This window comes from Xenopus tropicalis, chromosome 5 (assembly GCF_000004195.4).
Source record: "Xenopus tropicalis strain Nigerian chromosome 5, UCB_Xtro_10.0, whole genome shotgun sequence".
In the NCBI taxonomy this organism is placed as follows: Eukaryota; Metazoa; Chordata; class Amphibia; order Anura; family Pipidae; genus Xenopus; species Xenopus tropicalis.
This window is the reverse complement of record NC_030681.2, coordinates 79,071,297-79,355,442: the sequence shown is the minus strand read 5'-3', so window position 1 is coordinate 79,355,442 and position 284,146 is coordinate 79,071,297. Positions and strand designations below refer to the sequence as shown.

The 284,146-nt window shown below is 39.2% G+C and overlaps 4 protein-coding genes and 1 long non-coding RNA gene across 10 annotated transcripts in view; 3 read left to right on the top strand and 2 right to left on the bottom strand.

The window, feature by feature from the left end:
* The window catches only part of LOC101733526 (neurofilament medium polypeptide-like), a 5,277-nt gene extending 4,085 nt beyond the window's left edge, over positions 1 to 1,192 (top strand). For both annotated transcript variants that reach the window (XM_031902484.1, XM_031902483.1), the window contains one exon: positions 330 to 1,192. In XM_031902484.1, the coding sequence (XP_031758344.1) occupies positions 330 to 741 (412 nt within the window). In that variant the 3' untranslated portion in view covers positions 742 to 1,192. The remainder of the gene's footprint in view (positions 1 to 329) is intronic.
* Positions 1,193 to 40,891: 39,699 nt separating this feature from the next.
* Positions 40,892 to 195,602, top strand: crybg1 (crystallin beta-gamma domain containing 1). Of its 5 annotated transcripts, none has more exons than XM_004914550.4 (22): positions 40,892 to 41,649; positions 86,350 to 86,509; positions 136,543 to 138,317; positions 141,042 to 144,510; positions 154,371 to 154,418; positions 154,520 to 154,638; positions 155,364 to 155,517; positions 159,075 to 159,214; positions 160,988 to 161,114; positions 162,100 to 162,135; positions 163,461 to 163,615; positions 164,446 to 164,572; positions 164,877 to 165,022; positions 170,545 to 170,671; positions 171,246 to 171,278; positions 171,936 to 172,048; positions 173,734 to 173,863; positions 175,190 to 175,329; positions 176,064 to 176,187; positions 177,274 to 177,432; positions 180,365 to 180,527; positions 193,121 to 195,602. In XM_004914550.4, exons 1-22 carry the CDS (start codon positions 41,330 to 41,332, stop codon positions 193,207 to 193,209), a joined length of 7,854 nt encoding a protein of 2,617 aa, XP_004914607.2. In that variant the 5' UTR covers positions 40,892 to 41,329; the 3' UTR covers positions 193,210 to 195,602. The 5 variants fall into 5 exon arrangements, with proteins under 5 accessions (XP_004914607.2, XP_004914608.2, XP_012819005.2 ...); XM_004914551.4 differs by lacking the exon at positions 40,892 to 41,649 and adding an exon at positions 84,007 to 84,443; XM_012963551.3 differs by lacking the exon at positions 40,892 to 41,649 and adding an exon at positions 84,087 to 84,106.
* Positions 195,603 to 212,628: 17,026 nt separating this feature from the next.
* On the bottom strand, positions 212,629 to 222,989 carry rtn4ip1 (reticulon 4 interacting protein 1). The gene is given in 9 exon segments (NM_001016074.2): positions 212,629 to 212,769; positions 214,991 to 215,083; positions 215,625 to 215,808; positions 216,912 to 217,048; positions 218,047 to 218,095; positions 218,704 to 218,828; positions 219,717 to 219,785; positions 219,981 to 220,132; positions 222,432 to 222,989. Coding segments are annotated over 9 exon segments (1,077 nt in total). The 5' UTR covers positions 222,580 to 222,989; the 3' UTR covers positions 212,629 to 212,649.
* A 142-nt stretch (positions 222,990 to 223,131) lies between these two features.
* Positions 223,132 to 244,144, top strand: qrsl1 (QRSL1, glutaminyl-tRNA amidotransferase subunit A). Its single transcript, NM_001079311.1, is given in 11 exon segments — positions 223,132 to 223,204; positions 225,118 to 225,277; positions 226,756 to 226,854; positions 230,916 to 231,012; positions 236,235 to 236,411; positions 237,028 to 237,203; positions 237,288 to 237,400; positions 238,071 to 238,263; positions 241,503 to 241,620; positions 243,063 to 243,268; positions 243,907 to 244,144. Coding segments are annotated over 11 exon segments (1,575 nt in total). The 5' UTR covers positions 223,132 to 223,180; the 3' UTR covers positions 244,119 to 244,144.
* Positions 244,145 to 283,188: 39,044 nt separating this feature from the next.
* The window catches only part of LOC100490489, a 3,752-nt gene continuing 2,794 nt past the window's right edge, over positions 283,189 to 284,146 (bottom strand). Inside the window, exon 2 of the long non-coding RNA XR_001170829.3 lies at positions 283,189 to 284,146. This exon is cut by the window's right edge and continues 1,035 nt beyond it. This is a non-coding gene — a long non-coding RNA (uncharacterized LOC100490489).

Here is a 284,146-nt window from a genome sequence, read left to right as displayed (position 1 = left end):
CACATAAGAGCAATAGGTAGAAGAGATTAAAGATAAATAAAAGCATCTTGAATTTATAATAACATCACTTTTTCCACTAAAATATGTGTTTGATGTATTCATACAATATACCAGAAGCCCCGACTGTAAGTAGGCAGTAGGTATCTTACAAATATTGTAGCTCCCTCCTCAAGGGGAAGCCTATCCCTATAGTAGCAGATGGAACCTACTCAGCTCAGTAACTGCCGTATCAGGGTATATTATGTCTCTAGGGATCGTAACTGCAGCCTTATCACTTTGGAAACAGGTCACAATAGTGATTCATTTTTCATTTCTTTTTTTCCCTTTAGAACCAGCCAACAACAACTCCCTACAGCTCCGGAGACCCCTGCTGCAGAGCTGGAAGCAGCAGAAGAAGAAGATCAGGAGACCCCTGCTGCAGAGCTGGAAGCAGCAGAAGAAGAAGAAGAAGATCAGGAGACCCCTGCTGCAGAGCTGGAAGCAGCAGAAGAAGAAGAAGAAGATCAGGAGACCCCTGCTGCAGAGCTGGAAGCAGCAGAAGAGGAAGATCAGGAGACCCCTGCTGCAGAGCTGGAAGCAGCAGAAGAGGGAGCAGAGGAGACCCCTGCTGCTGCTGTTGTGGTGGAACAACTGGCCCTTACAAAAAGGGTCAGGAAAGCCATCACAAGGCAGTTTCAGAGAATTTGGGTAATTTATTTACTTATTTACAATCTGTTACCAATCTGTAGATGCCACATATAAGCCAGCGCACCTCTGTTTTAATTCCTGCCGTTCCAATCAATTAGGCTGTCTTCCAAGCCCTTGGAACAACAGAAGCAACTATAGCTAGAATGGCCCCTAGTACACTCCTTGCTCCTTCGGCCTGTTGGCTGATCAATCAGAGCGCATACTTGATAGGACAAAGTATGGCCGCCTTTAGGTTGGACAAGGTGGTTGGCTCTGAGTCTAGATCTGGCTGGTGTTACAGACATCACTGCCAATTCTAGGTCAATGAGAAGAGCGAGTTGGTAACTCTCATAAGGGCTGATGTAGCTCAGGCTGAGATATCCACCTTTACAATGGAAACTAAACTGGTGCCAGGTTATCAATACACAAACTAAAGTCGCCATTCCAGATAGAAATGATATATCTATAATTTACTATTTTTTAAAATAATTTCTAACCCTTTTCTTTTCTTTTTTTTTTGCAGCGTTCCACCAGAAGTCTCCTCAGGGGTGGATGCTGCCATCGACCTCACCTTGCTCCCTAGTATGCTTTATTATTGTGGTGAGGGGCTGGCGGGGAAGAGGTGTGGGTGAGGGGCGGGCGGGGAAGAGGTGTGGGTGAGGGGTATGTAGGGGAGTGGGTGAGGGGTATGTAGGGGTGTGGTGTATGTAGGGGAGTGGGTGAGGGGTATGTAGGGGTGTGGGTGAGGTGTATGTATGTATGGGTGTGGGTGGGTGTAGGGGGAGCGGAATAGCCATGATCCAGGGTGTAAAACCGACTGCCATTTGTAGGAGTCAGGAAGGAATTTTTACCCTCAGTGCAGATTGGCCGAGAGCACTGGGGTTTTTTTTTGCCTTCCTCTGGATCATCACATGTATGTGTGTGTGTAGAGAGGGTGGGAGCATGTGTGTGTGTGTGGGTGGGTGTGTGCATGTGTAGAGGGGTGGGGTAAAGGAGTGGATGGATGTGTATGTAGAGGGGTGGGTGCGGTGTGAAAAGGGGTGAGTGCATGTAAAGAGGGGTGGGGGCTGGGTGCCTGGAAAGATGGGTGTATGGGTATGTAGAGGGGGTGGGTGTGTATATAATATATAAAGCCATGATCCAGGGTGTAAAACCGACTGCCGTTTGCAGGAGTCAGGAAGGAATTTTTACCCTCAGTGCAGATTGGCTGAGAGCGCTGGGGTTTTTTGCCTTTCTCTGGATCATCAGCTGTTAGGGATGCCCAACCCCAATTGGCTATAAACTGGAATAAACCCTGTGCCCATCAACAGGTTTTCCCATAAACATGTCTCTGTGTTTTTCTTAAATGCCTGACCAATAGTGTGATGGGGTAATTAATACCGCTTGGGTCTGCTCAAAATGGGCAAGGGTAATGCAGGGTGGGGTAAAACTGATATAAAGGTTTAATCAAAGAACTGGATGGGTTTAGGGGGTTGTTAGAGTGGGTTCTGCTGTGGGAATTATTTGGTTAATATGTACCCGATGGGGCTAAAATTCAAAGGGAACCATAGACACAGATATGAGGGCACCCTACTTACTATATTGTACACATTGAACTACAATATTGCTTCACTCCATAGGCCACGATGCAACAGAATCTCTAAGGCCACTTCCCACCAGCCCATTAATACTATTCCAGACATTTAGTGTATGAAAGTGAATGATATAGGGGAAGGCCTATACTGGATTTGTTTGGAATTTCCACGTTTCACCATTGGTGGATTTTTTTGCTAAACACTGAGCGCCAAAAAGAATTGTCTCTCATGTCAAAAAGAATTGTCTCATATCATTTCGCACGTCAAACTTATTTTTGCACGTGACAAGTTTTTTTGACGCGCAACATTTTCCCCGTTTCGCAAATTTTTTTTTTTAATTACCCCTTATTGGGGGCAGAACAGCCCTATTGGGTTTATTTAATGGTTAAATTATTCCCTTTTCTCTGTAATAATAAAACAGTACCTGTACTTGATCCCAACTAAGATATAATTACCCCTTATTGGGGGCAGAACAACCCTATTGGGTTTATTTAATGGTTAAATGATTCCCTTTTCTCTGTAATAATAAAACAGTACCTGTACTTGATCCCAACTAAGATATAATTACCCCTTATTGGGGGCAGAACAGCCCTATTGGGTTTATTTAATGGTTAAATGATTCCCTTTTCTCTGTAATAATAAAACAGTACCTGTACTTGATCCCAACTAAGATATAATTACCCCTTATTGGGGCAGAACAACCCTATTGGGTTTATTTCATGGTTAAATGAGTCCCTTTTCTCTGTAATAATAAAACAGTACCTGTACTTGATCCCAACTAAGATATAATTAATCCTTATTGGATGCAAAATAATTCTATTGGGTTTAATTCATGTTTTATTGATTTTTTAGTAGACTTAAGGTATGGAGATCCAAATTACGGAAAGACCCCTTATCCAGAATACCTTTGGTCCCGAGCATTCTGGATAACGGGTCCTATACCTGTACTAGAGTAAAGGTCCCCATACACAGGCCGACTATAGCTGGCGATATCGGTCCCTTGGCTCGTTGATGCGGTCCCCGAACCGACTGCCCCATAACCACAAATGTAATCCGATCGTTTGGCCCCAGGGCCAAACGATCAGATTATTTTTTTTTTAAGTTTCTTGCTACCCGATATCGCCCACCCATAGGTGGGGATATCTGGCCTGAAATTGGCCAGAAATTTGTTTCCTGCACGAAACATCAAATGAAATAACATTATGGTCACTATTACCCAGGGGTTCAACCACTTGCACATTTGCTATACGTTCTGGGTCATTAGAGATCACTAGATCTAGTATAGCATGGTTCCTGGTTGGCTCCTCAACAACCTGTGACATAAAGTTGTCATGCAGCAAGTTTATAAACTTGTTCCCATTTACTGTCCTGGCAGTACTATTGCCCCAGTCAATATCAGGGTAATTAAAATCCCCCATTATTATCACTTGCCCCAAACTAGCAGCCTTTTCTATTTGCAACAGGAGCTGGGCCTCCTCCTCTTCACTTACATTAGGGGGTCTATAGCATACCCCTACAATTAGTTTGGTAGATTCTTTACTATCTGTGAGAAGCTCAACCCATAAGGATTCAGCTCCCTCTGTTAACCCCATCACTTCCTCCTTAATATTTGCTTTTAATTCCTGCTTAATGAACAGACACACTCCTCCTCCTTTTTTATTGCCCCTGTCCCTCCGAAACAATGTATACCCCCCAATATTAACTGCCCAGTCATGAGACTCATTCAACCAAGTTTCAGCAACTCCAATCACATCATATTTCCGCTCCAACGCCAGTACCTCCAGCTCTCCCATTTTACCAGTCAGTATGTAAACATACATTTAATACTGGTTCCGTCGTGAGAATGACGTGTAAACAACTTATGGGCCTCCCTGCCATTATCAGTATCCCGAAGCAAGTCTCCTCCCCCATTTTCCCTTACTATGCCCGCTACCTCATCTATCCGGTCTACCACAGAATTTCCCACTGCACCCTCCCCCCCACTCCTAGTTTAAAATCTCCTCCAACCCGCTAGCCATCTTTTCCCCCAAAGCAGCTGCCCCATCATCATTGAGGTGCAGCCCATCCCTGGCAAAGAGCTTGTAGCCGATTGAGAAATCAGCCCAGTTCTGGAGAAACCCAAAGCCCTCCTCCCTGCACCAATCTCTCAGCCACGCATTAATCTCCCTAAGCTCCCGCTGCCTTCTTAATGTTGCTCGTGGCACAGGTAATATCTCTGAGAAAATTACCTTGGAAGTCCTCGCCCTCAACTTCGCACCTAGCTTTTTAAAATCGTTCTTGAGGACTTCCCCCCCTCCTCTAACTTTGTCATTGGTACCTATGTGTACCAAGACCGCCGGGTCTTCCCCAGCCCCTCCCAACAATCTGTCCATGTCCGTGTGTGTCTAGATCTGCAGTTGGATTACCTAGATCTTTTCATCATCCATAATCCAGTGGAGTTCAAGATGAGTCAAATAATGCTACACGATTCCAGTGCCACCATGGAAAGAGCCATCAGAGAATTGTAGCCCCACCGATTGCTTGAGTCACAGACTCCCTGTCCCTCCCTCCGTAGGATGTCATTAGACAGTTCTAGTCCCACCCACTACTTGAGTCTAATAGGTTGCTAGGGTCAGTTTGACTCATGGCAGTTCAGAACCTTTTGTAATAAATTAGCTCTATATTTGGCACAAAAACCCCTTGAAACTGAATTCACTTCTGAGCATTTTTCCCAATTTACATTTATTTTCTAGTTTTCACAATATCAGCAGTTTTTTAAACTGTTTATATAATGAACAACAGCACCACCTGCTGCCCAGTTCTGCCAAATAGCTACAGCCGGCTGAAAATGAATTTCCTGAATAAAATGTCTTGTGAACTGACAAGTGAAACGTCACATGACTCTTCTCTTCTCAGTAACTTGTAGCCCATTGTCTGAAATAACCAGCAGGTGGCATTGTTGTTTGAAATTGATGATATTAATTTAAAAACTGTTACTATCAGGAAAACTAGAAAAATAATGATTTGTTTTCTTACTTATCTTTTTATAGAAGCCCGTGTAGATACTTCTGCAGTAAACAACTTTTTGCTGCTTTTTTTGGGGCACAACTTTTTAAAAATTTACTATGTGTCCAAAGGGGTGCAATCCAAATCTGACAATTCACCAGCTAAAACGGTCAATGGCAAAGGTACTTTCCCTTTCCTTGAAGATGCTTCTTTTTTACTCAGTGAAAATTAGAACTTACCATTTGATATATATGGTTCTAAAAATCCCATTGAATAGAACGTGGGTGAGTTTTTATGTATTAAGCTCTAAACTCACATTTTGATAAATCTGCCCTTAGAGTCTGGCATACAAGACTGAGGGATGAAAAAGGAAACATTACTAACAGGGGAGTAACATTAACAAATCAGATATAAAAATAAAATTGCAATAAAATGTTGCTTTGATGTAAACAAATTGGATAAAATTGAACATTTCCTGCCTATATAATGCATGACAATTTGTTTAGGTGATGAGGTGAAGACAACATTTTAAATGATGGAAGGAGTGAGAAAAAGAGAAATCTAAAACAATTGCAAATTGGGTAGTTATACAACATTATATAATCTAGTAGATTCTTTAAGATGAATACACAAAAGGAATGAATGAATGAATGATTAACCTATAACAATACATGAAGACAAGAAAGATAAAATTATATATATATATATATATATATATATATATATATAGAAGGGTGGTGGGCAGTGGGATCCTCCTGATTAGGTGCTTGTGCATAGACTCGGCATGTAATAAGAGGAATAGGTGGGGAGTCATACTCAACCCTGTGCTTCACCAGCCAGACCATCTGTCTTAGAACAAGTAGTAGCAGGAACATCTGAGTGGTGTTATAACCTGTGTAGGGCTAGAGCAGTGATCCCCAACCAGTGGCTCGTGAGCAACATGTTGCTCCCCAACCCCTTGGATGTTGCTCTCAGTGGCCCCAAACAAGGTAGTTATTTTTGAATTCCTGACTTGGTGGCAAGTTTGATAGTGTGCATAAAGGCTTCCTAAAAGCCAATCTTAGCCCATATTTGGTACCTCCATGAACTTTTATGATGTCTGCGTTGCTCTCTTTTTACATTTGACTGAGAGTTTGACCCCTGTGAGCTGTCCAGCGTGGGGGGCTAACTATGGGGATGCAAGCAGCCCTGTATCCAGTTTTACCAAAAGTGTAAGTGCTAATCACAGAGCGTATTGAATACTATACTAAAGGGTGCCGTTCCCTCAGGCTGTGCGTAATCATCATAACAATGCCAAAATTTGTAATTATGAGCAGTGAAGTTAGAGAATCGTTTTTTAACAGGGGTGAGGAAACTTAAACTAGAAGGAATAGGAGGAGGAGGAGGATGAAGTTGTGATGGAGGGAGAAGATATGAGGAACAAATACAGAAAGGGGAAGAAGAAGGCAAAAGAACTGAGATGGGAATTGTGAGTTGGACAAAGGGTGAGTGTGATCTGTGTGTACTGTGCAGTTATAACAAGCACTTTTATGAGGATGGAGACATAAAGCAGGGGAGGCGCAAGATATGTAGAACATGATACTTCATACCAGAGAGACAATCGGTATGAGCATGGAGTAAAATTGTGGTAGCACATGGAGCAGCCCTAGGCCCGGGCCTTTGTGGCCTTGCCACAAATTCGGGCCTGATAGTTACCCCACTGCTAGGGCTTGCCACAGTCCGCAGAGCAAAATTCTGCAGCTCTCGATTTACATGTATGAGATTTTTAGGGACATATGTATAAATTGTATAGATTGTGAACTTTAAAATTCTTCCTTTGATAAATGTGTCTAAAGCTCCCATTCAGGTAAATAAAGACAGGTGGGATTTCACTCCTGTGAACTGTGTTGAATTCTAGCCTATGGCCCATTATGCCTCATAGTGAGAATACAGTGCAATTTTTGCCTGACAGACAAGAGTGGGGCCGTGTTGCCTAAAGGCAGAATGGAACATTTGTAAAATTTTACCTCTCTGCTACAGTGCATGCCAGAAATTTTCTTACTATTTTTCCTGAAGCCATAATTGATGAAAAATGATTCTACATGTTTATCATGAGAATTAGACAGTGATTCCTATAAATACTTACATTTTGACTTGATTCTCTTGGAAAAAATGTGTTATATACTCTTTCCGCAGGTGACTTTGCATACCTTTAGGAAATTACACATTTCTAAATAAATGTAAACTCTATCTTATGAATGGCAAAGATTGACCAGTTTGTAATTATTATGTATACTTAATGCTGTGTAACTGCTTAAAGTAGCAGTAACATAAAAAAAAATAAAAGTAATTAGAATATAAAGTACTATTGCCCTGCACTGGTAAAGGTTGTGTGTACTACAGGTATGGGGCCTGTTATCCAGAATGCTCGGGACCTAGGGTTTTCTGGATAAGGGACCTTTCCGTAATTTGGATCTCCATAACTAAAGTTATTTAAACATGAAATAAACCCAATAGGCTTGATTTGCCTTCAGTAAGAATTAATTATACCTTAGTTGGGATCAAGTACAATGTTCTTTTTTATTATTACAGAGAAAAGGGAAATCATTTTTAAAAATTAGAATTATTTGCTTATAATGGAGTTGCACTATAGTTTGTATGAATCAGCTGCTGTGTAGCCACAGGAGCAGCCACTGGAGCGAAAAGGGATAAAAGGCACAGGTTGCATAACAGATAAGTTCTGTAGAATACAATGATGTTTTACAGAGCTTATCTGTTATTCCCTATGTAACCTGTGCCATTTAGCTTGATTTCAATTTGAATAGCTACCCAAAGCCTGCACAACAACTTTGTTTATTAAAACTATAGTTATGTTTCGGAAGCAAACACACAACTTTTACCAGTGAAGGGTAATATTTTAATTACTTTGATACACTTTTTTTGGTGTTACTGACCCATCTGCCCCTTACTAGAAGAAACTTTTCCCCATACATACCTTTTATGTAGCTTTTTACCAACTAAGGACAAACCCCTTCCTATTGTTGAGGCAGATTTATCAAAATGTGAGTTTAGAGCTTAATAGATAAAAACTCACCCACATCCTATTCATTCCTATGGAATTTTTAGAAACATATTTATCGATGGGTGAAAGTTAGAATTCACCATTTGATATATGTACCTCTAAAAATCCCATAGTAATGAATAAAATGTGGGTGAGTTTCTACTTTGTATATATTGAACTCTAAACTCACATTTTGATAAATCTGTCCCTAAGTGTAACCCCTTTCTCTACCCACTATTCAGCCTCAGCAAGCTATAAACCCCTGATTACCAGCAGTAGCAGCAGTGGTTTAAACTATAAATAACAAACACATGGATCTTGCCAATAGATATGGCAGGACAGTAAATGCAGTGATTCAATAGGCCACATATACAAAACAATTCACTGTGTACATAATAAGCAATATATATATATATACTGCACCTCTAAGGCGCTTTAGTTTAAAAGGATGGTCAGTAGGTGGTTGATGGCCCCTTCAGACTTTTTCCTCTAAAATTAGCTAGAGATATGCCTTTAATCTTAGTGCTGGTAGGGTCACACTGGCTCAGCATGAAATATACACTTTTTTTCAATAATCCCCTCCATTAAAAAACATTTGGGGACCCATGTGCCCTACCATAAAATATGGTTCAATTATTTTTTTTATTGAGCTATAATTGTAGAAAACCAGCAGAAACAAAAAACTGCAGGCATTCCACTACAGGTAATACAACAATGCATCATAACATCATATAAATTGTTATTTGGTGATATAGCACATATACTAATGTTGGTGAAGCAACAGGATCATAGGCAAATTAAAATGGGAGAAAAAAGAAAAGGGGAATGAGAGAAACACATAGGAGAAACTTTGCAAAATAGTAACAGAAAAGCTTAACTGAATGCAATACAACATTCTGCTCAGTAGAGGGATCAGTCTTATTAGAAATCCTTCAGTAAGTCAATATGGAGCAATAGAAAGTGTGTGGATATCTACATTGACCCATAGGTCCCAGACCTTTAGGAACTGAATTTGTCTGTGAAGGAGAATACTAGTGAGTTTTTTTCATGACCAAAACATTACCAATTCTGATTTTTGCAATAACATGCCAAAAAAAGTTTTGCCTCCTCTTGCCCAGGGAACCTGCCCTGCTCATATGTATCAAAATTAACATGAAATTGAATTTAACAGAATAAATGGCAATACTTTTAGGGCTGATGTAAGGTACCAGTTGGCCCCCCAAAGCTACCCCAAAATATTTGTAAAATGACTGCTACTTATGCCTCTTTCCAAAGATAACTTTCCCCTTACTGTGGGCCTGATCTACTATTCATTACTATTAATGTAAATCAGTGTTTCTGAAACTGAGGTGATGCCCCACTCAGGTGATGATGAACAGTGGACTTGTGTGAATTCAACCTGAAGGCCATTGATTTGCCCTTTTACCAAGTTGAAGCATAAAATACAAACTGATTGGGAGGGTCAGTAGCCCCTGCAACTAGAAAACAAACCAGTTGTTGGACAGTATTACTATTGCTTAATGCTTACAGTACCTGTCTTATCAAGCCATCTCTTACCTATATTTTTTTCTAACAAATGCTTGGTTGCTAAGGGCAGAGTGCCTAGCAATTGGGTATTAAATATTATGCAGAGTAATAATAGTTCTTTTGAAATGGTGGATTTGGTGCATTACTGCTGTGAATAGTGTAGGAAATACTTAGTGCTAAATGGATTATTCCGTGACTGACTTGTCCTTTGGTTTAGCTATAGTGCTCAGTTGTGTTGGAATGTGATTACATAGTTACATAGTTACATAGGGTTGAAAAAAGACCTGTGTCCATCAAGTTCAACCCATCCAAGTAAACCCAGCACACCTAACCCACACCTACCAATCTATACTCACATACATAAACTATAAATACAACCACTAGTACTAACTGTAGATATTAGTATCACAATAGCCTTGGATATTCTGATTGATCAAGAACTCATCCAGGCCCCTCTTAAAGGCATTAACAGAATCTGCCATTACCACATCACTAGGAAGGGCATTCCATAACCTCACTGCCCTCACCGTGAAAAACCACCTACGCTGCTTCAAATGGAAGCTCCGTTCCTCTAATCTAAAGGGGTGACCTCTGGTGCGTTGATTGTTTTTATGGGAAAAAAGAACATCCCCCAACTGCCTATAATCCCCTCTAATGTACTTGTACAGAGTAATCATGTCCCCTCGCAAGCGCCTCTTTTCCAGAGAAAACAACCCCAACCTCGACAGTCTAACCTCATAGTTTAAATCTTCCATCCCCTTAACCAGTTTAGTTGCACGTCTCTGCACTCTCTCCAGCTCATTAATATCCTTCTTAAGGACTGGAGCCCAAAACTGCACTGCATACTCAAGGTGAGGCCTTACCAGGGACCTATAAAGGGGCAAAATTATGTTCTCATCCCTTGAGTCAATGCCCTTTTTTATACAAGACAGCACTTTATTTGCTTTAGTAGCCACAGAATGACACTGCCTGGAATTAGACAACTTGTTATCAACAAAAACCCCTAGATCCTTCTCCATTAAGGAAACCCCCAACACACTACCATTCAGTAGATAGTTTGCGTTTATATTATTTCTACCAAAGTGCATAACTTTGCACTTATCAACATTGAACCTCATTTTCCAGTTTGCTGCCCAGTTATCTAATTTTGTCAAATCGCTCTGCAAAGCGGCAGCATCCTGCATGGAACTTATAGTTTTGCACAATTTAGTGTCATCAGCAAAAATAGAAACAATACTGTCTATGCCCACCTCCAGGTCATTAATAAACAAGTTAAACAGCAAAGGCCCAAGGACTGACCCCTGCGGTACTCCACTAACCACACTGGTCCAATTAGAAAATGTTCCATTTACAACCACTCTTTGTGCTCTAATGCCAAATTTTACCTATTATTTTGGCTTCTGTTTAATTCAGTCTATTAAAGGAGAAGAAAGGCTAATAAAGAGTTAATCTCAAGCTGCAGGCATACCTTCAGTTGTCTCTATAGTCCCTTAAGTCTCCCTATATTGTCCCGTTCAGAAGATCAGAAGCATCATAGGAAAAAAAAACGCTGAGCTCTGTAAAGAAAGTTCCCATAATGCCTCGCTCCTGCATCAAGACCAAGACCGGTGTACATGCTCAGTTTGTAAGACTATGAGGAAGCTTCCTGCTGATTGGCTCAGATCCACATTCCTAAGGGGGGGGAGTAAGTTCTTTGCATTGTTGAGGGAGAGGGGGAGCAGGAGAGGGGAGAGAGCTGTGTGTCTCTGGCAGAGGAAAACAACGAGACAACAAATCTTTTGACAGAGGACTCAGTGCAGCGTTTCTGTGAGTGCTTATGTGCTTTATTTACATAGACCTTTCTGATAAAGCTTACTTAGTTTTTACCTTTCCTTCTCCTTTAATATCTCTTCTGAACTAGTGTTGGGAATAGCCATTGTCTCCTGAAGGATACCACTTGGGGTACCCAGCCTTGTGCCAGTCCCTATATTTGACCCAGGAGTGAATGATATCAGGCTTCTGGTTATTTAACAGAAACCGCCGGACTTCTTTTTAGAGTAAATATTACAAATTTAGTTTATACTTTTATGATTTCTGTTAAAGCAGCACTATCACCATCATTATATTGGGCATTTATTATTGGCTGTAACAATGTTCCATACATATGGTAGAATAAAGATAAAGAAATACTTGTTTCTTTTAACCGAGGCTTCATTTTACCTGATAATATTCAAATTGCAAAATAAAGACTGTAGCATTCATGTTAAATTCTTCATACTTCTATTGCTGTCCCTCATATAATGCTCATTTGTATCACGTCAGTTGTGGTTTCTGACGCATCATGGACCAAATACCAGAGCTGCAGGTAATCCAGCTGTTTTTTTGTAATTCCAAAATACAGAGACATTATATAAAATACACTCTGATCTACACTGGTGTTATTAGTTGCAGCTGCCATGACATTTGGAATAAAATGCACTGGCCCAGCAAAAAAAAAAATCTAACAAGCACTTATCTTTTGACCTGAGCTTGTGCATGGTAGAGTAAAATCTTCTGATTATACTCTACTTCATATATTTGAGTGTAAATCAGTACTAGTAATGCCTAGGAAAGGTAGGTAAAGGCACAAGTACTCCACAGATACACCATCTTGCTTTATTAACTTTCTCCAGTAGTTACAGCCCCTTTCTCTTATATGTCCTGGATCACTCAAGCAAGCATTTTTGTGCAGAAATCCACCTGTCTCTGCTTCATGTGTATCAACCAAAGTCCATGTCAGATGGAGAGGGGTTCTGGTACATGTCATAGTGTCAGGTGCAACCACAGGTGGGTGGCTGGCAGGTAGGAGCCTATGCCCAGTTTAAGGGCATCTCTGCAATGTGTCAACTGGGAAAGGCTTTTCATGGGGTTAGACACAGAAGGAAAATGGAACATCTTTAAAACATTGCTTTGCAGGTATACACAACAGTATATTCCCCTTGTAAGCAAGGAGAGGCATCGCAAAGCAAAACCCTTATGGCTGAATAAAAGAGTTAAGGTCGAGGTTGGTAATAAAAAACGTGCTTTTAAAGCATTCAAGTTAGCTGGGACAGCGGAAACTTTCATCAGGTACAAGGAAGCAAATAAAGCATGCAAAAAAGCTATCAGGCAAGCTAAAATAGAGATGGAAAGGGATATTGCAGCTAGGAGTAAAAAGAATCCAAAATTATTTTTTAATTATGTGAATAGTAAAAAAATGAAGCAAGAAGGGGTGGGAACTTTATTATCACGGGGAGGTACGTTGGTTGATGAGAACGGGGAAAAAGCTGAAATTTTGAACTCTTATTTTTCATCTGTCTATACATCTGAGGAGCCAGATAATGAAGGCTTCCCTTTTAATATACCCAGTGCTAGTAATTTCGCTACTGGCGCATGGGTCACTCAGGAGGAAATTCAAAAGAGACTTGAACATGTAAAGGTAAACAAAGGTCCAGGACCGGATGGGATTCATCCCAGGGTATTAAATGAGCTGAGCGCTGTGATTGCCAAGCCTCTTCACATAATTTTTCAGGATTCGTTGAGGTTTGGCATGGTGCCGAGAGACTGGCGGATTGCTAATGTGGTGCCGTTATTTAAAAAGGGATCTCGTTCTCAGCCTGAAAACTATAGGCCTGTTAGTCTGACATCAGTAGTAGGAAAGCTTCTGGAAGGGGTAATAAGGGATAGGATAGTTGAATACATTGCAGTTCACAATACTATTAGTTTGTGCCAGCATGGTTTTATGCGTAACAGATCTTGCCAGACTAATTTAGTTGCCTTTTATGAGGAGGTGAGCAGGAACCTTGATGCTGGAATGGCAGTTGATGTCATCTACTTAGATTTTGCTAAAGCGTTTGATACAGTACCGCACAGAAGGTTAATGATCAAATTGAGGAATATTGGCCTAGAACATAATATTTGTAATTGGATAGAAAACTGGCTGAAGGATAGAGTACAAAGAGTGGTGGTAAATGGAACATTTTCTAATTGGGCCAGTGTGGTTAGTGGAGTACCGCAGGGGTCAGTCCTTGGTCCTTTGCTTTTTAACTTGTTTATTAATGACCTGGAGGTGGGCATAGAGAGTACTGTTTCTATTTTTGCTGATGACACTAAATTGTGCAAAACTATAAGTTCCATGCAGGATGCTGCCGCTTTGCAGAGCGATTTGACAAAATTGGAAAACTGGGCAGCAAACTGGAAAATGAGGTTCAATGTTGACAAGTGCAAAGTTATGCACTTTGGTAGGAATAATATAAACGCAAACTATCTACTGAATGGTAGTGTGTTGGGGGCATCCTTAATGGAGAAGGATCTAGGGGTTTTTGTAGATCACAAGTTGTCTAATTCCAGGCAGTGTCATTCTGTGGCTACTACAGCAAATAAAGTGCTGTCTTGTATAAAAAAGGGCATTGACTCAAGGGATGAGAACATATTTTTGCCGCTTTATAGGTCCCTGGTAAGGCCTCACCTTGAGTATGCAGTGCAGTTTTGGGCTCCAGTCCTTAAGAAGGATATTAATGAGCTGGAGAGAGTGCAGAGACGTGCAACTAAACTGGTAAAGGGGATGGAAGATTTAAGCTATGAGGTTAGACTGTCGAGGTTGGGGTTGTTTTCTCTGGAAAAGAGGCGCTTGCGAGGGGACATGATTACTCTGTACAAGTACATTAGAGGGGATTATAGGCAGTTGGGGGATGTTCTTTTTTCCCATAAAAACAATCAGCGCACCAGAGGTCACCCCTATAGATTAGAGGAACAGAGCTTCCATTTGAAGCAGCGTAGGTGGTTTTTCACGGTGAGGGCAGTGAGGCTGTGGAATGCCCTTCCTAGTGATGTGGTAATGGCAGACTCTGTTAATGCCTTTAAGAGGGGCCTGGATGAGTTTTTGAACAAGCAGAATATCCAAGGCTATTGTGATACTAATATCTACAGTTAGTATTACTGGTTGTATATATATAGTTTATGTATGTGAGTGTATAGATTGGTTAGTATAGGTTGTGTGCTGGGTTTACTCGGATGGGTTGAACTTGATGGACAATGGTCTTTTTTCAACCCTATGTAACTATGTAACCCAGAACTCCCTTAAAGGGCCAGACAGCCAAGTTAGATGAGTGAAAGAGCTTTAATGAAAAACAAAACAGAATGGAAATAAAAGTACTGTACCAGCCTGTAATAAGATATAGAGTTCGGTAACAGGTGAATCCGGAGGCAGGCAGGGGTCAGTCCAGGCAGAGTTCTAGCAAATCCGAGAATCAGGCAGGGGTCAATCCAGGCAGAGTTCTAGCAAGTCCGAGAATCAGGCAGGGGTCAATCCAGGCAGAGTTCTAGCAAGTCCGATAAGTCAGGCAGAAGTCAATATCGCAAAAACCAAACCGGAACAAGGCAGGGAACACAGGAATCAGGAACCAGGAATCGGAGGTGGCAAGACCAGGCTAAGCGGGAGCGATGATCAAGCACTGGGTGTAGTCTGGAGAGGGTTTATATAGTCCGGTAATTACTAAAGCAGCCACACATGTGACGACCAATAAAGATAGGGAAACTGGTAGAAAGGCAGAAGGGACACAAGGGCATCCGATCCCATATAGCACAAAGAGCCCCCTGTGGCTCAGAAACCATGTGCACCTAGAGTTCCGCATGCAGTCCAGGGTTCAAATCCCTATAGTTCCTGACACATAGCAATCATATCTGGCATGTATGTTCCATAGAAATCCCCAACCCCTTTTCTGTTAATTTTCTCCTGAAAATCAGGCTGAATGTGAGCAGCATTTAGATCCATTTAGAATTGTGCCCCTAAGTCTCTTTTCCTTCACTTACAGGTGCTGTTGTATGTCCTGGAGGACTTCGGCACAGAGAAACCAACGTTCAACTCCTTCTGTACTGTTACTGTAAAACCCTATATTAATCATGAATTCCTTAAGTCATTGTGCTTCTCAGTAGGCTAACAGCCTTTCCCAGAAAACAGAAGACCTTATTTACTATATATCACGCAGTGTGCAAAGTGCAAAAAAACAAAAAAAAGGCTGCAGCCCAGTTCATTTCGAAGAATAGAGGCCTGTGGCTTCCTTCTTGAATGCAAGGCATATTGCTTTAGTCAGCGCAATAAGTTGTCCTCTCTTTTGCCCCTTAGTGCTTTTTCCCTTGCACTCCCAGGGATAATAAATGATCCCAAGAAAGTGTACCTGGCAAAGGCTGTAGTGCTAGTTTATTGTATGTGACTGCCTTTCTCTCTTTTAGCTTAGTGTTTAATGGAACATCTCTATTGAAGGCTATATGGCTGATGCAAAAATCTCTGAAGTAATGATCAGGGCCACCAACAGATATCTTGGAGCCCCATGTAGAAACATATGAACACACTGAGCAGTTGAGCATAGTCACAAACAATACTTTTATTTATAGTACAGGTATCGGACCCCTTATCCAGAAACCCGAAAGTTCCGAATTACGGAATGCCCGTCTCCCATAGACTCCATTTTAATCAAATAATTCAGAATTTTAAAACTGATTTCCTTTTTCTATGTAGAAATAAAACAGAACCTTGTAATTAATTCCAACTAAGATATAATTAATCCTTATTGGATGCAAAACAACCCTATTGGGTTTAATTAAGGTTTTATTGATTTTTTAGTAGACTTAAGGTATGGAGATCCAAATTACGGAAAGACCCCTTATCTGGAATACCCTTGGTCCCGAGCATTCTGGATAATGGGTCCTATACCTGTACATATAGAGATATTACTGAACTTCCTAGGCAAAATGCTTTTAGACCCCTTCCCTTAAACCTTGGTAAAGATGCTCACACTAAAACTGTCTAGTGTCTACTGATATTTTAACATCATGATCTACTACCTGTTGTTGATTCAGTAGCAAATAACAAATACTGCACTGGGATAAAATACATGCATGTACTGTATCTGTAAATTAATGCCACTAATTCCTTAAACAATTTTTTTAATATCAGAATAAGGGAAAGCACTCAGCCAGGTGATTTAATGGATCTGTTATTATTGTGATTGACTGGTAAATCATAAATGTGTAAATTTATTTCAGTTATAATTTAGGTACAGTCCTATTAGATGCCTTATGGGCACGCATCACAAACCTTTTACTCACAATGTTTGGGAGCATTGCTGATGGCTTCTTTCTTGAAGTGTCACTAGAAATAATTATTCTTTTTAAAGTATGTAGAATACTGTTCATTTGAGTTGACAATTACATAAAATATGTATTTTTAACCCCCACAAAAACTTGCTAAATCACTTTAACACTCTTCACATTTCCAGTACTGTATATAAGCAAGGTCATTTGCGAAGCATGTTAGATCCTGGATGTACACTGCCTTGCCTTAGGCGCCAACGCCTGTTAACTGTAAATTGTGATATATGACACAAACTTGTCTTCTTCAAAAATGAAGAAACAGAACCAGTCTAACATCTACCGTCACAGCATTTTTTTCATCTGTTGCATTTGAATATTAATGACGTTGGTGCTTTTGATAAAGCCTTCTCTAGAAGCAGGCTCAAGTACATCCATCTTCATTATGTTACCCCTCAAGAACGAGGTAAGAGTACAGGGATAGGGCTAATTTTTTTTAACACAACCTTTTTTTGTGAAAGTGAAATTAAAGAAAACCAAGGACACCAGCACATCACTCCTAGATATCATACTGTTACAAAACAGCACTGATGCAGATGCACCAACCCAGTGGCTTTAGTGGGGGCCTAGCTTAAATGGAGAGTCCCCACAACTATTATTTCTGCGTCAGATGTAAAGCAAAGTGTAGCATACTACATTTTTTAGTTGGTGAACCAAAATAGTGGACTTTCTATTGTAATTTGTTTTTTTTCCGCTGCGTTTTTTCTCTGCGTTTTTTCTCAGCCTAAAAACGCCGCACAAGCCACACATGGCGTTTTTCAGCCTAGTACTGGTGTAAGCAAATCCCGTTTCCATGGTGCTAATAGTGCGAAATAGCAAAAAGCGCTGCATATTTCCGCTAGGTCTGCCAGCTGCCTTTGTGGTTTTACGCAACGCTGTGTCAACAAAGTATTTTTCAGATAAATTTTTGCCCTTGATCCCCCTCCTGCATGCCACTGTCCAGGTCGTGGCACCCTTTAAACAACTTTAAAATCAGTTTTCTGGCCAGAAATGGCTTTTCTAGGTTTTAAAGTTCGCCTTCCCATTGAAGTCTATGGGGTTCGCAAAGTTCGCGAATATTCACGCTTTTTAGCGTAAGTTCGCGAACGCGTCAAATTGTCGTTGACAGATTTATGTGATTCTGAAATAGTACTCATACAAAGTGGTGGCTACAATGCCCCAAAAAGTACAAAAGCATATTATTTATAACAAAAAATGCCTCAAAATGAGAACAATAGACTGGCACTAAAAAACTGGACCAATCAGTTAATAACTGGTGCAGTCAAAACTCAAAGTTCATTTTTTATTCAACGAAAAAGCATCTCAAACAATAAATAGCCTGGCGTGTTTCGTGACTAAAATTGGCACTTAATCATAGGCTAAAGAATCTTTTGAAACAACAGTATTTAAAGTTACAACAACCAATCACATTGGGGAATTAAATAACCAATAGCAGAACCTGATTTATCTACCAATCTGATAACAGTTCTCAAAAAGGTGAACGGGTACATGTTACATATTTATTCAATTGTTTGAGAAATTGCTTTTAAAAATGATTACACGTTTTCAAATAAGTAAATAAAGACAGTGTCAAAGCACAAAAAAGTAAGTTCTCAAACCTAACTTGCATATAAAGGTAAATACCTCTTTAAAGAACAATGAAAGGTTAATATAAATTAAAAGTAAGTCTAAAGGCATTCTTTTTAAGTACTTACTACATATCTAAATTCCCAGATCCCTGCTTGCTTCTCTGAGATATGATGCTGGCAGCCTACAGCAGTGTGAAGACTACAGTGACATCACTGAAATCTCTCTCCCCTTCCTGTAGGTGCCAGCGGCAGCCTTCCTATTCTCTGAGCATGTGTGTAACTTGATCCTGTCTGCTGTTCTGAGCTACACATGCCCACCAGCCAATCAGAAGCTGATCTGGCAGAGGGGAGGGGGGGGAGGGAATGAAACACGTGCAGTATGAAGCAAGGAGGGAAAGGAAGGGAGAATACCTTTTTAGAGATGGCATTATATTCAAAATTCATGCCCAAAGCTAATCTTGTTCCTAGGCGAAAAATCCAAAGAGCTTAATTTTTAAGTAATTTATTTAGTGTATTCCCACCTCTATTACCTGTCCTGACTCTTTCTATACCCGTCACTGTTGAGAAATCTAAGGATCTATTTGTACAATCCGCAAAGTGTCTAGCTACTGTAGTTTCAGATCTACTATTATTTATATTGAGTATATGCTCTCTAATTCTTTCTTTTGAAGGACAACTAGTTTGACCAACGTATTGTTTAAGACATTTTTTACATGTGATTCAATAAATCACATTTTTCAAATAGCAATAAATATGTTATTTAATGGTATATATTTTACCTGAAACTGAAGAGGTAAATGTTTTTGTAACTGAAATAAAACTAAAAGTGATACATCTAGTTCACATATGTCAAACTCAAGGCCCGGGGGCCAAATCCGGCCCACCTGGCTGTTTTATGTGGCCCTTGGTGAGTGTGTCTGACCATCCAGCCTGATCAATTTCCATTTTCCTCACATAGTAACTAAGACTAAGGGGTATATTTATCATGCTGTGTAAAAAGTGGAGTGAAGCATTACCAGTAATGTTGCCCAGGGCAACCAATCAGTAATCAGATTTCAACAGTAGCAAAGCATCTATTGGCTGCTAAAAGTAACATCACCAGTAATGTCTTACTCCACTTTTTACACATTGTGATAAATATACCCCTTAGTATCTTACTAAGTATATTAATAAAAAATCTGTGTTTTAGATTTCGGCCCCCTTATGTGATTGAGTTTGACACCCCTGATCTAGTTGAATCACATTTAAACATTCGCTGCAAATCCATACCTGGCGAAGATATCCGCTCATTACTATACAGGATACGTCTCAGATCTATCTTTCCATTTTTTTAAAGGCCAATAAATCCTTATAAGGAGACAAAGGGCTTTTAAGAGAATGATCAAATTCATCACTGACACTATATTTCCTGAATAAACACTCTCTCCATCTTTAAATTTTGAAAATGATATCCCATTTTTAATAGACAATGTCTTAATTGACAAGATTTTGAAAAGGATTAAGTGCCCATTTTAGGCACAAAACGTGTCAAGCTGTTTCTTGTTTGAGATGTTTTTTCTTTGAATAAAAAAATGAACTTGTTTTAACTGCACCACTTATTGACTGATTGGTCCAGTTTTTTAGTGTCAACCTATTGTTCTCATTTTGAGGCATTTTTTAAGTTCTCCTTTGAGCTGAAGGTAAGAGAGGCACCCCTAGATTAAGAACTGAATATATCTTTACACTATCCCATTTGGAATTTTTCCTCTTTTTTTATCTTATTAATAAACCAGGAATGAGGCATTTTTGAATGCATTTGTTTAATAATCTTTCTTATTCCAGTTTTCCTTTACTCCACCAAATAACCTTCTTAATCTGTCAGTAAATAGTTGTGACTACAGCCTCTGCCTCTACTTTCCACTAATCCAGACTAATTTGGCAATTGCCCAATTAACGTATGATCCCCATGGTCATTGAGTTTACTTGGTGATTTACCCCTTCTTTCTACCCCCACTTTCATAAGTAAATAATCCACTAAGACTGATTTCCTTTACTTCCTCTGTAAAGCAGGAGAGTGTAAGATTGTTACAGTGGTGGCACAATTCACTCATTTCATGTATTTACTTTGGTTTACAGTGAGCTTTATATTACTGCTCCTATTCCTGAAGAAAGGTTACAAATAAAAAAAGATTCATTGCATAGAGGTAATGCTAAGAATTTGAAAACTCCTTTAAAATGTATATGCCATGTTAGCACTTTTAGCTATTTGCTCATTACGGTAATTAATATGATAAATGTGCCTCTAAATCATGGCATTGACTACAAGCAGCACAGCGCATAAAAGGCTGAATGCCTCTTTCTTTTTAATCCGAGGTAATTGCCAGTGCCTGCCCTGACATGAAGATGTGCTATGTTTTACTATTATGTATGTTTTATATAAATCTTCCATATATCATATTGATATTGTCTTGGTCTCTGTCAGCTCTGATCCCTGCATCTCATCTGTGCCTCCTGTGCATGTCCAAAATAGAAGGAAAAGACCAAGTCACACATTGCACACTAAGAACCAAACCATAAAAAGAATGATGATGAGTCCAGCTGGGAAAAGTTGTTTATTTTAAGTCACAGTGTCTCCTGCCTTGTCAGTCAGTCCCTGAACTGTTACCTTAATCCCATTGCTGTAAATAGACACTGGGGCAGCTTTGATAAATTTCCAAAAGGGGCATTTGTCCTGGGCCCACAGATAAAAAAAGGTAGGGGTGATCCTGTTCCTGGGGCCATATATAGGGGGATTCAACATCAGTTTTTAAACCACAGTTTGAAAACAGCTTTCATCCCTCCACCACAAATAAAGCCCTGAAACCAAATCTGTTTGGTGTTCTGTGGCCAATTTGCCCAGTGTAAGTAACATATGCTTGCTCATATAGCGTATGCTACTTATTTAATAGTACTGCAGTGAAGTCCATCCCCATTGTTAAACCAGCCGAGGCAGAGCTGGAACTCCCTCCCTTGTTTTTTTTAACACAGCACCTGTATTTCAAGTTAATATATTAGTCCTAGAAAATATACACATAAGGCATTTCATGGGTGGATTAAAGGAAATATGTATAATTAGTTAACACTAATATAATTAGTGTTAATTTAAAATGCTCCTCTGTGCACTTTTTGTAATTTACATTAATTTTCCTGCTTTAAGTGGTTTGTGGGACATTGTAGTTGTAGCAATTTTAGACTGCAAATGCCAGGCATTCTGCACAACTCAATTTTAAATCAGTTGTCAGTCACCTTAGGGTTAACAGACTATGCAAGAAAGTGTATAGTCACTATCACCAATACTTTAAAACCACTAAAACAAAATAATAGGGGATCTAAATTAAAAAATTGAATACATATATATGGACTTACTCAGGCTACTTCTCCAAGCACTCTTGAAATTTACAGTCATATTTTTTTAGTGGTTTCTGAAATATAAGCAGTTTTAGACAGCCTATAACAGGGTTTTGATTGCCATACCTTACATCTACTAAAATCATTTAAACATTAATAAACTCAATAGGATTGTTTTGCCGCCAGTATAGATTCATGCAACTTAGTTACCCTTAATTACAAGGTAATGATAAAAATACAAGAGTTGTTTGCATATAACAGAAATATGGTGTTGTCATATTTTGGATCTTAGATCTATTCTACAAGATATTGTAACTATGGCCCTACATCATTATTTCATTAATTTTGGAAATGAATTAGACAACACTTTGAATTGGATAGACAAGTGTAATACTGTATGCTCATTATGCAGGCAACACCTTGCCCACAAGGCGACAAAAGATTAAAGCCAAGTGGAACCCATATTTTCAATAATGAATAAACTAGATCTCATCTCGAGTTGCCAAAATCTGCAGTATCTGTACATTCCAGTTATACAAGTGTAGTGCTCTGGGTAGCTGCTGTGGATGGGTGGGTGACTATATTTTTTATTTTTGTGCTAAAGACTACCAGTTTATTGTGTGAGTGATACACTAGACCCAGGGCCAGAACTAGGGGTAGGCAGAAGGAGGCACCTGCCTAGGGTGCAACAGTGAGGAGGTCCTAGGCAGGTTCCTCTGTTGCCAACCCCTAGTCCGGGATCTCTTACCCCCACAGATGATTTCCCGGCGCTCCCTCCCTGCACAGTGTCTATGCGCCCCCCCTCCTGGCATGTGCGTGTGTTTGTGCACATGCAGGGGTGTCTAGAGGGGGAAGCGGTGGGGGCTAGGTGGCCGGCCGGGTTGCCTAGGGCGCCCGCCCGACTTGGCCCGCCTCTGACTAGAACACAGACAAGCCAGGAATTCTCTGTCAGTTAACATATTCCACAGCACCTTAGAGCGATTATACACTATTCACATCATAACCTGCCAAATGAGAATTGTCAGTTAGTGTAAGTGATAAGTGACTGCAATATGTGGTATTTTCCACAGCTGTTTCCCACTGAGGAATGGAATGGAATCACATGCAAGGATGGAACTAGGGGTAGGCAGGGTAGACAAACTGTCATGGGTGCAAATTGGTGGGGTGGCAACCTGGAAAGGGCAAACTACCAAACAGCAAGGGAAGGATGTGAGTGACTAGCAGTTGGGGAGGGGTGGGGAGATATGGGTTAAACTAGCACTGTGCCTTGGGCACCAATATAGCTTGGGGAATAGTTCTGCACCTTTAATCCACACCAGAGCACCTATGTGCCATTTAGCCACTTCCAGCATGCATACTTACTATCTCCTGCAATGTAGCTTTGTATATTAAGGCGAAATCACACAGGGCAATTAGTCGCCGTGACTTTAAGACAGTAGCGGCGACTAATCGTGGCGACTTTTCGCCCATAGACTATAATGGGCATCTTAGCGAGTGTTCAAAAATTCACCATGACTAATCGCCCCGTGTGTCTTCTCCCTAAAAGTTTAAGATTTATTTGACCAATGCTGGTTTAAAATGGGCAAACAATTTCATCATTGCTTATTAGTCGAGCAACTACCTAGCATACCAGAATTAATAATTTTGCTCCAGAAATATTGATGGGCTCTTAAGTGAACTCTGTTCATGCATAATTAAATAAAATGTAATTTTTAGTAACTTGGCCATGAGCTGTTTAAAAACATTTTGGATGAAGGCCACTTAAGCATCTTGGGCTGCCATACTTTTTTAATCAGGTTTGCCATTCTCCATTTGCCATTTTCTTTTAATTTAATGGCTTGTCGTTGGTCTGTTGCCATTGCCATCTTAAACTGACCCACCCTGCATTCCCTGTGCCTTCTAAGATAGATTGCTGTAGCTCCAAATCTGCAGCATCAAATGCAATAGAGATGACATATTGGTAACATTAATATATAGATTGACTTAGAAGTGCTCTTCTCTACATAATTACACTTCTGTGAGTAGTTTTTTACTAAGAAATTGCCATATGGAAATATCAGGGGCTTCACTGTACAGTTATTTCCTCATTTTGCTGCTTTTGTCTTTGTAATTGGACTTAATTTTTATTTTCTATTGGTTTTAAATTATTTAGCTTTTTGTTCAGCAGCACTACAGTTTGGAAGTTCAGCAACTATCTGGTTTCTAGGGCTTGATTTACCCTAGCAACCAGGCAGTGGTTTAAATGAGAGATTAGAATTTGAACAGAAAAGGTCCTGAGTTGAAATAGAACTTTAAATAGAACTTTAGCCTCACAGAGCAATAGTTTTTGACTTCTGGGGTCAGTGACCCTCCCCCATTAGAAAGCTAGAAAGAGGCAGAAAATAAATAAATAATATCCAAAAACTATAAAAAATCAGTTAAAAAGTTGGTATAATATGACATTATTAATTGGGGCCTGGTGACATGGAAAAAGCTGAAGATTAAAGTCTCCAGTCTTCATATTAGTAAGTAAAATGGCCAAACATAAAATCGTGTTGATGCAGGAGAACCCTTTTACTTGGAATAATTATTAATTATTATATTATAATTAAACTGTAATAACTGCAAAAGAAAACACTGCTTTCAGCTTATGAGCAGACTTTCACTGTGCTGTTTACAAATTTCTTTCACAAAAATGACCTTCAACTGTATAACATTAGACTTGGCAATGGGCCCAGTGTGTCCCGCAAGCTGCCACCCGATGTTCGAGTCAATAAATCATTGTTTTACTTTCTCACCAGCCTTTGTTCTGCTGCAAATTTTTCTTTGATTCATGAATTTGGCCCCTGGCAGTGGGCAATTCTTTTGTTGCACCTGATACCTTCATGCAAGTACATTAAATTTAACCCTGTAGCCCCAGGAGATATGTTATTTAGTTAGCAACTTTTACTGTAGAGGAAAATCCTGTTACTGACTAAAGTGTAAGCTTCACCTATTATAAGTAAGATCTGTAACTTTGCTTTCTTCTGCACACAGCTTATTCATGTATGTATGTGTCAAACATAAAGCTTCCCACATCTGCATCTGCTTTTTCAATAAACACATTATGTAGAATCCCCTAAGGCCCTTGTATTCATTGCAGGCAAAATTATGTTATTGGATGGCTTGGTACTGTAGGTTGGGCAGGAAGACGTTACTGTTTAGATACATTCATTGGTGATACCAGGCTTTTCACAAGAGCCATAGTCAGAGAATATGCACGTGGGCACAGAGTTCATGCTGTAAGCTAATACCATCCTCCTGAGCAGACATAAATATACTTGTTACAGATAAACATGTTGGTGTTTGCCTTGTACTTTGTGTAATCTGAAGCCATCTGCATTATGAGTGAAATCAATATGAGTCACAAAATATAAATCCTAGTCTGGTTTAAAATGTGCAATCACAGCCTTACTGCTGAGATTCTTATAAGTGCAAGCTGTAATACAGGCCGAAGGTAACTGTGTATAGTTCCTACCAAGGATTTTACTGAATGCGCATGTTTTGGAAAGTATGTCAAATAGTGCAGTTTGGGTAAGGCTCTGTAATCAAATACAACAAATATTGGTCACAGTAAATACATCACAAACATTAGCATCAAATACAAGGGGCATAAAACATACAGCATTAATCAATTATAATAATTTAAATTACTTACACAATGTCCTAAAAGTAATTGCCTGCATAACACCAAACAAATTTTGCCTCTCTTCAACACTGTGAAATCTCTCAGAGGTCAATAAGATATCCCAAAGGTACCAATGCTACTATATAGGTTTGCACAAATCTTTAAAGGGTGATCCATGCCACCATCATTCTTCTAACTCAGTGCTGTCCAACTTTCGTGGTACAGAGGGCCAATAATGGAAGACAGTTTTGATCACTCCCTTTTTATTAAACCACACCCACTTCAGACCACACCTGTGTTATCATAAGAGCTTTTAAGACCATACCCACATTAATGGTGATAGCACACAAAAGAAAAACCAAATAATTGGTGCTCACTGCAGGGATATCCCCCATCAATCATGTAAAAGAGGATTAATATGTCATATTAAGACATACCCTTAAATCCATGTGGCTCCTCCTCCCCTTTGGATAGCACAGCAACCCCCAGCACATAATTAAACACCCTAGGGACCCCCTTAAAACTATTTCCAAATGTTAACAAACTCCCAAAACAAACCCTGAATCACCTTCAACGGGCAGCATAGGGCAGGCAGAATATGTAACACACAGGCAGCATAGATAAGGCAGAGTATGGCACACACAGGCAGTGTAGGGAAGGCAAACATTGCACACACACAGGCAGCATAGGGCAGGCAGAGTATGACACACACAGGCAGCTTAGAGCAGGGCAGTAGGAAAGGACAGTGAGGTGTTAACAGGTGAATAATGTGTGAGCCTAGAGTCTGAAGTCTTCCATGTGTGGACAACACAGGGATTTACATGTGTGAATGATACAGGAACTTACAGGTGTGAAAAACACAGGGCTTTACATGTGTGACTAATACAGGGCCCTATAGCCTAAATCTACCTCAGATTCAGTGAATAATGCAGGCCCAGTTAATCTCTGCACTGATACCATTTAAGGCATCCCGACAGATGGAGGGCCACACAAGAGGGGCTGTGGGCTGCCAGTTGGACAGCACTGTTCTACCTGAAACACAATGGTTTCATAAACTAGACATGACTGAGTGTCATTCAATATCAGTGTGTCTGAGGAAGTTAGTCTGTACCCAGCCAAGCCCAGGCAAGGTTGCTGGGAGTTCAGTGTAAGGAACAATGTGATTTTTTAAAGTAGTTTGAGGCAGCAAGGATATAGCCATTTTAGTGAAAAGGTGGATAAAGGGATGTAGAAAAAAAGGACCCCCCCCCTTTTTTTGTTGGTATCCCAATCACCAGAATTAGGGCATCATTTTTGGTTTGTGCTTTTTAAATTTGGATCTTTTAAAAAGTTACTTATATTCATGTCCTGAGGAAGACACCCTTCTAAGGGGTCAGTTTAGATTGACATAATAAAGATAATGTTTTTACAATTTTGATACAAAAATCCTGAGTGCATCAGAATATTTTTTGGACTATGGTAATGCAGGGGGAGTACTTAGATTCCCCATTTGATTTGCACCTGGTGAAAAGCTTTGGCCAAGGAGTGTAGGACTGTTCTTCAAAAGTGACTTATATTGATGGAAATGAGTTCAGTCATGGTTTCAAAAAACTGTAAAAGCATGGAAATCTGAATGTTGATAAATGAGTCTCCCCATGTGCAGAAGAAAGTGAAGACTAGCCAGTATGAGACTTAAAGGAACAGTAACACCAAAAAATTAAAGTGTATAAAAATAATTAATATATTATGCACTATTGCCCTGCACTGGTAAAAGTTGTGTGTTTGCTTCATAAACACTACTACAGTTTATATAAATACTCTGCTGTGTAGCCATGGGGCAGCCATTTAAATTGAAAAAAGGAGAAAAGGCACAGGTTACTAAGCAGATAACAGATAAGTAGCAGATTCCCATTGTATTCTACACAGTTTATCTGTTATCTTCTTATGTAACCTGTGCCTTTTCTCCTTTTTTCAATTTAAATGGCTGCCCCCATGGCTACACAACAGCTATTTCTATTAACTACAGTAGTCTTTCTGAAGCAAACACACAACTTTTACCAGTGCAGGGCTACAGTACATTATATTTTAATTATTTTAAAACATTTTTATGTTTTAGTGTTACTGTTCCTTTAAAAGGTTAAGCAGAGATAGTTACAACTGAGTAGGTTAAGAACTTGAGTTCTTAAATCACCAGTAATGTGATTGGCGGAATATCTTGTAAGAGCTGGCAAAGGGGTTCAAGCATATCACATGGTTATGCTCTTTATCACTATTGCATTTCTTTTTCCTTGGTTGTTTTTCAAACCATGTAAGCAAATTAAACACAATTGATGCAAAAACACAATCATGATGAAGAAGACTGCAACATACCTAATGCATGTAGTCAAATCATGTATAAACTTTTTTGTGTGCGAGCATTGCAAGCCATACCTGTGAGAGTAACCTATTAGTGCTATTATACAACTTCAGCAAAAACTGCTTAGAAAATGATGTAGCTTGCCTAGAAACTTAAGTATCTTATGCATCAAGCAAAAAACAATGTAGGGAAGCTTTGCAGGGACAGACTTAACTGACCACCAATAAATTAAAAAACTTAAGGTAAATTCCACGGCCCGCAATGAACTGACTGACTTATTTGCACATTAATTATTCATTCTGACTATTTATATGAACTGCTTATTATAGAGTAACTTCAGCTGTTTATATTGTGATCTATTTACTATTCTACATGAACTTTGCAGCAGGGGAATGACTGGTTAGTGGGCCCCTAAGCTTACACAATTTATGTAACTTATACAAAAACTTACCTTATTTTCAAAGAAGCTTACATAACTTACATGCATGCTCCACTGAACCCCCAATTAAAATACTGACTTATTAGCACATAAATATTGTTAGTATTTTTATGAACTACTACTGACTAGTTTTTGGGCCCCACAGCAACATCATTGGGCCCCTATGCTTACGAAATTTACATAACTTGTGCAAAAACTTACGTTACTTTCAAAGAAATGTAACTTATGTATAAACTCCACTGACACCCCAATTAAAATACTAACTTATTAGCCCATTAATTAATTTTACAATTTTTATGAACTACTACTGACTAGTTCTTGGGCCCCTGAACATACACAGCTAACGTAACTCGCAAAAACTTACGTAAATTCCAAATTAAAATATAACAGCACAGAGCTTTTTTATCTGCTTATTATAGAGGAGCATAAGCTACTCTATAAAATAAAGATATCTACAGCCCTCTTTTGATGACTAGGGGTGATCGTACTTTGTTCTTTTATTTTTTCTTTTCTTAGATTTTTATATAATTTAAAAATACAATCAATACCCTGTATTCCAGCTCAACTTTCAATAAAAGAGATGTAACCCTATTTTGGCTACGGTTGTACTTTTAACACGCAATCACCTGCGTGTGGCGCTACAGGAGCCCTGAGCCCCCGCTTATTATGGGGGACAGGTGTAATATAAATGAATGGCGTGCCTCCACCCAGGGTAGGTATAGGTAGAACTATATGTATCCTCCCTGGGAAAACTCTATGAGGTCCTCCTTGGACCCGGACTCCCAGCAACTCCCGGTACCTTGCCCCTCCCTTGGGGTAGCTGCTTACCAGGCAGTTGAGGATCCTCAGTATATGAACCACCAAGACACTGGTTAAAATGGTGAACCAGATGAACTTGTTTATTGATGCAGGCAGAACACTTCAGAGGATGTCACACAGACGGCTCAAGTCACACACTCTCTTTGGGCTACCCCCGGTACTCCCGCCGGATGCTTCCACCTAGGAACTCACCCCGGTCCACGCGTAGGGCCCCTTCACTGGGAACACTCTCAGGTGCTGACTTGGCTCCTCTTACTACACACTACAGGCCCTTAACTCCAGCCATGAGTGCTGGGGGGTCTTAACCCCTCTCTCTCCTGTCGGGGCTATCACTGCCCGTTCTCTCTAGCCTGCCTGTCACTCCTAGAGTGACCTGTTACAGTACCTCCTGTACTAGAACACAAGCCTGTTATACGCTTCTTTACAAGAAGCAGTCCCAGGACGAAGACCTGCTGAAACTGGGAGTCATTCCCTTTTATACTTTTAGCACAGCGACATCTAGTGGTGGCTGTTAACTTGCAGGGAAACTCCCTTTTCACACATAAACACCCAGGACCACCTTTAGGTGTCCAAATCTCATAAGGCCACCCTCATGGTGCCTGTCTAAAGGGGAACTAATCCTGGAGGGGCCCAATTCTTTGGGATCCCTACAGAGATATTTAAAAAAACACCTTACTGCTGCACAAAAAGTATAAACAAAGACCCAGAAGAAGTTTTACACAATGCTGGCATCCTGTGGTTTTAATATTAGATGTATTAAGTAATTCATTTCAACTACTCTACATATCCTGCCACAATTTAGAATCCTTGGAGATTATCTACTTCTGTGCCTCCTCTATATCCTAATCTTCAGGCCTGATCTCTCAGTATATTCTTCAATTAAAAACTGATTTTGTTTTTTTAACTTACTCAGGGGGAATTCACACACAAGTGTTACTTCACTTAAAGTGGTTGTTGAATATTGTAAAAGTGACATCACTATGATAAATTCACTGCAGGTATCTCATAGTTTAGTAGTTTTGCTGGAATTCCATCAGATTACTGACTCTGCGTGTTACTGCCCAGTGTCATGCTTTATTGACACAGTCAGAAGATTTTTTAATCAGATTTTCTACAAGAAACATGGATTGCTTTGTGGCTGTGTTTGGCTGCGTAACTTGTTGAAGCGATATACATTATGATTTTGATACATGGCAATATTTATCCCTACAGAGACCATCCAATGGTTTCTGTAGATAACCTCTGATTAAAAACATAATTGTTATATACCTCCTATTGTAGATATACTGCACTGCTCCACAAATACACCTGTGGGCATCTGTTGTTTTGAAGAAGACATGCAGTTATCTGACTTTGGGAGGAGGATAACAACACAGCCCTGATCCACCCAGGTGTAGCAGAACTCCACCCTGGCTCTGAACTTCCCCAGTCCTTCCTATATAGCAAACCTTATAGTTAAATTCCTTCTTTATTTTATAGAGTTTATTAGCAAGTAGTAATTTCTAATAGGTATTGTAGGTGCTGATGTTGATGCTCATTCTTTTTTTAGGGCACATAATGTCCTTGGCAGTTTGTAAGTAGATGTTGATTTTTAGGGCTCTGGCACTCGGGGAGATTAGTTGCCTCGCAAGGCATTTTCGGCAAATTTGCCGAAATCGCCTACGCAGTGTGTGCCATCCCACCAGCGACTTACATTTTCGTCGGTGGGATGGTAGTTCGGGGAGATTAGTTGCCCGTGACAAGGGAGATTTGTCGCGGGCGACTAATCTCCCCGTGTGCCAGAGCCCTTACAGTGTGCTCTCAGTTTTATAACGGAGACAGTTTTGTTATCTTTAGGGCTCTGGCACACAGGGAGATTAGTCGCCCGCGAAAAATCTCCCTTGTCACGGCGCCTAATCTCCCCGAACTACCATCCCACTGGCGAAAATGCTATCTCCAGGTCTTCGATAGGTAACAAAGGGTTCTCAAATGGAAGTACATTAACATATTAGAGAATGTATTCAATTTCAAAAGCAAAATATATCAGATCAACATTCTATTAAAACCTTCTAATCCACCAGACACATCAGTGTTATAGATACATTAACAAAAACACTCCTTTATTAAACCTGCAACTACAACAAAACTGAATAAACATAGACATCTGGCAGCCATATCTCTCTGATAAATGATACCCCTAACTTTTTTAGAGCTTATTTTGAGCTGCTGAGTGTGGATTTTGCAACACAAAGAAACACAAAGATTAATTGAATTGATACTTCAGTTCTTACTGCTGGGAATTGGGGCTCAGCTCTACCACTCTGCAGTGCTGGCCAGTTGATTCCACTAAAAAATGGATGGCAGTAGATGGAATCATTAGAACCCAGGAGCTGCTAAGGATCTTTACAGAGAAGCTAAATAAATAAAATTTAAGAATAAATGATATACTGTCTATGTGTGTGTATATATATATATATATATATATAGGATGATCTATTGAGTGTAGCTTTTGTGTACCATGGGGGCATGCTTTTTGGGACACTCACCATACTTGGTATGCAAGGTGTATATCCTGTTCTGTGGTGTTCTAAGGATCCTCCTTCACCACTTATGACCAGGGGAGACCAAACAATATGAATGACTTATTCCTTATCATACGTGTTTTGGCTATAAAACTTTATACCCCTCTTACTGCCTTCTATGATTCACTTATAGGCTCATAAAGGGCTAATTTTGAGCAGTAAGAAATGGCATATCTCCTGGACCCAAAAGTAGTGAAAAAAAATGACCTTAGTATTATTGTAATAGATTAATTAAATGTTCAGCCAGCATCCCTTTGAGTGACGGAGAGGTAGATATGTACTTGCATTATAAAATCTGCATCTGAATCTGAGCCAATGATAGAGCACATACAATAGATTCCTACATATAGGGTAATGAAATAAAAGTCATAAAGCTTTCAAAATGTGTAGTAACCCATAGCAAGCAATCAGCAGCTAGCATTTCTCAGTCACCTCATTTAAAGGCAAACATCTGCTTTGTTGCTCTGAACAAATATTATTTATTTCATTAAAGGGATGGTTCACCTTTATTACAGTTTGAAAATATAAATAGATACATTCATTTAAATCATAATTGCAATTTGCTTTAATTGAAAAAATGAATCGTTTTTAAAATAGCTACTTGTGATGTGAGTGCCCTGGCTGACAGAGCTAAAAAACTTTCTGCAGAAGAACCTTTGAAGATAGCTATTTTGAAAACGATCAATTTTTTTTTAATTAAACCAAATTGCAGTTCTGATTTAAATGACTGCATCTATTTATATTTACAAACTGTAATAAAGATGAACCACCCCTCTAAATTGTATTCTTCCGTACAATTATTTAACTTCCATACACACCTGTGTGATAAGGTCCTTGGTGTTACAACTTATCCACTCTGGGAACCATGGGTTATAATGCAAAACAAATTTCACAATCTCCAATTCTCTTTCAATACAATTTGATAGCTCCTTTACTTCCTCTGTATAGAATGAGTGGGTTCCAGTGGCCATCCTGTAGTGTAAAGGATAACCCCCAATGCCCACCATTTAGCTCAAAGAGTTGTATGGCTTATGTTTGTGCATCTGCCAACATTGATTTTAAATTCATTAAAGTTATTCAGGTGGGGTTATGAGAATGGTTGTCAAACCAGTGGATCTTAGCCTGATTTGACCACCGACACGCTGGGCCAAATTGGGCTGATCCAATCACTGTCCTGGGTGTTAAAGATCAGATCATATGGTGGGACTTTGGGAGATTGGTCAGATGAGGACTACATGTATACACCTATGTAGTCCTTGACAAACTGCAGTTTTAAACATGACCATGTTATTTGGCCAGATATTGGTCCGGCAGGCTAACTGGTGGGCTCCATACACAGGCCAATAAGCTTCTGTCTTGCTCTGGGCAGACAGGGTCACCATCCTCACTTGTTAGGTGTAATGCTATAAATGCTTGTGCATTAAATACTAAACATACATATACAAAAAGGATTTGGGTCATTCTTCCCTATTTTGAAGTAAATGAACATTCAATATTCTCACCTCAGGCACAACATAAAGCATGGTTTGGCAATATTCTGTAGCTGTTTTGTCTCTGAATATAATCAGCAGGTAGAGTCCAAAATCTGTGATTTGAACATCACATTGACTGTCCAGAAGGATGTTTTCTGGCTTTAAGTAACTACTGTATAAAGAGGAAACTGTGGATATTATGAACGATGGATAAGTTCTAAAGTGTGACAGAAAAATATTTATATCGATGTTGGTTATTGGTGGGACATTGGTACTTACTAATGAACTATGCCCCTTTCATGCAGAATTTTAGCCCCCAAAAATTCGCAGCTGCACAGAATCTGATAAATAATAGAAGAAGATGATTTAGTACATGGTACACAATAAATTATTAGAAACAGTCACCAAATTACCAGAAAGAACATGGATCATATATGTTTAAGGTGCAGGATGCAACATCCTATATCTTACAGAATCCACTGACAAGGTATAAAGTACAGGGATCCGTTTGTATATTGCACACGTGTTGCTGACAGCAATTTATAGCAGGCAGGAGTAATATTAGTTAATGAGTCCCTACAATGGGAAACTCATGTACAACATTAATAGAAACTAGTAGAGTAGGATACATACTCCAACTTTTTGCTAGGGATACATTATATTCAGTCTTTTTTTTTTTTTTTATCTAAATTATTTTTCAGCTCTTACAATATGCTGCTGTGTTGCAGAAGCTGGGTCATTACCATGCATTGTTCTAAGGTGCCTCCACTTGTATATACTGTATGACAAAGAAAAGATGTTCCTGTTAAGAAATCAAACATGGAGGCACAAAGTTTGCAATACTGGCACTGAACTTGCTAAGCATAGTGTCTGTGTCATACAGACTGCATGAGTTAAGGTCCCCATACACGGGCAGATGTTGCCAAGTGAGCGGATCTTCTCCCGATATCCCCACCTAATGCGTGGTCGATATCGGGAGAATCCAGGATAATACAATAGTTTGGCCCTGGGGCCAAACGATTGAATTATAACGACGGGCATTGGAAAAGTCGCTTCGGGGACCGCATCAACGAGCCGAAGCGGTCCCCAACCCAACAAGATTTTCTAACCTGCCTGATCGAGATCTGGCTGATTTCAGGCCAGATATCGGTCAGGCAGGCCCGTCTGTAGTGCCCATACACGGGCTGATTAGCTGCCGAATCGGTCTAAGGGACAGTGTAAGTAAAACAATGTAAAACAATGTAAGTAAATTGACATACCGTAAATATCATGAACTTTTCTTGTATAACTAACATGAATACCAGCCTCTCCCTAAGCTGGAAACTATAGGTGGCTATACATCTGGGTCATAGCTAAATGTATGTATTTGGTTATTAGTGAGAATGAGGATAATGTTTTCCCTTTTTTTTTTTCTTTAGTGAAAATGAAATACTGTGTAGGCAAGAAAATAGACTTGAGCTTTCACTTGTAAAGTTGCATGCCGGGTTCCAAATAAATTAATCTCCATATGACGCTGCTAATAACAAAGCAACAGCAGTTTGAATAGTTTGAATGGCTTGGTCATCTTCACATTTACAGGGAATACTCTTACTCATCCTTATGAAATGTCAACAGATCACACAAAAAGCAGTAAATAATACAGGCATTATCAATGTTCAAGCAAACACCACCCAAGCTCTGCCTTTTAGCAGCTTTTATTTACCTAAAACCTAATTTTTTTGTGTGGGACAATATTCAGTTACTAAATATAGCCAGTTTTTATAAATGTGCATTGTTTTAAAACTGCTAAGGGTGTTGTCTCCCTTGACTTTATCTTAATCACAATTAATTCAGGTTCAAAATTCTGCACAGGTATAAACAATGAGTTTCAGGTAGAAAGTCAAACCACCGAGGTCTAAAAAGGAATCTCAGCAAGCATGAAATAATGGTTATAGAACTCTGTGCCAGTGACTTCTAATGTTTAACAGTAGGGGGTGCACTACTATATATAGATGTACAGTACAGAGAGAGAGATGTTAAAAAGTTTATCAGTCACACTAAAGGTCAGATTTAATATTTTGTGTATTAATGCTTTAAGCAATCATATTTGTGTCACAGTGATTCTTGCACTTCTGTTCTCTTTTTACATAGTGTTCAATGGCCAGATATTAGGTACAATATTACAATAGGTATAATATTAGCAGGCAGCAGTGCTACTAACAGCCACACCCCAAAAGCTTGGCTTGTGGGGAGCTTTGCTCACAGACATAAAGTGTAATTGCAAGGCAGTGCCTTCAAAATAAAGGCGGCTGACTCAAATGTGGCAGGGGGCTAGGAGTTTAAAGGGTATGGATATCAACTGGAGGGCAAGGGAATTACACACTCCGTCAGATTGCCCTAGGTTCCCATAATGGTGCTTAAGCATCTAACTGCAATGTCAGTTGCTTAAAAATAGCGAGAGGTGACTCAGTATGAAGGGCATAGGCAGGCACAGGTGGGCAAGGACATCAGTTTCCTATAATGGTGTTTGAGAATCTAATGGCAATGGCACACAAAGCATTTTGCACCAACATGATTTTTTTTCGTGTGGGTGAGCAATAAAATCCCCAGAAGTACCCCTCCACAGACTAACCTTATAATCATTTTGGCCAAGCTAGTGTAATCGCACAGCGTCAGGGTCATTTATAAAGAATGGGAAAATTTGCACCTGGACAGTAACCTGCAGTGACCAATCAGTGATTAGCCTTTATCATGCAGCTGCAGGTTGAGTAGTGAAAGCAAATACCTGATTAGTTGCCATGGGTTACTGCCTAGGTGCAAATTTACCCCGTTTGCCATTGTCCTAAAGCTGATGCCTTCTTCCTTGACTGCACTTGGAACCAATGCATTGGTCTGGGTGCAGGCACACATGGCAGATATCAGTTCTAAAATGCAAGCACCTGCTTTTCACCAGCTTGGTACTTGCTACTTCTTGCAGGCTGAGCCAAAGCCTGGTCACATGATGCTTTGTGAGAAAAAAAGATGCGGTTCATCCGGGCAATTTTTCACGTGGGCAGTATTTAATAACAAAAAGTCAGAGTACGTTTTTCAGCCAACTGCAGGGAGAACAATGAAAGCACTATTATGATTGGCTGTAGGTAACTGCCCAGGTGCCAGTTTGTCCAGTGTTCATCAAACAACAATGGTTCTGCTTCAATATTGGTGACAGTGACGCTTATTTCTGTATGTGTTATTTTGTTTGCATGCAGGAGAGACTGAGTATAAGACGTGAGTGTGCATTTTTGTGCACAAAGTGGAAGCATGGCTACTGGTGGCTGCAGTGCCACCAGTGGCACTTACCAAATAACAGCCTGAGCTCACCTCTATCTATATTGGTAAAAGAATGTAGGTTTTATTGTGTGTATATCACTTCTCATAAAGTCTTTTTTGTTTAACTGCAGCCCTACCCACTGATTGGCAGTTCTTTTGCGGTTTGCTAGTCCTGCTTTTAAAGCATCCCAATACGTCTTTCAATACAAAACATTTATTAACCATTTATTATATATAATGGAGTGACTGGCCAGCTTTCTACAAAAAAGCCAATATAACCATCACAGCTCAGCCTCAGATGGCTTTTATATTTGTATATATTATAAAATGTTACATTTTTGGGTGTACAATGTACTTATGTTGAACTGGGGGCTCTCTGGGTATATGTGTATTTTGGTGAAACTGTTGTAGCTTCATATTCATATTGGTTCAATCCATAACTATTAGTTCCGCTCTGTATGCTACTTCGGCATGTGATTATGGTTCCAAGAAAGGGAAATCTTTGGAAGCAGAGGAGGATTGTACTTCCCCAGTCTGACCTTCACCCATCCCCAACCTTCAATGGTCATCCAAATTCCACCTGCACCTGCAATGAAACCCTTCCATCCTGCAGTAAATCACCAGGGCCAGAACTAGGGCTAGGCAGAAGAGGCCTCTCCTTTCACTTACGCCCCCGTACGCACGGGGCACAACCATATAAAATGTGCAGATGCAGCGGGGAGCCGGGCACAGATCTAGAGGACGCAGCCGGGAAGCAGGCCCGGATTTGTGGAAAGGCCACAAAGGCCCGGGCCTAGGGCGGCACATTTTTGGGTGTACAATGTACTTATGTTGAACTGGGGGCTCTCTGGGTATATGTGTATTTTGGTGAAACTGTTGTAGCAGTGGGGGGGGGGGCAGCCTCGGGGCGCCGCAAAGTTAAATCCGGCCCTGCCGGGAAGCGGTGGGGGGAGGAGCTAGAGGATGCCAGAGGAACCCACAGTGAGTCGCTGGGGGGGAGCTGGAGGAAGCCACAGGAAGTCGATGGGGGGAGATGGAGGATGCTGGGGGGGAGCCGCAGGAGGATTCTGGGGGGGAGCTGTGCAGATGCAGGGGGGAGCAGGGGCACATATCAAGAGGGGGGAGCCGCAGGATGTTGTTTGTCATTTATTTTACAAAACTTTTTAAACCATTTTTTTGGCTTATATTGTATTACACAGCATAATAAATAGGCCCCTAAAGGGGCCAATTAATCGAAATTCGAGTTTATGTTTTTTATTAAAAAAAACCGAATGTGACTATACTCAAGAATATTCTTAAGAATCACGAATAGTCATTATTTATTAAAAAAATCCTCGAAAAGTTGGCTGAAAAACCTGCCGAGGTTCAATAGAACTCAGTAAGAATTGTCTCTAACACCTTGTTTATTTATTTTCCCTGCCGGGAAGCGGTGGGGGGAGGAGCCGGAGGATGCCAGAGGAACCCGCAGTAAGTCGCTGGGGGGGGGAGCTGGAGGAAGCCACAGGAAGTCGATGGGAGGGAGATGGAGGATGCTGGGGGGGAGCCGTAGGAGGATTCTGGGGAGGAGCTGTGCAGATGCAGGGGGGAGCAGGGGCACATATCAAGAGGGGGGAGCCGCAGGATGTTGCTGGGTGGGAGCTGTGCAGATGCAGGGGGGAGCCGGGGCACATATAAAGAGGGGGGAGCCACAGGAAGTCACTGGGGGGGGGAGCTGTGCAGATGCAGGGGGAGAAAATTTTGTTGTGAAGGGCCCCTTGATTTCTGATGGCAGCCCTGTAAAAACGTCTTCATTTTTTCCATGTTTTTCTTAGAGAGACTTTATGGCATTAAATCTGGCATTTAGATGGCATAAAATAAAACACACCTTGATTAATTTTTTCATTTATTTTACAAAACTTTTTAAACCATTTTTTTTTGGCTTATTTTGTATTACACAGCATAATAAATAGGCCCCTAGAGGGGCCAATTAATCGAAAGTCGAGTTTATGTTTTTTATTAAAAAAACCGAATGTGACTATACTCAAGAATATTCATAAGAATCACGAATAGTCATTATTTATTAAAAAAAAATCCTCGAAAAGTTGGCTGAAAAACCTGCCGAGGTTCAACAGAACTCAGTAAGAATTGTCTCTAACACCTTTGTTAATTTATTTTCCTAGTTATTTAGTCCTTCAAGGTTGTTTTTTTTTTTTTTTTAATATATCTTTATTGGTATTTTTATGCAGGTTATACAAAGGGTCAATAGTAAGAACACAGTAATACAATCAAGTAGTTTAACCGAGTTGACCATATCTCAAGGTACAGGGCGAGCCTGTTTATTAAAATTGATCATATTGGATAAATATTCTTGGAGTAAAAATAAAAATGTTTTACTTAATTTTATTGATTCCTATGGAAGGCTTCCAAAAATATGCACAGAAGGTTCAAAGTCAGAAAGTTTTTCGCGCCTCTTACAATTGTAATTTCAGCTCGTACCACAATATTTTCGTACGACCACGATGCGATCCGAAATTTTCGTATCTAATACGATTTTTTCCCACTCGTAATTTTTGAAGTCCTAAATTCAGACTTTGATATATCAGTCCCTAAATGTTGCAGCTACCAATAATAGAGGAAAAGAAAATATAAGTCCCTTGGGAGGAAAATGATGTGTCATGGTTATAGATCAAGTAGAAAGTGAAGCTTGTGTAGAATATATTCTATGTCCTAATATTAACTATGTAGTAATCCCATCTAGACCAGACCTTCTCCCATTGGTTGTGGCGGTTGTGGATATTAGCCATCATGTTCTCCCTCATATCTCTCACCCTTGAAAGTATATCCGCAAGCTTAGGAGGTAGAGGATTATTGCACTTTTTAGTAATTGTAAGTCTAGTAGCTGTTAAAATAAAGTTTGTGAGTCTCTGTTTCGCAGCTGTATTGTCCACAATTTGCCTACCCACTAGAGTAGCGTAGATATCCAGCTGGATGTCTTCAAACATGATGTGGGATAACGGGTCCTCCCATTTCCTTCCATAGCGGTGATATCATGGGACAGTGCCACATTATAAGCTGAAGAGTCCCCCCCCTTTGAACACAGTTTCTCCAACATAGTGGGGAGTTGCCTGGGAATATACTGCTAAGTTTTACAGGTGTGTCGTACCAGAAGAACATGGTTTTGTATATATGTTCCCTTTGCCTGACACATGTCACTGTTCTCCTTGCATTGTCCCAGATATCTACCCATTCATCCAAGGGGAGGGTCATGGAAGTGATCTCTTCCCATTTTAGCATGTAGGAGTGTTTGGGAAAAGGATCAACATTCAAGTTTTTTAACCTCATTGAAAATGAATGAAACAATGTGATTCTCGCCAGTGTGTGGCTAACTCGTGCGGGAATATTCTGTACACTTTTTTATTAAGTAAGCTATCATTCGAGAAGAAAAGTCACACGAGTTTGGTTGCAGTTCTTTTTTCACATCTGGGGGGTTTTTTTTACACAAACTTGAATTTTGATAAATCTGTAGTGAGAGCCTGTAGCACTTGCTCTTGCCCTGTTGTGGGCACTGTTCCCCTTGTTGACTCCTATAGAGAAGTATAAGGGTATATTCAGGCAGCTGGAAAGTGACCCGTAGCAGGGCGTAGGGAGGCAGGGGCATGACAGCGAAGTAACGGTTGTAAGCCACTCCCAGCTAGTTTGGGATTGGTGGGTTCAAAATGGCTGAGAGTAAAGGGTATATAAAGGGGGCTGTGCTTTCCCGCTTCCAGTTCCATTTTAGGCAGTATAGGTAAACGCCCACCCTCCCTCCCCAAGAAGGTTAGTTGGTATTATAGTTTAGCTGGCGGGGTGGTTGAGTCCGGGAACCAATGGTTGCATGGTTATTGGTGGTTGGCACGCCTGGCACCTCAGGGGTAAGGAGGTGTATCAGGAAGTGAGCTTGTTGAGGAGTAGGTGGTCCCGGGCTAGGATGGCAGCTGGCAGCGCTAGTGGCGTTGCGCAGTTATTGGTTTGTTGCGGTTGTTTGTTATACAAACATTCAAGTTATCAGATGTTCATGATATGTTTATCATATTTTCATCCTATGTTTGATATGTTTATTATATGTTTACGTTATGCTATTTGTTTATAGTATGTTTTAAATTAAACTTCAGTTGTTAATAAATGTTCTGCGGCCCTTTTAATCCAAAGCTGGTGTCCGTGTATTTCTTCTGGAATTGGAGGGGGAGAAGGGTTGGTGTTAGATTGTAAAAGGGGTGGAGCAAGTCCCAACGATGCGCCTGTCAAGATAGATTGAGCCTCTGCTATTCTGCAGGTCCCTAGGTGTTTCTGTAACTCAGAGATGATCACGCTGCCTCCTCCCATGTGCAGGCCCCAGGGAATGGAGGTAACCTGAGCTCGGCTGGAGTGCCCCACCCCCTTGTGAGCAGCTGATCCCACACGCTTTGTGTATGCTGCCAGCACTGGGAACTGAGTTAAGAGCTTGCGGATCCTGTCCGGTGCACATCTCTCTGGGGTGTCGGGAAAACTTTTATTTTTTTAGGCACAACAAACTGTAGTAGAAGGAAAACTTAAGAGACAGTTGCTGGCATAGTTGTGGGCCGGTACATAATGGGAGCTGCCACAACGTCAATACTGTGTGGCATATTGGCTTTAGGATGGTAGAAGTATTTCATCACTGACACCCTCCTTATGGGATTAATTGTTTCTCAATATACCAGTATGCTAAAGGGCATCCATGTGGTATAAGAGCTAACCCTTGTCTATTTGTAATTATTACTGCCTTAGTAGAGGATATATTTTTGGTAATGTTTGTAAAAGCACAACTTTGTCGGTTTTGCACTGCTGCTCTACACAGTGTCTATTACAGTGCTTAAAAGGATAGCCATATATTTCTTTACTACTGGAACTAGCTGTCGCTATGGAGAAGGGAAAGAAGAGCGGCCTGCGCAAACTGAGCTGGTTATTCTCTAAAACTCGTTCTGGGGATGTATATAATGAGGTTACTATGGACACATCGCATGATAGCAGGAGTCGCTCAGTGGATGATCTGGAAGAGGTGATAGAGATACCCTCAAACGAGCTTTGTTCCCCTAAAGATTTAGAGGAACCATCCTCACCAGCAGAAACCAAGAAAAAATCATTTGGGAGCTGGAAACTGAAGAAGAGCAAGAGAAAAACTTGGAACCATATATCTACATCTCCACCTTCTTCTCCAGGCCTTTCTGAGAAAAGCAACAGGTAAAGTCACTTCTTTTTTTACTATCAGTAGAGCTGTCCTGTCCCTGGTTTATTTGCTAGCAAAATGTCACTGGAACATACCATTTAGAGTTTATAATTATGTATATTGTTTTAATTGCTATTGTGCATTGCTGGTTGAAATTTTCTTTTATTACTAACGCTAAACAACAGGGTGACCCATCTTTGGGCCCTGACACTAGTTAAAAGCTCTTGCTAACAGCACAACTTATTGCCACAACAAAATGCCAGAAAATACCCTGCCATAGACAATTCTGAGAATTGTCTCTGCTAAAACACACATAGAGACATTTAACAGTATTGTTTATTTTGTAGCTGCAACAAGTAGCTCTGTGTCATTGCCCAAAACCCAATCCAAAGATGTTTTACAGTCCCCAAATTAAATACACTCAGCATGGGAATGCAGAGATGCAATATTGAGAAGAGATTGGGTTTTTCCTCGTTTAAAAACCTCTTGCAGGTAATTGAGTGCAGTATATAAAATTCTGTATAGTGAAACTAAATGAATGTATCAGAGGGAGGAGAGGTGAAACAGGTGCACAGGGCCTAGTTACATGCTGACTGTACAAATACCTGTATATGATTTATAGTGCTCTAGGGAGTCAATACATACTTGCACTCTATAATTCCTGGTACCAGCACTTGGGTAATAGGAGGTGAGGTGGGGGCTTGTATCATTCAACACCACTGACTTAAATAGAATCTCCTCTTCTTTTATATCAGCACTTCCATAAATACTTGTGACCTGCTGTCATCAATGTAAGGAATGCTTTTGTTTTCATTAATGCTCTCAGATAAGGAATTTAGTTGACCTGTTATGCACAGTGCTAGAGATTATTTGAGTAGAGAGTCACTGGATGTTGGAGAAACAGAATGTTGTAAACACCAAAGTTGAGTCAGAAAGCAACACTGTATTGAGCTTTTTTTTAACAATGTTGTTAGTACAGGCAGGTCCGGACTGGGATTCAAAATAGGCTCCAGCATATCAGGTACACAGAGGCTCAAACAGTCCCTGTAGGCCCAATAAATAGTAACTGTCTATTTACTGGCATCTTATAGCAGCCCCTCTGGTATTTATCAGAATCCACAGGTATAGGTTCAATTACCCAGAAAATACTAAAATACAAGAAGGTACTTTCCCCTGGAATCTCCAAGCCAGCAATTCTTATTTTTTCAAATTATTTACTTTTTCTTGGTAATAATATACCAGCACCTTGTACTTTAGGGTAACTAAACTGCAAAATCCATGTTAATAGTTTATTTAATGTTTAAAGATAATAGATCCTATGCCTGTAGTGTTTTTTTGTTTTGCACTAGATATTTACAAAAAAATAAATATAAAATACACACACATAACATTAATTTCTAAGTTTTAAAGAATTTCTCTATACACGGGCAGCATATCTGCCCATGTATGGGCACCCATGACAGGCCTACCTGACTGATATCTGGCCTAAAATTGGCCAGATCTCGATCAGGCAGGTTTGATTTTCCCATATGATCAGGGACCGCATTGAATCGTTTATATGGTCCTCGGTCCGACAGCGCCTATGCCCACCATTTTATCATTTGGCATCTCTGTGCAGGTCTGTCACACTGGGCAGCAGTCACCCATAGATTAATGTACCATTTACATTTGTACCGCATCCTGTCATAGCATTACATCACTCCCAGGCCAGGCCAGTAAAACTGACAGATGCAGAACTGCATTAAAAGAGTGTCACATGCATAGAACATTGCTAGGCTGCCTTTTATTGGGATATTACATAAGTCCTACCTTTTAGATTGTGAGCTTTATTGAGCAGGGCCTTCTTCACCTCCAGTCAATATATGTATGTAAACAGTATGTTCTATGTCTACACCCATCTATAGGGTTGTGGAATGTGTCAGCACTTTATAAATATGTGTTAATCAAAATAATAGTAATTGATAGGTATGTGTCAAGATCACTCAAAATTACCCTTATTAATCTACACATTTGTATACATTAATAGGGTATAAGTAGAAACAACCACAATGCTTTCTCCCAGAGGTATAATAAAATATAATGTATGGCTCAAGTCAAACAATGCAGCTATTTGTCTGATTATCAAGAGTAATGGTACATATTTTGGGGTAAAGTCAGGAGTACCTGCTCTTCAAGTAGTCAGTGAGAACTGGTTCCTGGCAAAGTATTTTGAGTAGTGGTAATCAAAACTCTGCTTTGACAAGAATGTCGGAAGTTTAGTTTCACTTCATATTGCATAGTTGGTCAGTTTAATGTGCAAATGTGTGTGGACAGTGAACATGAAAAAAGTGTCATATTATACATTAAAATATTTAATCTAACAACATTTGTTACAGTTTCTATTGGCTTTACAATTTCTGGGAATAATCAAATATTACAGTAGCATTAATAATAACAAATAATAACATAATACAGAATGTAAGGAAATTTTTTTGTGCTTTGTGTGGCAGTGCTACTTGGCCAGGCTCTGCAGTGGCACATTCACTTTACAACAATGGTCTGCAAGTGAGGGTGAAAATGAGGTTGTCACTTGGAAACGCAGACTTCCACATTTCTGGACAGTTGCATGACAAGCAAACTGAACCCTTGTCGATGGTGACTTACATAGGGATTTGGGTACAGTTTTTGGCATTTGGTCTCCTGAGCGGATAACAGATGGTAGATTAAAGCTCCCATCAAACTTCCCTATACCCCCTTATACCCTTAAATATATTGGTCAGATTGATTGGTTCTATGGACAGGGGGAGCAATGTTTTATGAATAAAAAGAAGTAATTGACCTCTTGGTTGAGAAAATAGTCCCTTAAATATATGATCACATTTGGTCATACCGTGTATTAAAGCATAAAAAGGGGACTACATTCTTAAACAATTCAGGGGGTTTACAGCCTGAATCTGAGGTGTGAACCATGCCGCGGGCCAGTACTGATACCATTTAAAGTTTACACAAAGGTAAGTTATCAAAGCAGCCAGACAGGTGGGGGGCCACCAGTTGGACAGCACCGCCCTAATTAATTAACCACTAAGCATAAAACCCATGCATACAACCAAATGTCACACAAGTAGGAACCTAGAATCTATGGCACATAGGGTTAATAGAAATACTTTAAAAAACTGCAGAAAGAAACACTGAGCAGCATTTAACAAGAAGTCGTGAATGCCAGGTTCATGTGAGCATTCTCAGGGAAACAAAAACAAATCCTCCCATTTGACACTATGCCACCTTGGTAGCCAGTCCTTCTGTTTGGCAAAGGCAGTGACACAAAGGTAAACAGAGCATAGTTCATAAATAAAGTCAACTTTTTATTAAATTAAGGTCTAAATATGTGATCCTCCTCCAAAAAAACTATTCAAAATGACCAGTATGTATGGCAAGAATTCATGTTATCTCATCTCATATTTCATCCAGTCCTCATAATCTCAAATGTAGTGTAATCAAATTGTTTATTTTAACTTGAACTTACTGTTTCAATTTTAGTAACATTTGCAGACAGTGCTAATCTAAATCTTTTTGCAGTTGTAAAGCTTCATTATTATTATGTTATTATTTATGTTGAATCTTATTCAGTCTTTTTTTTATTCTTTTAATGATATGTTCAAACCACATCCTGGTTGTTAATAAATAAAAGAGGACCTTTATGAATTTAATGGATACCTTGAATATTTAAAACAGTTCAGCAGTTAATTTTTAAAGGCACCCAACCCAACATCCTGTTTCTAGCTAGGGTGTGCTTTAGTTAATCCTTTTGCCTAATTCTCTAAATTCAGGGGATCTAACTAACTGCTTCCTTACCATGTCCGGTGGTAAACTGAACAGGCAGGAATATATTTATTCATAAGATGCAACTGACATTCTGTATGTATACCACTGCTGTATCTACACATACACTAGCCACTTGCAGTAGGTTTTGCCCTCCAGTTCCTCTGCTTGCAGTCCCCCTGCTACTCTTACCCACATATGTACAAATAGAATATAAACACACATAAGAGAACTCCTACTGTATAGTGCTGATGTGGATGCAAAATCACACTACTACTGGGGCAGATTTATCAGGGTGAAATTACAATTTAGTAACTTGAAAACTCACTCACTTTCAATTTATTCTTGATATTTTTAAAAGTTTATTTATCAATTGGTAAAAGAGTTCACCATTTTATAAATACGTTTTAAAAATTACCATAGAAAGTGGGTGATTTTTTCTGTAGTGAGCTTTTATTTCGCACTTTGACAAATCTGTCCCTATGTGAGATAGACACTGGATTTTTGGTCCCTTGACATAAATGACAGGTTCATGTGCAGCTTTTGAAGCCTACTGACATGCACATTTTGGCTCTCTTTTGCTTGTTCCTTAGAGCACAGTGGAAGAGAATCCTGTGGTAGGTTTGCCATGTAATATGTATGTAATATAACTGTCCAGTACTGAAGGCATGATCTATATAAAATTTACATAAGACAAAACAGAGATTTTTGTGTTACCTGGTGACTGTATAGGGTTAATGTTGGATTATATAACCCTATACTAGTGGTACCTAAATAGTGACTGGAAAAGAAGATTTTTTGCAGTCCTGCGTATTACTGGAAGCCAAGCTTGAAGGTCAGTTCTAGAGAGATTTGGGGTGAACACTAATTTACTGTCCTAGATTATGTCCAGCACTTCTTCCATATATGTAACCTTGATATAGAGGTTACTGACCAATTATTGGAGAGCACGGGGGTTTTGATATCTTGAGCCAAAGAAGTCCAAAGAACATTGCCTTATCAAATCAAATTTAACATCTATCCTGTGCTGGTAAGGGTTCCATCCCTCCAGTTCTTAGCACAGTGCAGAAATTAGCAGACAGATCAGCTTATATTAATAATGGCTTCATACTGCAGAAGTAACCTGCACATCTTGCCAAGAGGAACTCTGAAACACCCACTATTGCTCTTTGACACAGTTTTGTGGTTGAACTATAAAGCGGCAGCATAAAAAATTCAGAATATTAGAGAAACAGCAAGAGATGTTTTTGTGCCTTGTTATCACTTTCATTAATGCTAAAAAGCATTTAAAATGTTTACAAATGTATTTCTTGTAAGAAATAAATGATCTTTCTACTAGTTAAGAAAAAGGAAAAAAAATTGTTTAATGTACAATAGTGTATAAATGGTGATTTATTTTGCAGTCAGTTATTCTCAGTACTTAATGGTGTTAAACTTTAACAAACCCAAAAGGAATATGTTAACACCAATATGGATTCATGCAGTTTACTTAGGAACAAGTACAATGTACTTTTTTTATTTACAGAGGAAAAAAGTTGAAAAATTTGCTTAAAATGGGAGATGGCTTTCCTGTAATTCAAAGTTTTCTGGGTAACAGTTTTTCAGATAAGGGATCCTATACCTGTATATTCAACCTAATCACTCAGATGACAAGATGAAAATAAAATATAAGCCAGCTACAAGTAATGTCATTACAAGTAACATCCGTTTGCCAAATGTCATGTGAGACATGCAGTTTGAACCTGAATGGTATGCTGAACCAAGGGTTTGCTTGCAAAAGAATTTTGTATGAGCTTCAACACGTTTATATTGTAAACAACCGTGTTGTTGAAAAAGGCAGTGTTTGATTGTCATAAGCCAAAGTGGTTTTCCAGTTTTTAGCATTTTATTTCTTTTTAAAGGGAAACTTAAACACTGAACAAAAACCCCTTATATACCCATCGATGTAATCCATGCCTTCAAAAAGTAGGAATAAGTGTAAGTGTAATAAGTGTAAGGTTGCTGGCAGGTAGGGCAACCGGAAAAGCTCAGCCCGAACTCGCCCACAACCCGAAGGTGATGTGCCAAGGTCGGCCCAAACCCGCCCGACCCATGGGTCCCGTGGGTATCGGGCCAGCCCGCACATCACTAGAGGAGGGGCTAAAACATTAATGTTACACATTGTAACAATGCATTGCACTGTGGTGTTCCTTTCCTTATTGATGTGTGCTGGGAATTGTGGGATTTTGAGGATGCAGGCTGAAGGCAGGTTTAGGACAGTCAACTACTGTTACATTTTTTTGAGCCTCAAAGTAGTCAGCCAGATCAGCAGGATCTGCAGGATGTGCAAATTTTTCATGAGAAATGGAGTCACTGGGAAATTCCGCATTTTGCCATTGGTGAATTATTTAGTGAAACTGCAGTGAAAATTTGCTGAGAAAAAATGGCCATTGACTTCATTATATTTGGAGCGAGGCTAGGGGAGGTAAACAGTGTATGTGGGACCAGGAGTACATTTTCCAGGTTCTTGTGAAAGCTAATAAGCTGCTGGGACACATGATTTCTTGTTTTGTTAGGGCAGCTGAAATTGATTGCTTGACTGAGCTGATAGTATTGATGACAGACAATTTGTGTGATATTTGGTTTTACCCGAGAATCAAATTGTGTGATACTCCCAATTCTGTACTGCCATTTTATGTTTTTCTTTGTAAACAACATCTAATCAAACTTTATAAATCACTGTATTTATGTAACATTTTGGATATATTATTACTAAGCAAATATTGACATTCTTCAACATAAGTTCAATGAAAACAGCTTGTGCTTGTAGTTTTTTATATTTCTTGAGCTAAACAGGACAAACAATGAAACTGAAGCTACTCCATGTTTGCTCCTTGTGAGATAAGAATTACATTCCCAATACACATTTAAGGCCCCCATACACGGGCCGATAGAAGCTGCCGATATCGGTCCCTTGGACCGATTCGGCAGCTAATCGGCCCGTGTATGGGCAGAAACGAGCGGCCTGGCCGACCGATATCTGGCCTGAAATTGGCCAGATATCGATCGGCCAGGTTAGAAAATCCGACAAGCCGATGCGGTCCCCGAACCGACTGCCCATGGCCGCAAATATAATCCGATCGTTTGGCCTCAGGGCCAAACGATCGGATTATTTTTTTTTTAAAGCAACTTCCTACCTGATATCGCCCACCCGTAGGTGGGGATATCGGGTAAAGATCCGCTCGCTTGGCGACATCGCCAAGCGAGCGGATCTTATAGTGTATGGGGACCTTTACTTTCCATGCATGTACTCCTGCTAACTAATCAGTCAAACAATAAGGGAAGGGAGATGGTTGTATACATGTAATCTAATAATCTACCTTGCAAGGACCAAACATGGAGTAGCTTTAGTCTCCTTGTTTGCCCTGTTGTGCATAAACTCTGCTCTATGAACTTATGTTGAATGAGGGGTTATACTGCCCCTTCAATTTTGTTGTGTGTTTATATGGGCTGTATGATTTAACTAGATTTGCATATACTTAAAAAAGCAATAAGGCTAATACCTCACTGGGTTGATCCTCGGCCTGCAGGGAAACACAGGCTAAAAATCAGCCCCTACGCAGGCACCAACCACCTTTTTTGCCTGCATTCAGATATATTAAATTGGCTTGTGTGCAGGCACACGTGGCGGATATCGGCTTTGAAATGTAACTCTGGTTTTTCACTAAATGTGCCTACACCCAGCCCAACACAATGGTTCCGGGTGCAGGCAAGGAAGAAGGCTGATGCAAGTGGTGGAACTAATTTCTGCAGGCACAGAATCAGCCCTGTATAGCATCAGCCTAAGGCAGAGGTTAATCCCTTTAAAAATGTACTTTTAAATGCAGGCCAATTCCCTTTTATGCAGCTTAACCTATGCTGCTAAACCTACGGCCAATTAAGAGATTCCCCTAAGGCTATTAGCATACTAAATCTTTGTTACCATCACTTTTCCTGAGACAGATCATGGTGACAGAAAGCCAAATGTACCATAAACTTAACAAAATCAGAAGCCATGTTACCAGAGCTTTGCTTAAAAGTAGGGAGGACCAAGGCAATCCCTCACATTCCCCACCCATGATCACCATGAAGTATACACACTATACATGCATAAATATATATCTGTAGAACAGAAGGGAAACTAGAAAGGGAAGTTTGAGAACAAACTTCATGTTGGTTTGAAAAACGTGGAGTCACTGGATGATAGCTGTTTTTGGCTCTACCTAGTTTTTCTAACCTTGGACCACAGTTATATAGTAAAAACCACTTTGCAAAGTTTGGGGACCCTGGTTTTAATAGTGTCTGAATGGCAGCAATTTAAATTTCCCCACTGAAAGTCAATGAGTGACATCTGATTGGTGCTCGATGGCTCAGCCAACTTTTTCTAACCTGGAACTGCAGTTACCCAGTGACGAACTCTGCAAATTTCAGGGACCCTAGGATTAATAGTTAAAGAATGGAAGCAGTTTAAATTTAAACCAATAAAAGTCAATAAGTGAATTGGGATTGGTTGTTGATGGGTGTGCCCACTTTTTCTAACCTTGAGTTGAGTGACTGTTTGGGTACCCTGGCATAAATAGTGTGAGAATGACAGCATTTTAAATTTAAACCAATGAAATTTAATGGATAAAATTCCCAGTGACCAACTCTGCAAAGTTTGTGGGACAGAATTTGACATTTCACCATTGAAAGTAAATAGGTGAAATGTGATTGGTCGTTGGTGGCTCCACCCACTTTGAACCACAAATACCCAGTGACTAACTTTCCAAAGTTTAACAACCCTGGAATTTATTCTTAAATAATGGCATCAGTTTAAATATAAATCAATGATATTTAATGGGTGGCTGTTCATGGTTCCATTCACTTTTCCTAACCTTTAACCTTAGTCCTCCAGTGACACACTGTGAAAAGTTTGGGGACTCTGACATTAAAGTGTGAGAATAGCAGCAGTTAAAATTTCCCCACTGAAATCAATTAAAGAAATGTGATTGGCTGTTGGTGGCCCCGCCCACTTTGTCACCCAGTGACTGACTGTACAAAGTTTGGGAACCCTGACATAAATAGTGTGAGAAAGGCAGCAGTATAAATATAAACCAATGAAATTCAAATGGTGAAATCTGATTGGCTGTGGTGGCTCTACCAACTTTTTCTAGCCTTTAACCTTAGTCATCCCAGTGGCCAACTGTGAAAAGTTTGGGGACACTGGTGTTAAATGTGTGCGAATGGTAGCACTTTAAATTTTCCAATTAAAATCAATAAAATAAATCTGATTGGCTGTCTGTTGCTCCGCCCACTTTTTCCAAACCTTGAATTATTGTCACCCACTACCTCTGCAAAGTTTGGGGACCCTGGCGTAAATAGTATAAGAATGGAAGCATTTTAAATTTAAACCAAAAAAAAATAGATGAAATCTGATTGGCTGTTGGTGGCTTCACCCACTTTTTCTAATCTTGAACTGCACTTACCTGGCCACTAACTCTGTGAGAATGGCAGCAGGTTGACTTTCCTCCACTGAAAGTCAATAGGTAAAATCTGAATGGCTGTTCGTAGCTCCACCCACTTTTGGGCATTGAACAAATATCATATTTTCATTGAGGCTGACCCCGTGACTATGTGATTCAAGTTTAGTGAGTGTAGCCTCAAAGCTGTAAGGTTGGCAGCAGTTTAAATTTCCCCATTAAAGTCAATTTAAATTGATTGGCTGTTGTTGGCCCCTCCCACTCTGGGTCATCCAACAAATGTCGATGTTTCATTTGGAGTGAGCCGAATGGGGGTGTAGCTTCAAAGCTGTAAGTGTGGCAGCAGTTTGAAAATATTTACTGTCAAAGTCAATGGAAACATTTTAGTTTTGGGAGTGGCGTCACAAAAAGACGGGGGGCGGGATCGCTTAGAAAAGCACAAGCAACCTGCTCTGCTATAGGGCAAAGAAGTGTGTAGAGTTTGGGTGTTGTACCCCTAAAACTGTAGGAGGAGTAGCGTTTAGAAAATGGGAGGCGCCAAGAAGAAGAAGAAAAAGCGGAGGAATAAGTTGAAGTCGAAGAACAGTATGTTGGGTTTTTCAGACCTACATAAACTATAGAACACTGCAGCAATACTATAGTAGTGTGCTATATTTTCACTAATAAAATGTATAATTCATTTCATATAACAGCAGCAGCTCTATTAAATTGTTTACATTCATTTTTAACAAATATTTTGCCCCCAGCAAATTGAAAACTGAAGATGAAAATGCACCTGTACTTTACTCATACTGCAGAGTATATTTCCTTAGGGAAATACCATTTATGCAAAGGTATGTAATATTTCATGTATAGCACAATCAGACCCCTAGGGCAATGACACACTGTGTGTTCTCTCTTCCAGCAGAAAGTTCCTTAGGATCCTGAGAATCACCTCTGCTAAAACACTTTATTTATGTAAACACTCAAAAATGCTTTTGTACACATTTTTTAACAATAACATGATTAGATTGTTTTAGCAGATGTAGTTTCCTTTAAGCCAATGTGAATTTTAAATGAAAAGTACACTCTATTTACAAGTATTAATTAATATTTTATATACAGTATACAACGAGGAAAGGTTAATATAACTGAGAATGATGTGCTCCGTGGTCCTGGCAACAAAGCAGTATCAAGACTTAATCCTAATGTTCATGCAGTCTTCTTTAATTGTGGGTAGGAAAATGTTGCACAGTTAGTGACAGTTGTGTTGCCTGGCAGAATCCTGGCAGTATTGTATATTTTCCCATGGGCAGGAGAATATGAACAGCCATAAAAGGGGGCAGAGAATCTTCTCACATGGATTTTGCCAAACCAGTTTAGAAGCAAGGGAACTGTATGAAAAATATTTGTAGTTTGGTATTTTATGCTGAAAAACCTGTTTGACCCATGGTGAAATTACCAGGATGTCAACTTTCTTTAATTATATGATTATATGGAGCTATCTGTGGTGTAAAACTTGCTTTGCTTGTAGGCAGAAACAAACAAATTATTGGCTAATACAGGGGTGCCCAAAAGGTAGATCGCAGTCTACCAGTAGATCCCTTTAAGGTTTCGGGTAGACCTCAAGATGGAATGCAGTGGGATGACATCCCGCCACTTCTTTTTTCCCCCCAGCATACTGGAGCTTTCGAGTGCGGCTACTCAAGCAATCCGTCTTTCCCAGTATAGAAGATTGTCCCCACTGGGCCACTGTATATATTTTTTCTACTTTATATATGTTTCTCTGTAGAGAATAAAAAGTGGCCCATGAAGAAGGGAAGTAAAAACTACTACATTCCTTTCAAATTAAACTTGAAGTTGGCACTTGAATAATGTTATGTGGGAATTAAATGTGAATTTGGCACTACATTTATATTCAGTATTGCTGTGTGTATAGTATCGATTGATACTTTTTCTTGCTTACTGCGCCAAATGATAGACGTCGCACAATTTTAACTGTGGTAGGGTTAATGACAGAGGCCAGATGGCAAAATCATAGGGTGACAAAGTCTGGGCTCCCCAGGCTAGTGTATATATGGAACATACATGACATTCACTTTAAGTAAAAAGTAAAGTGCTTGACTGCAAAATGTGAACAGTTTTTAAAAATAGCTACAAAAGGACTGTTTTATTATATATCCTTGGGGCCGTCTGAATTTTACAGTGTGTTTTGGCCTTCCAAATCTCTATTATTTTTTGTGCCCTGTAAGTGCTTTTTTGTACTGCCAGGTTTGGGTATGAAATCATAAAACTCATAAAACTTAATTCCTGGTTCATCAAATTATATGAGGGAGGAGATTCTTTTTCCCAGCAATTTCATACATGGTGAATTTATATGCCTACAGCTGTTCTAAGGAAAATGTTGGGAGTTGTTTTCCATTATTATTTTCCATTATAATCAATAGGAATGTGCTAATTGCAACTATGTGTCAAAGTTGCAGGAGCTTTATATTGTATTATGAAGGAGCTTTACATTGTATTATGAAGGAGTTTTACATTATATTATGAAGGAGTTTTTGATGTTTCTAGAGAAAAGAGGCAGAGATAAAATACCAGCAGATTGCTACATGCCCTAAAGGTGGCTATACACAGGCATATTTATTCTGCTGATGCGGGCCCTTCAGATTGATTTGGCAGCTTTGGGGCCCACTGACTGGCCTACCCAACCGATATGTGACTGAAAATGGTTAAGATGTTGATCGGGCAGGTTTGATTTTCCTGTCAAATCAAGGACATTGTTGACTCATTGATGCAGCCCTCGCTTAAACGTCTTGTATTCCCAATGCTGTAATCCGATAGTTTGGACCTATATCACCCACTTTAGGTGGACATATCAGGGGAAAGATCTGCTTGTTTGGTGACATTGCCAAATGAGCAGATCTTATACTATATGAGCAACTTTAGATGTATGTCACAATTTAAAATTATTGCCTACTTCATGTTTCATGTGACATTTCTGAACAGCTACAAGTATCAGCAAATAATCTCCTTGTAGATTACAGATTCCTAATTCTGCTAATTCTAGGTAGGGTAACAAAGCCTTAATCCTTTTGCATAGTGCAATCCAAATTCATTATAATAATAAGGGAAATCAAGAATTCTAAACACAGATGTGGGTTCTGGGTGAACTATCATATCATGCTAAATTCTTGCATGCATATTATGAGGCCCACCTAGTATTTTCGTTACCATAGTTAGAGGGTCTAAAGACAGTAGAAGTCCTGTAAGTTAAAGGGCAACTATTGCAAAAATGAAAATTTTTTATAAACTCCATCTCATGGAAATAAGAATCTTTGTAACTATAAACAATTAAAAATGTTCAAGTTACATTCATTACTTCAGTAATCTGTCTCTCTTCATACAGGAGTCAGGTCAGATTTGATTGACAGGTAAGTCTAATACATCTTTTAAAGCTCCCTTCATTGCAGATGTTTTGGAGCTAAAAAAAAATAGCTGACTCCAGCACAAACCAAATCTAATAAATTAACTGCTTCTGGCCTACATGCAGGGAAAATATTTCTGGTAATTTGGAAAGAGCAATTTATACATCTAGGCCAGGGGTGGGCAAACTTTTTGGCTCACGGGCCACATTTACTTACCCCCGGGCCAGACCGGGCCAGGGCGGGCAGGGCCAGGCCAGCGTTATGCCCCCTTAGTCTGTTTAATTCCGGCCCGCCAATGACACCAAGGGGCACATTTACTAACCCACGAACTGGCCGAATGCGTCCGATTGCGTTTTTTTTCGTAATGATCGGTATTTTGCGATTTTTTCGGAAAATTTTCGCGACTTTTTCGTTACCAATACGATTTGTGCGAAAAAAGCCATTCCGAAAGTTGCGCAAAATCTTGCGATTTTTCGTAGCATTAAAACTTGCGCGAAAAGTCGTGATTTTTTCGTAGTGTTAAAACTTGCGCGAAACATCGCGCCTTATAAGTTTTAACGCTACGGAAAAGGCGCAAGATTTTACGCAACTTTCGGAATGGCTACGAAAAACTCGTGTTTTTTTGCGCAAATCGTATTGGTAACGAAAAAGTCGCGATAATTTCCGAAAAGTCGTCGAAAAAATCGCAAAAAATACGAAAAAGTTGCAAAATGTTCGTTTTCCAATCGGAATTTTTCCAATTCGGATTCGAATTCGTGTCTTAGTAAATCAGCCCCCAAGTCTCGCGTGATGAGACTTGGCGTCGTTGGCGGGCGGATTAAAAAGGCCAAGGGGCCGGATGTGGCCCGCGGGCTGTAGTTTGCCCACCCCTGATCTAGGCAAATGGAGTTACTCCAAAGGATGAATTAGATCTAACTGGCAATCCAAATTTGACCCAACTCCTGTGTGAAGAGAGACAGATGCTGAGAGGGGGTTAATGAAGAGAAACTTGGTTATTTCAGAAACAGTACAACATTTTTGATTGAAAGTTTCCTATTTCAGTGAGATGAAGCATGATATCTTCAGTTGCCAGGGGACCTCCCATACCTGAATAACAATGTCTCAATGATACACAGTATGCAAAGTGCAAAAAGGCCATAGTCAGCCACATTTTTGTACTTTGCACAATGAGTTCTGCAATTTCAGAATGGCCACAGGCTCTATTTTGGGCACAGAGGCCTATGGCTGTCATCTTGAATAGAGCAGTGCCTGTGGCAACACTATCTAAGAGGGGCAGACGGGGGAGGTTGGTGATGCACACAGACCCACTAAGGACAGGGTTTGAGTGCACCTCCTGATTCTGCACTCTGCTTCACACAGAGTACAGCCTTTCCTGGGCAAGTGCTTGTTAAATGAGTACTAAGAGGTGAGCTCTTGCACTCCTTAGCACTCTAGCACTTACATCCTGTGAATATTAAAATTACCCAGATGGTGTTTTCTATTGCGCTAAATGGAAAGTAGCAGAGACATAATTAAAGGAGTGGAGTGGAAGGATGTTCTTCCTACTTTAAAATATGAGGATATTAAAATACACCTTGGACTTCCATGACCTATATAGATTCACTTTGCCTGTAGTCTCCTTTATATGGGGACAGAAATCCTCAATATCCTTATATTTCTTAATATAATTATTCATCTCTATACTTTATATATTTTTTGATATGTATTTTTAAAATACGTTTTTGATTTTCAGTGCGTGTATGGCAGATCGACAAGATGACAATATCGCAAAAGCTTTGGATATTGCCCGTCTCGTCGATTGGGCAGGACAAAAGATTTTGAATGGCGCCGTTGAAGGCACCTGAGCAAAATCTGCATTTTGGCCTGAATAGGCAGGGGGAGGTAAAATCCCTATTGTTTCTCCCTCCATATCTAATGATATGGCTGCAGGAAAGATCATAATTGGTATGTGTATGGCCACCTTTACTACAGTTAAAATCAAATATTTACAGGATAAATAATTGAAATGTACTGTATATCTGCACAGTGTATTAAAGGGGTTTTCCACCTTGAGTTAACTTTTAGTATGATTTAGTAGAGAGTAATGTTCTGAGACAATTTGCAATTGGTCTTCATTTCTTATTATTTGTAATTTTTTCATTTTCAGTTCGGGAGCTCTCCAGCTCTCCTTGTTCATATGTGATACAAGCCCTAAATCTTGTTCATATATTCTATAAGGACTCTGTATTGGCTTTTTACTATCCATGGTAACATGCCACACCCTGCTGCCTGAAGAAGGATTTTATTTTGCCTCATGGTAGGCACTCTTGTCATATTGGGTAAGGTTGGCCGGCCCTCTGCAGAATTCCTACAATGTATACATTTCTTTCTTTGTAGTTGTTGGTTTACAGGCATAAACATGCATATTTAATAGCGTTAGGGTTGAAAATAGATAGATAGATAGATAGATAGATACATCTAGTCAACGGTGCAACACAGGTAATTGAAGGCAACTGCCTGGGTGCTTGGAGACTAATTCATACAGAACCACAAAAAAATCCAGCACTCACAGGACATCACAAGTCCTGTGTGTGCTGGAATTTTTTGTGGTTCTAGATATAGAAATATATAGACACTTAGGGGCCCATTTACTTACTCACAAACGGGCCGAATGCGTCCGATTGCGTTTTTTTCGTAATGATCGGTATTTTGCGATTTTTTCGGAAAATTATCGCGACTTTTTCGTTACCAATACGATTTTTGCGGAAAAACACACGTTTTTCGTAGCCATTCCGAAAGTTGCGATTTTTTCGTAGCGTTAAAACTTGCGCAAAAAGTTGCGATTTTTTCGTAGTGTTAAAACTTGCACAAAACGTCGCGCCTTTTAAGTTTTAACGCTACGAAAAAAGCGCAACTTTTCGCGCAAGTTTTAACGCTACGATAAAAGCGCAACTTTCGGAATGGTACGAAAAACTCGCGTTTTTTTGCGCAAATCGTATTCGTAACGAAAAAGTCGCGATAATTTCCGAAAAGTCGTAAAGGCGCCGAAAAAAACGCAAAAAATACGAAAAAGTCGCAAAATGTTCGTTTTCCAATCGGAATTTTTCCAATTCGGATTCGAATTCGTGGGTTAGTAAATCAGCCCCTTAGAGGTACACACAACATATTTATTTAAAGCTCTGTAGGAGCTATTCCATTAGTGTAACACGAGTGTAAATGCCTGGTTGATCGCTATGAAAATATTGCACTGAGCTAATTTCTCTTGAAAAGAGAAACAGTTATTATTACTATCTGTTAACTATTACTTTTTTTGGCAATATTACAAAAGTATGGTGCGTATCCGGCCGTATTTGGCATTCAAAACTCACATTCCTAGTAATCTATTAACTTGGGTCTGTCATAACATGCATTATGGATCAATTAGTTGGGCGTAGGAAACATAAATTTGGAATTAATAAATTGTGTTCATTGACAAGTAGGAACACTCTACCTAAATCACATGTACTGCAGTTGTTCTCATCTGCTGCCTTTTGCTTATGTTGTCTGTTCTACAGAAACATCCTTCTAAAGTAAACTGCTCTTGTGAAATATGGTTTGTTCATGTATTAACAGCAGGTGAAAAACCAAAGAAATTATATTTCTTAACCTTTCCTGTCTTGTGTGCCAGTGAGGTGGAGATGCTCAAAAAAAAAAGCTTAAAAAGAACATTTAATAACAAGATGGTTCATGTATCATTCACACATTATGACATATTGAGAACCATGGTTTTTATATAATAGGTCTGCTTCCCAATGGTGTTTTAGATTTAACCAGTGATCCCACACTTGTAAATGGGGCTTATATATTAAACAGTGGGCATCTTTGCACCTGGGCAGTAACTCATAGAAACCAACCAGCTACAGGTTGAACATTAAAAGCAATCATCTGATTGGATACTGCCCATGCGCACATTTGCCCAGTGTTTCTAAATGATCAACACTGACTAAATGGAAGGGTATGAAATGCTTTACATGGGCTTTGCACAGTAAAATTGTATTGCTGCAGCAAAGGAATAGCGCAAGCTGGGTACCCCTGTAGCTGGAAGAGACAAGCTGTTTTTACCATAATGTAGGGGTTTACCAAATCTGGGCCTTAGGATAGAGACCCCTGTGCGCAGACCCCTGGGTGGTGCTGGTCATGAGATAGTGGGTAGAGCTGGTATAGTTATAGTTAACAGGGAGGGTCCCTGCAGTTTTGGGTAATGGCCACAGGGTGGTGCCTAGGCCCATATAAGGGGAATGCAGCCATGTGCTGCAGGCCAGAGTTAAGGGAGAGCCTCTGAGAGCAGAGGTATTCTTCCCAAAGGTAGATTAGTAGGTTTCTTGTGTCAGGTCACTCTAGGAGTGCTATGTAGTAAGGGCACAGTTAGAATGGGCAGAAATAGCCCCTCCAGGAGTGGTAGAGGGAGTAGGCTCCCCCAGCAGTACATCAGCTGGAGTGCAGGGACTCAAGAGTCTAGGTAGGTGGTTAGGCTGCCGCTAGATGTGGTACTGCTCTGAGGGTACTTAGTCGTGAGTACCGGGGATGAGTCCTGGAGGTGGTCCGTCTTGGCGAGAGTACCGGGGAGAGCCCTTAGAGAGGGTCTCTTGGCGTAGAGTACCGGGGAGGACATCTATAAGGGATCATCCTGGCGGGAGTACCGATAAGTTACCCAACAGGGGTAGGTACTCTGAAGGAGTAAGGAAGGAGAGTGTCCCCTGCACTGTATTTGTATTGCCACTCCTGGAGAGGTCCTGCCTAATAAACTATCAACTGTTTCATCACAACTGTGCGTTCATCGTGTTTGCCTCAAGGAGCACCTACATACCAGTAAGTGGATACCCCAGGGAGGGGATTCCCTTTGGGGGTTGTGTGAGGTCTCAGGCAGCACTACACCAAGTATCAAGTCCCAGGGAGGGAGTTGTAGTTCTCCCATAACAGAGCCCTGGGTGGAGGCACGCCAATTATCAGAGAAATCCCTGCTTCCCCCATAGTCAGTGGGGCTCAGGACTCCTGGAAGCGCCAAGACAGATTAATTCAGCAGGTAGTGCCACATCAAGTTAATAGGTGGGCTACAATAGCAACAGACATGTAATGTAATATAGCTCATTTACTTATAATATATACCTATAGCAACTAGTCAGATCTGGAGTTGCAGTAAACTGATCAAACTTTTGCTGTTTGGTTGCAAGTGGATGAGGGTAAAATTTATGTTTGTGGAGGCAACCAATAGAAGGCTTTCCAATGAAGAACCAGTTGGTCATCTCCATAAATCATCAATAGTCTGCACTTATGCTGGTTGTTATAGGTAACAACACTGAGGCATGTTATCTGTTGAGTCACCTGAGTTTAGAGTGTACCAAGAAGACCTAGAGTGTACCTACAAGACTTTTGGGGAAATGATAATACAGATAATTTATTTGGCTGCTAGGGGCCATTTTAAAGCTAGAAAGAGTCAGAAAAAGAAAGCAAATAATTAAAAAAACTATAAAAAAATGAAGAACAATTGAAAAGTTGCTTAGTACAGGTATGGAATCCGTTATTTGGAAACCCTTTATACAGGAAGTTCTGAATTACGGAAAGGCCATGTCCCACAGACTCCATTTTAAGAAAATAATTCTAATTTTTAAATCGGATTTCCTTTTTCCCTGTACTTAATCCCAACTAAGATATAAAGAATCCTTATTAGAGGGAAATAATTCTATTGGCTTTAATTAAAGCCAACTTTTCTTTTATTATATTATCTCAACACTAAGCCCACTGTAACCTCCATGTTGTAAGGTATGAAGGTGATAACTAACTGAATACAGATTTTATAGGAATCGAACCAACATTATTTGCCCTCAGATTGTGATAAATTTGGAGACAATGATATTGCTTTTACAAGAGTTAAACAAAATAAATGTTTTACTGTGTTAAAGAGCAGTATTTGAAGAGCCTCTGTGGTTGCAATGACATGTTTGTATTTTTGCCTGGCAGTGAAAACCTTGTGCAATAATAAGTAAAGCAATGCAGTGTGAAACAGCCAATGGTCAGGCAGCCATGATATAAAAATACCTTTCCTTTCAAGCTGAAGCACGCCAGTAAGTTAGACCTTAGCTTTCCCAAAAAAATTAAAAAATGTATTAAAAAAATCACAATGGTTAAGGTATGTATAGTTAGGTCTACTAGATTTTTTAAAAAAGCAAAAGGCCCAAGGACATCCCATACCATTACTAATAAAATCCCTAAGCTAATAGGAGATATAATGGCCTGCAGATATACACTGTCACCCTTAAGAGAGTGGTCATCCTAACTGAGCCATAAATGGAACACTCAAGACAGGCACAGGGAGTAACGTTATAAAAGGTGCAAAGTTTGCATCATTTTCTGGGTACCTGATTGGATGCTATGCTATATCTGGAATATTTGGTTGGTCACTTGAAAAAAACTAATTAATAATAATTATTTAAAAAAATGTCCCCACTCCAGCCAAGGATTCCCAATGCTGTTTAAATGAATGAATTATCTCTTCAACTCCACTTCAATTTAAGGCCATAGGTCCTCCATCGGGAATCAAGGGGCTTAATATTACTTAATTTGCATAAATATCCACATGAATATTTATAAATCACATGAATTACACGAACCCAATATCACTAAAATCAATAGAAACAATCCAAATTTAATGGTTTTTTTTCCCTTAAGAATCCCAGATTGTATTGTGAAGATCCAAAAGACTTCCTCATAGCTCAAAAGTTTGTCACCATATCCAACCAAATGACATTCTCTGTGAATGTAGCAAAATGCCTTCCTACCAGAGTGCATTACATTCATTTATAGCTAGAACATGTTCCCTCACACAATCTTTCAGCCTACAAACAGTTCTACCTACATATTGCTACATTGGCATTTTGTATACCCTATTTTATAAATAGCTAAAATTGTGTTAAATTTATAATGACCTCTGAAATCCTAAGCCCTCCAATGACCTAAAATTACAGCTACTATTTAAACATCTGGCAACATAGGCATTGCCTGGCGCCGCACGTAAATGAGCCAATTGTTTCCCACATTGAATCCATGACACTGTTTTATTATCACCACCACACATGATGGGTGATAACAGACCACCCTATGTAGGGGCTTAACGTGATACACATTTAACATCTGTATTGGCAAGAATCTGTTTCATTCTTAAATCCCCATAAAGAATTGGGAGATATATAAAAAGAATACTTCGGACAGCTGTAAATTCTTCGCCATACTTAGTAGAAAAATAGATAGTGTCACATTCAAGAGAAAGCCTCAGCACAGATGGATACACATATGCATATTACAAAAAATTCTCCCCCCTCCTGACCCCATACCTAGTAAAGCTCTTTAACGCCTTCATGACCGACAATACCATCCCACATACAATGCTACAATCCTACATCACACTATTACACAAAGAAGGCAAGGACCCAAACCTATGTGGGAGTTACAGACCAATTGCCCTGTTAAATTCAGATCTTAAAATATTCACCAAATTTTTAGCCAACAGACTAGGCCCGCTCATGCCCCAACTCATCAACCTAGACCAAGTGGGATTTATTTATGGCAGACAGGCAGGGGATAACACACGTAGGGCCATAGACCTTATCAACGCACTAAATAAAACACAGACCCCAGGCCCAACTACTTAGCTTAGATGCCGAAAAGGCATTTGACCGCCGCAATTGGGATTTTATGTTTGAACTCCTTAAACAAACTGGCATCAAAGGCCCGTTCCTCAGAGCAATTCAGCAACTATATTCTTACCCCATGGCCACTCTCAAGCTCCCTGAAACATCCCGGTGCCAGATTCCCATCCGCAACAGCACGAGACAAGGATCCCCCTTGTCCCCCCTTCTCTATGCACTTGGCATCGAACCATTAGCCTCAGCCATTCGGAAACACAGAGACATAACTGGTCCCAAGATCCAAGAACAGGAATTTGTCATCTCTTTATTTGCAGATGATATTCTCTTAACATTGACAAACCCCATAATCTCCCTACCCAACCTACATGCCCTACTAACACAATATAGGAAGCATTCAGGATATAAATTAAACATTGACAAGACAGAAGCCCTGCTGCTCAATCTCCCAAGCCAAATTAAGGAAGGCCTAAACACAAATTTCCACAATAAAGGGAAAACACATTTCCTCAAATACTTAGGCATCCAGCTAACCAAAACATTCAACCAGCTATACCAATTCAATTTCCCTCCACTCATACAAGAAATCAAATTACTCCTACACAAATGGAGCGCTCTCACAATTTCCTGGCTAGGACGTATCACGGTAATTAAAATGGCAATACTCCCTAAGCTCCTATACCTGCTTGAGACCCTCCCTGTTATAGTACCTAGAACGATTCTCAAAGACCTACAAGCAGCTATCTTCAAATTTATATGGGGCAAACGTAGACATAGAATAGCAAGAACAGGAATGATGGCTAGCAAATCCCAAGGGGGTCCCCCACTTACAAACCTACTACGAAGCCACTCACCTATGCCAGATACTGGGCTGGACCACCTTCGCTCCCTCTAGCAAATGGGCCTGCATCGAATCCCCACCCAAATTCACTACTTTGGGATGATAGGTCACTTCAGACCTCCTCTAACCAATGCACTTTACTCTTACCTTATGGGTAAAGCATGCAAAGGCAAGTACCATCTAGCAAAACAGCCCTCACTAGTGAAACCCCTCCTGGCCAATCCCTCTTTTACCCCAGGGATGTCCGAGAGATTTATAAGCTACTGGGGTACAATAGGGCTATCCAGGATCCACGGACATTGAAACAGCGGTCGTTCGCTGAAATCCAAAACAAATACCAGGTTCCCTCCTTGCGATTCTTTGAATACATGCAAATCAACCATTTTATTCAGACCAATCTCCCAAAAGACCCACAACCTCTGTCTCTCACCCCTTTTGAAAGACTCTGCATTACAGGACTACCTCGGAGAGCCCTGATTTCCATCCTGTATAGATCCCTGACTAGCCTACCCAAAGACCCTTCCCTAAGCATTCATACATGCTAAAGTGGGAAGAGATCACCTCCATGACTCTCCCTAGATGAATGAGCGGATATCTGGGAAAATGCCAGGAAAATGGTGACATATGTCAGGCAAAAAGAAAATATATATAAAACCATGCTCTTCTGGTACGACACACCTGAAAAGCTCAGCCGCATATTCCCAGGTACCTCCCCACTATGCTGGAGAAACTGTGGCAAACGGGGGACACTCCAACATATCATGTGGCATTGCCCCATGATATCAGCACTATGGAAGGAAATAGAGGGCCTGTTATTATGTTAAATCTATATCTACACTGCCCTAGTGGGTAGACCAATCCTAAAAAATACAGCTGCAGAACAAAGGTTAACAAACTTTATCTTAACAGCTACTAGACTCGCGATCACTAATCAGTGGAAGAACCCCCTACCCTCCAAGCTTGGAGATGTCCTCTCGAGGGTGAGAGACATGAGGGAAATGGAATATATGACGGCCAACATTCGTGACCGATGCAAACAATGGGAGAAGGTCTGGTCTAGATGGGACTACTATATAACCAACATAAGGGCACAGAGCAGGTTATACCCCATACAAGATTAACCCTTTTACCTGACTCACAACCATGACCAGCTCTTCTCCCCCCCCCCCCAAGGGACCCAAATTCCCCTCCATGTTTCTTCCCCCCCCCCCCATTTATTTGTTCTTTTACTATGACTGCCAATTACAACTGTTATTTCTAAACATTACTACCAACTCAAGATAACCTAGACCACCTGATAAATGAGAAATGTTGATAAACAGACCTGTTATGTACCCTGAGATAAGGTCAATTCAATTGAATCATTTGATTATACTGTAACATTGTTACTACTGACCTTTTGAATGCCTGTTACAACCATTGTGTATAAAAAACAATAAAAAATTTAAGTTACAAAAAAAAAAGTTTATCTCTGTCTGTATCACAAACCTTATACGCTGTCTATGTTCTGAATAGGAGGTTTTTTTTGTTGTGTTGCATTCATGTATAGTTGGCAAGGCGGAGACGTTGCAAGTTTAGCTACACAAGTGTTCATACTGTTACTGGGCTGTTACTGGATGGAAAAACTACATGCTGCTTATACTTGATTTGTAAGAATGCCAGAAGGAGAATAAACCCCCTGTGGTATAGGTTTTATGGAGCATTTGAAAATAAAGGTATGGAAACCCTCTGGTTACAAAACACTTTGTTTTGGTTGAATATCCCACAGAAATGCATGAATGCAACTTAATTTTTAGCCATCAGCATGATTTAACATGTTAATGAAAAAGTACATAAAAGCTTTCCAGCAAAGTTGTAAAAGGATCAAGATAACTGAAAATCCACTACATTGTGGCTGGGATCAAACTTTTTCTTGATTTATTTGTGTTTTCTGAAGGGCTTCCTTTAGTGTTTGCTACATCTTTTTTTAAGTGTCCATGGTTGCTTTATTTGAGTTACAGTGAATACTGGATGATAAGGAAGTTGAAAAAACATCAGTGAATATATAAACCTCGCCCATTGTTCGTATACCACCTGCTTTTACTTTACACAACTTACCTGTTATTATATTTCTTTCACATCTGTCAGTGTTCTCTACATGAATAATCCATAAGAAAAACAAAAGGCCTTCTCTTGGGACAAAAAGATTTGTAGCCCGAAGTGAACAAATTATACAGGGTTTTGAAAAAGCTTCTGGTAATCTGTTATGCTCAGCCTCTTATTCCTTCTGCTTTTTATTTAATATAAAGGAGGGTGAATAGTCTTTTATATGGATATAAATACAATATACTGTTACCCTGTATTGGAAAAAATGATGTGTTGGCTTCAGAAATGCCACTACAATTTAAAGAAATAAACTACTGTTTAGCTATAGGGGTAGCTATTCAACTTGCATTGGGCAATATGGCATATGTTTACATAAAAGCTTTCATAGCAAAGCAGCTTCATATTAACAACTTAGCCATAATAAAGATCACTCACACCAGGGCATGACACTTCTCAACTCACAGTGCAAATTCAGGGGTCTTTAGCACCCCACTAAAAGAAAAAAGCTACTTATAAAGGCTTAGGGTCCCACATGGGCAAATCTCCTCTCCCATGAATGACAAAGTGCCCAAAAATACCTTTGCACCGGCTTTAATGTAAATCACCACAGGTAAAAAGTATTATGCAAATTTGCTTTCAAAGTCAGCCTTGCAAAATTATGCAACTGATATGTTTTAAACCCCATATTTCATTTGGGGTCACACAGATTGTTACTTCCATATCTATATAACTTAGCTACACAGTTTTGCTTCATTCAGGTGTGACCCCAATACTACTTGGCTCTACCAATGGGATCTCTTAAAGACATCTTCCATTGCAGACCTGCTAAAGCTTCCTCAGTATTGATAACCCCATGAAAGGCTTAGACTCAAGCCCATGCCTTGTACTTATTTAAGCAACTATTGCTGTCCCCAATCTTACCCCTGTGGACAAACTCTTTCCTCACAGAATTCTATTGCTTCTCAGACTTCTTATCGTGGTCCCTAAAGGGCAACAAACATTCATAACACATACTTCGTGACTCATATAACAAAAGACCCTGCCTTTCCTGTTCTTTAGGTATAAAGACAGGTATTTATAGCCCAATTTAATTTCACGAACATAACTATGGACAATCCAATTTTGAATCAGTCCCCTGGTCCTCTTCACAAACAAATCTACCCTTCACTTTATATAAACAGCTACTCAACCACCCGGTCTCCATTCCAATCATGATGAGGACTGGAATAAAGCAACAGGCAGAGCATACCTGCGTATAGAAAACAAGCCTGTACAATTCAGATGGTTGCATTCAATTACACTCTTCAACCAGATGTCTATGTGACACAAGCCAGAAGCCAGGTATCGCAGATGTGGGCCCGCAGGGGCAAACTTCTTGCACTTGGCTTGGCACTGCCTACCAGTGGCACAGTTCTGGTCTGCAGTTTCCTCCTTCATAGCGAAAAGACTTGCTCTACCTAATATCTCCAGATCAGCATATTTGGAGAGACTATTTGGAGAGATTATCTCATTATACCAAATCATGAAACTGGTTATCAGTGGTCAACCACACACTTATTAGTCTTAGGGCTCTGGCACACGGGGAGATTAGTCGCCCGTGACAAATCTCCCTTGTCACGGGTGACTAATCTTCCCGAACTACCATCCCACCAGCGAAAATGTAAGTCGCCGGTGGGATGGAACACGCTGCGCAGTCGATTTCGGCAAATCGGCGAAGTTGCCTTGCGAGTGTGTTTTTCCTAACTTCAAAAAGACAGTTCACAATATTGGTCTAACTGATTATTTCTCTCAGGTTATTGGCCTATTTGGCCAGCATTCATTTTGAACTTACAGAGTTAAGTAGCTATAATTTGTCTTCTGCATTGCAGAATGTATTTCAGTCATCTGATCTGCAATTTCCAGCACCCACTTGCTCCAGTCTAATAGGGGTTATCACATGGGAGGAAGAGATAGAGAGACTAATAGACAAACCATTGGAATATGACTGGAAATATTTTCTGGAATGGGTCTGTCAAAAATCAAAATTATGTGATTGGTAAATCTCTTAATGTGGCTTATAAAACCATAGGCATCAAATGTAATATGTCTACTGCAGTCACATACTAGTGCCACAGTTGCCACAGGCCTGTTCATCTATACATAAAGCAAATAGGTGCATACTGGGTGTCTTGCCTCCAGTGCAGATTCTGTGCCAAAATTGGACTGGCCCACCAACAAAAATCCTGATGGGCCCTCCGAGGGTTTGCCCATCAAAATAGTCTGCTGACTAGTGCACTTCCGGTATTTTCCTCCCCACACATAGCCATTGTCACCAGAGCCTGAGCCAATGGCAGCAGTCTTGGGTATATTGTTAGTCAGGGCACAGTTCTGTTCAAATGTATGTGCTCAGACAGTGGGACAATGGCTTTCCCTATGAGTACAATCAGCCTGCTCTGCATGTGACATGACAGCGACATTGCCTAGCACCCTCCCCTGCTGTCTTAGTAAGATGAGCACTGCATGTGTGAGCCTGGTGGAAGAGGACCAATGCCACAGGCAGGTAGCACCATTGGCAATGTGGGAAAAGCTAGAAAAGTGATTGGCATTCAGATTACTAACTGGCATATTTGGGTGGGGGGAGGAAAATAGTTTACAGGAGCAAAAAATGAAACATAAGGAAGGACCGGAGAGATAAGAGATAGAAAAATGTAGGTTAGGATTTTAAAAAATGCTGGGCCTAGGTGCTAGGGAGAGCACCCAAGCCAACACTGGCGGATGGCACCGATTCACCTCAGTTTGAGGGGAGTGCACTTATGTATATGGTGGGCTCTTTAGGTGAGGCTTTCTTGTGGACCTCAAGTTCTTAGTCCAACATAGCTCTGTGCCCCCATTAGAACAGAGCAATGAGCATCAGAGCACTTACTTCATTTTGTCCTCACCAGGAGGCCAGCACAGGTTAACCACATAGTAAAGTGTAAGTGCTATCATGGGGGCATATCACTGTATCATGAGTGGTGCAAAGATCCTGTATTAAAACCCCTTTCACTAACACCTTGCCAAAGTGTAGGTCTTTCTGAGCCTGTTACTGTTTGTACATACTACTATTCTGAACTCTTGGTGTTATTCTGAATAATTGCAACCTATTACCGGTTTACTGATTTGCTGACACATATTTAGACTGCAGATTAGTATTAAAAGATTTGAATTATGTTTTTGGTTTTGACTACAGGATCAGGTCACACCACATATTTCAGAAACTATAAACATATTGATGTCATAGATAGCTCTTCCCTTAGTACATAGCGCTTTAGGGCTAAAGGAAGGTAGTGAGCATTTGTGTTCCCTATTCATTATGCATGTATGTTACATGCACCTAGGGTATCAGATGTGTGCATTTTTTTATTCTAATCTGTTGTTTTTTTGCATAATGTTTATGAGCTTTTGTAAAAAAATGTTTGTATTTGTAAATGTAATTGCTATTAAAAGCAGTATCTGTCTGGCCGTTGATATTTTCTGCACTTTTGGTCCTGATTCCTAAAACAATGTCCCAGAAGCCAACTGTTTAGCAGGTCCCAATGAGATATTTCCCACTGTTTTGGGTTCTTACTTTCCTAACAATGTAATATAAGTATATTACATTGTTTGAAAAAAATAACAAAAGAACAGAAAGGGATTTACAAATATTAATTTCAGTTGCCCAAGGGATTCCCAGCTAAGGGTTTACAGCTATTTACATGTAAATGAATTGACAACCATTGTGTATCCAATGTCCATTTGGCTTCTAATAGGAAAAGTCTGCATAATTTCTTCCCACTGTTTTAGGTTCTTTTATGGGTTTTTTCAGCATAAGTTTAAGAGATCCTTGGCTGTAATAACCAGGTACCACAGTAGTAGGGGCAGTATTCTCTCAAAATGAATGCAATACATAGGGCTTATGCTTAACATAATTTTTATTTTAGTTCCCCCTAAATGTTTCTTTTGTTATTTCTTAAGCTAAATAGGTCAGATGGGGAGACTGAAGCTTCTCCTTATTTGGCTGTTGCCAAGTAGATTATTAGATTACCAGTATACAAAACTCTCCCTTTTCCCTGTGTTGTGACTGTTTTGTTAGCAGGTGTTCATTAGGTAGCAAGAGTATCTGAAATAACAAAAAAAATCTATATAGGTTTTTCATGATTAAAACAATAGGCAAAAAGTATGTCCAGTAAAAGCCTTATTTATTGCACTTGTGATGTATGGGGGGGGGATTATACTGCCACTGAAAGTAAGCATAGCACCTCATTCCTCAACAGTGTAGCATTTAAGCAATCCCACCAGATAAATGAGCCTTGAGGCTTCTCTCATTTTTCTACACATGCACTAAGCTCATTTACTAACCGCTGAAAAATTGCAATAGTACAAGCCTTTGTGTTTAAAAAGGGGGGAGTGTAATAACATCTTAGTCATTAATAGAAAAATGTGCACAATGCAAAACATTAATCCTTTATGTGAATAATTAACAAATATAGCATTTGTGAACCTTGAAACTCCATACACCAGTCTTTGGGTTAACTGAATATGCAGGCAGAATCTCAAATAAGTTGCCAGTCTGCATCTCACTCCCTAACTCAATGAAGGAGCTGTGCTGACAGCCAAAGGGAAGGGCCTACTTCCCACCAGCACAGCTTCCTAAGTCTATTACTTGCTATTTATCAGAACTAATTTTGCTGCCAGATAAGTGACAATATTGGGTCCATGCCAGATGATTGCAAGTAATTGGATAGCAATTTGAAAGCTGTACCCAAGGTATAAATCTTCACAGCAGGTAAGCGGAGCTTACAGGTCCTACAATCACTATCTGGAGTGTCATGAGTTAGGGCTCTGGCACACGGGGGAGATTAGTCGCCCGCTTCCTTCACAGGAAGCTGCTGATATCGGTCGACTCGCCGATCGGGCCAGTTAAAAGATTTTGATCGGGCGCCATAGAAGGCGCCTGACCAAAATCTGCCTTCAGCGCTGAATCGGTAGAAGGAGGTAGAAATCCTATTGTTTCTACCTCCTTATCTGCCGTTTCAGCCCTGAATGGTTTGTGGCTGATTGTACGATCTTTCGTCCAATGGTCGCACGAAAGATCGCAAATCGCGACGTGTGTGGTCACCTTTATGTGCAGCTAGAAAAATTAAAGTATCTACATTTTTTTTTTATTTTAAGCTCTTTCAGTCAGTCACAGATGTGTGCATGCTAAAAGTTGATTGGCTGGAGATGGAAAATGATTTTGGAAATTAGGTTCTTGCTGTATGCCAGTGAGTCAAATTTCAGACCTTCAGAAGCAGGCCCCTCCTCCCAGGGCTGCTTTAATGTACCTGGCCAGGGCAAAGATCTCATTGGTGGGCCCCCACAGCTACTCTAACCCTGCCAAAACACACAAAAACATAAATATACATACAACACAATACTCCAGTGAAGATGCTGATTACCAGCACTATTCTTTTCGTCTTACATACAGAGATTACAGCGTAATTTTTCCATCATTATATTGGACTGTGAGCAAACATTGGGTAGGAGGACACACACATTCTGTGTTAGAAAAACTGAGTGACTGAGACAATATAACAGTATCTAGATCCCCTTTAGTTTATATTCTATCATTTTGGCTTTGCCTGTGGTCTGCCTCTCTTCCTTTTTGCCCAGTCTAGGCTGACAGAGGAGACACCTGGACTTGTCAACTACACCCGCACTTTTTATCTTTATATGTGTCTAATGAAAATATGAAGAGGTGAATAATTATTCATTGCCTATTATTTTTTTTATCAGTTACTTCTATTAAGGCACTACTGATTCAGATTGTAGCTGCCTGGCCTTGCCAATTGTTTTTTCTAAAGGACACTATTACTAGACAGTCTGGGATAAGAGACAGAGGGTGAGGTGGCCTGATGTTCTGGGACCAAAAGATATAACCTGATGTTATTGGACTAGTCGACAAATATGCCCAACAGGAAGCCACTTTGACTGTGAAGATTTTCATTCATCCAGGTCATGGTATATCTAGTATAAATAAATCTAAAGCAACTGGACTTGTTAAATAATCATTGAAGACGTTTCACTACTCATCCGAGCAGCTTCTTCAGTTCAACTGACTGGTATGGGAAGTCCTCAGCATGTATACTCTTCCACTAATCCAATCACAATGGCACTTTGTAACTCTTCAGAAAGGTGACATCTGAAACTCACAGAGGTGTGAATGCTGTGGAGTTACTTTGAAAAGTAGTGATTACTTGACAAGTCCAGTTGCTTTAGGAAGCCACTTTGTTTTCAGTTGCAGACCAAATACCATACAATCTACCACAAAGCTATTTTCTGAAACCAGAATTGATTTGATGGAGTGCACAGAAATGTCTGTATGTGCAGATATGCTGCTCACATAGAATAAAAGCAGTGAATAGAAACGTGAGTGACTAATGCCAGGTGATTGCCAAAGTCAGAGTCACAAAGCTGGATGCATTTCAACATACCATGTACATGTCTGAGCAGCTTTTCTATGAATGCACTTTTGATGAGTGTGCATTTATAATTTGGCATTATTTATAATTTTTCTGATTGCTGAATAATTGCATTGCATTGTTTTGATAACCAGAGATACGAATCTCTGTGAGACAAATCATTAATTTATGCTATAGTAATGTTGCCATGGGGTAGATATTGGATCTGAATCCTCCCAAATACTGTGTTTTGCTTCACAATACTCTTTAGAAAAGTAATATGTACTGTGCATTAAAATAGCCTCTTTTCATATCAGCCTAATAAATAGGATTCTGCTGGGGTAAGGACAGATATGAATGAAATATATGATATAAGTGACTTGCCATAAGTAGGAATCCAGATACTAAAGTGCATAGTGGGCTTTAGTATGTAAGAGTAGTGTCCACTTTAATAAGTTTTTTGGTGCGAGTATAGGTCAGATATATTTTGTTATAAATCTGTTTCTAGCCATGATATGATATGAGATTGTGGAACTGCACCTCCCACACCATAAATACTGCAGAAGAACAAAAATTGGTGTGTAACTTGGAGTTAATTAGAGCTAAAATGAGAGTCAACCCTGCACCAACCAACCCCCAACCCCCCCCCCACATATAGTGGGGAGAGGACGCACTAAAGTTTCTGCGTGTCCGGTCCCCATTGTTCCGTATGGGAGGAAAATGTCAGTGCGGCTGTGTGGTATGCTGCCCCTAAATCTGTGCTGGCCTAGGCCCGGGCCTTTGTGGCCTTGCCACAAATCTGGGCCTGGTCCAAACACAAGAGAAGGTGTGATCAGATATTAACAGAAGCTCCACAATGAGGTTGCATGCACCTTCCCAAACCTTGTCAGGCAAGGCTCTTTGAACATAGAATTAAAATTAACCTTTAATGAATGCACTTAAAATAGATTCCTAGCCAAAACCCCTATATTAAAATTAGCACAAACTTGAATGTTCCACGTAGAAACAACTCTCAATTATAGTAACTTGCTGGGACTGAAAAGAGTACATTTCTCTCACCACCTCTTTAATGTAGTGGAATGAAAACTCACCCTGCCTGACTTTGGTGATGCTCAGTGCCTCTCATTCCCGCTAATAGAACTGCTTGCCCTGCCTTTTTAATGGATGCTCAGCGCCTTTCTGTCCCTTCAACATATGATTCATCTCACCATCATCCCATAACAAATATTCCTGCATCCTTGTTTACAACCTACAGTATGTGTGGAAGTCGAGTTGTGGTTTATAATAAAAGTAAACCCCCAGTAGTTATTGTAGACATGCAGCACCAGTCTTTAGGAGTGGTTTTCACAATAAAATGTTTTCTTATTTTTTTCTGACATTCTTTGAATTCCAACAGCATAAATAATGTCATCTTCTGGGCAGATAAATGATCAGAAGTACCATGTGTACTTAGTCTTGAATATATACTATTTGAATAACAGCATTTTTTGTTTAGTAACAGTGTATATGACTTATGAATAAATATTTTTGTCTGTTTCATATTCACTCTGGCCGATGCTAAATGAATTTAGTTTGCTACAAATTTATCCATATGTAGTCATGATTTATACATATGTGCTACTAATTCACTCACTAGTGCAACATATCCAAACAATGCACAGTCCGATAATGGCTGCCCTTCTTGACAGAGTTTGACAGTATTTAATAATATCTTTAGTCCCAGTATGCCATTTCAAATTTAATGCAAAATTTATTTTTGAGTGGAGACTGTTGGTGCTAACAATACTGTCAGGGCAGTGATTAGATGGCCGGCATTTGAGCAGGAGTCATTTCCAGTCCTGAAGTGATTTTCAGGCTTCTAATTACAGGGAGACCAGAATCTCAGGTTATGCTTCTCATTGCCAACTGTATACTGTACAGGTATGGTATTTATTCTCTGACGAACCCATTATCTCAGAAAGTGCTACAATGCTAGTTCTATTTAAACAGTTCCTCATTGAATGATTTGCTTTTTCTCTGGAATAATTAGTACATGGCATTTACTAGTCTATAAAAAATGTTGCTAGAACACTCCTATCCTTTTTTTTTTAAAGTTTTATAGTCGTTAGTTGCCTTAAGGCATGCTACTTTATTTTATGTAAAGGTCCCTTTTCCAGATAACCCCCAGTCCCTAGCATTACTGATTAATTTCATACCTATATATATGTGCATGTGAATTAGATATCTGCTATAAGAAAAATGAATAAAGCAGAACCCAGTGGTTCTTCTAGGTTTGTAGCCCTAATGCAGCACCTACTCTTTACTTAGCTTGTCTCGGAGAGTGTCACAGAGGGAGCACTACAGTACTGTGCTCCCTGCACTTGAAGAGTCAAATTTTCCATTTTGCCACCCTGGTAATCTTTCCTCCTAAACAGATTAAACATTTATCTTTGATGTGCTTGTTATAGTGTCTTGGGTTAGTGATACACTAATTGTTATTTATGTACACATTTTTTATTCTGGCTGCCTGCAATGTGTAATTGGGGTAAAAATGATGCTAATAAGTAGAAATAAGAGATGCTAGCTCTGTTTCCTTTAGTTTTAGCATTCACTTTGAACCCAATGGGTACACAGCAAACCCTCTGTGTTAAAGATTCCATTTAGAAAAGTATAAGACTACTAAAAAATAATTTCAACATTCAATTAACCTAATAGCATTGTTTTGCCTCCAATAAGGATTAATTAAATCTTAGCTGGGATTAAATACAAGGTACTGTTTTATTTTTACATAGAAAAAGGAAATCATGTTAAAAGATTTAAATTATTAAATTAAAATGGAGTCTATGGGAGATAGCCTTCCCATAATTCGGAGCTTTCTGGATAATGGGTTTGCGAATGGATCCCATCCCTGTATAGAATTTAAGAGTGTTAAGCCTATTGACCCTTCTGGCCTTATATATAGTTACAGGACAGAGTTATATGTTGTTACAAATTATAAATAATTTTCAGTAATTACAACTTTGCTTGTGTCTGTAAATTTGTTGTTATGAGTACAGGTATGGGATCCATTACCTGGAAACCTTTTATCCAGAAACCTTGGAATTACAGGAATGCCATATCCTATAGACTCCATTTTAATCAATTAATTCAAAATTTGAAAACATATTTCCTTTTTCTCTGTAATAATAAACCAGTACTTGTACTTGATCATAACTAAGATATAAAGTTTTCATTATTTCCTCTATCCTCACATAGCCTTGTTTGCTCCTGACAGAATGCTGAAAACAGCAGAGTTTTATAACTGCAATAAATGAACATTTCTTCATATCATCCTAAGCCGATAATTAATTGCTCATTTAGGTCAGTGCTATAGTGTATTCCCTAATTCAATTTTTTTAATTATTAGCAAGCTAAAACCTGCCTTTGCATTGCCTGATATTTGTATTTCTTTACCTTTCACTAGCACCAGTGTGAATCATATCTGCACAGAGGAAAACCAGTCCTGCTAGTTTGTCACTGGTTTGAGGACTGTGCCAAAGGCAGTTTAGAAAATTCTCCTTATCTCTTGCTTATGTCTCATACCTTTATCAGTGAGTAATTAGTAAGACCTGCAGAGTTCATAAAGTCGCTTGGTAAACTCGGGTTGGTTCCCACCTTTTCTGGGAAATAAGTGCAAGGATGCAGTATCTTTACCATAGTGTGTCCCTGTTTCATTGGTCCCCAAGTGAGTTAATTGGGGTGGGGGTAATTGCACAACTGCTCTGAATCTTCTCATGTAACCTAGTGTTCCAAAAAGGACCATAAGACACCCACCCGCCTGTTCATTTTTTAGGGCAGGCAGCCAGGCAGGGGAGCATGGGCTCCCAGGGAAAGGGAAAACTATACCTACTGTTTTGACATAGCTGATTCAGTTGGGATATTGTAAAAAAATGTTCAAAACTTAAGAACATTTTTACACAAACATAGCTGATTTAACAGATTGAAAGGAAACCATGGTAGTATGCCTGTATGCTTGCCAGGACCCGTTCTCCATCCAACCTGTAGGGTAGTCAACTAGCCGGTAAAAATGGCATTTGATGACAACGTTAATAGGAAAGAATGATAAAAATATACAGTAGGAAGGTCAATGGTTTTCCCCAGAAAAGGTGGAAACCCTACTGCCCTGAAGCTTTAGGAGCATATTTATTATAGCTTGTAAGCCAACATCACCAGTGATCTTGCCCATAGCAGCCAATCAGATCTTTGCTTTTGTTTTCTAACTTGCAGAAAACCATTCAAATCTAATTGCTGATTGGTTGCTATGGGCAACATCACCAGTGATGTTGGCTTACACACTATAATAAATATGCCCCTAATTACAGTGTAATGCAACCCCTCCCTCACCGTGTTGCATTGTAAAGTGATGGATTTAAAATGAGCATAACTGTTCATGCACGTAACAAGTCAGATGCAAGTTGTGGCAAAACAAATTCATCACTCAACATCATCAATGTTAAATTTATGTTTATGTGTATTTTGGTGATGTTGATCAAATTGGTGTTTATGGGTTTTTTTAGAGCAAGTAAAAAAATATCACATCCAGGGTTCCACAGCATCTAAAGGCCCACTTGCACATTATTCAGCAGAAGAGGCAGGACAGATATAATGTTACTTGGCCCAGCTATACGGAAGTGCAAGGGGAATGTTGGGCCCAAGTGCCTTCAATGACTAGTCATTAAATGCAAAATTTGTGTCCATTTTATCAGAACTGCACTTGTGACTGAATTTGTAAATGAGCCCTTGCGTAGCCTGAGACCTTAGACCAGTGATCCCCGAGCAACATGTTGCTCACCAACCCCTTGGATGTTGCTCTCAGTGCCCCCAAACCAGGTAGTTATTTTTGAATTCCTGACTTGGTGGCAAGTTTTGGTTGAATTAAAAACAAGATTTACTACCAAATAAAGCCTCCCACCGGCGAACATGTAAGTCGCCGGCGGGATGGCACACGCGGCGGCGCGATTTCCCGAAATCGCTGATACTCGCGAGCGGCGACTTACATGTTTGCCGGTGGGATGGCGGGTCATGGCAACTCGGAGAGATTAGTCGCCCATGAACAGGGAGTTTTGTCGCGGGCAACTAATCTCCCCGTGTGCCAGAGCCCTAATAGTGTGCATAGAGGCTACCTAATAGCCAATCTTATCCCTTATTTGGCACCACAATGAACTTTTATGATGCTTGTGTTGCTCTCCAAGTCATTATACATTTGACTGTGGCTCATGAGTAAGAAAGGTTGGGGATCCAACCCTTGGAAATTAACAGTGTTATTTTTTTGAAGTGGCCTCTTTATTTTATTTGTCAAGCAAACACATTCTTTCACTGTGTACATAAATGTTCTGTTTCAAAGAACCAGCTTTACTGCAGTCTTTGAATGACTGATATATTAAGCACATTTGTGATAAAGAAAATTGCTCAAGCCTGTGCTATACTAAAGCCTGTTATTAGAACACTGCGTACATTACTAATAATGGGTTCACTATATTCCGCTCAGTGGTATGGTTTGTATTAGGTTGTGCAAAATATTTCTCTGCCTGTTACATCATGCTCGTGACCGAGAATAAAAACTGCTACAAATGCGTTGGTTACCAAGAGAATGGGGCGGGTATATGAGAGAGAATGTAACTGAAATATATTGGCTGCCCTCACTGACTATTTTATCCAATTGCTCTACCTACACGCTACCTGGGTTCTCTACACATTCCTCCACTCAACACTGTTAGTTGGGCAAGTTAGATGTGATTCGCATGGGGTACGAGGGTGGGCTCCTGTCCCTCTCACCTGTGGGCCGCACTCACTCTGTACTGCAGCCCGGGTGTCCCGGCTCTGGCTATCAACTACATCCCCGGAGCGCACATCTAGCAGCATGGCTTTCACAGAACTGGTGCCTACATCAATCCCCAGCACCAAGCGGGAGCCGCCGTCAGCCTCCATGTGTCACTGTCAAAGTCCACAAACAGGGAGGCGGGACTTGAAAAGAACCCCGCCCCCCCGCTACGGAGACAGGGATAAACTTACTTCCGGATAGCGTGACGTGAGGGAGGCGGCAAGGCAAGTGTGGCAGAAGCACGGAAATGAGAGGCTGGCAAAGTGTGGAGGGGCGGACCAGGAGCGGCACACCAGGCAACATCTCAACGGAACGGGGTTGAAAAACGCTGACCTAAGACATTAAATAAAAACATACCTATGTCATTTGCAGTGCCCAATTTCCCAGGTGATGATACATTTTTTTTGTCCACAACCCAACACTGCAACTTGATTTAGGGCTCTAACATACATATCTTTTGCCCCGAGTTCAGCGCTTGCATACGTCTGAATGAGTATAAACAGATCCAGAAGAACGGGCTGTGTTTCTTCCTGCATTCCCCTGTGGTGGAGTGCAGGAGAGACCCAGTGCAGGAGAACGCATGGCAAATGCCCCTGTGTAAAAGCACTTACTCACCTGTGTCTATGCCTGAAAGTTCAGGATGAGCATGGGCATTACATTTAATATTAGTATGCCATCCCATTTTGTTATTTATATATTGGTCTGGGATGTAGGGATGTAAACCCAAAAATACATATTTACCTAATGAAAAGAAACTTCATTCAAATTAATCTTTCAATATACATAAATTACAGGTTGTAAGTGATTTTAAAATTATTTGTTAAAAATTGTGAATGTAATTGTTTGTCCCATGTCATTCTTTGGACTGACTACTGAAACAATGTAGCAGAAGTTAGCTTTCCTCCAGCCAGGATGCTAATTCCAGCATTGACTTGCATGCTTCATCACAGGTCTGTTAATCAGCTGGCTTCTTCAACAGATATATTATTTAAACACCCATTTTGTTTTATTTAATATAGTGAAACAAATTACACGCTTATGCCCTTTTTTATTACTGTCTGAAACCACTGCATCAACTTCCTAAACACAGGTATAGTGCCTATTATTAAGTGCTTAGCAGCACAAAACGCGTTAGGCTTTTTTTCATGGGCATGTAAATACTTTATATAGATATATTAATTATTTTATATGACCTGTCAACATTAGATTGTGTGCCTTTCCTTCTTTGTGTGTATGGTGCTAGCTTACTCAAATACATTTAAAAAACATAAGTTTGAAATGTTATAGAGGACAGGTGGATCCTAAATAGGCCAAGTTTTTCTTTGTTTTACAGTTGTTTTGCTTTCATGTTTAATATATCTTTACAGAAGGACAGTACTATGCAGTGGCAACAGTATTTTTATTTGTTGTATAACCTCTCTTTCAGCTCAATAGCTGCCTTCCCAGACTAGTACCAGTAGACCATGGGTTACACTCTCACCCAGAATGGGCCTTCACTAAGTGGAAGAGGAAGGTGAGGGTGTTGTGCAACTGCTATACAGAAAAATTAAAAACAGAGGGCACCAGAGGTTCTTGCAAACAACAAAATAACAAGTGTTTATTGAACATACACAGGGTTTACACAATACAGCTTCCCTGAGGCATGTGGTAGAGGCAACATCACATGCAGAGTGTTATACAGGCTGACACTCCCCTGAGGACACACTTGGCAGGAATCTCACTTCACCTCTGCAACACCCCATAGTGGATAACCTCAGGGAATTCTCTATCCCAGTGCTGTCCAGCTGGCGATGTGGCCCGCGACCCCCTCTGTGTGGCCCCCCACCTGTCTGGTTGCTTTGATGGCTTACCTTTGTGTAAACTTTAAATAGTATCAGTACTGTGATTAACTGGCCCCCTGCATGGTTCACACTTTAGATTCAGGCTGTAATCCCCCTGTATTGTTTAAAAATGTAATCCCCTGTGTTGTTCACACCTTTTTTAATCCTTGCATTGTTCACCCCCTGCAGTGTTCACACCTCAGGCTCAGGCTGTAATCACCCCCATTGTTCTCCTGTTCACACCTCAGTATTTGTATTTACTGCCTGGACTATGCTGTCTGTGTGTATGGCACATTGGAGCATAGGGCAGGGAGGGTATGGCACACATAGGCAGGGTAGGGCAGGCAGAGTACGGCACACACAGACAGGGTAGGGAAGGCAGAGTATGGCACACACAGGCAGCATAGGGCAGGCAGAATATGGCACATGCAGGCAGCATAGGGCAGGCAGAGTATGGCACACACAGGCAGCATAGAGCAGGGAGGGTATGGCACACACAGGCAGGGTAAGGCAGGCAGAGCATGACACACAGGCAGCATAGGGCAGGCAGAGTATGGCACACACAGGCAGGGTAGGGCAGGTAGAGTATGGCACACACAGGCAGCATAGGGCAGGCAGAATATGGAACACACAGGCAGCATAGGGCAGGCAGAATATGGCACACACAGGCAGGGTAGGGCAGGTAGAGTATGGCACACACAGGCAGCATAGGACAGGCAAAGTACGGCACACACTGGCAGCATAGGGCAGGCAGAGTATGGCACACACAGGCAGCATAGGGCAGGCAGAGTATGGCACACACAGGCAGGGAAGGGCAGGCAGAGTATGGTGCATAGGACAGGCAGAGTATGGCACACACAGGCAGCATAGGACAGGCAAAGTATGGCACACACTGGCAGCATAGGGCAGGCAGAGTATGGCACACACAGGCAGGGAAGGGCAGGCAGAGTATGGCACACACTGGCAGCATAGGGCAGGCAGAGTACTGCCTGTGTGTGCCATACTCTGCCTGCCTTATGCTGCCTTTGGGAGGTGAACCTGGCAGGGGTTTGTTCTGTGAGTTTATTAGCAGTCGGAAATAGCCAATAAATGGTCCCTAAGGTGTGTAATTATGTGCTGGGGGTTACTGTGCTTTACACAGGGGAGGAGGAGGCATATGGATTTAAGGGTATGTCTTAATATGACATAATATAATTCTTTCACAAATGAATGACGGTTGATATCCCTGCAGTGAGGACCATGCATTTGGGTTTTTGCTGCACTACCACCATTGTGATAAAATGGGTATGGTTTGAATTAGGCGTGGTTTAAAAGGGGAGTGGTCAAAACTGGCTTCCATTAGCGGCCCTCCACCATGTATGCGAGAGAAATTCTGGCCCTCGGTACCACAGAAGTTGGACAGCACTGCTCTATCCTGATTCCCTATCCACTGGGATCCCTAAACTACAGGCAATGTGGCCTGGGAGAGATACCTCCAAAACTACCAGTCCTATGTAGGAGCTCAGAACTGCTCTTTTTAGCTCGACCCTAACTGCGTTACACTCCTAGAGTGTACTATAAATTGAGCTACTCCTACCACTATCTAATGCCTCATTCATGGTGCCCTGTTTCCCGACCTTAACTAGGCCTGTGAACTGAGCATGAAGGGATTTAAAGCCAAAGGGGCCTTTTAACCCTATGGGTCCCTACAGTTGCATATGAAAGTTCTGTTTAAACATGGGCAGAGTAGCCCATAGTTAGCTTTTACTGTACTAAAAAAGGGAAAGTTGTGCTATCACAGTTAGGTAGGGATGTAATGAGGTTATGACCACAAAATACATATAGACAGAAACAAGAGATCTGCTCATCCATTGTCAATTTATATAGGACAGTAAGACATTCTGTGCATTAAGCTACCAAGAAATGCCCTCCCCTTTAAGCAAAACAGGGTTTGATTGTCCATTCAAGCTGGCCAACTATGTCAAAGTCATACCCGGTCTGGCCAGTTCTACACTCACTTTGATCTAATTCACTAAGAATTATACTGCTTCATTACACATTTTACAAAGGGACTGAGTTTTACCTGCAACTTGCTTGCTTTCTAGGTTCAAACCCACAAATGGTTGGCCTTTTATTGGCTCCACTGGGATCACCTGACTGGGAGTTACAACATTAAAAACTATGGCAAGAAATGGGAAGTCATCCTCATCCACTAAATTTTAAACCATTAGGTGGGTGCATTGAGGCTGTGACCACAAAATTCCTATATTCATTTTACTGTGCCAATGGAATTACAGTAATATGAATAAAAATACAATTGGATTCTGTGGGTCACTGAACCAGGAAAGGAAGTACATATGCCTCAAGATTAACTGCACTTTTATGTAAATGGTACATTTGTGCTGTTATAGTTTTACAAGCAATAAAAGTAACACCTAAAGCTGAGTTATAAATGTAATAAAATGTCTTCATTACAAAATGTAATTATCCTAATTTACACAGTCAATGTTTAATTTGTTAGTTAAGTTAATTAATACACCTGCAATCTTACAGGCAACATAACAACATACCAAAACCTTACTGCTAGGGTGGCACCACCCCCGCTGCTCTGTCTCTCCAGAAACTCACTCACTTCCCTCACTGCTGGCTTGTTCACCTTACTACCTTACCATACCGCTGCAAGTGGAATTGCCCCTACCCCACTCTCTGCTTACCCCTAGTTCTGGCTCTGTTCTTGGGTTTTGCTCTCCTTAAGGGCTTATTTTGGGGCAAAAAATGCAGTGTGCATATGTTTCCCCCACACAGAGTTGGTGGTATCTCCATGGTGCTATTAATGAATGGTGTATATTCACACAATGACTGCGACTAAAAGTGGCCATACATGGGCAGATTTCAGCTGCTGACCAATTCAGCAGCTTAACTGCCCGTGTATGGGCACCTCCAACAGGCCTACCTGATCAACATCTGGCCTAAAATTGGGCAAATCTTGGTAGGGCAGGTATGATTTTCCTGTCGGAGCGGGGTCCTTGGTCTGACGGCCCATATACCTGCTGTAGTCTAACTTCCAGAGCAATTATGGAGTTAAAGCAAAATCCATTACCTGTTTCTTCCAATTTTCTGTGACACAAATGTTGGTACTAGGGTTGCCACTGGTAACTGGCTAAGAAAGTCAAAATAAGGCTTGTAGTTAATAAGGAAGAAACATCCAAATGTACTGATTTTTTTTGCTGAAAAGGTGCCAATCTTAGGTACCTAAGCACAATAAAAATTGTTCTGCAATGTGTAGGGGTGGGAGGGCACGAGCAAGCTTTGGCAAAGACCATACAGAGAAAAACAGGAAGTTTGCTAATGCAGCTGGCATGTTTGGAGGCTCCAGGTCCCTATCAGAAAATCAGTTTGCTGAAAAATCAGTCGGCCCAGATTTGAAAATGATTTTCTTCCCTCCTAGCCTGATAGGCTGCTGTAAAAGGGAAGTAACATGTTCAGGTAACTAAAGTACTATATAGTCATCCCTAAGGTATAAATATGTTTAATCTGCCACCTAGTGTCCTATATGAGTATATAATAATGCCAATGTATATATTTTATTCATTTAGCAAATATGTTTCCTGCTTCTGACTTTTGGATCTGTTTACTATAGTGTAACTGTAAATTCATTGTTTATAAATCATTACCCATTGACACAGTACTTTTTCTGCAACAAGGTTATCGCCACATACATCTTTTAAATGTGATTCAATAGTATGAAGAATTGGCCCCAGCATAAGAGTTTATGTCAGCATTTATTTTGAGATTTGTTTGTAAGCAGTTCAATGCAAGTCTCTAGTCTCTATAACTATTGCTAAATATTTTTGCACAAATTTGCAGCAAATATAATTCGGAAAACAACATACATTTAAAATCTAAAATAAATGTTTTAAAGGTAAACTAAGTATAATTTATTGAACCGTTTTAATGTAGGAATACAGAACAGTAGTAGAAACAACAATCGTATGTGAAAGCTGATAAATAATTGTAGTACTTCATAAACATCATAAAAGTATTTTTTGTGTTTGGTAATGTTTAGGAAGGCAGATAATTTCACTTTCCATTCACCACTTCCTAGATGTAACTGCACTCCTCACATTCTCTCCTTATTGTCTATAGTTGTGCAGCCTGTGTATGGGTCCCCCATTCTGACACATAAACAATAAGTTTGGATGATGTAGGGCCAGATCTAGGGGTAGGCAGGCAAGGCCCCTCTATAAGGTGCAGTCATTGAGGGGTGCAGTCATACCTCCCAACATTTCATTAAGAGAAAGAGGGACAAAAATATGTGACGCGGGTAGTGTGGCAAAAATGTTTTGGCCACACCTGCTTTGTGACCACGCCCCACATGCCACACCCACTTTACATGCCCCAGATGTGCCAGTATAATCACTAAATAAAAAGAATAAACATATTAACTTCAAACATGCCAGTATGACTACATTAAATTCATAAAGGGCATATTAACCCCAGACATGCCAGTAAAATTACCAATCAACTTCAGACATGCCAAAAGTTCTGTGCATTTTCCAAAGTTATAAATAGGGCCAATTCCAGTGGTACATAAATCTATGTGATTTCTTTCCATTCTTAATCAGTTGAAAGCAAAACAATATTAATGTACTACTAGAATTTTAACAACATATTAACAAGGCCAGCTTAAGGTTCCCAAGCTTATAAGGGCCCCTTTTAAATGTCAGAGATTCCCAGAAGTGATTCCCAGATATATGTTAGGGGTGGAAAGGTGAAACTGTCCAGCACACAAATAAAGGCAGCAGCCTCTTCTGCCTGATAAAAGACAGAGTGCACCCTCAGCCCCTGACCTGGAGAGCAGTAGCAAGGAGAGGAATGTGACCCAATGCAGATAGTTGACCCTTGCCTGTCACAAATGCTCCACCCAGGACAATTAAACATCAAGGTAAACCTGTGAGCTTGAAGTAGCAGGGGAGATTCAAGAGTTAAGGGGGCGGGCTATATTCCCCAGAGCAGAGCAGGCACAGCAATCAATTAAATGGCAATGCTAAGAAGCGGGACATCTAACAGTGAATCCGGGACAGCGGGCAGTGCTATAAATATCGGGACTGTCCCGCTTGGGACGGTTGGGAGGTATGGGTGCAGTCCTCCATAAAATTGCAAGCAGACAAGTCAGGAAGAGTATTAATTGACAGCTTGGAAGTGTTGGAGTGAGTGACAGCTCTGGGGGGATGGGGAAAGTAGGGCTAGTGGAGGTGGTACAACTGGGAATGGAACGAGTAGCAGGTTTTTGCAAGTGTGCCGGCCCATGCCACTGAACCAGATAGTATTGCCTGGGGTGGCAATACTACTTGACCCAGCTCTGTGATGAAGTAAAGTTTGCCTTAATAACTGTGTTTGCAAAAGAGCACTCGCCTATGTGCTCTAATTATAGATTCCAAAAGAACAAGACTTAAATAATTTATATAGTGTAAGTAAAGTTTCTATCACTTTTACATACTGCCCTGGGATCATTTTATCAGAAGCCAACTAACCTGAGTGTATACTTCTGGAGCATGGGAGGAAACCGGAGTATCCAGAGGCAAACCCCTTGCACACACTCCTTGCAGCAGAGCGTGGAATTTGTGTTTCTTTTCATGTTGGGTAAAATGAGTAGTTGAGTAGTATCGCTTTATTACATTTATTGCTTCGTAAACATATATTTAACTATTTAACATCAGTGCTTGTAGTTTTGTTATTTTTATATTGCAACATATATGCCAATATTTGAAAATAGTTTCCAGGTCTTACATAATACTTATAACCTTACATAATTCTTGCTATTAACTGGGGAACAGAATACCACTCATTGCATGCTATATTTGTTTTGGGACACGGAGAACTGACAGGACTTGGAAAAATTGGTATTATTCACTGGAGATGGTCAGTTTTAAAACACCTGAGGGCTGAAACACTAAGGTGCGTTAAAACGAGCGCTATTTATAGCATGCGTTAAAAATTTTATTGCATCTAATTTTTTGCGATTTTTTACGATTCACTAGAAGGATACTTGTGTTAATTTAGACGCGATGTTGTTTGCGTTATTTAAGTCGCGAAGACTATTTTCGTGCGGTACTTGACGCAACATGCTCTATTTAACGCAGCACGCTACTTGTCGCGTGCACTAATTAACACACGTGCGCTACTTATCGCGTGCACGCCATATTAGCCATACACACCATTACGTTCGTACGTTTTGAAAATGACCATTTCCCTGCAAACTGGAGGATGCATCACTCTAGGGCCAACACATACTTGAATAAATCACACTGCAAAGTCCATATTGTGTTGCCAAAAGTTCATGAACTTTATTTTTCTATAATTACCGCCTGCCCCAAGTAGGTGTTAATTTTCGCACAGACTAATATTTAGCGCGTCTAAGTGTTTGTAAATCATTCGTTAGTATTATTTCTGCATGCTAATTAACGCAATGCGGTAAAATTATCGCATTCGGTTGCACGCTATTTAACGCAAGCAATATGCGACTTAACGCATGTGATAATACTTTAGCGAATCGCGCTTTTTTTGTGCGTCAATTTTAACACAAAAAACATGCGATAAGCATTATCAACCCTCTGGTGTCCTACCATAATTTACCAAGGCAGCAACAATCTGATGTCCATAAAAAGACATTTTTATTGTTGACTTTATAAAACATAACACAGCTTATGCTGTAATCATTTAATTCATACTTTGACCTGAGGTTTGCCACAGCCATTTATATTGCTCCCTAGAGGAGTTAAAAATAATAAATACGCTAATAAAACCTTGCACAACAAGGCAGATTTACTAGTGCTGTGTAGCTGTGTGAGGATTAACACTGCATTTTGTAGTATTTGTCTATTTGCAGTATTTAAGTTGATTACTTAGTTGATTACTTAGTTGGTTTCCAGGAAAGTTCAAAGAAGGACATTTTCTTTACCATTTACATTTTACATTAACCAAGGAAAGCTACATATGATCATGTCAGCCAAGGGCCAGTATATAAATGCATTGAAAGCTTATGTGCAGGCCCGGATTTGTGGAGAGGCCACAAAGGCCCGGGCCTAGGGCGGCAGAAGCTTAGGGGCGGCATGCCGCCCCACCGAAAGAAAATTTTTAAGTTTGGCTCCCATACGGAGCAGTCGGGACCTCTCCCCACTGCTCCGTATGGGAGTTTAAAGGAGCGCATGCGCACTCGCGGCTGCGTTCGCGCATGCGCACTGGGGGCGAGCGTTTGCGCATGGGTGGGGGACCAACAGGGGCGGCCTCGGGGCGCCCAGAAGAGAAATCCGGCCCTGCTTATGTGTCATATTTTATTCTTTGTTACATAAACACTTTTTTCTTTTCTCCTAAAGGTCCTATGAAAGCCAAGATAGTGAAGAAGTCCAGTCCTCTTCAATGGCTTCATCCTCTCAAGAAGGGACTGAGGGGACTTCATTTTGCCAGAGGGAGCTACCTCTGCCTTTAGAAGAAAATGTAGAACACCTGCAAGGATCTGTGACACAAACCCATGAGGTAAAAGACCATTAATGTGGTATTTCCAGTATTAGATGATTGGTTGCACTCACAGGTAGCAACAACAAAAAAAAATTACATTTTTACCAAATAACTTTGTAATAACAGCAAGTGTACTCATTACTCAGAAATGCTTACTGATACATTTCTGGGCATTTTGTCATCCACCATCCCAGGGTTAAACTCCAGGTTCATCAAGATAAGGTTCTTTCAAGAACTAAAAATTGACTCAGCTACATAGTCTTGCATTATATTACCACAAGATGGAGCTGTGATGTTATTTAAGACCTTGTGCAGTCAGCTTCATTTTTGTATGTAGTTATATTTTTACGTATAATGCTACTAGTGTAAGCAACATTGTGTTAGCAGAAAAATACATTAATAATAAAGCAAGGGTCAATACAATAATAAATACAAAGTAAAGTTAAATTCAAGATTAAGTGGTGTTAGAAATCGCAAGGAGGTCCCTTTAAGTTTACATGTGGTTGAGTAATTTACAGGCACAAATAGTAAAATACTAAGTGCTACATTTTACAGCAATTGCCACTTTATCATAAGTGCCAGGACTGGGTCAGATATTATGCAAGTGCATTTAGGGTTGTTTTTGTTCCTGTGTCTGTTCTTTGTAGATTTTCAGTTTATATTTAAACATTGGCAGGAATAAATGCAATGGGCTGCATTACAAGTTTATTATTTTTAAGCATTAAACAAATGCAGCTCTAAGAAGGAGCCATTAAAAAAGTATGCAGCAATAGTAACTGCCAGATTGCAAGGGCCGGGGTTTTCATACATGTGTTCAATGAGATTCTCGAGCACGATAAGGCTTGGCAAGGCAGGGTTGATGAACAATGTGTTATCAGACACATTCCACCTGGGTGACAGGAAAACTATTCAGAATATAAAAGAAGACCATATAATATTAATTTAATCATGAAAAAAAATGTTATACAGGTATGGGGGCCTGTTATGCACAATGCTTGGGACCTGGGGTTTTCCCGCATAAGGGATCTTTTTGTAATAGGTATCACCATACTTTACGTCTACTAAAAAATAATTTAATCATTACAATTACCCAAAATTATGATTTGCCTCCAATAAGGATTAATTAAATCTTAGTTTTGAGTAAATACAAGGAACTGTTTTATTATTACAGAGAAAATCACTTTACAATTATTTACTTATAATGGAGTCTGTGGGAGATGGCCTTCTTGTAATTTGGAACTTTTTGGATAACAGGTCTCTGGATAACAGATCCCATATCTGGACAGTGTTAGATAGTAAAAGAAAACCTAAAGGTATAAAATGACACTATTAGAAATGTCACCTCTTACAACAGCTAACCTGTGACCAGGGTCTAGCTTGTACTTACAAAACTACAAAAATGTTAGTCTGGAAATCAGATATTTAATGTGGCAGACACATTGGTGCAATTTCCTGCCACCCTGCTGCTGCCTGTATGTGGTAGACAGAAATAATTGTTACAGAAGTGGTTCTGAATGGGGTTGCCACTATTATATACCAGCCAGTAATCTAGTGGGACAGGGGTGGTAATGCCATGGAAGAAGTGATGTGGGGGACTGTACAGATCAGGGGTTGGAACTGGGTGGGTCATGGGTGGGGACTGGGACATGACTAATGCAGCAGGAGAGGGGACTGGGGTGGATGGAGACCATAAATTGGGGAGTGGGTCAAGGCACTAATAGTGCAGGGAGTTGGAGGGAACAACAAGGAATTATAAATGTATTAGCAGCAAATACTAGCCTTGGCTGATGATTTAACTACCTCCCTGACCCTGCACAACAGCTATAATGCCTAGTTTCCACGCTCAGGTAAGGGTGTGTTATAAATAATGATACAGAAGATGGACAAACAATCACAAATAAGTTTCTTCCTTCTGTCTTGTTCTTAGTTGCCAATGGTCACTTTGATGTGATGTTAGGGGATTAGTTTTTCTTCTTTTAATTAGCCTAAGGTGTGTTTAATCCCACAATTTCTAATGCTTGAAAATATACTACTTTTTTATTTTGCCTCAGAGCTGTACGTCCTACAGGGGATATACAAGGAAAGAGTGATGTATATATAGTAACATAGTAACATAGTAAGTTGGGTTGAAAAAAGACATAGGTCCATCAAGTTCAACCATAATGCATAGCTCTATATCATATCTTATATACTAAACATATTTTTCATGACATATGGGGCCTGATTCACTAAAGGGCGATAAAAATTATCGCACGCTTTTTTGCGTTAAAAAACGCAAAATAAGCGCGCGATTCACCAAAGTATTATCGCGTGCGAAAAATCGCCATTTTTGCATGGGTTATTTCTCACACTAGTTTTACCGTTTTGCGTTAATTTCCGCGCTGAAAAGAATACGATCGCATGATTCACTATAACTTTTGCGCGCTAAATATCGCATTCGGCTATGCGAAAATTAACACCTACTACAGGCAGGCGAAAAATTATACAAAAGTACAGTAAATGATTTTTTGCAATAAAATATGGACTTACAGTGTTATTTATTCAAGTATGTGTTTCCCCTAGAGTGACGCAGCCGCCAGTTTGCAGCGAAATGTTCATTTTTAATACAGTAATTTTCTGCAAGTATTGGAGTGTATGGCTAACATGGCGTGCGTTCATTTGCGCGACTATTTCTATTTGGCTACAAGTGATGAAATGTTTCGCCAGGCATGGATTTGCAGCGAATTTTTGGACGTGCGTTGAATTTTTTTCGCGGCGGATTTTTTCATGCGTTTCTCAAAACATTCCGCCAATGGCAAAACGCATGAAAAAATTTGCCGCGTCAAAAAATAATAGTCACAGCAACAATTTTTTTGCCCGCACAATATTTTTGCCGTTTCGTGGATCTTTCGAAAGATTTCCTAATTTTTCACTAAAGATAACCAGAACACATTTGCTCATCACTAGTGGCTACTATTTATAAGCATCTACTATTTATATGATACCATTTATATGTGGCTAATATTTATATACATCATTTATATGCGGCAACAATTTTTATACACTATTTCTATGCTACCATTCATATGCGGCGATTATTCGCGTAATTTAGCGCATGTACCGGCAAATACCGCATTGAAATAGTCTTTTCGCGAGTTAAATAACGCATGCAATATCGCGCGTAAAAAAGCGCGAGTATGCTTATAGTGAATCGTGCGAAAAATCGCCAAAATTAAGACGCGGTAAAAATTTTAAGCGCACAATAAAAATAGCGCACGTTTTATCGCCCTTTAGTGAATCAGGCCCATGGTCTGTTATGCTGTTTAGGATTTACTTATAAATATTTATATTTAGATATGTATTAATAGTAACATGGCTAGTTTGTGAATTTAATGCTCATATAGTAATTGGAATCCAGATTCCCTAACTAGTAATTAGACCCTAACTAATTTAATGTTTTATTAATTGCTAATGAGCAGAAAGGAACAGTAAACAATTAACACAACCAGGTACTACAGTTATTAGGGTGTTACATGAGTTGGTTCAAAGTATGGCTACATCAATGATGGCGATATGAAAAAGACTTGGCAGGCTCACAATGGGCACTTGTTCTGACAGTTCAGTAGGTTATTCATAATTTTCCCTATCCTTAAACAATGATGTCATTAACAATTTCCACATCTTATAACAAGCGTTTGTTCTGACACAGCATTAAGTTATGAATCACTTTCCTGTTCACAAAGAGAAGACGTGATTTCATGATGATTTTTCTTTTATTAATTAATGACAAAGTTTTACATAAGAGCATTCAGACAGTCAGTAGGGTAATATATAACTTAGCAGGTTGGCTCCCAATTCTAGGCCTTTAGGTATACAGGGAAAGTGGCAACAAATATTGAGCCTGCTGGATTTGATAAAATGATATACTGTAAAGCTGTTTTGTGGCCTTTGTTCTGAGTAGCTTAACTAGGTACCAAAAAGCTTTAGTGCAGAATTTGGTCCCTCTCATTGTTGTATTGAAGTAACTTTGTCCCTTATGCTATCAGCCTCCTAATTCCATCCATTGTACCATCCATCAACTCCAGCATTTATGGTTATGTTGGCTATATAACACATTTTTTTTCCTTCGGAATGTGGTCTTTGGTACTGTCTTCAGTCAAGGCCAATGTATATGTTTTGTCAATGTATATGTGCCTGTCATTTAAATTAATACAAAACACATATATTGAAAACTTTTATAAATTGACCATCCTTATAAAATTGCTTTATTTAACAGAAGTTTATTTGTAACTGAGGTGTTGGTTTTCGCCTTTCCTAGTTACTTAGGTTTAAATTTCTGAGCATAATTTATAGCAGCCCTTCCTAGTTATTATGCACATAACATGGGGCATTTTAATTACAGCTATTTGGTGTGGCAATCAAACTTTTACTACTCATCTTGAATTGCTTACCATTCAGGATACCATGTTTCCCTTCCTATTCAACTGAATTGTGGCATTTTGATTGCAGCCACAAGTAGCAGCAATCAAAATGTCATGTTTGCTTTATCTCATATGCCGATGGCACATGGGGCTGTTTTTCAGCTAGCTGAATTCACTTAATGGCAAATGCATACCCTTTTCAGTCTGACAGTCTCACCAGCATATTTTCCTAGTACTGGCACTTTCAGGCATTTCCTAATCAAGTCACTGGGAAACACAGGGTCATATTGTCTATATGAACCCAGGGGTTCATTGTCTGGGGCAGCAGCTTCAGTTGGGCAGCCCACTAGTGTCTATATATAAAAAAAACCCAGCCAGCCATTGGAGGCAAGAAAGGGAGCACACCCAGATTTAGGTTGGAGTAATTCAATTTGATGAGAAAATCCTGTCTCCTAATTCAGTTCCAGATTTTCCCATAGAGCCAGATGTAATTCAGTAAGAAAAACTTATTTTGCTGTTTATCACATGACAACTCTCGTGAAGTCTATAGGAAAACACTGAACCTGATTAAAGAGAAAAGTTTTTTGGTCTAATGTGTTTTTGGGTGCCAGTACAGAAATTAGGTGCTCATTGCAAGGATATAAACCGGAAATATCCATAAATATGCAAGTCATTTATACAAGGCAGGGCACTCAAATGTTAATCAAATGCTCCTCATTACCTGCTATGGCAATTGTCTGAATGTGTTTGTGCAATACTTGCTAGGCAAGCTGTTTTTTTTTTTATCCTTCCTTACCTACTTTTCCTTCTTATGAAATGGCTCAGAGATATATACTAAGTGAATACGATCTCTACAATAAATTCAAAGAATACACATCAACTGTATTACAGTTTGCATGTAATCATGCAAACTGTAATAGTGCAAAGTACTGATTTTTAAATGTTAAAATACAATGCAAAAACCTATATAGTTCAGATGTTTTTGTTAAGTGTTTTTCATTTTGGCAGATTAAGGAAGGTATATAGATAAAATAGATAGGCCTTTACCACCTCCCTAAATATTTAGTAAAATAGATAGTAAAATCTGTAACTGATGTACCACAAAAAGCCTTATAAAGCAAGTAATTCAGTTTTAGCCTGATTGAACCCTTAAAATCCCCCTGTTGGGGATTTCAAGCCATGGAGAAATGCCAGATACATCCAATCATGTAGACTAACGACAGCCACTGTTGATAGGCATTTATGAGCCCCAAACGGTTCAAATGTGCATTTCCTATCAAAAACTCCAATAACAAACCATGATGTGTGGTTTTCATTCATCTAAATGACAGGTGGCACAGAGATGTATCTGTTTTTTCTCATTCCCTTTTTTAATATGTCAGCAGTTAAATGCTATGTGTACCTTATAAAAGATAAATATGTAGGCCATGTATTAAATTATATCTATAGTAATCTGTTAAATCACTACCCTCTATTCCCTTTGTGAAGATCTCAGCTTATAGTAAATGGTTAGCTGTTTCTCTAATTAAAGTGGCTTAGTGTGTACCTCCTATCCATGTATGATATCATTTTGTCAGGGTGCACTTTGCTAACTCACAATTTTGCCCTTTGGCCAGGGTTTAACCTCATATTTTATAAATACAGTTCCTAGTCACTCAGTCTAGCACATTTTATTGCTACAATGCTCATAAAATCCCGAGCTATGGTAACAGGCTGCTCTGGAAGAAGTTTTATACAAATTATAACTGTTGCGTGTATGTATATAGGTAATGTGTTCAGACAAGCTAAAAAGGTTTTTCTCTTCAGCAACAATGCAAGCTTGACTCTGAGCCTTCTTATCCAGGGTACTGATCGAGCTGGGAGGAAGTTACCTATATGTATAGGTAAGGAAATATAAGAGAGCCATCAATGCAGCCATATGTAACATCAGATATTACTGAAGTTACTGAAATTGTCCCACTCGTAGGGACCCATGCTAAGGTCTGCTCATTAGGCCTGTTAGCTGTATAAGTAATTTGGGCACTTGCCAGATTTTGTTATTTTGGAGATTGGTTGGCATGCATAGGCTTTGGTGGGAAGTGGGACTGTGGACCCTAAGTTTTTATTTATCTACTTTTACTTTTTCTCTATTCCAAGCTCTATCATTATCGTTGCTTGGTGTTTTCTATTAAATTATTTCATGTTTAGAGCTTAATCTGCTCTGCTATTTTTCTCAGTGGGTGCAAGTGACCTGACTGACAGGCTTTGACTCTCTTTGAAACAGACATGCTATGGGGTTGAAGTGGTTGCTGTAAACCCCACATTATGCTACATGTACATTTATTTATCAGAACTCTAGGAAGTGCACCCCTTTTCCTTTCATAGTAGATTATAGCCTCCAGACAAAATTATGTCTCCCTAGAGTGATCCAAAATTCCTGCTCCACCCTATATCAGAACTTGTAAAACATAAATACTTATAAGTTACTGTTTTTAAGTAATGTCCTTATAACTGATGTTTCCTTTTTAGGCGCAATAAATCAGCTCTGTGCTGTTGCATATAAATCTCTTGTGTAGTCAAATTATTACATAGCAAAGCATGATTTGGTTTTATGTAACTTTGTTTAAACTTTAAACTATTAAATAACAACTAAATGTATTTTTATTCTATTAATAGTAAGGCACAAGGCTGCTGCCCTGCTTCTGACAGACAGCAGCCAGAAATGCTTTGTGACCTCTAAATGAGCATTTTTCTAGTTAAATACACTCTTGTACAACATGAGTTTAGTGAATAGGACTTGCTCTGAACCCATATCTGAATCCCATAATCCCTAAATTTAACTTCTCAACAGCACTCATAACACTCTGAGCATGTACAGTGTCTCTGACCCTCAAAAGATGGGGGAGAGCTGCTTAAGCATGAGACATTACTGTTTAAGGGCTGCTAAATCTTTGGTCAAACACATTTTCCTCCAGATTTCTTAATGACTAAAATGTAAATTTGCCCAACACTACAAAGGTTATATTTTGATGATAGTGTCTCTAATAACCAATAATTAAAAGTAATAATATTTGTTAACAAGAGGTGTGGTGGGGAATGGAGGGAGTAGTGACAGCGGTGTGAGGAAGGGATTAGAGGTAGGTGTGGGGCATCATAATAAATAGTGCATTTGGTGACAATGAAAATAATGAGAGGTGTGTGGAGGAAGAGTGACAAGATGATGGTCAGCAATATATTTGGGTGAGGAAGGGGATAATGGGGATATGGGGCACAAATGAAAATGGCATAATCAGCAAACTGTTATCAGAAGGCCCAACAGAGTTTCTAAAGAGATAACTGAGATGTATACGGATTACATTTGAAACATAAATACAAACCCATGCAATATATATATATATACATAGGAGGAAAAAAGAGGGGGGATTAATGGTTGGAATTGGAAAATGCATAGTAGTATTCTAGATAACAGTTGCTGGAGACTCCACCCATGGGTCCATACCTTCTCAAACTTTTGTGGGCATCCTCAATGGCTAAATAGGTTAACCTGTAAAGTTCAAGTTGAGAGTTTATCAACTTTATCCATTTACTTAAAGTAGGGGATGAGGGACCCATTCAGTGTAAGGCCACAGTTTTTTTTTTAATGGAACAAAAGAGCCCTCATAAGTGATCTGGAGGCTGTCTTGGGTAGTAGGGAGTCCACCAGGCCCAATCGGCATGTGATTTGGTTTAGAACTTGGGGTAAAGAGAATTTGTCTGCTAAGAAACGCATCACTTGTTGCCAAAATCTCTGGATGTCTGGGCAGTTCCAAAGTAAGTGGATGAAATCAGCACCAGGTTTTTTGCAGTAAAGGCATTTGGAGTGCTCCAAGCTACCCATCTGGTGTAATTTCTTAGGTGTTAAAGAATTTTGTTGTATAATTTTAAATTGAATTAATATGTGCTTATTAATGGGGAATATATATTATCTGACACCTCCTCCCAGTCATCCAGGTCTAGGCAGAGACCACTTGTTTTCCCACTTGTTTCCCACTTGAGTATATTTATACATACATTAGTTGGGTTCACCACAGTCATTGTATGATAATGAATAGAAATAGAATAAATCACAGGAAGGAAACCATGCACCACTTTTAAGGGCTGTGGCACACGCGGAGATTAGTCGCCTGCGACAAATCTCCCTTGTCACGAGTGACTAACCTCCCCGATATGACATCCCACCGGTGAGAATGTAAATTGCCGGTGGGATGGCATACGCGGCACCGGCGATTTGCCGAAATCATTGCGGCGCCGCGTATGCCATCCCCCTGGCAATTTACATACTCGCGGGTGGGATGGTATTTCGGGGAGATTAGTCACCCGCAACAAGGGAGATTTGTCGCGGGCAACTAGTCTCCCCGTCTGCCACAGCCCTAAAACAGAAATTCATGTTCTCTGTAATTATAAAACAGTAGCTGGTAACCGCATGAATCCATATTGGTGGCAAAACAACCGTATTGGTTTAATTTCATGTTTAAGTAATTTTTAGTAAAGAGATCCTACTTATGCGTGTATGTTTAGCAGAAGGAATACTGTTTCACTCCTAAAATATAAATATTCACGGAATACCCCAAGTTTCATTTTGTTTCATAGCGGTGTGGGAGCAGTTGCTGGTAATTGGGCTAATATGGGTTATAGGGTATTTCATAAAAATTGTAATAATTCTTTCACAGGATTTCTTTTGCTTTGCATACAAAGGTAGAAAGTAGATGCTTTTTCTGTGAATAATAACAGAAATAGGTCTGTGGTTGTTCTCTATAAAAATGCAAGAAGAAGATTTGAAAAGAGACAGAAAAAAAGTTTGTAGAGGTGGATTTTGCCATCAGGGCTTTGTTATATTAGAGTTTACTTTGTAAACAGGGAATATATTAAAAATAACCAAATGTCCTTTTTACATAGTGTTGTTAATAAGCTACACCCTCATGCTGCCCTGCAGGGCTCAGTATGTAAACAGAACAGGCCTGTATTGTCTGTTTGAAGTGCATGACACTACTGTTAAATTGTGGCACACAACAATTAACGTATAGGAAAAGAAAGCTTCACAAAGCGAACGTCTCAACAAAAGATTTTCCTCCTGCGTAGTAAACTGTTTACAAAACAGTCACAATACAGAGTAAAGGGAGAGTTTTACATACTGGTAATCAAATTAGCTAGCTTGCAAGACCCAAGTATTGAGTTGCTTCACCATTGTAATATTGTTAGTTGAGAGGAAGTGTACTTTGCAGGCAGTGAAGCTGTATGGCAGATAGTATGATTGTGATGTTTATGCCAGCCTATGCCTGACAGTTATTTCAATAAGTAAATGGGAAGCAGAGCACACAACAAAAGCTCTTTTTCTTGTCTCAATACCTGATTGCTAATAGATGTAAAAAAACTAATCAATAGGGCTAGCGGGTTGGATACATTGAAGATATGATCAGGTATAACAAGGTGTGATCACTATATCATCACTTATTGCCTTGTGGTATCATCCTCTATGATTTCTATAGTCTGTTCAGCATATTTTTTGCGGAAAAGCTCTAATTATTGAACTAAAGCTGCCACCTGTCTGGTTTTGAACGAAACAGCCTTTTTTTTCAAAGGTCTGTTCAGTTTAAAACCTCCTTTCTGGTTTCCAGGGTTGTAAAACTGGCAAAATTCCATCCAATTCTGGGATGAGTGACATCATAGCCCCCCATATCACTATCCCACCCATGAACAACACCATCCTACCCCCTGATTTCACCTTTCCAACCGCCGGCCCACCCCAGATGTCATTGCTCCACCCCCTTTTGCTGCCAGCAACTCTACATTCAACCAATAAAACTGGGGCCTGGATCACACTTTCTTACACCTATGAGTTTCAGCCAACACCTAACTGAATAAGTTCAATGGAATCATTGTGATTGGATGTCTGTGTCTGTACTACCCTTAAGGGTTTAAATAATGGGAAATTCCCTACCAGTTAGTTGAACTGAAGAAGCCACCGGAATGAGCGGTGAAACATTTTCAAGAAAACTGAGAAAGTCCAGTTGCTTTAGACTTAATTCTACTAGATTTGCATTTGCATCTCTTATATTCTTTATTAGGACTGGCACATACAGTGGCTTGCAAAAGTATTCGGCCCCCTTGAACTTTTACACATTTTGTCACATTACAGCCACAAACATGAATCAATTTTATTGGAATTCCACGTGAAAGACCAATACAAAGTGGTGTACACGTGAGAAGTGGAACGAAAATCATACATGATTCCAAACATTTTTTACAAATAAATAACTGCAAAGTGGGGTGTGCGTAATTATTCAGCCCCCTGAGTCAATACTTTGTAGAACCACCTTTTGCTGCAATTACGGCTGCCAGTCTTTTAGGGTATGTCTCTACCAGCTTTGCACATCTACAGACTGAAATCCTTGCCCATTCTTCTTTGCAAAACAGCTCCAGCTCAGTCAGATTAGATGGACAGCGTTTGTGAACAGCAGTTTTCAGATCTTGCCACAGATTCTTGGTTGGATTTAGATCTGGACTTTGACTGGGCCATTCTAACACATGGATATGTTTTGTTTTAAACCAATCCATTGTTGCCCTGGCTTTATGTTTAGGGTCGTTGTCCTGCTGGAAGGTGAACCTCTGCCCCAGTCTCAAGTCTTTTGCAGACTCCAAGAGGTTTTCTTCCAAGATTGCCCTGTATTTGGCTCCATCCATCTTCCCATCAACTCTGACCAGCTTCCCTGTCCCTGCTGAAGAGAAGCACCCCCAGAGCATGATGCTGCCACCACCATATTTGACAGTGGGGATGGTGTGTTCAGAGTGATGTGCAGTGTTAGTTTTCCGCCACACATAGCGTTTTGCATTTTGGCCAAAAAGTTCCATTTTGGTCTCATCTGACCAGAGCACCTTCTTCCACATGTTTGCTGTGTCTCCCACAATGGCTTTCTTCTTGCCACTCTTCCATAAAGGCCAACTTTGTGCAGTGCACGACTAATAGTTGTCCTATGGACAGATTCCCCCACCTGAGCTGTAGATCTCTGCAGCTCATCCAGAGTCACCATGGGCCTCTTGGCTGCATTTCTGATCAGCGTTCTCCTTGTTCGGCCTGTGAGTTTAGGTGGACTGCCTTGTCTTGGTAGGTTTATAGTTGTGCCATACTCCTTCCATTTCTGAATGATCGCTTGAACAGTGCTCCGTGGGATGTTCAAGGCTTTGGAAATCTTTTTGTAGCCTAAGCCTGCTTTAAATTTCTCAATAACTTTATCCCTGACCTGTGTGGTGTGTTCTTTGGACTTCATGGTGTTGTTGCTCCCAATATTCTCTTAGACAACCTCTGAGGCCGTCACAGCGCAGCTGTATTTGTACTGACATTAGATTACACACAGGTGCACTCTATTTAGTCATTAGCACTCATCAGGCAATGTCTATGGGCAACTAACTGCACTCAGACCAAAGGGGGCTGAATAATTATGCACACCACACTTTGCAGTTATTTATTTGTAAAAAATGTTTGGAATCATGTATGATTTTCGTTCCACTTCTCACATGTACACCACTTTGTATTGGTCTTTCACGTGGAATTCCAATAAAATTGATTCATGTTTGTGGCTGTAATGTGACAAAATGTGTAAAAGTTCAAGGGGGCCGAATACTTTTGCAAGCCACTGTATAAATGAACATATTGCATTCCTTTTTTATTTTAATGATCTTTAAAGATACAAATACATTTTCATAAAACAAATGATCTAGTGTGATCTGCTCATTATTTTATTATGTCCCAAACTTTGTATCAGCTGCAAAATCTTTTTTAATTGTTCTTTAAGCTGGCTTTTGGAACCCTGCAGTTCCTCATTGTGTTATGGGCTAGTTCATTATTGTATTGGAAGATACTCATCAGCACAGCCCAGCTTTTCTTGTAATTTCTTCTGGGTGCTAGGTACTTGATGAGGAATTGTCAGTTCATTATTGTGCATATACTCACTGCTATGCAGAAAATATATGTATATTATTCAAGTCAATGTGTAAAATATACCAAATCATCATAGGCAGGGAGCCTCCCAGCCTAAATTTTGGTGAAAAAAATAAATAAAATTGACCACCTGTCCTAATAGATAACAGGAGTAAGAAAGCCCTAGAAAGTGAAGGTCACCACCTTAAAAAAAAAAAAATACATTAATCATAAATAGAAATACACAATATTGCTATAAAATCACACACTGTATTGGGCTTGCCTACCACACATTAAATGTGTAATGTGTAGATTCATAAATATACAGTATACAGTACAGAAAATCATACAATGATAACTATTACTATTACTATTTCTCACTGAAAGAAACCTGAATGAAACAGCTACAGATAATTATGACAAACCACAAAACCCCCAATGTCGTAAGCCAACTAGTGAAATGCCCAATGTATCCTACCCATCATTTCTAAAAAAGTAATTTTCTTTTTGGACAACTGCAGCATGAGCTCCAAATCCATTTTTATCAATATTATAAGCTACCTCTGGAACACCCTGCTAAGACTGGTCTCACCTCAATGCAATACCAGCATGTGAGGAGGAGACACAATCTTAATCAGCCTGACCAGCTCAAGCAACATTTGATATCAGATCTCCCCCCTTCTCCCAGACCAATGTGTAACCACTTGCTCTACTGAGAACCACAAATGTGGGCCTATGCAACTGTACCATAGTCTTGTAGACATAGAAGTCTCCAATAACACACTGAACTAGCCTGTAAAATTCTTTGTAACATTCAAAACTCCTAGGAGCTTAAACACAAAGGAATGGGTGACAAATCCTGCCCCATAGAATCTCACTACACAACAACCACAGGAGAACTTCAAGCCGGAATGCATCATTCACCACTATACCCTCCAACTCACACAGCAAATTCTATTCCTTTCATTCTTTGTTATACACCATTCTTGTGGCTGTTGCTAGGGACCCAATTGTGACCAACCTTAACAGTGATGCTTATTCCACAAGTGCATAGGGCAACGCCAGCCTGACTCTTTGGCTTTGGTGGCTTCCTGCCTGATTTAGTCCCACTGAAAACAAACATTGCACCAACTATCACATTCTAGCAAAATTATATCTGTGCTGCCTTAAAACAGATGTTAAGCCAAAGACAATGCAGAACTAAACACAGCAAAGGTAAGAGGGCAGCAAAGAATTAGGCAAGTTATTAATTTAATGTACCACTACCTATATTATCTGAATGAAACTGCACTCCGTGGTCTGCAACTTCCACAATATGGAACAGCTCAAGAACATAGCCAAAGTTCAAATTCCGGCCCTATATGTGCCAAAACCGCATTCCATTAAAGTGATCCAAGAATTAACCCCACACTTTCAAATCCTCCCACATGGCTGGAAAACAAAATATGACAATGAGGGTTAGTATCCCCACCTATAGCCAGGGATAGTAGCTGGCTTAAAAGGGTTGTTCACCTTTAATGTCCAAATCTTATTGAACCACCAACAATGCCCTCAGCATGTTAGGAAAAAAAGTAAAAAGGCCACTGTAAATGCTACTTTTTATACCTGTTAAATCAGTCATTCTTCTGTCTCTCTGATCAGTTTTCTGAAGGGAAGGGAGTGGCCTATTTTGAAACTGAAGAAAGATGATGAGTATAATGCGAGCGCAGCTTAGCCCCTGCGGGTTTATTCAAAGTGTAGCTGCAACGTTTCGGGAGCGTACCCCTTCGTCTCACAATTAATTACCATAATTAATTACACAATTAACATATTCATTATATAAATTCATTATGAAATTCCATAGTGACACAGTGAGAGGCAGTGGGTACTAATGCCAGATATTCAGGCCCTGGCACTATAACACTGGCACTGATACACAACATTGGCCCCACTGTAACTAACTAGAAATGAACAAAACAATGACAAAAGTAAAAAAAAAAAAAAAATAGTAAGTGCAAAAAACAACAACAACAAATATATAAAAGCACAATGAGCTTTTTCAGGGGGAAAGAGTTAACTTACCGTCTGTTAGGATAGGTGATAGAGATATTATAGATGTCAGGTCAGGCAAAAAACAATTTAATTTCAGCTAGTGATTCAGCCTTTAGAACTGTATAGTACCTGTGTATAGCACCTGTGTATAGTATCTGTGGGAGTGGAATTAAATCTGCAGCAAAAGTTGAGAGTTGGTTCTCAGGTAAAGTTTATAGTCTGCAGATTCTTCTTTTCAGTCTTCATTTCTGCACTGCCTTCAGTTAGTAATATCTCCCGAGCCCTGTCTGCATCTGTGCTTTGATTGGTCAATTTTACTGTCTGTCAAGAAAGCTGTGCTCTGATTGGAGAATCCACAAGAAGAAAGCTCCAATCAGAGCACAGCAGAACCGGCTTGCAGGAACAGAAGATTTCCAGGACATTGCAGAAAGGGAGTAAGTTTTTTTTTTTTTTTGTTTTGTTTTGGTTTTTTTAATGTGCCAAGCAGGTTTGGGGAGGCTTGGCCTCCCCTAGCCTTATTGAAAATCCGCCTATGATTATTATGCACCTACATGGCACACTTTTATTTCCACTCTTCAACCAGCCAATGACGTTATGGTGCTCAGAATTTAATAAACATAATATATGAGAACTGAATCAATGACTCTTGTTGACTTTTCATTATTTCTGCAAATACATGTCATGCTCTTTTTTATCTCACACAGTAAATTGTAATTAGGTTTGGCATTTTTTTGTCTCCTGCCAAGTGACGACTCAGTACTTGTTGCTGGAGCTTTGTCAGGAAAATTGTTGCCACACCCACTCAGGGGCACACCTTGTTAACTCTTCCCACATAGTGCACAAACACGGTGTCCCTGAGAAACTGCAAAACCCAGATACCATCAGTGTCATTTGACTCCTTCACATTCCCATGGATACTCTGAAAGGGTAGAAATAAATGTCAGCTGCCTTCTCTGTAGAAAAGCAACTGTTAAGGAAAACTAAGAAAAAAGAAGAAAAAGAAGTGGCAGTTTTCATGTTATATTTGTATTTTTTTTCTTTTATCTTCCTTCAATAATTTTTTTATGCTGGATCTATTGTGTAACCGATTTGAGAGGAGCCTGTCTTGTAGCCATGGTAAGTGAGTATTATTCTATTTACACTGAATAGTGTTGAAGTCAGAGTGCCTTCTGTGTGAGCTGGGTATATAAGAATACAGTGTGAGAGAAACTTTTAACCCCTGTGTGTTAAAAACAGGATACAGAGGGTACCATTGATATACAGCCAGTATCTATTTGCCTTACACAAACATGATTTTGAGAGGATAATGTGAAATATGCTGTATTTCAAGACAAGCTGAGAGCAGTCTACAGTATTGTGAGATCCACCAGATATTTTAATTACATTTCTTAGACATGTTAATAAAATAACAGAAGCATATATTTTTAAGAAAAATTATACTTGTGTAGAAAAATATACAGTGTAGCAAAATAAAACTTGCAAAGGCTTGACAAAAAAAAAATCTTCCCTATGGCACCAGTTCTGCATAGGGCAGAATTAAAGGGAAAATATACCCAAGAAGTATTTAACCTAAAGATCTTTTTCTTTATCTAGAAAGCATGGGCAGGACCACACCGGTAAATGTTGCATGTGCCTATGCCCCCCCAGAAATGGTATCCCTCATTTTAATTAGACATTAACTTTTTCAGTTATTTTTTTAATTGTTTTTAGATTAACTTTTAAACTGAGAGCATAATGACGTAATTTTAAATCTTATACCTACATTTCCCATGTAGTGCTGTTATGGGATGGCCATTATTTTTAAAAATGGAGAATTTTTAGAAGTACAGCTACATTTCCAGGCCCAGGTTCCTGACTGCACATTTGCTGCAGTCAGATACTACATATTTCTAGAAAATACACAGAAGGTTCCGTGTAGATGGATCAACAACAAATGCATTCAAACATGTATATGTTAATTAGGTGTAGGCAGGGTGCATGCAGGGGCCACATAAAAGGATCTAGATTGGCCAAGGACATCATAGACATTTTTGTATTGTAATACAATCAGTGATGCTTTTAATATAATCAGAGCATGTTACATGGCCTATAACAGGTTGAATATCACTTTATTGAGAATTGTTTCACTGCATATTTACATTAATACATAAGAATAGGGACTGGCATATTAATCCACACATAGGCCTGATCCATAAGTAGCTCAGCTTCCCTTAATACTTATGCTGCTTATGCTGTTGTAGATGGAGATGTGCCATGAACAGATTGGACTGCCCATCTGACCGCTAGGTTATTCTTAAGCACAAGGGAGTGCAAAGGAAGCCTAATACAGGGCACACCGTACAGAATCCTGTGAAAATGGTTGTTAACTGTGTTGGTTATCACTCTGTCTATTATATATGTCTCCAGCCAAGTGCAGGGTATTGTTACTCAGTGCTAAACAAATTGTGGTCACTATGCACATAGCAAACAGTGCCATTACTATTATTTGCAAACCAGTGACAGAATTCTGTGGAAATACTGCAGAAGGATATTCAAAATTGTATCTGTTGTACTTTGAAAAGAATATAATTATTGCAGAGTCACAAGATTGTTTAAAACCATTCTGAATTATAATATCAGGCAAGCTTCCTTTTAAAAGTTTAAAAAATGTGATTATATCCTACTCCCAAGATTTCTAGTAGTGAAGGCTTTTAGCCATACAGAAACATTTCCCCCCCCCCCCCAAAAAAAGATCAATCTCCCATGTAGTCACACCATAGATAAATGGTAAGGTTGGAAATGGGAAAAAAAGATCAGGAACTGCAGGGGCCAGAGTCACCCATATGTTCTCTTTTGGGTTCATTCATAGATGATGTCAGCAATCCAAGGGGCATATTTATTATAGTGTGTAAGACATCACCGGTGATGTGGCCCATAGCAAGAAATCAGATCTTAGCTTTTATTTTCGAACTTGTTGGTGACTGCTCAAATCTATCTGCTGATTGGTTGCTATGGGCAACATCGCCGCTGACGTTGGCTTACATACTGTAATAAATATGACCCCAAGTGTACCTCCAGATTGCACTAATATCTATTGTGCCATCATCAGAGTGACCCAACTGATAATTAGATTTCAGAAATCATATTGCAGATGCAATGCAAGTCCAGATTGCACCAATATCCAGCCAGATGTTCCATGGCTTAATTGCAGACCTTAATTTAAATATAAGATAATAAAAGTGCAGTGAATAAAAATAATACGTGTGTTAGAAATAATAATTCACTTTGCTGAAAAATGAGTAAAACCATAAATTTTCACTGAAATGTGTTGGAGTCAATGGGAAGGCAAAATTTTGTTGTCGTTAAGGTGTTTTTGTCAGCCAGTCCGGATGGTGTGCTGGGTTTAGGGCAGCCTTTATGCTTCCTTCAATTGACACTTGACAGATGCAACAAAATGCACATGAACTGATCTTAATGCAGGGATGTCAGGCCAATGGGGAATCAATATTGATGTAGGGATGTGACAGGGAAGTCAGTCTTGAAACAGGGATGGCAGGCAAGTCAACCTTGATGTAGGAATCTTGATGCTGGCGGAACTACGAGTTTTGCTGCAAATATGTACCAAGCTCATTAAAATGGATATGTGTGATATTTTCACCTCAAAATAAGATCACTTATTGTTTGAATAGATTTCTATGTAAACTGTAAGGCGTTGACATTTATATTGATTCATATGGAGCACAAGGTATCGCATTTGTTAAGCAGCAAACATGATTGTTTGTGGGTGGATAGTCTTTTATTTTTTTTTTTCCCCTTGGTTATATACTCCATATGTCACTTGAGTACCTGTTATTGGCAAAACATTTTAGCAAACTGAATAGACTACAGGGTTGTTTGACAATGAACACTTTTACATAAGGTAGCAGAAATAAAATCTTAATATATGTTTTCTGCATATGATGCAGATTATTTTTCTGCTATCCCATATATTTGAACTATTTATAAAGTTGCACATAATAAAATATTCTACTCCAGGAAACTGCTTGAATTCAAGTATCTGCCATAAACACATAACAAAGTACTAATGGCTGGGGTGCAAAATCTCTACCTGGCACTCTGCCACACATCCATCTATCCTCTTTCTTCAGTGGGTCCTATAGGGGGCAATTGCACCGACCAATTTTGAGCCGGTGCCAATATTACCACAATTTTAGGTGCACTTTTCTGCAAATCATGTGTTTAATATTTTTGAAGTCTGTCTGGCATAATTTCCAGTCTTTATCATTTGGTGCAACTGCAGCAATAGACAAAGGGTGCTGTGGGAACCATAGAGCTACTTCCTGGCCAGGGGGCAGTAGCTCTAGGGTTTCCTACAAAAAGGCACAGCAGCATTCAATTTGGAAGGAGGGCAGGAAGGACTGAGCGGTGTTGAGCACAACTACGGAAGTGCGAAGTGTGCATTTCGAGTAACTTTAATGAAACGGTTTATGTGCAACTCACTGTAGGGGAAAAGTGCAAGTTGCCCACTGTGCTTGTAGTCGTAAATGAGCCCTAAAACCAATTATAGAATTGTCTGCAGTGTAATCCATATAACCTTTGTTAATATGCTTGCATTTAAATGTTTTCAGTTTAGACAATTATTCTATGCTCCTTTTTTTGCATCTGATGCACATTAACAGTGCAGTAGCACTGTATACGGGTGCATGTCTGACGCTAATATATGTATGTGGAATTCCATTTGAAGTGAACTGTGTTTAACTTTCCCATACTTAGCAGCTATACACTAGGGCTCAATTAAGTCTGTAAGTGCAGTGGGTAACTTGTGCTTTTCAGCAAAGTGAGTTGCGCGTGATCTTGTGTCAAAATGTGCTCCTTGCACTTACATATGGTAGTACTTGACACTGAGGAAGTCCTTCCTACCTTCTGTTCTTAAAATGACCACCAATTGCACTTTTGCTCACTGCACTTGAAGATATAAATGAGCCTTAATATCTAAACAAATTCAAGTGCTTTTGAACACAGTATGTGTGTAAAGGTATGCCAACCTTATCTGAGCACACTGGTAAATGCTTATATTTGTAAGTATAATTATGCATTTCATTTGCCTAGTGTCAACAATTTCAAACAGTCTTGTGTACATAGATTTAGTGTGCAACAGTCTTTATTTCCAGCTATTACAAGTTAGTGTTAGACTGCATTTTGCTGCGGACTGCCAGCTAGGTAGGACTGACTATTTTCGGGAGAATCAGTCTTATGGCATCCAGTTTATTATTTGCCACGACCCACTATGAACCAATTTATTGCCGTAAATTAGGCAGTTGCATGTTGGAATATAATAAAATAGTTAAACTCCTTTCAGTCTCTCCTACAAAGTAGCAATTTTGTCATAGTCAGTTTCAGTTGGAGAAAGATACTGTGACATAGATTACCCTAAACCCCTCAGCCATTGTTAAGACAGAGTATGTTTAGCAAGTGCCATTGCTATATTCTACAGTATGCTGCCTGCATTTTATAGATTTCCTATTGATGAATGCCTTCCTGCTTTTATCTAGATAAATGCTTAGCTACAGTAGTAAACAATCAAGAGTGCAGTGATTTATGGTGTTGAAGGGAAGAACTGCTCTGCCTAGGCCTGCAGTATTTTCTGGAATTCGCATACAAATGTACAACCAGAGGCTATACAGTGCTCTTGAATTGTTAGGAGTGCAGGTATTTCAGTAAGATGACACTACATAGCAAAAATAATAAACTGCATTTTTTTTCTAATAACGCTTCAAAAATCGATGTTGGTATAATTTACTAAGTATTTATAACATTTTCACATTTTTATTTATGCAAAATATTACTAACCAAAGGTGACAAAAGTGGGTCACATCAGCATTGTACAGTCTTCCACCAGCATGTATGTCTTCCCCTTTTGGCCATAGGAAAGTAGCATAAATATGGCACCCCTGCTTGTTTCTCCCCAAAAAGTATTGGTAATCAGCAGTAATACCCTATTTCAAAATGTTGGTCTAAATATGACAAATAACACATTGGACAGTAGCATATGAAATAAAAATTGTATTTAGGGAGTATGGTGTAATAAAAGGGGTGTGGGCTGACATCAGTGGAACTTTAACAAGAACTGAAGTAGTGGTCCATATGTATGTATGTATGTATATTTATAAAGTGCTACAAGGATATGCAGCGCTGTACAATCTTACATTGTATACAATTACACACAGGGAGGGCAAGTTTCACAATAAATACAATACATAAGTATAAATACAGAGAGGTTAAAGGAGAAAGAAAAGTAAAAACTAAGTAAGCTTTATCAGAAAGGTCTATGTAAATACAGCCATAAGCACTCACAGAAACGCTGCACTGACTTCTCTGTGAAAAGATTTCTTGTGTCTAATTCATGTGCCAAAGACACGCAGCTCTCTGCTGTCTCCTCTCTCCAGCTCCCCCCTCCCTCAAGAATGCTAAGAACTCACTCCCCCCCCTTAGGAATGTGGATCTGAGCCAATCAGCAGGAAGCTGACTCTTGGGGGCTGATTTACTAATCCACGAATCCGAATGGGAAAAATTTGGATTGGAAAACGAACATTTTGCGACTTTTTCGTATTTTTGCGACTTTTTCGTAGCCGTTACGACTTGCGTGAATTGTCGCGACTTTTTCATAGCCATTATGACTTTCGTGAATTGTCGCAACTTTTTTATAGCCATTATGACTATTACTTTTTCGTATTGAGCGCTCGAAAAAATCGCAAAATACCGATCGTTACGAAAAAAAACGCATTCGGACGCTTTTCGGACGTTCGTGGATTAGTAAATGTGCCCCATAGTCTAACTAACTGAGCATGTTCACTTGGTCTGGGTGTCTGTGCAGGAGTGAGGCATTATGGGAACTTTCTTTACACAGCTCAGCGTTTTTTCTTCCTGTTTGGCTTCTGATCATCTGAACGGGAGAAATATGGGGAGACTTAAGGGCACTACTGAGACAACTGAAGGTATGCCTGCAGCTTTATTAGCCTTTCCTTCTTCTTTACGTGCCCTGTGGTATGAGATACAGTGGGAAGGAGGTCCCTTACCCATAGAGCTTACAATCTAACTTATAAGAAAGTCACACAATTGTACTTACTTTTTGTTGATAAAATGTAAAATCATATATGTATTTCCATTGTTCCAAGAACATTTTGGGGTTAGCAAGCCTTTAAAGAAAGTCTGCAAAAGAAACAAGGAAGTACGGCGTTAGTTCCTTCTGTAATCTCTTGAAATTGGGATATCACAGTCTTTGCCTAAATCAAATAAAAACAGTTATTTGTTTTTAAGAAGTATTTATGATTGGATTTGTTTTCTTTCTCTGGAAATTATACAAGTGTTCCCTCACTCTTGTACCAATGGCCCTATTAGTTCTCCCTTTCAAATTGCAACTGCATATCAAAGCATATATTGCATAAATGGTTTTGCAGTTACAAAAAGCTGTTGGTGGGGGTATGTTAAAATTGCTTAAGGGAAATTCTTTGGTGCTACAAAATTACAAGAACCACACTTTTTACCATGGCACTTAAACGTGCCTTTTATTTGTCCTAACCTGTTTTTTTCGTATCTTATTTTCATTTTTAAAACTATCAGAAGGGGCCAGCATGTTTTTAATGAAAGCATTTCTCCTCTAATATATTTATATATATATATATATGTCTATGAAGATTCTCATTCATCCAGGTCATGATATACAGTATCTAGTAGAATTAAGTCTTGAAAATGTTTCACCACTCATCCGAGTGGCTTCTTCAGTTCAAATTACTGGTAGGTAATTCCACAGCATTTAAACCCTTGAGAGTAGTACAGTCACAGACAATCACAATGGTTCCATTGAACTTATTCAGTTGTTGGCTAAAACTCACAGGTTCTTACACCTGTGAGTTTCAGCCAACAACTGAATAAATTGAAGTATTATCCAGTCACAATGGTACCATGATTCTCATTGATGCAGGTGTTAATCCTTCAAAGTACATGAGTGTGAACTGTTGTGGAACCGCCGGGGTAAGGATGTCAAAGTGGCATTGTATGTTGATGACAAGCGGTGCCACAGTTTTTCCAGGCTGGCATAAATTGCCTCTTTCACACCATCTCTTGGTCCAAAATATGCACTTTACTGTCCTCAAAAGAGTGTCATTTTTCCTTGAGGTGTAGATAAACTGCTGAGTCTTGTCCTGAGGAGTTAGCCCTCCTACATTGGGCCATTCTCTTACAGAGAGGTTGTTTTGTCTCCCCAGTTTATAAATCAGAGCACTCTTCACTACGCTGGACAGCCTAAACCACATTACTTTTCATGTGCTTTGGTGTAGGGTCTTTAGGGTGCACCAGCTTTTGTCTCAGAGTGTTGCTGAGTTTGAAAAACACAGGAATGCGATGTTTGTTGAAAATTCTAAAGTTTTTCTGATGTTCCAGCAACATATGGGATGGCTTTGTTGCTTCGCCTGCTGTGTTCCTCACTTCTGTTTGTTGGTCTGGTCTTTTTGTTTGTCTTTGATTTAGTTTTGATAAAAGCCCAGTCTGGGTACTCAGAGCTCCTTTTAGATGTTTGTATTCCTTCTCTTTAGCCTCTGCATTGGATGCCACAGTTTCAGCCCAATGATGCAGAGTCCTGATGACACCCAGTTTATGTTCCAAAGGGTGGTGGGAACCAATGTTTCCTTATAATCTGTCTTATAGTGTCCAATTTGGAGTTGTACCTCTTAATAAATGGAACATCAATTTGTGTGATATCTTTTTTCTTTCTTCCTGTATATCAGTTGTTCTCTTGACACTTCTTTTGCTCTATCGATTGCTCCCTAGAATATTCTACTGTCATATCTCTTGTCCAATAGTGGGTCTCTTATGTAAATTTCTTTTGGCTCTTAAAACCTGATCAAAGGGAATATTTGTAATTTCATATCATGCCCACTTTGTGCATCTAGCAATGCATTACGGTTTGTCTGTTTCCTATATAGTTTTGTATGGATAGTATCATTTATGCCTATCAGGGAGAAATATTAAATCATTTATGTAGCAAATAAATAAAATCATTTGCTGTGTGTAATGATCTGAGCCCCAAATAAAGGCGTCTTCCCAATCTGCCATGTATAGATTTGCATACAACGGTGCAAATTTAGTTCCCCTAGCGGTTCCATTGTACATACATTTTGTCATCCATAGTGAAATAATTATGTCTTAAGATGAAGTGGAAGCTGTCAAGAGTAAAGTTAATTTGTTTATCAGGTAATATCCCTTAATTTGTTAAAAGTTTTCTAATGGACTGCATGCCTTTATCATGTGGTATGCATGTACATAGTGATGCTACATCACATGTTTTCATCTTGTTATTATGCTAGTAATTACAAATCAATCTTAACCCGATATCTCACCCTAACTGGATTTTGGCCTGACCTTACCTAACTAGCACTAAATCCACTTATTAGCAAACTCTGCTGTAGTAACTGGTGTTGGATCTATAATGATGCGGTTTATGATAGAGGTTCCAGATAATACAGTGAATGATTTTATGTTTCTAATTAAATCTTTTGGCAAGATGGTGGGACTTTATATAGGTTTATAAGATTTTTCAGCAATATAGTGAAGGCAAACTAAGCCAATGACCCATAGAAGCTACAGAAATTAGGAAATAGCGCTGAAAATGTAGCACAAAGGATTTTCCATAACCCATTTCTGTTGGGGCAATCACAAAATATTGTTATTCATGTGCAAAGAATTAAGATCACTCACTGTAGAAACCATGTGTTGTCAAATTCTTCTGGACAAGCAGTAATTTATATTATAGCGTGTATCTTACGCAATTCAGTAAATAGCCTGCACTGAATGATCCAGGAATGGGAGAATTTTCTCGCATAGGGGTAATTTCTCTCACCTAGTAGCCACTGGTGCTAGCAATAACTCTGCAAATGAAATCAGTGAATCAAAGCAAATGAATTATGGGCATTGAACAATTAATATACTTAACCATTCACAAGGCTTTAGAGGGGTTGTTCACCTTCCAAACACTTTATTTTTAGTTGGTTTAAGATTTCAGATTGTACACCAGAAATAAAGACTTTTTTAATTGCTATTTCTTTAACCATTTTTTAATATTAATGTTTAAAACTTTATTTTTACCATTTCACCTCTCCCTGTATTAACTGAGGGAGGGGGTCACCTATGTGGTGGCCTAATTATACCTCATACAGCATATTGGTGTCGTATATAGTAAAGTCTATGGAGCCTATGAACAGACTGGGGGCCATATAAACTTGTGGGCCTCTAGTTGGATGGTCCTGAATTACTTCAAAGTCATTTATTAGAACTGTTAAAATATTTGCTAACTAATGTATCAAATTGTAGTTCAGAATCTGCACTAAAATCACTGAACTGCCAGAGTGAAATACCAGAGAGACGAACATTAGACTTAAAGCTTTCATTTTAGAAAAATGTTAAACATATAAAGGAAAGTCTTAATTTCTGGTGTACTGTATCTGATCACAACTGAACTGGAAAAAAAACAGTTTGGAAGGCGATTAACCCCATTACAGTAAATGCCAGATAAGAGAAATGAAACTGAAACTCCACTGGTTCATACCAACAATATAGGAAAACTTGGTACTGTATATTCATGGTACTATGTATGAGAAAATCTATAGACAAAAAACATAAAATACCCTTTTGTCATTGAAAATCCCAGAATACTCTATAAGTCTTATTTCTTATCTGAGATGCCACAGTTTTCAAAACTGGTAGGGAATTAGCTTCCTGCTCCCAATTTAGAACAGTTGGTGTTGCTATTTGCTAGTTGCTATTTCTTCATAGAGTGTGTATTACAAACATTCTGGTTGTGACATTTTCTACAGAAGAAATTTTTGCAGACAACTGTAATGCTAATTACCATTTCAGCAGTGGTGTAAGACTTGAAAAGCACATGATTTAGAACACTATTTAGATGAAAGAAAAGAGTGCCCTGTTACAAAATATTTTAAATAGAGATATGTAGCATAAAACGGCATATTATCACCTAAGGGTTATATAAATCAAATAAATATATTAACAGTATGTTCAGCAATTTTAATGTATTCCGTTAGAGTACAAAAAAAGCAATAAATATATCTTGATTTTAAGCTGAAAACCTCATAAAGAGCAGTGTCACTTGTTTTCTATTGAAGGCAATAGGAAGCGGCAGGAGCTGTTCCAAATGCTTCTCTGCCGGCTACACCATGGGCACTGGGCTCTGAACACTGAGTTACAATTTAAAGTCCACTATAAATATATAAGATCATAAAGGGTTTGTAAGGAGTTAAAGGCCAAATAAAGTCTTGTTTAATTTTTAATTTAAATGCAAATGTCAAATTTAATTAAGTATTAGCTCTAAAATGAAATCAAATGAAGCAAGGTTCTATAAATTTTAATACTTATTGTGTAGACTTGTAGTTCCTTGGGAACCTTAATATTAAAATAGAAGCCTAAAAATGTAAGTAAATGTCTTCAGCTGAGGATCTGCAGAGACAGAATACTATAGAGGTGGGGGCACATAGGCACAAGGTGTAGACTTAAGTCAGACCCATGGCAGAAGTGCTCTCCACATGAGTAATAATGGTTGCACTCTTCATAAATAACCCCTATCTCGCTATAACCCCTACCATAGTGGTGTTAAACAATGTGTCCTTTACTAATTGTCAGGCATTTTACACTTACAATTAGTAAAGGACTTGTGGAGCTCTGTGATTTGCTGCAAAGCTAATGGGTCCAGTTTTAAGGCCTTTATACATGGAGGTTTCTTCCTGTGTCGCTGATTGCCTGTGATTCAATGAGTACAGCACTATTTGAAAGATGGGTCAGCATTTCTTTTTGCATTCCCCTGCGATGGAATGCATAAAAGATTCACCACAGGGAGAGACAGGAAGAAACACCTGTGTATAAGAACCCTTAATGCTGTTCTAAATACAGTGGCCATAGGACTGGACTAAAACATTCTGTACACCTGAAACCACTAATAAGTATCTAATCACTGTATTAAAAGTCCTGCATTCCCACTCACTATTATTTATTTCTATAGTGCTTACATATTCTGCATCACTTTACAGAGATTATACATCATTCACATCGGTCACTGCTCTAGCTACGTTTACCATTAACCTACAGTAAGGGACCAGGATTATTCTGTAGGTGAGAGTTATCCCCTTGCCACAAATTTCCTTCACCTTTACCAGTGTACCAATACCATAGAATTTTGGATGGAGTGACTTTAAGACAATTGTTTTCCCCAACCGGAATGTTGGCCCTACTAGCCAGCACCTCTGGTAGGGGAAAAATTAGAAGGTGATAGGTGCTCTCAAAAGGGCAAATTTATTTTGCCTTAGACATCTATATGAGAAATATCTTCATATAGATCAATACAAAATGTATAGCCTGCCTAATAGTATTAAAGATATTGTAATAAAATGGCTGGGTTAGTTGTAGATGGACGATATGTTTCTCCCAGGGTTTTGCATAGTTGGTACCCTGGAACATGGAATAATTAATCACAAACCCAGCCCTTTAATACAGACCTTAGCAGCAAGGTGATTGCTGCAGCTGAGAGCCTTTTAAAAAGACTCCAGTGTGGGGAGGGAGAGTCTCTTCCCCACTACACAGGTAGCAGGAGCTGCGCTGCATGGGAAAGGTACTTATGGTTTCTGATTTTGTTCGCTTCTACTAAGTTGGAGTTGGAAAAGCCACCCGACTGTAGTTAGGCTGCCAATTGTGTTTAGTCAGCGCTCTGGTGCAAGGGTTTATTTTCCTGTTTCTTATTTTGTGTTTGTTACTGAAGTTTTGTAACAAAATAAACTGCTGGCATTACCTTTAAGAGAGCAACCTCTGTGACTGCTATGTTTACCCTAAAAGACTGTGGGAAGCGGCCCTAAGACACTGAACCAGATCCCCCTGTAGGTTCAAGTGTCACAATATATATTCTACTCATAGGAAACACTATGGTAGTCTCATTAAGGATTCTTAAATTAGATTTTTGTGCTTTCTACCTTGTAGGATACAAGCTAACACACAGGAGCACAAATACTGACAGACGTGTGTAGGAGCCCATTAGGAAGAAAAAGAGTGTTTCTGCTTCTCTTGGTGTTGGGCAGGATTCATTGTTTCTGCATCAGTGAATCTAAATTTTGATTGTTAACTCCATGAGGCTCCTCTGCCTAAAAACTTTTATAGTTTATAGGACATAAATAACCTGTATAATTTATATATATATATATATATATATATATATATATATATAATGTATATATATATATATATATATATATATATATATAATGTATAGAGAGAGAGGTACTTGTATATGTACAGTATATACCTAACACTCTTTTGGGTTAGGTACCATCTTAACAGGACTTTAAATGAGGCCTCCAGTAAAATTGTGTTAATGGAGCTTACTTTAGTTAACAACCAAATAGCTGACCAGTCTTTAGGATCAATAGACAGATTATGGAGGTGATCCAGAGGACATTAAATTAAAATATTCATTATTAGGCAGATCGATCTTGAAGGTACAATAGGGTCACATGGCCTCTCACTGGGAAAAATATTGTGGTCTTAACCAATTTTTTATCTAGCCACCATTTAAAAGCCATCAAATTTTGACCTGCAGAAAATGAAGGGTTCTGGAATATAGGAGCTGCAGGGGGCTATGAGGTCATTAAACAAGACAATTACTTAATTCTGTCCCAAATTTTCAATGTTGTTTCCAAACATGGGCTAGATTTGTAAATGTGAGGTACTTCAAGAGACCATATTAATGCTTCTGCAATGTAACGATCGCAAACATGGTTCTCAAGCACTACCCATTGAGGGCCCTGTGACCTAGATGCAATATAGGTATGAGCAGCATAGCAATAATGTACAAGATTTGGGAGCCCTTGGCCTCCCTGGTTTCTGGATACAAAGATGGTTTTTCTGTTTCTGTTTGAGAAGGATTGTCATTTTTATTGCATTCATTTTACCTTTTCAGGATATCTGTTATCTGTTCCATTCTTCCATTAACTTAAGCAGAGAAGAATATAATTTGGGGTAATTGTCTCTTGAAAGGTGTGTGTAGTTGCCGAAAACATTAACACCCAATATTAAAACATAATTGGCACACCATTTAAATTCAAAATTAAGTTTCAGTAGTTTCACTGTTTCAGGAGGGAGGTAGAGATTGAGTCTGGAGATGGAACTGAATTTATCTAATAAATTATAAAAAAAAATTTTTTTAGTTTTTTTTGTTTGTTTGTTTTTTAATAATCCCTACTAAGTCCCAGAATCAACCGATTCTTTTATGTGTTTAATACAAAAACTTACACTTATGATAATGATAATAGGAACAATATTTACCTTTCGGCAAACTTTTTATTAAAGGAAGGTAGAATGTTTATCATTAAGGTGCCTGGCTATTACCATCATTTAAACAAAACAACAAAGGTAAGTGATGGCAAACTGCAGCATGGCCTCCTGTCATAATGCTAATTAAAAAAGGAGGTATAACAATCGATTTGCACAAGGTGGCAGCATTGGATTTTAGGACACCAGGTATATATTGTTATATTTTTATAGTTGTAATATATATTTGAGGGAAAGAGATTTGAAATGTAACCAGAGTTGGACTGGGGGGTGCAGGGCCCACCGGGACTTCTGCCTCAGGAGCCCCTGCACCCCCCAATGGCCCCCGCCACTTAACCCCCCCCTGCAGAGGCCGAGCACTCCTAGGGGGAGCGGATCTGGGCCATGTAACGCAGTATACATGGAGAATACAATAGTGAAATGCTCTTCCGCTGACCTGTATAGCAGCCATTCCTTCAGAATATAAATACTACCAGAGCCGGGCTAAGTTGTATTTGCGCCAACACAACTTGACCCGGCACTCCCCACCACACTCACACAGGCCCAGTGGGAACTTATAAACTCACTCACCCCCCTTCCCCCCCCCCCCCCCCCCTCCACACCAATAATTTGAAAAGTTTTTTTTTTTGTTCCCACTTTTGGAATTGCACACCCATCCCTCTTGCACCCTAGGCAGCTGCCTCTGCTGCCTAACCCTAGTTTTGGTCCTAAATACTACTTGTGTTTTGTTGTCTTTACCAGATGACCTGCCTCTTCTTCATTTTTGGAATAACATTTAAAAAGGTTACTTACAGTGCTGTTTCTCGTAAGCTTGCTTAATATTTTAAGTCTCTGCCTCCACCCTTCCTGACTATGTAACACCCATCCTACTCAACTACACATATGTTCTATTGCGTCACTAATTATTATATTATGCCTGACTATCCCTTATACTTGCAAGGCCCTGTAAAAGGGGTTGCCTGAACACAATTTGTAAGCAAATTGCCACATCTTCAACAGACATGAGATTATCCAGAACTCTAAGAACCTGGCGACTTGCAGAACAAAAGCACCATTCCTTAAGGCAGGGGTGTCAAACTCAATCACTGCCGAAATCTAAAACCCAGGCTAAATCGCGGGCCAAATTTTTTATTAATATACTTAGTAAGATACTAAGGGGTATATTTATCACAATGTGTAAAATGTGGAGTAAGACATTACCGGTGATGTTGATTATAGCAGCCAATAGAGGCTTTGCTACTGTTGAGATCTGATTACTGATTGTATGCCTTGGGCAACATTACTGGTAATGCTTCACTCCACTTTTTACACAGCATGATAAATATACCCCTTACTCTTAGTTACTATGTGAGGAAAATGGAAATTGATCAGGCTGGATGGTCAGACACACTCACCAAGGGCCACATAAAACAGCCAGGTGGGCCGGATTTGGCTCCCGGGCCTTGTGTTTGACATATATGTGCCTTAAGGTTACTAAAAAACATTTAATCTATAATTAAAACCCTTAAACATACATTTATGTATATTTGCTTAGCTACTATCAATTTAGTTTATACATAAGTTATGCAGTTTACATAAGTTAGCATTATGCCTGCCTCTGATTTGACCAGGCCCAGGGCAACAGTCCCATTTTCCCCCCCAGCAGAACTTGCCGGACAGTATTCAGTGAATAAAAAGATAATTCACTACTACTGCTGTATATTCAGGGGCAAAGTTGCCATTCTTGTCTAAATTTTAATCTTTTGTTGGCCTCTCTTTGTCCAATGAAACTATTTGACTGATACCAGCCATTGCCAGAAGCGTTCACTAATCAAAAGAATTTATTGAACCTGTGCAAGCTCTGTGCTGGAATGTGAAAAATGTACAGTTAATATTTTCTGAAGGAGCTGTAGATACTTTATAAAACTTGGGTGTGGTAAAAGATAGGAAGAAAAAGAAGTGTGAAGCAAATAATACAGTAAAAATAAATGCAATAGTCCTAAAAATCCTGCAAATTTAATTGGATAATTAAATGTAAAAAAAGTTTGTAACAGGTTAAGTAACCCAAAATAATCAGATATTTGCTATTAAATAGGTGATTGGCTGCTTGGGGTTACTGCACTTAGTGCAAATTTGTGTGCCTTATATTATGTTCATTTAAATTATTAATAACAAGTATGTGGATTTTAAGTTGACACCAGAAAACCATCAGCTAGGTAGAGCATAGCTGTGGGTCCATGGCTGTGGGTGAAATGGGATCCCAATAAGAAATTCACATGGGGGAGGGTGTCCCAGGACTTATTTTTCTACTGGTGACCTAGTGTGGTTGTTACTTCCCCTGAAGCTGGTGTCATCTGGGAATGAATTCTTAATGTTATTCTATCTGCAAGTATGATATTTTGACAGCGAGCACCTGCAACAAAGGCTTTGACATCTTGTCCTACTTCAAATTAATCTTTCAAAAGCTACATTTTTTACATAGGTTAGTACACCTAAAGAAATGTCTGTACTACTCGTTCCATGAATTCCCAGTATAAACGAATTCTTCAGCAGGCTGCAAAACACCTAGGGCTTCATTCAAATTCAGATTGGATACATTAATTTCTGAAGATCGCAAATATCACAAAAATGCTTACGAAAAAATCGTATAAGTCATAATAATATTGTATTGGCAATCCGAAATTTAAGTACCGAACGATTGTAAACAGCGGGAAAACCTTTCCGACTTTGATCCTTCTGTGCACGATTTTGGAAGCCTCCCATAGGAATCAATGGCACTCTGCAGCTCCAACCTGGCCCAAGGAAAGTCATGATAACGAAGCTTGAATGAATCCGAAACTTTCGAACTTGGCGCAACAGTACGATTTTGTCGCACAAGTTTTGTCGCAAGGTACGAAATTTTCACAAGCTACAAAATTGTTGAGCAAAATACGCTTGGAGCGTTCAAACGAATGCTCGGAGCATTCGTGGATTAATAAATGTGGCCCCTAGAGAGGTATACAAGGTTCATTAGCCCATTGAAGGACACAACGTGTGAATACGGTGAACATATGTCCTATATTTTATAAATGCACAAACGGGCCCCTTCGCTCAGGACTTAGCTCAGTCCTGAGCGAAACGCCCCGTTTGTTCATTTATCTACCTTGAAATTTTGGAGGACTGCACCCAGGAATCGGATGATGAACTGTGCACAACTTTGCATTTTTTGTTATAAATTTAGGTGATATTTGCCTTCCTTATCTTGTGCCAAGAAGTATGTGGACATGACAGGCACTCATCCGTGTTATAACAACTCCCCAGTTTACCCCCTCAGGCAGTACTGTTATGGAAGGGGGAGGAGGGCACCTGTGGAATGAGCCAGAGGCAGTCTGCACCTCCCTTTTTAATCCTCCTCACTAGACATATTTGTGTTCTGTGGTATGTTGCCTCTTAATATTAATTCATCTCTAAAGTCTTTTATTGGATATTCTTGAAGTCAGAAAATGCACAGGTTACAAAGACAGTAATTCATGTGCTGCCTTGGATAATATAGAAAGAAAAAAACATCTTTCATTGTAATCCAATAGTTTTGTTTTATTCTGTGTATCATCAACTGTCATATCAATGTCAGGTTTAATCCCTTTAGCATTTTGCGATATTTAATTTTTTTTAGGATGCTTCTTTAAATTTCTTTTGTGTGCTACCATGTAACTTGTGTGGTTGACTGCATATGCTATTTGTATGTACTATAGTCAAATGGTTGTTTTGAGAACACATGAGTCAGCCAGTAATTTTCCAGAAGCAGATTAAAGCATGAGTCAGAAATAAGGCTGAAAAAGTTGGGTTGCATTTAGCTGCACACTTCCATAATTTGCACCTGTAAATTCTTTTTTATTGTACAGGTATAGGACCCCTTATCCGGAAACCTGTTATCCAAAAAGTTCCGAATTACAGGAAGGCCATCTCCCATAGACTCCATTTTAAACAAAAAATTCTTATTTTTGGAAATGATTTCCTTTTTCTCTGTAATAATAAAACTTGTAATTGGTCCCACCTAAGATATAATTAATCCTTATTGGAGGCAAAACAATCCTATTGGGTGTATGGTGATCCAAATTACGGGAAGACCCCAGGTCCCAAGGATTCTGGATAACAGATCCCATACCTGTACAGGTATGGTATCAGTTATCTGGAAACCCATTATCCAGAATACTCCTAATTACATAAAGGCTGTCTTTCATACACCACATTTTAAACAAATAATTAAAATTTTTAAAAATAATTTCCTTTTTCTCTGAAATAATAAAACACATGCATGTGATAGTAACTAAGCTGCAATATTGATATATTGGTGGCAAAACAATCCTATTGGGTTTAAAGGTATGGTGATCCAAATAATGGAAATAACTCTTATCTGAAAAACCTCAAAGTCTCAAGCATTCTGGATAATAGATCCTATACCTATATTTATGAAATTCAATTAATGATACCATCACATTTACCATTTTTTAAGCTTACATCCACCCCAAGTTTAGCTAAATGAAAATGCTATTTTTTAATTATATTTTTTTTACATTGCAGAACTGCAGCTTTTCTTACTTAGAAGTTAAAAGGGTAGTTTACCTTTATATTAAGTTGTGGTATTGTGTAGACAGTGATATTATAAGAAATTCTGCATATAATCTTAATTTTTTGTGTTTTTAAATTAGTTTGCTTTTTTTTGTTCAGCAGCTTTCCGACTTGTAATTTAAGCAACCTAGCAACCAGGCAGTGGTTTTAATGAGTAACTGGAAGATGAGTAGAAGAGGGCTTGAATGGCTGTTGGAATCAGTGATATATCTATTTAAAAGCTAGAAAGAGGCAGCAGAGGAAGAAAAAAAAAGGATCCATTACTCAATTATTTCAATGGTATCTCTGTAGAATTGGGCTGGAGAGCTGAAACTTCAAATTGATTTCAATTTATCATATCATAAATATAAATCTGGAATATGCTCCAGATCCCAAGTAATCATCCACTTATTTAGATAAGCCCATGAATTGTGGGGGGTCTCAAAAGGTTAACCCAACTGACTGGAATTTAAAATATATACTTTTAAAGCAGTTTGTCTTCTCAGAATTTAAAAAAAAATGTTGTAAGGTCCCATTATGTTCTAGTTAAGCCACTACAATTTATGCAGCAGGGTCCCCTTAAAGGAAAACGATACCTCTGAACAATGTATTACAATATCTGGCATAAAACAGCTCATATTTAAAACACTGCTTTATCTAATTAAACCATGTTCCTAAAAATATACTTTTTTGGTAGTATGTGCCATTGGGTAATCATAAATAGAAAATTGCCATTTAAAGAAGAACAAAATCCGGGGGGCAAAAAAACCCCCCTCAACTATCATTGTCTAGACCCCCCTCGTCTCGCTTAGTTTTTAAGTTTACACTCTGTCCCTACCGCTAACTTCTAGCTAAAAATAAGGACACGGAACTGGAGCTTGGAACCAGCGAGAACAAGAATAGACACAGGAACAGGGAACACGAAGGCAGGGTCACGAGAAACAATTAATGACCAAGCAAGGGGCAATGGTCAGGGAAAGGCTTATAAAGGGTGAAGATTAGGAGATGGGAAACACATGAGGTTAATGAGGTGGGTGGAGGAAAGGGTGCAGACAGAAAGTAGGAGACAAGAGAAGAAACAGACAGAGCCCAAATGCCTCCAGTGGCTATAGAAGCAAATGCATGCCGACAGGAACACCCCAAGTGGTGTTCGAATCCCGCTGATCCTGACAGTTTTCAGTCATATTAAATATTTGTTGCAAATAACATACATTTGGTCAACAAAGACGTTGAAATTTCAGACTTTAGCACCCTAGAAACATTACTTACGCAGGTAGATTGGTTCTGTAAAAATACAGAACAGAAATGGTTGTCATTTAATGTAATCATTACTGTCCTTAATGTATTTCCTTAATGGAGAAGGAAAGGTAAAATCACTTTGGGTGACAAAATTTTAGACTTTATATTTGTGCTCCTGTTAGGAGAAAACCGCACCAGCCCAGGGTAGCTGCAAACAAGCAATGCTTTTCCTCCTGTCTTATCCCGGGGCCGGCGCATGGACAGTAGAGTGAAAAAAAAAAACACTTTTTTGTTAAAGTTCAGCTTTTCACTCTATTACTCATGCGCAAAGACAGAAGAAGGAAGAGGATTGCTCTCAGGAGCACCAGCCTAGGGAATATGGTAAGCAATGACAATCACTGGGGGGTTCTGGGAGGTACTGCTATGGGGGGAAAGGGCCCAGAACTAGAGGTAGGTGAAAGAAGAGGTACCTGCCGGGCGCCCCCCCCCCCCCCCCCCCCCACCCTAGGCAGGTGCCTCTTCTGCCTACCCCTAGTTACGGCCCTACTCTTAAGGTGTTTATGGCTTAACTCACAAAAGTTGTCAGTGGCTGACAGAGGATATGATACTTAAATGTTTATATTAAATGTTTTTATTAGTAGTAAAAAGAAGTGGGTCCAGAGTGTGGCTCCATTCAAAAAATGAGATATTTCAGTTATAAGGGGCAAATGTGTGTAATCAGATATTTTTGTTACATAATTTAGGAGTCAGATATGGGATGCCTTATCCTGAAACCTGTTATCCAGAAAGCGCCAAATTACTGGCTGGACTTGATCCTAGCTAAGCTGCCTGAATCAATATTGGTGCCAATACAAACATATTGGGTTTATTTAATGTTTAAATGGTAGCAGACGTATTTTGACTCAAATTACAAAAAAATCCCTATAGATAATAGATCCTATACCTGTACAATTTAGGAGTCAGAGTTTCAGGACCAGCTCTGTTAAGGAGCTCATGGCTCAGCACTGTTTTGTATGTGACTGGAAAAATGGCTTAAAGAATAAGTAAACCTTTTTTTTTTTTTTTAATTACTAAAATTACTCTGTACATCCCCCAGAATAACATACCTTTCTCTCTGCATGAAGATATATTTAATTTCTCTACTACAAGCAGCTGAACAGCAGCTCTTTCAGTTACTTCCTTGTCAAGGGTGAGCTCATGCCATTTTACTTTTTGTGCACTCCTATTTTCGACTACGATGGCCTCAAAAATGTGCCTACTGCATGCCTGATTTTTTTAATCGGAGAAGAGGCAATGAGCATGCCCAATAGGAACCTCTTTCAGTTTTATATTTGGGGAGAGAAGCGCTCCTAAAGAAAAAGGGGCGGAGCTTTATGAGATACAAGGAAGTGAGTGCATGCAGCCAGAAAGTATGATATTCTGGGTGCTTTATGGCAAAATATTAAGGGATTTTTAAAATAAACGGCTTACTATACCCCCAGAATGAATACTTAACCAACAGATAGTTTATATTATGTTAAGAGACCTATTAAATAATTTCGCAAAACTACAATATATATTACTCATTTGGGTCAACTAGCACCTAGACCAGTTTTACTTATGCAAATAGGTTGAACTTGATGGACGTATATCTTTTTTTAACCTTATCAGATATATTACTGTTAGTCATCTCCAGCTCAACACAATTTTATGGCGGTCTTAAACTGTGAGAAAACTTTCTGTCCAGGGAACACACACAAAAAAATCACCTCATGGGCACCTAGGGTTAATGAACAAATCCTGGAATTTTTTTTATCCAAATTCCTCTGACTGACTGCAAACATGAATAAGTTCTGACAAATTCCCAGAGTGGCTAATTTGCACCCTAATCGCATGGAGTTATTTGACAGGGACCCAGCTACAAATCGACCCAGGAAATTATTTTCAAAGGTTGCAAATATATAGTATGTCTCCTGCTAAAACTTTATATGGTACAAATAGCGCTGCCAGAGAATCGTTTGTTCCTGTATTTTGCATTGGTGACTGGCAGGGTACGTGTGGACTTAGTAATGACTAACTAGGCTTGTATGTATTCAGAGCCCTCTCCCCTACACATATTTGCTGCCTGCAGCACCCTTAGTGGTACAGCCCTGACAGTGACTGCGGAGACTTGTTCCCTCCCTTCCAACCTTCTCACCCCAATATAAACACATGACACAAGAAAAACACACTGATACCAATTTTTTTATGGGTGGGGTTCGGCCACAGCTTTATTAAAGAATACGACTTCAGAAATAGTCCTTGCCATGTATTCCAACTTTCCCAACTTCACAACAAACTTTTTTGTTATTATAACGGATGCCGGCCACTGCAAACGCAGTGGGCATGTGGAAACCACCAAACAAACCGACATTAAAATGGCCAAGGACTATCCCTGCCAGAAGGAGTTCATGTATCCCTACTTGAACTCCGACCCCCACCCACCAAGAGCCCTAGCGCCCTCTCAATGCCGTCTTGCAAACCAGACAAGAAAATATCGTGCCCTATGTCATTAAGGTGTACTCCGTCCTGTCTCCTGAATCTTTGTGTCACCCTCGAGGTGGTTGTGCCGCCCATCCCTTACTCCTGACAAAGCGGGATATTCTCATGTTAAGGAGCCTGCGCGCACGATCAATCGCAGCTAAGTCCTTAGCCCCTCTCCATGTTAGTCTGGGGACGATTTCCGACCACAAAATGATCGGGTTAGTAAACAGTGAGGCGCAGCGTTCTAAGTCAGACTTGATTAGTGTTATGAGCTTGGCTACCTTAACCACGCCCAGGTCGTTGCCCCCTGCGTGAATGACCAGTACCATGGGGCCGTTATACACTCTACTGAAGGCGAACACTTCTGGTAGGACTTTTAGCCACCACAAGCCGCTAATTCCCTTCCAAACCATGTCAACCCCGTGGAAACCGAGGTTCCTGCCGCCTGGACGAATAGCCGCCCGCTTCTCTGCCCAACCAAAAGAACTACTGGCGTATTGGAACCTGGGTGGGGGAGAGAACTAATTAACTATCAGGTTGGGACAGATATATGCAGCGAAACAGTTTGACTTCCACTTTCCCACTGATTTTACTGCCGATTTGCTGAGGCCTTGCAAACATGCTTCAGTCGCAGCGCCAATCCTGTGCGTACCGAACTCCTTTTTATCCAGCCCCAGGTGCTCCAAGCATCTGTTGAACAGGCGGCTAAACAGATAGCGTGTAAGAGGGGAGCCATCCTTGTGGCCGAGGAAATTTAAGCCTGCACTTTGCCGCGCCGCAAAGGTGCTAATCAAGTGTACTGGGCACGCACGGCCTTGTATGGCGGAGATGGTCACCCAGCAGCCCCTCCCCAGGACGTCGGTTTTTGACCTGCCTATTCGGAACCTTATAAAGTCTTTGTTTACTATCATGTCACCTTGCTTCAGACCGCCCGGCTTTTTGGCGCTCGGGCGGACGAGCTCGCTAATGCGCAGGGCCCGAAAAAGGCAAGGCTGAACGCTGCCCGGAATAGCGCGGTCTCATATGGAGACTTGCAAATTTTCTGAAGTGGGGCCAGCAAACCCTGTAGCAGCTGGAAATCCACCGGCCTGCGCGTGTCTCCCTTCTTCCCTTCCCTTCTCGCCTCCAGCCCTTGAGGGCCTGTGTAATTATAAAATGCTTAGTGACATCCTGCCAACCTAACAGCTTGAAGAAAAAGGCCAGTAAGTATTCAATAGTGCTGTCGCATAGCTGGCGATTATCCTCAGGGCAAGGATGGCTCCGAAACCTGTGGAGCCGGCGGCATCCGTGAACAAACTCAGTTCCTCGTTAGACACTTCCGTGTCCATGAGACAAGTGTGCCCGTTGTAATGTTCTAGAAAGGTTTGCCAGACCTTCATGTCTTCCCGTAACTGTTTTGTTATCCTAATGAAGTGATGGGGCTGCTTAATGCCCCGCGTGGATAGGGATAGCCTACATGAGAAGACCCGTGCTATGGGCATAATGCGGCAAGCAAAAACCAGCAGACCCAGTAAGGACTGCATGCTGCGGAGTGTTACCTTTTTTCTGCTGTGATTTCAGCTACTGTGTTTTTTAATTTTTGCAGTTTGTCTTCGGGGAGGCGGAAAACTAGCGCTACCGTGTCGATTTCGATGCCCAGAAAGGATAAAACGGTGATGGGACCTTCCGTTTTTTCCTTTGACAAGGGCACTCCAAATCTGGCCATTAAAAATTGGAATGTGCTCAGCAGTAGTTGGCATACGTTGGTATTTGGGGGGCCTATGAAGAGGAGATCGTCCAAGTAGTGGATGACAGAATTATACCCGGTTTCTTGCCTTACTACCCATTCTAAGAACGTGCTGAAGCACTCAAAGTAGCGACATGATATTGAGCAGCCCATGGGAAGGCACATATCGTAGTAGAACTGGCCTTCGAACTGGCAACCCAATTGATGATAGCAGTCGCTGTGGATAGGAAGAAGGCGGAAGGCAGACTCAATATCTGACTTAGCTAACAGTGCACCCTTCCCTGCCTGTCGCACCAGGGATACAGCCCGATCGAAGGACACGTATGAAACTGCCGCAGCTTCCTTGCTGATCCCGTCATTTACCGGTTTGCCCTTCGGGTGGGAGAGGTGGTGGATGAGCCGGAATTTTCCCGGCTCCTTTTTTGGTACTACACCCAAAGGGGAAACACGTAAATTTGGGAAAGGATGGGAAAGGGCCAGCCATACGGCCCAGTGCTACCTCGTTCTGTAGTTTTGTTGCCACTATTTCCCAATTTTCTGGGACTGATTTCAGATTTTCTGCAAAAGTTGGTTGGGAATTTGGTGTGAAGGGTATAAAGAAACCGTAGGTAAAACCATCCCTAATTAATGCGGCCTCCCCCTTCCTGTGGTACCGGTCTAGCCATGGCGACATCTTTCAGACGTTCACCGGCGTCCTCGCCGCGAATATTTGTTGGAGTTTTTGGTGGCACTCTGGTCTTTTTAAAGCATCGCAGGGCCAAATGGGCCCCGCCACAGAAATTACATTCGTGCTTGAATTTGCAGTTCCCGAAGAATCTGCAGTGCCCTTCGTTGAAGAGCCAGCAGACTCCGGGACATCTTGCCGCCGCTGCGCCTTGGGGCCCGGTAGAGGAGGTCGCAGCGGCACTATACTGAAAGGGCGGTTTTGGGGTCATCATGATCCTGAGCCATGCATCGGTAGCTTTCATATCCCACCCCAATTCTGGCTTGAGAGCCAGTCTGCGTCTGAATTCCCCATCGTAGCGCCACCATGAGGCGCCCCCGTGTGTCCTATAGGCCCCAAAAATGGAATTTAAGTAGACTAATAGTTCTGAGCATTTAGATGGATACTTTTGACCTATGGTGCAGGCCAGGACCGAAAATGCCTGCAGCCAGTTGCCAAAAGTTTTGGCCACCTTTGGCTTTTTGTCGTCTGATCTGCCAAATCTCCTTTCCTTGTCCACTGTGGGCTGCTCGGGAGAGACGAGGGACCAGATGTCAACATACTGGTTCCGCCAAATTTTTTCCCTGGTATCCCCGGACAGATGACAGCCTAGGGGGGATACCCCACAGAAATATGTATCCTTCAGTGGACAAGGAGCTGAGATATTAGCATTTGGAGTGGAGGGGCCTATCTTATCCATAATGACTTGCAAGGCAGCCAAAATTTCTGTGCCACTACTCGCTTGTTGGCCCCATGCCCAAACGCATGAAAACTCACCTGCTGGGTTCCGGTCGTGCTCGGGTAGGTTATGGTTAGCTGGAACAGGGCATGCAGGTGCTGCTACTGACTGAGATCTCGGGTTATACCCAGATGTATCACATAGCCTAGGTCTGCCATGGTTGTAGCCAGTGTCAGCTGGGTTGGGACTGCCGTAATGAAGGGGTGCTCCTGGTGAGGTGGATTGTGTGGAGGCAGCCCTCCGAACGACCGTACTCCTGGCCAGGGCGGTGGCAGGTTGGAGGCTGTCCGACACCCCGCTGGTCGCGCCGGTGGAATGGTGGCGCCGGTGGAGCCCTTGGTGCGGTTGCGCCCGCCAGTTGCCGGGTGCGATTGGAGTTTGTCTGTGCCGGGGGTTGGGTGTAAGAGACTTGAGGAAAAGGCTCGGAGATGTATGATTCAGGTGGGGAAGGGGGGGGGGTGGGCTGTGTGGAGAAAAAGTGGTCTAGGGATAAGCTGGGTGATTTTAATAAAGCCTCCTCCAGTAGGATTTCCCCTTCCTCAAACTCCTGTAAACTATGGGCCGTGTGCCACCTGTCTACAGGAGACCCAGTGCTGCAGCAGGATCTTGACCAACTGGCAATCTGGGCAGCTAAGTGGCAGATGAGATTTAATGTGGATAAATGTAAGGTCATGCACCTGGGATGTAAAAATATGCAAGCCCCGTATACCCTTAATGGGACTGCACTAGGCAAATCCATAATGGAGAAGGACCTTGGAGTCCTTGTAGATAATAAACTTGGCTGTAGCAAGCAATGCCAGGCAGCAGCTGCAAGGGCAAACAAGGTTTTGAGCTGTATTAAAAGGGGTATAGATTCACGGGAGGAGGGGGTTATTCTTCCCCTTTACAGAGCACTGGTAAGGCCCCATCTAGAATATGCTGTTCAGTTTTGGTCTCCAGTGCTCAAACGGGACATTATTGAGTTAGAGAGGGTCCAGAGAAGGGCAACTAAGCTGGTAAAGGGTATGGAAAGTCTCAGTTATGAAGAAAGACTGGCCAAGTTGGGTCTGTTTACACTGGAGAAGAGGCGCTTAAGAGGTGACATGATAACTATGTATAAATATATAAGGGGATCATATAATAACCTCTCTAATGTTTTATTTACCAGTAGGTCCTTCCAACGGACACGAGGGCACCCACTCCGTTTAGAAGAAGGGAGGTTCCATTTAAATATTCGGAAAGGATTTTTTACAGTGAGAGCTGTGAAGTTGTGGAATTCCCTCCCCGAATCAGTCGTACTGGCTGATACATTATATAGCTTTAAGAAGGGGCTGGATGGATTCTTAGCAAGTGAGGGAATACACGGTTATGGGAGATAGCTCTTAGTACAAGTTGATCCAGGGACTGGTCCGATTGCCATCTTGGAGTCAGGAAGGAATTTTTTCCCCTCTGAGGCAAATTAGAGAGGTTTCAGATGGGGTTTTTTGCCTTCCTCTGGATCAACTTGTAGTTAGGCAGGTTAGGTATAGGCATTATGGTTGAACTTGATGGACGTATGTCTTTTTTCAACCCAACTTACTATGTTACTATGTTACTATGCTGCAGTGGGGGGTGGGGGTGGTAAAAGGGGGTGCTTGGCTGGCAGGTAAAATGGGTTGAGGGGCTGACTCTGTGATAGCTGGGCTATTTGGTGCAGGGGGTGCTTGAGGGGGCCTGCGTGCAGCCCTCTTCGCCTTATTAGCACCGGCGGAGGGCTTTTGTGTGTGGGACGCATTGGTGGCAGTGGTCCTAACCTCCCCGTGCCGCCTTGCCGACACAGCAGTCTGGGGTTGGGAGGCGGCGGCGGAGGTTGTGCGTCGGGTTGCTCGTGGGGGACTGGGGCTCAGGCGGGAGCGGCGAGGCGGTCGCCTACTGGCGCCGCTCGCCGTTTGTACCCCCTGCTCCTGCAAGCCAGTGGAGCCGAGTAGCTGGTGCAGCCAGTCGGCTCCCTCGGCTGCGAGTCTGGACCGCACCTGCTGTATGAGCTCGTCGCTCATGGCGGTGAGAGCAGCTGAAAGGCAGATGTTGAGGGCAGCTGAAGGCAGAGGTTGAGGGCAGCTCAGGGTCGGACTGGGGTGTGGATTGCCCACCGGGGCGCCCATAGCGTACCCCCCCGAGGGCCCCCCAACCCCCCTCGCAGGCCCCCCCACCCGACGACCTTCCCCGAGCGCGTAAATATAACGCGTCGGGGCAGGAGAGTTTGGGCAGGGGGAGCGCCGCAAAGGGTCGAGTCTGGCCCACCAGGATTTTTCCTGCTGGCCCAGTCCGACCCTGGGGCAGCTGAAGGCAGAGGTTGAAGATGATGCTCTGTGCTGCTGCTGAGGTGAGACACTGCAGAGTGAGCTGGCAGGCAAAGGGGAGGTGGGGTGAGCAGTGACTCTTTTCCCGCCCAGTAACCTGAGCAGTTAACTCTTTGTGAACTGGAGGGAAATAGGCCCTGGCTAGCTCCACAGTCCCTCAGCACTTTCCTGATTTACTTCGGCGCTGTCTAGCAAGTCGGTTCCAGTAATACAATATTTATGAAGTCTGGCAGAGAGCCAGACATTGCTAACCTGTGGCGATCAGAAGAGAGCAAGTCAGGATAGCTCTTCCTGTAACAGAGAAACGTGAAGTATATTGGTAGCTATGTGTGTCATTTTGCCTACTGAACAGCGGTAGCAAATACCCTAACACCTGAGTTACACAACTGCCATGCTTTCCCACTAAGGGAAGTGAGCGCATACCGACGCTGTAATCTGGAACCAGGTGGTCAGAAGTCAGACCCACCTGTAGCTTGTCCCACCTCTCTCCCGGCCAAGTGTGCGCCTTGAATTTCCTTGTTTATCGGCGGGAGAGCAGCGGCCAGTGAGTATAAGCCGGGGGTTTGCGGGGGAATAGTTGGTATGTCTGTGGTATCATGCAAAAATGCCAGTAACGCTCATTTGTATTGCATTTTAACCCTTGCTCTCTCCAGCCCTGTGTATATAGCATTGCCATCAGCTTTCAAACATTAGTGTTCGTCTGTTGGTTTGACCTTTTATGCCTGGGGCTTTGTACCCCATGCCCACAAAAAACACTTCACTGATTTGAAATTGCTGGAGTGGTAAAATATTATAAACCAAATTTACTTCCATAACAACTATACAGTATATGCATACTAAACCAATATGGTCATCCTATGGCTGGCTGCTTAGTGTTGGAATGATCAACATGAAGTGATCTGCCTGAATGTTGCTGAACTACATCTCACCTCCATTCATCCTTGGGGCTTTGGGGGCCAGTGTTGTGGTTAAGCAGCCCCTGTCAGGCTTCAGGTTGCATAACAGCACTGAATTCTACAGTGGCAGGTGCTTACTTTGATGCTAATATGATAATAACTTCCATATCTTTCACACTATCGGAAAAGCATGACAACATTATTTGCTATGGTTTTGAGCCTGAAGCAGTGTCCCTCCAGCTTGCACTTCCCCTTTAAATTGTAATTCAGCAACTGCTGAGGGGCAGCAGAGAAGCCATCCCAGCAACTGGTTGCCGGAGAGAAATGGGACTTGTGTGTTATTTGTCCCTGGGCTAATTCTCACACAGATAATTTTTGTATCGGCACAAATGATATATAATTTTATGCGTTTCTTGCATTTTTGTATGGGTGTTATCGTTATGGAATGAAACATGCATAATTCCCTAGATAATGTACATATAACTTATTAAAAAAACAAATTATAATATATCTGTGTAACATTTTGAAGAAAGAACCAGCTAGAAAGAATTTAGTGCTTTGTCTAAATTGTTAAAACTTAACATTTAATAAATATAATTAAAAACATATGTAGTAATAAATATATTCCAATAAATAGATTACCCGTTTCATTAAATCAGTCTTGGTACTACAGCTGATTTATCCACAATCAGTTTGTACTTGTAAGCTTTTACCATTTGCTCAGTATGCACTAATTGAGAAGTTTTAACTGTTAGGGCTCTGGTACACGGGGAGATTAGTCGCCCGCGGCAAAACTCCCTGCTCGCGGGCGACTAATCTCCCCGAGTTGCCTTCCCCCTGCCATCCCACCGGCGAACATGTAAGTTGCCGGCGGGATGGCAGACGCGGCGGGGCGATTTCGGGAAATCGCCGAAAAAGCCTCACGAGTCTTTTTCGGCGATTTGCGCAGAATCGCGCCGCCGCGTCTGCCATCCCGCCGGCGACTTACATGTTCGCCGGTGGGATGGCAGGGGGAAGGCAACTCGGGGAGATTAGTCGCCCGCGAGCAGGGAGTTTTGCCGCGGGCGACTAATCTCCCCGTGTACCAGAGCCCTTATGTGCCACTAATAGGCTAATCATCAGATAAAGTCAGTATAAGTTAGGGGGGGGGGGGGGTTTAGCTGTACTGAAAGCCAGCCCTGCGTAGTAAAACAATTAGAGTCTCTTAGAGGGTTGCGTGCTCAATCATTTACTAGTGTTAAGGGGAGGGGGGGGAAAAGGGGGAGGAAATCAAGGTAAAAATAACAATAAGAATGGAAATAAATATAGAAATAAACGGGGTAATTTACTGAGTCCTACAAGTTTCTCCGATGCGCACCAAGCGCTCAGTATTTGGCTCACCAGCAGACCCCATTTCGCACACTCCCAACTCCAACCACCATCCCCCACCATTTTGAAGCACTTTATCCTGCTTTGTCTACTTTTGTTTTGCTTTCACACCTTCTGGTTTGTTAAAAGGAATTATGATGCAAAATAAAGCAAAATACAAACACAGGTATATATAACCTACTTTTTAAGCAAGGTACACTGTATTTCCAAAAATAGACACCTGTCTGTGAAACATCTTATTCCCCCACCAAAAGGTATTGATATAATGTTGGTCTTTGTGGAAAAGCTTGTGGGCGCAACCTTATAAAAGGGCCAGGGACCGCCGGAGAAGGAGCCACATGAGAGAAGCAGCACAAGGAGTCGGAGCGCTCATCCCGCTGTCACGGATCCTTCTATGAATGTCCCGCATTTCCGTAATCTATTACGAAAATGCGGGACATTCAGGGAACTATCCGGGACAGCGGGATGAGCTATAGAAAGCGGGACTGTCCTGCTTAAAGCGGGACAGTTGGGGGGTATGAGTTGGGCACTGATGTTGGAAATCAGGCCTGGTCATTGTCAGCCTTCCAGTTCATGCCACAAGTGTTTATTTGGGTTGAGGGCAGGGGTTTGTACAGACCTTGCCCCAGAGTCTACTGGTGGTGACCCTTACACTACAGCCTGACCTTGCACATAGTGAAGTTAGATTTGTTTTCCTCTGATCCCAAATATAAAACATAAACATGCATAGTTTTTGAGCTGACATTGTTAGTCCTAGAGCAATTTCTTACTCAGCAGTTAGTAATCCAACTAAGGACCTAATTTTAGATAGTTTACGGATACTTTTGCCAATATGTTGTAAATTTCTCTTCTGATTTTACTTGCTTTACTTATTTGCAAAATAATTTTAGGGCTTATATTCATATCATACTTCGGTCTGTTGCTGCCCATTGCACTGGTAGTGTAAAGAGTGCAGTTCTACCCTACTTTTAAAAAAATCTTACAATTTTAAATTGTTATGGTGGTCATACAGGCTGAGATTGCCAAACAAGCTGATCTTCTAGCGATATGTCCACCTAAAGTGCTATGGGGCTAAATCGATTGTTTGGCTTTAGAACCAAATGATCAAATTACAACAGTGGGCATAGGCGCTTGTTGGACTTTGGACCGCATCAGTGACCCATTTCAGTCCCCAATCCGACAGGAAAATCAAACCTGCCTGATCTACACCTGAACGATTTTCTCCCAGATATCCATGGGGGAACCCCTTATATGGGCAGATAAGCTGCCAAATCGGTCTAAAGGACTTGAATCTGCAACTTAAATCTGACTGTGTATGGTCTCCTTTAGATAATTAGATTACCAGTATATAACCCATTCCAACACCCCTTTGTTGTGACAGTTTTGTTAGCATGAGTCTATTGTGCAGGGGGATTATCTTTGGGCTGGTAATCTAATTATCTACCTCAAAAGGACCAAATAGTCAAAAAAGTATATTCAACACAAGCCCTATTCATTGATATGTTGAAGAAGGTGGTATATTTCCCCTTTAAGGGGTCTGGCACACGGGGAAATTAGCCTCGCAAGGCAACTTTGGCAATTTGCCGAAATCGCGCCGCCGCGTGTGCCATCCCACCGGCGACTTACATTTTCGCCGGTGGGATGGCAGGTGAAGGCAACTCGGGGAGATTAGTCGCCCGCGAACAGGGAGATTTGTCGCGGGCGACTAATCTCCCCGTGTGCCAGAGCCCTAAGTTAACATTTTAGAATGTCCTATTCTTCAACAAGGATTGCTGATCTGCTTCTAAGAGACATGGCAGAGTAAACAGAACATTTATTTTTAAAATGTATATTTTTAGAGTGTAAATACTATGTACTGTTTAGATATAATAGGGCTTATTTACTTACCGAAGTGCATTGTGCAATTTCAGAGGCAATTTATCATGTTTTTACTTACAGTACTGCATTTTAGCATAATTCCAGCATCATTACATCCACTAGGGAAAGTTGCGCTTGCCACAGCTGCATCCAGTGCAGCAATATTCATGCAACTGCACTGGCATTTTGATGCAAATTAGATGCAGTTGTGTAAAAAATGTGATGTCATTTCCAGTGTTGGGTGTTAGAATGATCTTTCCGTAATTTGGATCTCCATAACTTAAGTCTGCTACAAATCATTTAACTATTAAATAAACCCAATAGGCTTGTTTTGCCTCCAATAAGGATTAATTATATCTTAGTTGGGATCAAGTACAAGGTACTGTTTTATTATTACAGAGAAAAAGGAAATCTTTTTTTAAATATTAGAATTATCCGAATATTAGAATTACGGCCTTTTCCGTAATTCGGAACTTTCTGGATAACGAGTTTCGGGATAAGGGATCCCAAACCTGTAATGCCTTTAGTTGGATACAAATCTAACACCTAGGGGCTGATTTACTAAGACACGAATTCGAATCCGAAAAATTCCGATTGGAAAACGAACATTTTGCGACTTTTTTGTATTTTTTGCGATTTTTTCGGCGACTTTACGACTTTTCGGAAATTATCGCGACTTTTTCATTACCAATACGATTTGCGCGAAAAAACGCGAGTTTCGTAGCCATTCCGAAAGTTGCGCAAAATCTGGCGATTTTTCCGTAGCGTTAAAACTTGCGTGAAAAGTCGCGCCGTTTTCCGTAGTGTTAACTTAAAAGGCGACTTTTCGCGCAAGTTTTAACGCTATGAAAAAATCGCCAGATTTTGCGCAACTTTCGGAATGGCTACGAAAACCTCGCGTTTTTTCGCGCAGATCGTATTGGTAACGAAAAAGTCACGACAATTTTCCGAAAAAATCGCAAAATACCGATAATTACGAAAAAAATGCAATCGGACGCATTCGGCCCGTTCGTGGGTTAGTAAATGTGCCCCCTAGTTTAGGCCAGCTGGCATTGTAGCAGATATACATCCCACTTGCATAACCAGATCTAGTTCTGGGGGCCTTCTTAAGTTCATATTCATTTTACAACTATTACAAACAATCTTAATTGCAGAAAGTAGGAGCTAGGGCTTCTCTCCACCTGCAAAATATATGAACTTGCAGACAGTGCATCCACAGATGACATTTTTAGTTTGAACAGGTCAACTGTCATCAATCCTAACTGCCCAAAGGGAAGTAATGTGTGGACCAAATCTGGACATCTATAGCCAGTTTTGGCCTGCTTTGATGGGGCAGATCTCGCTAAGACTACCTCGGTCACACCACAGCATTAAATAGTTGTAGTATGGGCTTACCGTTCATCCTCACAAGGGGCCAACAAGTTAAAAAACCCACACCAGCAAAGACGAGAAATGAAGGCTTGAAAAAGCATTTTAAATTGCATTTTTAAAAATATATCCTGTTAGAAATGATTCATACATTTCTAAAATGATGATTCTCACATTTGGCACTCCACGATATTTGACTCTCAAGAAGAGCAACAGGAAAAGGACCCTTTCCTGGCTGTAGAAACTTCTCATTCAAATGAATGGAAAACAAACTACCTATAGTAGATGCTAGTCTGTGAAACAGGGAAAGCTTGGAAAAGCCAGCCCTTAAGTCTGACAGGACCAGTGTTTGCCTTGGTTCATTTTCCATACAATTCAATGCAACATTTGAGAGGAAAGAGATGCTGTGGTTCTTTTTGAGAGCACTATGGTGGTCAAAGCATATTGTGTGCCATAGGCCTTAAATATGATCTGCAAACATATTTAGAGCATTTTAAGTTCTGGGGGTTATTGACTCTGTAAACATCCTTCCTTTCATTGCTACCTATGTAAATTGAACTTGTGCTGTCCTGTTATTACTAGTCTAAAGCAAATATATATCTGGGTTGTTGAGTTTTACTTTCAGCTGATCCACTGGAGTGTCACTGTTTATATATAATTGTCTGTTTACTGTTTTTGGAGTTTCTCGTGACCCTTCTCTTTGTCTATATATTTGGCTGTTCCAAACCAGTTTCATATTCTTTTGTAACCCTAAATTTGTGCAAACACTCCCTATAAATGACTTTCCTTCATCCACCACCTGTTATTGTTTAGTTCTGTTTTTCCTTTTGCTAATCTCCAATTTTTTTTGAGTGACAGGTGTTTATTTTTGCAATTGTCATGAGGATACTTAGATTCATATGCTTTTAAATGCTGTAAACTTGTATATTTGATCTGGAAGCTGATTTTATTATGTGTATGCCCAAATGTACATTCAATAATACTGGCTTTGATTTCAAAATAATCTAATTGTGACATATAGTATTTTTTATTTATATATATATATATATATATATATATATATATATATATATAATATATAATAGATTGATAGAAAGCACTCACGGCATGTAGAGATAAAACAAAAGTTTTGGGATCGAAAACGCGTTGATGCGATGAGCTAATAAAACAAAAAACTTTTGTTTTATCTCTACATGCCGTGAGTGCTTTCTATCAATCTATTGTCTACATTTTTTTTGGTTAGCACCCGGCTAGTGCTCGTGTAATGGTGAGTGCCGATTTCCTTTGGATTATATATATATATATATATATATATATATATATATATATATATAATTATACATAGAGATCATAATGGTGCACGCCACTAACAAAAAATACAACCTGGGTGCAAGAGCCATATAAACTAAAATATTGCAGGAGTAATGCCAGCACACACAGGGTTTCATACAAATGTATATGAAATTATATTTATTGAGAAAAAAGGAGCAAAATAAAGATAGCAAGCCTCAATGTTTCATAGTTAATAGTGCTGTGAAACAGCTATGCTCTTAATACATTTATTAACACAAAAGACACGCAGGCCATGACAAGTAATAACTTCTCTTAAATATCTTTGTTGGTGCACCCAGTCCCCCCAGCAACCGGGTTAATTGCAAATCATATATTGAGCAAAGAAAAGGGAATCTGGGCCACATAAACAGGGCAGGTGCAAAGCATTGAAACACATTTATTCAGTTAACTACATTTCGAGCAGTTATATATTTTGAGGTAAATAGGTGAAAGTACAAGTGACTAAAATTTGAAAAATATATACTACTTAACCCCATGTGTCCACACCCACAACTCATTGCTCACAACTGCTATCTATAGGCCAGTGTTGCAGATGGAACAGATGAGGGAGAGCTTGCACTGTGATAGTTCAGGAACAAGTGCTTTAGGTATGTAATAAGGAAGGCAACTCCCTTTGTGTAAATGCAGGATGCTGCTTCATAAAACTAAGCATATGTTTTTCTAATGCATTTTTTCTTTTATTTTGTTTTAGTCTAGGGCACAGCCAACCGAGTCTCCTAAGAAAGACGGCACTAAAAAACCTGTTCTTGGAAAGATTGGAAATCTCTTCAATTCCAACAGAAAGAGGCAAGGCAAATCCATTCCAGACTCTCCCACAAGCCCTACTAATGAAAAGACTGGAACTACTACCAGGACCACAGAACGTAAAAGAGCTTCAGGGACTGTCGGAACGAAAGCCCCGAATCAAGAAAACACAACCTCCCCTACAGAAGCTGTATTAGGTAATATTTCACGGCAGCTTTTCCAGGAGGGAGACAGTCCAAGTGTTAGTCCGAGTGGGAATCCGATTACTAACGGTAACTTTGACAATGGATTGTCTAATCTGCAGCAGATTAGTGAAAATAACCCACCTGGAGTAGAAAGTAAGGCGAGTGTCTCATCAACTGAAAGCCCTGTTAATGCATCTTTAGACAAAAATAAAAGCCATTCAGCTAGACCTGAAAAGCAAAGTAGCGCTGAAAGGAGTGGAAGAACTTTCTCTAATCTTGCTGTCAGGCGACAGTCTTCTTCTGACAGTGAATCAACTAAAAACAGCTGTAGAAAGCACCAAAGTTTTTTACAGGAAAGCAGTGTTAATAAAGAAGAGTCACCTAGAGCACAACCAAAGAAAAATACCAAATTATCCAGCAAAGCAACAGACTCAAAACCAGAGAAACCGGTTCCAGCAGTGGATAGTGTAGAAGCGCCTCAAACTGCAAAGTTGTCTGTGGGCACTGCCTTAAAGAATAATATAAAAGATGGGGAGAGACTGCAGCCACAAGAGGCATCAGATGACAGTAACCGTTTAAACAAGACAGTAAATGTTGTTTCTGCTGCACCCCATCAAGCTTCATCAGATCAGGAATATTACCCCATATCTCAGACTGAGAATCTGAATGGTCAAAAATTGGATGAGAGCAAGTGTGGCGCAAAAGTATTAGCTTTTGATATTTATCTGGCAAAAGTAACTGAAACAAACTCTCCAACACAACCAGAGAACTGTAGTAACGGAGAGACAATGGAAAAAAGCCCAAACAATAGAAAAACAAGCAGAAAGAGAAGGTCTCTAAAGAGTCAGAGTAGTCAGAATGGTGAGAAAAAGACTGAAAACACCATGCTAGATGAACAGAACACCGACCTTACTTTTAATTTTGAAGCAGTGACAGAAGATGTGATAATATCTGAGAGTAAAGGTAAACCTGTTCCTCTGTCACCTGATACCAATGAACCTTTATCAGCCAACCAAGATGTCAGGGCAGGGGCTAATCACAAATTATCACCCAAGGGTGAATCAGACAAATGTAAACAGCAACACCCAGCCTCCAGTCCTATGAGAAAAAAAAAAGAAAAGGAAAATCAGTCTGGCTCCATTCCTGCTTCTCCAACTGCTCGCAAAGCTCACGGTTCCCTTTTTAAAAGTCAGCCAGGGACACCTGCCAAAGCGACTGAAGGTAACTATTCTGTTCTTGTTTCCACAACAAAAGCCGCCTACGTGGAAAAAGCATCTGTGCCTGGATCCTCTGCTGGAAGTAGTGGGGAAGATTGTATGACTGTGTCATGTGAGAATGCTGGGGCGTTTACATCACAGACTGCAGGTGCTCTGTCTGAAGACAGAAGGACACTGAGTGATAATACTGATGGGGAACAGACTCCCCTTCCACTGGACGGCTCAACTCCGCCATCATCTGAATTCAACAATATAAACCTCACAACCTCCTTATCCTCTCCAGACATCTCAAAACCCACCATAACCACAAAGCTTAATATGTAAGTACACATGCTTATTGCTAAGGCTAGTAATCCTTATAGATATTATTTTTCCTAATATTCCCTTTTTTGCATTAAGTACCATACTGGGTTTCAGTTTTTAACTTTGGTTAAAAATTACAACTGTGTGAAACAATAAGACAACAATTATTAATTATTATTAAAAAGGGAGGTAGACCTCATCTACAAGTTCATTGTTTTACAACAAATTTGTAGCCAGATAAGAGCCTGTTTTGTGCTCAGCAGTTATAACAAGAAGTCTTATTGCAGGATAAATGTAATGTTACCAGTCATAGCATATGCCAAGCAATAGTTTTGCCATAGAAAATCTTTAGAAAGAGTGTGAAGTCATAAAAACTGGTATATTTGTCAGTAATAATAAAACATTTATGTTAAAGATTTCTAAAACGATACACCTCTTATAATTGGTAATATGCTATCAGCATTTCAAAATAATTAATCCAATATTTCCAGAGGTGCATGTTATAAAGCCATATTGTCATGGCAGAATTTGCAGTTGTTTGCATTGTTCTACAAACTGAGATATAAGTAAGCGCAACCTTGTTAGTTAAAAATTAACAGGCATAACTCAAAGTCGAACTGTACCTGCCTTTTTACAGCAATTTTTTTTTTAAATATATCCTGTAAATTTAATATAATTTATTAATAATAATGAATTAAATAACAAAAAATGTAACAAGTTATTGAATGATTCAGTCATTTCATTGTCAGGCAATGTAATACAGTCATAGATTAAACACCCCTTTAACAAGCTAATTGTGTTTAGAATTGTTGCTTTGGAAATTGTGTGTATCTTTGCTATTTGTTTAATCCAAAATAATAATAAAAAATTGTCGCAAGCGTAATTTTTCACGTTTTGCAAAGTTTCTCAAATTTTTTAATGAAGCGAAACAGGACAGATTCCCAGCGTCACTATTGCTGACCTGTGAACATGCAAACTATAATTCATACACAAAGCATCCAGTCATTCCAAACCTCTTAGAATGTCATTGCTTCAGGCAAAGGCTTTAAGGCAGTAATTGCTGGCTTGCAAATACACTGCAGTTCTATTTAACTATGAGGATATAGAGAGAAAGGTACAAAACCCAAAACTTTTTGATCCTTGATTTGTTGAAGCACCTTTTGATTTTATTACAGCACTCAGTCTTTTTGGGTATGAGTCTATCAGCATGGCACATTTTGACTTTGTAAGATTTGCCCACTCTTCTCCAAATCTGTCAGATTGCAAGGGCATCTCCTGTGCACAGCCCTCTTCAGATCACCCCGCAGATTTTCAATTGGATTCAGGTCTGGGCTCTGGCTGGGCCATTCCAAAACTGTAATCTTCTTCCAGTGAAGCCATTCCTTTGTTGATTTGGATGTATGCTTTGGGTCGTTGTCATGCTGAAAGATGAAGTTCCTCCTCATGTTCAGCTTTCTAGTAGAAGTGTGAAGGTTTTGTGCCAATATTGGCTGGTATTTGGAACTGTTCATAATTCCCTCTATCTTAACTAAGGCCCCAGTTCCAGCTGAAGAAAAACAGCACCAAAGCATGATGCTGCCACCACCATGCTTCACTGTGGGTATGGTGTTCTTTTGGTGATGCGCAGTATTGTTTTTGCGCCAAACATGTTTTTTGGAATTATGGCCAAAAAGTTAAACCTTGGTTTCATCAGACCATAACACCTTTTCCCACATGCTTTTGGGAGACTTCAGATGTTTTTTTAGCAAAATGTAGCCTGGCTTGGATGTTTTTCTTTGTAAGAAAAGGCTTTTGTCTTGCCACTCTACCCCATAGCCCAGACATATGAAGAATACGGGAGATTGTTGTCACATGTACCACACAGCCAGTACAGCCAGTACAGCCAGATATTCCTGCAGCTCCTTTAATGTTGCTGTAGGCCTCTTGGTAGCCTCCCTGACCAGTTTTCTTCTCGCCTTTTCATCAATTTTGGAGGGACATCCAGTTCTTGGTAATGTCGCTGTTGTGCCATATTTTCTCCACTTGATGATGACTGTCTTCACTGTGTTCCATGGTATATCTAATGCCAATGCCTTGGAAGTTCTTTTGTACCCTTTTTCTGACTGATATATTTTAACATATACATGGACAATGCATTTATGAAGGATTTCAGTTTGTTTTTCAATTGAGTGGTACAGTTTATAGGTCACACTAAAGGTGGAAAAAGTTCTGAAATGATTTATCTTTATCTCATTTTTGTACAGCACAGAAACCTGACATTTTACCAGGGGTGTGTAGACTTTTTATATCCACTGTATAAAATCATAGGTCAGTGCCAACTTTATGTTTGGAAGAAAAAAAAAGTTACTTTTCTTGAACAAAAAAAAAATCTGCAAAATTAGCTGGAAGTGTGGAAAGACATATTAGTTTTATTAAAAATAAACTTTTAGTGGGATGGTACTGTCAAGGTTTGCAAGAAAGTTATAATCAGATGAATAATTGACTTGCCCGTAGTTATATTTTAGAAGCTATTAAAATAAAGACTGCATAGAACAAAACTACAAATCAGTATTTTAAAATATGCAGTTAGTTGTGCTTAACTTGGGCTACACGTGTACAGTATGTTACAATTGATAATAATAGGCCACTGTTGATTGTAATTATTTTAGCACATTTTTTTTTCTTCATCAGTTGTATAGTCATGAGTATTTTACATCGAAGATATTGTATTAATATGTTGTTGTTTTTATTTGATGTTTCAGTGCTCCTAAACCAAAGAATGTGGAATTGCCTATTAAATCTAAGCTTTCCAGCAGCGCCGAAAATTTAAAAGAACCTACAAATGGACAAGCCATTTATAAAGGAAACACGGCTACCAAGATTTGTTTGTTTGAGAACAAAAAAACAAGCCAAAAGCAAATAGATTTTTATGCAACAAAGAGCATCTCTCAGCCAAAGAAATATGTTGAAAGAGCCAAACTAAACTTTGGTAAAACTCCCAAGGGAAAAGATACCCTTTTGGCTGGCAAACAGGTTACAGAATTGAAAAGTCCTGATGCTAAGAAGATAGAGAACATTCTAACAGAAATAAAGGCCAAAAAAGAAGCAGTTCGACCAGATTATGGCAATAATAAGTTAGAACATAAAGGTAACACTGAAAACAATTTGCTGGAGCAAATGTTGATGGATGATAGCAAAAAGGACCTAGATACATCCAAATTCTCAGATGCATCTGAAGCAGAAAGTGATGGGAAACTAAGACATATTTCAGATAGTAGTTTGGTCTCTGTAAATGAAGATACTTTAGATTGCTCTGTTCATTTTAATGAGGCTACAGCTCAGCTGCCTACCAAAGCAAATTTAGGTTCAAGCCATTTGGATTCTGGTCTAGAAGAAAAGTATAAAACCGGTATGGGAAATTCCAATACAAACATTACAGCTCAAACAAATTTAGAGGAAACAGAACAAAAAAGCAGCTCTTTCTTGGAAAAATATAGCACTCCCTTATTAGAAAATGTAAACTTTCCAGCTTCCCAGACAGAGAAAGTTCAAATCAATGACAACAAAGAAGGGAAAGATGTTTCAAAAAAACTACCACCAGCGGACTCTGTTAAGGTTAATACAAAGTCCAAGACACACTTGTCTGAAAACAGGAAGAAAGCTGAGGAAATTAAAACTGTAAGTGTTAACAGTCAAAATAATGCACCGATTTGTACAGAACAAAATAATTTAGAGAAACATAATGAGCTTGTTAAGAAAAATGACCTTGTCAATCAAACAAACCAGTTAATATTTGTCTCCAGTGACTCTAAATTACAACCTTCCATTAATGATGTACAGGTTTCTCACCCGGAAAGCAAGAGTTTATTGAATACTGAATTATTAGACATAACTTCACATAAGCAGGTAGAGAAGCAAACTGAAAACTCTTTGCTTGGTGAAGACATAGTTGCTGACGCCCTGTGCCAAACACAGGAAGAAAATCAGAATTCATCAGAACTGAGTGAAACTAATAATGAAATTCTGCAGACAAACACAACTGGTATGCCACAGGATAAAAATCTAAATACAGATTTACAGAAAGAGGCCAATATTCCTGAATTCCAAACTGGAACAGATTGGAAGAATTATGAAGCTGACTTATCTGCTAAAGGTGACAATGTCAGCCAAACAGGTTGTACTACAGGCACACCACATAAACCACAGGAACAAAATGTTAGTACAGACTTAGAGAAAGAAGTCTCTGTTTTACACACAGAAACAGCCAAGGCCTTCTATGAAGACAACTCTGCTATTGAAATTATCAGCCAAACAATTTGCGAACCACATATGACACATACAGTGCAGGAGGGGACAGTAAGTATTGTTTCACATGAGGAAAGCCCAATGTCTGTTGTTCACCCACAATCAACTGAGAATATCCATGAAGATAAGTCTGTCACTGGTAATAATGATGGGCATATAAATAACATATCAGACACATCACATACACAACATGAGGAAAATCAATGTGCAGTTTTGCAGAAAGAGACTAATGGTCAGATTTTAGACCCAGAAATACCTGAGAAGGTGTGTGAAGATGACATGAGTGTCCTTGGTGATAATGCCAGCCAAATAAATTCTACAACAGGCACTGCACGTGCAACACAGGTGGAAAATCTAAGCACAGTTTCACAGAAGGAAACAAAACTTCCTGTTTTGCATCCAGTCCCAACTGAGGAAGTTCATGAAAATGTATCTCACAAGTCAACTATGGCTAATAATGACGAATATAACACCGATACACAGGAAACACCTCATACACCACAGGAAGTAAAACAGAATATAGTTTTACCGAAAGAAAATAATGTTGTTAATTTGTACCCTGAAACAGCTATGGAAATAATGCCTAAATTTGTCAAGAATGAAGGTGATTTATTAGTGCAAAGTGGTCTAGATTTCAGGAAGCAACAGAAAGATACAACCCATGGAGTGACAGTGCTTTCCATAAAAGATGATGTTGCCTATGAGCATAATGCTTTTGCGAATGTTAGTCAGTTGTCAGAAAATGTTGCTAACACTGAAGTTGCAAAAAAACATTCTGTAGATTCTGCAAACTCTGAGAAAGTAGAAGTCATTAAAGAACTGCATCCAGCCAACGAAATTGACAAAAAAATGTCTGAGAAAGCAGTGGATCCTTCTGTTCCCATCTCCTATCAAAATGGCTGTGTGGGTGGAACAGAATCTCTTAGTAATGTCGCTCTGCAATGTGCAACGGGTACTGAAGAACAATTTAAAACGTTCCAAATAAGTCCAGAAAGAAGTGACGATGGCATCTTAGATTCATCTTCAGATATGGAACAGTTTGCAGAAACAATTAGAAAGCTGGAGAGTCCAATAACTATGCCTCAAAAAAGAAAAAAAACTAGAGCTCCAAAGTCTCCAAGCCCATACTATGGTTTGCCCCCCATCCATGAGGACTTTTTAGAGAAGATACTGGATTCTGAAACCTTCTCATTTGGCTTAGGAAGAAAAGAGAAGAACATTGCACCGCTGTCCCTGTTTAAACTGCAAAGCAAAGAGACTGCTGAAATATTAAGACCAAAGCGGGCATCTACTGAGCAAAGCTTGCTTTTGAAATCTCTGAAACCAACTAGAGAAACTGTTTTAAAACCACAGGAAACATGTGACAAGGAAAATGCAGATGTTACAGACTTTGCAGTCAAACGATCTCGCATAGAATCAATGTACACTGGGTCAAAAGCAAGTGTTTCCAGATCAGAAGAAAATATATTTTCCCCTACCGTGACCACAGTCAGCAGTATTACTACCTCATTTGCAACAGATAACAAAGATTGTGCTTCTATGGAGAATAGCACTGATTTCAGAACTACAGACTCTTTAAATACTTCTCAAGCATCTGAAAAAGGAAGTAAATGGAACAGTGAAATAAGTGAATCTTTAGGGTTGGAAAGTGAAGATAAACTGCATGGTGGTTTTTTGCCGTTATCATTCCCAGACATCATGGAAAATAATTTGCAAACCAGCGCTGCTTTACAACTTTCTCATCATTCAGAAGTACAGCTGCCTGCAGCTATAAATCCTTCTTCATCCATTGAGAATGTATTTCCTAAAACCCTTCTTGAAAACACTGATTCTTTGAACAGTGATAGTTCTGCCAAAAACATATCCGATGTGTTTTATTTTAAGGGCGTGGCTCCTGACCCTGTCTTCCCTAATACTGGCTCACTGGTAAGTTATTATATGTGAATATTTTCTTAATTGTGAGGGCTGATGTGATTTTTCCTGGTATCTGCCAATTTTTAATTATGCAGTGGAATTCATGCATGCTATAGTTTGTGATGTTTTGTGGAAAACTTAAGGGACAAATGAATGTCCCTTCATATCATGATATTAATTTTTTGGGTTAATGTAGAAATGTAATTCCACAGATTGAAAGGAAAGCATGTTGCTTTGACAAACAATTTTGCAACATTTTTTAGGATGAGAGTGTAATGCAACTTCTCCTTTGCCTCACCTTGTTCCATTAAGTGAGGGATTCTGGGACTTAGTGGATGGTGCACAGATTCTGTGGAACGCAGAACCTGGGCACCAGGTCCCAGATTCCATTACTTTATAATGAAGCAATGTGAGGGATTGGATGGATCACTCTGGAAGACTGAAGGGGGTAAGGAGATGGTCCCTGCATAACCGGCAAGACTATCTTGGTTTCATTTCATCTGCTTTTGGAATTTCAGGTTATGCAACTTTTCTACATAAGCCCAACTTAATAAGCTTATTTCAAAATGGGGGGATATACAGTAGAATGCCCGATTTTGAGGCCCCGGATTTTACATTTTCCCTGAATTTATACCACTTTGACACTGTCCCCTAGGACATATAAATTTGTTCTAATGTGTTTTTCTTTACTTAAAAGAATCGGTCAACCTGTGGACTTTTATTCACTGAATCAGCCAGTCCATCTTGCCTAAATAAAGTTGGCTGAAACCCAGACATTCGTAGTGACAGTTGCTAAAGGGTAGTTTAACTTTTAAATATTGTTTTAAGTTCATTGTTTTTAAGTTGTAAATTAAACTGTTTTCTAAGCTTCAGGTTTTATTTTTTTACCACCTTATGTCTCAGCTCAGTAAAGGGGAATGCAGCTCTCTATCAACTGTTTTTATTTCTTAAAGGGGCTGTACAATCCAAAAAATGAATGTATTTAAACATAGACAGTTTGGCCTAACACTGTGGGCCTTTAAATATTGGTGTTGAGCTAAAAGCCTGCCTAGCAGTATAAAACTGCTAATATCTCATAAACATAGAAAATTAATGTAAAGTGTTCAGAGAACTTGCTCTCTGGGTAAGTTTACATAATTTTTCTTTTGTTTAGATCCCCTGTAACTTTAGCCCTACTGGTCAATGGTTGATACATCAGTTGCTTGACATTCCTCTCCTGCTAAGCAGCATATCAAACAATGTAGCAATTGAAACAGCTTATCGTGTCAGAGACTTACTAAGTTGCTACTGAAATACACAAGAGGGAGAAAATATTAATTTGATCCTTAAATCTTAGACTCAAAAAAAATTTAAAAATGGAAATGAAATGTTTTGTAATGAAAAACAACTGAACTGAAAGCTTGTTTTATAGTTAAACTACCCCTTTAAAGAAAACATAAGTCTTTCTGTTTAGCACTGCACTTCCAGCATATTGCAGTATTTCAACAAGAGTTTTGCAACATTAGGATTCTTAAAGAGACTCTTACATTGTGGAGATGGTTATGATATACTTGTATGCTATGCATATTCTGTATTTTGTGATGGTTTGTTATTGGTTTATCACCTTATACGTTTCTATTAGGCTAGACAATATAATTTAGATGTGTGCTGCAGGTTGCACTGGATTCTATACAGCATGTATACACTTAAAGGGATAGTTAATTTTTAAATTCACTTTTAATATGATGTAGACATTGATATTCTGAGACAATTTGCAATTGGTCTTCATTCTTTATGGTTTTTCAGTTACTAAGCTTTTTGTTGAGCAGCTCTCCATTTCGTATTTTAGCAGCTATGTGGTTGCTAGGGTTTTAGTTACCCTAGCAACCAGGCAGTGGTTTAAACAAGACATGGGAATATGAATAGTAGATAAGTAATAATAATAATAATAATAATAATTGTAGCCTTACAGAGCAATAGTTTTTTTTTACCCCCATTTGAAAGCTGGATTGCTCAAAAGAGAAAGGCAAATAATTCAAAAACTATAAAAAATAAACCAACTGCAAAGTTACTAGGAATAGGGCGTTCTGTAACATACTAAAAATGAACCACCTCTTCAATATGGAACTTAAAATGATAGTATTATCTCTGGAGGGTAGGGTGCCAGTGATTATAATCGCTTACCTGATACTCTGGGCCAGTGCTCCTGTTAGAAATCTACAATGGGGTATTGCTGTAGAAGATCATTTACCACAATCTTCTTCCTTATCTGTCTTCTTTTCTCTGGGCCCTGATGTGCCTGCCCTGAGAGAAGGAAAGACAGAAGAAGCTGAATAAGATGGCAACAAAGAGCATTTACAGGAATACCTTGACCTGTTGCAGTTTTCTGCAAACAGAAACACTGGCCTAGGGAATCAGGTAATTGATTTTTTACTGTGGGGTGTCTAATATTTTGGCACCCTCATTTATTATTCCTTTTATTCACTTTTAAAAGGCTGGAAATTTATAAACTCCATCTAATAGAGGACTGCATAGTTTTTTTTTTTTGCAGATTCAGTATGGCCCTGCTTTGTGTATTAATCCTATCTTTGAATGTTGGGAGCACTGTAAAATACACTAGTAAAGTTTCTACCATTTGGGCTTAAAGGACAAGGAAAGTCAAAATCTATTAAGCACACTATTCAATAGTACTACTATTGCTATGTAAAAACACTATATTTCTGGCTTTCCTAATGAAAGATTTACAGAGATACACTAACTACATACTCGTTTCAGTGAACAGCGCCGCTATCTTTAATAAGGGATGCCCACTTCTTTTCCCTCACCGTCTCTACTGTGCATGGGTCCCCAACATCCTCCACCATCCTCCCTGTGGCCCCTGCTCCCCCCAGCACTCGCCTGCTGCATCCTTATGTGTCTCCCCGCTCCCCCCAGCACCCGCCTGCTGCATCCTTATGTGTCTCCCTGCTCCCCCCAGCACCGGCCTGCTGCGTCCTTCTGTGTCCGGCTGCATCTAAAAAAAAATTAACCCTGTGCTAAGAACTATATAAGGCTCTTAATTTTTTTTACAGTGCTTGTTGATTACCTTTAAAAAACAACAATAAACAATGTAGCGCAATGCTGAAATGTAGCGCATGGTTTGCTAAACATGGTTTAATGTTACTTTATTTATTAATAATGTAGCGCAGTGCTATGCTGGTATCTTACCTTTCCCAGTTATCCTTAGTGCAGACTTAAACTCAAGTGCTGTAAATTTTAAAGATTTTACTGAACTGCACGTGTGGAGTTTAAGAATCTGGCAAACCTGTTATTATGCATACAAACTAGCATTCTGTTGTGTAAAGGAAAAGTAGAAACGTAGAAAATTGCCCCAAAGATCCTGATACTTCACATCTCAGCAGGGCAAGAATTTACTAATTCTTTCAATAATTATATATACACAGTAATCTCACTACTCAGGAGTGTATCTGCAGATCTTTGGGGCAATTTTGAAAAATAATTATGTAAAAATTATATTTATATACATAAAATTAATCCGTACTCATAATTTATTGTTTTTAATAAATCATTGATTTTTTCTTGTTAATGGTGGATCCTAATTTTAATGCTTAGTATAAAAGAATGATTATCTTTTTAAATTAATGAAATTAAAAGTTATATCTTAATTGCTAAAGGCACCGAATGAATTTGTTGTGTACTAATAGTTCAGATAAAAACAAGAGGTCCTGGCCTCTCACCCATTATTTTTTTTTAATTTTGAATAAGAGGGGAGAATGAGAGGGGAGAAAAGTAAGGGAGGCAGAGGTGAATGCAGAAGTGAGCCAGGAGAGCTACATCAGCACAGCAGCGTGTACAGACATTAGGTTAAGGACATCTGTGTCATAGTATAGCTTGGATAAACAGTATGGGATGAAGGAGTCTCTGTTGAAGAATTTAATTTGTATATTCCTCTAACTGAAATGGTAAGTTCAAGGACAAGGCTCAGAGTGTCCTTCCACATGTCATCTGTCAGCTATGGAATGTCTCACTGCCAGCTTTGCTGAACTAGGGTTCGGGGCTGAATTGCCAGGATATGGAGGTAGAAACAATGGGAATACTACCCCTATCTGACGATTCATTCCTAAATGTATGCCTTTGCTCAGGTACCTTCAATGGCGCCCGAACAAAATTTTTTGTCCCGACCCGATTAACAAGGCGATATCGGTCCCTTGTCAATCCATCATACAAGCACCAGGTTTCGGACAATGATATTGGTGTGTGTATCGACAATTTAGGGACTGGGGTTAGCTTGAAGCAGTGTTGTGTAGCATAAGGATACTGGCTTGCATAGAACAGGTTTCTCTAGGGTTGATTCAACCATTTCAACTGTAGGAAATTTAGATTAAAATGCATGTCACAGTTGTCTTTGCAGCATTTTTACCCCAGCCTCAGGCTAATAACTTATTCTTGATAGGATCTAGAAGTGTTGTAGCTTGTTATTGCCCCACAGTGGGGTCCACACAGACCAAGCCATTTGCAAGGACTGAACAGACTTAAGGTCCCCATACACTATAAGATCCGCTCGCTTGGCGATGTTGCCAAGCAAGCGGATCTTCACCCGATATCCCCACCTACGGGTGGGCGATATCGGGTAGCAAGTAGCTAAAAAAAAATAATCCGATCGTTTGGCCCTGGGGCCAAACGATCGAATTACATTTGCGGCCATGGGGAAGTCGGTTCGGGGACCGCATCAACGAGCCGATGCTGTCCCCGATCGGACTGGATTTTCTAACCTGGCCGATCGATATCTGCCCAATTTCAGGCCAGATATCGGTCGGGCAGGCCGCTTGGTTCTGCCCATACACGGCCCGATTAGCTGCTGAATCGGTCCAAGGGACCGATATTGGCAGCTACTATCGGCTCGTGTATGGGGACCTTTACTCAATATCAATGTATTTATATGGTACATTAAGTTATTTTGTGCATTAAGCAACAAGGAAATTCCCTCCCCTTTTGTCAGTCTTTCTCGGTCTGGTTAGTCTTATACTCGCTTTCATTTAATTCATGAAGAATTCTACTGCTTCATTCTACAATTTTCACATTTTTTCCTGCAACCAATACTCTCTCTAAGCTGTGCGCTACACAAATTTTGAGGCCAGCACACATAACAAATTGTGGGGTGCACAAAAATTTTTGTTTCAAAACAAATTTTGACTTTATTCTGACCTGAGCACACAGTTTTTAAAAATGCGCACACAAATTCTTTTTTGTGCGCACAGCTGAAAAGAATTAGAGGCAGTATGCTTTCCAGATAAAACTTGGGCCCTCTGAAAAATGTATAAAGAAGCAGTAGGACTGGCTAGACAAGCGGGGACTTTGACGTAGCATTATATGGACAAACAATCCCTGTATTGTGTTATGTATATTGATAATTGGTGAGTGCAGAGGAACTCTTGTCTTTGAATGAATTTTGTGGTCACTCTTTGTGCCCTCACCTAATACTGTAAAACTTGTGGTAAGTACAACCACCCCTTTTTGTGCTGTTGTCTTGTAGGTAGTTCTAGGTGGTTGTCTATTAACTACTTCTACATTTTCCAGTCTGCTTATAAGTCTGCAGAGCAGCATTGTCTGTGAGAGAAGCTTATAGAAGTTGAGTCTAGTTGGCACACAGAAGCAAGCTGGCATTAAGCCCAGTTTATGGAGAAATCAATGCAGGTTTTCTTGCAACCTGTGTCATTCCTTGCACGTTGGGCAAATACCTGCATTTTAGTGTGCTGGACAGGCTCAGACTGTGATTCAAAATAGGGCATGGCATTTAATGTACACAGAGGCTTCAAACAGCCCCCATGATGGCTGTGTATTCCATGATTATTCATTTTCTGTAGTAATTATACCAGCACATATATTTTGGTAAAATAGGTGTGGTATTTAGGGGTGTAGTCACAAATGACATGTGGTCAAAAAATATGGCAACTCTGCGCATGGCATATTTTCATGGTCTATACTCTTTACTTAACCCCCCTCCCCCCGTTATACAGTTAGAAAATATAAGTTGTTTTTGCTTGATGGCTTTGCTCCCCCTTAAAAATGTCCTGCAGACACCCATGCCTTCTTTAGTGGAATCTCAGTTAAGGTAAAAAAAAAAAAAAAAAGCAGTGCTGGAATCCTCATAATTAGCAAAATACTACACTAACAGTAAATTGTAAGGGCCCTACTTTGTACTAGACAAAGAAAAGTAACTATAAATAGTAATCGCTTTTTCTGTGTTCATGAAGCATTATTGATCCAGATGCTTACAAAGGTCTTCAGGCAATATTAATACCTATGAGTCACGCTCTGTTTCCTTTTGTTTGTTGTGGGACTTTTCAAAGAGAAGTCAAGAAGGCAAATAGTTATGTGTGAAATTAACTGGAGTTGAATTACAATTCTTGGATTTTAAAAAATGTTGACTTATGCGGGGGTGCTCCAGATCTTGAGGGGCCCCTCTACAGCTGGATTTGAGGGTACCTAACAGTGCCTCCCCACCTGCCAGCCAATACTACTTACATTTTTCTGGTCAGATGGAATAAATCAAAGATAACCATGCATGGAATACATGACTATCTTTTGATTTTTTTTCTTTTTTTACTGAAGTTTCAGATTGGCAGAGAGGCAAGCAGCATTGGGAAAGAAGAACATTTTTTGGTATTCTGCTTAGGTGAAGTTATGCTTTTAATCTGTCCGTTTATGCAGTGCTGTTACTGGCATGTTTTGGGTTATGAAATGGTGGGGGACTCTTTGTCTGTCTTCTGGTGCACTTTGTACTTCTGATGTTGTCATTCCAAACATGAAAAAGTTTATGTCTTTGTAAAATGTTCATCGTACTTTGGGGTGTGGTCAAATTATTTCTCTTTTTCTGTTTTGTGTAAGGGCGAGGTCAGATGAAGAATATCTCCGCTTCTCTCAGCCCTGCGCTTTTGTGCCTGGCTGAGAGAAGCGGATTCGCCTCGGTACGCTGCTCTGAGTGTGTGCACTAAAACCTATGGCAACAGCACAACTGTGTTCACACAGAGCGGTGTGGATCGAAGGTCGGCCGGGACAATGCCAAAGCAAATGTTTCCCAGGCTGACCCCGAATTTGCAGTAAATCCACTTCTCACAGCCAGGCAGAAAAGCTCAGGGCTGAGAGAAGTGGAGATATGCTTCGTCTGACCTCACTTATAAGTGTTAGGAGGTATACATCTGCCAGGCAAGAGTACGCTTCATTAGTCCTGTGTGTGGGAGGGAGGGTACCCCATGTTTGTCTGCAAGGGGTCCCCCAAACTTTAGCTACGCCACTGACTGGTATTTAGTTATCACCTTCTTTCAAATTGTATTCATGCATGCTGGTATTTATAGTTGGAGAACAACTGGCTACCCAAGAACAAAAAACACTACTCTGGTGAATAGAGAGGTGGCTTTTTTTAGTTTATTTATAGAAATTATAACATGGTTGGTACTTAACTTAATCTTGCATTATTCAAATCTCCAAGTGCATTAGGCACAGATAAAGAAGTTTTAGTCCATTTACCATGCACCAACTGGCATCCCCATATAAAGAATAGTGGGGTGCACTTGTGAAAACTTTTGTATGTATAGAGCCTAATTGAACTGATTTTTCAGCTTTAAGCATCCTGATTTCTACCTTAGATTAAAGGAACAGTAACACCAAAAAATGAAAGGGTTTTAATGTATTAAAATATAATGTACTGTTGCCCTGCCCTGGCAAAACTTGTGTATTTGCTTCAGAAACACCTCCTTAGTTTTTATAAATAAGCTTCTGTGTAGCTAAAGCGGCAAAAGGTGGGAAAAGGCTCAGGTCACATTGCAGATAACCTATGTAGAATATAATGTATGTATCTATGTATAACTTTATTTATAAAGCGCTACTTATGTACACAGCGCTGTACAGTAGAATACATTAATACAAAGTATTACAATAAGCACAAATAAATACAAGCTACAGTTGCAATAAGTTAAGAGTCAAATACACAAGAGGATGGATGTCCCTGCCCCGTAGAGTTTACAATCTATATGGGAGGGGTAACTTACAGACACAAATAGGCAAATATAAGTGCTGTAGGTCACAGTGGGTGACATTACAATATAAGTGCTAGTTCCCTGGTCAGGTGCTGGGTGAGCCAAAAGGTTGTCTTTTAGTTTGGTTTTAAAAAGACTGAGGGAGGATTCTCTTCGGAGGAAATCAGGGAGGGCATTCCAAATGTAAGGGGCAGCATGGCAGAAAGGTTTAAGGCGGGAAACCGCAGTATTAGTGGGGGGAGCAACCAAACGATTGCTCTGTGAGGAACGAAGGAGTCGGCCAGGAACATACGGAGACACAAGGGAAGAGATGTAGTGAGGAGCAGAGGAATGGAGGGCTTTGAAGGTTAAGAGAAGGAGTTTGTAAAATATTCTTTGTTTAATAGGAAGCTACGATAAGGACTTTAGCAGGGGAAGGGCCATCTCCTGGATGAGAGGAGGAGAATTCTGGCAGCAGTATTTAATATAGACTGTAGGGGGGAAAGATGGGAGTTAATGGAGTTCTATCATTGCTACACAGCAGCTTGTTTGTATTAAGTTTAGTAGATCGGAACCAGTGCAGGGCTACAGCATACTGTATATTTTAATAACTTTAAAACTTTAATTTTTTGGTGTTACTGTTCCTTGAATTGAGAATCATCCCGTGCACTTATATCTCTGTTATGGTACTAGAGTTTATACACTTATCTTTCTGTCTATAAAACAAATAAAAAAACAAAATAATTTTTTTAATCTGAGTTATTATTATTATTTAGCTAGACTAAAGATTAATTTCATATTCTTAAGTATTTTATGTAATGTTCCCTCTAATTTCTTCTTGGCTGTGCTTTAAAAAAATTTCTTTTGTGAGCTCTAACACTATGTAGGCAGTTTATAAAAAATTTGTGCGTGCATATCAGAAGAGGGAAAATGATTATATAGTAAATAGCAATGTGTTCTGTAATGACAAATGCTACTGCTGCAAAATGCTTCCCCCCCCTGCAGTGACAGAAGATCGCCTGAGAAAGCAAATGCAGGTGATTATTCTAAAGACTGCTTTGTCGAACAGGCGTGTATTTCTTGTTTGGCAAAGAATTTTCTAGATAAGTACGATGACTACTTTGATAGGCTTCCTCGCATATATATCAGTTTTCAAGGAGTGTTAAAGGCCTGCAGGGCAGTGGGAGAGTCCTACAGGGAGGAGCAAGGCTTTTCTAAGTGAAGTTGAAAACTTCAGTCTTTTGCATGCAGTGATGAGAGAGGTGAAGTCAAATAATATAATGGTGGAGGTGCAGGACAAGGACCAGGACCCAGCAGGGGCACATCTGAGAATGGCAGAGATTATGGTAAGACTAGGGGGTACAGACTAATGCTTAACATGCATGATTAGTTGCTTTATATTGTATCTAGATATGAATGAATGGAGTTGCAGTGGAGGTAATTCAAGGGCAAACAGAATTTGGTGGAAAGACATGTAAATATTATGGTGTAAATATTCTGTACATCTTTGTATAATATGACCTTTTATTTTGTGCAAAACCTTTCATGTTTGTGGGTATTTACTGTAAGCGTGTGAATTGTGTGTCATGCAGTAATGTTTTGTGAATGACTTAATTTTACATTTAACTGAATAATTCAGACACTGAATAAATAAGTTATAGTAAATAACATCACGTGAGAAACTGGCGTCTTGAGTAGTCTGGGGTCTATATATATATATATATATATCTCCCTTGGAGTGCCGCATTGGCCTTCTGTTGGATATTGCCTTATTTTATTGGTAGCACACAAGATTATTTGTATTCGTAATTTACTAAGTGCCTGTGATTTATTTTCATTCATTAGTAGAGGTAACTGTACCTATTTTTTATTTTCCAGGCTTTTTCTGGAAAAGGTGTGGAGAAAATTAACCCTAGACCAGGAAAGGTAACAATAAAGAACAATACTTGCACCGTTTATTTATTTTTTCAGTTCTAAATATTCACTTGCACCACACTAATACTTGTGCCAACCTCTGACTTTTACAGATAGTGATATTTAGTGAACCAAACTGTGAAGGTACAATTTTTGAAATCTTCTCAGATGTTGCAGATTGTTCCTCCTGGGAGCTGTCACCTACCATTGGTATCAAGACCATAAGAGGATGGTAAGCAGCTTTCATTTACACATTCTGCACAGTGGAGTTCTTTTTGTATACTGTCAGCTTGGAACATATGCCGAAAAGTATAGAATGATATACACAAATGTGTAAAATAAATATACCTTGCTGTAAAGAATGTGGTTGTAGAAAAGGGTTATATTGTACAGCATTTAAGATACTACTTTATAAACATAGGTGGGAAATGTATAGCAGTTGCTAATAGCAACTAAAATAGGTTTTTGGTGTGTTTCACACTATGAGCAATTTTAATGCCTAGCATTTTGTTTTGCCTTCATTTCAGACATAAGTTGTTAAATGAGCAGTGCAAAATCAAACTGATCAGACTGTACAAGATACGATTTTTACATGCATACCTAGCTGCAGTTTTTGCAGACCAACTAAATTTGTGAAAGTTGGGCCTACGCAGAGAGAGGGAGAGAAACAACAAGAAAGCAGGTGGAGCAGCAGGTTTTAATTTCCATTGAAACATTCCTACCCCTCGCATACCTCTGCAGTTCACATGTTGTAATAGCTGCCCTGCAGAAAGATAGATTTATTGTAGGGCGGGAAAAATCAACATAGCATTACAGTCCAGAGTTTGCAGATAGTCTGCAAACAACATTTTGTACTGTAACCAACCAGCTTTTCCTTGTTCATTTTCTGTAATATCCTGTTCATCTGTAATATCATTAAATGTAGCTGTAAAATTGATTTTTCCTCATTTTCCATAGCTGGATACTATATGAGCAACCAAATTTTGAAGGGCGATCCATTGCTTTGGAAGAGGGTGATTTAGAACTTTCTAACCCATGGGGAGAAGAAGATTCTGAGGCAGAGGAAAACCTTACACCCACTGTAATTGGATCACTAAGACTTGTAGTCAAGGTAAATATATTGAAATCCTCTGTGGTACAATATTTTTGAAACATATAGTTGCTAAGATTGTGCATGACAGACCTAGTTTCCTGTGCCACTTCCTTTTATTTTATATTCTGAGAGTTGTATTTTTTCTCAATACAGCATTAAGAGGGACGGGGTGATTTATCAACGGTCAAATTTACATTTTTTCACAGTTTGAGTGCTAAAATTCAAGTTATGGCTCAAAAACTTGAATGTCTGTTATTTATTAAGTGCAACAAAACCTGAAAACTGAAATGTAAAAATGTGGCAGCAAAAAGCTTGCAAGTTCATGCAGAAATCAATGGGAGTTGTACTAGGCAAAGTCAAGCCATATTTTCAGTTCAAGATATTTGAGTTTTATTCGAGTTCATAAACTTGAAAATTTGAGGTATTCCAGTGCATTTATTCTGAAGAATGCGACTTTATTCAAATTAGAAAAACTCTCAAATTCACAAAATAATAAATAAGCCCATTGGTAAAGTCTTTTGATGTGTATAAGGGCCGCCATCAGAATCACGGGGCCCCCCCTCCCACCAGTACAAAGGACTCACAGACATTTGTAGCCAGCAGGGCCCCCTAATACATGGTAGCCAGCAGGGCCCCCCTAATGCATTGGTAGCCAGCTGTACCCCTCTAGTACATTGGTAGCCAGCTGTGCCCCCCTAGTACATTGGTAGCCAGCTGTGCCCCCCTAGTACATTGGTAGCCAGCTGTTCCCCCCTAGTACATTGGTAGCCAGCTGTGCCCCCCTAGTACATTGGTAGCCAGCTGTGCCCCCCCCAGTACATTGGTAGCGAGCAGTGCCCCCCTAGTACATAGGTAGCGAGCAGTGCCTCCCCTAGTACATTGGTAGCCAGCAGTGCCCCCCCTATTACATTGGTAGCCAGCAGTGCCCCCCCTATTACATTGGTAGCCAGCAGTGCCCCCCCTATTACATTGGTAGCCAGAAGTGCCCCCCCCCTATTACATTGGTTGCCAGCAGTGCCCCACCATTACATTGGTAGCCAGCAGTGCCCCCCCTATTACATTGGTAGCTATCAGTGCCCCCCTAGTACATTGGTAGCCAGCAGTGACCCCCCCAGTACATTGGTAGCCAGCAGTGCCCCCCCCCCCAGTACATTGGTAGCCATCAGTACCCCCCCAGTACATTGGTAGCCAGCAGTGCCCCCCCAGTACATTGGTAGCCAGCAGTGCCCCCCCCCAGTACATTGGTTGCCAGCAGTGCCCCCCCTATTACATTGGTAGCCAGCAGTGCCCCCCCAGTACATTGGTAGCCAGCAGTGCCCCCCCTATTACATTGGTAGCCAGCAGTGCCCCCCCTATTACATTGGTAGCCAGCAGTGCCCCCTGTATTACATTGGTAGCCAGCAGTGCCCCCCCTATTACATTGGTAGCCAGCAGTGCCCCCCCTATTACATTGGTAGCCAGAAGTGCCCCCCCCTATTACATTGGTTGCCAGCAGTGCCCCACCATTACATTGGTAGCCAGCAGTGCCCCCCCTATTACATTGGTAGCTATCAGTGCCCCCCTAGTACATTAGTAGCCAGCAGTGACCCCCCCAGTACATTGGTAGCCAGCAGTGCCCCCCCCCAGTACATTGGTAGCCATCAGTACCCCCCCAGTACATTGGTAGCCAGCAGTGCCCCCCTAGTACATTGGTAGCCAGCAGTGACCCCCCAGTACATTGGTAGCCAGCAATGCCCCCCCCAGTACATTGGTAGCCAGCAATGCCCCCCCAGTACATTGGTAGCCAGCAGTGCCCCCCTATTACATTGGTAGCCAGCAGTGCCCCCCCTATTACATTGGTAGCCAGCAGTGCCCCCCCCCCCACCCCAGTACATTGGTAGCCAGCACAGCACAACCCCCCGGCGTCTTCAGCGGCGGCTGCTCCGCGGTAGCTTCGGACTCCTCCGGCGAGGTCCTTCCTGGACGACACCTCTGCACTTCTGAGTGCCGAAAGAAGACAGGCCCTTTTATAAGGTTGCGCCCCGTGCGTACTGACGTGCATGTACGCACAGGGCGCGACCAATAGGATCACCCGCTGACCACCAATGACAGGGCCCGAAATTGATTAAAGGGGGCCCGAGCTTCTAAGAAAAATTTAGCACGGCTGGGCCCCTTTTAAAGTTAAAATCATCCGGGCCCAGGACGACTGTCCCCCCTGATGGCGGCCCTGATGTGTATAAATAAATATCATGGATGTTAATTTTATGTTTGCTCTCACTGCATATCCACATAATGATCTTAAATGTTAATAGTGAAAACATGAAATGAGCATTACTTACTAGGGTAGTTTCCTTGGGACTTGGATATACAAGCAGTTGTAGGTATAGTTTATTCCACCGTGCATGTTGGATAAATAGGATATGATATTGCTAAATTATAATGCCTTTACCGCTTCTGCAAAAAATCAGAGCACGGGATTCCAAACAGTACTGGACTTGGTGCCACCAAAAAATTAAAGTGTTTTTAAAAAAATAAAATATAATGTTGCCCTGCACTGGTGAAACTGGTGTGTTTGCTTCAGAAACACTACTGTGGTTTATTTAAATAAGCTGCTGTGTAGCCGTAGGGGCAGCCATTAAAAAAAAAGGCTCAGGTTACATAGCAGATAAGCTATAGAATATAGAAGCTGTAGAATATAATAATGTTCAACAGAGCTTATCTGCCATTTAACCTGTGCCATTTAGCCCTATTTCAATTATCTCCATTTCTGCACAGCAGCTTTTTTATATAGATTATAGTAGATCAGTTCTTTAAAGCAATGGTACATTAAATCTTTTTTTTATTATATATTATTTAGGGTCGTGGTAGATGGGGGAGATTAGTCGTCCGTGACAAATCTCCCTTGTCGCGGGGGACTAATCTCCCTGATATGCCATCCCACTGGTTTGAATGCATATTGCTGGTGGGATGGGATCGTGGGCAACTAATCTCCCTGTCTACCACGGCCCTTAAGCAAATTTAGAATGGCAAAGATCAAGCTTTAGCTCCAGGGTTGTGAGCATCTCTAAAATGAAGTCTCTTTGGTCTTTGTGGTGTACATTTGTATGCTGTAGTTGGATATAGTAATCATTCATAAAGAAATATGCACCACCAGTTTTATGGTTCTGGGTCACAAAGGGGTGGGGTTTGCAGATAGTGATTGAGGATTGTGTGGCAATGGGTCATGGCCAGGGGAGATCAGGGGCATGTCCATGAGTGCAACTTAGTTGGGCACTTTTTTTTTTCTACTAAGTTGGTAAGGCCCACCTCTCAGGAGGCCCAAAGGACGGGTGGATCCCCCTGGGGTATGGCCCTACTAACTAAGTAGTATAGAACCCCATGATTTGTGCTTGTGGCTGTATCTGTAACTGACCTAGCATGCTGTGTAATAGTTGAAGCATGGGGATAATGTGGGTATCTATATCTTCAATATCACCAGAGGCACTTGTTTACAATTTTAGTTATGTCTTTCTGGATATCTAATAGGTTTTCTATGCCATTTGTTTATTTTTGTATTACCATATAATCACAAAATCAAAAACAATTTCTCTTATCAGGACTACAGAGTTTGTCAGATTGATCTGTTTACAGAGCCAGATGGTTTAGGAAGCATGACATCTTATATGGATGATGCTGAAGAACTACAGGTTTATGGGAGATTACAGAGGACTTGTTCCATTAAAGTGCACTGGGGAGTGTAAGTATACTAGCCTTTTTATAATTAGAAAGTTCTAGCTGGTACTAGCAGTTTCTGGTGCAAAGCATAACTAACATTGCTTGTTATTTGGGCTTTCAATAATTCAGCATTACAGGCTCAGTTCTAAAAGTCTAGATATAATCTCTACATGTGGTCCCTTGGACCGATTCGGCAGCTAATCGGCCCGTGTATGGGGAGAGCAGAGCGGCCTGGCCGACCGATATCTGGCCTGAAATTGGCCAGATCTCGATCGGCCAGGTTAGAAAATCCGGTCGGATCAGGGACCGCATCGGCTCGTTGATGCGGTCCCCGATCCGACTGCCCCATTGCAGCCCACATAATCCGATCGGATTATTTTTTTTTTATACCTAAATGCTCCCCGATATCGCCCACGCTCTCGCTTGGCGACATCGCCAAGCGAGCGGATCTGCTCGTGTATGGCCACCTTAAGGCATAGAGGCGGGGCAGGCAATATATGATTGACAGCTGGGATTTTTAAATACCTTTATAATGAGTATGGATGTGTTAATATAAAAATTATTTGGGTTTCTTGTTTATTTTGAAAAGGGCTTTTATTATACAGCTTATTATGTCTGGGTGACAGGTCCACTTTAAGTCTGCTAAAAATCATTTACATTTTGAATAAACCCAATACAATCTTAGTTCAAATACAAGGTACTGTTTTATAATTACAGAGAAAAATAAAATAATTTTCAAAAATTAGGATTATTTGCTTATAATGGAGTCTAAGGGAGACGGTCTTTCCGTAATTTGGTACTTTCTGGATAACGGGTTTCCAGATAACGGATCCCATACCTGTACCTCGCAAGGACCAAACATGGAGTCAATTTAATTTTTCCTGTTGTGAAATAACCACATGAGTAAACAATAATATATACGGGGGCTCTCAGTCCTTTCCGTTGCAGCCACAAAAGAGAAGCAAATATGGTAGGCTCGGGTGCTTATGCCCCGAACCCCTCGCTCAGTGTGTTAGTAGCATGGTTACACAATGCAAGATGTTTAACTCACCGCCACATTTGGATGGCCCGGGTGCCATGCCCCAGACCCGCAACAAGGGGAAAACCAACTTCCAAACCAAAAACAAATAGCATGCACTCGTCAGACTCCAATGAAGCGGCACACGTGCCTATGAATACATGTGCAAACACACGAAATGCGTTAGGCCTTGACCACCAATAAAGTTTTCGTATTTTTTACCCGCGTCATTGAAGTCTGACGAGTGCATGCTGTTTGTTTTCGGTTTGGAAATGAGTAAACAATTAGGCAAAAAGTATGTTCAGCCCATGTCCTAATTATGGAACTCATGTTGAATAAGGAGGCATACTGCCTCTTTTAGGCAAGCCATATTTTATTTAGGAAAGTGATGTTTAGGGCACACATCAAACTATGCCTTCTATAAAACAACAGACTGATGACAATATTTAAAAGTAGGTGTGGATTTGCCTTTCCTGAAGAAGGACCAACTGGTTTGCACATGTTGTGGGTCACTTCATCTTCCTTTATTCATTGAGTGTCCATACTGTCCGAATTACTGTATATAGTGTATTACTGAGCAGTTTTACATGTTCAAAAATGATTGTCATAATATTGTTTATTAAATATGTAAAGTCTACTTTCTCTCTGACAAATAAGATTAAGCTAGTTTTGGAACACAACAATACATTCTAGATCCAGTTTTTTTCTTGCTTTCATTATGGTTTTATTGCTGGGTACCTGTACATAACATTCAGTTCTGTTTTTTTGTGTTTAAAGGTGGTTGGTTTATGAAGAACCTGGTTTTCAGGGCATACCCTTTATCATAGAACCTGGAGAGTATCCTAATCTATCATTTTGGAATACGATGGAAGCCTACATAGGATCACTAAGACCTTTAAAAATGGTATAATAATTATCCCAAAAGTATAAGAATAGAATACAGGTTAAAACCTTATAATTTGCTTTAGTATGAGCCCAACATATTAACCTAGAATAAATTAAGTACTACGTATGAAGAATAAGAACAATAAATATTATCCTGTTTAAGAACAATTATACAAATACTAATAATAAGCATTAAGAATCAATCACTCACAGTAGGAATAATGATTTTTAAACTGGGGCTGTATTGTTTATTGTTCTTAATATTTATGTATTTACATGATTTATTCCTACTGTAAGAATGTGAGTACAGGTATGGGATATTCAGGACCTGGGGGTTATCCGTATAAGGGATCTTTCTGTAATTTGGATCCCCATACCTTAAGTCTACATAAAAAAATATTTAAAAACGAATTAACCCCAATAGGATTGTTTTGCTTCCAATAAGGATTAATTATAGTTGGGATCCAGTACAAGCTACTGTTTTGTTATTGCAGAGAAAAAGGAAATTATTGTTAAATGTTGGAATTATTTGCTTATAATGGAATCTATGGGAAATGGCCTTCCTGTAATTCATAACTTTCTGGATAATGGGTTTCTGGATAATGGATCCCATACCTTTATTATTGTTTTATGTAAATTCATTTAAAGGTTTATGACCCTTAAAATAAATGTTGTTCTTGGGTTGCCCCTTAGCTAATGTTTACTGTGATGATCTCTGCAAAGACTATAGTGCCTATGTGAATATAAAGGAACTCTCCAATTTACATAAACATTAGTAGTTTTAAAGTTATTTTTTAAATGTGCTTGCTGTTTGAAGCACTGTTTGTGTTTACATTCTTTGCACTGGAATATTATGAAGAATTAACATGTTCTATAAATATGCAGAGAAAGGGTGGCAATCACCTTTAAATAATATGAAATCTACTTATTACAGTATGTAAATTCTCTACATTTTAGCAGTACATTGCTTTTCATGCTAACAATACAATGTGTTTTTTACACAGGGATGCCGCAAAGTTGAAATCCCATATGAACCAAAGGTAAGAGATATGTGTTTGTACTGATTATTTATTGTTGTAATATGAATGTTTACCTTTTGCAAATCCTACCCTGTGTCACTCATTTGCTATTAGTACTAATGACCGGCCATAGGATTAATGCTAAAGTGAATAGAGGACAGACATTACCATAAGCTCTAGCGCTTCATCGGCTGGAAGGAAATTTCTCCCATGGGCGATGAAATGTCCAGCAGTACCTGCCCCTTCATGTTAGTTGGAATTGCCGCATGAGGGAGAGGAAGTTTCCCCCCAGCCAATAAAGCGCCCTTTGTGTCAGCACCCTTAAAGTGTATATTTTGCAAAGTCTTAATACTTTGATAGGACCTAGCAAAAGGTGAACATCCCCTTTAATAGTTTAATTTTCTAACTGATCCCTCTTTCAGTTTTTAGACTTATATCATCTTTGTTTGGTCACTGCCTTCCTATCGCCTTCCATAGTCCTCCTGTTGTGTGTATTCCCCTTAGGGCAGTGACAAGTGGGGAGATTAGTCACGCCGCGACAAATCTCTCTTGTCTAGAATGTAAATCACTGGTGGGATGGTCCGCAGTCGGCCGAAGTTGTCTTCAGAGGAAACTTCGGGCGACTGCGGGACATCGCAGTGACACGTATGCCATCCCACCAGGGATTTACATTCGAGCCGGCGCAACTAATCTCCCCGTGTGCCACTGCCCTTACAAAAGAACAGGTGGCAATGGACGCTGTAAGTTGTCTTTATTACATTTCAATAAAGATGTACAGTTTTAACTCAAGCTTTGAAGTGTAGAGACCCTGCTTTTTTTTTTTTTTTTGCCTAATCTGGATTTTAATTTAGATCAAACAGGAAAAAACTACTACACAGAATTTAGACATTCCAGGTCTTTGATATCTTTTAGTTAAATATTTTGTGAATTTCAATTTAGTGCCTCTCTCCTCCTCTGTAAGGAAATTGCCAATGGCAATACATTTTGTATGAAACCTGCTGACTCTCCAGACCAAGTCGGCAGCTAAATGGTCTGTGTATGGGGTCCTTCCGACGCCTGCGTGACAGGTCAGGTATCTGATGTGCAGGTTTAAAAATCCTTGCTCATTGGCACAGTCCTCTCCTGACAGGTCACAGTAGGCCCCATTACATCCAAACAACCAGATCATTTCACATTGGCTCACCATGTTGGTGGCTAAATCAGCTTAAGATCTGCTCATCTGGCAACCTTGCTAGTGGAGTGAATCTCAAAGTGTGTGTCCAGCTTTATCTGACATTTTGGATGGGTGTCTGTCTTAGAAGTAATAGTTCTCATCAAGTGCCTATACTTTTTGTTATGCATTCCAGATTATTATTTATGAAAAGCCTCTGTTTGAAGGAAGGCAAATTGAGCTTGAGAAAGAAGTACTGAAACTAACTGATCTAGAGAATGTAGAAGGCGATGAAGAGCAAGAAGTAGCACCATTTACTACTGCTGGGTCACTGAAAGTGATCAGTGGCTTGTGAGTAAAGAATTTTCCCATATTTAAACTATCTGGCAGAATTTTTAACAACTTGCTGTAACTGCACAATTTAAATTAAATGTTCATATGGAAAGTCATTTTATTTTATAGGTAAAGTCTTGTTTCTCCTTCACTGATATTGTAATCAACACAAATGCATTAAAGCAAGTTGCTTTTTGCAAGTCTATAATTGTTAATGATTCCAATGAAAGTAATGATTTTAACTCTGTGGTTCTTTGGTTGATGACAGCAATAGCTGGAGTGGCACAAGTTCATGTTCTTAGGAACAACATTTTACTGCAAGTAAGATGTTTGTTTTGGAACAGGTGACCAGTAAGTGTTGATTGGGTTATTATAACAAACTTTTCAGCTTTTAATGCATTACTTTTGTGCCTAATTAAAGTGGTGCAGTTCCATGCCTATTGTCCCATTTATTCCTAGGTTTCTGATCTTGGTAACTCAGAAATGCTAAAGGATTTTTGACAGAGGTATGCCTGTCACTGCTACATGTTCTTCAGGCTCCACTTTTCTGTCGCAAGTGGCGACAGGCACAAAAGAACTTTTGACCACCACTGTTTTGCTTCTAATGGCATCAGTGGTCAAAACGTCCCATTTGGCATTAGCCTTATATCCTGTTAAATTTATCTAAATTTAAATGCATAAATACCTCCACAAGCATGGCTATTTAACTCATACTATAATATTTGGTGCCGCGTGATTCACCTCATAAATATAAATCTGAGAAAACCATTGTTACAGTGTATTATTAGCACATCCTACTATATTTTTTACATAAGCATTCATTACTGAAGTACATATTATGTTTCCAGGTGGGTTGGTTATGAGAAGCCAGGATTTGAAGGCCATCAGTATTTGTTTGAAGAAGGTGATTATGAAGAGTGGAGTCAGTGGGGTGGCTTTGATGGACTTCTACAGTCATTACGGCCAATATTATCAGTAAGTATATGCCCATAAAGGTTTGCATTAACTAGTGGACACTTGTCTAATATATATATGATGTTATGATTTGGAATATGAAATCTCTAGTGACATGTAATGTGTATACAGGTATTGCCATTAAACAACGCTGCATTGTATTGCTCTTTGATATGGCAAAATGGTATATGTAAACCTATGTGCTTTTCACAGTATTAATGACTGGCGAATGTGTATCATTGACTGCAAGCATTCCACATGCTGTTACACTTTATGTAATGCAGTATGTTTTACTTGTATCATTTTGCTTTTTTTCACCAACTAGGACTTTTCAACTCCTCATATGACAATGTACAGTGAGAAGGACTTTGATGAAAAAGCACCTAATATCAATGTTTTGGGAATTATTTCAAACATGGATGAGACAGGATTTGGAGTAAACACACAGTCCATTCATGTTCGGAGTGGAGTGTAAGTTAACTTTGTGTTTTGATAAATTCAAGGTTTTGAATTCCACTGCCTTTTTATTATTGGGATTCACATAAGGTTTTCTTGATTAGACTGAAATATAAATAGTTTAAAAGAGAACACCAAATTTTATTTGTCATAATGTAAATTTTCAAGGGTTTTTCCTGAAGTTTATGGCAAACCATGCAAAGGTTTTTCTACACATTGCACAAAAATCACTAACTGATCCTAACCTGCAAAATGTTGCCATTTTAGGACCTGCATTCAGCCCATACCCACATCTTTATGCTCTGTATACTATTTCTTTTAGCGCCTTAGATTCCAAGACAGGGAAACTTTAGGAGCAGAGGAAGAGTGTACTTCCCTTGTCTAACTCCCACCCAAATTTCAATCAACCAATTGAACCAACAATTTTTTTTAGTTGTAATATTGGTGTGTTGGCAGCCATCTTAGTGTAGTGTGCCTGAGTCTGAACCTCTTGTTTCTCCTACTCAGTGTAACTGGAAGAGTTCCAAGCCAGACTTGGATTTTTTACTTTTGAGTGCTATTCTGATATCTACCACTTTTAGCAATACGGGTATAAGCTAGCTGCTACTACCTTCCACCTTCCCATTTTTCTACTGATTGGCTGTGGGGGGGGGGGGGGTGATATCACAAGTCAAATGGCTGAGGCACCCTGGGAAATGAAGAACATGGCTCTGCTGGAGGAGATCTATTAACTAGGCATTTTGAAAAAAAACACGTTTTCCCATGACACTATTCCTTTAACTTATGCTTAAACATATTTAAGTGATAGTTCTACAAACTACTGTAGTTGTCAGCCTTTTGCTATTTAGCATGAAAAGGCAGAGATATCTTAAAGGAGAACTAAACCCTAAAAACAAAAATGTATATTTTATATACTTAATTTACTGCACCATCTTAAAGTTTCAGAATCTCTTTGAAAGTATTTATTTAGGCCTTCAAAGTTGTGAACACTGGGTGACCATCCTGGAATCTGTTATAAGTGTCAGTGGCACTTACATGCACATTGTGCCATAAGCAGCTGGTGAGAAGCTAAGCTTAGGGGTTGATGCAAATCATCAAACAGAAAATGAGGTTCACCTATCATATAAGCTGATGCTACAGGGCAGTATTAAATACTATTCAGCCCTGTATTGTGACTTTTTATTACAGTTTTTATGATATATGACTATGCGGCCTGTCAGGTAAATAAGTCACATGATTTTGTGCGAATGTGGCCACCTTAGCTTTGTTGTTGTTATAAGTACAGGGCAGGCATTGGAGTTTGACTGCCAAAATACCTATTCACAAACATGAGCTCTGACAAATAAACCAAAAAATACTGCTTTATTACCCAAATTGGACCATGTGTCAGCAGATTAAGGCTTGGGTGTTGGGTAACAAAGACTTTAACATTCCCAGGGTTCAACTTCTTATTTGCACACAATCACTGCACTGTTCTATCTGGGCACATAAAACCACTTGAAAGGTTTTCCTTGTCGCCGTTTCTAATAACTCTTTCAGTTATGTCTGTGGCATCCTTTTACAATTAATTCTCTGTCCCCAGTTCATTTAACATGGATATATGAGTTTCTATGAATCTGGCAAAGCTGTATATTTGTAAGGGAGTGGCAAGCAGCAGCTCCTGCCAGTGCCAGCATGTTGAGGAAAATGGAAATGTGAATACTTTGCCTCTTAATCTAATACAGTAAATCATTTGGACAGTTAATCTCAGCACATAGAGCAACCTGTTTGCTAGCAGTTTAAAGCTTCCATCTGGAGGGCATGCTGGCAAGCATACATATTATGCTACCTTCTGTGGCACGCTTTTTATTAGGCGTTATCACATGAATACTTTTGGCAGTGAATACATTTATAATCACTGTATGCTAGATTCGCTGAGTTAACAATTACTGGACACAGTAGCTACAAAGGTATAAGTTCCATAGTTTGTGATACTGCACTAAGAACCATGATTATAATATGTTTATAACATATAATCTTATACGTTTGTTTATAATTCCTTTTCAGCTAAAAACAAAATCCTCTTTTCTCTGTCATGTTTTTTTTTTAATTAGATAAAAATTAGATGAGAATACACCCAATTCAGTAAAATGTGTATATATATAATATATAGTGTGCTAACACAGTTTAATTAGACAATTTATAAAAGAGATCAGAGTTAAAGACAAAAATCTTTACCTAAAATAGGTATTGACCTGGGTGTAAATACCCCAGGTCCCTCGCCAAATATTTCAAATGTTAGTACACAAGCAGTGAAGATCACATAAATATACACACACTCACCGATGCCGAAATTTGGTTCGGGTGCTTGGAGCCCCGAACCCGTAGCCCAAGGGAGCAAACTCAAATCTCTGAAGAAAACGGCTCGCAAAGCACCATGGTCAGCCAGAGAATGGATAAAACTCGAACTTTATTTACATTCTTAAAAACCCAGAACGCCTTAGGTGTTCTGGGTTTTTAAGAATGTAAATAAAGTTCGAGTTTTATCCCTTCTCTGGCTGACCATGGTGCTTTGCGAGCCGTTTTCTTCAGAGAAAAATTAGATGAGAGCAGAAGCTTGAAGCCTTATCACTTACAAACATTTCATAGTCACTTACGGATTTAACTACTTATAGTTACATAGTTACATAGTTACATAGGGTTGAAAAAAGACCATTGTCCATCAAGTTCAACCCATCCGAGTAAACCCAGCACACAACCTATACTAACCAATCTATACACTCACATACATAAACTATATATATACAACCAGTAATACTAACTGTAGATATTAGTATCACAATAGCCTTGGATATTCTGCTTGTTCAAAAACTCATCCAGGCCCCTCTTAAAGGCATTAACAGAGTCTGCCATTACCACATCACTAGGAAGGGCATTCCACAGCCTCACTGCCCTCACCGTGAAAAACCACCTACGCTGCTTCAAATGGAAGCTCTGTTCCTCTAATCTATAGGGGTGACCTCTGGTGCGCTGATTGTTTTTATGGGAAAAAAGAACATCCCCCAACTGCCTATAATCCCCTCTAATGTACTTGTACAGAGTAATCATGTCCCCTCGCAAGCGCCTCTTTTCCAGAGAAAACAACCCCAACCTCGACAGTCTAACCTCATAGCTTAAATCTTCCATCCCCTTTACCAGTTTAGTTGCACGTCTCTGCACTCTCTCCAGCTCATTAATATCCTTCTTAAGGACTGGAGCCCAAAACTGCACTGCATACTCAAGGTGAGGCCTTACCAGGGACCTATAAAGCGGCAAAAATATGTTCTCATCCCTTGAGTCAATGCCCTTTTTTATACAAGACAGCACTTTATTTGCTGTAGTAGCCACAGAATGACACTGCCTGGAATTAGACAACTTGTGATCTACAAAAACCCCTAGATCCTTCTCCATTAAGGATGCCCCCAACACACTACCATTCAGTAGATAGTTTGCGTTTATATTATTCCTACCAAAGTGCATAACTTTGCACTTGTCAACATTGAACCTCATTTTCCAGTTTGCTGCCCAGTTTTCCAATTTTGTCAAATCGCTCTGCAAAGCGGCAGCATCCTGCATGGAACTTATAGTTTTGCACAATTTAGTGTCATCAGCAAAAATAGAAACAGTACTCTCTATGCCCACCTCCAGGTCATTAATAAACAAGTTAAAAAGCAAAGGACCAAGGACTGACCCCTGCGGTACTCCACTAACCACACTGGCCCAATTAGAAAATGTTCCATTTACCACCACTCTTTGTACTCTATCCTTCAGCCAGTTTTCTATCCAATTACAAATATTATGTTCTAGGCCAATATTCCTCAATTTGATCATTAACCTTCTGTGCGGTACTGTATCAAACGCTTTAGCAAAATCTAAGTAGATGACATCAACTGCCATTCCAGCATCAAGGTTCCTGCTCACCTCCTCATAAAAGGCAACTAAATTAGTCTGGCAAGATCTGTTACGCATAAAACCATGCTGGCACAAACTAATAGTATTGTGAACTGCAATGTATTCAACTATCCTATCCCTTATTACCCCTTCCAGAAGCTTTCCTACTACTGATGTCAGACTAACAGGCCTATAGTTTTCAGGCTGAGAACGAGATCCCTTTTTAAATAACGGCACCACATTAGCAATCCGCCAGTCTCTCGGCACCATGCCAAACCTCAACGAATCCTGCTACTACTGTCTGTGATCTTAAAGGAATACTGTCATGGGAAACCATGTTTTTTTCAAAACACATTAGTTAATAGAGCTTCTCCAGCAGAATCCTGCACTGAAATCCATTTTTCAAAACCACAAACAGATTTTTTTATATTTCATTTTGAAATTTCACATGGGGATAGCCATATTCTTCCTTTCCCAGGGTACCATGGTCATATGACCTGTGCTCTGATACACTTCAGTAACACTTTACTGCTGAGCTGCAAGTTCCCAGCAGCCAATCAGCAGAACAATGGGAAGGTAGCAAGCTAGCAGCTCCAAGTAGATATTCGAACAGCACTCAATATCAAGAAATCCAAGTCCCACTTGTGACTCCTCCAATTACATGTGAGTAGGAGAAACAATAGGTTACCTGAAAGCATCTCTAAAGCTCAGACTGTCATGATTTTTTTTCCAATAAAATTCATGACAGTATCCATTTAAAATATATATATATATATATGTCATAAGCTAAATGTAGCTAGTTATATCAGCATATAAATAACATACCTAAACTCTGTAGAACCCCCAGTAAAATGTTCTGTATTTTGAATAGTTAATATAAGTTATGCTAATTATTAAGTAGTTTTTTTTTTTGTTTATAATAAGATGCGCTGTAGCTGTAGTTAAGTAGTGATTCCATACTGTTTAGGCAAGGAAGCACCAAAGATATTGCCAAAAGCAAATTTAGTTAATGCACCATACATTTTATTATTATTATTTAATATCTGCATGATTTGGAACCAGAATTATCTGAATAAGGTTTCTATTGGGGGCAACATCCTTTTAGGATATTTAAAAAAAAAAAACATTCATACATTAAAAAAAAAAAAAAAAAAAACAGCACAAATTTGGTCAGGTAGTTTGCTGATTTTGACCATGATACCCAAACATCTCAGCAGGTATGGGCAGTTTCATCATTTGCCCAAAAGAGTGCAGCTCTTCTTGACTTCCTGCTGTGCCAACAATTAAAAGGTGCTGCGTTATTATTACAAACAATAGGCAATCTATCAAAATATTTTTTGTTTTATTAAATAGGTCACAATGGAAAAATAACACTGAACTATTTCAGAGCTTTCTGGATAGCAGGTTTCCAGATAATAGTGTAAGAAAATCATCACAAACCTTTAAGATTTTTTTCCTTTAGTAACCCCTACACAATTAAGTTTTCAGCTGAGATGTATATTTTACTGTTTACAGCAGTGTCTTATCTGTCAGTGTCTTATCAGCAACATAGTAAAGGATATTCATTATGATTAGTTTAGTAGCTTCTACAGTTTCTAAATCATGTTCTCTTATTCCCTTTGTTATAGATGGGTAGCATATGAAACCCCTGATTTTACAGGGGAGCAGTACATACTGGAGAAAGGAATGTACTCTCACTTTGGTGCTTGGGGTGCCAAGGATTTCAGGATATCTTCTGTCCAGCCAATTGTAATGGTAAGGATTCTTGTTCTGTTCTCGATCACAGACAACCAGACTATATTTTTTAGCTTCTGTATTTTTCCTCTCTGTGGGGTCTGATAACAACTGCATTAATGGAGATTCAAATAATAGCCAAATAGAGTCTGATATGGTAGATGGAAGAGCCATTGTTATCTTTGCTGTCCATGCTAAACAAAAAAGCTGATACTCTGTCTTCCACTGCTTCCTAAAAGTGCACCTCCAGGCATGGCACAACCTGTGCAGAAAAACAAATGCAGAGATATGGAGCAGATTTTAAAACAGAAATTTATGCATAGATCAAACAATGTTGCAGACCACCAAATACGTTATATTTATATTGTCCTTATTTAAAGCCACACTTGCATGAGTCCAGGAGTGTTAACTTCCTGGGAATTAAATTTACAATTAAAAAGGATTAAAAAATAAACTGTAAGAAAGACACGCACATAAACACAAGGGAATTATAGTTGTTTATCTCTCTTTATTTCACTTAGTTGCATTAGTGAATCCCCTATCATAATGTATGTTAATACTTTCTTTTTTTTTGTTTTTTTTTCATATCAACAAGGATGCAGTTGAAAACTCAAGAGGTGGGTTTAAGGTAAGAATTCCACCATTTTAAATGATAAGGAGGATAAAACAGTAGTAGTTTGTCAATATAACAAGTGCTTTAGGTAACCTCAAATGCATTATACAGTTTTATTAAAATGTCTATGCTTCCATTTGTAAAATTTCAAATTCCTTGCTAACATCCATGTACACTGTACATTGTATTTCCCATAACACTTAGGGATACATCACATATAAGTAAAAAACTGGGAATTAAAATGTTATATTTAGGACCGGTAGCAACAAAAAAAACAGAATTCATCTTGTGAGCAATGATCATATAGTGTCATATATTCCAGAAAGATTCAGTAATGGACGTGTTATTTCTACAGTCAAGATCCAAATCATCATGATTACCTTGCTAGTAGAGTGCCTTTTATAGCAGGCTGTGGGAAAATGAGGGGAGCGAGTGTGGAGTGGATTAGATAGTGCTGTATAAAGTATCAGTATAAAGCCTTTATTAGAAGCCTGTATGTTTCCTAGACTTTCCTTGTCCTTTATTAAATGTTTGAAAGCCTTTGGTTCTACTGAAACAGTCTCCATAAAAATGTTAAATTTCTTAATAAAATATTTTGTTTTCAGAGGTCATATAAAAGGTTTGTTGTTAATGAGCAGAATGTAACAGTTATCCTTTTCTCCTTTCTTTAAGGTTCAGCTGTTTTCAGAGCCAGACTTTAAAGGCAGCACTCATATATTCGAGGGAGATGTAAATAGTATTGAGGATTTGTTCACAACAAAATCTTGCAAGGTTTTTTCAGGCCGGTAAGTATTTTGTTTCTGAATTGGAGTATTTTTTACACCCAGATTTTTTTTCAGTACTTTACAGTTTATAATGCTATTTTGTGGGATTATTAGAACCCGTTATTGCTTTTTTATGTTTGAGTAAACAACTTTAAGGTCGGCTTTAAGGTCGGAAGGGTTATAATCAATCAGACCTTTACAAATCAGAAGTTAAAGGGGTAGTTGACCTTTAAGTTAACTTTTAGTATGTTTTTTAGTAGTAAAGTCAATTTGTCTTCATTGTTTATCTGTTATACCGTTTGAATTATTTGCTGTCTTTTTCTAAATTCTTGCAGCTTTCAAATGGGGGTCACTGACCCCAGCAGCCAGAAAACTATTGTTGTGTGAAGCTACAGTTTTATTGTTATTTTTCATAACTTTTTTCTATTCAAGTCCTAGTCTGTATATATATCGGTCTCTCATTTAAACCACTCCCTGGTGACTAAGGTAATTTGGACCCTAGCAACCAGATAGCTGCCTGAAACTCCCAACTGGAAACTACAAATTAAAAATAAAGACCAATTGCAAACTGTCTCTGAATAGCACTCTATATCATACTAAAAGTTAACTCATAGGTGAACAACCCCTTTAAAATTACACTATACTTCTTTGTCAGCATTAGTTAAATGAGTAGGGTTTCTGCTGAACATACTTTTAGCTGTCAATTTTAACTAAAAATATCTATGCTTTTTAGTTATAGCACATTCTACTTCATGTTTATACCAGCATAGATAAAAACACTAGCAGTCCACTGAGAAGCTCTCTGAATAATGACCTGCTCCATAAACTAAAGCCTAACTAAAGAAAATCTGCTTATTTCAAAGGTCACCAAGTGAGCAGATCTTCTTCTGGTGGGTGATATCAGGCTAATACGATGGTTTGGCCCTAAGGCCACAGATCTAATTAAAACTTGGGCATTGACGCCATTGGATTGAGGACCGCATCAACGAGTCGGTGTGGTCCCTGATCCGATGAAAAATCAAACCTGCCAAATGTCGGTCGGTTAGGCCCATCAGGGGTGCCCATACACAGGCAGATAACCTGCCACATTGGTTTGGAGGACCCAAATTGGCAGCTGAAATCTTCAGCTGCCGATTGCCATGTATAACCACCTCAAAAAAAAAAAGTACCCAGTAGTTTCTCTGCTGTACTGGTAAAGTGGAAAGTGAGCAGCAGTTGGTGATGTTAATTTATAGGAGAAGGAAAGGTGAGATTACTAGGGGTGCCAAATATTAGGCCAAATTATAAAAATTTACACTGACACCTTGGGCCAGAGCTGCTGTTAGCAGAAAATTGCACCGGCCCAGGGTACTTCTGAGTGAGAACCATGGAGCATTCTTTGTCCTGCTTCTTCCTTCTTTGCATTGGGTGAGCATGCAAAGTAGAGTAAAAAGACAAACTTTAGGCAAAAAGCATGCGCCAAGCCCAGGGCCATTGAAGAAGCAGAAGAAGGCGATTGATCAGTGGTGATTGCTCAGAAGTACCCCGGGCCAGTACAGTTTTCTGCTAACGAGGAGCACTGGCCCAGGTATCAGGTAATTGATTATAATCACTGGATTGAACTATACAGATCTATTTTTATTTGATTCTTTTTCTGGATTGTATGTATGTGGACAACAGCTATATTAAATAATTTGATTGCACTTTTGTTTTTTTCTCATTACTAGATGGGCTGCATATGACAAGGTAGAATTTTCAGGAAATCTCTGGGTATTAGAGGAAGGCAGCTATCCTAGTTTATGTGCAATGGGATGTCAGCAGGATACAGCTATACTCTCTTTACAGATGATAAACTATGTAAGTCCTTTCACTTAGATCGTTTTGGTCTTCAGTCTTAGATGTATAATGCACATAAAATGTTAAAGAAGTGAAAATGTTATTTATGGATAAAAGGAAATCTTCTTGTGAATGTACATTTTGCAAGGTGCCAAGTGAATGGCAAAATGCTAGTCAGTAATCTTTAGGGCAGTGGCACAGAGGGCTATTTCTCTCATTTATCCTTTGTTAGTTTTTGCATGGCATAATCGCTTGTAAACTTTTGGAGAAACAACTTAATCACCACTAAAAAATGTAAAAAAAAATACTGCCAACCCACAGTTCTTGGCAGTAAGTCGCCTGGGTCAGCAGTGCCCATTGAGTTTTTTCCGCTTGTCTCCCCACCCCAGTCAGAATCAGTAATAATGATCATGATTTTTGACATAATGGCTACATGCCCTTGGTGATACCAATAGTGCTCAGTTTCCCATTTTGTTGGTGGACATTGCATTTTGTATACCAGGGTATGTTTGTGGATTATGAAAGATTATTTATGTTTTTATTGACACTGTTTATTCTGTTACAATTTTAATAGGCGCCTTTTACATTCCTAAAATTTATATATATACAAGAAGGTAAAAAAAGGTATTTAATAAAACCAACTCTTTAATCAACATTCCTTTAGTTGGGTTTGACATAGGAAGCGAGCAATCTAAATAGGTGTGTATGTAATCAGGCAACACATTTGTAGTACATTTTAAAAAACAAGTTGCCATCTGTAAATAGGATTTGCCCTCAAGGACATTATAGAATGTCCTTGAGGGCAAATCCTATTTACAGATGGCAACTTGTTTTTTAAAATGTACTACAAATTTATATTTGTGTTTTATTTAAACCTATATTTAAAATAGGTTTATAAGCAAGTGTATTATATTGGGTGGGGTACAACAAAGGGACAAATAATACAAACACAGTGTCAGAAGAGAAAAAAGCAGAGGGCTTTTTGCTGGCATTTAGATATACTAGCCTCTAGAAAGTTACTGCTGATGTACTAGACCAGCAATTGACTACATCAGTTTTACTTGTGTATTCCTCGGTTATTGACAGATCTCCTGCCTATGATGTTATCTAGCTTGCATAGAGGGACATTTTGTTCAGTTTTTATTGGGCACAAATGCATCCCACCATAAACGAAGCTTGTACTAAGGCACAGACAAAAGGAAACTTGGCATACTGTTAGTGGAGAATTCACAACTAGTGCTTTTTGGGGTGTTTTCGGGGAGTGTTGTGTTTTTCTTTTAAGTGCAAAAAAATTAAGTTACATTTTTCTTATGTTAGTACTTACTTAAACATTTCCAACCTCAACAGGAGTTTTCAGAACCAAGCATATTCCTTTATGGAAAACAAAATTTCCAAGGAAGAAAAGTAAAACTTAGCACAGAAACAACAAATCTTCAGGCCATGGGGTACTCACCAGATTTGCTGTCTGCTGAAGTACTCGGAGGCATGTAAGTAACTTTATTATGCAATTTCTTTCCACTGGATATATATATATATATATATATCTGCCATAAAGTGCAATGGAAGACATTTTTGTGACACTTGGCATACTAAAATACATGGCATTCAAAATAAAAAATATAAAGAATTGTTCCACTTGCCATTATCCTGGTTTGGGGGGGAGGTGAAAGAACAAGAACAATGTCAGTCTAGGGTTAATGGCACATGAGGCAGTTTTAAACATTTTTAATTTGTTCAAAACCACCCCCATTTTGCATTTAATCACTTGTAAGTGCTTGTGCTACAGGCAATTATGAGCTTTTACTAGCAACATTGTTAAAATAAAAAACAAAAAGCACATAAGTTTTTTTTGGCAATCGTCAAGTGGACAGGTGGCCCACAGAGCTACTGCATAACATAACAATGTAACAAAACATAAAATAAGGACAAAGTGCTTAAAATTGCCCTTGTGGCTTTCTTAACACTGCAGAATGACGGTAAAACTGGCCACACAGAATATCATCACATTATTATATAATGGAGTCATTTCCTAGTAAACTGTGTGATTGTCCAATCATGATTTTCTCAGCTTGAACAGGACCCAATCTGATGGGTTTTACAGGTTATTAGCCAGCTACATAAACTTGGTTTAGCCAGCTTGCTGGAAACTTGGTTTACTAATACTGCTGACTTTTTCTTCTTTAGTGGCCTTGTTAATTCTCAGCTATACCATATCTTTCAGATGGGTTCTTTATGAATATAGCAACTACAGAGGTCGTCAGATAATTCTTTCACCAAGCAAGATTGCAGATTGGCGTACCTTTAGTAAATGGAATATGATAGGATCTTTACGCCCACTTCAACAGGTTAGTATAAATATGAACAGGTCTTGTGTGTAGATCTTATGAAGATTTTTACATTAAAGGAACAGTAACACCAAAAAATGAAAGTGTATAAAAGTAACTAAAATATAATGTGCTGCTGCCCTGCACTGGTAAAAGTTGTGTGTTTACTTCAGAAAGTCTACTATAATTTATATAAATAAGCTGCTATGTAGCCATGGAGGCAGCCATTCAAAGGAGAAAAGGCACAGGCACATAGCAGATAACAGATAAAACACTATTGTATTCTACAGAACTTATCTGTTATCTGCTATGTAACCTGTGCCTTTTCTCCTTTTTTCCAGCTTGAATGGCTGCCCCTGGGGCTACACAGCAGCTTATTATATAAATTATAGTAGTGTTACTGTAGCAAACACACCAGTTTTACCAGTGCAGGGCAACAGTGCATTATATTTTTATTACTTTAAAACTCTTTCATTTTTTAGTGTGACTGTTCCTTTAAGGTCTATCGAACAAGGGATGCTTTGAATACTCTTTAGAAGATCAGCAGCGATCATAATGCTCCTTCTTGCTTACAGCACCTTCTATTAACATGAATTGGAGATGCTCTGTGTGTGGCACTCTCTTTTAGAAGATGGAAGATTTGTCACTCAGTGTTCCCAAGCAAAATATTTCAGACAATTGTGTGACAGGCTGTACTACAAATTCAAGTGTCTCTCAGTGGCAATGGATGCTTTGAATATCATGAAACACAAAGAAATTTTTAGCGATTTGAATAACCCTGTAGTTTTGACCAGCCATTAGAGGAGCACCCATATACAAAACCTTCATTTTGGAGTTGATCAGCTGCTAGAAACAATAAAAAGCCATTACTTGCTCACAAAGTAAAACTGATTGGCAGCACACAGTTTCAGCTCTTATAAATAATTGATACAAAAATTGAGGTTGTCAGTGTAGGGAGTGTGTGTGGGGGGGTCATGCATTTATAGTATATCTGGTAATATTGGGAATGTTGTTTGCAAATGTAATACAAGGTGTAATAATTATATCATTATACATTCTTCTCTGAATATTTTACATTCGTGTAATGACAATTTAATATTGCAACAGAAACGCATTTACTTCAAGCTCCGAAATAAAGATAATGGAATGTTTCTCTCTACAAATGGAAATTTAACTGACATAAAGCTCTTGAGGATACAGGTTATGGAAGACACAGGAGCTGAAGATCAGATCTGGGCTTATCAGGATGGAATAATTCGTTGTCGGGTAAGGCCTGTGTATTATAATTTTTTTTTTATATCCTTTTTTCATATAGCACTAGTATTTTCTGCAATGCTTTACAGAGATTATGTACATCAGTATATATCAGTCCCTACCGCAGTGGAATTTGTAATACACAGACACACATATTATGGTCTGTACAGGTCATTCTCAAAAAATTAGCATATTGTGTTAAAGTTCATTATTTTCTGTAATGTACTGATAAACATTAGACCTTCATATATTTTAGATTCATCACACACAACTGAAGTAGTCCAAGCCTTTTAGTGTTTTAATATTGATGACTTTGGCATACAGCTCATGAAAACCCAAACAGCATATTTCATCCGACCAATAAAAGAAAAGTGTTTTTAATACAAAAAAATCAACCTTCAAATAATTATGTTCAGTTATGCACTCAATACTTGGTCGGGAATCCTTTTGCAGAAATGACTGCTTCAATGCGGCGTGGCATGGAGGCAATCAGCCTGTGGCACTGCTCAGGTGTTATGGAGGCCCAGGATGCTTTGATAGCGGCCTTAAGCTCATCCAGAGTGTTGGGTCTTGTGTCTCTCAACTTCCTCTTCACAATATCCCACAGATTCTCTATGGGGTTCAGGTCAGGAGAGTTGGCAGGCAATTGAGCACAGTAATACCATCGTCAGTAAACCATTTACCAGTGGTTTTGGCACTGTGAGCAGGTGCCAGGTCGTGCTGAAAAATGAAATCTTCATCTCCATAAAGCTTTTCAGCAGATGGAAGCATGAAGTGCTCCAAAATCTCCTGATAGCTAGCTGCATTGACCCTGCCCTTGATAAAACACAGTGGACCAACACCAGCAGCTGACATGGCACCCCAGACCATCACTGACTGTGGGTACTTGACACTGGACTTCAGGCATTTTGGCATTTCCCTCTCCCCAGTCTTCCTCCAGACTCTGGCACCTTGATTTCCGAATGACATGCAAAAGTTGCTTTCATCCGAAAAAAGTACTTTGGACCACTGAGCAACAGTCCAGTGCTGCTTCTCTGTAGCCCAGGTCAGGCGCTTCTGCCGCTGTTTCTGGTTCAAAAGTGGCTTAACCTGGGGAATGCGGCACCTGTAGCCCATTTCCTGCACACGCCTGTACACGGTGGCTCTGGATGTTTCTACTCCAGACTCCAGTCCACTGGTTCCGCAGGTCCCCCAAGGTCTGGAATCGGTCCTTCTCCACAATCTTCCTCAGGGTCCGGTCACCTCTTCTTGTTGTACAGCGTTTTCTGCCACACTTTTTCCTTCCCACAGACTTCCCACTGAGGTGCCTTGATACATGCTAATTTTTTGAGATAGGAGTTTTGGGTTTTCATGAGCTGTATGCCAAAATCATCAATATTAAAACACTAAAAGGCTTGAACTACTTCAATTGTGTGTGATGAATCTAAAATATATGAAGGTCTAATGTTTATCAGTACATTACAGAAAATAATGAACTTTAACACAATATGCTAATTTTTTGAGAAGGACCTGTATGTTCTGGAAATTTTGAAAGAGTACCGGGTTACAAAAGGAGTACCCAGATGAAACAAACATTGACATGTGGAAAACATATTTTTGAGGAGACCTGATAGTGTACCAGTTTTCATTATGTAAAACTTTCCAATGTCTCCAGTTATAATAGATTTTCCACCACATTTGCATGCGATATGTTGTCAGTCTTCGTTTATATGTGTTAGCATAAAAGGTTAGTGATTTACTTTACAAAATTGCAGCACTAGTAAAATATTAGGATCAAAAATTTTGTAAATCTATGACAGTGTCGCATTTTCCAAATTTTCCCAATAATCTCATACACCTGCTTAACAAGCTCCCATGTATCTTTCAAAGAGTGTTTTCATGCTTGCTTAAAGAAAAACTATATCCCCAAACAATGTGTAGTTCTCTATAGAAATATATTACATAAACATGCTGAAACGTAAAACCCTGCTTCATCTAAATCAACCATTTTCATAAAAAATTTTAGTAGTATGTGCTATTGGGTACTCCTGAATAGAATATTGCAATTTTAAGAATTAAGGGCCATTGGGATCATAGGATTCACAGTGCACACAAACAAGCCAAGGCACACATACATGCTAGGCCACATCAGCCAAAATAATGGACAGAGTTCTTCTGCCTTTTGTTTCCACACTACTTCCTGTTGTAGTTAGAGCTGCATTATTTCCTTTCATGTGATCTCTGAGGGAGCACACAGCCCATCACTAAATGGTGGCTCAAGGGAAAGGATGTAAAAGGGCAATATTTACTGATACATATATTCCAGTTTGGCGAGATTCTTTAATAGGTAACTTAAAGGAACAGTAACACCAAAAAATGAAAGAGCTTTAAAGTAATAAAAATATAATGCACTGTTGCCCTGCACTGGTAAAACTGGTGTGTTTGCTACAGTAACACTACTATAATTTATATAATAAGCTGCTGTGTAGCCATGGGGGCAGCCATTCAAGCTGTAAAAAAGGAGAAAAGGCACAGGTTACATAGCAGATAACAGATAAGTTCTGTAGAATACAATAGTGTTTTATCTGTTATCTGCTATGTGCCTGTGCCTTTTCTCCTTTGAATGGCTGCCTCCATGGCTACATAGCAGCTTATTTATATAAATTATAGTAGACTTTCTGAAGTAAACACACAACTTTTACCAGTGCAGGGAAGCAGCACATTATATTTTAGTTACTTTTATACACATTCATTTTTTGGTGTTACTGTTCCTTTAATATAGTTTATGCGTGAGACAGTTAGCCTTGGACTGATACTGAAATTTCAACTAGATGTTGGCTTTTATTATATGGTCACAAATGAACCCTTTTATAAACTGATTTTAGCTTTACCTAAGATATTCACACAAAATTAAGCCATTTTAATCTTATGCCAGTGTATTTATTCACTTTTGTTCTACTTATAGATTGCTGAAGACTGCACCTTTGCGACAGCCGGCAGCCTGATAAGCGCAGGCAACAAACTTGGTCTCACTTTGGAACAGGCAGGAGCGAGCATGCACTGGAATATCAGCTCTGATGGCAGGATATACCACCGCTCCAAGCCAAACCTTGTATTAGATATCAAAGGTAACATTAATATTAATTGCCTGGGAATATTAATTAAATTAAATATGAGAAATTCTTGAAGACATTGGCTTAATGCCGGTGTCTACATCACACTAAAAGTAAATCTTTATTTACAACAATAGGCTACATAATTAAAGCTTATATAATATAATAGTATATAAGTTGACTTATATAAAGTTGACTTTACTATCCTAACTGTGCAGGATTTAAAAAATGAATCTTACCTGGGATTGCATTTAACAGTAGTTTTAGTACTGACTTAACTGCAAAGTACCCTTTGCACATTGAGAGGTGTTATTTCATTATAGGCTGTTGGTGATGGCACTTGTAAAACATTATACTGGCTAATGTCAAATGATTATTTTTGTAAATTTTGGCTACAGTTTGATATCTACATTCTGTTTAGAAAATGAATATCAATGTATTGTAACGTATGCAATTACCAATGCAAAATGACAAGATCACCATTTCGTTATCCTTCTTTACATGTTATATCCTGCTTCTGACATGAAAGTAAGTCATAAATCACAGGCAATTTTTTTAGTATAAATTAAATTGTATCCTGAAAGAACATCCCCTTTTGAGGTCCCATAAGGATGCAAGGAAACAACAATGAATGCAAGAGAAAGCTGTTTAAGTTCAAGGAACAATAAGTGGGTTATTGGGAGAGTTAGTGGCTGTTCGGAAAGAAAGGGGCCAACTGCATCCACCTTAGGATTTTGCTGGGATACAGAATGCTCTCAGCCAGTTAAGAAAGATCTTAGGGCTCCTCCTGTAACACTTATTTACCTCCTCCTCCTTTTTTTAGCTGTATGTGCTGTCGCAGACCCATTCGAACTCTGGTGCAATACCACTAACTTCCATCCCACTATTGGGGCTGTAGCCATTTTAGACCCCCTCTTTACTTCCTAACCTTGGCAACTAATGTTGCCCTGTGCCTCAACAGTTCCAATGTTTTATAGAGCTGCTGTACTGAACATCCTGGACCACCAACTTCTTCCTTTTCCCCTGTTTCACTGTGCTGTCCAGGTATTATGTGTGTGGTTCCCGTGGAGGGTCATTTTTTTCATGCTACCCAATTTTGTGACTGGACAGGACATCCTAGTGGAAGTGGTTTGCTTATATAGTGGACTTCTTGGTGAACTGATGATGTGTTACTTTTAATTTCAAATTTTGCCATGGTTTGACCTACAAATAACAAAAGCCATACATATTGTTTGTCAAGTTATTTTTGCATTCAGGTAAAATAGTTTTACATCATTAATATGCTTCTATGCACAGAATATAAATATATGTACAGTACTGGGGTCACTGTGTGTAGTGTACCCAACAAGGACCCTAGCCATAGCTATGCTTTTTTATTCCGCTAAGTAGAGTATCATCTGAAAATCAAGTAGAGGCTATTCCAGTTCATCCAGACACTATCAAAACAAATCAGCAGTACACCTAGAAGCCTCTGAAAAGCTAGAGAGAGTTAAGGTTTTGTTTATACAGAGGGCTTCTCAGTGGATTGCTGATGTTACTTTTAATTCCAGATTCCATACTTTTTCAATTTCAGAAATAACTATACCAAAGATATTTCCTAATTAAAACAATATGCAAAAAGTATTTCCAATGCAAACCCTATTTATTGAACGTGTTATTAAAAGAGGGGCATTCTAGCCCTGGAGGATGCAATCATATTAATTAAACCTCTCTTCACGCTAATGCACAAATGCCGATGCAGGCTTCCCCAATTACCGGCCACCACCCCCCATATGACCAGTTACCACCTCCAATTGCGGCTATCAGGAGCCCCTGAAGAAGTCAGTTAGCGTGACGAAACGCATAGGGCATTGCATGTAGGGTTCTAGGGGGAGGCCAATGATACAGACTATGGGACAGGACTGATCTGTCCGAGTTTGGGGTGCGGCTCCTGATAGCCCCAATTGGAGTTGGTGACTGGTCGTACGGGTGGTGGTCGGTAATTGGGCAGGCCTGTATCTGCATTTGTGCATTAGCGTGGCTGTTGATAGCCTGCGAGTATTGAGATGACTAGTGCCGCTGGTATTCCTTTGAGTGAGTTGCACTCAGTAGCGCGGCTCTTGATAGCCGCAAGTGTTGAGATTGTCAGCGGTTGCCGCACTTTTTTAGGAGATTTACATGCAGCGTTGGTACCTGCACAATCACATAGTTCTTGATAGCCGCCATTGTTGATACTGCCAGTGCCATCCGTACTCCCCTGGGAGACCTGTATGCAACCTTTGAATGTTGCTGTGAATATATCCCTTGCGAAGGTTAGCGGGGGAGTTTAGAACACGGGGTTAAGAGTACAACACAGTAGTACCATGAGTTTTTGGCTTCTTTAGCCTACTTTTCTTCCTGTGAATGATTATAAAATAATGTGTATTGCTCACAAAACTCACCAGCTATAACCCTATACCCACTAAGAATGTTTTGCAAATGTGGAGGGAATAGAATGTACTGTATGTGCCTCTCACCACCCAAAGGACACAACCTGTGGGTGGCTTATTTAGCTGTGTTCAGCGAATGGGCTTATGGATATTAAACCACAAAAGAGGTACCAGTATCACCTCCCCTGAACTTTTCCACATTTTGTCACATTACAGCCACAAACATGAATCAATTTTATTGGAATTCCACGTGAAAGACCAATACAAAGTGGTGTACACGTGAGAAGTGAAACGAAAATCATACATGATTCCAAACATTTTTTACAAATAAATAACTGCAAAGTGGGGTGTGCGTAATTATTCAGCCCCGAGTCAATACTTTGTAGAACCACCTTTTGCTGCAATTACAGCTGCCAGTCTTTTAGGGTATGTCTCTCCCAGCTTTGCACATCTACAGACTGAAATCCTTGCCCATTCTTCTTTGCAAAACAGCTCCAGCTCAGTCAGATTAGATGGACAGCGTTTGTGAACAGCAGTTTTCAGATCTTGCCACAGATTCTCGATTGGATTTAGATCTGGACTTTGACTGGGCCATTCTAACACATGGATATGTTTTGTTTTAAAGCCATTCCATTGTTGCCCTGGCTTTATGTTTAGGGTCGTTGTCCTGCTGGAAGGTGAACCTCCGCCCCAGTCTCAAGTCTTTTGCAGACTCCAAGAGGAGACTGCCAATAAAGGTTAAGTTTTAAGGCACAGCACAAAACTCTTTCTTCTGTATATTATCCTATAATATCCTTAGCACCTGCTGGGGTCTAAATGCAGTACCTCCTCAAGTATTCTTAGAAAAAACAGATAATTTTGCATGTCCTCTCCCAAGGAAGCCCAGGAAACCCCCCCCCCCCTTTTGTTTCATTCAATGCCAAGAGTAGATTCATCCAGATACTTATCCTACACCAGGCATATATTACCCCTGTTTTTATGTGTAAAGCCAACATGTGGTCTAATGATAACTGTCCTAAATGCCAATCACCAGGTGCAAATTTCTTACACCTTATGTGGAGCCGTCCCACAGTTGTTCAATTCTGGAGTAAGGTGTGCAGATTGTTATCCGTGTCTACTACAATCCTAGTCCAGGTATCTCCCAAAATATGTTTACTTGGGGTTGTAACACACCTTACTAAATCTCATTATATACAGGTATCGGACCCGTTATCCAGAATGCTCGGGACCAAGGGTATTCTGGATAAGGGGTCTTTCCGTAATTTGGATCTCCATACCTTAAGTCTACTAAAAGATCAATAAAACATTGTTTAAACCCAATAGAATTATTTTGCATCCAATGAGGATTATTTATTTCTTAGTTGGGAACAATTACAAGGTACTGTTTTATTATTACAGAGATAAAGGAAATCAGTTTTAAAATTCTCAATTATTTGATTATAATGGAGTCTATGGGAGACAGGCTTTCCGTAATTCGGAGCTTTCTGGATAACGGGTTTCCGGATAAGGGATCCCATACCTGTACTAACATCAATAAGAGAATCACTATTCTTACCTCATAAATGTGCTTCTCTTAAATGGCTTTTAGGTGACCCCCTTTTGCGGGAGCATCTCACCTTGGCACATTTGGTATAGGTTTAGCAACGTCGGCTAGACTCTTCAGATTTGGAGGACACCCCAGATTAAGACCAATATTTTATCGTTGTGTATTATTACAATGGTATTCTTCATTGTGCCTTCTATTGATAACATGTAAAACCAAAAAAGCAATGAACTGTGCATATAGTTTTTGTTAATGTTTGTATTAAAAGCAATAAAAAAGATTATTAAAAAGGGGGTATTCTACCATTTTAAAAATATGGTTAATATAGGTCCCTTATAAATAATATCTATATAATAGATATTATATAATAATAATACTGCTAGATCATTCATATGTAGATATAAATGAACACGTTTGAAAACATTGTATTGCTTTTTTATTTTTATTGATCTTTAAAGATATAAAAATACATTTTAATCAAACAAACAATATCTAGTGTGATTTACTCATATTTTGTTATGTCTCAAACTTCTGTCAGCTACAAAAAAACTTTTTTTATTGTTCTTTAAGCTGGCTTTAGTACCCTGCAATTCCATATTGTGTTATGGGTTAGTTCTTCATTGTGCGTATACTCACTGCTATGCAGGAATACAGCAAACACTGCAACAAACTAAATTAGTAGGACGTTGTAACTTCTTTTTCTGAAAACGTTATCCACGTATTTCTCATTTTCCTTATTTTTATTTGTTAAAGGATAAGCAGTTAGACTTTCCATTCTACAAATGTTAGGCATAGATTTTGCATCTCCCTCTGAATGTTCTTTATAAGGACTAAGACTTCCTTGCATTGGAAAACACTAAAGTACTGTAAAGTACTGAACTCAGGCATAAGCTTGGCCAGAATTTCTAGTATAGGGTACTTGGTTGCAATTTTACAAGGGGAGTTTTGTAGGGTTATTATTTCTGCATTTAGTTCAGCAGATTCCCTTTTTAAAGTTTCTATTTCCTCAATAATGTTCTTCATAAACACCATGTCTTCTTCAAGATCCTTCTCGTATTCTGTAATACTGTCCCAAATTTCCATCATCAGTTGCACAATGATTTTCTTTTGTTCATTTTGTTGATTTCTAGAACCCTGTAATTCCTCGTTGTGGTCATGGGCTCAGTTTATTTTTGTGCACATCCTCACTGCCATGTAGGAAAGTAGTAAGACCTGCTACAAGTAAAATGAATATAACAATGAATCTTTTTGGTATATAGATGTTATCCATCTTATAATTCCAACTTGATTTTCTTGGGTTTAAAAAAAAAAACATCAAGTTCAATCCTTCCAAGTGAAACCAGCACACACAAACCTAAACTGGCCTATCAATACACTCACACACATCAACTATATATACCAACATCAATTTAATAGTAGATTTTAGTATCACATCAATAGCCTTGGATATTATGCTTGCTCAAGAAATTATCCAAGCCTCTCTTAAAGCATAAGTCAACCGAAATGAAAATATGATGATTGTTGGATGCCCAATAGTGGGCAGAGCTGTGAACAGCCAATCAGATTTTACCTATTGAAATCCAACCTGCTGCCATTCTCACAGTATTAACACCAGGGTCCCCAAACTTTTCACAGTTGGTCACTAGGGGACTGCAGTTTTAGTTTTGAAAATGGGTGGAGTAACCAACAGGCAATCAAATTTCACCTATTGATTCTTATTTGTTTGATGCCAGAGTTCAAAAACTTTGCACAGTCAGCCGCTGGGTGACTACATATTCAGGGTTCGAACAAGTGAGAGGAGCCACCAACAGGCAATCCATTTCCACTCATTAAATTTAATTGGTTTATATTTCATTATTTAAGTATTAATTCTAGGATTGTTAAACATTCCAAAGTTAGTCACTGGGTATTTGCCGTTCAAAATGAGAAAAAAGTGGATGGAGCCACCAACAGCCAATCACATTTCACCTATTTACTTCCAATGGTGAAGTGTAAAATGCTGTCAGTCTCACAATTTTTATGCCAATCAGATTTCATGCATTGAATTTTATTGGTTTAAATTTAAAATGTTGTCATTCTCACACTATGCCAGGGTGCCCACTGTTTGTCACTGGGTGACTTCAACCCAAGGTCAGAAAAAGTGGGCGCACCCACCAACCACCAATCGTAATTTACCTATTGACTTTTATTGGTTTAAATTTAAATTGCTGCCGTTCTTTAACTATTAATCCTAGGGTCCCTAAACTTTGCAGAGTTAGTCAATGGGTAACTGCAGTTCCAAGTTAGAAAAAGGGGATGGAGCCACCAACCGCCAATCATATGTCACTTTCATTGACTTTCAGTGGGGAAATTTAAATTGCTGCCATTCAGACACTATTAAAACCAGGGTCCCCAAACTTTGCACAGTTGTTTTTACTATATAACTGTGGTCCAAGATTAGAAAAAGTGGGCGGAGCCAACAACAGATCAGATTTCATTCAGTGACTTCACATTTTTCAACCCAACATGAAGTTCACAAATACCCTTCTAATTACAGATAGTAATGTATAGTATTCAAGTCAGTGTGTACAATATACCAAATCATCATAGGTAGGGAGCCTCCCAGCCTATATTTTGGTGGAAAAAAAAATTTGACCACCTATCCGAATAGAAAACAAGAATAAGAAAACCCTAAAAAGTGGCGCTCCATTAACCATAAATGGAGAAACACAATACTGCAATACTGGGAATGCCTACCACTCATTATATGGTGTAATGTGTAGATTCATAAATATACAGTACACAAAAGTGCACAAGGATCACTAATACTATTTCTTATCATTTTAATACAAAAATAAATCATGTATGGAAAAACAAAACACTGCAATAAAAACACATTTTCTCAGCTAGCCTACTGCACATTATCAAAATTTGAGATTAGAGCTTGTCACAGAAAATGTACCCACTTTCCAGCCCCCTGCCCACCTTGCAAGCATTCTCCCTGCTATATCCTGACTGCAGCATTTCCTTTAAGTCAGACAGGCTCCCCCGTGCTTCAAGCCTGAATGCATTATTTACTACACCAAATTCTATTCCCTCCATACTTTGCTATACACCGCCACTGTCACTGCTGCTAGGGACCCAATTATGACCAACCTTAACAGTGAGCCTTGTTCCATAAGTGTGTAGGGCAGGGGTTACCTGTGAGCCACGCTCTTGGGGAGCAACACAAACATGAAAAATGTTCCCGGGGGCCAAATAAGGGCTGTGATTGGCTATTTGGTAGCTCCTATGTGGACTGGCAGCCTAAAATTCCTTTTAGTACATTACAGGGTGAGGAAAAATGCAGTAGATACAGCTGTGTAGTAATTCAAATAAAAACACCATCTGTCTTGTCTGAAGCTATTACAAAACCGTCTGTCAGAATCCTGTCTGTTCTTGCAGTAGCGTTGTACCCTGAGTCACAGCTTTAATCTGTTCTGTGGAGGGTTGAATGCTTCCCAGGTTTTCAACATGTGGGCAGGCCAGGATGCCCATAAACATGACAAATGGCTGTGACAAGTCTGGGGGGATTGTGTTGTTTGTTCTTATAGTTTGTATGTGTTATAGGTGTGATATTATTTTTAGGCTACTTAGGAAAACCAAAACTGTCAGTCAGATCTGCTGCTAATTGTGTTTTGTTTTTATCCTTTATTTTATACAACACCAACATTTTTTTTGCAGCACAGGGAATGTTTACTCTCAGTCCAAGCCCTGTCAGTATTGCGGTTTTATGTCACCAACACACATTTATACTCACACACACTTACAGGTCAATTTAATCTTAAACACTAAACCTGCTTGATTGTGTGGAGGAAATCTGTGTGATTACAGGGAGAGTATAAGTAAATATATATTTTATACTATTTCACATGCATGGTCTTTACAGTGCTCTGGTAGCCAAGGTTGGGGATATAGATCAGATAACCTACAAGGATAGATTGGAATATAGATTATTGGACTGTAAAGACAGGAGTGAAAGGCCACAAAGACAATAAATGGAAGCAATGACACGAGATATAATAAGATGAAATAACCATTTTTTTAATGGTATCATGCTCCACAGCTAAAAAAAAACAAACAAAAATAAACACCTGATGCAAAATGCATCGCAAACCTGGGCAGTTTAGATACAGGAGACTCTGTTATACTGCCACCTTCTGGCTGCAAATAGAATACTACAGTATACACAGCCATTTAGATAAATACATGAACTCATGAGTCTTTAATACATGTGATTTTAGCAAGAAATTTTAAAGTAATGCATGTAAACAGTGTGTTTGAGAAGAAAGTACTGCATTTGCTCATAAAATCCTAATTGTACCAAAACCACTTGGATGCAAAACTTAAAAACAGATGGTGCTGTTGGCATTGCTGGTCCTCAGTTAAAAAAAACAAGGTGGCCCTGTACTAGAAGTAGCTTCCATGAATTGTCTGCAATTCTCTTGATTAAAGTTACACTGGATAATGGGGACATCCTTTGGAACTGTCATTTATTTTGTAATTATGTAATGTGTTTTTCTACAGTTTAGGAGTTATGGTTTTATCTGATTGCTTCTGTCCCCAACATTTAGGCAGTGGTTTGAATAGAAAAATGATGAATAGGAGAGGGCCTGGCTAGAGAAAGAAGAACAAAGAAGAATCTAGCCAGAGAATAATATTGGTTGCCGAGTACTGCTGACCCTGGCAATCAGACAGCTTTTTAAATTTAGGTAAAAAAGGAATAGAATAGAAAGGGAAATAATTTTCTATATTAATTTAACATACTCCTTTGTTATAAGGTGAGATGCACCTTACAACAAGGTACTAATGAAAACAGACATAACTACTGGCTTCCAGAGTTTAGTTGAGTTCAACGGCAATGGCACATTTCAGGAATTTCAGGTGCATTAAGCACAGTGGTTTAAAGTAGCCCAATCATGCTGCATGAAGGGTTAACATGTGCATGCACAATTCTAAGAAGGTCTGTATATGCCTTGCAGAAAACAGGAATTCATTAAAGTAGCTGCTGAAGCTTATTTTATTTTACCCTTCACTGCACAAAAGTCCACCAAAACCATCTCCATTCATTTGCATGAGAATTGCTGTGAGCTAAACTCTGTAAGAACTTGTGAGTGCATTCCCTAGACTAGAGCATTGTTCACATTAACTTTACAGAACTGTTTACATAGGATATCCTGTGCCAGGCATTGACAACTTGTTTGATCCAACCTCTCTCTACTGCTATAGAATGGTACCTGTTTGTTTTTATTAGAAATAAGGCTGCCTTAAGCTTTGCTGCTCAGGAGCCCAAAACCTTTCCATGTCACGTTGCTCTTAGCAAGGCCACTTTCTGGGTTTCTCACATAATATCATATGGTTTAGTACCAGTTGACTGAAGTACAGCAGGTAATTACATTATTTACAAGGGAACTTAACCTAGCAATGAGATGCCTTTAAGATTGGCATCTATTGTGGGCAAGTTATTTAAAAACTTGTTAAAGTGATACTGACACCAAAATAATTATTTTCAAAAAAATGATTCTACTTCCAAACATACCTATAAGTCATGTGGACCGTTTTTTTTTCCAGAAAGCCCTTGTTGTCTAAATAAAAACATCATAAGATTACTCAAAAGAGCATGTCTGGCAGAATGGCATTATGAGTACTAATCAGCATGGCTTCATGAAAAGCAGAGCTTGTCAAACTAATGTCCAACTAATTGACCTATTAGTCAGGAAATTGGCCATTGATGATGTTTTAATTATATTGTGCCAAGGCTTTTGATACAGTGTCACGCTGATGTGTAATTGTAAACTATGGTCTAATGGTATTAGTGGTGATATTTCTTTGTTTTCTTTCCATAAAGATATTGTGTACAGAGTGTAGTTTTACAATAAAAGCTGTGAAGTGGAATTCTCTCTCTGAATCAGTTGTACTGGCAGATACATTAGAAAGCTTCAAGAAGGGGTTGGGTGGCTTTTTAGCAACTGAGGAAAGACGGGTTACTGAAATGAACTCCTATTACAAAGTTAATCAAGGGGCTGATCCAATCCCCTTTCTTCATCAGGAAAGAATTTTCCCCTTGATTTATGCTGGAGATGGCTGTGCACATGTTATTTTTACATTCCTCTCAGTAAGCTGGAAGTTAGGCCGGTTTTGCTTGAACAAAAGGTTATGCTTGATTGACACTTGTCACTTGGCAACCAAATATTTACAGTAAAAGTCATTTTGCCCTGGAATTGGTTCCGAGTGAGTTTGTGTTGGCTTGTCCCCTTCTATCTGAGGTGCAATTTACCCCAGTGCCTGAAATGATCATCTAGGTAAGGAAATCTATGAACAAACAGGAAGTGTAAGAAGTTTTAGAAGTTAAATCTAAGATACCAATTTATTAATGAACAGTAAATCAGTTAAACATGTATTTACCAAACTGGGAACAATGTGCAAATACTTGGGTGGGTATTAGTTGTACTGCTAAACTGCCCTTAGCCCATATGTTCCACTGCTCAAGCAATCACATGAGAGATAAATATGTCAATTTCTCATCACTTTCCTGGCTGTAAGAATGTATTGCTTGGCATTCATTTAACAAATGGGGAAAACAGGCTGACCAGTGGAAAATACTTCAGGCTCCCAGTTTCAATCTTTACTAAATCTGGCCCTTAATTTAACTTATAAATTGATTGGCAAGGACACTTTGCCAGCCTTATTTCTTAGTTTTAAGGAAATAGCTCACAAGCTTTATTTCACCAAACATGGGTGCAACCAATAGTATTGGTGAGTAAAAATAGTATTAGTATTAATAACATGTACAGTGGAGGAAATAATTATTTGACCCCTCACTGATTTTGTAAGTTTGTCCAATGACAAAGAAATGAAAAGTCTCAGAACAGTATCATTTCAATGGTAGGTTTATTTTAACAGTGGCAGATAGCACATCAAAAGGAAAATCGAAAAAATAACTTTAAATAAAAGATAGCAACTGATTTGCATTTCATTGAGTGAAATAAGTTTTTGAACCCCTACCAACCATTAAGAGTTCTGGCTCCCACAGAGTGGTTAGACACTTCTACTCAATTAGTCAACCTCATTAAGGACACCTGTCTTAACTAGTCACCTGTATAAAAGACACCTGTCCACAGAATCAATCAATCAAGCAGACTCCAAACTCTCCAACATGGGAAAGACCAAAGAGCTGTCCAAGGATGTCAGAGACAAAATTGTAGACCTGCACAAGGCTGGAATGGGCTACAAAACCATTAGCAAGAAGCTGGGAGAGAAGGTGACAACTGTTGGTGCGATTGTTCGAAAATGGAAGGAGCACAAAATGACCATCAATCGACCTCGCTCTGGGGCTCCACGCAAGATCTCACCTCGTGGGCTGTCAATGATTCTGAGAAAGGTGAAAAAGCATCCTAGAACTACACGGGAGGAGTTAGTTAAAGACCTCAAATTAGCAGGGACCACAGTCACCAAGAAAACCATTGGAAACACATTACACCGCAATGGATTAAAATCCTGCAGGGCTCGCAAGGTCCCCCTGCTCAAGAAGGCACATGTGCAGGCCCGTCTGAAGTTTGCCAATGAACACCTGAATGATTCTGTGAGTGACTGGGAGAAGGTGCTGTGGTCTGATGAGACCAAAATAGAGCTCTTTGGCATTAACTCAACTCGCTGTGTTTGGAGGAAGAAAAATGCTGCCTATGACCCCCAAAACACCGTCCCCACCGTCAAGCATGGGGGTGGAAACATTTTGCTTTGGGGGTGTTTTTCTGCTAAGGGCACAGGACAACTTATTCGCATTAACGGGAAAATGGACGGAGCCATGTATCGTGAAATCCTGAACGACAACCTCCTTCCCTCTGCCAGGAAACTGAAAATGGGTCGTGGATGGGTGTTCCAGCACGACAATGACCCAAAACATACAGCAAAGGCAACAAAGGAGTGGCTCAAGAAGAAGCACATTAAGGTCATGGAGTGGCCTAGTCAGTCTCCGGACCTTAATCCAATAGAAAACCTATGGAGGGAGCTCAAGCTCAGAGTTGCACAGAGACAGCCTCGAAACCTTAGGGATTTAGAGATGATCTGCAAAGAGGAGTGGGACCAACATTCCTCCTAAAATGTGCGCAAACTTGGTCATCAATTACAAGAAACGTTTGACCTCTGTGCTTGCAAACAAGGGTTTTTCCACTAAGTATTAAGTCTTTTTTTGTTAGAGGGTTCAAAAACTTATTTCACTCAATGAAATGCAAATCAGTTGCTATCTTTTATTTAAAGTTATTTTTTCGATTTTCCTTTTGATGTGCTATCTGCCACTGTTAAAATAAACCTACCATTGAAATGATACTGTTCTGAGACTTTTCATTTCTTTGTCATTGGACAAACTTACAAAATCAGTGAGGGGTCAAATAATTATTTCCTCCACTGTATTTATAAAGTGCCACCATATTCTGCAGTGCTGTGAATAGGTGTAAACATTGAACATACATAATACATACAAAAATACAACCAATAGCCGATATGAGTCAAATATAGCCCTATCAATAGAGCTTACACTCTAAAATGTGAATGTTTATGTGTACAAATATATGATATATTGACGTTTATTTGCCACTGTGCTGCATGACAGCTGATCTCATTTAGTGTGTTTTTGTTTCCAGGAGGAAGTCAGTATGACCAGCAGCACATTATATTGAATCCTTTCACAGAGGGTAAACTGACACAGTTGTGGGAAGTGTGCGTTCTGTAAGGAGAGTCACTGTGGATCTGAGGAACAAGCAAGACTGCTTTTGGTCTGACCTGCACTGTATGTATGCACTGCTGCTAAGAGAAGAAACTCCAACAGATTCCTCAACAAACCAATGCCTGTGGAAATCTGCAAGTCAACCCTGACCAGCCCAGTGCCATAATGGACCTTTTCATTAAGGATGTTACTTTATATATTGTTTCAAACTGTAGGTGATCTTTCCTATAAGTTGAATTTGGACTGATCTCCCCTGAACATGGCAACAATTAAATTCATCGAATCATGTGCCAGGAGTGAACAGGACTGCCTTATCATACCAGTTTTCCTGCAGCTGTAAATATATTTTTGTCAGATATGCAAAAAAAGAAATGCACATTTTATTTTGGCACAGACACTGCTTACAATCCTGAAACAAAAATGTAATTTTACAAATACACCACCATTTTGTACCAACTTGATTTGCAATCAAAACTTGTTTACCATGTGGGATTCTGCAACTTTGGTGTTTGAAGCCCCTTAAATTAAGGGATATGTCAAAACCTAGAGAGTGTTTCACCCACAGGCCTGTCCCTTTGCTGGGATGTTCAGATGTCAGATTTCTGTTGGGTTGTATTATATCAGAATATGTATGCAACATAGGGCTACAATAATTTCCCTTTAAAGACACTAAAATGATTGCAACACTATGGAGATTTAAGCCATCCATGGTGCATTCTTTTTAATATCTTCTTTTATGATGTTATTGTGACCTATGGCTACTACTCTTTATTGGGTCTCCTAGTCAAGGGGGTGTAAAGAAATGTAACTAAGCAAAACACAAATAACATGTTAGTTGAAACAAAGTCCATGACCATTGGATCACAAGCCCCTAAAACTTGCAATTTCCTTTTTGCTTTTTCCTTGCCCAGCCATGTCCCTTAATATTTACATTTTGGAATGTTGGCCACTGTACTAAAATATTGGCATGGGTGCCATTACGGCCTCTACACCCCCTGTAGTTTTGACAGTGCATAAAACTAAAAGGACCCTCTGGACCATAAAAAAGGGGCCTAAGACCCTCCAAAAACCTATGAATCCTTTCCTAGAGCATTCCACATCATCAGTTAAGTGAAAGTAATGTTTATTAGGAATCAACGCTTTGCACCGTTTGTAGTGAAGTGCATTATTTTATCACAGAGGTAATGGATTCACAGATATGAATTCCTGTCTGCATCTTAAAAGGTTTAGCTCACTGTGTACACAGCACATTCCTTCTTTGCCTAGACACTTGTACTAATGAGTGGAAGTATATCCTGTAAGGGAACCTCAATAGGGTTTTAAATAGGGTTTTCTCATCCTATAAATACCAGCACTCAGTGAATAAATCCTCTGTGCACTTAATGCCTCTCCTCGTTCAAGTACAAGAAAATAAAACCACTACTTTGAAACAGGGCACTGCCACACCAACTTTAACTTTTCAAATCTGCTGACAAATATATTTTTATAACCAGTGCCATTATATTTGATATTGTTCCTAACTACATGGTTATTTTTGATAATGGGAACTTCGCAACAACCAATCGCTTCTGAAGCAGCTATACATGTTGAGTGTGATTAATACCAATTTATTGAGAAATCTTCTATCAAGATTGGCAGCAAGTGTCCATGTGGGTTACTTGCCTGAAATAAATTATATCAGTGTGCCGTTGTGTTGGAGACAAAAAGAAGGGTTGGTGAAAGAGTGATCTGATTTGCTCTGAAGCCTGACTTAGATCCTACCCCCAGCTAATAACTAACATGTAGATGAGCTGCATTTTCTTTTAACTCTCTCTTGGCATCAGATTTTATTGCATGGGGGGGGTTAAATGTACAAGTACAAGCATAATTACAGAGGTGCACAGGCTGCCTGGATGGAATGTACAGTGTGTGTCACTTCTGGTACACATAGGGCTCTATGTTCACACTGAGGAGGGCCATTTCTGGCTTGTAGCAGTCAAACCAGTTTTATAACACTAGCTTTACATGGTCGGGTTGATATAGAATATTATATCAATCCGACCATGTTAAGCTAGTGTTATAAGACTGGTTGGACTGCTGTCAAAATCATCACACTAGCTGCAAAGTCTGTAGGTAGACCAAAGATATAGTTAAGATATAAGGTGTATACTGTGCTTATATACTGTATAAGATATAGCAACAAGGTAACAGTGGCAATGGCCACTGTCAGTGGAACTGCACCATAATGCTAACGTGAAATAAACACTGGAAGTTTACTACTTTATTATAGTCATTTGTTACAGATTTGGTTAAAAAAATTTTTTTGTGTTTATCCTTGTGTCTATGAAACTTGTGGATATTTTTCTATACACTCAACAGTTTTAAAACCTGCTTTTTGAAAATAAACATCTGTAAGATAACTTTAATGTGCTATGGATTTTTTTAAAGGTGAACACATTTTCTGCCAAGTGTGCTAAATGTTACACCATTGTGTTGCACATTCACATAGAGATGCAGTCAGGACATGGGTTTTAAATAGGCCCTGGCATTTTCAGCACACAGAGGCCCAAACAGACCCCCACCAGCCCACTAAATAGTGACTGTATGTGGCATCTATCAGCAGCCCCTCTGGTATTTGTCAGAACTCACAGATTCACATATGCACTATGGCTTACTCATTAGTTCAGCTGTAAGTATCAATGAAGTCCTTATTCCATTAGCAGTGGCATAAATAGAAGTCACTAGCAAAATCTTTTCAGGGTGCCCCAAACCTTGTGGAAGATGACACCGTTGCTAACATATGGTGAAACCTCATGTCAATCAGAACCCTAAAGGGCCCCAGTAGTTTCTCTGTTTTATTTACCTGTTATTATTCTCCTGCACGTTGGATAGTGACCAAATGAGAACAGGCGTGCTTCCATAAAATATACCATAACTATTCATAAAATTGATTAAATGTTAGTTATAAAAAGGTATTTCATTGACCAGTATAAAGCTTAATCAACTCACAAAGAAACTGTTTGGCCACAAGTTTAGAACTGTTGTAACTTTCGTGTGCTTGGGACCCCAGAGATAGCTATGACTGCAAGGCAACATACTGCAGGGTTATGGGATAAAATGACCAGCGCCCGCTTGATCTGTTCCATCACTTGCATTTTTTGTTTTGAAAATGTTCTCCTTTTAAGCACCAACTCTCTAGCTTAAAGGGGAAAAAATTACACTACATTCCAGGGGGAAGAGGGGCACCTTTAGGAGTGTAGGTGATGCAGTTGAGGAGAGTGGCCTGTGCAGGGGCCCCATTGTTTTAAAGGTTTATTTTTCCCTTCATCATACAGTGGAGGAAATAATTATTTGACCCCTCACTGATTTTGTAAGTTTGTCCAATGACAAAGAAATGAAAAGTCTCAGAACAGTATCATTTCAATGGTAGGTTTATTTTAACAGTGGCAGATAGCACATCAAAAGGAAAATCGAAAAAATAACTTTAAATAAAAGATAGCAACTGATTTGCATTTCATTGAGTGAAATAAGTTTTTGAACCCTCTAACAAAAAAAGACTTAATACTTAGTGGAAAAACCCTTGTTTGCAAGCACAGAGGTCAAACGTTTCTTGTAATTGATGACCAAGTTTGCGCACATTTTAGGAGGAATGTTGGTCCACTCCTCTTTGCAGATCATCTCTAAATCCCTAAGGTTTCGAGGCTGTCTCTGTGCAACTCTGAGCTTGAGCTCCCTCCATAGGTTTTCTATTGGATTAAGGTCCGGAGACTGACTAGGCCACTCCATGACCTTAATGTGCTTCTTCTTGAGCCACTCCTTTGTTGCCTTTGCTGTATGTTTTGGGCCATTGTCGTGCTGGAACACCCATCCACGACCCATTTTCAGTTTCAGGGAAGGAGGTTGTCGTTCAGGATTTCACGATACATGGCTCCGTCCATTTTCCCGTTAATGCGAATAAGTTGTCCTGTGCCCTTAGCAGAAAAACACCCCCAAAGCAAAATGTTCCCACCCCCATGCTTGACGGTGGGGACGGTATTTTGGGGGTCATAGGCAGCATTTTTCTTCCTCCAAACACAGCGAGTTGAGTTAATGCCAAAGAGCTCTATTTTGGTCTCATCAGACCACAGCACCTTCTCCCAGTCACTCACAGAATCATTCAGGTGTTCATTGGCAAACTTCAGACGGGCCTGCACATGTGCCTTCTTGAGCAGGGGGACCTTGCGAGCCCTGCAGGATTTTAATCCATTGCGGTGTAATGTGTTTCCAATGGTTTTCTTGGTGACTGTGGTCCCTGCTAATTTGAGGTCATTAACTAACTCCTCCCGTGTAGTTCTAGGATGCTTTTTCACCTTTCTCAGAATCATTGACACCCCACGAGGTGAGATCTTGCGTGGAGCCCCAGAGCGAGGTCGATTGATGGTCATTTTGTGCTCCTTCCATTTTCGAACAATCGCACCAACAGTTGTCACCTTCTCTCCCAGCTTCTTGCTAATGGTTTTGTAGCCCATTCCAGCCTTGTGCAGGTCTACAATTTTGTTTCTGACATCCTTGGACAGCTCTTTGGTCTTTCCCATGTTGGAGAGTTTGGAGTCTGCTTGATTGATTGATTCTGTGGACAGGTGTCTTTTATACAGGTGACTAGTTAAGACAGGTGTCCTTAACCAGGTGTCTAACCACTCTGTGGGAGCCAGAACTCTTAATGGGTTGGTAGGGGTTCAAAAACTTATTTCACTCAATGAAATGCAAATCAGTTGCTATCTTTTATTTAAAGTTATTTTTTCGATTTTCCTTTTGATGTGCTATCTGCCACTGTTAAAATAAACCTACTATTGAAATGATACTGTTCTGAGACTTTTCATTTCTTTGTCATTGGACAAACTTACAAAATCAGTGAGGGGTCAAATAATTATTTCCTCCACTGTATATGAATATATCCTGGACATAAAGGGTTACTATATAGCATTGTACTTACTGGGAAATACCTACAGTGGCTTGCAAAAGTATTTGGCCCCCTTGAACTTTTCCACATTTTGTCACATTACAGCCACAAACATGAATCAATTTTATTGGAATTCCACGTGAAAGACCAATACAAAGTGGTGTACACGTGAGAAGTGGAAAGAAAATCATACATGATTCCAAACATTTTTTACAAATAAATAACTGCAAAGTGGGGTGTGCTTAATTATTCAGCCCCCTGAGTCAATACTTTGTAGAACCACCTTTTGCTGCAATTACAGCTGCCAGTCTTTTAGGGTATGTCTCTACCAGCTTTGCACATCTACAGACTGAAATCCTTGCCCATTCTTCTTTGCAAAACAGCTCCAGCTCAGTCAGATTAGATGGGAACAGCAGTTTTCAGATCTTGTTACAGATTCTCGATGGGATTTAGATCTGGACTTTGACTGGGCCATTCTAACACATGGATATGTTTTGTTTTAAACCATTCCATTGTTGCCCTGGCTTTATGTTTAGGGTTGTTGTCCTGCTGGAAGGTGAACCTCTGCCCCAGTCTCAAGTCTTTTGCAGACTCCAAGAGGTTTTCTTCCAAGATTGCCCTGTATTTGGCTCCATCCATCTTCCCATCAACTCTGACCAGCTTCCCTGTCCCTGCTGAAAAGAAGCACCCCCAGAGCATGATGCTGCCACCACCATATTTGACAGTGGGGATGGTGGGTTCAGAGTGATGTGCAGTGTTAGTTTTCCGTCACACATAGCGTTTTGCATTTTGGCCAAAAAGTTCCATTTTGGTCTCATCTGACCAGAGCACCTTCTTCCACATGTTTGCTGTGTCCCCCACATGGCTTGTGGCAAACTGCAAACGGGACTTCTTATGGTTTTCTGTTAACAATGGCTTTCTTCTTGCCACTCTTCCATAAAGGCCAACTTTGTGCAGTGCACGACTAATAGTTGTCCTATGGACAGATTCCCCCATCTGAGCTGTAGATCTCTGCAGCTCGTCCAGAGTCACCATGGGCCTCTTGGCTGCATTTCTGATCAGCGCTCTCCTTGTTTGGCCTGTGAGTTTAGGTGGACGGCCTTGTCTTGGTAGGTTTACAGTTGTGCCATACTCCTTCCATTTCTGAATGATCGCTTGAACAGTGCTCCGTGGGATGTTCAAGGCTTTGAAAATCTTTTTGTAGCCTAAGCCTGCTTTAAATTTCTCAGTAACTTTATCCCTGACCTGTCTGGTGTGTTCTTTGGACTTCATGATGTTGTTGCTCCCAATATTCTTTTAGACAACCTCTGAGGCCGTCACAGAGCAGCTGTATTTGTACTGACATTAGATTACACACAGGTGCACTCTATTTAGTCATTAGCACTCATCAGGCAATGTCTATGGGCAACTGACTGCACTCAGACCAAAGGGGGCTGAATAATTACGCACACCCCACTTTGCAGTTATTTATTTGTAAAAAATGTTTGGAATCATGTATGATTTTCGTTCCACTTCTCACGTGTACACCACTTTGTATTGGTCTTTCACGTGGAATTCCAATAAAATTGATTCATGTTTGTGGCTGTAATGTGACAAAATGTGGAAAAGTTCAAGGGGGCCGAATACTTTTGCAAGCCACTGTATGCTGGCATAATTCCCTGGTACATGTGCACAGGCTTTGAGTGCACCTAGGGAGTTGCCCCTGCTAAGGAAAGTTGCAGTAAGTTTGGATAGGTGCACTAATATCATGACACCTCTCTCCCCACACACACAATCTTACCACAACAATACACAGCCCAACTGACACCTTGGAAATATATATGCTTTTGTCATATGTACTGCAGACACCAATAATTGCACAATATATTTGGATATGATCTGTCCATGCCAGTGACTAGTTTTTGTAGCTTATGGTGGTACCCAGAGAAATGTCATTTAACCAGAGCTGGGGGTTTTTGACCAGTATGTGCCAGTGACTATACGTCATATGCCCTATAAAGCTATTGTGAGGTGCAAGATAAGTCACACTGGGGTCTTCTGATTTGTTCAGGGCCAATGACTGCAAACAGTGTGGGACTGGGGTGTGCAAGGCCCACTACCCCAGGTGCTCCCCAATCCCCCTCAGGGGCTCTTGCTGGCCTGCTCACCCACCACCAGCCCCTGATCCTTTTTATATTTATATCTTAATATTTATATATTATATTTAAATCTTAACTTCACCACTAGTCCCTTTAAAATAATAACACTCTCTTAAATAAGTCAGCAGTGACTTCTTATGGCCCTGCCAAAAAGTGTATACTATTATGAACTATAAAATTACAGACTGTACTAACTGCTTTATTTCAGTGTATCATAAGGCAATACACACAACAGAAATTAGCAACTAGGCAATAGCATGAAATCAATTAACACAACTCATGTTATAGCATCTCTAAGCAAGGGAAGGGGAACTGGATTGGTTGGTTTGAGAAGAAAATGCTGAGAAATTGTAATATTTAAATCACTAGGATTTGAACATTCTTGTTATCTGGAGCACAAAAGGACAAGATCAGCATGAAGAAGGATTATTAAGGGTGAACTTGGGCTCTATTTTCACCTTCAGTTAATGTGTATTGGATTTTAAGTAAGATATACAGGAAGGGAAGTGAGCTGATAACAGGCAGGGAATTATCTATGTCAGATAAGAAATTATGCTTGTACCAACATTGTATGTGCTCCTTATCAACATACTCATTCTACCTGTTTGTCCAATTTACAATTTATGGATGATCATAGTTACATAGGGTTGAAAAAAGACCAGAGTCCATCAAGTTCAACCCATCCAAGTAAACCCAGCACACACAACCCACACCTACCAATCCATACACCCACATACACAAACCACACATACAACCACCAACACTAACTGTAGATATTAGTATCACAATAGCCTTGGATATTCTGATTGTTCAAGACTCATCCAGGCCCCTCTTAAAGGCATTAACAGAATCTGCCATTACCACATCTCTAGGAAGGGCATTCCACAACCTCACTGCCCTCACCGTGAAAAACCACCTACGCTGCTTCAAATGGAAGCTCCGTTCCTCTAATCTAAAGGGGTGACCTCTGGTGCGTTGATTGTTTTTATGGGAAAAAAGAACATCCCCCTACTGCCTATAATCCCCTCTAATGTACTTGTACAGAGTAATCATGTCCCCTCGCAAGCGCCTCTTTTCCAGAGAAAACAACCCCAACCTCGACAGTCTAACCTCATAGTTTAAATCTTCCATCCCCTTTACCAGTTTAGTTGCACGTCTCTGCACTCTCTCCAGCTCATTAATATCCTTCTTAAGGACTGGAGCCCAAAACTGCACTGCATACTCAAGGTGAGGCCTTACCAGGGACCTATAAAGGGGCAAAATTATGTTCTCATCCCTTGAGTCAATGCCCTTTTTTATACAAGACAGCACTTTATTTGCTTTAGGAGCCACAGAATGACACTGCCTGGAATTAGACAACTTGTTATCTACAAAAACCCCTAGATCCTTCTCCATTAAGGAAACCCCCAACACACTACCATTCAGTAGATAGTTCGCATTTATATTATTTCTACCAAAATGCATAACTTTGCACTTATCAACATTGAACCTCATTTTCCAGTTTGCTGCCCAGTTTTCCAGTTTTGTCAAATCGCTCTGCAAAGCGGCAGCATCCTGCATGGAACTTATATTTTTGCATCAGCAAAAATAGAAACAGTACTGTCTATGCCCTCCTCCAGGTCATTAATAAACAAGTTAAAAAGCAAAGGACCAAGGACTGACCCCTGCGGTACTCCACTAACCACACTGGTCCAATTAGAAAATGTTCCATTTACCACCACTCTTTGTAATCTATCCTTCAGCCAGTTCTCTATCCAATTACAAATATTATGTTCAAGGCCAATATTCCTCAATTTGATCATTAACCTTCTGTGAGGTACTGTATCAAACGCTTTAGCAAAGTCCAAGTAGATGACATCAACTGCCATTCCAGCATCGAGGTTTCTACTCACCTCCTCATAAAAGGTGACTAAATTAGTCTGGCAAGATCTGTTACACATAAAACCATGCTGGCACAAACTAATAGTATTGTGAACTGCAATGTATTCAAGTACCCTATCCCTTATTACCCCTTCCAAAAATTTTCCTACTACTGATGTCAGACTAACAGGCCTATAGTTCAGGCTGAGAACGGGATCCCTTTTTAAATAACGGCACCACATTAGCAATCCGCCAATCCGCGGATCATGGGAAACAAACCTATGTTCCATGGGCATCAAGAAGGGACCCCTAATATAAGAGCAAACCCCCTAGCCCACTGCCTATAGAAAACAGTAAAATTCAAGGCCTGACATTTAACATAGGTCCTGGACACCCCTAGCACTTGATCCCAGCACACTAATTCATTTTAACCCTTTAAGTGCCAGCCGAATTCGTCATTTCGGTTCCCCCCAGTGCCAGACGTTTTTTAAGCATTTTGTACTCATTCACTTTAACAATGTTTTTTGGTAGGAAAACCTCCACGAAACTAGGGAAATTATATATCGTTTTTTTCGTCACTAATTGGGCTTCGACATACATACCAAATTTTATAACTTTTCTGGAGATATGATGTGTATTTTGGGTGAAATATGTAAAAAAAAAATAAAATTATGAAAAATTTCTGTATATTTTGAGGTTTTTTTCCATAGAAAAGTTAATTTTACTCACTTTTTTTTATTGTTTGTAAAAGCCCTGATACTCCCAATTCCAACGATACCAAATATGTGGTGGTACCCCACAGTTCCTGTCCAGAAGTAACCCCCAAACTAAGGCAATACTTAGTACAATATCACACCAGAACAAAGCAGAAAAGCGCTTGTAACAGTTAATGCAGCATAACTTATATGTAAATCTAAAATATCCCCTCATGTTTGGTATCTTTAGAAACTACAGACCTTCAGGTTTCTAGGTGCAATGTAGTTTTCACTCAAAAGCCAAATACCTTTTGTCAGTGCATTGTGAAATTTGGAACTTTTTATGACATTTTTTTTTTTTTTCTAAAACGTAAACTTGGACGCATGATCAAATGTGGATTTGACAAAAAAAAATCTCATAAAAATTTTCTAACAAAGGCATATTTGAAAGACAAACTTCTCCTGAATAAAATGATGCCCCATATGTATGGGTGCACATAAAGACATGGGCACCAAACACTCCAAAGCAGGGGCAATGCACAAGGGCAATTACAGCTAAAAATGTGGGGGCTGCGCTCTATGTGCACTTCCTGCAGTTTTTCAGTGTTAACCCCCCCTACCTGTGAAATAACCCCCACAAACTATATATTTCTGAAAAGTGCACACCTTCAGCTATTCAGAGACACCACTCTTCTCTTTCTACATGGAAAATTGTGGCCGCAGTCCCTTGCAGAAGTCAGCGCTTTGGTCAGAAATCAAGGAAAAACCAGATAAAAACCTAGATTTCTCCCCAAAATCTCCATGGCAACTACCAAAAACTTACTAACCATCAATCTGCAAGTTCCCCTGAATAAAACGATACCCCATATGTATGGGTGCACATAAAGACGTGGCCACCAAATGCCCCAAAACAGGGGCAATGCATAAGGGCAATTTCAGTTGAAATTTTGGGGGCTGCGCTCTATGTGCACTACCTGCAGTTTTTCAGTGTTAACCCCCCCTACCTGTGAGATAACCCCCACAATCTATATATTTACGAAAAGTGCAAACCTTCAGCTATTCAGAGACACCACTCTTCTCTTTCTACATGGAAAATTGTGGCCGCAGTCCCTTGCAGAAGTCAGCGCTTTGGTCAGAAATCAAGGAAAAACTAGATACAAACCTAGATTTCTCCCCAAAATCTCCATGGCAACTACCAAAAACTTACTAACCATCAATCTGCAAGTTCCCCTGAATAAAACGATACCCCATATGTATGGGTGCACATAAAGACGTGGCCACCAAATGCCCCAAAACAGGGGCAATGCATAAGGGCAATTTCAGTTGAAATTTTGGGGGCTGCGCTCTATGTGCACTACCTGCAGTTTTTCAGTGTTAACCCCCCCTACCTGTGAAATAACCCCCGCAAACTATATATTTCTGAAAAGTGCACACCTTCAGCTATTCAGAGACGCCACTCTCCTCTTTCTACATGGAAAATTGTGGCCGCAGTCCCTTGCAGAAGTTAGCGCTTTGGTCAGAAATCAAGGAAAAACCAGATACAAACCTAGATTTCTCCCCAAAATCTCCATGGCAACTACCAAAAACTTACTAACCATCAATCTGCAAGTTCCCCTGAATAAAACGATACCCCATATGTATGGGTGCACATAAAGACGTGGCCACCAAATGCCCCAAAACAGGGGCAATGCATAAGGGGAATTTCAGTTGAAATTTTGGGGGCTGCGCTCTATGTGCACTACCTGCAGTTTTTCAGTGATAACCCCCCCTACCTGTGAGATACCCCCACAATCTATATATTTACGAAAAGTGCACACCTTCAGCTATTCAGAGACACCACTCTTCTCTTTCTACATGGAAAATTGTGGCCGCAGTCCCTTGCAGAAGTCAGCGCTTTGGTCAGAAATCAAGGAAAAACCAGATACAACACTAGATTTTGGTCAGAAATCAAGGAAAAACCAGATAAAAAACCTAGATTTCTCCCCAAAATCTCCATGGCAACTACCAAAAACTTACTAACCATCAATCTGCAAGTTCCCCTGAATAAAACGATACCCCATATGTATGGGTGCACATAAAGACGTGGCCACCAAATGCCCCAAAACAGGGGCAATGCATAAGGGCAATTTCAGTTGAAATTTTGGGGGCTGCGCTCTATGTGCACTACCTGCAGTTTTTCAGTGTTAACCCCCCCTACCTGTGAGATAACCCCCACAATCTATATATTTACGAAAAGTGCAAACCTTCAGCTATTCAGAGACACCACTCTTCTCTTTCTACATGGAAAATTGTGGCCGCAGTCCCTTGCAGAAGTCAGCGCTTTGGTCAGAAATCAAGGAAAAACTAGATACAAACCTAGATTTCTCCCCAAAATCTCCATGGCAACTACCAAAAACTTACTAACCATCAATCTGCAAGTTCCCCTGAATAAAACGATACCCCATATGTATGGGTGCACATAAAGACGTGGCCACCAAATGCCCCAAAACAGGGGCAATGCATAAGGGCAATTTCAGTTGAAATTTTGGGGGCTGTGCTCTATGTGCACTACCTGCAGTTTTTCAGTGATAACCCCCCCTACCTGTGAGATACCCCCACAATCTATATATTTACGAAAAGTGCACACCTTCAGCTATTCAGAGACACCACTCTTCTCTTTCTACATGGAAAATTGTGGCCGCAGTCCCTTGCAGAAGTCAGCGCTTTGGTCAGAAATCAAGGAAAAACCAGATACAACCCTAGATTTTGGTCAGAAATCAAGGAAAAACCAGATAAAAACCTAGATTTCTCCCCAAAATCTCCATGGCAACTACCAAAAACTTACTAAACCTCAATTTGCAAGTTCCCCTGAATAAAACGATACCCCATATGTATGGGTGCACATAAAGACGTGGCCACCAAATGCCCCCAAACAGGGGCAATGCATAAGGGGGGGCTGTGCTCTATCTGCAGTTATTTAGTCTAAACACCCCCATACCTGTGAAATAACCCCCGCAAACTATATATTTCTGAAAAGTGCACACCTTCAGCTATTCAGAGACGCCACTCTCCTCTTTCTACATGGAAAATTGTGGCCGCAGTCCCTTGCAGAAGTTAGCGCTTTGGTCAGAAATCAAGGAAAAACCAGATACAAACCTAGATTTCTCCCCAAAATCTCCATGGCAACTACCAAAAACTTACTAACCATCAATCTGCAAGTTCCCCTGAATAAAACGATACCCCATATGTATGGGTGCACATAAAGACGTGGCCACCAAATGCCCCCAAACAGGGGCAATGCATAAGGGCAATTTCAGTTGAAATTTTGGGGGCTGCGCTCTATGTGCACTACCTGCAGTTTTTCAGTGTTAACCCCCCCTACCTGTGAGATAACCCCCACAATCTATATATTTACGAAAAGTGCACACCTTCAGCTATTCAGAGACGCCACTCTTCTCTTTCTACATGGAAAATTGTGGCCGTAGTCCCTTGCAGAAGTCAGTGCTTTGGTCAGAAATCAAGGAAAAACCAGATACAAACCTAGATTTTGGTCAGAAATCAAGGAAAAACCAGATAAAAAACCTAGATTTCTCCCCAAAATCTCCATGGCAACTACCAAAAACTTACTAACCATCAATCTGCAAGTTCCCCTGAATAAAACGATACCTATGTCTGGTTGCACATAAGTACATGGCCGCCAAACCTGAAAATGCATAATATTGGGGCTGCACTCTATGCACCCCTTTTTTTTGCCTGCACCCGAATGAATGGGATACGCTCGGGTGCAGGCACATGTAGCCGATATACGCATGAAAACGCGTGAGAATGCAAAGTCTCGCGTTTTCATGCGTATATCGGCTACACGTGCCTGCACCCGAGCGTATCCCATTCATTCGGGTGCAGGAACAAGTAGCAGGCGTAGGGCTGAATTTTCGGCAAGCGTTTTTCCACTTGCTGAAAAAATCAGCCCTACGCCTCGTGTGGCATCAGCCTAACCCTTGGCAATAGAAACTACCAGAACAATCTTAGCACCTCTGGACCTTTCTAGAACAACTGAAATCAAATGGAATAAAACCACTAAAAGCAATCAAAGAACAATAGTTGCAATGAAATCGGTAAGAGCCCTGGATCCACCAATGTCACTGCAAAAGCAACCTTTTTGGGGGCACTAAACACACAATAAAGAACAATGCAAAGATAAAACACCGTAAAATCCAATAAAACCACCTAAACCAACAGAAGAACAATAATTGCAATGAAATCGGTGGTCAGAGCCCTGGATCCACCAACGTCACTGCAAATTCAGCACCCAATAGCAATACAAAAAGTTACAGTGCAATAGAATAATTCAAAAACAGAAATCAATTATGAAAATGCCAAAAAAACACTAAAATGCAACCAAATAAATCAGATAATTATAGAGCAAGATCAGAAATAAAGTTTTAGTAAAAAAAAAGACTGCCAAAGAAAGCAAAGACAGAAAGAAAAGAAAAGAAAGAAAAAAAAAAAAAAAAAAAAAAAAAAAAGTGTAAGTGTAAGTGTGTGTGTAAGTGTCTGTGTGTGCTTGGGAAAGTTGTAAATCAGTGTGTATGTGTACAAAAGTGTAATAATGACAAAGATAGAAGAAAAAATGCAAAAAAAAAAAAAAAATTTTTTAGACAGTTGAGATAGAAATAAGCAAAATAAACAGTGGTAGAGAGTTGTAGTTCAGCTTACCCAAGGCAGGCAGACGATCAGGGGCGATCAGGGGCGATCAATCCAGCAGGAAGGCAGCAGGGGAGCTCCATCTCGTCCGAAGTGCGCAGCAGGAGTGAGGGAGCCGACAGTAGGCGGCGCTATTTAAAGGGACAGCAGTGGACACGTCATCAACGCGTGTCCACTGCTGTCATTGGCTGGCGACGCGATCGGTGCGGCTCGGGGACCCGGATCGGTGAGTATGTCTATGTTTGCTCGTTGCCTAGGGGGATCTGAGGGGTTTACAAGCGCTGCGCTGCTTTAAAAGCGAGCGCAGCGCTTGTAAACCCGACAGTGCCATTGGACGTAGATTCTACGTCCCATGGCACTTTGGTCCCTTGGTACCTGGGACGTAGAATCTACGTCCCTTGGCACTTAAAGGGTTAAAGAACAGAATAAAAATGAATTGCCTCACAGCCTACAAAGTAATTTAGAAATAGAAAAGTTGGAAGGTGAACACTAGTCTTACCAGTAATAACACAATAAAATGAAGATAGAAACACACTCCACTATATATATATATATATATATATATATATATATATATATATATAGTATATATAATACAAGTCATAGATATGCTTTATATAACACTCAGTTAAAACAATAATAAGTCTAAATAAAAGATAAAAGAATCAGCCAACACAGAGCAGACAGATACGCTGCAATGGAAAAGAGGACTTTGGCTTTGAGGAAAACACTTTACATATCTGCCTTGGAGCTAGAAATGATTTACTTTTATGTTTTTAGTTATATTGTTACTGCAATGAAAGGTATTAAAAAAAATACTGTGAGAAGTTAAATACAATTGCAAGCAACATATTTCAGGTTTATCTTTTTCTAAATATCATGAAGATGTAGACAGATAAATGCAATAAGAATAAACAGCATGCCACTGCGTGGCGACATGTCTCACAAACATCAAGTACGCAGAAATAATTTTTAGCATTTGTCAGATTTTCTGCAATGTTTTTATGGAGACGGTTTGTTTTATGTCAATGACTGCTGGATTCCCTTGCAGCAAACCCTATTAAAGAAGCAGTACCCCCTTGTTCAACATGAGTGCAATGAATAGGGCTTGCCTGTTTTTATAATCATGAAATCTATGGTTTCGTTTGTTCTTGAGCTAAACAGGACAAACAGTGAAACTGAAGCAACTCTATGTATGCACTCTTGCTAACACAACAAAGAGAGCAGGAAGGGGAATCTAATTATCTACCGTGCAAGGAGCAAACATGGAGTAGTTTCAGTGTCCCTGAATCGCAAACTGAGCAGAAATTCAGAAGGCATTTTTGCACCATTATGAGGTTCACATATTTTCCTATTGTGATTCACAAGGATTATAATTGCATGGTATTTTTGTACAGTTTGTCAAACGTGCTGGAGATGATATAGAGCAAGCAAAAAAATATTCCACCTGTTCTTGCCTTAAAATGGGGTGCCTAAAGAGAGATGTTTTGTGGCTGTGATCTCTTCTGTGACAAGTCAGCCACAGGCAAGACCTGCCTTACAAAAGTCTATTAATAGGAGACAGTTTTCCCAGCACTCTGGTAAACATGGCATTATATTGAAGCAAACAGGTTATATAGCATATTGTAAACCACACTTGTAATGTAATGTAGTAGACTTGATGGTGATCCAGATATGGTGGTCCAAACTATGAACAGAGCTCTTATCCAGAAAACCCCAGTTCCCAAGCATTCTGTATTACAGATCCTATACCAGTATACAAATTGCAAACATTTCCTTCTTGATTCTCCAGATGTGTTAATCCTGGCTACCACTAGGTGTCAGCACAGAACTACCCGAAAGAATGGAATGCAACTTGTTTTGCTCTAAAAAAAAAAGACAATATAGGAAATGATTGTGATCTTTACAAACAGTAATACAAAGTATATTTTAAACAGCAGAAGTTATCCAAACCATTTTTGCTAAGTAAAACAAGGAAACTATCAAGCCTGAAATATAATTGCGTTGAAATATGCTACTGGTACTGCTGATAATTTGCCCTTCGCACACAAAAGTAAAGGCAGGATTCTTATATAAATGCTATATTCACCCAATAATAAAGTTCTAGTTTAACAGCTGAGATACAGTTAACAGGCAGGTACTTGCATTCCAAGCCTTTCCAGCTACTAAAATTCCTTTGCCTTTCTGCTCTAAGTATAAGGCTGATGCCACACGTGGCGTTTTTCTGCTGCGTTTTTTCTCAGCCTAAAAACGCCGTACAAGCCACACAGCCCGAGACTATGGAGTTTTTCAGCCTAGTACTGGTGACGTAAGCAAATCCTGTTTCCATGCTGCTAATATGCTAATAAATGTGAAATAGCAAAAAATGCTGCGTATTTCCGCTAGGTCTGGCAGCTGCCTTTGCGTATACATAGGAATAGCTTGCTTTGCAAATACTGGCGTATTTCGGCCTACATGCTAAGGCATTTTCTAGCGTATTTCTGCATTGTGTGGTTTGCTTCGAGTCTTTTCAAGCTATTTCTATGGATGATGATATCAGGCATTTTTCAGCCGCCGAGAGAATAAGAAAATACGCAGCGGAAAAACGCCACATGTGGCATCAGCCTTATAGAAGATTTTTCTCTCGACTAAGGGACTGGGGCCCTGCACTGTTTCCCTGACAGAGCAGCTATGATGAAGGCCATGATATAAGTATACCCCTCCCAGTCTGTGGATAAAAAGCAGCACACAGTAGACTTAAGGAGAAACTGAACAGTGTGTGCTGCAGATTTGTGCTTCTGAGCTGGGAAACAAATCAGACAAAATGCAAAAAGTGAGGTAGTGGCATAACTACTCTCCTTTAATGCCAAGATTCATTATAAGTGTCTCTGCCAAGTCTATTTAGGGAGATTTAAAGAATAAGTTAACCTCTTTTTGAAAAAAACTATAAAAAAAAAAGCTCTGTAACTGACAGCCGCACAGAGCATGTACAGGGAATAAGCAGAAAAGAAGATGGGGAGCTTTACTGGGGGCATCTTCAGATGCACAGATCTTCCCTGCTCAGGGGCAGTGGTTGCCTTGGGCTGGTACAAAATCTCAAAACATAATGTGCAATATTTTTTAGCTTTAGTTCTCCTTTAATTACATTTTCTTGTTTCTAGGATGAATCAGTGAAATGAATCATACCCATGACTGCAAGCTACATATAAGTGCACTAAGGAGGAGTTTCATAAATTTCAAGTACATTAGCATCTGTGTCATATGAGCATGATGCTTATTCTTTGATCAATTACACCCAATATACAAACCGGATTCCAAAAAAGTTGGGACACTAAACAAATGTGAATAAAAACTGAACGCAATGATGTGGAGGTGCCAACTTCTAATATTTTATTCAGAATAGAACATAAATCACGGAACAAAAGTTTAAACTGAGAAAATGTACCATTTTAAGGGAAAAATATGTTGATTCAGAATTTCATGGTGTCAACAAATCCCAAAAAAGTTGGGACAAGTAGCAGTAATGGGCTCAGATTGGGCTCAGGAATACTTCCAGAAACCATTGTCAGTGAACACAATCCACCGTGCCATCCGCCGTTGCCAGCTGAAACTCTACAGTGCAAAGAAGCCATTTCTAAGCAAGATCCACAAGCTCAGGCGTTTTCACTGGGCCAGAGATCATTTAAAATGGAGTGTGGCAAAAGAAGACTGTTCTGTGGTCAGACGAGTCACGATTCGAAGTTCTTTTTGGAAATCTGGGACGCCATGTCATCTGGACCAAAGAGGACAAGGACAACCCAAGTTGTTATCAACGCTCAGTTCAGAAGCCTGCATCTCTGATGGTATGGGGTTGCATGAGTGCGTGTGGCATGGGCAGCTTGCATGTCTGGAAAGGCAGCATCAATGCAGAAAAATATATTCAGGTTCTAGAACAACATATGCTCCCATCCAGATGTCATCTCTTTCAGGGAAGACCCTGCATTTTACAATAAGATAATGCCAGACCACATTCTGCATCAATCACAACATCATGGCTGCGTAGGAGAAGGATCCAGGTACTGAAATGGCCAGTCTGCAGTCCAGATCTTTCACCTATAGAGAACATTTGGCGCATCATAAAGAGGAAGGTGCGACAAAGAAGGCTCAAGATGATTGAACAGTTAGACAAGAATGGGAGAGCATTCCTATTCCTAAACTTGAGAAACTGGTCTCCTCGGTCCCCAGACGTCTGTTGAGTGTTATAAGAAGAAGGGGAGATGCCACACAGTGGTGAAAATGGCCTTGTCCCAACTTTTTTGGGATTTGTTGACGCCATGAAATTCTGAATCAACATATTTTTCCCTTAAAATGGTACATTTTCTCAGTTTAAACTTTTGTTCTGTGATTTATGTTCTATTCTGAATAAAATATTAGAAGTTGGCACCTCCACATCATTGCATTCAGTTTTTATTCACAATTTGTTTAGTGTCCCAACTTTTTTGGAATCCGGTTTGTAATAAATGAACGCCTCATACAATTTTACAAACCCAAACCCCAATAAACAAACTTCAGTTATGCCTACAATATGTAGTTATTGGACCTACTCAGCCTTATACCCCCTACTCACCCACACGGCCGATCTGAGCTGCTCTATGCAACTAACTCTCTAAAGCTGCTACCAAACTATAATAATCTGGTCTCAATGAAAGCTCAGACAAGCATCTCCTATGATTTATCCTCAGCTGGATGAGCTGCAGATTTGGGTGGCTGAGAAAAGGCAAAGTCAATCAGTGAGGAACTGGACAAATCAATCGCCTGAATTCTGAACACAGCACTCATTTTGGATACAAAGAGAATACTTGTGGGCCGGGAGTTGAGTACCCAAGGCATACTGGAGAAGACTGTGAGAGGTGATTGTAGTCTCATCCCTTTTGTTTACAATTATTTTTCAATGTTCAACATTTTGCCTTTAAAGCAATAATACGTCATTAAAGGTTTGTAAACACCACCGGGGCTTCACTTGTACAGCTGCAGCTAAATGTCACCATGGGTCCTTTCATATGTAAGTTTTTTGAGGAGAGCATTCGTCAATGACCACAATACTGAAGTAATGAGCCCGGTACAAACAAACAGCAAGGAAGCTTAATCACAGTACAAATAAGAGAAAACCACCAGTGGTACAAATATGCTAAATTTATTTATTGCTTTCTGTAACCTTAATGACAGTTTTGCCTCTCGCATGTCCTTTCTCCACTTTACTGAATGCATTAGGAACATCAGAAAATGAAAAGATTTCATCAATCACAGGACGAATCTGCAATGAAAATCAGACAAGTCATGAAAAGAATAAAATGGCCTTATGAGAAGAACATCCATTCTACCATACATACCAAAGATGCCAATTTAAAAGGTATTAGGGGTAATTTAGGAAGATGAGTGCAGTGTGCAAAGTGCATAAAAAAGCTGCAAATTAAAGTAGAAGGTAAGGTAAAAACTAAGTAAGCTTTATTAGAAAGGTTTATGTCAGGAGTGGCCAGACCTTTGCGTATGTATGCGACACAGCATTCACGCAGCATTTCCGCATCCTCGGCTTCATCGCGGTCCACCAGAAATCCACGGGGGATTGACTGGTGGACCACGATCGACGTATTGGCCACTCCTGCTCTATGTAAATACAGCCATAAGCACTGCACTGACTTCTCTGTCAAAAGAGAACTGAAGGTATGCCTGCAGTTTGAGATTAACTCTTTATTAGCCTTTCCTTCTCCTTTAACTATTTCTTTTTAACTTTTTATACTGCTGGCTTTGGAAAGAGCAGAGATCTTCAATAAAATGTTGCCTGCATTAGGCAGTGCTCTATCCAAAGGGGTTGCAGATGGAGGCACGAATGTATCACCCCTTATACCATCTAACTTGTGCATAATTCAAACACACACATTAGGGAGTAGTAGGGGGTGCAGGCTGCAACAAGGTCCTGTGCTAGAGTGCTAAGAACCACTTTTGTTCCCTCTACCACTTGTACACCGGGGAATGATAAATGACCCCTAATGTGTTTTAAAGACATGCAATTTTTTGCAATTTGGGTTTACTATCCCCTCAATAAATGTTATCTATATTTTACTTTTTTATATAAAATATATATTTTATTTAAACACATTATATCTGTGTGTGTACATGTGTGTTTGTGAGTTACAACATTCATTGATTTTGGCAGCAATACTATAGAGTTGAAGTAGATTAAGAGGCAGTATACAATGCAGTGAATCACAACAAGGCTGACCTGTAACTGCTCATCAGATGTATTGTGGAAGTAACCCTGGCCTAGCCAAAGGCATAAGGCATGGATTCAAAAATGATGATAACCACAATCTAAAGCATTAGTAAATTCTCATCTGTATTCACTGGCTGCTTTGTCTGCTTAATCCACAAAAGGCTGACCATTCAACATGGTCCCATAAACTCCTGTCACTGTCGAAAACAACTAACTCAAATAAAAAGGCTTCCGGTATTAGGGCTGTAAAGGTGGCAGGGGGCTGTAGCAGGCTGAATGGGTTATGATTAGTGAAGATTAAGGGAATAATGAGAACACAACCTATTTACAGCAGAGAATCAAACTCCTAGTACAGGATACTTTTGTTTGTTCTGGGAAGGGGGATTAACGCTAAACTCTGCAGAGAGTGCACAGATAATAGGAACTGGTATACATCTGTTTCTGCTAAAACACTATCTGTGTGCAAAGGTTTCATAGTTATTCACACTGATAGCTTTCTGCTATATAAAACAACAGTGCTACTGCTGCTTGAAGCTGGTTTTTGGCTATGGAAGCAGAAAAATAAGAAGTTTACTGTAACTTAAAGTTTTTTTTATTGTTTACAGCTAATTCCCAATATCCCTTCCAGTTCCTGTAGCAAACACTCAATAATTCTATCATGGATCTTTTTTTTTTGTTCTTCATTCTTTAATGCATTTGTATAAAGTCAGTGTTTGACCGTATGCAAGGTGTGAAAGAAAGCAACAGTGAAAAAACTACATACACTGCATAGTACTTGTAAGTCCAAGAAATTTCTGTTTGATTAACCATTCCCCCCCCCCCCCCCCAAATAAAAATGACTATACTGTACTGGATATAAGAAGCTACTTTAAAGGGCACATTTATCAAAGTACGATTGGATCCGAATAGGAAAAATTAGTATTTTAGAATTGTGCATATTCTCTGCGATTGTTTTGTTAATTTCCGCAACTTTTTCATACTTTGCGGCATTTGTGGGACAAAATCGGATTTGTCGCCATGAGTACGAAAGTTTCGGAATTCATTCAAGCTTCGGTATCATGACTTTCCTCGGGCCGGGTTGGAACTGCAGAGTGCCATTGAGTCCTATGGGAGGCTTCCAAAATCATGCAATGAAGGATCAAAGTCAGAACGTTTTGTGCGCGGTTTACTATTGCTAGGATACGCAAATTTCGGAACTTCAGAAATTATCGGATTTAATCCGAATTTTTTCTATTATGTCTCTAAATGTCATGTTATGATATACCTTTCCATCCTTAACAAGTTCTCCAATCTCATCCAGATACGGTCCACTAGGGGAGAAAAACACCCAACGATAATGGACTCCTTTGCAGAGATGCTGAAAGAAGGAAACCAAACATGACAACTTTCCTACATTTACTTAGAAACATGAGCAGTATGATTTAATGCTGATATAAATTAGTACAAGTGGGGGTTTATGGAAACTACAGGTATAGGATATATTATCCAGATTGCTTGGGAACTGCATTTTCCGAATAAGGGATCTTTCTGTAATTTGGATCATTACACCTTAAGTCTGCTAAAAATCAAGCAAACGTTAAATATCAATGTAAACATTAAATAAATAATTTGAAAACATTTCATTTAGCTTAGAATTGAGTTTGTAAGAGATGGTATTCACATAATTTGGCACTTTATGGATACTGGGTTTCTGAATAAGAGAACCCATATCTTTATTATCAAGTGGAAAATCACATCATTGGAGCGTTCCAGTGTATTGTCCACATGCTCCAACATCCTGTTGCCTTCTAGCTGTACCCGATGAGACAGGAGCAGTTAATTGGCAATTTATGGGATCCATTCTGCTCATAGTGGACCCCCACTATGACATAAATAATGAGATGAGCAGTAAAGGTTACCTTTACTACTTTGGAACTGAGAGTAACTCCGGTGCGCATCATGCCATCTGCTATGCCCAGTCGATCGTTGTTATAAAGAAATGGAGTTACTAGTGTTGCATAGGTGGCTCCTGACCATGGCTTAAGAAACTGAAATGCCAGTTTTTCAGTTTCTCCTCCAACATTGTCCAAAATTACATCAAACCTAGAAATGAAAGTATATACCACATGTCTTTGTTAGCAAGTAATAGAAATCAGTTTCATGGTTTGAAAGATTTTAAGACATTAAGTAATATTTAATAGTAACAAAATAATAATAACATTGTGTTTGTGCCTTGTTTGCAGTAGATGCAAATTAAAGGGGGACCTTAAATGGGTTCACCTTTTTAAAGAATACCACTATGCTGTCTATATTGCCACCTGGGGCTGCACAGTGGCTATTGTAAAACGTATACCACACTTTTTAGTTGAGAATTTAAGAGATAAAGTTAATAGGACTGAGCAGAACAGGCAGAAGAACCACAGTAGCCTTTGTGTGTAAAGTAAAGACCATGGTAACATCATGACACCAGTCACATTTAAGACAATTATGTTATACTTTCCATAGAAGCCAAAGAGACACAAGTTTAGGGCAGTCTGGGAACAGTGTACACAAAAAAATAAAATAAAAACATTTAAACATTCATAAAAATGATCATGAACAGCCAGACCGAAGATCAGTCTGTCACACACTATTTTTGTTGTTGGTGGCACCCTTGTGAGATATACTGGGGCATATTTACTAAAATATGTGTTAAATAGCACCAGTGTGGTCAAATCATCAATTAAAGGAAAGTTCTGATTGTTTGCTACAGTTTAGGGCAGTCTGGGAACAGTGTACACAAAAAAATAAAATAAAAACATTTAAACATTCATAAAAATGATCATGAACAGCCAGACCGAAGATCAGTCTGTCACACACTATTTTTGTTGTTGGTGGCACCCTTGTGAGATATACTGGGGCATATTTACTAAAATATGTGTTAAATAGCACCAGTGTGGTCAAATCATCAATTAAAGGAAAGTTCTGATTGTTTGCTACAGGTTACGGCACTGGCGCACTTGGTTCATTATGAGCCTGGGATGCAAGATGCTCTCAGTACAAGAATGTAATGCAATATTGCACCATATAGCATTATTATTTTGTGGAGATACATTCACATATACCTTAGTGCTAAAATAATATGCCAAACTGGAGTGTCCTGTCTCAAACAGGTTATTGCAGCAATTACTAGCACAGGGCAAGACTTCTGGCAAGTAAAAACTTACAGTTCCTGTGATTTCAGTTGCTCCGACAGCTGTGCAGCTTTGTAATCCACAATATCATCTGCACCAAGACTTTTTATAAGAGTAAATGCGTCTTCTGAGCAAACTGCTGTTACATGCGCTCCCCAAGCCTTCAATAACTTTATAGTGCACAGGAAAAAAAAATAAATTAGATAAAAGCCAATGTCAGGTCCATTACTTGACATATAATTTTTGTCAGAGATCCATGTATATAAGGTGATTACAGTTGTGGGCTGTAGAACTGTTCTTAATAACACCGGAGGAATACTGTCTATCCACACAGTGGCCTAACTGCATGCAATCAGTTACTCATTCATACAGAAAGTAAATCAAGAACAAATATGCCTTGATGCTCAGAAATAAATTTATTATATAAAATTATTAATATAAATGCCAATACCATCCAAATCATCTAAACAATAAAATATCATTATTCATTGTTTTGGCCTAAACTCAAGCCTTCATCAGGAACCCCTCTTGATGAACGCTCAAGTTTAAGCCAAAACATTGAATAAAGATTATTTTAATATTTTCATACCAAGTCCCGTGAGTGCTGGATGTTATTTCCTAGTACCAAGGCATTATTTTTTTTTCCCAAATGCAACAACCTTGAAATACTACATATAGTAGTCCTAACTATTTACATCTGGTCATTTTTCATAGGCTGGCACCTCCCCATCAGATCCTCCAAGCTCCTGTAAGAGGGGCTGCCATATTTGTGCAGCAGGAGTACATTAGAATTACAAGCTATAACTGAGAGGCTGAGATGGGACAGTCAGGTTGGCAAAACAGTCAGGTTTAGGAACTTCAAGTAACAATTACTTACAAAATCAGACCCAACAATGAAAAACATTGTTAGGTCTGATTTTGTAAGTAATTACACAAATATAGCAGCCCCCTCTTACAGGAGCTTGGAGGATCTGATAGGTACCATGCAGGGAGGTGCCAGCCTATGAAAAATGACCAGAAATAAATAGTTAGGACCACTATATGTAGTATTTCAAGGTTTCAGGTAAGGTTTTATGTATATTAATATTTTGAAAAGTAGTTTTTTCATGTCAGTATCACTTTAAGTCAATTTATGTTGAACAAATAATTTGAATAATTAAATACATACCTGAATAGCTGCAGTGCCTACTCCACCAGAAGCTCCAATAATCAGTACCCTTTGAATAAAAAGTACAGGATATAGAATTATTATTGGGGCTATCAGTCTCTGAGAAATGATGAAAGGGGGAAAAATTAATAATCCAATTTGGTTATACTATGCACAAATACACAGAGCTTTGCACTTACATATAATATTCCATTTTGATAAAATGATTTATTTATAACTGCAGGGCCTTTGCTTAAAATTTTGAGTATAATATTGAAAGCACTATTCTAAGACAATTTGCGACTGGTTGTCATTTTTAAAATCTTTGAAATTTCTGAATTAACTTATTCTTCTATTTATTGCACATTAATATACAGGGCCAGGTCTATGTTTTTTTTTATCTTTCCTATTTCTTAGAGTTTGGTTACAATATATTAGAGCCTTGATAAAAATTATGCTCTTATGTTTGCTTATTTGGACATAGAAGTGACATTTCCAGATGTGTGTGACTTGCTTTCGTATGTGATTAAGTTAACTGTAGCATTATATAATTATTCTTAAGGACTACCATATATTCATAAAAATGCCCTTAAAAAGGTGTCCAACCTTTTAATTCTTTGCATTCAAGTAACTGTTTATGGTTATGGCTATAGTAAATGGATAAAGCACAATACGCACCTCTTTCCAGGGCATTTTTCCTTATTCAGCCCACAGCTATTGGCCAAGGCAGCCCAAGCTGTAAGCGTAACATAGGGCAATGATGCAGCCTCTGTGTGGCTAAGTGACTTTGGCTTCATTGATATCTAAAAAAAATGCAACAATCAGATTAAAATAACACTTAGGGGCTGATTTACTAATCCACGAATCCGAATGAGAAAAATTCGGATTGGAAAACGAACATTTTGCGACTTTTTCGTATTTTTTGCGTTTTTTTCGTCGCCGTTACGACTTTCCCATAAATTGTCGCGACTTTTTCGTAACCGGTATGACTTGCGCGAATTGTCGCGACTTTTTCATAGTAAGTACAAATTCCGTGAATTGTCGCGACTTTTTCATTGCCATTATGACTTTTGAGAATTGTCGCGACTTTTTCATTGCCATTATAAGTTTCGTGAATTGTCGCAACTTTTTCATTGCCATTATAACTTTCGTGAATTGTTGCGACTTTTTCATAGCCATTACGACTTTCGCGAATTGTCGCAACTTTCGTATTGAGAGCTCGAAAAAGTCACGACAATTTACGAAAAATCGCAAAATACCGATCATTACGAAAAAACGCATTCGGGCGCTTTTCGGACGTTCGTGGATTAGTAAATGTGCCCCTTAGAATATCCATAGTCAAATGCATTATCTCCTGCATTGTCTCCTGCATTGTCTCCTGTTAAAGGGTTGTTCTGCTCAACTTACAATGCAATACACAGATTGTATGCTACTTAATAATCAGTTGGATGCATGCTGTACGCTACAATGGTTCTATGCAATCATGTAGAATGATCATACAATGCAGCCATGCAGTATGTGGATTATAGGAATTTTTAAGGGATGGTCTGTCAACAATATTGTACCGCATGTGTACAGTTTAGGGGAGATAAACACTATGTTGCATTTAGAGGAGTGTGCATGGCTCAGAATGTAGTTATTCTCCTATAATTAGTTATTTTTATATTGATAATTGAAATTACAATTCTTACCTCATTGCCACTTGTTACAACAAACTCTGCCAATGCACCCTGCTTCCATGGGGGAATTGCTCCCCACACCTTAAAAATATGCAAAAAAAAAAATGTAAAATATAATATACAGGTTGATCATACTAAACTCCAGTATGTCATAGGATACAATGTATCATTAGAAACTGCATGTTCCTGTCAGTGGAACTGCAGGTTCCTGAACCAATAAAGCATACACATCTTTACGGTTTTATCATGTCATTTTAAAGAGAAACACACACGTACCTGATCTCCAGGTTTAAAATAGCGTACATTAAGTCCACACTCCATGACAACTCCCGAAACATCTCTCCCCAGCACAAGAGGAAATTCACTACCAGAAGACTTCACATTTAGTGGATCACGAGTCATATTCAGACTTGCAGATCCATATCCATCTTCAAAAGCGAGAAATGTATTTAATTAAAAAAAGGTTTGTTTTTTTTTGCAATTAATGGGAATGATTAAATGCTTTCATTTAAAAACGTGGAACATGGAGTAAAAAGTGGGGTTGGAGTAAATCTAGTGCAACGCAATTGCTCCAAATGCATAACATTCATTTAAAATTACTTCCTTTTTGTCTGTAATAAAACACTACAGGTATGGGTTCCGTTATCCAGAAAGCGTTATCGAGAAAGCTCAGAATTAAGGAAAACCTATCTCCCATAGACTCCATTTTAATCAAATAATTCAGATTTTTAAAATTGATTTCCTATTTCTGTAATAGTAAAACAGTGCCATGTATTTGATTCCAACTATGATATAATTAATCCTTATTGGATGCAAAACAATCCTACTGGGTTTAATTTATGTTTTACTGATTTTTTAATAGACTTAAGGTAGAAGATCCAAATTACAGAAAGACCCCTTATCCAGCAAACCCTTGGTCCCGAGCATTCTGGATAATGGGTCCTATACCTGTACCTTGTACTTGATCACAACTAAGATATAATTAATCCTTATTAGCGGCAAAACAATCCTACTGGGTTTATTTAATGTTTAAATGATTTTAGCAGACTTAAGGTAATAGGTAATAGATCGCAACACCTGTAATAAAAGGGCAAACATTTTAAACTGAACCATAAAACAGTGCATAAAAATTTTAAATTTAATTTATAGTGCATTTATCAGAAGCTCCAATACCATTTATATAAATAAGCCCTTTGGAAGCGTAGAAGCCACAATTATTGCAGATAACAGATTAACTGTTTGGAATACAGTGGGAATTGGTGATCCTCTCCCCATCTTGGCTTCTGAGAGACACTGCCACTCTGAGAAGCTCTTTTTATACCCAATCATGTTGCCAATTGACCTAATTAGTGTTATTTGGTCTTCCAGCTCTTCGTTATGCTCAAATTTACTTTTTCCAGCCTCTTATTGCTACTTGTCCCAACTTTTTTGGGATTTGTTGACACCATGAAATTCTGAATAAACATATTTTTCCCTTAAAATGGTACATTTTCTCAGTTTAAACTTTTGTTCCGAGATTTATGTTCTATTCTGAATAAAATATTAGAAGTGTGGCACCTCCACATCATTGCATTCAGTTTTTATTCACAATTTGTTTAGTGTCCCAACTTTTTTGGAATCCGGTTTGTACATTGTAAGAAAATGTAGGGTTTACATGTCCTTTAAGTACTTTGCAGTAGCAGCAGGGCTCTTATTCCAAACACACGGACAACGAACAATGGCCTGGCTCAAAAATCAAAAGGTGAATGTCCTCCAGTCAAAGCCCCGATCTCAATAAAACGGAGAATTGTGGCACTATTTAAAGGAGAACTAAAATAAAAATGAATATGTTGTAAAATGCCATGTGAACTTACTGCATCAGCTTAAAGTTTCGACAACTCAGTAGCAAAAATTATCCAGTTCTTTACAATATTCACATGAATTCCCATCTTGGAAAGTGTCTGTGACACTCACATGCTCAGTGAGCTCTGGGCAGCTGTTGAGAAGCTGAGCTTAGGGGGTCATCTTAAATTATCAAGCAGAAAATGAGGCTGTTCTGTCATATAAACTGATGTTCTGATGCTGATTATTAAATGCTAATTGCACTGGTTTCAGAGCTGCCATGTAATATGAATAAATTACTAAATCTGCTATTTATTGTGGCATGTATAGTTTGTATACACAGTATATTGTAAGTCTGTCCCTAAGCTCAGTACCTGACAGCCACACAGAGCATGTGCTGAAAATCAGAAGCAAAGAAGATAGGGGAGCTACTGGGGCATCTTTGGAGGCACAGATCTTCCCTGCTAAAGGGTTGTGGTTGCCTTGGGCTGGTACAGAGACCAAAACATAATGAAAAACATTTCTAGCCTAGTCTTTAGTTAGACTGTATTTCTCTTTTAATAAGTGAGGTGAATACAAGTCATTCGACGAAGATGGAGCAAATTTGCCTATAAAAAGTGGTCAGAATCCACATAAACTGTGTAAATATATATGTATCCCACAAATGTCTGGAGTTTTTTGTTTGCTTGACTAGCTCTTGTCACAATAAAAATATATTTTCCAGTTTTTATGTGTGTGCTAATTATACTGTGTAAATCTATGGTAAATATACCAATTAAAAGAATGTTTCATTCAAGGATATTACACACCAACATGTTGTAGTGTCTAAGGTTGGTAACTGTTTATGCAAGGCACTGTACAAAGTAGAAAATGGAAAACGTTTTCTATAAGTAACAAGCAACTTACTTCTCATATTAACATCGATTGGATTTAAACTTGTAGCGTGTACTTTAATGATGACTTCATTGGGGTAATTGATGACAGGAAATACCATGTTGCTATTGAAACGCATCACGTCATTGCTCCCATACTTGTCTATAACCCATGCAGGCATGACTAGATTTCTCTTTAGAGAAGTGCTGAATTCCTGAACACACGAGCATCTTTGTTTCGCAGTTTTAAAGATTCCAGGGTCACCGAATCTGTGGCTCTTAATTCCACTAATTAGGTGCCATCTAACAATGTTAATCATTTTCGGCAGAGGTACAGCAGTAAAGCTAGTAAATGCTACGTGCACTTAATACTGCAGTAGAAAACGTATTCAAAAGATTTTCATAATTATGATTGTAGAAATCTATGCAGGCATAATGCGTCAACAACTAATAATATCCAAATATATAGTCATTATTCTATTGCTAATGATGCCCGATGTCGTGATCGCTACTCTTTTTTGCAGTTGTTATTCAATTAACCTCTCTTTGCTGCTACAAGTCTTCTTTTCCCCGTGTCCTCTATTAGCTTCCGCGTTCCAAGCCTCGTCCCTCTCGTCAAATGGAAACAGTGATAATTCAGCGGCTAGCCAATACCTGCCCTCGGCTTTAGTTCTATACGTGTTTGCCAATCAACACATGGCAGCTCCCGGTAGTTTCAAGACTCTTTGGTTGCCTTTCATGTCTGCTGTACACTTTACAAACCGGTGACAGTTAAAGGTTAAAATGCTGGGAATGAGTTTACGGGAGGTGAGTGAGCTTAGAGTACACATCGTAATTAGAGAGCGGAAAAGGAACTGTACGATATGGTAAAATACACCTGGACTGTACAGGAGAGTTTCAATTTAAATGCTAGACACAACTCTTTTCTTAAAGAAAAGTGATGAATTGAAATATATCGCTATGGCCACATTCTGTATTTAAACCTATTAACTTAGATGTGTCACAAAGAAGCAGTCCTTTTTATTTTAATAGTGTTTGTTTACAGAGCCAATCCTGCACAGTATCTGACCTCCTGGACCAAGGGCCCTTCATCTGCCAATGCACTGTGCCTGTATGTGGAATGACAGATGAAGCTGTCAGAGCTGTAAGCAAGTGGTGCCATGGAAGGGCCTATGCACAGTGGGCATTCAGGGACATCTGAAGCGACACAATGACGCCACTAGGCCATGCTAGGGTTGCAGGGCTTAAAGGAGAAGGAAAGGTAAAAACTAAGTAAGCTTTATCAGAAAGGTGTATGTAAATACAGCCATAAGCACTCACAGAAACACTGTACTGACTTCTCTGTGAAAAGATTTCTTGTGTCGGTAATTCCTGTGCCAGACACGCAGCTTTCTGCTCTCTCCTCTCTCCTGCTCCCCCCTCCCTCAAGAATGCTAAGAACTCACCCCCCCTTAGGAATGTGGATCTGAGCCAATCAGGAGGAAGCTGACTCATAGTCTTACTAACTGAGCATGTTCACTTGGGTGTCTGTGCAGGAGTGAGGCATTATGGGAACTTTCTTTACACAGCTCAGCATTTTTTCTTCCTGTTTGGCTTCAGATCTTCTGAACAGGTGAAATTTGGGGAGACTTAAGGGCACTATTGAGACAACTGAAGGTATGCCTGCAGCTTGAGATTAATTCTTTATTAGCCTTTCCTTCTCCTTTAATATTGGCCATATATTGATTCCATATCCTGCATGGTTAATTAGTAATTCATTTAGATGCATGTGGCAGACTGAGCTGATTCATCATGTGTAGCCTTGCAGCATGCACAATGAACTGCTAACTAGCCATGAGGAGAATAAAAGGCTAATAAAGAGTTTATCTTAAACTGCAGGCATACCTTCAGGTCTCTCAATAGTGCCCTTAAGTCTCCCCATATTTCTCCTGTTCATGATCAGAAGCCTCATAGGAAAGAAAAACACTGAGCTCTGTAAAGAAAATTCCCATAATGACACACTCCTGCGCCAAGACCCCTGTACATGCTCAGTTTGTAAGACGATGAGTCAGCTTCCTGCTGATTGGCTCAGATCACGCATTCCTAAGGAGGGGGAGGGAGTTATTAGCATTCTTGAGGGAGGGGGGAGCAGGAGAGAGCTGCGCAGACTCTTTCACAGGAATTACAGAGACAAGAAATCTTGTTTCTTTTGATAGAGGACTAAGTGTAGCGTTTCTGTGAGTGCTTATGGCTGTATTTACATAGACCTTTCTGATAAAGCTAACTTAGTTTTTACCTTTCCTTTTCCTTTAAGAGGGGATTTTACAGAGGAGCAGGACAGAAAAGAGAGGGCTTCACAGGGCTCAAAAATTCAAATTTTATAAAATGATTTTTTTTCTATGTATTTGATCGTGGCTGCATTAACCTATATTGGTGGCAATTCAATGCTATCAAATTTAATTAATGTATAAATGTTATTTAGTAATGGTGATCCAGTGTACAAAACCAGAGGTCTTACATATTCTGGATAATAGATCATGTGCCTGTATTACGCATTTTTCAGTTGGGCCTGAATAAGTGCTAAATAAAGTATGTTCGCACATATTTCTTTATTTGTTTGGCATCAAAATCTGTGCACGCACAGATTTTATATATGTTTTAAACATCCATAGACCAAAAGTGTCCTCGAAAGGTGTTAGCTTTTCAAACAGGAAATAATATACAAAATAATTTTTTTCTAGGCAGCTGCTGCGCTGAGGCTTGGGCAAATAAAACCTACTGAGTTGTGCCAGAAGTGTCTTTCTTTTATCAAAGAAACATCATTCCTTAATGCTTACATAACTGTAACTGAAGACTTTGCCTTAAAGCAGGCAGCAGAAGCAGATGAGAGATTCATCCAAGGTAATCTTTATTTGTTATTACCAAAATTGGCAGTATCAGACTAAGGGGCACATTTACTAATCCACGAACGCTCTGAGCGTTCGTTCAGCGTATTTTCGGCGACTTTTCCGTACCTGCGCGACTTTTTCTTATTTTATTTTTTCGTACTTTGCAACAAAATTTGTGCGACAAAATTGTATTGTCGCGCCAAGTACGCAAGTTTCAGATTCATTCAAGCTTCGGTATCGTGACCCCTTGGGCCAGGTTGGAGTTGCACAGTGCCATTGATTCCTATGGGAGGCTTCCAAAATCATGCACAGAAGGATCAAAGTCGGAAAAGTTTTCCTGCATTTTACGATCGTTCGGATATGAAAATTTTGTGACTTTCAGATCGCCAATGCGATATTATCGTGACTAATACGATTTTTTCGTAAGCATATTCGTGATATTTGCGATCTTAAGAAATTATCATATCCGATCCGAATTTATCCCATTCGGGATTCGAACTTACGTTTTCATGAATGTGCCCCTAAATGTTTATGTTTTTCGGGGGAGAAACCTTTGCTGAAGGTGCTTTAGAAAGTTTGGGAGCTATTACTATACATTACCTTCATATATGTCCGTCATTTTTCATTTATCTAGAACTGCTTATTATTTTGAGAACCTACACTTTTACTTAGACACACAACCAAATGTAATTTTTTTTTTTAGCTAACTTTGTACAGACTTTGAATGGCTAGGCTTGCCTGTGACAGTTGGTCACTTTTAAAAGCCTAACGTAAGAAAAAAATTTCCAAGGACAAGATCAAAACCAAGAACTTCTGAAATTTTATTAGATTAGGCAACTGTGCAGTGCTGCTCCTCAGTTTTGTTTAAGTAACACGTCTGTGACTTAAGGGCTATGGTAGATGAGATGTTTTGTTACATGCACTTAATCTCCTCAAGTGCAATTGACAAAATGTCCATAGTTACTTTTCTACTTGGATGTAAAACTCTGGTAATAAAATCTTGCAAGGCAACTTCAGGCCACTGCACGATGCATATGTTTTACCACTGGTGATTTACATTGATCCCGGTAGTAATGTAACTTCAGACAGTTTGTTGCCAGTGCTGGAGGAGAAGCACGGGCAGAAAAATATACGTCTGTTAAATTTCATGATATTAACAGTTTTTACACACTGATAATATCCTAAATATATAGCCAGAGGCCTGCTTGTCTGTTCATGTAAGGGCATTGCAAGAGACACTTTTTCTAGCAGTAAATTAAGCTTTTGCCTTCTGTCTAGCCCTTGAACAGACCTAACTACAGAGGTTGCCCCTGTTACACATTCATGATATTAGCAGTATAAAACTACCATTGTTTTATAGTGTACTAAAGTGTAAATCCCAAAATACAAATTAAATGCAGCTTGTTAGGTTTGCATTTTTTCTGTCGCTATGAATGTGGTAGAATTTGTACTGTTTCTGATTAATTTTCAACTATTGTTATAAATTTGCAGGCAAACCCTTGGGAGACTTAGATGGAATTCCTATAGCAATAAAGGACAACTTTAGCACAGCAGGCATAGAGACAACCTGTGCATCACGAATGTTAAAAGGTATAGAGCACACATTGCATAACCAAAATGAAAATTGTGATTGCCTTGTTACATGTTAACAAGTCTATGACAGTGATGCAGTTTTAATTATTGTGATATGCATGGAGCAAGAGCTTGTATATACAGAAGAAGTTAGTTAGCATTTTGCCAGTAGCATGCCTAAAAGAAAAAAAAAAGTGGCACTTGCAGGAGCACTCATTTATTGGCTAATGGCCAATCCAATCCTTGGCAGAAACAAACAGGGCGCCAGCTATGATTTGAGCATTAGCCAAAACACTTTTGTCTAAAACTGAATAGCTCGTAAATGAAGCCTCACCTAAAGTCTATATGGAGAGTAAATATTCATTTTCTTTTATTAATTCTGTTGTGGAAAAAAATACAGTTGACAATTTATGTAAACTCACTTGCTGTAGGCATCCTTTAACCAACAGCCTTCTGAACCCATTGGGTGAGTGTCATTCTCCTCACATTTACTGGGGGGGTGCCTAACATTTTGGTTTCCAAGATTAAAACTTCCAAATGATTGCCCTTTTTTGCTCACTCCTGGGATCACCTGACTGTAGCTGGTGGTGCTATTGAAGTGATCAGCATAGTACATGGTGATCAGTACTGCACCAGAGGAAGGACCACAGAGGTCCGAAACATATAGTGCTATGCATCTCTAAACAGGGCTGTGGAGTCGGTAGATAAATTCTCTGACTCCGACTCCTCAGTTTCTGATACTCCCGACTCCGACTCCACGACTCCGACTCCTCTGTTTTTAATATGCTAATGCAGTGCTGTCCAACTGGCGGCCCACTTTAAATGGTATCAGTACTGAGATTAACTGCATGGTTCTCACCTCCAGATTCAGGCTGTAATCCCTCTGTATTATTTAAACATCTAATCCCCTGTACTGTTCACACCTTTTAATCTATGCATTGTTCACCCCCTGCATTGTTCACACCTCCTGCTCAGGCTGTAATCACCCACATTGTTCGTCTGTTCACACCTCAGACATTGTAAGTACTGCCTGGCCTATGCTGCCTGTGTATAGGCAGCATAGGGAAGGCAGAGTATGGCACATAGGCAGCATAGGGCAGGAACGGTATGGCACAAACAGGCAGCATAGGGCAGGGAGGGTATTGAACACACAGGCAGCATAGGGCAGGCAGAGTATGGCACACACAGGCAGCATATGGCAGGCAGAGTATGGCAGACACAGGCAGGGCAGGCAGGGTATGGCACACACAGGCAGAATATGGCAGGGAGAGTATGGCAAAGGCACACACAGGCAGGGTAGGGCAGAGTATGGCACACAGGCAGCATATGGCAGGGAGAGTATGGCATACACAGGCAGGGTAGGGCAGAGTATGGCACACAGGCAGCATATGGCAGGGAGAGTATGGTACACACAGGCAGGGTAGAGCAGAGTATGGCACGCACAGGCAGCATAGGGCAGGCAGAGTATGGCACACACAGGTAGCGTAGGGCAGGCAGAGTGCTGCCTGTGTGTGCCATATACTCTTTCTACCCTATGGTGCCTGTGGGAGGTAAACCTGGCAGGGGTTTGTTCTGGGAGTTTGTTAGCAGTTGGAAATAGCCATTAAATGGTCCCTAAGGTGTGTAATTATATGCTGGGGGTTGCTGTGCTATCCACAGGGGAGGAGTCATATGGATTTTAGGGTGTGTCTTAATATGACATAATATAATTTTTTCACATATGAATGATGGTTGATATCCCTGCAGTGAGGACCAAGCCTTTGGGTTTTTGCTGCACTACCACCATTGTGATAAAATGGGTGTGGTTTGAAGTGGGTGTGGTTTAAAAAGGGGGGAGTGGTCAAAACTGGCTTCCATTAGCGGCCCTCCACCATGTATGCGCGAGAAATTCCGGCCCTCGGCACCGCAGAAGTTGGACAGCACTGTGATAATGTATTTTATACATCCAGGAAGGGGCAGGGGGGAAGGGGCACTTAAAACACGACTGAACTGATAATAAACTGATAGACAATTTTATCTATACTCCTACTTCTAATGATTTCCCTAGAATCCCATAGTCATGTTTAAAGTTTAAGCTAACATTACAGCTGAATTACAGCAGTTTTTCAAATGTTTTAAAGCTTCAGTCTTAAACTATGGACTATCCATTCCCTTCACGTATACAAGTATTTCTAGTTATCAGTGAGAGTTAGGCTGGGTTCCCAGTGGAACCCGACGCAGTGGAGCTGCCGCACCGTAACTGTGCGTTACGTCCCATTTAGTGAAGCATACAGTCAATGAAAAGCTTCATGGTCGCTCAACGTGTTCGTTTATGCACTGCGTGCATTGGGCTTTATTCTTATAGCAGAGAAGTAATTAATTATGACTGTTTGTGAATTGGGACATTTAAACTTGCTTTATTTATTTTTTTATTCCCATTTAAATTTAGTAGGAGTCGGAGTCGGTTCATTTTTTGCCAACTCCGACTCCAGGTACCCAAAATTGCCTCCGACTCCGACTCCACAGCCCTGTCTCTAAACCAATAAACAACACAGAATGCATTTGGCTCTCCAGTGGATTTTTTTTATTTTTACATGGTGTACTTATTGAAGTGGACCTGGCGAACCCTACACCACTGTTTGATTGAGCCCCTTCAGTTTGTGGCATACAAGTTGTATTTTTCCTTTTGTCAGAATATTAAAATTATGACCAGTGCAAAAATGATAGTATTTAGGCACTGGAAGTCTGCAACAGATGAATTGACAAAACTGGTAAATAGCTGAATAATTACCAGTTAAATTGGGGTCATTAGACACAAGAGGTGAAATCAAAAAACATTTTGCACTTTGAACCCTTGCTGTTTTGGCTTTGACCACCCTTCAGATGCCAGTTTATGAAAATACATGTTATGATTATCCATTTGGGTGTCTTGGACCATATCTATGTGTTACATGTTTTAAGAGCACTTGTTTGTACCTGATGTATGTCATGAGTGCCAGCTTTGAAGGAAACATTGCCTCTGGCCCTTAGTGGGAGATTACAGAGTTGTCCTGGCTTGATGCAATGTTTTGCTAGGGGCAGAAAACAGGCTACTGATACCCTTACTGAATTTAGGGACATGGGTGGGCAGGATGCAGGTATATAAGCACGAAAGCATCCTGTTATTGTCTTGTGCCATGCCATACAGAAGACAGTCGCCTTTAGGACTACAACTGCATTTAGTTTCATTTCTATGTGAAAGTTGACTGTGACATATTTAGTTCCATGAGTATAAGTAGTATTTAACTGTTACAAAGTGTTGAACTGGGTCACCAAGGGCCCACCAGAGCACTTGATTTAAAGGCCAACCAGCCAGAGACATAAAGCATCTTACTTCTGAGAAAATTGCTGGTATCCCCATGTTTGAAAAATTCATAACCAAGAAGGCACTGTTTTTTAAAACCATTTACCATGAGGATGCCAGTTTACTGCATGTCAATGGAAAACATTTTATACATATTGATATCACAGCAATAATTGTGGCAGCTTCTAAAAAGTCAGATTCATTATTAATTCTATGTGGGCATCTGTTCTCTCTTGTGTGTTCTGTTTGTTCCATTATTGTTAGTACAAGCAGAGCAATGACTGCAGGCTGCAGAGGAGAGCACAGACAGAGAGTGTGCAGGCATAACCTCTATCCCTGTGTTGTTTACACCCCAATTTATATTGTTGTTTTGGGTATTCACTGTTGCTCTTCCCTTTATATTGGGCAAATTCTTCCAGCAACACTTATATATTTAACAGCCCTCCTGGGGTCTCCTGCTTATTGATTGTACATACGGCAGAACATGTTGCCACTTTATAACTACGTGTTAAGCACTGATAATGTGACAATAAAGTTGACTTTTGTCTTTTCCTTGACCCCATCACAAAAACTTCTCTGCTGGGAATACATGAAAACACAAACAGAAGTAGTAATGAGTTTATGCTCCTTGGTCCAAATAAGTGTAAAGGGCCCATTTGAAAAATCCAGTACACAAGCATGCACACTGCAGTTAAAACATTTTTTTATAAATGTAAAAAAATAAAAAAAGACTCTTTCACGTTGTTTGTTTTTTAAGGTTACATTGCTCCATATAATGCTACAGTTGTTCAGAAATTATTTGACCAAGGAGCTGTGTTTATGGGAAAAACAAACCTTGATGAGTTTGCTATGGGGTAAGTAAATTTTGTGTTATTACTGCTGCTTAATTTTTTGTCTCTGTCCTACAGCAACAGTGGAACACTGTTTAGATTTTTTTCATGTTTTCATTTTTTTTTTTTATACAAAGGATTTTTATCCTAAGGTTGTGTTTAGGTATGTAAAGATACAGGTATTCTTCAAGAGAACAACAATTCATGTGCAGCTTTTACATCTGCTTATAAGATTTGGGTTGGTTTTATGATGTATATCTGTCCCTTGATCGTATGTAATATTTTCTGAAATAATTACGTATATTTAAGTTTAAGCATTGCTTGAGTTTTCATGAAAGGAATATTGCAATTTTCAAGGTACAAAGTGCCCATTGCTAATGTATTTTTTCGGAGCACAAAAATCCTGTATGTACATGAGAAGGAAAGGTGAAAACTAAGTAAGCTTTATCAGAAAGTTCTATGTAAATACAGCCATAAGAGTCCTCTATCAAAAGAAACACAGGATTTCTTGTCTCTATTTTTGTAAACATGTTGTTGGGGTGTCATACTTCCTCTCTCAGAAAAATCCTTAATTCCCTGGGCCCAGAGTCTGCACAGCTCTCTCCCATCTCCTGCTCCCCCTCCCACAAGAATGCTAAAAACTCCCTCCCCTCTCCCTTAGGAATAGTGTGATCTGAGCTATAACAGCTAGAGCTGTAGCAGGAAGCTACTTAAATGGCAGCTACTGTCGTAAGCAAACAAAAAGCTTCTAGAGCTGTTTACTCAGGAATGGTTATGCTTTCTGCATAGAAATATAGTGTTCTAGGCGGCACTAACGTAGGGAATCTATTGGCAGTAAAATGGCAAAATTACTTTTCTTCTCCGTTAAGAGCTATAACGTTATTTTAAATAAACTAAAATGCTGTCAATCCCACCATTTTTATGCCTGAGTTTGAGTCCTCAAACTTTGCAAAGTTGGTCACTGGGGGACTGTAGTTCAAAAATAGGAAAAGTGGGTTGGGCCACTAACAGCCAATCAGATTTCATCCATTTAATTTTATTGGTTTAAAATGCTACCATTCTCACACTATGCCAGGGTGCCCACTGTTGCCCACTGTTTGTCACTGGGTGACTTCAACTCAAGGTTAGAAAAAGTGGCCACACCCACCAATCACAATTTACCTATTGACTTTTATTGGTTTAAATTTAAACTGCTGCCGTTCTTTAACTATTAATCCTAGGGTCCCTAAACTTTGCAGAGTTAGTAACTGGGTAACTGCAGTTCCAGGTTAGAAAAAGTGGGCAGAGCTATCAACAGCCAATCAGATGTCACTCGTTGACTTTCAGTGAGGAAATTTAAATTGCTGCCATTCAGACACTATTAAAACCAGGGTCCCCAAATTTTGCACAGTGGTTTTTACTATATAACTGTGGTCCAAGGTTAGAAAAACTGGGCGGAGCCAACAACAAATCAGATTTCATTCAGTGACTTCACATTTTTCAAACCAAAAATAATGAAAACAGCAGCACTCCGGTTGTTTTGAAAAATGTGAATCTTTACTCAAGTGCCAAAGGCAATGTTTTGGGCTTCAATCCAGCCCTTTATCAAGCCTCTTGAACCGGAGTGCTGCTGTTTTCATTATTTTTGGATTTATTTGCCCGGGCAGTGGGTACAGCGTGCACCTGGGGCTACAAGAAGCTTTTTTCACTGTGTAAGCACATGTTAACTGATTCTCATTTTTAAAATCAACATGAAGTTTGTTCTCAAAGTTCCCTTTCTAGTTCAAATTTGATACCCTACTCTATATCAATACTAGAATAAATCCAAGTTTAAATCCAATTTCTCTGTGGTCCAGTACTGTTTATCCCCTCCTCTAGCTCCTACCTGCCTAGCAGATATTTTCACGGCAAAGGGAGGTGTTATTGGTCTAGAGCTGTGATCCCCAACCAGTGGCTTGGCAGCAACATGTTGCTCACATTGGCATCAAAGTAGGTGCCTATTTTTACATTTCTGGCTTGGAGGCAAGTTTTGCAAGCGCAAAGACACAGTTTTACTCTAACCAGAGCCTCCTGCAGCAGCATGGGGCTACCAAGTAGCCAATCACAGTCCTTATTTGTCATGCACAAAGAACTCTTTTTATGCTTGTGTGGCTCACCAACACTTTTTACATATGTAATTTGTGGCTCACAGGTAAAAAAGGTTGGGGATCCCTGGTCTAGATAAAGGGCAGTAGGATTTACAGAATGTTGGGGACTTGTTCTAATTTCTCTTCTTCAGAGAGTTAGTGGGAGTTCAAACAAGGCAGAAGGTAAAGGAATATAGAATTGTATTCTTACAAATTTTAATGCAAAGATGTTTTCCAAGACTCAGCTTAGGCCAGACAAAGTTTAGGAGACAATGTCGGACTTGGTTGCCAGAGAATTACCTTTATGCTGTTTATATGTGGGAAGGTGGTGTCCAGGGATCAGTTTATGTCACCATGAAATTGTTAGAAGTTCATTTGCACAGAGGACCATGTTTTCTTCAAGATGACATCCTTTTACATCTCTGTTCTGCCTGATTTTTGGATAGGAGCCTCATGGCAGGAAGCTGAGGTGACAGTTAAGCCATAAGAGTCGGAAGCGCTTTGATTCTACGCCACTAATCATGAGTTGTTTGGAATACAATAGTAGAGTCTATCCCACCAAGTGAAATTGGTCTGCATCAAAAAAATGACTTTACAGCCCGCACATAGGGCCACTGTACCAAATCAGATGCTTTCCCTGACCCAACAGATACCATTATTCTAGAGCCCAACTGAATTATCAAAGTAACCACCTTGGCCAGGCAGTAAGAACGTGTACAAATTTTTTTAACTGACTAATGATATTGGACGATATAAGCCTTGTGACTCTTTGTCTTCCTTCTTACTTAGAATATAGCTTCACAGAAAGATGTTACTGACTCAGCAGACTGCAGTGAAGCTTGCACCATGCCATTGGCAGTCCATCCATCCTGTGGATTTTCCTGATAGGGAGGGCAGCCTTCCTTGCCTTTTTTAAAAACAATTTGCTCCAAGTTGCTAATTAGTTGCCCAGTAATTCTAAGGATCAGAGTTTATATGTCTGCAACGTTTGCTATACAGGCAGTGATTATACCTGCTTTATCCCCTTAATCAAACACCCTTTTGTTTGTGCAGTGTCAGTTTAGTATGGTACAGTTCGTATTTTGTATGTTCCTGGCATATCCTTAGTTGCATCTTCCACAACTGACACCTGGGTCTCTACCTCAGTTGTGTATTCAGGAATATTGTGAAGGTCTTTTCGGATGTATTCTTAAGAAGATCTCCTTTTGATTATGTGATTGAAAACTCTTTTAACAAAAAACAAAACTATTTCAAAACCACAACTTGTACCATTCTAACCACAACTTCTGTGTTTAAAGTAGATGTGGTACACAGGCATACTTTATAAACCTAAACAGAAAGAAGTTTTTGTTGTACTGACAATACATCTAGTTACTTGCCAGTTCACTACTATCTAGCTGGCATAAGGGTTCAGCTTTGGTTTATCTATATGGCTGTATTATATTTGAACTCTTACAGTATTTGACAGTTCTACAGTTGTACACAAAGCTTCCCCAGTTAGATTATATGTTCAAGTGAATCCCTATGTTAAAGAAATACAGGTGTAAAACTGTTTTCTGCACTGCATACCTCTGCAGAACTACAATTTCTTTACATTTTAGGCATATGTAAAAATTTCAGCATATGAGTCTGTTTTCAGTAACATTTTTTATGCTGGACAATTTTAGCTTGTAGAAGTTTAAATTTTGATCAGTAAGTTATCAGTTATATTAAAATGTAAATTCTGATTATGTATTTTTGAAATACATTTTTATTAGGTCAAATAATTTGGGCTAATAAACATAAATGTTCTGTATCAATCTATTAGTGTCCCCTTCACCACGTGGTGTTCTGGAATTGCCACATTATTTCTAGTTGCTTTTAACAAGGTTAATTTTGAAGATCTGTTTGGGTTTTTTTCCCTAGCTATCCACTTGATAAAACCTCTTGAGCAGAAGAGTTGACCTTTTGCAATAATAAATGTTTCAGTGGGTAAATAAAAGTGAGTGCCAGCCCTTTTTTTTAAAAAAAAAAATCTGATATAAAAATCTGATATATCTGAAATATCTGAGTTTTTATGCTGTGCATTTGGCATTGAAATGAAAAATAAAAAAAGCTGTTGCCAAGCTACACTGCCAAGCATTATATGTAATTAATGCTCTTGTCATAATTTTGTAACCTGGGAGTACACTAAAATTTTGTTTTGTAATTCTCTTTTTTTACCCTTCTCAAAATACTCTTTGGATTTTGTTTAATGGGAACACAATGGGCACCATTGAGTTTAGCCTGGTTTGGGCCAACTTGACAAATATTTGTCGAGACCCGGCACTTAATGAATAGCTGCTATTGAGTTTGATTCATGGATTTCCTATCATGACAAAAAATTGTTTACATCTGCAGTTCATTGTGCCATGCAGCTATTAACCCTATGTTATGTGCCATTCTGTCTGGCATATTATTGTTATAGAGGAAAAGAGAGTTGCTAGCCTGTAAAGAAACAATAAGATTTTAAAACAAATGTAAAAGGTAAGCTGATCTCGAGAAACTACTACGTTATGATTTTATTATGTTACTTTTAGTTTACAAGACATTTTTTTAAACCTGATCTGAGGTGCATGATCATGGTAGAGCCCCACATTTACAAATGGATCTGTGGTACGGTGGAGAATAATTTGACTAATATACAGTAACTAACAATAAAATAGGCAGTGGGGGAGATTATGCATGCACACGGTTCCAGGTTGAAAGGTAAACAGTGGGTCTTTATGTCAGTCTGATGTGAAGGTCAAAAATACCAAAAGAATTGTACGGTAATAAGTGCGTATACAAAATAGTCAGTCTGATTTAGTGCAAGTGGTAAATAGAATAGGATAGTCTACTAAGGGGGGTATCTTGGTGGGCCCACGGGTTTAAATTTTAAGCTGACTTTGCTTTGTTTTCTAAAATATTACCAGGCTTCAAATAAAATATCTGTAACCTTGTTTTGAGTGAAAGTGTGCCTGACAAAATATTGGACAGCAAATAGGGACTTGAAGTTAAACTAAAAGAACTGTAAATCTTTGTAATATGGGGATCCGTGAATGGTGGGGATAGAGAAAGGAAACCATATTGAAAATATTTTGTATTCATCTAAATTAATTTGCCATTCTTTATTTTGTATAGATCTGGGAGCACTGATAGTATTTTTGGGCCAGTAAAGAATCCATGGAGCTATTCCAGGTCTTACATAGACAAGACATCATTAAGTCACCATGCTGCCAAGGATGATTCTGATTGGGTCATAACAGGTGGAAGCTCAGGAGGCAGTGCTTGTGCTGTATCTGCTGGAACGTGTTATTTGTAAGTAATTGTACTGTTAAACATGTTTGCCTATCTAATTTATTATTAACATATGGTAAACATCTTTTGCTATATTAAATTGGATGGTACAATTAATAAAAAAAACGTGTGCCTTTGGTAGTTGTTATTTGCTTATCCTTTCAGCAAGTGTTTATAGTTTCTCATTTAGGGGCCCATTCATCAATGTACGAATCCGAATCCTGAAATACGATCATTTCTGATGATTGAAAATGTCACAAATTCTTTTCGTTTCAATACGAAAATTTCCGAACTTTCAGATCGTAAGTACGAATTTTTTGTATTGAAACGATCATAAATGTATTGGTGATCCGAAAGTCTAAAAATTTTCGTATCCCAACGGTCGTAAACGGCTCAAAACTCTTTCTGACTTTGAAACTTCAATGCATGATTTTGGAAACTGTCCATGGCACTCTGCAGCTCCAACCTGGCTAAAAGAAATTCACGATACCGAAGCTTGAATGAATTCCGAAACTTTTGTTTTTGAATCTGTAAATGTAATAAAAATACTCTAAGGGTATAATAATTAAGTGTACTGAATCATGTTTCTGCACTAAATAGAGGGGATGACTGATGTGTTTCTGCTCTGTATCAACAGAGCAATAGGTTCTGATACAGGAGGTTCAACTCGAAACCCTGCTTCTCACTGTGGAGTTGTGGGCCTGAAACCTACCTACGGGCTTGTGTCTCGTCATGGTCTTATTCCACTTGTGAATTCCATGGACGTACCAGGAATAGTAACCAGATGTGTGGATGATGCAGCAACTGTGCTTGGTAATTACTTCTGTTCCAGCAGAACTGTTCACTATGGGAATTCTCACTGTGGCTTTCTTAACTTCTACAGCTTTCATTTTTAAGGTGTGCTTGCTGGGCATGATCCTTATGATTCCACAACTATCCAAGACCCTTTCCAGCCATTCAGTTTACCTGAAAAAGTTGATGTGAGAAATGTTTGCATAGGTATACCAAAGGTAATGCTTTATGATATACTTTTACCCCGATTTTCTTTTTTTTTTTCAGAGCCATTTTGTATTTTTATTATCTGTATGTCACATCTTTGGCATATGGCATCCATGATCCTATGCAATATACTTACATTGTTTTCTGCATCACTACAGTATATTTACTTATGTACAAAGTGATTAAAAGGACATGTTTTAAATCACATCTTTGCAAAGATGACTTGCTGATATTTTTTGGTTCCATTCCAAAAAGATTGGTAGACACAGAAATAAAATACAAGTTGTTGAACAATAACCGTTTAGCATGCCTTTTCTTATTGCTTGGTAAATCCAAGCAAGTGTTATGTCATTTTTCATAATTAGGCTTGTGGTAGACAATGTTCCATAAGAAAGACGTAACCTCATCAGTAGTAAAGGTTGCTCCAATTCTTATAAATAACCAGAAATATGCAAAAATGAATGCTTTATTTGCTAGATAACTTGTACTGGCATACTTTATTTATAGTTTCTAGGTATAGATAGGTTAGGTTTAAAGCATAATTAGCAAGAGCATACTGTTAAAACCAATTATATGTTCCTCTTTCTGATATGCAATTTACAGCAGTGATGCTGAAGATCATGCAACAGCCACCTATAAGGTTTTAACTGGGTGTAATTTCTTTGGTTTCCTGTGTAATAGGAGTACCATGCCCCCGGTCTGTCTGCAGAAATCTTGTCACTTTGGTCAGAGACTGCAGACTTGTTGGAAAATGCTGGAGCCAAGGTTGTTGAAGTTTCTCTGCCACATACGCCCTACTCAATTGTATGTTATCATGTCCTGTGCACAGCTGAGGTGGCTTCTAATATGGCAAGATTCGATGGCCTGGAATATGGTAAGAGTATTTTATGTTAAGCAGAGCTGATGTTGGTTAAAATAAATGATTAAAGCAATATGAACCTGACATATTCAGCTTTCTAACTAAGGCAAAATTAGCTTCCACAGAATCCAAAGTCCTAGGCATGGCACAATGCATCCAAAATACAGCCCTGACTCTTCATAGAGCACGTTTGCGTTGCTGTACATTATTCCCTATAGGAATAAACCAACTTATGGTGCTTTTTGGAGAGTTGGGTATGTACAGTATTTAGTTATAAAATTCTAAATTAGTTAATAGAATTGAATATGCAATATCAGTACATCCCATACCTGTATTGCTTTAAAGGGGTTAATATGTTATAAAATGGGCAGTTCTTAGCCACTTTCCTAAATTGGTCTTCAATATTTTTATCATCATTTTTGAACTATTTTCCTTCCTCTGCTATCTCTTTCCTGGCAGCCAAAAACAATTGCTTTGTGAGGCTACAACTTAATTGCAATTGTTTGCTTTTTATTTCTCATATTTTTATTTGAGCATTCTCCTATTCATCCTCCAGTCACTCCATTCGCCATTGCCTGATTGCCAGGGTAAATAGAATTCTAACAACCAGATAGCTCCTGAAATTCCAAACTAGAGAGCTGCTAAACAAACTACTAAATATTAAATAAAAAAAAATAAAAATGTAAGCCCAATTATAAATTGTCTACATCATACGAAACATTGATTTTAGTGAAACTACACATTTTTCCCCCTAGTATTTTTGGATGATTTTTTTCTTTTTGGATTTGTTCTGGGAAAATATGTAAGAAGTATGTTCCTGTCTAAATTAATGGCGCGTGCCTATCATGTGTGAACAATAAAACATATTTTTGGTTTTAGGCTTCCTGGTTCATTTGGTTTTGTTTTTCTGATATTTTTTCCCAGTGAAGTGCTTGTTGAAGGAATGAGGAAGAAATGATCATATAACATGCTAGAAATTTCCAGGCCCTACAGGTGTGAACTAGCTTTATGCTGTAAGCATTCACAGAATATCTATTGTCATTTATATCCCTAGGTCTAGACATACAGGTGTTATTTTGTGTATATCCCATGTAACAATACAGTTGTGATGTGTGAAAAGTAAAAATTCTAAAGCAGAAGCAAGTATTCCCTTATAATTGTAGTGTCTATGAATGTGTGGTTCCGTCCTGTTTGATTTGTTTACTATGGTCTGTTTTTATAGCATAGAGGATCATTTACAGTAACAGTGCAAATAAGAATGTGTGGTATTTTGTTTTTTTTGTTTTTTTTACTCTGTTTCTTTCAATTATTCAAATTGTCGCTAAGGTCAAATTCTGACTAAAAGTTAACAACACTAACACAGACTATCTGCAAGTGGGACTTTCTCTAAACTAATTTGAGCTGATGGAATTGATAATTTGTGTAAAAGCTGGAGACCTTCACCTTAGGGGAGGTGACAGACACAAGGACTTCCAAAATTTCAGGCTGGCACCCTAATTCTGATTAGTGTACCAGCCTGAAATTTTGAAACCAATGGTGATGCAGTTAAAAAATTATGATTTGCCATATCCTTAGTGGATTTATTTTTATATTGTATAGTGGGCTATACATATTATTTAAATATAGTATATGGTATTCTCAACTTGTTAAATGGGTGGTTCACCTTTAATTTAACTTAAAGTATGTCATAGAATTAACTATTCTAAGCAACTTTTCAATTAGTCTTTATTTCTTATAATGTTTTAGTTATTTGCCTTCTTGTTCAGACTCTTTGTAGCTTCAAGTGGGGATCACTGACCCGGCAGCCTAAATCTATTGCTCTTCTATTCATACATCTCTAATACATACATCTAGGTCAGTGCTGTCCAACTTCTGTTGTACCGAGGGACGGAATTTTTCTGACCTACGTGGTGGAGGGCCGATAATGGAAGCCAGTTTTGACCACTCCCCTTTTTGAAACCACACCCACTTGAAACCACACCCGTGTTATCACATGACCATACCCATATTAATGGTTGTAGTACAGCAAAAACCTGCCATACTCTGCCTCCCCTACCCTGCATGTGTGTGCCATACTCTGCCTTCCCTACCCTGCCTGTGTGTGCCATACTCTGCTTGCCCTATGATGCCTGTGTGTATGGCACAAACAGGCAGCCTACAGTGACACAATGCTGGCACTGCTCCTACAGTCTGCACAATAACTATATATTAAAAAACTTTTTAATTGCAGTACCACCTCAGTTCTTTTTGTAGTGTGCAGGGATTATTTGTGGGTTTCTACTGCTCCTGAGGTGTGAACAGGGGAACAATATGGGTGATTACAGCCTGAGCCTGAGGTGTGAACACTGCAGGGGGTGAACAATGCAGAGATTAAAAGGTGTGAACAACACAGGGAATTACATATTTAAACAGTACAGCCTGATTACAGCCTAAATCTGAGGTGAGAACCATGCAGTTAATCACAGTACTGATACAATTTAAAGCTTACACAAGAGTAAGCCATCAAAGCAGCCAGACAGGTGGGGGGCCACACAGAGGGGGGTCAGTTGGACAGCACTGATCTAGGTAATTTGGACCCTTGCAACCAGATAGCTGTTATAACTCTAAACTGGAAAGTTGCTGAATATTTATTGAAATAATTAAAAAAACTACAAATAATTGAAAAATAAAGACCAGTTGCAAATTGTCTCTGAATATTACTCTCTACGTCATACTAAAATTGAACTCAAAGGTGAACAAGCCCTTTAATTAAACTGCATGTATTGTTTCCTTTGTAACTTTGCATCTGGTTGGATGTTCAGGGGTTGTTTTTTGTATTTAAATAGGGAAACTGTTTGTATGTTCTTGAGCCTATAATTAAGCGCCCCATAAGGCACAAAACGCATAGGGGTGGTTTTTTTTAGATGTTCTTCCACTGAATAAATCATCATGTTTTTAACTGCATCACCATTTGTTTCAAGAGTCCAGTTACAGTGCCAGTCTGAAATTTTGGAAGCCATTGTGTCTGCCACCTCAAATATATGTGGATGAGTCAGAAATCAAAGAGATTCAGGAGCAGAGGAAACAAAGTTTCACCTGAGAGACTGTAACTATCAAAGGTGGTTTCAAGTCAGATAGTAGCCCATATTATCTATATTGTGTTCCTGTTCTTGATCTTCTTGGCTTATTTAAAGAAATCTTAAAACAACTCCTGCAAATATGTCAATATGTCAAGTTTTAAAGATGATAATGCAATAATTCGACTTCTTTTAAAGGGCACCGCTCTGATATTGATGACTCAACAGAAGCGTTGTATGCAGCAACCAGGAGAGAAGGCTTTAATGAAGTTGTGAGAGGAAGAATATTGTCTGGAAACTACTTTCTTTTAAAGCGGTAAGAAGTCCATAGCCTGGCTACCAAAAATACTACTACTACTGCTACAGTATTTTATGTGAAAGATCATTCCATAAACATCACTTGGACTAGACTTTTTCTCTTTGATCTTTTTACAAATATCTGAAATAAATTTAGTAGTGTCATTAGTTCTGTTAAACCTCCATACTGGTGACGTATGAATAACTAGTGAGTTACTAGTGATATTTAGCAGTCAAAACAAAATCATAAAGACTGCATTATGTTGTAGTATCCCAGATGATTATGCTTTAATCCAGTATGCACCCAATAAAAATCCACTTGTAATATGCAGAGGCTGAAGCTGTCTATGTTAATCACAGCATGAAATTAACTTGCTTCATGCTTCAGCTTGTCACAGGAAAACATGCTCTTATTATAGAGCTCATTGTTCAACCCGTTCACTTCAACTGTCTTTTTGTGCCTTTAGCCTTAAACTGGTCTTTTCCCTTGGGTAAACTGTGCAGCTGTGGGGTGACTGTTTTAAGGGAAGCTAAATGCAAAAGATGAATTAATGTAATGTTCTTCTCTGAGAACTGTACATTAGTTTTCTATCTTTTGTGGTTTTTGAGATATTTGCAGTTTTATATAATAGCAGAAAATCAACTTTAAAATTACATTAACAGCCTGATTGCGTTGAAGTTAAGGATTGGAAACCTTCAGTGCTCCAGATGTAAAGGGGTCATTCAACTTTAGATTAAATATTAAGTATGATATAGACAGTAAAATTCTGAGGCAATATGCAATTGGTATTCATAATTTATTGTTGTGGGTTTTTTTGTGTTTTGAATATCAGCAGTCTTGTTGCTAGGGTCCAGATGAATAGGAGAGGGCCTGAATGGATAAATACGTAACAATAAAATAGAGCAGTAGTATTTTTTGCCTGCTAGTGGCAGTGATCCCAATCGGAAAGCTGGGAAGAAGCAGAAGAGGAAGGCAAGTAATTCAAAAGCAAAACAAACAATGCGTAGTATATTAAACTGAATAGAGAACTATGTTTAAAATATAAGGTTTTGAAAACTGGTTATACATTAGGTTGAATTATTTAATAGCTGTGGTCATTTATGCAATTCTGTCATACAATATTGACTGACACGTCAATGTATATATTCCTTTTCTCCTTACACACAGACATACACATTCATCCACTTAGTACATTTTTTATAAATCAGATTAATACACTAATATAATGTTTTATGGTTTTGTTAGGCTGTCTAAATGTCTATCTGACTGGCTAAATATTTTATAATTTATATGTATTTTTCTATAATATTATTTCCACACATTAAATATACTTAAAATATCACCTTGGTGAGTGGTATCTGTTAACCATAGAACTTACCTAAATTTGTTAAATATACAGTAATTTTTACAAACTTTCTTAATTCTTTGGTAAAAGTTGATTGCTTGATGTCTGATTGTAGGAACTATGAAAAATATTTTGTGAAGGCTCAGAAAGTTCGGCGCCTGATAGCAGATGATTTTGTTAAGGTGTTTAACTCCGGAGTCCATGTTTTGCTAACTCCGACCACACTAGGAGATGCAGCTCCCTATTTAGAGTTTATCCAGGAAGACAATAGAACTCGCAGTGCTCAAGAAGATGTCTTCACACAGTGTGCCAACATGGCTGGTAAGAGCATTACATGTCTAAGGGCCTAAAACGAAATGAAAATGAAATGACCTATGATTTAAATTCTCGGTAACATTAACGGACTAGTAACACCAAACTGTTATAAAGAAAGGCCCTTTTTGTCCATTCCATTCAGTGTAGCGTAATTAATACATATTTATAACTTTCCCCAAAAGCCCTGCCAATTAAACCTACTATTTTCAAAAGGATACGTTATTTTGTTTTAAAATGATAACAAATTTTTGAAAAACCAGTGACCATTAGGTGTAATGTGCATTCACAAATCTTTGCTTTGAAAAGAAACAGGAATAATGGGAAAGTGGATAAAGATTGTATTGCTTAGGCTTTCAGATTGTAACAGATTGAAATGGTAAATTCGGACTTTGCAGTCATAACTGCAGCAGGAAGAACCAGCTATGTTTGCCCATAGCTAACCAAAATGATAACATAAAACTGCCATCATAGGTATCTCTTTATAGAATCCACATCCACATTTATTATAGTATAGCCTTTAATATTACCCTTTCACTGAGTATATTATCATTACTATAGATGTAGTTTTGGTGCCTCAGCTACTAAAGTATGCATTTAAAACATTTTTTATATTATACATTTTTTTATGTTTTTTTTTTCTGCAGGCCTCCCAGCCGTAACTGTCCCTGCGGCCCTTTCTAGTAGGGGATTGCCACTTGGCCTTCAGTTCATTGGCCGTGCTTTCTGCGAGCAGCAGCTCCTCACAATCGCTAAATGGTTTGAAAAACAAATTGACTTCTCTCCCTTACAGTTTAACAGAGACTCGGAAAATGGGAACATAGTTCAGCAATACAGTAAATCTGCTTCCTCTGTATAGGAAAATAAAGAAACTCTTTAATCAAAGATGATCTAATTCAGAAAAACTTTGCATGGTTACATTTCAGCTGTGGCATGACACAAGGTACAATGATGAAGGTATATTATGTGAAAATAGCAAACAATGCTGTAATCAGTATTCTAGGTAGAATGAAGGGTGCTGCTTGCTGGGCTAAAACACTGGGACAACACATTTCAGTTAAATGCAGTTTGAGTAGTTGCTTTGTTTTAGCAGCAGTTAACTGAATACTGCATTCATATATAGCACTTGCTATGTAGCAAGCATTGTGGATTACACTTGGCCTATAGTGTTTTTGAAATACAAATTTTCTGCTTTTATAAGCACAAGTATAAAAGCATAGTCTGAAAGAAAAGTACAGTATATGGGGCCTATTCACTAAACCTCGATTAAGTATTTCTGAGCTAAAATCGTATTTTTTCTACCTTATCAAACATTTCGTAAAGTCCACAATAATTTAGTTAAAATTCCACTACTTTTTTGTGGTTTTCATTAACTTCCACAAAAAAGTTGTACTTTTCGTAATGACTAAGACGATTTCGGAATTCATTCAAGCATTGGTATCGTGACTCTTTTAGCCAGGTTGAATCTGTTAAGTGCCATTGAGTCCTTTGGGAGGTTTCCAAAATCATACATTGAAGGTTTCAAAGCCAGAAAGGCACGAACGTTCGGATTCGAAAATGTTGTGGCTTTCGGAAAGCAATTGCGATATTTTCGTATGACCGAAAAAAGCATTTTTGTGACATTTTAGAACATCAGAGTAACCACGATAATTTCTGAATTTTTTCCTAATTGTGATTTTAAGCCAAAAAAATTCGGACTTTAGTGAATGGGCCCCTAAGTATAGTCCTTAGGTAGGCTTCACAGCAGTGCTGTATTTTGGTATTTAGGCACCGGACCAAAGTGCACCCAGAGGTAAATGCGTGGAATGAAAATTATGTAATGCACATGCGCAAAAGTCATGTCATTTGCGTACACATTACGTCACTTTGCCCAGCGGGCAAAGGCATCCAGGTACTCTTTACCCCCACTTTTCCACTGCTGGATATAGTGGGGAAGTATCCAGCGGTGGCAGGGTTTGTTTTTTTTTTTTTTTTCTTTTTAAATTTAGGAAATTTTTTAATTTACTATATTGGCATCAGAGGGACACCCCCCCCCTAAAGCTGCTGCCCTAGGTACAGGCCCTTGAGTGCCTATATGGTAAATACGGCCCTGCTGCACACAGATTTCTGTGTATAATATAAAATAACACAACATTTATTTTACAAATCGGCGCACAATACACCTAAAATAATCTAAAAATATAAGTACCTTCATCTAATGCATCGGTTCAGCCCTAAAATTGTTGAAAATATCAATGCTATGGTGTTACATATATATTGTTTGCAACTTAACAACACAAAAATTTTGGAAAAATTGAAAATATTTTTCTATTTGAAATCTTAAACTCCTTTTGGAAGCTGTGAGAAATATTTCAATGAATGTGTAATTACAAATTAAAAGGAACACACCTGCATGAAATTCAACTGAAATGTGATCAAATTCAAGTCTACAAAAGACCATCCCCAGAGACCTTAATGTTCTCATATGGCATTTTATACTATTTTATTAAAATGTTTGAGTGCTATGGCAATATAGCCAAACTACCTGTATGGGAATGCAAGAAAATCATTGATCAAAGATGAAAAAGAAGGCTTGTTCGAATTGTAGAGAGAGAATTCTGAACAACTGCCAGACTAAAGCAGACATTCAGACAACAGCTTCAACTCACACCATCTGTCACCAAATTAGTGAAAGGAGGCTCTATGGTAGGAGACCCAGGAGGACCCCTCTGCTGTAAGAAAAAATAAGAAAGAAAGGAATTTGCCAAGACATGCCAAAATCTTAGGGGTTTTTTTGGGAGAAGGTTCTGTGGATTGGTGAGCTTATATTAAAGGCTTGTTTTCAAGTAAACATCTCTTTTTAATAAAACATTTTCCCTGCTCTCAAGTGCAAAAGCTCCTCCAATAAAAAGTGTTTGCCTCTTAGTTACTAACAGCCATTCAGTCATTGCTGCACACTTCTTGCTTTGAAAACCTAAACAGCAGTATCACCAGGTAAAAAGATCACTGGAATCGATATTATGCTATATCTTTTGCATTCGTAATAATTGTTTGGATTGCCTAATTTGTAGAGCAAGTCGGAACAAGTACGAGACTATTTTGGAAGAATTACATCCTCTTTAATTGTACTTTATTTTATAACATACTGTATGACACGGCCACTGCCTTTAGGGTACCTGGTTCCTAATTGAAAAACAAACTGAAATCTTTTAGGTGGAGGGAAGAAAACCAAAAAAACTAAAATAATGTGGTTGCATAAGTGTGCACATCCTTAAACTTTGTTGAAGCACCTTTTGATTTTATTACAGCACTCCGTCTTTTTGGGTATGAGTCTATCAGCATGGCACATTTTGACTTTGCAAGATTTGCCCACTCTTCTTTGCAGAAACACTCCAAATCTGTCAGATTGCGAGGGCATCTCCTGTGCACAGCCCTCTTCAGATCACCCCACAGATTTTCAGTCGGATTCAGGTCTGGCTGGGCCATTCCAAAACTTTAATCTTCTTCTGGTGAAGCCATTCCTTTGTTGATTTGGATGGTATGCTTTGGGTCGTTGTCATGCTGAAAGATGAAGTTCCTCCTCATCAGCTTTCTAGCAGAAGCCTGAAGGTTTTGTGCCAATATTGACTGGTATTTGGAACTGTTCATAATTTTTTTTGCTTTGTTTTTTTTGGTTTTCTTCCCTCCACCTAAAAGATTTCAGTTTGTTTTTCAATGGAGTGGTACAGTTTATAGGTCACATTAAAGGTGGAAAAAGTTCTGAAATGATTTTTCCTCTGCTACAATGTAACTGTGGGGAAAATGGTACAGCCTGTGTTTATTTTATTTATGTTTAATGTTATGTGTAGCCAGCCTGACGCGGCTCTGTGCCATTACACAAGGGTATACAGAGTAACAATAGGATCAAATGGCCCTGCTCACAAGAGTTTATAATCTACAGACGTTTAGGGTGCATTGAAACAATAGGAATGTGCATGATGATTTATGATACATATAAATGTCTGATCTATTTAGATACATTGAATATGCTTCCCTAAACAGTTGGGCCTTTAAGGAGCATTTGGAAGGAAGAGGATAGTCTGATGGTGTGATGCAGAGTGTTCCAGAGACAGGCAGAAGCTCGGATGAAATCTTGCAGTCAGGAATGGGATGAAGTGATGAGAGGAGAAGAGAGGCAGAATGAAGGTTGTGTGAAGGAGTGTATTTTGGGATTAGAGCTGAGATATAGGAAGCGGCTTTATTAGTAAGGGCCTTATATGTAATTGTTCGTTAGATGTGATGCTTATCTATCCAAAAATAGCAAAGAGGCAAACAAATTATACATTTATATTTAATTAAGAATAAATTAGTTTATTTAGTGAAGGTTATATACACATTAATCACAGTATGAGTGCACAGTAATACTATTATAGACTTCTAGATTTTTTTAATTGTTTCACTTTCTTTACATATTTCTTATTGCAATTTGAGCTAGTGAAAAAGCACATCCTTATACAGTCAGCATAAAAAACGGGGTGTATCTTATTTCTCCTTATTTTCCTCTAATTTTAATCCCAGGTTTAAGAAAGACACAATGGGGCATATTTGTAAAGCAGTGTAAAGGGGCACAGTGTAAAAACATGGTTAATTATAAAACCACATGATTATTCTTGATGGTATAGTATTAGTATGCATTAAAAGGAACAGTGTAAAAAATTTGCCATACAAACAATACATGGAGGCATATTTATCAAAGTTTGTATTTGTTTAATTTTCTTATTTTTCAATGCAAATTGAAATTGAAAAAAAACAGAAATGTCAGCTTATTCATTAAAAAAACAGAATAAAATAAATGGCATAAAAAAAAACTATGAAAAAACTTTGAATACCTCAAATTCATACTTTACTAATCATTTTAATAGGTCAACAAGCTTGAAGAGTTATCATTTTGCCTAGGACAGCTCCCATTGACTTCTATATGACCTCACAAGCTTTCAGATCCCAAAGTTTTACATTCAAGTTTTTTATTTGTTTTTGTTTTTTTACTTAAATTTTTTTTTTTTTAGCCATAATCCAAAATCATGATTTTTAGCAAAAATATATAATTATGAAACAAAAGAAACATTGATAAATCACCCCTATAGTATAGTATTGCTTTTTACACTCCCTGCCTTTTTTGGTTTTTGGACCCAGTGGATTCAATAATCTTTGCAAAGTCCAAAGTAGTGTAAAATAAGGGTGTAAATTAGAGTGTAATATTGGTGTAAGCATTTTTATAAATAGAAAGTAGACAACTGCACTTCATACACCTCAATCAGATTCATGTTTTATAAAAATGCACTGCAGTTCACATATGTCCTATACCACTTGGGTATTAATTACAAAATAAAACTTGTGGTACTTGATAAATATTGTATTTAGTATTAGCAGCAAATTGATTAAGTAAAAATCTCAGAGAAATATACAGTGAAGTAAAATTCAGTATAGGTTTATCAAGCAGACGTTTCTATGCTTAACAGACCTAAATTTTACCAATAAGAAAATACTGTATATTTATAGCCAATCACAAAGATTTCTATCATCTGAATCTAAGTTAGTAGTAACACAAATTTAAATAACCCAAACAAATCTTATACACTTTCCCAATAGGGCTGAAAAAAATGGTGGCATTATGGAAACTGCCACATCCAGGTATTTACATAGCGCCAACACATTTCCGCATTATTACATCCCGATGAAAGTCAATATGGTTAATTTTATATGGAGCCAATTAATCTGTATGTTTTTAGAGATATATTTTTGCAGATAGTGCCCAAGCTGAAATCAAACTTAGGAGCACAACATTACAAGGCAGAAGTGCTACCCGCTGAGTACTTTGGACCACAGGATTTTCAACCAGTATATCAAATGACCTTCTCTGTTTTGTACATTGTTTTTCAGTGATTCTTAGTTCCTTATCCGCATTCTCACGTTCCACACAGAAAACATTCTTTGTCTGAGATGTTATTATCTTCATCATATCAATCATATTTGCTGGTGCTCTGCTTATAGACCTATGTTTAAGTATCTCTTGAGCAGGATAAATGGTGCATATGAGTTATTAAGACTGAAAATATACATTCTCTAAAGGCTTTCGTCAGATAAAGAAATTCGTAGCTTCATAACATACTGGCTAATTATCCTGCAGAACATTTTCTAGCAGCTGTCTGGGTGCTTTCAGGTTGCTGTGATGAAGTGCCCTTTTGGCACATTATGGGCTGCATTCATTTCAGGGAGAAAAAGGTTTATTATTTGAAAACTCATGGGAGAGATTCCGTTTGAGATGCAACCCAGCTCAGAAAAAGTCTTATGTGAAGAAAAACTAGAATTAAATTAGGAGCAAAGTTTTTTCTCCTCAAACTAAAATTTGTCCATAAGTTTTGACGTGATAACCTATGAGATAACTTTTCCTCGCTGAATTGTATCTGGCCCAGTGTATCAGGATAGGACACAGAAGTGAAAAACATTTTTTGGTGCAAAAGTGGTTAAAACTTTTACATATTTACACACACACACACATATATATATTAAAAACAGTTTTAATTTTATACACAAAAATACAACTGATTTGCAAAGTCCTATGTCTCCTGAAAGCAGCAGTAACAAATATGTATAATTTTTGTCACAAAACGCGTCAGGATTGATGTGAAATAAAGCTTTGTTTCTTAACCACCTCCACTTGTGTTTAGAGTGCGCACCCATCAGAGAAACTGTGCTTGTGACTGCTGGGTCTCCCCTTGCTATGGGTTTGGGGCACTGCACCCAGACCACTGGATCAGTGTGGTGAGTGTCAATGAAAAACTTTGATTCATGTGATTTTTTTTAAGAAGAAATAGTCGTGAAAATATCTTCCCTCAGTGAAGGGTCCAGGGCAAGGCACCTGGACCAGTTTTGTGAAGGGGTGAGTGAATGCATATTGAGACTTGCCTGTTTAAATTTGGTTTAATTTGCTGAATGGCTGAGAACAGACTTGGAATAATTGTAGTTGGTTCAAATGCTGCTCTACCATGACATCTACCATTATGTATTACTGGGTAATAGGTGGAGAAGGTAAACATTCCCTTTAAAATGTGTTATAAAATATGTTACTCATCTTGTGAAGACAAAGGAATGACTCCTAATAGATGATTAAGCCATGAAACGGTAAAACATTTCCATTCTGCAAAGAAATAGCACTAATATGAAGCTAGATGAAACGTTGCAGTGAGCAGAGCTCATTTGTATTTTTTTTATGTGTTACCTTTTGTGCCGTGCTTCAGAAGATGCTTGCTACTTAAAAAATCAAAATATAGGACTGCACTTGAGTATAAGCTAATGAAGCCTGGCATGTTTGCTAATCATTGTGTGCTTTAGGTATCAGCTTTGTTACAGATGACAGTTTTGAAGGGAGCAGCTCCAGGTAGGGTTAAAATGAGGACTTCCTAGAACCCTGTGTTTCATTTTAATGCATTATTTGCTGAAGAAATTTGGGTAACCGTGACAACAGGCTTGTTCCAGCAGAATAAAATAGTTTGAAAAAAAAGAAACAATTTTTCATGGTACTAGAACATTTCCACTAAGTGCTATTTCTTTTTCCTTTTCCAATAAATACACTTTATAGATCCTGCAAAAATAATTAACTAGTGCTAGTGCTTATAATAGCAGGTTCTAAGGTTCTTACGAAATTGCTTTAAGAATATGAATTAGGAATGAGATTTTGAATTCAAACAGATCTTTGTTGTTTCATCCAGTTTGAGTAATTTATCTCTGTATTATGTAATGTAATCAAATTAAACCGGGTTGTTAACCTTTGAGTTAACTTTTAGTATACTATATAGAGTAACATTCTGAGACAATTTTCAATTGGTCTTCATTTTTTATTATTCATAGTTTTTTAGTTATTTCACTTTTTGTTTGCCAGCTATCTGGTTACTAGGGCCCAACCAGCAACCAGAGAGTGGTCTGAATGAGAGGCTGGTATATGAATAGGAGAGGACCTGAATAGAAAAAGAAGTTATAAAAAGTAACAATAACAATAAAACTGTAGCCTCACAGAGCAATAGCTTCTTGGCTGCCGGGGTTAGTGACCCCATTTGAAAGCTGCAAGAGTTAGAAGAGAAAGGCAAATAGTTTAAAAACTAATAAAATAATAATGGAAGCCAATTGCAAAGTTGCTAGGAATAGGGCGTTCTTTAACATACTAAAAGTGAACCACCTGTTCAATATGGACCTAAAAATTACAGTATAATCACTGGGGGATGGGGTGCAGAGTTGGCCATTCAATGACATACTAAAGGTGAACCACCCCTTTAATTGTTTTCTTACCTGTAATTCCCCAACCACTACACTTCATTAAAACCATTCTGCAGTAAAAATGGAACATTAACCTCTGCAAAATCTTTTCAGTTTGCTTTCCAAATTATTATTATTGTCTGTTATTTGTATAGCACTGAAATATCCCTGAGAACAGGTCATCGTTCACATCAGTCTCTTCTCCAGTGGAGCTCACAGGGTAATGACTGTAGTACTAATGTACTATATATTAACCACATAAGCAGCAGAAAATGTTTTTGCTTGGGAACAACTACTTTTAAAGGACATACTTGTGAAAACAAATGTTTGTTACAAGGTATTATGAGAAATATAGCATCAGGAGTATGTGCAGTAGACAAACATTATTGGTTGGAATATCTTTATGTGTTCCTGTGGCAAACCCAATTGTTGATCTGTGGCACCATCTGAGTTTTAGTTTAATGGCCTAATATAACCTTTGTATGTCTTTGATATTGACCAAGGCGTAGTATGTATCAGTTGGCATTACCTTTCTGAACTGCTGAAGTTGCAGCTATGATTCTGGCTGAATGCAATTGAAAATTATAGAGGGTCCATCCCAAAGCTGTTATAGCTGCCTTGAAAACCTTTCTTAAATGGAAACTATACCCCCAAACAATACATAATTTAAAAATACATTGCATAAACAAGCTCATATGTAAAACCTGTTTCATCTAAATAAACCATTTTCATAAAAATATACTTTTTTAGCAGTATGTGCTATTGGGTACTAGGTAAGAGCCACATCCTGGGATCATAGGATTCACAGTGCACACAAACAAACAAGGCACACATACATGCTAGGCCACATCAGCCAATTAATTGAGTTCTGCCTTTGGCTCCCACACTTCTTCTTAATTCCTGTCATGTGATCTCTGAGGGAGCACACAGTCCATCACTAAATGGTGGCTCAAGGGAAAGGATGTAAAAGGACAATATTTACTGATAAATATATATTCCACTTTGTTGAGATTCTTTGATAGATCACTTAACATAATATAAACTATCTGTTGGTTAAGTATTCATTCTGGGGGTATAGTTTTCCTATAATGAAGGAAACCTGAGAGTTCCATTCTGGTGGGAAATAGCTTTAGTACCTTAGGGGAGGGTATTATAAGTAATGTATCAGTGTTTGCAGATGACACAAAACTCTGCAGACCAGTCAATTCTATCCAGGATGTGGCATCCTTGCAGCAGGATCTTGACCAACTGGCAATCTGTGCAGCTAAGTGGCAGATGAGGTTTAATGTGGATAAATGTAAGGTCATGCACCTGGGATGTAAAAATATGCAAGCCCCGTATACCCTTAATGGGACTGCACTAGGCAAATCCATAATGGAGAAGGACCTTGGAGTCCTTGTAGATAATAAACTGGGCTGTAGCAAGCAATGCCAGGCAGCAGCTGCAAGGGCAAACAAGGTTTTGACCTTTATTAAAAGGGTTTTGGTCTCCAGTGCTTAAACAGGACATTATTGAATTAGAGAGGGTGCAGAGAAGGGCAACTAAGCTGGTAAAGGGTATGGAAAGTCTAAGTTATGAAGAAAGACTGGCCAAGTTAGGTCTGTTTACACTGGAGAAGAGGCGCTTAAGAGGTGACATGATAACTATGTATAAATATATAAATGGATCATATAATAACCTCTCTAATGCTTTATTTACCAGTAGGTCCTTCCAGCAGACAAGAGGGCACTCACTCCGTTTAGAAGAAGGGAGGTTCCGTTTAAATATTTGGAAAGGATTTTTTACTGTGAGAGCTGTGAAGTTGTGGAATTCCCTCCCCAAATCAGTTGTGCTGGCTGATACATTATATAACTTTAAGAAGGGGCTGGATGGCTTCTTAGCAAGTGAGGGAATACAGGGTTATGGGAGATAGCTCTTAGTACAAGTTGATCCAGGGACTGGTCCGATTGCCATCTTGGAGTCAGGAAGGATTTTTTTCCCCTCTGCGGCAAATTAGAGAGGCTCCAGATGGGGTTTTTTGCCTTCCTCTGGATAAACTAGAAGTTAGGCAGGTTATATATAGGCATTATGGTTGAATGTGATGGACGTACGTCTTTTTTCAACCTAACTTACTTACTATGTTATATGGCCATGACAAGACTTATGTAGCTTTATTGGCAACCCATTTCCCTTTGCCCAAGTCATATGTGACTTTATGCATGTTAGTATTTGACTTTCTTGTATTGTGACATTTTTGCACATGATATAGTTTCACTAAAGAGGCCGCTATAAACAACAAGCAATCAAAACACACATTGAGAAAATAAACTTAACAGCTCTATTCTGGATTGCAAAAAACACACTCCACGCTATGTAAATTACCCCTATGTAGTTTTTTCTGCATTAGGTGCAAGCTTGAAAAACAAGTGGCTTTGTATGAAAAGGATATCTGCTATACTGACTTTGAGTGCTGAATAATATCTTGTACTACATGCAAATAAGAATACGTTTTAATTACAGACTAATTACTAGTGTTGAATCTGATGACAAATTGTTAATTGCATTTCCTGATTCTTTGTTATCTGATAAGAATTCTATGCCTAGTTTCTAAATTCTTTACCCCATGCTGACCATCTTCCTGTGAGCCATTTTTAGAAACATAAGCTGAATCCAATAATTGTATAATCTATAATATGCCTCTATGAATTATAGTCTCTATGGGAGACTTTTTCTCTATGAGGCACAGAAGGTAGGGGAATGTATATGCTACTGCAGAGCTAAAAGAACCTTAACTGCAATGTAATTTTTTTTCTTCACTATACTACTATACATTTGGTGAAATTCCACAGTTTCACAGATATTTCCATTATTTTGTGTAATTTTTTTTATTATTGCTTATAATTAGGTACATACTCTTTTCTACACCATTAAAAGATACAGTAAACCACAAAATAAAATAGCACAGTGACTCCTAGCATCAAATGATGCAAAGACCCCTAAGGATTCAAAGGTACATTGACTCCCAGCATTTGCTACCCCCTTCACTTCAGCCCGCAGGGTATATCTTTAAATTGTGCCATTCAACAAGAATAAGTACATTCAGAATATACCCATGTAAACCTATTATTTATTGCAGTCAATATATACATTTTATGGCATGGAATGGGTTAAATACATGTGTGTAAGATAACTGAGAATCACTACTAAAGACATACAGTAGAATGGATTTTATAGCAAGTCAGGTAATTTTTTTCATATTCCATTTTTGTCAAGTAGCTGTTCACATACTGGTCCAGATTTGCCCAACAACCAACTCTTTTTCTCTCAAATCTTTATTTCCACTGGAAAACAACAAGTCAAATGAGCCAGGATTTGTTAATAAAAATGCTGTTTGCATCCAGGAGCAGCTAGCAAAATGATACATTTATGGTTGTGCATCCAAATGCTGCTGGAAATGTTTCACTTATTCATGTGCAGGTACTGGAGCTCTTGAAAACGGATACTTTTAAGCTGTTAAACATATGTGTGACCTTCAAGATTTAGCAGAAAAGCTGAAGTGCCCTGTTACATTGGCATATTTGTGATCCAGCTACCCACCCCACTTCTTCAATGTCTGATAGGTGCTTGGCCGGTGGTAGGCATGGCTCAGAAATAGGGCAGGATGCTGGCACAGCTAGGAAAGCATCTGTAGCATAGCCCTTAGGATTAATCTGTAAAATAAGAATTGGGAGTTTTGGGCAAAAGTAGAGACCATAAAAAATTGGAGTCTGTGCAATCATTTTAATGTACAAACACTACAGAGGTATTCCATGTCTTTCTTTTACTCCAGAAAGAACACAGACATTATTGGTTTACATGGGGATGTCCAAGCACAGTGTCATTCAGGCAAGCATTGAGAGTTATGTGTTGATGACAGCTGATATCCCCACAGTTGTGTGGTTCATATATATGAAGTCTCATCAGAAGTAAGTTGTTTATCAGATAGGACAGGAAATTAGACTCTCTTAATAAAAGACATTACATTTGCCTAGGTGCAGTAACCTATAGCAAATGCTCAGCAGGTAACATTTAATGGTCACCTGTTTCAAAAGCAAACATCTTATTGGCTCGCACCTGGGCAAACTTAGTACATTTAATTAGATATGGGGATTTGAATATTAATGGATCCTTTCCAAAGACATAAAAAAGAAATTGAGGTCTGGATATAGGAAGCCGGACTTCAACAGAGAAATAATTTCCAGAGGGTGAACTGGTGTACAGTCACAACAGATACACCCTCCATAGGTTGGGGAGCTCATATAAATTGCAAAGCAGCTGAGAGCTCTTGGGGAAGCAGGGAGAGGTTTTGCTGTTGCAAAAATCTATGAAACTGAGAAAAGTTTATTTGGCTCTTAGAATTTCCAAGATTACTAGCTAAAGGAAATAAAAGTCTCACCCGACAATACTATGGTAGTTATCTACACCATCTGGGTGGAGTTCCTCTGGTGAACCTGATAGCAGCAAGCAAGATAGGGTTTCATTTTCTGTAATGACAGGATCGCCAGGAATTGCTGAATGCAATGCAAAAATGTTTCCTTGAGATACAGACTGCTGTATAGAACATCAGAGAGGACAAAGAGATGCTTATAGTAGTCATTTTATTCTGCCTCAATAGGGTGGTTCTTTCACAATTCGAAGTATTGTTGTTTTGGAAATAGTTCATTTAAGATGATTTTAAGAGGTTTTAATGGCCATATGAGTTTTGACAGTTTTTTATAAGATCACAAAACGGTTACCTTCAATATACAAAATCTATTCATACAAGGACTAATTCATTGCTGGGGTTGCTAGCAAAAGTCATCATTGTGTTCAGGATTAATTATCAGAGAGCTTGTGGGAAAATATATACACTGAAATATAAATTATGGCCACCTATACACTCCTAGTGTGTACAAGTACAGTTGTTAGTCTGTAACCTTGTTCATGGGGTGCCTGATCCCCAATGTACACTAAATCGATGTCCCTGTAGGGCACACTTGAGCAGTTCACTGGCCTAAACTACTGATATCTGGCAAAAATTCGTCAGGTATTGAGTGGCCAGGTTTCATCATCTGCAATGGGTACTACCACTGTGATGTCAAATAAACTAGTGTTTACAGTTAAGAACCCCTGGCATGCTAATATTCTGATTATTTGCAGGGTGAAAGGTTAAGTCCCATACACTCCACACTATTGTGAAAGTCCAACTGAGAGATAGGGTCAGGGGCGGGCCAACCGTCCTCTCCCCCATCCACAAAGCCTGCGTGCATGTGTGTGTTCGTGCACACGCGCAGGGGGGAGCACTGGGCAAGAGGGGTAAGAAATCACAGACTAGGGAGTGGCAAAAGAGGTACCTGCCTAGTGCCTAACCATATTTGTCAATTGTTTGTTATAATTCTTTTCCCTGTGAATTTGCACCCCTGTTCTCCATGTAAACAGGGTCATTTTTTAAAGGAAGATTAAGAGCTATGTATAAGTAAACCCTAATCTACGGTCTTTGTTAGACTTTCTGACACGTAGCAGCTCATTAGGGCTCTGGCACACGGGGAGATTAGTCGCCCCCGACAAATCTCCCTTGTCACGGGCGACTAATCTCCCCGAACTACCATCCCACGGCGAAAATGTAAGTTGCCGGTGGGATGGCACACGCTGCGCAGGCGATTTCGGCAAATCGCCGAAGTTGCCTCGCGATAATGAAACCTGGCCACTTAATACCTGCTGAATTTTTGCCAGATATCAGTTGTTTAGGCGAGTGAACTGCTTAAGGCACCAATTCATTCACATAAATGCTAAATCCACCAAAGCTTGCTACACACGCAAAAGTGTTCAGCCGTGACAGAAATAACCACATACTCCCAGTATGCGATAGAGGAGAAACAATGTACTCTATATGATTACACAATCCAGTAAAAAATAACTTGATGATCTAATGTGATCTAATAAAACCAGGGAATTAAATAACAAATAAAACTATTAATACAGCATTTCAACAAAGATTTGAAGGAAAGTCATGACCTTGCATATTACCTGCTGTATGTCTAGTCATTTATATAATTAATATATATTCTGGAGTATAAAAAGTACAAGATATCGCCTTACACCTCTTTCCAAAATCGCTACCTGCATTGAAAAGCAGCAGATGAACAGGGCTCTAAAGGGCAAAAGTACATTCCAAGTGCAATGAGTGCAATGCAGAGTTTTTTTTCCCAGATGGTGTCATTGTGGGTGCAAGGGGACAATGTTCTTGATGCAAATGCACTGCTATCACAATTGTGTCTGATTTGCCAAAAGTTCTTTATGCGCTTAGTCACAAAGTGGGTGCAGTTGCCTTAAATATTTACTTAATATTAAATAAAATCTGTCTGGCATCGTTTCCAGTGTTTGGTGTGCGAGTCACATGCTGCCCTATTCTTTTGGCGCAACTGAACTGTGGAGACTCAGGGTGCTGAGAGAACCCTGGTTTCACAGGCAGATTTTCAATAAGGCTACACCTCACCAAACCTGCTTGGCACCTTAAAATAAAGAAAAAACTCTATGGAACATAGGGCGGATGCTATGGAACATAGGGTGGAATCTTCTTGCATGTTCCTTCTTCCTGTAAGCTCAGGTTCTGTTGTACTCAGCTGTGCTCTGATTGGATCTTTTTCTTGTAGATTCTCCAATCAGAGCACAGCCCTCTTGACAGACAGTAAAATTGTCTGTCAAACAGTAAAATTGACCAATCAAGGCACAGATGTAGGCAGTGCAGAAATGAAGACTGATAAGAAGGATCTGCAGGCTGTAACTTTACCTAAGAACCTCACCAACTCTGAACTTATGCTGCAGATTTCATCCCACTCCCACAGGTGCTATACACAGGTACTATACACAGGTACTATACACAGGTACTATACACAGGTACTATACACAGGTACTATACACAGGTGCTATACACAGGTACTATACACAGGTACTATACACAGGTGCTATACACGGGTGCTATACACAGGTGCTATACACAGGTACTATACACAGGTACTATACACAGGTACAATACACAGGTACTATACACAGGTACTATAGACAGGTACTATACACAGGTACTATACACAGGTGCTATACACAGGTACAATACACAGGTGCTATACACAGGTACTATACACAGGTACAATACACAGGTACTATACACAGGTACTATAGACAGGTACTATACACAGGTACTATACACAGGTGCTATACACAGGTGCTATACACAGGTACTATACACTGCTATACACAGGTGCTATACACAGGTACTATACACAGGTACTATACACAGGTACTATACACAGGTGCTATACACCGGTGCTATACACAGGTGCTATACACAGGTGCTATACACAGGTACAATACACAGGTGCTATACACAGGTACTATACACAGGTACAATACACAGGTGCTATACACAGGTGCTATACACAGGTGCTATACACAGGTACTATACACAGGTACAATACACAGGTACTATACACAGGGACTATACACAGGTACTATACACAGGTACTATACACAGGTGCTATACACAGGTACTATACACAGGTACTATACACAGGTGCTATACACGGGTACAATACACAGGTGCTATACACAGGTGCTATACACAGGTGCTATACACAGGTACTATACACAGGTACAATACACAGGTACTATACACAGGTACTATACACAGGTACTATACACAGGTACTATACACAGGTGCTATACACAGGTACTATACACAGGTACTATACACAGGTGCTATACACGGGTGCTATACACAGGTGCTATACACAGGTACTATACACAGGTACTATACACAGGTACAATACACAGGTACTATACACAGGTACTATAGACAGGTACTATACACAGGTACTATACACAGGTGCTATACACAGGTACAATACACAGGTGCTATACACAGGTACTATACACAGGTACAATACACAGGTACTATACACAGGTACTATAGACAGGTACTATACACAGGTACTATACACAGGTGCTATACACAGGTGCTATACACAGGTACTATACACTGCTATACACAGGTGCTATACACAGGTACTATACACAGGTACTATACACAGGTACTATACACAGGTGCTATACACCGGTGCTATACACAGGTGCTATACACAGGTGCTATACACAGGTACAATACACAGGTGCTATACACAGGTACTATACACAGGTACAATACACAGGTGCTATACACAGGTGCTATACACAGGTGCTATACACAGGTACTATACACAGGTACAATACACAGGTACTATACACAGGTGCTATACACCGGTGCTATACACAGGTGCTATACACCGGTGCTATACACAGGTGCTATACACAGGTGCTATACACAGGTGCTATACACAGGTACAATACACATGTGCTATACACAGGTACTATACACAGGTACAATACACAGGTGCTATACACAGGCGCTATACACAGGCACTATACACAGGCACTATACACAGGTACTATACACAGGTGCTATACACAGGTGCTATACACAGGTACTATACACAGGTACTATACACAGGTACTATACACAGGTGCTATACACAGGTACTATACACAGGTACTATACACAGGTACTATAAACAGGTACTCTATGTTCTAAAGGCTTAATCACTAGCTGAATTTAAGAATTTAGTTTTTTTGTCACCTGGCATCTATAATATCCCTATCACCCTTGCTCCAGTCCTAAATTAACTCTTTAACCCCTGAAAAAAGCTAATTGTGCTTTTATATAGTTTTCCCAGCCTTGCTTCTTCCATTTGCAAACATACATTTCATACTGGCACTAGCTTGGCCTTCCCTGTTAATTTTACATTCCCCTATCCAAATTTCCACCCCCATTTTCCTCTATTATATCCAGATTTAACCTATGTTCCACAGAATTTCTTACTGCCCCTCCTACTTATGCCTAGTTTAAAATCTCATCCAACCATTACCCATCTTCTCCACCAAAACAGATGCACCATCATCGTTAGCCCATCCCTGGCAAAAAGGTTGTAGCCAATGGAAAAAAGAGCCCAGTTCTCTATAAACCCAAGAGCCTTCACCCCTACATCACTCTCTAAGCCAGGAGTGGGCAAACTACGGCCCGCAGGCCAGATCTGGCCCGCTGGCCTTTTTAATCTGGCACGCCGACATGGGCCCCTTAAAAGAAATATGGGCCCTGATTGGTTGCGCCCCGTGTGTGCGCATGATGTCAGTGCGTACGGGACGCAACTTTATGAAAGTGTGCTGGGTGGAGACAGAAGTCTGAGGATGCCGAAGTAGCTGCAGGGAGCCGAGCCGCAGGTCCCTGGGGGGGTGATGGAGGATGCTGGGGAATGAAGCTTGAGGATGCAGGGGGGGGAAGCTGGATGATGCTGGGGTGGGAGCTGCAGGAAGCTGGGGAGTGGAGCTGGAGGATGTTGGGGAGAATGCTGGGGAATGGAGCTGGAGGATGTTGGGGAGGATGTTGGGGTGAGGAGCTGCAGGATGCTGGAGAATGTTGGGGAGGATGCTGGGGAGTGGAGCTGGGGGATGCTGGGGGGGAAGCTGAGAGGCCCCCTTGATTTCTGCCAGCAGCCCTTGGCATAACACTGGCCCAGCCCAGCTGTAAGTGAATGTGGCCCCTGAGCCAAAAAGTTTGCCCACCCCTGCTCTAAGCCATGCATCTACCAAAGGCCTTGCTACTTTCCTAATAAAGCATATGGCATGGGTAATATTTCTGTAATAAGTACCTTAAAAGCACTTTCCTTTAGCTTTGTTAAATTCATTCTTGAGGTCCTTACCACCTCCTCTAACTTTGTCACTGGTAAGAAATCACTGATAGGTGCCAAATATTAAGCGCCCCCAGTAATTATAATCACTTGCCTAATACCCCGGGTTTGTGTCTCTGCTTTTTCTTTCTTTATGTCAGGTACACATGCACTGTAGAATGAAAAGTCAAAATTTGCACTGGCTCTGGGTCTGGAATGAAGAAGAATGAAGTCAGAAGAACAGTTGTGATGACTTTTACTTGTCACTTGTCTGCCTGGCAAAAAGAACTGTAAAAAGTTTTTTAATGATGAAAAGCTGCAGCATTATAACTCTGCATGGCTTGCACAAGTTTATTAATTTAATAATTTTTTATGAAACTTTTAGCACGTGTGTCTTTTTGTTCCCAAAACATTTAATTTGCAGATTTATAAATGTCACTCTTATCTACATTATACAGTATAAAATAACAGGCAATGCAGAAAACAAGTTCAGTTGCTTCGACTATTGACGGGAGTTGCACGTACTGAAATGACAGCTCTGTGGAGTTTCAAAAGAAAGTTAAAAGCCCTTGTAGTAATTAGCTTGGGTAAATACCATTTAGAAGATCCAAGTTATATGGGAGAATCTGATTATTCACAACAAAATATAGTCAAATAGCAGTTACCCTCTAAGCCAGAGTTTGTCAAACTTTTAAACTCAAGCCTCACTTGAAGGTCCAGCCTTGGCCACAGGGACTATTCACTTTCTTTTTCCATTTCACTTTATGTCAATGAACATCAGGAGCAGAGGGTGAACTTTTCTGGGGGGAGGCTACTGATGATGATTTCACAGGAGAGTTTGTAATTGCAACCCTAAACCTTTATTATACTCATCATTATACTCTGATGAACTTCATGTTTCACTATACATTTTCCAGCATGTTGTATTAGATTTACCATGGCTAAATATATTGCCTTGTCTTTGAATCGGGAAAGATAGAACCAAAATAAAATGATATTATCAGCTTTGTAAACAATACGTACATTACGTTTGTAAATACTTTGAAAGTCATGTTGTTTTTCTTGCTGTGCCTGTTATAAGGTAAAACAAGAAAATTACTTAATTGGGCTAATAGTTGATTTCATTGTTTGACTTAATAATGAATCTTTTCTTAAGAACTTGGCATGCTCAGCTGATACTCAGGCACTTTAATAGAAGTTTTGGTTGAGTTGGTCTGTACGTCATTGGCTCTCAGCAGAAATTTGATTTTTTTTTTTTTAAATCACTGAATCATCATTGTTGCAGAAAATGCATAGTAGAAAACAATACCAGAAGCTACTTCTGCTCAAGTGCTGGACTAGCCCTGTGGCTCAAGCAGATGTAATGGGAATTCATTATGGGAAAAAAAAGAATAAAAACACAGACTTTGATTAATCTAGTTGAAAATATATTGTAAGTACAGGCCCTTCAATTTTTATAATCTCCAGTTTTATTGTAATTTTTTTAAAGATCCCATCAGTTAAGTAGAAGTAATATAACTACCCAAATATCTGGATTGTCTGTCAGTAGAGATTTGAAGAGTGCGTTTCTCTATTGTAGAAGAATAGTTTATAGAAATAAAGATATAGAAATAAAGATTTTTTGTCACTGGGATTCTCTGAACTTTTTACACCAGCCCTCCTATCCCCCATCAAACTCACCAAATTTTTGCTTGACTGGATCCAATCCACCCTTTTTACACAATCTGCTCTTCCCCTATCAGAATTTTTTGTCAAGAAAGGTTGCAAACCTAGCTGTCAATACCCCCAACTGATGTCCTGTCTCACTCACCAACTACAAGGTTGTGTTTGATGGGATTTTGAACATATTTTATAGTATCCCTGTTGGAGGGCAATAGAGATTTTGGCCAATTTGTTAGCTACTTAATAATAAAATTGCATGTTAAACCAGTAACCTTGACAAAAAGGAAAATACAGCTAAAAGTGGTTTATGTATTTTGTGGTCACAGCCTCATTAAAGGACAAGGAAAGTCAAAATCTATTAAGCACACTATTAAATAGTACTATTAATACTTACCAGAGGCATGGCAGGATCAGGACTAATTTACAAAGTTATTGAAATATTAGCACAGAATTCAGTTTTTTCTGCAAAATTTGAATCTTTGTAAGTAAAAAAAGTGGTTTAAAGGCCTTAGGCTCCCTTAAAGGAGAAGGAAAGGCTAATAAAGAGTTAATCTCAAGCTGCAGGCATACCTTCAGTTGTCTCAATAGTGCCCTTAAGTCTCCACATATTTCTCCCATTCAGATGATCAGAAGCCAAACAGGAAGAAAAAACGCTGAGCTGTGTAAAGAATGTTCCCATAATGCCTCACTCCTGCACAGACACCCAGACCAAGTGAACATGCTCAGTTAGTTAGACTATGAGTCAGCTTCCTGCTGATTGGCTCAGATCCACATTCCTAAGGGGGGGAGTGAGTTCTTAGCATTCTTGAGGGAAGGAGGAGAGGGGAGAGAGCAGAAAGCTGTGTGTTTTCAGAGGAAAACAGACACAACCAATCTTTTGACAGAAAACTCAGTGCAGCATTACTGTAAGTGTTTATGGTTGTATTTACATAGACCTTTCTGATAAAGCTTACTTATTTTCTTTCTCCTATAAGTGGACCCACCATGGGGCCCTGTTTGCTTTACATGTTAATAAAGCTCAGAGTAGGGCAGCAGGGTTTCTACCCCTCATCATGCACCACTTGATATTGTTTCCCCATAGATTGCTGACTAAGAGTGTGTGCAAGTCAGGAGTGGATTAGCTTCATCTGGTATAATGACATCAAGTTGGCAACTGCCAACCCTGCTGAGCTAGTCAGCACTTTATTAACAGGTATGGCACATGGGGCAGTATTGGGGGACTGCTGTGGTGCAGGTTTTTAAACCACTTTTTGTCTCCTTAAAGGCAGGTGTTTATTCCAACGTTCCCTAGCATCCATGTACCCTTTGCTTTATTTAACTAGGGTACATAGGGCCCACCAGAGAACCTCACCCCAGTGGTCCATCAAACACATAAGCACACCCACCACCACTCCTGCTTAGAAACTCTATTTAGCCATAATTACCCAGACATGCCAGTATAATAGCTATAGAAAATACAAAGCAAACATATTAACCCCAGGCATGCCACAATAATTAAAACAGAACATGGATAGGCCTATTAACCTCAGACATACCAATTTAATCACTACAGGTAATGGCTAATCAGCATATTAACCCCCAACATGCCAGTTGGATCACTGCAGAAATCGTCAATGAGCATTCTATTAACCCCCAACATGCCACTAAAATCACTGCAGAATGTGGTCAAAGTTTGGAGAAAATGCACAACTGGAGTAAAGACAGTTCTTCTAGTTTAAAAGACTTTTACAATATGGGTCAACTTAAATCATTTACTTCTCTAAGGAAGAGTTCAGTCTAGAGAAAACTGACTTTTGCAAATATTTACAAATACATACTTACTTAACATCACTTCCCCAAAGTAAGATAAGACCATTATCTGATTTTTAATAATAACTCAGGGCTTAGGGAGTAAAAAAGGCCTGGCAAAGATTTATAATCTTCTTAAGATATAAATGGGAAAAGAGACTGAATAAAAATGTTTCAATGACAGAGTGGCAACAAGCAATTACCAGAACACAGAGATATACAAAATGTACAGCATTTTTACAAAATATTATACAGCTTGTACCTAACCCCCCTTAAAATTATCACAGATATATCCTTGAACCACAAATATTTGCAGGAAATGTAACAAAGAAATGGGAGATATGTTACATATATGGTGGTCCTTCTTGAATATCCAAAGCTTCTGGTCTTCAGCCTTTTCTCTAATATCAAATTACACCCAACAAAACATTGCTATATCCCCAGAAGCGATGTTACTTAACATATATGACAACATACCAAGCAAAGCTCTGGAAATACTAAATTTTCCAAATCTCAAAAACAGTTAGGCTTCTAATTGCCAGATATTGTAAAAACCAAGATGTCTATGAAGATTCTCATTCATCCAGGTCATGATATACAATGTCTAGTAGAATTAAATCTAAAACAACTGGACTTTTCTTGAAAACGTTTTATACCTTCTTACACCTGTCAGTTTCAGCCAACACCTAACTGAATAAGTTCAATGGAAGCATTGTGATTGGATGTCTGTGACTGTACTACCCTCAAGGGTTTAAATGCGGAATTCCCTACCAGTCATTTTATACTAAAAATCAAGATGTACCGAGCATTTGTCAGCTAATTAGAGAAGTCAATCTCAACCTAGAATATGAAATGGCAATACAAAGAAACATCTCAGAAAAAAGATACTTACAGGAAGCTCAACAAATATGAAAAAAATATCTCTGGACCAGATAGTCTTTAGATCTGTCTGTTTATTTATTTATTTTTTTATTATTTTCTTATTATAATAAATAGAAATAGGAGCTACCATTTGAAATCTGTAATTATTTAGCTATTTTGTTTTTCTTTTCTCTTTGAAGATGCTGGCAAAGTGAACAAGGTACCTGTTATGAGTAATATTCAAAGCAAAAATAAAAATGACAGTGAAAAAAAAAGCACTGCCGAAATGGTCACTGAGCACTTGATTAACCCTAGACATGCCAATAAGATCACTGAATAAATGGACAATAAGTATAATAACTTCAGATATGCTAATATCAGAAATAAATAGATTGAAAACATTAACTCATTCACACTTTTCTTTTTTCCCAGTGCTCCCATGCTGCTTGTCTCTCCCGCGCCTCACCGCACCTTGCTGAAACTGCTATTAAAAGAATCAAAGATGGCTGTATCTTCTACAGTGGAATGCATGGCCATGTTTTATTTTCTTCCTTTACTTTACTACAAGAAGAAACTTATACTGTGCTGATCACAAAAGTGCGAGTAACAGGTAGGGACCAGGATTTTTCACAGTGTACCAGCAGACCATTCTGACCCTGACTTTGCACCTTAAACCTTTTTTTAACAAAACAGAAGCAAAACAGAGGAATGTTGTATAAGAGTAAAAGTGAGGCAATGCAGTGCAATACAGTGGTGCTTGGGTTCATAAATGAACCCTTTTATCTGAAAAGTTAATTTATTAAACTTGAACTGTATTGCTGCCTGAGGCTGTCTTTTCTTTGTCAACTGAGCTATGATAGTGAAGAGATAAGATAAATTAAATAACTCTTAAAATACATTAATATACTAATAAAGCTGCAAATATAAAAATTAGATTTAAAAAAGGGACAACTGTATTACTACTGTAGATAAAAGTAGAATGTGTAATCATTTTTCATGGAAACAACAGAACAATAAAATCTATGAGCATGAAATCATAAATGCCTGGTAGAGAATAAATAATATGTCAAAACAAGCAGGTGGAGAGAGGCACAGACAATGCATAATAATGGGAATTTGCACACCTGCCCTAGAGACATATTCCTGTAATCAGATACCCTGGTTAATCATACATAATAGAAGAGGACACATCTCTATAGCTACTGGTTTTACTACTAAAAGGAATCTGTTGTCTGACAAATGTGAGAGATACCAGTCCAGAAACATCTTTTCTCTGAAATTAGCAAAGCAGAAACAACAGAACACAGTGATGTGCATTTGGACCAAAGAAATACCTATACCAAGAGCCTCTTTTATACTAGTATTGCATGTTTAAATGAATACTAAATAAAAGAGCAAGGAGCTACTTTAAAGGAGAGTAAAACATGTTATTCTACCAGTGCTTACGTGTATAAGACTCATGTGTCTGGTATTCCAGGAAAAATCAGGGCGTCTTAATTAAAAATACTGTGGTTTAGTTCGTTCCGGTTTTGTTGGAAGCTGGCCCTGCCTCTTTATTAGCTGTTTGTTATAGATCACTTGTGCTTTTAGTGGAACTCCTTTATAACTCTTTATAACTATGAACAGAATGCAGATTTTTCAATGTAATTTAGCCACTTTCGGTTTTTTTAAACAAACTATGGATTACTGTTCTGGGCAAACCTGTGCCCAGAGTGGCTTTTATTACATAACCCCCATAGTGTATAGGGATGGGCAAGGTCTGGGATGTGGCATTGTGCATTGCATTTAGCAGCATATAGTGAACATTGAGAGGTCTATTGAAGGCAAAAAAATTGGACACAACATGGGAGAGTAAGTCATCAGAGGAGGGTAACAAGCATTTGGTAAGTATCTGGAGATAAATTCAGAGATTAGCCCCCCTCCCCCATATGTAACAAAAAGGCACTACATTTGCCCATAGCAACCAATCAGCAGGTAGCATTACTGGTCATCTGTTCAAAAACAAACATCTAACTGCATGCTATGAGTTACTGCTCCTGGGCAAACTTAGTGCCTTTTATTACATATGGGGGGTAGAGTGGGGCAGAGTTATGAACTGCTATACATGTCAGGGTCATTACTTTAAATTTTATTCTGAAAGGTATAAGAAGCCAGTGCAGAGCAGGGCCAATAACAAGGCTAAAAGAATAACAGCATTTAACAAAAAAGCATTTGTTAAATGTTAGCAGGCTATAAAAATATGCCATGCAAGGAAAAGGAGAAGTAAAATACCACAAAGCATTATGTGCAGTATAAAAGATCATAAAATAAAACAGCTGACACTTGCATGCAAAAACAATATGCAGATATACCAGAAAATGCAGAACATATTCTGGTCTGACTGATAACTACCTGGTACAAGTGTCAAGTTTGAACCCCTACATCTATTGTAGTATTAACTCTGGGGAAGAATAGAGGTTTAGGAGGAAAGGAAAACATTGTAGCCCCAAATGACATGTAGAGAATTATGGAACTTGTCTCTTCCAGTTCCTGATGGAAATATTAGTTGACTGCATATTTTGCTCTCTTCCCTCTTTCTATTTCTATAAAGTTTTCTGTAGTTTAAGTTGCTATTTAGATGCTATTTTCTCTGGCTTCTACACTCATTTCCTCACTGCTACAATAACTAAAAACAACCAGGAATATGCAACTATAAATATTCTAATGTTTTCAAATTCAACAGTTTCACAAAAGAAAATAGATTTTATTTGCTCTCTCCAATTTAATATTTTTGTTCTAAGGTACCCATTTTGTTATTTTGTGTACCAATGTAAAAGCTGTTTCTTGATTATTTCCTTTTTATTCTTAAGTTTACATTTACTAATACAGGGTCCTACTTATGATGACCAAGGATTACTTTAGCTATGAAGGGCCAGTAGAAAAACATAGTGCGTCCCCATTATTCTATAAAAGTAGGATGGAACATATAAAGTAGCTGTACTAGCTGAACTACAACTACCAGCTGTTGCTTTATCTTACCTATTTCCACTTTCCAACCAACAAATTCTGTCCTGCAGACCTTGGGCAATCACACTTATTGGATCCATGAAAAAGGTTCAGTTTACAAAACAAACCTTTAAATTGTACTCTGTATTGTATGTTTATTGTTTTGTAGAGACTAAAGAAAGCCACATTGCTTTTCATAAATGCAATTTTACAGCACCGACATAATACAATCATTTCTAAATATCAGCAGGAAATATTCTGAAGAAACAAGATGTAATACTATGAAATATTTATATTGTCCAATACAATGTTGGGCAGAATTCAAATGAAAAGCCAATTAAGAATTCTCATTTAAATGCAGAATGCAGCCCACTGTAAACAATTATTTTATCTGGTTTAGATACATGAATATCTCCAGGGAGAATCTGAGACAATTACTCAATATACAGTATACAACTAAAAGTTGTGTATTTTAGTGAATATTTACAACTCTGTTCGCAGGTTTACATAGCAAAAATGCTAATGGAAATCTGGTCTTGTCCTACTCTTTGGATGATTTCCAGATTATTTCCACACCTAATCTGCAGTATATTCTTTGGGGTTGTCATAGCTTGATTAAAGAAAAAAGGTATATCTGCCTGTTTAACAGTTACGCTTAGTGCTGTTTTTTCTATAGAAAGGTTACAGCTTCCTATAATCTACATTTTTGGCGCGATTTCGGCAAATCGCCGAAGTTGCCTCGCGAGGCTTTTTCGGCAATTTCCCGAAATCGCGCCGCCGTGTGTGCCATCCCACCGGCAACTTACATTTTCGCCGGTGGGATGGCAGGTGATGGCAACTCGGGGAGATTAGTCGCCCGCGAACAGGGAGTTTTGTCACCGTGTGCCAGAGCCCTAATGCTAATATTTTACATGGGCATGAAAAGTGACCCGACTGCCAGTAGCTTTTTTCTGTTGGCAGAAAAAAAAATCATGAATGCATACCCCTGCCTGATATATGTCTTGCATGTAGCAATGAAAAGCAATGTGTCAAACTGTGTTTTGCATATGTATTTGATAACTATCATGTAAGTTACATATGATATACATTTACTTTCTGTTTAACATGGGCCAAGGTTTTCCTCTAGTCATTGTCTTGTAAGTGTGTAGCACCCCACATGGCTGTGATACTGCACAGTTATGTATTAAAGGAGAAGGAAAGGAAAAAACTAAGTAAGCTTTATCACAAATGTCTATGTAAATACAGCCATAAGCACTCACAGAAAAGCTGCACTGAGTCCTCTGTCAAATGAAACACCGGGTTTCTTGTCTCCTTTTTTGGAAACATGTTCTTCTGTATCAGACTTCCTCCTTCTGGGTTGGGGCACGAGTCTGCTCAGTTCTCTCCTCTCTCCCTCTCCCCCTCCCTTCTTCTGATCTCCCCTCCCATAAGAATGCATAAGAACTCCCTCCCCCCACCCTTCCAATGGCTAGGGCACTTTACACAGATATAGTAAAGCCTTCTGCTGAATAAATAAATAAATAAATAAATAAATTCTAGGTGGCACTAATGCGGCAAATCAATTGGCAGTAAAATGCCAAAATGACTTTCCTTCTCCTTTAATTTGTCCAGTATAGGGAGGCTACTTAACTATTGTTTGGCAGATTGTGTGTGAACAGTTGTATATCTGGCAATGTAGCTTTATATTGTGAAAGAGATCCTTTAATGGCATTTTCAGTTCATACAGACAGGGGACACCCAATTTTTTTACCAGTTAGCCACATTCAAATGTAAAAAGAGTTGGGGAGCAATACAGCATGTTCCTAGGTGTGTCAATAAGAGCTATAATTGGCTATTTGGTAGCCCATATGTGGACTGGCAGCCTACACAAGGCTCTGTTTGGCAGTACATCTGTTTTTTATGCAACCAAAACTTGCCTCCAAGCCAGGAATAAAAAAATAAGCACCTGCTTTGTGGCCACAGAGAGGCCACAAGGGGTTGGTGAACAACATGTTGCTCAAGCCACTAGTTGGGGATCACTGATATAGGCAGAAGTAATCAAAGAACAGCCTGTTAAAGAACATGCCCAGAACATCTGTTATAAAGGTGTAAATCAGCTAATCCTTCCAAGGAATTCTGTGCATCGCATGGTCACCTCCTTATGAGCAGCTAACAATCATAGGTTTCTCTAAAGGGGACCCTAGGAAATAATTCCAAATTATTTTCTTTTGTGTTATCCAGGCAAAATAAACTTTACATACACTTTATAAATTATCAAAACCTTGTTTCCTTTAGTCTTGCAATTCACATTTGTAGCATGCTGGCAGGTGCCATTTTGTGAACATTGTTATTAAGGCAAGCTTTACATCATCTTTAACTCTTGTATATGCACCAGAAGTGGGGAGCTTATGCCTGTGCCCATGCTGAGGCTACAAAATTAAAGACCATGAGGGGGGGGTATAGGAGAAGAGCATTGACATTTGGGAAGTGCAGAAAACAAAGTGAAAGTAGCTTCCTGCTCCGCCTCTATCCCCGAGGCACAGAGGAAGTGCAGGTAATACTGTATATGATTGAGAGCTGAGATTTTCAAATACATTTATAACAGTTAAAGGTGTTTGAAAATCTCAGTTCTCAGTCATATATAAATAAATACCTGAATAAATACATTTATATTAATTAAATGTGTTTTAATTAAAAAAGCATGACTTTTACAACACTGCTTTTTATGTTTGAGTGACAGGACCCCTTTAACCCCCTTAAAGGCTTGCCACAAATTGGAATTCAGTTTATCTTATTCATTAATCTTACCAAACTAATAATCCAGGATAAAAATATGGGTACTAGTGGTCAGTGCTGTTGAAAGGAACATTAGTCTTGCTAGATGCCTTTACATTGGTTTTCATCACGAAAATGTTCAGGGGCTTTTGAGGACAAGGAGACATACTCCAAGATGCAACAGAATCAAATCCATATCTGGTCCAATGTTTCTTGCAGAAGCTTGAACCAAGAGAAATAAGCCTGCTTAAAATGACTATTATTTTACTGCAGGACTGGAAGGTAATAGACTTTCATTGTGCGATTAAATAAACCTCCTTAGTCCAGCTTGTACTCAGGTTACGAGATGTGCATTCATGTGCATGCATGGTACCGTGTGAAATTTGAGTAAAAGGTCATAGAAGCTGGAAACTAATCAAGCTAAACATAAAAAGGTACTTAAAGTCATACTCTGAGTTTGGCTAATATTACAAAAAAACTAAAATCTATTCACGTGCAAATGTGCAGAAAGAAATAATTGTAATATACAAGTAATATTTCCACTCAAAGTGAGAATGTGTTTTTTGACAAAACTAGAAGTCACACAAGAATCCAAATGTTTAGTTTGCTTATAACAAAACACTAGTGAAAATAACTTCTTAATAACTGTTTACATTTTTTTGTATATAAGCAACTATATTTTGAATAAATAACACAACAATATGTTCATAAACATTTTCGTAAGACACTGGGCATACAACATCATTTAGCCATACCCTCTCAATGGCATGGTAGCATGCAAAGAATTTACTAAAGTGGTTATTACTGTATTATTTACTCTTTTAGGATTTCCCACTTCTATTTCAATCATTAACTAATGTAAAAATATTTCCACAATCTCTTTTTCCTACTGCATCTGCACAGGGTTTATATCTTTTTCTCCAATTTAATTTGTTCTACCGTGGACATTGTTAAGGGATGCTTGAGTTTGTACTGGAAAATTCAGGTCAATGATGTCGCTTGCCTGTTCTTTGTATTGAGAAAGTTGATCTCCAAGGCTCACAATAGTCAGCTAACCAAGCTTTTGCCTTTTGTCTTTTTAGTCTGTTACAACCACTACAAGAAATTGACTGGATGAAAAGGCACCTTACATGTTATGTAACATTTATATACTAGATCAATGTAAAACAAAAAGCTTCTGGCATTTTAAAAATGTAGCTGACCAAGATCTGCCAAAATGTAGGGGTTAACTTGGCTGGCAGATACTTCCTACTTACATCAATGAGAAGCCTGCTGTGTATGGCAGACACTTGTCCCTGTAGAGTAGGGAGAAGCTGCTAGTGGAAAAGGTTGTTTTCTTTAAAAGTGCGTACCTCCCATATTGTCACGAGAATTTGCTTATTTATGAACAAAGCAAACATTGTTGCACCTGTTTTCATGCTCTAATAAATTTTGCAAAAGATACAGTTCAGTGGGAATGTATTTAATTCCACCATTGTGCGTACTGTGTGAAATTTCTTTCCCCTCGGTTTTATAATTATATGGAGTCAAACCCCCTGTCGATTAACCCAACACTGTTATTGTATAAAAATATATCACCATTTCCTTTATAATTATCACAAGATAATTATAAAGGACATGGTAAGATAATTAGGCAAAATTCACTGATCTGCTTCAGAAAAATTGATTTGTTAACTGGACACAGGGTTGGCTGAAGACCATTTAGAACCCAGTAGCATGGGGCTGACAGAGCAGCAACTTTGCCCTGTTGTTCTTGTGATATGTAATGTTTTGCAGATGTACAGCATCCTTCTACTATGAGTCCCTTTGTCCTAGTGCCTATTGTATAATATGTCCCAAGCCAATATGGCCTCAGATGATATCACATGTGGGCAGGCCAGACTCAGGTACCAAATTTAATAAGCCAATGGGACTATGCTCTGACTGGAAGTGTCATGATATTGTGTGCAGAGAAAGAGCTCCACAGAAAAAACTATAAAAAAGAAAAGGATAAAATGAAGAGAGAGGAGGTGAAGCAAGATTGACAGCAATAACTATAAAGCATGTTTTACTAACAGCATCAGATTGGGTCTCCTAGTACTCACCAGGAAATAAAGAGAGGCTTATGTAAGCTATCCTGGGCTGGGGGTGCTGGGAGATCCTCTGGTATTTTAGTAGACCAGCTGGAGAGAAAGGGAGAGAGAAAGAACAATAGCTACAGATACAGCTAGTACTGTACTAGTCAACGCTGAGGTTCACTGTGCCATATAATGCTGGAAGTCACTATGTCATTTAATGAGAGTCATTGTGGCTTATATAGCTGAGGGACACTATACTATTTAAGCATTGGTGTTGCTGTATCATTAAATGCTGGGGGTTACAATAAGGGTTTAATCCTGTGCTAGAAGAACTCAAAGGTGTGGCCATAGGGATTGTGAATCCAATTTTATATTCACTTTACGCTAATGTCAGGGGCATGGCACTAGTGCTAACATTTCCTAAGTACTAATATTTCACAAGTGCATTCAACAAGGCATTGACAAGGCCCTGAATTATGTACAATCAAAACTGAACAATATGGAATCACGAGAAAATGCCTGGTAGTTTGTTACTTCCTACCTTAAAAAAATGTTTTATCCGGTATTCCTCCTCTTCGCACTTTCATGTTTCTTAAAACATTTCCTGCCACTTCCTCCAACAAGTCAGAAATGTATAGAAATTGTTATTCAATACTATCCTAAAGTAACTAAGCACTGTGTCAGATATTTGGGCATTGTTCCTTCATGCAGCTGACATTCCAAATATTTCTTATTGTAGTCATCCCAGTGGTTTTGAAAAAGAAGATTGTTGATAAGCAAATGGAAATGGAATCCAAAATATTAATAGCAAAGGGAAAAACAATGCAACATAAATATTAAGGTAATGTCACACAGGCCACTGCATTCATTGTCGGACGGAGGTTTCTTCCTTCAGTTGTCAAGACAACTCTCTCTGCTCACTATAGAACTATGGGCCAGATTTAGTTTGGTGAGAAAAGCTTATCTCCTAACAGATTTTCTCATACTGCCATATGCAATTCAATAAGAAAACCGTGTCTCTGTTTGTCACACGAAGTCTATGGGAAAAAAAATGAACTGAATTAAAAACTTTTTCACATGATAAACCATAAAATGATGTTTCCTCGTGGACCTGAATCTGGCCCACACATTTACTAGGTTCAACATTGATATGGCCAATTAAAACAATAAGTAAATTGTTTTGCTTTAAAAATTCGAAAGAGCCAACCATGGTTTTACATTTTCACTCAGTGACCACATATAAGTGTATATAAATTCCCCAAAATTCTAAAATATTATCCTTATTATCCTTAGTATTGGGTTTTAAGCCTTCTTTCCTAGTCTAATATTTGATTAGGACCTCTTTGACTTTAATAAGATTACACATAAATAATCATACTCATGGAACAAACCCTAACTAACAGTATACAAGAAAGTAAATTTCTGGCTAAGTGGTCCTCAGACTGGCCCCATCCAATCGCATGGATGCTTTGTTTAAGTCTGTCCTCACACATATGCCTTAATACAATACTATTACTTTGCACCAATTGTGCAACATTCAGTAATTTGTTGCCTTCCTTGTGATATCAATAGCAATTAACCTAGATTAAAGAATATTTAAAATAGGTGGGTATTATATAGGTCTACATAAGTATCTGTTTGTATATATATCCTTTAATTTTTGCAAATATTTTAGCTGTGAGTGTTTTTGACTTTGCATATATATATATATACACACACTGGGGTAATTTATAGAATTATGTAATTGGCTGTATTTATTTGCTTATTATTGCTATTTTAGCCCTTTCTAAAAAAAAATTTGAGAAATAGAATCTGTACTAATCTGTACAAATACTAATCTGTATAATGTGTTTTTCCTGTTACTCCCCAATAAATAAATGCAATACAGGAAAAGATGTTCAAATGTTCTCTTTAAAAATAGTCTAAAAGTACAGTACTGTGTGTTACATAGTCTGGATCTGACTGTATATGTTTACTCACAGAGAACAAGCCAAAGCAACTGAGATACACTCATTTTTTGTGCAGCATTTAATACATCCCTGAGGGAGCTCTTGTCGGTTATACACAAATCAGATAGGATTAACCTGCAGACAGCTACAGCTTCTGTGTAACCAAATATTGGTGCTTTCTGAATCAAATACTTGTGGTGAGAAACTAAATGTATCCATTTCTTAGGGGGTTAATGCACCCACCTCTTGCAGGCACAAAAGACAATCGCACTGGTATCTGGGAATTTAATCTTACATTCAAATGTTGTTTCCCAAGGGAAAAAAAATCTTTCCTTCCCCAAAGCAGACTGGAAGTTCAGGGGATGAAAACTGGAAAATTCTGTTATTTAAAGTAAAGTCATTCTAAGAAATCACATTTTCATTTATTTCTGTAGATTAAGGGAATCATTTAATATGTATAAGTGTCTACTGAAGCTCTTACAATTTATTTCAAAGTTAGCTGTAGTTTTATCATCAGGGAATGGGAGGAGAATAAAACACACAGTGATTATGCGTACACATGAACAGGATATTTCCTTATGCACTTGGCTAATCCGTGGTTAGTTAATGAAACGGATATCAACTTGCATTCCCAAGGCTGTTACACAGTCCTGAAAACACACCTTCTAAAAAGCTCAGTAATTGTGCTTCATATGGAACCATGATAGCCAACAAAACTAAACATCTAAACTCTGCTTTCCAGATGAAAAAGTAACACAAACGAATGTATGTTGAAAATCATAGGCTGTGGCAATTTAAAGGTGTGTAACAAAAGTAGGGTGAGATAAAGTTTCAGAGGGCCGAAAGCAGGGGGATTTCCTATTGTTTACGTTTACAATGGATCCACTGAAAGATTCTGCCAGAGAGCAAAATTATTTAACAGAAAGGAATGAAAACCGAAGCCCTGTGATTGATAGATAAAAATCAGACTTCATCAAAAAACTTCTGTGGCACAAACTTAGTACTTTTTTGTCAGACAAACCATGGAGGAGAACTGTTCCAGGTGACTAAAAGAACTCTGCTATTTGCTGACCTGTTTGGTGTAAATATGAAAGTTATTGAACTCAAATGTTCATCCCATAATGTAATTTATCAAGACAGATCAAGTAAGCATATTTGCCTTCAATTGCCCTGAATAGAAACAGAAGAAAAATTTGTTGTTACATGCCTCACCTAACTGCCAGGGTCAAGATAAAAGGCACCAAGTCATTCAGGAGCCCAGCCAATTGATTTACAAGCCTCACTTGATCTGGTTGGGGAACGTTACATTTATTGATGCAAATTAATCTCCAGCACCTACTTTAAAGTGGCTATAAATGCATGTATTAGCTTAAGTATTTTGGACAGATTTGGCCATACTACCCACTGTCTGGGTATAAATGGTCAAACTAAGAATGTTACCTGCTTTTTTTGCAGGGGTGGGGCATCACCAGATGAAAAGTGAAAGCAGCCTTCACTTCTATTTGCTTCCTCTCAGATCCTTCTGGACAGGCGACTGGCCCAAACAAACAGAACAATTATACTCAATCTCATAAATGGCTAAATAGCACAATATCCAACCATTTCTTCCAAGGGCCAGTTTCATCCAAGACCCAGTTGATCAGACTGGCTAGTGTATGGCAGCTTTTACTCATTTTATATATTTATTTATCTTTCTGTAACTATTTATATATGTTTCAGACTATCAATTTATATATTTTTTGTAGTTCCAATTTTATTTAAGGTGATACTGACAGCCAATTAAAATTTTTTTTTTACACCTGCTGTTGTGTTTTAATTTGTATCAGCTTTAAATTCCTTATAAACTAAATCTGCAAAGTTTTTTCACTTCATAATTATGGTAGTACTAATTACAGACACACAGAGCAGCCATGTTTGTTCCCCTCTTCCGGGTTTTAATTGAAATGCCTCCCAAGTGAATAAATATGCCCAATCACAAACCTGCAAATGCCCCTTCTGCTTTCTGCCGGTGTGTGACAAGCTCAGCTCTGTTGTCTATGTGTAATGGGGGGGGGGGAGCCCTTAGAAGCAGACAAAAAAAGCTTAAGCTGGCCTGCTATTTAATTCTTCATGGGAAGAGCAGAGAGAGGGGGCACAGCCCTTTGAAGTAGGCAGGCAATGGAAAGATCAAGCCTGCCTGCTATCTAGTTCACAACGCCATGCGATGCTATGCGAGGGAGGGAGGGAGAGGGGGAGCTCTTTCCAGCAAATCCTCCCAGTTTCTGACGTAGCCCTTTTGACAGATTGAGAAGCTACAGTCGGGTTGCCAGACAGTTGGGTTCAGGATCTTCAGTAAGATTTATGTAGAGAAACAGGACTTTTAGGAAAAAACAGTCAACATGACCTATAGGTAGGTTTGGAAGTAGGTTCATATTTTTAAAATAAATTTTTTGGTGTCAGTAAAGTTAAAGTAAAAATAAACCCAAGTAGTGTTTCTTTTCTTTTAATTTGCACTTTAAAAGACTTAAAAAGAGGTCATAGGTAAACGTGTGGGCAGAAAATGATCTCTCTGCATTTATAACAGCTCCATAGAACAGACACATAGGTGGGAATAACAACATCAGAAGAAAGACAATGTTTTGGGGACATACCCTTCATCAGTTGAGTGAACAAAAATGTGTTCAAATACGCCGAATATGGTTCATTGCTAAGCAGTTAGCCACTGAGTTCCTCAATCAGAATCTCCTTGGGAAATACTGTAATTTTGGGTTAAGGACAAGCAATTCACTAAAACATTCTAGAGAAATTTGAATTTCTGCCAAAATATTCTGCAATGTCTTCCTTGTTCCCACCCCTGCCATTTTCTAATGATGTCACTTCCAGTTGGCAGCAACTGCACTTCCTGTTTAATGGTCGTCAGGGGGTTGTGGATTTGGTTGCGTATAAGGCTAATGCCACACGGGGCGTATTCTCGGCAAGCCTAAAAACGATTGCCGAGAATACATCCCGCTACTGTAAATTTGGATTACTTTGTGCCTGCAACCGAATGAATGGAATACCCACGGGTTCAGGCACATGTAGTCGATATCCAGCAAAAAATGTGAGACTGCATTTTTTTATCTGCATTTTCGGCATATATTGTATGGAGTGTATTTTTTCGTCTTTGCGAGAATACGCTCCATATGCTACCTAAGGCCGGTAGTGGGTCCAAGAAGTTAAAATCTGGGTTTGGGTGTGGGCTGCGGGTCTGGGTGGGGTTCGGGTTTCAAAAATTGGGTTAGGCAATATACTTGTGCCTAAAGAATTGGACACCAATGTCATTTTGCTGCCAAGCACTGGAAATGACAACATCCAGACACCAAAGATTTTTATTTCAGTTGCATCTGATTCACACCCTAATGCATGTGTTTTAGCACATTGGCCACAATTAATTCACATTTGCAGCAATTATGTTGACATTTTTTATTTTTTGAGATAATGCATTTTTTCTTCAGAATTTGGCCAATTCCAAAAATCTGTTTGGGTTTTGTTGCAGCTCTCATCTAAAATACTAAAATGTGTTTCTGCCAGTATCCTAATATATCCTCATATCTAACAGCAGCCTGTATTTGAACTGAAGTCCCCTTAAATCAATTCTAGACTTTACCAACAGTTGATTTATTGTTTGTGTTGCAGTTAATTTGGAGCCAGAGATGTACATGAATTGTATATTGCATTTGTTCAGATGCTGTTTAATTGTTCAAGTGGTTTACTGGAGGGAAAGGAGACAATGTCCTCTTCTATTTTTATTTCATTCTCAAAGAGGGAACAGGCTGTAGTTTGTTTGCTGTGTATTGGACAAAACACAGAGTCCTAGGGATAATGTAGAACAAGAACATGTTCTTTGTGGTTAGAAAAATTAGAGCTGTTCTGCAGTGAAAAGAAAAATAGATAAATGCTAGATCTCTCTCTACATTGGTGTTTTTTCTGTCCCATATTAGAAGTACAGTATTGCATTATCCACAGACAATATATTATATCTCATTCCCACAAAACCTATTTCTGTATATGGATCATTCTTGCCCATGTAATCTTTACAGGATGTACATATATTATGAACATACAGTCGAATGCAAATCTTTAGGCACCCCTTGCCAAATTAATATTTATTTAAAAGGGTTGTTTACTTTTAAATTAACTTTCAATTAGATTTACAAAGTAATATTTTAAGACAATTTAATAAAAAGTAAAAATAACAATAAAATTGTAGCCTCACAGAGCAATAGTTTTTTGACTGCTGGGGTTAGTGAGCCCAATTTGAAGGTTGCAAAATGTCAGAAGAAGAAGTCAAATAATAAAAATCTATACAAAAAACAACATCCAGTATCTGCTAATGGTTACGCCCAATTACATTTTATTTTAAAACATAAGAACTAAGAAAATAGTAATTGTGGCATGAGCAAAGGTTTGGGCCTCCATAATATGTCGGTATTTAATAACGCCCCCTTTGCACAGATCATAGCTTGTAAACGCCTATTGTATCCAGCCCTTTAGTTCTTGTTGTAGGGATTTTTGGCCAACTCTCCCTTCCAGATCACTTTTATTTCTAAGATTTTCATGGGCCAGGGAACTGTGAGAGCCATTCCAAAACCTTTAGTTTGCTTTTCTTCAAGTAGCTCATGGTGGTTTTGTAAGGTATATTTAGGATTACCATCTTGCTGTAGGAACCATTCCCTTTTCAGACTGACTGTTTCAGATTGATATCCAGAATTCTGGAAATTTAACAATACTTTCTTTCTTCTACATGTAATGTTTTCTGTTCGACTGGCTGCCACACAACCCCAAAGAATAATGAATCCACCAACACATTTAACAACTGGCAAGGTGTTTTTCTCATCAAATACTACTCATCAATTTTGACTTCATCAACCCACAGCACTGGTTACCAAGAGGCTTCTGGCTTGTCTCTTGATGTTTGCAATGTGGTTGCGGGTAAGGCCTCCTCTTGATGACTATTCCACGCAGATTATGTTTGTGCAAGCAACACTGCCCTGTAAAACAGTGCAACACCACTCCTGTGTCAGCCAAACTGTCTGACAGGTCCTGATATTGAACCGATGCTACAATCATGGTTTGCAACTTGGCCTGTTGAGTTTGATCTACAAACCAGTCATTTGTAGTATGGTACCATAAAGTGAGTACCTTAAATTATATTATCACAGAATAAGTGTATTCTACAGTAGCAGCAGTACCACATCATGGATGCCACTCCTAAGAGAGAAACAGGCATTGAGCCATTAGTCACTTCCTGTTTTATACAAGATACCCAGGCACAAAGGTTGGCAATAAAAATTTTATTATTCCTCTGATGAAAATAAATGTCATTTCAAATGCTAGTATGTTATATGTTTTCCCCGTTTAGGGTAGCATTGTTTTAGTATCAAGTCCTGGAGGAATGTTTACAGAAGATCACAAATTTATAGTTCAATTAACAGGAAATAGAGCAATTTAAGATCCAGACTTAAAATGGGAATGTGGAAATCTTTATTTCTAGGTGGTCTGAAAAAGCATCTGTGGTTAGGGTGCCTATATGTGCCCTTGTATGTATGGTCAACTGTTTGTGACAACCTTACATAACATACATGACACATAGGGGCTGATTTACTAACCCACGAATCCGACCCGAATTGGAAAAGTTCCGACTTGAAAACGAACATTTTGCGACTTTTTCGTATGTTTTGCGATTTTTTCGGATTCTGTACGAATTTTTCGTTACCAATACGATTTTTGCGTAAAAACGCGAGTTTTTCGTATCCATTACGAAAGTTGCGTAAAAAGTTGCGCATTTTGCGTAGCGTTAAAACTTACGCGAAAAGTTGCGCATTTTTCGTAGCGTTAAAACTTAACGCTACGAAAAATGCGCAACTTTTCGCGTAAGTTTTAACGCTACGCAAAATGCGCAACTTTTTACGCAACTTTCGTAATGGATAGGAAAACTCGCGTTTTTACGCAAAAATCGTATTGGATCCGAAAAATTCGTAAAGAATCCGAAAAAATCGCAAAACATACGAAAAAATCGCAAAGTACCGATCATTACGAAAAAAACGCAATCGGACTCCATTCGACCCGTTCGTGGGTAAGTAAATCAGCCCCATATTGTTATTTACTTGGGCACTTGACTTTGTTGAGTGATTTATATTTTCTGATCCTTTCTCTACATCTGTGTGTAAAAAGCCCTATACTGGTAGCTCTAAATGGCTGCTTAAACATTCATTAAGCTATCAGAACCATGTCTAGGGCTTCCACATGTCAAAGTTTTTATCTGAATGCATCCATTCCGAACCTGGATGAAACGTCTTTTTCTGGATTGCCCCTGTCATGCTCACTTTCCAACAGAAAGGAAATTACTACTATGTGGTTAAGCTTTCTCCCTCCTCCTACTGTCAGTTAATTAAAAACAACTTTGAGTAGTGCTTCTCTGGAAGTCTGGTAATTAAATTGTGGAAGGGTTATATCAGCAAAATATTCTTCTACTGATTGTGTTAAAACCTTTATGAATTCAGAACTCTTCACTCTTTAAAAAAATGATAATACAGTTCCATAGTGCACAGTAAATGTCGATCTAAATGTGAAGGTGCCATTGCTGCTATACAAGAATACTGTATACAGTTATATTATATGGTAAATTGCACATTCATGCATACAGACTCTAGGGCAGATGTATGTCCACAATGCAGTGTTTTTCCCAGAATTCCAGCATGATTGTGGTCACAAAGTTGTGCTGCTCCTCACCAATGTTCCCTATAATTCCTTCTTGGCTATGTGTGCAAAAAAATTATTTTGTGCGCTCATTTTAAACTTCATTTTAAAAATTCTTTGTTTTCTTTTTCACACACTTTCAAGGGGAAGTTAATCCCACCCAGTTTCAAGTGAAACTTAAACACATTGTTGTTTTCCGAGAATGAGCACCAATGCTCCTTAAATAGCTGCTGGAGCAATTCCTGTTTGGGAAAAATAAAGAGGGTTCATGGAAAGAAACACCCGTTTAAAGTATAATTTTTCGAGTTTTAACAATACTCTCATGCTTGAAAAATTTGTGACTTTCGAAGTAAGCTGAAAATTTTTGGTATGACCAATAGCAACATTATTGTGACATTTTATGAATACAACAATGACTGAGTTTCATTCAAATTTATACCATGTCGAGTATATAAAACTGAACAAAAAAACAAAACTTTTAGAAATGTAGAACAATAAATATTTTCACTTTTTGATGTTATTAGTCTTATGAAATGCTATATTTGTATTTTTTTAGAAATATCTACTTTGTGTGTCGTTTTAAAAGTACCCCGTTTGGTCCTACCAACGGTATTGCCTAGTGAGAAAACTGATTGGGGTGAAGTATTATAATGGTCACTCATGCACATATGGAGGCAGTTGGTAATTTTTTATCATTGTTCTGTCTGTGGAACCCTGAAATTACATTCTGCATTATTGCTTTTCCAATAGCTTAAAGCTAAAAATACATCCCCCATCAGTATGTGGAACTTTTGCTAACCAATTACCTGAAACCAAATGTTTTGTGGGATCAGATTATTCAGACAAAGGCATATGTTAAGATCAGGGCAATCTGACCATACACTTGGTTGCAAATAACATATAAATCCAACTGACTGTAGTTAACTAATGACAGTTGCTCATGTATGTGTGGCCACATTGTATAATGTTAAATGTAAAATAGCAGTCAAATTATAGCCTCCACAAAAAAGAGGGAGTGACTTTAGATTAAAAGCATAACTACAGAACCTGAAAAAATCAGAGATGTAATTGAAAAATTTATATTTTTCCCATCTGATTAAAACCAAATGCCAACAACATTTCAGTAAAACCAAATAGAATTTATTTATTTGTTTATTTGTCTCATTTTTTTTAATTATAATTTTGTTTAAATTATACTTACAAAATAATCATGATTTATTGCAACAAGTCTCATATCCTGGCACAGTCACATCAACAGAGCATCAAACCCAAACCCCAGTGTTTAAACCTCCTGGTATTACCCTTACTGAGAGATGAAGTGCAGGGATAATTATATTTTTAAATGATAATTGTTACAGTAATATAACATCAATTCTTAAGACACTAAGGCAATTCAAGGATTCTGGTACCTCCTGGTACCTATTGGAGGATGTAGTTGTAGTACTACAACTGAGGGTGTGCCTCAGGGTAGCCATCCCTGGTACAGTCAGAGACGGTGCAATATTGTCACATACATATTGTTGTCTTGGCTAAACTGATTGGGCAAAAAAGGTAAAAATTACAGTCTGCTCTACATATACATAGTATGTATATACATATATTTCCCTGTCATTAACATGTCCTGATCATTGTCTCTACAAAATAAAATGTGGGTGTGGGACACCTCCATAAATGTAACCTTTTCATTAGACACTATCCACTGTCTCCAGGTTTTATGCACAGATTATATATAAGGGCTGTGGCCATCACTCCAGCCCAAAAACCCTGAATTTGAAATGTCTATTGGTACCCATGAACTATTTTGTCATGTAAGGTAACAATGTTTTAGTTCAGGGATGACCAACTGGAGGCCCGTGGGCCAGATGTGGCCCTCCAAAGGATCTTTATGGCCCCCAGTCTTCTCAGAGGCTCCATAGACCAATATATAACATCATCATTTTAACTGAATCCGCCCTCCAACATGCTGTGCAAGATATAATTGGCCCAATACTTGTAATAAGTTGGACAGCACTGTTTTAGTGCAATAGTAAGATCTGGGTGCTTTTAGATTAACAAAGTACTGGTACATGTTAAAATGTGTATTTTAGTGTATTT

Excerpts from the sequence above, each read along its gene's own strand:
- crybg1 (XM_004914550.4), top strand. The coding sequence starts at position 41,330 with ATGGAGAAGGGAAAGAAGAGCGGCCTGCGCAAACTGAGCTGGTTATTC. Across the intron at positions 164,573-164,876 it reads CATTACGGCCAATATTATCA|GACTTTTCAACTCCTCATAT; the intron begins GTAAGTATATGC and ends TTCACCAACTAG. Across the intron at positions 175,330-176,063 it reads GCTGAAGTACTCGGAGGCAT|ATGGGTTCTTTATGAATATA; the intron begins GTAAGTAACTTT and ends CATATCTTTCAG.